Source organism: Patella vulgata, chromosome 7, assembly GCF_932274485.2.
Source record: "Patella vulgata chromosome 7, xgPatVulg1.2, whole genome shotgun sequence".
Lineage (NCBI taxonomy): Eukaryota > Metazoa > Mollusca > Gastropoda > Patellidae > Patella > Patella vulgata.
In genome coordinates, this window is record NC_065885.2 from 23,116,737 (window position 1) to 23,405,094 (window position 288,358).

A 288,358-nucleotide genomic window follows, 5' to 3' on the forward strand; every position below is an offset into this window, starting at 1 on the left:
TATACAAAAATAACATACACATATTATACGATTTAAGCCCTGTGTAATCAAATTTGGATTACAGTTTCGTTTCCTTTATTTTCAGATTTTTTACACAAAATTGTACATAATCAAAAATAAAACGAAACGAAATTGACAGTTTGATTTAAGGAACAAGTCTACCGAGTATATCCAAACATATGAAACAAGAAAATTGTCAGCAATGGAGATTATCAGAATACATTTAAAAACATTGAAACGTATCAGCAAAACAACAGAAAAGATATAACAATTCAACGGTTTGTTAACAATATATTTTGGTTAGTTTGAGCCCAACAATTTATCTGTCTCTACCGGACAAAAATCTTAATCAAATCAATCCTGTACTAGAAATAGTCTACTATGAAGATATTAGACAGGAGGTTAATGTACATACCGGTAAAGATACAGCATTAATGTAACTTGTGGTTCCTTTCACTGGTGTTGTTAAAAATACTCTATATTCGTCAGCTGTAAAATAAAATGCCGTGGCTTATTGGATATAAGTAGTAATGGTTGATTTTTGCAAGACCCTGGTTACTATTTGTAGAAAACTTCTAATTTACAGAGTTAAAAAAGTTAAAGTTTGATTCTGCTTTTGAATCATTAATTCAATTACATTTAACGAACATTCTATATGATAGAGGCAACTGCAGCTTAAAGAGGCAAAATCTGGGAGATCCATTGCTGATACTAAGGTGTTGTATCCTCAATTTACGAATGGGGTTGGTACTGTTTTTGCAAGGAGTTTAACATAGGGTCGTTCAAAATAACTTACTCAAAGTGGGTCAATGCTTTGAATAACATAATACGTTTGGTCTAAGATTATTTATAAAAAGTGAGAACACCTCTTCAAATGTCAATTTATTTCATTAAAAATATATATTAAAATTACCTGGTAGGTATCTATCTGCCCATCTATTTTTGATAATATTCTCTGGTGCCAAGGCTGCTTTTGTTTCTTCGGGAGATAAATGCTGACGCAAAGCCAATAAATTCTGCAATAAAAAACAGAATATAAACTAATGTCTCATTATTTTCCGGCCCATCGTCTACAAGAAAATTTTAAGGGAGGCTATTTGAAGTGATATAGTTGGTTATATACGGAAAGAGTGGTTGCCATAGTGCTTAGTTCTGTTTGGGATATTGAAAGATGATAGCGTATATAATATGTATACATAAATGTAAGGAATTAGGATATCTGGTATCACGAAAGTAGTACAAAAATCTGCCAGTATGTGGCGTATCATAAGGTCCTAGGACAACTCCTTAAGGTACATCAATATTTCCTATTTTACGTTAGATGTTCAACCCCGAAATCGTTGTAGATGATTCTGATTACGGCTACATATTCCCTTGAGCTCAACTGCAACCAAACCTAAGTTGGTAAAGAACTACTATAGAAAATCTGGACTAGGATTTGTGCTTTAATCGAGTGGTCTGAGTGTGGACTTTGCTAAAGTTACCAACCTGATGTTCTTTCTTGAGTTGTTTTTCTAGATCTGACCCCAGTGCCACGCCTTTACTGAAAACTTCTTCAAATCTTGTAGTGGTATAGAAGGTGTTTTTACTGATCAAAGCTTCGTACAAAACATGATGTAAAAATATATATTGACACTGAAATATAATTATCACATAATAAATGACGTGTAAATAAGTCAAATATGAAGTATAAAATAGAGAGTATACATACTTATTTTGAATATATATATAGAGAAAACATTTGTTAAATATAGAAGATACATATAGAGTATAGAAGTCAAATATGTGGTATAAAATTAAAGTGTATAACCTCGTGGGTTTTCTCTGGGTCCTCCGGTTTCCGCCCACTGCTAAAGACCCCTATGTGCAAGCGAATTATTGAAATGACCTAGTTTGTGTCGAGTGGACGTTAAACCCCATTTCTCTCTCTCTCAGAGTGTACATATGGAGCAAAATAAGTCAAATATGTGGTTTAAATAAAGAGTACTCATATTATTGAGTATAAGTTAGTCAAATATGTGGTATAAATATAATGTATAATAATACAAATGGTAACTAAAACCTAGCAAAACTATTTAAACATATTAAAATTATATATTCTACCTTAGTTTGTACCATGTTAACTCGGTCTTCTCTCATGGCAGTTACATATTTAAATACATTTATTTTATTTTCAACACTGGCTTGCTCTAACATAGCATCCAAACCTAAAAACGTCCCAGTTCTTCCCACACCAGCACTAAAATAAAACAAACAATAAAATGAATAGAACAGATACAAAAAATTCTTAAATATTAAAATTACGATGTGCCTTTTGAGTTTATGTTGTATGAGGGGCGGTTTTATATAAGCTGATAAAGCTTGTTATAGCATCCTATATTTATCATAGATTCTGTAAAAGTTATTGAAGAATATATTGTTTAAATCATGTAGCATGATGTAAAGAAAATTATATTAGTAATAGTCTAAAATAACAAAAAACAAGAATCATATTGAATTTATATACATGCCGACATCTTTCATAAATCTCATTCATTTCATCCAACACTTACCTACAATGCGTCACAAGTGGTCCCTCGTCTTCAGTGGCGGCCAATTTGACTAATCTATAAAAATAGAGTAAAGCAGGAACCGATGGGACACCATGATCTGGCCACGAGGTAAAATGAAATTGTAATATTTCTCTCTGGTCTCCACTCTACAATAAAAATAGAACAAAATTTATCATTATACAGATTATAATATACTATGATACATTACTTCATAGTATTCTAAGAAGAGCGCCTTGTCGTTCGGATCGACCCAAAAACCGAGGCCACATCTAAACTAAAGGAACCCATGACAGTTAGAATTCAAAATAGCGGGGCTGCCCAGGCAACAATTCTCTCATAGCGCGGCTGCCCAGGCAACATTAATTTCTCCCATAGTGCACTACATGGCGCATATTATGCCGTCCTCATTAGCCCAGTCAATGTAGAAAATTAACATGTTAAACCCCATTTCATTTCATTTCCCTAAATCAATATCAACTTACCTGTCTTTCTGTCATTTCAAATATTCTAATTGTATAGTCTGATCGTCTGATCTCTTGTTTATTGTGGATCTGGTAGGTGTTAAATAAAACCTTTTTATCTAAATCTGGCCAATAATGACTACATTTAATCTAAAAATACAAGAAAACACAAGTCAGATCACCCAATGTCTTCGATATAATTACATTCTTTGTTTCATTGCTATCATTTCTTGTAATTTTATGTTTAAAATAGTACATAAATTATTTTACGGGATTTTTCCCAAAGTTGACCAGTTACAATCTGAAGACCCACGCTTTACCCTTGCTACGTTAATGAATAAAACAAGATGGGTGTATATAATAAATGTTCCACCCAATCCTTTGGTATAGTTTTTACACAAATATTGACATTTACGTCTCATAAAGATTGGCTAAGTGTCCAGAGAGAGAGAGAGAGAAATGGTGTTTAACGTCCACTCGACACAAACTAGGTCATTTCGGGACTAACATATGGTTTAATTTTATTTCAATAATTCGCTTGCGCGTAGGGGTCTTTAGAAGTGGGAGGAAACCGGAGGACCCGGAGAAAACCCACGAGGTTGGACAGGCGACCCTACTCCTTGTCACGTACAACCTGGGATTCGAAACCACGCCAGTCGACTCAATGACAGACTTTATGATACAGCGCGCGCACGCTAACCATTCAGCCATCCAACCCCCCGGCTAAGTATCCGACAATTTGTTTTATAATCATATTACCTTTCCACCTTCAGCTAAACTCGTCAACATAACGATTCGTCGGGCTTTCACATCCCACATCATCCTCCAAAAATCATTAATAGTATGTGGCAGACATCCTGAAAATGTAAAGATCTCGTATATTTTTGAAAGATTAATATACAATCGACACCGATTTCTGTTTTAATAAATTAATATCTAAAGTCTATAAGTGCCTTATAATAGTGTTTCTTACCTTGTGTTGCTATATATTTTCTTTGCTGTTTGTAACCCTAAAAATAAAAATAATGGATCCGTCTAATTGAAATTATACCAATATTTCGTTCCATGTTATATTTTGGCTGTTTACGCCACTACGCAGAATGTGGTTGATTTACTACAGATCAGCCTTCCAATCAAGACCAGGTGAACAGAAAATTTCATGATTTTCTCTAAATGCTTTGATTATTCAGAAACTTGATTGACTTTTTAATCAAAGCCAAGAGTACAATCATGATGCCTTTACGCGCCAAGAGCGTACTTTTCTTGGACTTGTCTTTGAAAAGAAGAAACAGACAGATTGGAATGGTATTTGGAACTGGTCATGCAACAAGTAGACTACCAATGAAGTGTTTTGATGGTTCGTTACAAATAATATTCTAAGATTCCTGTAGATGAACCGATTAAAAGATGACTGATAGTATGTTGTTACCTGTATGTAATTAGCGTTGATATATGTTGATGTTTCATCACCTGTTAGAGTAGGTAATTTTACTCGTGTATCATCATCTAAAATAAAAAAAACAAACAATATGAACCTTAAACTTTAACCCTGGAGGCATTCCTCACAACCAGGAACAGTTCTAACGGTCTCGAGTAAAATATTATTAATTTCATACTAAACTCTTACTAGATGTTCAGTACATGTACTTGACTAATCGCTTCACCGAAAAGTGATGGCTGATTGTTTCTCTCAGATAATTACTATTAACATGATACTGCTACTGAAATTATATATATAATACCTGTATTTTATACCTACATGGATAAATTGCCAGGAACCGATTCTTCTTTTTATTAGCAGGCCTGGTACCCACATCATGTTTTTTAGTTAAACCCTTTGGCAACATCTAATTAAAGAAAAAATTATATAACATCTAATTAAAGAAAAGATTATATATGTTCACTTTACAGCTCCCAATGACAGTCTCGAATATATACGCGTTCATTATCTGAACAAATCCTACTACAAGAATACAAGTTGCATAACTCGAATGTTGTAATATTAGATTATCAAAGGATTCATTGAGTTACAAGGAAAACTTTAAAGCAACACATATACGAATGGCAAAATGAAGTTCATTCTTTTATTTGTTTTTATTTGGATATTAAACTGTTCATTTACCTGAAATTCGCTTGAAAATTCATCTTTTGTTGTTTTCCTCTCTATTGTATATCTAAGATCACTAACATCAATTGCCTTGTTTACATTGTTTACATAAACATTATCCATATCAACGGTTCCCCTTTCTTCCTCATAGTTATTATCATCATCTGTATCATCAAACTCATCCTTTAAATCCAATACTGGGTTCACATTAAATACTGAAAACATAATACATAATCATCAGTATTAACAACTAGATCTTATACTGGGCTAACATTAAATACTGAAAACATAATAAATAATCATCACCAACTAGATATACAACTAAGTTCAAACTAAAAGGTAATTCATAACATATCATCGCCAGCAGCAACCGTTATATCTAATATTCGACTTTCAAGTGGTTCAAATTATAGGGATACATATCAAAACCATCTCAATCGGTAGGTTTGGGAAAATTATGTGAAATAAAAACCGAAAATGGCAACCATCTTGGAAATGACGACCATTTTGAAAATTCAAATGGCTAACGAGATTTTCTTACTAAATGATCTAAACGGACAACCATGCAAATTTTAGTGTTTGTTCCAGGGGAAGACTGTTACAGTTATATGCCCCACTAATACAGTTCTCAATAAGTACACAACACATTCTATCACCCGTTACAATGAACGACTAAAACATAACATATTATATAGCATCATCAGTATTATCAAACACAAATATCAAATATATTTTCTTTTGGTCTCAAATTTTGAACGGAACAGCAACATTCATGGATTTGCATCAGCGGAGAACATCGGCGTCTTCTTCAATAAATATTTTGTAATGGGTTGGTTTTATTTTCAAAAGTTAAATTGCGTAATGTACACGTTCAAAAAATACAGTTTTAATATTTACCTGCAGCTCGGTTTTCTAATCCTGTAATTTCCCGACCGATCGTGTTATTATGAAAGTCATCTCGTAGACGTAATCGACTTTCTTTTTCTGCTGAACGCCTGAAACAAATTTAAAAATCTTCAATAATTGACAAATGTGAATGCCGAACAAATAATATCGTACTTTGAATCTGAATGATAGAAATCTTATAGTTATCCTGTTATGTACTTACCCAACAAAATCATTGAACTACTTACGAGACCAAAAAAGACAAGAGAGGGGGAGAGAAATGGAGTTTAACGTCTAATCGACACAAACTAGGTCATTTCGGGACTAACACACGGTTTAATTTTATTCCAATAATTCGCTTGCGCGTAGGGGTCTTTAGCAGTGGAAGGAAACCGGAGGTTGGACAGGCGACCCTACTCCTTGTCACGTACAACCGGGGAATCATTTATATTAAAAAAGAACCACAAAATATGTCGTGGATTTAATATTTCGTATCATACAACTTACCTTCGAACTAGGAAGACGATGATTAATATTATAAATAATAATAATATAGCAGCAGCAATACCAACAGCAACAAACATCATGGACGATTTGGGTTGTTCTGCAAGGAAAAAAGGAAAATTCGTTGCCACGTATTTTTTACAATTTATTGGTAATCGTCAAATGCAAGAACCCCCATCTCCCCACCTCAGAAAAAAAATGGTTTCTAGGTTTTACTTTATATGTATTTATTACACACGAAATACTTACGTTTATTACAATACATAGTCTCCCAACCATCTTGACAAGCTTGAGGACATGCTCCAGTAGATTTATCACAAGCATCATTACCAGCACAGTTACCACAGGTTAACTTACATCCTTCTCCATGTGTACCATCATCACAAGCTGTAATTATTGTAAAATATACCGGTGCTTAACGTCATACCAACAATTTATTTCAAGATTAAATGGTATTTTTTTAGGAAATATTAGAGAACTCGGCTTGGACGGTATACAAATATAGAGTACGTACAAATGCGAATACCCGCTATGACAGTGAAATATCCACTAGCCACTATTACAGTGAAAAGGCCTCAATTACAGTGCAATCTCCACGCTTACAGTAAAAAAGGCTCTATTACAGTAAAAAAACCCAACACTATTACAGTGAAATGCTCACTATTACTCTATTGCAGTAAAATACCCCCTGTTACAGTGAAATACTCACTATTACAGTGAAATCCCTATTGCAGTGAAATGCCCACTATTACAGTCCAACACCCACTATTACATTAAAATACCCACTATTATAGTGAAATGACCACTATTACACTTTTCGGTACGATTGCTGTTTGAATTTTATTTCAAATACACATGGAAATATTGATTGATGACTTAAGGAAGACTTTTTATTTCTACAATTGAGAATAAATTACGTGCATCTTCTTTAGTAAAAAAAAAGCTGACGCAATAAGTTGTTTACCTTCAGAACATAGTCCCTCTTTCATACCAATTACACATCCTTTAGGACAGTTACCAGTTTTCTTATCACATATAGCATTATCCTTACATTTACCACATTTATTATTACAAACTCTACCATACATACCATCCTTACATTCTACAAGATGAAACAGATTATTATTATTATATACCATCCTTACATTATAATATCCCTGTTTTCTATCGGGGGTGGGGTGGGGTGGCCGAATGGTTAGCACGTGCACGCTGTATCATAAGGTCTGTCATTGAGTCACCAGGCGTGGTTTCGATTCCCTGGTTGTACGTTTTCTAACCTCGTGGGTTTTCTCCGGGTCCTCCGGTTTCCTCCCACTGATAAAGACTACTACGCGCAAGCGAACTGTTGAAATAAGACTGAACCATGTCTTAGTCCCGAAATGACTAAGTTTGTGTCGAGTGGACGTTAAACCCCATTTCTCTGTCTCTCTCTGCCTCTGTTTTCTATCACATAAATTTAAAGGGCACATGAAATTCTGAATTTCGATAAGGTTCTTCCTAATGTCCCAAAGAACAATCTCCGTAAACTTGAAATATCTGTGCAGAACTCGACGGACCAAGGTTGTAGGTGACGACAATACACGTCTATGCCGGACAAGCCTCTCATCCATGACTGGATCGCCAGACAAGTTTCTTAACAAACATTTGTCTGCGAAACTACCCTCGGTGGAAGCGGACGTAAAGTCACCACAAGAAGAAGACAATATGCCCACGTTGTGTTAATAGATAGAATATCCTATAGCTTTATTATTGTCATATTTTACTTACCGACACACGTTTTACCATTAAAATTAGGTTCGCATCCATTGACACAAACACCTGTTACTTTATCACACGGTTGTCCACCTTTACAATGTCCACAATGTGAACTACAATTAGTACCAAATTTACCATTATCACATTCTACAAAAAACGGACAATAAAAACATAATAAATAAAAATGTCAGTTATAAACAAGAGACCATACAGACATTAAGTAACATAATTGCTTTGATTTAACTATACATATTCAATTTGACGCGATTTGACTATACATGTCCGATTCAGTTTGACGTGATTTGACTATGCATATTCGATTTGACGTGATTTGACTATACATATTTTGATCTGACGTGATTTGACTATACATATTTGATTTAATTTTGTGCTTTGACTATCTCTTGACTATGATTATTCAATTTGACGTGAATTGCCTATGCATATTCAATTTGACGTGTTTTGACTATACATATACGATTTGACGGGCTTTGACTATAATCTTAATTTTTTTTTTTTAGTAGTTTAACGACCTTTCCTTACTTTGAGTTTCTATAATTTGGTGAAATATAATATTTATTGTTTGACATCACGTGGGATGATGCAGTAAAGACACTTCTTACCTTCGATACAGTTGGGAGGTTTTTGTCCATCAGCACAGCCACTGGTACAATAGCCTGTATTTTTATTACAGATTTCACTATTTGTTCGACATTTACACTGCGTAGAACAAGACTCACCAAACAAACCATCAACACATTCTAAAATGATAAATACATTCTACGGTTATATGCGTTTAAAGTATATATAACAGTCAATACAACTGATTTAAGATGTATTTCGCTTTTTTTATACTTTCGATGACCTCTACTACATGAAGATCTGACTAGTTGTAGGAATAAATCTATTTGTTAAGGCCAGCTTAATTTTCGTCATGGTCGCTGAGATGTAAATAACGTTAGGGTAAGCATTAGGGCTAGGTTTAAGAATTTGATTGGTGATTGGTGTTTCTAGTAGGATACCCACAGTTCCGTGAATCGCACGCCAAGATCTCGCAGCAACAGACCGTTTCATTGGCTAATCCCTCACATCAACAAGAACGTCGGTTATATAAAAACTCTTCCAGATCCTAGTGTAGTAAAAACAAGTAAAACGAAATTTTGAACTATAAAAAACGAAACGAAATGGGATCTGTGTTTTAATCAGATTGCAACTTACCTTGACACAACTCTGGTAACCAGTTAACTCTACATCCATCTTGACAAATACCAGTCGTAGTATTACATGCAGCGCCATCTTTACATTTTCCACAGACAGACGAACAGTTATCATCATAAAACCCGTCAATACAGTCCAGACAAAATGGCGCCGTCCAATGGGGCAGACACTGACAAGTACCATCTAACTGGCTACATGTACCCTTAACACAGCTACCACAATCACTGGCACAATCCAATCCCCATTTTCCTTCCAAACATTCTGAAATACATTAGTGTTGATTTAAATAACACAAAACAACTTGGCAGCAGTTGTCGTGTAGGTAATGATGTATGCTTATTTGTCGCAGACCATCCGCGGGAAGCCGCAGAACAAAATGAAGAGAGCTACATTATTTCATTAAAGATGCATTATGTAATATTTAGATAAAGATCTGTCCATTCTTGCTATAATTAGTTTAAATATAGATATATTGAAAAAAATTCATTCAAATTACGTTATTCTGAGTGTTTAAAGGCTTGACAAAATCTAGCGAAGATTGTACATTATCGTAGCAACGAACATGACAATCGAGTCTTTTATCGTTAAATTTTTAAATTCCGTGGGTGTTCTAATCCATTTGAATCTTGGTCATCGGATATAGTCCAGAGAGCTGATTACAGGCTTGTTATGTAAACAAATGTTTATAGAACATTGGAAGCCAAAATAGAGACCTGTAATAGGCAGATTTAGCTCTTGCATAATGTATATTTAATACGTGTATCAATTTTAGTTGTGCAATGTCCAATTTTAACCTAAATCACATTTATGATCGACAAGATTGTTTATACATTGTCACTCTCTCTGCTACACCTCATATCACCTCTAATGTATTGGGAAGTTCGCATAGCTAATAATTTGTTTTGTACTTTACGTTTTTAAATCCACACATACATATTTCTGCAACTTTATACTTACCATCACATCTAGCACCTTGCCAATTAGCATCACAGCCATTAGGACAAGTACCGTCTTCCTTATCACAAACAGCACCATTTAAACAATGGCCACACTGTTTCTTACAATCGGAATCCCAAAAATTATCAGCACATTCTAAAATACAAGATTAAGTAAATAATATTCTGACTCTATTAATTATTGAAACATGGTGGATTAGTTTATTAAACTATATATTATTAAATGACTTTTCCAGCGTGGTTCCACCTTGTAAATGGAACAAACTCTCGTCCTTCGGATGGGATGAAAAATCGAAGTCCTGTGTACACATTATCCTACAATTGTTGTCCGGGCAATATTCCCCAATAGCACACTGTATGGCGTATGTCTGTTTTTATTTTTCCGGTTGGTGCAGAAAAGTAGGACGTTAAATCCTACTTCATTCAATCATTTATATTCTGGAAAAAAATATACGTACCATCACACATAGGTGGCTTCCAATGTGCTGCACATACTTCTGATGGACAATATCCACTCGATTTATTACATGGTAACTGGTACTGACAATTACCACACGTTTCACTACAGTTAATACCAAATTTACCACTTGGACAGGCTAAAAAAAAATCATCACAATATTAATATATATCATTTATAATGGCCAATGGAATATCTGTGGTAATTATTCAGTCATGTCGAAATGAAATCACCTCTGGTCGGTTTCAGCTTCTTGGCAATAAGGTACCGTATATGAACACTCGATACCACTTGTTAGTTGGCTTATATGTAACAGGGTTTCTATATGTACAACAAAAAATGGTGGCATATTAGAGTTGTGCAGGAGAAAATAAATAGTATATCATATCTGTATTTGCGGATTCATGGCAACAATACCACTACTCCCACCCAGAGAATAGTGCAACATTTATATGTATTACCTCTTTGGCATCCATCTTCTTCATAAAACCCATCCGGACAACCAGACACACATTTTCCAATCTCCTTATCACATTCTTCTGATGTTTCTCGACAGTTACAAGATTTCGTACATTCAGTTACCGGATCAAAATATCCCTTCGCACATTCTGTTGGTAAAGAGGCAGACATTATTAATTATAATCTTGTGTGTGAACAAGATGTTACTTTTCTGCTGAGTTTTCAAGTGTGTACTCTCGGAGTGAAACGGCTGGCTGGATACCCGAGGACTGATTAGTACTGAACTTTGTTATGACTTTTCAAACTCGAATCGTTTACGAAAGTCGAGTGAACACTATTTAACCACGACCGAATTGGCCATTATAAAGGGCGACGTTTGCTAATAATATAAGATATGCTGCCAACTTTTCATTTTAAAACTACAATTAGCGGTCACGTTCTTAAAAACATCCCAGAGAAAGTTTTTCACCTAACCTTAATAATATTCTTTAAACCTGTGGAAAATTGTCCTTGTTTCTGTATATATTATGTAATTGGATTGTTAAAACATCAACTCAACATTAAATAAAAAGTAATTTCGGAACTAACACATAATTTTATTACGCAAAGGGTTCTTTAGCTGTTGAAGTGATCTGGGGAGTCTGTAGAAAACTCATGAGCTTAGTCAGGCGACATACTCGATGACATTTACTGGTGTGGGATCGATCTCTTGACACTTGAATCGATGTCGGCAGCCCTATGTTCTAATGCGCGCTAGACATCTGATCCTATCACCACCGCTAGACTGTCTTAACCGTAATTTATCAAAAAGGGTAGAACGATAAAGAAATTCTTACCATAAATCTCTACTTCACAAAGATTAAGTATTCTAGCTGTGTCTGTTTGTGGTAGTTTAATGGTGATATTAGAGCCGAGTATTGGATTATCACAGCTTATATCATATATTTTACTAACCAATGCTGTAGAATTATACCTAAAACACAACTTATCGTCCACATAAACTTCAAATATTGGTACCATTCTTTGGCGATTTACTGAAACAGATTGAGACAATATTAATCAAATTAAAGGGTCTTTACCGTCACTCAACGATTTACTCGAATAGCAATGGTGTTTAACCTAATCAACACAAACTGTGTCGCTTTGCTTTGATTCTTCGGAAAAAACGAAGTTGCGGTGGCTCAGTGGTTCATCCAGATTTTCCGGCGTGGTTCCCCCTTGTCAGTGATGCAGGACGGAGGGCCTGACAAGGAAAGCTGTCTAGTCCTTCGGATGAGACGAAAAACCGAGGTCCCGTGTATACATTTAAATGCACGTAAAAGATCCTTGGCAGTTGGAATTCGATATAAGAGTAGGCGATAGTGCCGCTGCCCGGGCAAAATTTCCCTCATAGCACACTGTATTGCGTATGCCCGTCTTCATTAGCCCAGCATAGGAGCAGAACAGTAGGACGTTAAACCCCATTTCATTTCATTCATCTCAGTGGCCAAGACGCTTGCTTAGTAACCCAGAGGTCCCGGATTCGATTCTTGTGTTCAGCTAGACTGTTGTTCAGACGGGACAAAAAAAAACAGAGGTAGAGTGTACACCTTGTGCACACATAAGAACCCTTGGCAGTTGGAATTCAAATAATGTCCAAGCAAATAAAGCCTCATATCACACTTCATTGCGGATAACCCGTCTTACGATTGAAGAAGAAAAGTAAGACGTCAAATCGCATTTTATTCATGCAATACTTACATGGATTTGCCACTAGATAGATTTCCAGATAGTGAATTAAATGTCCAGGTCCAACATTTACACTCCACCATTCAACATCGGATGGTGGTAACCCAGTATGGGTGCAGGATCCCTCATTATATAGATTACTTTTATTACCGTCAACAGCCTCATCAGCTGTGTTGTTAGGACAGAACTTTACATTAGGATCACAATAACGATTAGCTTGAGGAAGTGTTGATGACTGAGTGGCCGGTTTATTTAATGCTATGTTTACTGAAAATATAGATATTCACTATTTAAAATAAGAAGCAAAAAAATGAGTAAATACCGCAAATCTTCAAAACATTTGCGCATTTCTACGTTCGGAGGGGTAATTCAAGATTTGTCAAACATATTTCCCAGTTAATTTTACTGAAAGCGTTAATGCATTGAAAATAACTGAATTATTTAATAATCATTGATAATTGAGACAAAGTAGGTCATTTCGGGACTAACGTAAGGTTCAATTTTATTTCAATAGTTCGTTTGCGCGTAGGGGTCTTTAGCAGTGGGCGGAAACCGGGTGACCCGGATAAAACCCACGTTCAAGCTGGGATTCGAAACCACGCTACTTGACTCAATTACAGACCTTGTGATTTCAGGCGCCCGCGTTAAACCACTAAACCATCCAACTCAGGTATATTTTGTTGAAGACTCTTATATACTTTTATTCTGCCGGCCATCCGAACTTCAGTGACACGTTTTCAGCTGTATGATAGATTTGGAGATTATGTAGTTCGTTTATGAACGGTCCGATCAGAGATCGTTCCTAAAGGAACTAAAGATTGTGGACCAAATTCAACAGTCTAGTTTTGGACAGTTCGGCGTTTGATCTGGATTCTGAACCAAGTCTTTTTTCTGTTGGATGACCAAGAGAACTTAGATTGGAGTTACCGCTCGCTTCCAACAATCATGATATCAAAGATTAAAATTCATCATAGCAAGTTATCGTAAATCTATCTAAAGGGTATACTACAACAGAATAACATTTTTCTTGGTGATATCGATGTGAGATATGGCGGTCAAGATCGGAAAATAAAAATACATGTTCAGTGTTTTGTTGATGGCTAAAGAACTAGAATCATACTTACACCAATGACAGAATCCATATTTACCACTGCATGGGGTTGCTAAAATATGTACAAAGAAAAAAAAATCAATTAAGTTAGAGATGTTATTAGTTGACATGTACTGTATATGGAAATTAATTTTTGTGAGGGCGCTAATTCCCTATAATTGTCAATGGTATATGCGCCATATAATTTTTTCACAGACAATCGCTTATACCTAATAAAACTGTATTGCAAATTATAACTGGTGGTCTCTGAGATCCAGAATATTTCTTTATAAGACCTAAAATTAGTGCGCACGTTAATTTCTTTGTTATAGGGTACGATGTATGCGACATTCCTTTTTTAAAACAGGTCATTATGTGCACCAATATAAGGTCAGTTGAAATGAAAAGTTCATTTATAATTATTGGAGAAAAAAGGAAGTTAATTAACCCTAATTTGTTTGTTCTAGGATATACCTCTACGAATAACACTTAGGGATATATAAGACACACGTGTGCCCTCAAGGTGCTGTGACGTATAAACCAACACAAATTATCGATTATTTATCATTCCCAATATTTCCCAAAACTTCCATGCCAAGCCTAACAAATATACGCGGCAAGTCACCAACGATTGACAAATCTACCGCGAAATGTCTATTCGAAATTTGGGGATGCTTTAAAGACTGTTATAATAATTATTAAGTATTATTATATCACTATACCCATCAATAAACTTTCCCACCTTCACCGACGGGTCCAGTAGATAGGGAATAGGGGATTTTATTTGGGAGACATGTATTGGTCTTTCGCAAACACGCTATAAAATATCACGTGACTTTTTTTTATCCACAAGAGTGTTAAAAATAAAAGTAAGCACAGGATGAAATAACAAAATATTTACCAAAAATCTATAATTACAAAGTGTACTTGTATTAAATGAATTTCAGAGCAGTACAAAACAGAAAATTATTTTCAATTCATGATATATGTACATGGCATTTACGAGTAGGTCATTTGCACATTTACAAGACCGGAGCAATTAATTCCTTAGGAACATAAATTTTGTTTGGCTTTATCTTTAAAAACATAATTTTTGATTGTTTATTGGATAATATTTAATAACACCAGACCATATATAATGATATCTAGGTATATATATTTTTCAATATTTTCGAGAATTCTAGAAAACGAGCCCGCAGGCTTATCTGAGTCATAATTAATTAATTACGTGGTTAGATTAATCCATATATGTTTGATTAACCTTCAAGGGATAGGGAGGTGAGAGTAACACGCCCTGAAACGTCAGATAATTATTATGTTGGTTCGTCTATCTTATGCCTTACACACCCGTAATTAAATTAAGAATTTATAAACTTTACTGTATTTCCGTATTTTTTTTTTTTTAAATTAAATGATGATTATCTTTAAGCTCAGTTTTTTTTTAAATATATTCGTGCAACATCTCCTTGTAGAGATAAAACATATTTTTACGAATTTAAGATGCACAATAAAATATCATATGTAACATGACAAATATCAACGAAATAACTGATTATGACTGTCTGGTTGAATGTCATTATTTATCGAAATATAATAAAATAGATTATCAAAACAAATGTAAGTTTTAAAGGATTGGATACTACAATATCGTGAAAGGTGAATCTCTATAATGAATACCAGTCCCAAATAGTTCAATTCCGTTCAGTATTTACAGTGATACGATGAATTGAAAATTTGTTAACTTTTTGCATACTCTGCAGATGATATAAACGGGAATTTATCAGAACAAACTAGTACCACCTATAATTTTCTCTAAAATCTTTTGATTGATCCCTTTTTAAATCCGATAGAATCTAAGAGGCGGATTATCTACAGTTGATCCGGTGCCGGTTGCTCAAAGCTCCGTTAACTTTTAACGACTCGTTAACATGGAGTTAATGGATCGTTATCTTTAACGGAGAGAAAATCTGTTGCTGGAAGCCCCGTTAACTTTAACGTTAATTTGCCGTTATATTTAACGGGGGTGTTGGGCTCCTTTATCTGTTTTTAACGATGAAATTAGTCGGCTGTCAGTCGAAGTATACCCTTAGCAAAACGTCATAGATTACCAATGTAATTTTCTATAGAACATTCTAGAGGGTTGGGCGATGGGGGGGCTATTCCATGTTCTATAGGATGAAATTCTATGAAGTTGTTATACATGTACATTTAACTTAAAAATTTAAAATAACTTTAATCAGTGCGTTAGCTAACGGATAAGGAAATTGACTTTCTAGCAACAGAAATTTAACGGGCCGTTAGCAAACGACACGTTAGCAAGATAAAGATCCGTTAGAGTTTAACGGATCGTTAAAATAACTTAGTTTTGAGCAACCAGCCCTTGATGATTTTGTTTTCTTAATTAAAGGGCGAATAGCTTTATATTTGGAATCTTTAAATAGACGAAAAAGATTGTAAAAAGCACATATTAATGTAATATGAATCTATGTAAAATGATTAATGTTCGGTGAAATACGTGAAAAGTTTAAATGAACGACCGTCGTTTACGCTGCTTAGTCCATTTTGCACGGTTTTTTTTTTGGTTTTTTTGTTGTTTTTTTTTAAAAAAAAATATTACTTTGTCTTTTGTGAATGAGCCTTTACTAGTTACTTCCACATTGTCTTGTAGGAGATGTTTGTATTTGTTCATTACAAAATGGCACCCGAAACCAAAGAATACACGACTCGTGTACTGATTATAAAATGTTCATTGTGTCTTAAATACTGGATATTAGGATCCTATATTTCCACGGCAAGATAACAACATCAATATTGATTGAATTATAATTCGCGTTTTTAATTTCAAATATTATGGAAAATATTGAGTTAGAGATTTCGCTCCTTTATATGTTATATAATCAATAAAGCCGTGTAAAATTGGATATATTTTCCTGAATATGCAAATAACACAATTCTGTGAAGCCTGGAAATGAATAAATTGTTCATTGACATATGAATACGAATTAATCGTCCCTGAGCGACATCTCTTTTAAGTAATACTTCCTACTATAAGAAATATATGAGGTTTATAATAGTATGTACACTTATACACTTACCTTGCACTGTGAACAGAAATATAGTAAAAACCACCAAAATCTCTAAAATCTGCATAATTACTAAATCAGTTAGTTTCTATACCTCCTTTTCTTAAATTGTAAGGAATATTGTAAATAATAAAACACCACAAATATCGGTCTTTAAACCTTGTGCGATGTTAACTTTTCTCTATCAAAATTAGCTTAGTTTCTGTACCCTTTAAACTTTAAGAACATTCATGTAGAATCTAGTTTTTTGATAAAATTCACATCTTCGCATTAGTATAAAATCTTTCTACAAGTGTGTCCTTTTTGTTGAATTCCAAGTTTTGATTTATTAGTCACAGTTTCCAACTCTTCTCTCTGTATGTGAATTATTCCTGTTTCTAAAGTGTCATTGGTTTGAGTCAGGTTAACCACGTCAACCGATGATGAATGTCAACTGATCGAACAGTCGCCATCAAAAGTCAGTGAATTCAATGACCCGTATGATTGACGAAATATTCTCGTGGTCTATCTTCCTGGTTGAATATATATCCCCCAGCTTAATTAATAATAATTAATAATCACCGATAGATTAATGATGTAATTAATATGAAAACGGTGTTATTTGCACAAGAGGTGTGCATCTACCTGTTTGTATGTAGTTATCGGCAAAATCAAAGTTGTTACATATTATTGAGGAATATCTTCCTTGTTTTAGTTTTCCCGAATGCAGTAACGAATCCATTGGCAATCTAATAGTGTTTCACTACATCAAACCCCAATATAATGATATTTATTTCACCTAGCATACCAGGAAAACCCTAGCGATAAAAGTAAAAGTAGTTATACCTATAGTTCCAGTAGTCGCACAGTCCATTGGGCGCTTTCTATTAAACATACATGATGCAATCTGCCAACTGCAGGTCTTTCTTTAGGCCTGAAATGTTATCTAAATTATTAATTAGACATTAATTAACTTATCCAGACCGTAATCAGCCCTCGATGGCATCGCTAGCCTGTGATATTTACTGGATTAGAACCCGGCCTGCTGCTTCTGATTAAATCAAAAAATAGATAATCGAGACTATGGTTTTCATCCTACCGACTTAAGTAATGATGATCGAGGCTAGGCCCAAAATTCAATCGCTAAATGCTCGGTTCAGCGTGGATCAATTTGACTGAAATTTTCAGCAAATTCTCTTTACATTATCTAGTTTTTAACTATTATAGTGAGAACTACCAGCTCCTTATCTAATCCCCCATAATGTATCTTTAATCCTTGCATTATGTACCAATATTTAGGTTATATTAATTGCGGATTTGGCTGGCAGCCTACAATAGAAATAACCCTGGGGAATATTAATTATGTAGTAAAATAGATCAAATAAAATTTAACTTCTGGGTACGATGATTAAAGTTACTACATTTAGCTGAAATGGAAAACAACTGATGGCAAGGATTAGTCTGACAACTTCACCCATGTCTCGGTATCCTTTTCGGGTGGGGTGGGGGGCATCCAATAACTCAGTTTTTTTGATAATTAAAATTATGGCTTTAACCTCGTTATACACAAACTGTCCTACTTAATTTCAATAGAACCTTTATCTAATTTGTACGCATATATTTAAAATGTCTTCATTTCTTAATATTAGACCCTATGCTTGAGACTTCAGGCATACAATCGAAGGGTCATCAACAGATCATTAAATCTTGGCAGTTTTTTTTTGTTTCTAGAACTTTAACTAGGTTTTAGTTTTATGGGCAGTGACCCCACCATGTTCTATGTACACATCTGATTTTCTACTGGGCTTTCAGTGTTAACAGACAAAACTATATTACAGCATGCCCATGGAGGTGTATATATTGTCTATATATACACCTCTATGAGCATGCCCAAGAAATCTCACTAAACTGTATTCACCGCCACATTATCGGTCCAGGATCTTCCCGAAAACTTTGTAGGGGTATTGGCGGGGTACAGTTTCTAACATTTCTTTTCAAATTTGGTGTAAAGCATTCGGGACATCTGAGAAACTAGAACCCCCCATAGATATTCAGCATTCCGCATCCTTCCTTTTCGAAGCCCCCCCCCCCCTCCTCTTCTGAGAATTGGTGTGGGGAACTGCGACCATGAGAAGACGAACCCTCTTAAGAAAACACCGTGAAAGTACAGGTAGTGGTTACTGTTTTTAAGGGATTATTTTTTTCCAATTTGGCATGAAGCGCTGTGACTGTGTGCGTATGAAGTCGTTGTTTCAATTATTATGTGAAGCATTGTACCGAAGAAAGTTTGTGGATACCATAGAGATAAAAGTTCTTGAAGGCATAAATTAAGGACCCTTATCAAATCTGGTCGACATCCCAGTTTTCCATTCAGATAACAGTAAGCTGCCGTCTATTGCTATCTTTATTGCCCGACATATATCTGCTCATAGGTAGGCGTACGTATTTCCACTCTTTACGTGGCTATCTTAAATAATATGTTCATAACTCTAACCTTGATGGTTACAATTTAAGGAATTGGTGATGGCAGCAATAACCTGTGAACGTTATGTCGTCGTCTGTGTATCACCCATAGACCAAATGTAACCCATGTGCTTATTACCGATTTCTAAAAACTAACCAGTTCTCACAATCGTGATTATACTGTCTTTGACACTAGATAATGTAATAAAACAAATTCTTTCACATCACTACCTTTATTTTACATACAAATCAAGAAATTACATGAGCATTAATTTGTAAATACAATACATCATGATAACAGATAAAAACAATGAATATTATCAAATAGAAAACATTCAATATATACATCACTTTAATACATATTTCATTTACATAAATAACAATATAAATTAAAAGATTATTTAACATTATATGTTTTAATCTTATCTTTAAGCAAAAACAACAAAAAAACTAATTATTAAAAAGTCTGGATGTTTACTAATATAGAAAACAAAATAAAACTCTGAGTTAATGAGGGCATACACCATACAGTGTGCTATAAGGGAAGATTTGCCTGGACAGCGGCGGCACAGCCTACTCTTATATCGAATTCCACCTGCCAAGGGATCTTTTCAAGCATGCCAATGCATACACAGGACCTTGGTTTTTAATTCCATCCAAATGACTAGACAACTGCCGTTGTCAGGCCCTCTGTCCTGCACCACTGACAAGAGGAAACCATGCCGGAAAATCTCAATGAACTTTCTCGGCCAACACCTGGATCGAACCTGAGACCTCCAGGCTAGCGAGTCAGCATATTACTCAATTTGTCACCTTGGCTCCATAAAACTTTAAAGATACGTCTCTAAATTTTATACCTTAATAATACATGCATATTATATTTTAATTAATTCATTCTTCTATGTGAAAAAATGAACAAATACAAAAAAAATATACATCTTTCCTATGTTGATTTAATGGTATGGAATTAGCCTCTGATTTAACAATAATAAATAAAAACTTCAGCCAAACACTAACATGAGATACACATATAGGTAGAGACAGCAATAACTTTAAGGGGTAAACTAATATTCTTTTGTGTGAAAATATCACAAATATTTTTATGGCCACTGCTAAATTATATCCATAATTAAGTATTTAAATAATGTCATTTATTTAAAAATAAATAATCTTTTACAATTCCATGTGTTCTGTCATCATATAAAATCAAACACAACTTAGTGCAGCCATAACTACAATTCTTAGTGTTTAGAGAACATACATTTAAACACATTAACATTTTATATAATACACCAGAGAATTATCACAAATTGTTTTTATTTTGATTAAACTTGTGCCAATTTATATTACCATAGGAACGCTTTATTATAATCATAAAATCAACAAACCAGATTTACTGAGAATAGTTAGAATTTATAAATTTGCATAATGTATTGATATTGGGTTGAGTTTTTTTTTTAACACTGACACAGATACAGTTAAAATAAGTATAAGTTCAAAAATTTATCGATATCAATAATTTCAGGATTTATATAATTTGTAAGTAAACTATTTGTGAATGGGTACAGTAATAGACTTAAACTCTATATCAAATGTATTCTAGCATGTTGCACCTTTAATTAAAGAATTGTTACATTTTAGAAAAAAAAGTAATATTATCACAGGTAATTTGAGAGCATGTAACATATAAAAACATTGTATTTATTTCTTTAACCATACATGGATGCTAAATCCTGAGAAGGTCGTCAAAATAATGCATTTATAACAAACACAGGAGAATAGAGAAAAAATGGTACCACGATGATACTTCAATTATTAGTACTTAGATTGGATCCATCACCATTAATATTCTGACCAATCAACACTGATAAAAGCAGGGAACCACCAGAAGGTTTAATTGAAATTGAATAAATCTGATGGGGAAACTATTAGAAACATTCTCTATTGGTCAATGAATTATAAACACAGTACTTTACAAGCAACATTTCTAGTGATGTGACATTAAAATTGACTAAATATTAACATTGTTTGTGGATCTTCCATAATATCAAAAGTTTCAATGTACAGAGTGTTAATCCTGTAGAGGCATTTAGTAACCGGGTAGAGCTAAAAACTATAACACATACTATAAAAGAACAATTACTTATTTATATAGGCAATGTTTTCAAAGTTTCCACACAAGTTCAGTTGACAGAATACTCATCTAAATGTCGCCTAAACAAATTAATTAGTAATTCTTCTTCCATAGTATGTTAATTGTTAGTGTTCTTTGATTTGTTTAAAATTAAATTGTACTTTCATTTATTTTTCCTTTTTTGATGTTAATATTTACTCTAGAAACAAACAGCTTTGATAAATTAACAAAACAATAAAGATAACAAAACAATCTGAATAATGCACCATTATAATTTGTATTAAAGAACTCACAGCTTTACACAACCAATGTTCAACTATCACAATGAATAAATAATTATTGTCTATTTCAGATTTCCCCAAAACTTGCATTTCACTGATCATAATCATGTATACTTTTTGGAGAATGAAAGTCTGTGGTATATCTTTTATTTCACTTGATTCTTTAACCGTAAGTCACATCCTGAATTGCAGACTTTAATCATGCTGCGTAATGTGGGGTATTTTTAAGCAAGCTATCCTACCAGTATCCATTTACAGCTTGGTAGTATGGAATACAGGCATAAAATGGCTTATCAAAGGACATAGCGATTCAACAACCGGCTAGTGCCAGGACTGAATATACAACCATTTAGTTACTGATCTAACTTGCTAACCGGTATGGAGGCAGACCACCATTAATTTTCCCATTGACTTCAATGTTAATTCTGGCCTCTTTGCCCGGCTCCAACTTTTCCCCAAATTTTCGTTGGGCTGAATGCTTTTCACTACAGACAGAGAAACAAATGGTCATGTCTTTGTACCAAAATTTGTATGAGGTTGACCACCAAAATTTTAAGATACACAAACTTGAAGAAGCATACTAAAAACATGTAACTATTCGCCGTACATATCACCATAACCAACCTGATAACCTTGTTATCCTTCCGCCTCAAAATCATCAATAGTTACCAAAACCTGACAGAAAATGTTAATTCAAACCCTATTCATCCAAAGAGAGAATTGCTATAAATAGACGAACTACATATTGTGGGTACCGAGATGGTGAAATTTAGTGGTGATCTGCCTCCATATATATGCCGTTTCAATTCCCTCCCTTCCCTTAAGTGTGATTAACTGAAAGCAAGTCCCTGGTAAATCTGACATAGACAGTAATTTAATAAAATCACAGATTCACAATATTCTATATACAAAATATTATATACACAGATAATTAAACATATTAATGTTACAAATCATTTAAAATTCCATTTGTTTTATTATTTTTATCAGGTAAGGGAGCCAATTCCACTTTGCTGTCGCTCTCTGGCATACGTGTATAATATTTAACGCTAGATGGATCAATGATAGTATTCTCATCACTTCCATCTCCAGGAGTCGGACGCAGAAAAACAAACGATCTTTTCCCTCCAGCTGAAATAAAAATTAAATTAAATACAGACAAACATGAAATATAATAAAATATCTAACTGAACTGCCATAAATAAAAAAATGTCTATTTTCTTGTCCTGCACACATTTAAATTTCATTAACTTTTTTGCAATGATTAAATGACAATAACTTTCAGTTACTGAGTAAGTTTCTTTACAAATATGGAATTCTTTATTTATATTCTATAGAAACTTGGATGGTTTTATTTATATTCTTTGTTGGAATGTTTTATTTATATTCTTTGGAAACTTGGAATGTTTTATATTTATTTTTTAGAAACAGGGAATGTTTTATTTATATTCTCTAGGAATATGGAATGTTTTATTTATATTCTTTGGAAATTTGGAATGTTTTATTTATATTATCTAGAAATAATATGGAATATTTCATTTATATTAACGCTACTTGCAGATGATTGGTTATAATATGTCGTAATAAACATTCTCACTTGGATAACCCTGTAAGCACACACACTTTTATTACATTATATTAAGGATAATTTATTCCTTCAAGTTAATATCACAGATTTTTCAAGAACGTTTTTAAATAAATTCAAATGCATTAAACACTTACCAATGAATTTTGGCATCTCTTTTCCAGCTGCAAAGAGAGCCCAGTAGAGCAGTAAAGAAACTAGTGTCATTGTAAAACAGAAAGCTAAGAAACTCACTGATCCCATACTCACAACCAACTGTAAAATAATAATATTTCATACATCATACATATATCACAGACATCTTTTACTTCCAACATGTATCAATTGTACAGGATTTGGCAGCAGTAGCAATCGGGATAAATTACTGACATAAACTTGAAGCCGGTAGATGAAATAAATATGGAAAATAGTGAGGTGCAGTGGTTCACCTATTTTTGTGATAACCATAAATACTTTTATGGATTAATAGTTTATATACTTACATTACCAACAATAATAGGACATAAAGCTTCTCCTAAACATGCAGCCACAACTAGACATGTTGTTATTGATGCTGGAATAATAAAACACAGATAGCAAATTAATGGATTTACAAACTCCAGAAATGAGGACTTTTCAGAATAAACAATTTTCAGGAAATAAAAAATCAAATGATAACAGACCATGTAAAGACACAAATAAAGCATTACATACATAGAATGATCAACTATATTTAATTACTTTTCTATAAACTTATTCACATAGTAGTGGGATGTTAAAGGGAGACAACTCGAAAATTCATTCATTCATTATTCACTAGGTTTTCCAGCTCACCTGCGAGTCTAATCACCCCCATCCCAGCTATAATATAATCTAGTTTCAAATTACTATTGAGTTAAAAACTAAAATCCTTTACCTTTTATATCAATATATTGTTCAGTCATTGACATAGCTGATGGAGACATTGAACTAACAAACACTCCAACTAGGCATGTTCCTAAATATATCGCAACATGATTGGAACGAAATATTATTGTTATTAAAATAGCAAAGGCAGTACCAACCTGAAAAATAAAAAAAACTATCTGATTAGAAATTCTCCAAGAATTAATAATAATCAAAAAGAAATCCACATTTAAGGCTAATTCAACTTAACCCTTTTGGAGGGCGAGAAATGGCAGCCACAAACTGCTCGAATCATGGGAATAGCTCAGAACTATTCAAAAATTGTATACTAGCTCTGTGACTCAGTCAGTTTGAGTCAATCTTGGGTGGGGTAGTTTTTTGTTTCAAAACTTAATGAAAAAACATGACAATTTTCTAATATTTTTCAGGGAAATGGGGTAGTCAATATTTACATGTACATGAAGAAAGTGCTAAAGGGTTAATCTGTGAATATAATATAAAACAATTTATTTGCAATAAAATACTAATTGTGTGATTCCCATTTAGTTGATCATTATAGAATTGCTGACAGTCATTTACACCAGTCTTTGCAGAACATGATATGATATATTATTCACATGAATTACATGTTGTCTTCATTCTAGATAGTAAATATACAAATATTTGTCTGTCTGTCTGTCTGTTCAGGATTGGCGGCTACACTAGGGCTGTCCTGAGGCTTATGTGTGGCGCCCCATGGCAAAAGTTTCAGTCCCCCCCCCACCCCCCGCATACTGTAACTGCTTTGTCTGTGCCAGCCAGTTGATTTTTTAGGATTAAAGAAATTTTAAAATACTATTTTTATACTTTTAACACTTATCTAAACAACTATTTATTAAATCAACTTATATGTAAATTTTTTATGTTTATTTCCTCTTCAACCCTCCATTTGATCGAAAAACCCTATAATATATCTTGGAGGAATAATAATTCTACCCTCTCTATTTGCTGAAACATGAACTGGTTTACACAGGTTTAGGGGAAGCGATGGCCGGTGATTTGCTATCTCAGCCTCCAAGGAGGCTAGTCCATAAATATTCAAAAGATCCCCTGTTGAATATTTCTGGTATGCACTCAGATAATCTGCCACCCCCCAAGAAGTGTCACCCTGGGCATATGCCCCCCTCATCCCCTCCCTATGTGAGGGCCCTGCCCGAGGCTGAAAATTGGTGTAATGGGGTAGCTCGGACTGAGGGGTAACATAGGCTAGGGGCGGTCTTGGATACCATTTCCGGTTTCAGAGTTACGGGCAGTGCTCGGTCATCTGCTATTCTTGTTATAAATATACTTACAATATTACACAGTAACATGAAAGCTGCTGTAAATTTGGCGGCAAAAAATACAGATATTAGACGACCAAATGAAAACAGACCCTGGAAAGAAAAACATAAAACAAATTAATTAAATTCTGCACATTTAATTCTTTTACCGTTCAGTAACTGCATTTGACTTATGTCTCCACATTTCAATCCAGCACAGACACCATAATGCTTAAAGGGCAAATAACTCTAGTAATTTCAGATTCTTTATATTTTATTATTATCTACTATTAAAAAAGTTTCCACAATGCCATCCTCAGTCTCATTCCGTTCCACTCCACTAACCCCTGGGTTAAATCATGGGGGAGACACGTATTCAAATTGTCTGCCCTTGATGTTTGTGCTTTTTCTATCGACCAATCAAAAAAATTGTTAAATAAATAAAAACTGACATAAAATTGACATGTCACTTCTTTTATATTAAACTTCTTGCAAACTTTCTCATAATCGAGTGAACAAGATGCCATATTGTTGGCTGAGATCAACCTGGCACACAAAATTTTTGTCAATATTCAGTATAAATAATAAGAAATGAAATGGGGTTTAACGTCCTAATTTTCTGCCCCTACTGGGCGAAGACGGGCATATGCCATACCGTGTGCTACGAGGGACATTTTGCCAGGACAGTGGCGAAACAGCTGTCTCTTATATCAAATTCCAACTGTCATGGGGTCTTTTACGTGCATGCCAATATATACACAGGACCTCAGTTTTTAGTCCCATCTGAATGACTATACTTTGTCCCTAGCTAGGCCCTCAGTCCTGCACCACTGACAAGGGGGAAACCACGCTGGAAAATCACGATGAACTTTCTCAGCCAACACTGAGATCGAACACAGGACGTCCAGGTTAGCAAGCCAACGTTTTACTCACTGAACCATCGCGGCTCTGATAAATATAATAAGATTCAGTGGATTCACTAAGTTTATCATCAAATACAAAACCATATGGTGGGATAACTACCTCTACTTTTCCACAAACTTACCCAGAAACATGCATCTAAAATGGCTCCCTCATATTTTTCTATCGGTACATCTGCTTCTTGAGCATAAGAATAAATATAATTGGCATAGGAAGACTGAAAATTAAAATAAAATATATTAGAATTTCTGGTTTATTAAGGACACTTTGTTTTATGAAGCTGAGATATTTAGCAATAATTTGATGACACAATAATTAATCCCAACAATATTTTACACAATTTATATATATATCTACTCACCTGTAAGCCATCAAATATAAATAATATAACTGAAGATATAATTGTAATGAATAAAACTTGCTTCGGACCAAATGCACAGCAGTTGAGTCTCGACAATAAACTTCCATCATTATTTGCTATAATGAAATAAAATTAATTAGGCACCATAGGAGAGTAATACACATAAAGCACTTTAATTACTTGACCTTTATAACAAAGAGCCCAAGCAGATTTAATCACCCATCAATGGGCTGGGTTAGGCTAAAAATATATTAATAATTTCTTTGTCTATGCAAAAGTGTCTATATTTTCATTCTTGGGTATCAAATTTATATGAAAAACTTCCATCAAGTAGCTCGAAGAAAATTTGAAAATGTAAAAAGTTAAGAGACAGATTAATGATGAAAAGTTGTTATGACAATAGTTCTTTGGGTTTAAAACATAAAAATAAAAAGAATATAAGATAAGATCATATATTTCATAGGGTAAAATTCACTAAACCCTAACATTTTCGATGCACTGTGTCCCTTAAATTTTCGCGGCATATACACTTCGTGTTGGAACTAAGACATGAGTGTCCTGATGTACACAAGTGAAGGGTGGAGTTGGTGATTTGAGCACTGTAACTTTGTTTTCTTAGTTTATCACCAATATTCCGCTTTTTGGTGCTAGTTTTACTAAAGGTCTTGACATCCGACTGAACATAAACAAGCGAAGGTTGCGGCCGGAGAACTGTCCATTCCTAGTGTGGGTATTACAACAATATGTCCAGAAGTCCTGCGGCTCATGTTTGAAAGGTTAAGACCCCTATGAACATATTCCTTTATTACATCATATTTTTCAGAAAGAGATCCCTCTAAGCAATACTTACATGGTTCTACGATAGTTGTCTCCCCTGTATCAACAAACGGTACTTGTATTGCTACACTACCAAATCTTTCTTTAATAACCAGCATTAAAACTACAGCAGCTACGGCCAACTTAAATACAATAAATCATCAGAATTAGGTTCAAATAAAGTATTGAATTGTGTTGTTTGGATTAGTGATGGATCAAGAGAGAGAGAGAAATGTGGTTTAACGTCCACTCGACACAAACTAGGTCATTTTGGGACTAACATGGTCCAATTTTATTTCATTAACGAACCTAAAGATTGTCCACAAACAAATTGTGGACGGACGGATGGACAGAGGTGACAACAATATACGTCCACATGAAAATGTGAGCGTATATATAAAAGATTGGACGATAAATATAGTCTCTATAGTCTTGACTGGAAATTTTGGACAACAAACGGACAGACAGCCTGATGGACAATAGACAACCACATTCCTTGAATCCATATCTTTATTGCTTTGATTGATTGATGCAGAATTATACAAACCTGTAAACCACCTAGTATGTAGAAAGCATAGGGTAATTTAGACATGTGAGTGTAACGGAAAACTTTCTGTGGTTGTGGTGGAACATCAATGGTTTTATTTAATCCAATTTTGACACTCTCTTGCGGTGGTTCCAGTGTGAAACCATCAACAAATGGAGAACAATCTCTATTTAATAAGAAAGATGACGCAATCATCGGACTAACAAAGGCTCCAAATCCATAAAAACAATGCATCGCCTGAAAAGATACAGAAAAATATTGATTGCGTTTCAGAACTTATTAGTTATTCAAAAAACTATGCTCTAGTAATTTAAACATTATGAATGTCAAAGATGAAGGTTTATTAATAAAACATGACGAGAACCTCTGATCAATCTCAACTAACATTATAATAATTACTATAATAATAATAATACATATGACATTTTCTACAAATAGCTTGCACTCTACAGCAGCCTATTCTGCTGTTTTTGGTAAGGGACCTCAAATACAATACATATTTTGACATTTAAATGATGATTAATTACAATTCCAAAACTTCAGTTGCTGGTTCAATTTCCATTTGATTACATGAAGACTCTCATATAAATGTGGATTAGTGTCTTACTTTTCTGCAGCAACTGGAAAAGATGGGTTGCCAGGCAACGAAACATACGCCCACAGCAGCTATATCGTCCGGGCAGTCAACAAGAGTTGTCGCATATTTTTACTTTTTTCGGTAATGAAACATTTATAATATATTAAAATCTGATTAAGAGTAACAACTCATTAAATAATTATCAGAAAACAATTAGAATTTGTTTGGTTTTTATAAAGTTTGGGCCCTTGTTAACGTTTAGTATACGAAACTTTTAACATCATGGATTAGCTGTTCAAGTCATAAAGATTCATTGAAAATCAATATACTTGTTCGTCTCAAGACCTTAAACTCTGTGTATCAATCTGAAATCAATCGGATGATAACTTTAGCCTCTAAAGCGTCACAAGATTTTTCAAAGTGATCAAGGGCCATAACTTTGGCAGTAATTATCCGAAATCGTTGAGAATCAATATGATTCTTCATCTCATGGCCTCAAACACTGTGTATAAATTTCAAGTCAATCGGATATTAACCTTAGCCTCTAGAGCGTCCACAAGATTTTTCAAAGTGATCAAGGGCCATAACTGTGGCAAAAATTATCAGAAATCGCTGAAAATCAATAGGATTCTTTGTCTCATGACCTTAAACACCGTGTATCAATTTAAAGTCAATCGGATATTAACTTTAGCCTCTAGAGCATCCACATGATTTTTCAAAGTGATCAAGGGACATAACTCTGGCAGTAGTTATCGGAAATCGCTGAAAATCAATAGGATTCTTTGTCTCATGAACTTAAACACTGTGTATAAATTTAAAGTCAATCAGATATTAACTCTAGCCTCTAGAGCGGCCACAAGATTTTTCAAAGTGATCAAGGGCCATAACTCTGTCAGTAATTATCAGAAATCGCTGAAATTCAATAGGCTTCTTCGTCTCATGACCTTAAATACTGTGTATAAATTTAAAGTCAATCGGATATTAACTTTGACCTCTAGAGCGTCCACAAGATTTTTTGAAGCGATCAAGGGCCAAAACTCTGGCAGTAAATATCGAAAATTGCTGAAAATCAATAGGCTTCTTCGTCTTATGACCTTAAACACTGTGTATAAATTTAAAGTCAATCGGATATTAACAAGATTTTTTGAAGTGATCAAGGGCCATAACTCTGGCAGTAATTATCGAAAATCACTGAAAATCAATAGGCTTCTTCTTCTCATGACCTTAAACACTGAGTATAAATTTAAAGTCAATCGGATATTAACTTTAGCCTATAGAGCGTCCACAAGCAATTGTGGACGCCAGGCGGACAGACGGCCGGCCGGGGGCGACAACAATATACGACCACATTTCAATATGGGCGTATAAAAAGGAGACGGGCATACACCATGTGCCATGAAGAAAGTTTTTCCCTGACAGCAGGGTTTCTGCTTAGTTTTCTTCCAATTTCTAAGTGCATGCAAATGTGTACATAGGATAGGACCCCAGTCTTTTAATCCCATAGAAACTGTTCCTTACTGGGCCTTGAGTCCTGCACAACTAACAAGGTAAAAAACCTTTCTAGACTGATCCCGGGACCACCTTACTCACCTAGCCACCTGGACTCCCTCTTAGCTTTTATGGAACGTATGAGGAAGTAGATATGATTACATGAAATAATTTCAGTGACCTGGAGGCTCCTTTTTTAAGTATTTCTTACTAAAGGTCCAATTCCATATAATTTGAATCGAGAAAACCCCCCTAAATCTCATAAAATCTTTTAAAGGGAGAATGTACTGGAATGGGTTTTATTGTCTCAACTTGAGACTAACATAGATACTTTTATTCTATAGAGTGCAATGCATTACAACCTACTCTTTACTGAGTTCCGACTGTCAATGTGTGCATGGATGGGCCACATTTTTTGCCCCTTCCCAACAACTAGCCACACATTCCTTATCAGCCCCTCACATGCTACCCCACATGATATCTACAAGATCAATTTGTGCCAGTTTATCCACACAGTGACAGAATGATATCTACCAGATCAATATGGGCCAGTTTATCCACACAGTAACAGAATGATATCTACCAGATCAATATGGGCCAGTTTATCCACACAGTGACTATCAGAATGATATCTACCAGATCAATATGGGCCAGTTAATCCACACTGTGACAGAATGATATCTACCAGATCAATTTGTGCCAGAATGATATCTACAAGACCAATTTGTGCCAGATTAATTAGCCACAACGTGACTATCAGATTAATGAATTTTCAGGTTATCTCTCACTGTGATTGTCAAACTAATCAGTATCAGACCAATGAGCTGGATATCATCCCTCAATGTGGTTGTCAAACTATATTTAACAGGTATCAGACCACTGTGTTTGAGATCATCTTTGATTGTGATTGACAGGCTAATAGGCATCAGACCACTGTGTTTGAGATCATCTTTGATTGTGATTGACAGGCTAATAGGTATCAGACCGATGTGGTTGATAACATCTCTCACTGTGATCGACAGAGTAATTGGCATCAGACCAATGTTTTTGAGATCATCTCTCACTGTGATTGATAGACTAATTGGTACTAAAACAACATGTGTTGGATCATCTCTCATTGAATGTTGAAGTATGTTCAGAGGGCAAAGCCTCCCTGAAATATATTTTTTTCTGTGATGATTCAAATGCTAGAGATGCTTATATTTGATCCTTTGCAAACTGCTATAGGCAAATTTTTGAAATAAAGTTGTAACATTATGTTAGAAAATGACCAAGTTGTGTCAGGTGAAACGCCATTTCTCTTCATTTAAACGGTTATTCCATAAGATCAAATCGAGTTAATGACCGAAAAATAAAATAATAAATTTTTATCAAAATGGTGTTGCTATGTTGACAGTGTCTATCCATTTGTAACTCGTACAATATAATTCACATATCCATAATAACAGTTTGAATATATTTTCCAATCAATGAGTGTATTAATTATATTTATAATGTACTTTATAGACAACATCGATTCTGTGCCAATATAAAGAAATGAAATGAAATGGGGTTTAACGTCCTACTGTTCTGCTCCGAAGTGGGCTAATGAATACGGGCATACGCCATACAGTGTGCTATGAGGGAAATTTTGTCCGGCACTACAGCCTACTCTTATATCAAATTTCAATTGTCAAGGGATCTTTTACTTGCACATCATTTGTACACAGGACCTGTTTTTCGTCTCATCCGAAAGACTAGACAGCTGTCCTTGTCAGGCCCTCCATTCTGCATCACTCACCAGGGGAAAACCACTCCAGAAAATCTGGATGAACTTTCAACGCAAATGCAGGGATCGAACACCCTACCTCCGGGCTAGCACGCAAGTGTCTTACCCACTTAGCCACCGTGACCCCTGTGCCTATATAAGTATATAATGGCAATTTGAATATATTTTGTATCTTATCTGAAGAATAATATTTTTTATAATATTTTTTATAATCTACTAAAATTCATATTACAAAGATTCTGTGCCTTCATGATGTATATATTTTCCAATCAATAAGTCTATATTCAGATCTTATCTGAAGAATAAATTTATGTCTAACTAATGTACCTTATATAGCAAATATTTTGTGCCTATTCTTATGGAACATTATTTCCTATTGATCCATAACAAGCTACGTTTATTTATATGAAATGTAGATACTGGTAACATATATTTATCGAGTATTACAGTCTTTATTACCACCTATAATAATAAATCAATAAAATGCATTAAATAAAATATATCCCGCAATAACCTTAAAGATGGGTTCCCAGAAAATTATTTATCGGATGGTTATTTCCAATAAAAGTATGGTAATTTTGGTATATATGGAAAGTAGAGATATCCAATCTAACTAGAAAAATACTGGATTCCCCGAAAAACACTCATGGAGCGTATACAGGACAAAAATGTAAGGGTTCCCCTAATCGACAGCCCGACGCTTAGGAATTTCTGCACGTGTGATGTCAAAGGTCACACGTGAACATTGAGCGCTTGATGTACAAGTTGATAAACTTTATGAAGAGTTAGACGTAGTCACAAAGTGACCTCAGGTTCTTTAACTTAATTGCCCGCTTTTTTAAATTTCCAACAAACAACACAACTAATTAATTTATTTTAAATATGTATATTGTACAATCAATTTACATATACAATTTAAGAGGTTTTTACAAAATTAAATTCTTTAAAGTTACAGTTCATTCCGGCATTTAGTACTCTGTTGCTTTAATTCAATCAATCCTCCTGGTTAGCATTCAGATTAATTCTCCGTCTTAATTCCACCATCCCAATCGCGTAAGTTGGTTTTTTAAAACATTTTAAACCCGAACACAAATTCTCGGAAAACACAAAACCTTCACATGTCCCAGATCTATTTCCCGTATTCACCTAGACTCCCTAATTGTATTAAAACTTCATTTAGATTGAAATGTACTTCACCAAGACTACATGCGTACGATTCACAAAGTTCACCAAGATTAAACTACAATATGATTCACAAGGTTACCCTGGGTTGAAATATGATTTATATCGGTCACCTAGACATTACCGGTTAAATGTTATTTCATCAAGGAACGGATTCATCACGTTTAAATACATCGTATTTAATTACCAGGTTCTAAGCATCTAAAGCCAGTCGTTGGTGTTACCGTAGATATTGAAAAACAGTCATGTCTGGTCCTTTAAAATCTCTCTGATCTAAGTAGAGAAAACAGCCATGTCTATCCTGTAACTTATTTTAAACCTCTCTGACAAACTTTTTTAATTCCTACACCAAGAAACTTTTAGTCACTCAAACATCCAATCAGAGCTATGCACCACCAGCACATGCATCACAATCCAGACACATTCATTACTTTACAACCTCATTACCTAACTTGCTCAGACATACCAACAATCGTTCTGTAAAAAGCAACGCATATACATTGAAAATAATTAAACTTTATTAACCAAAACCTGTACAACCCTTAATAAATGTCTTTAAAAGGAATAAATATTCCCTTTAGCCACGTACCCAATTAATTAGGTACCCTAAATCACAGAAATAAACCATGTCACAATTATACATAGCAAATTCACATACCAATTTTGACAGACGTACAACACTTTCTGAGATAAAAATGACGGAAAAAGACGCGGGTAGTGGATAATCCGAGAATTTAATTAGGATTCGATATTTGTAATAAATTGTAAGAAATTATAGACAACATCATCTTATGTATGCAATGAATTCTCCTCTGACTTCCAAGAGAGGTAAGTCACGTGACGTAAACATGACCTGGTTTGATCGAATTTTTATAGCAGGACATTCCTTCGCAATTGCAATGTTTGAGAAGGATTTGAAGCAAAATTATGACAAATTACTTGGTTTGAATATGTTTTTAGTCCATATATACCATTAAATCGCCCAGTTTGTACGCGGGAACCCATCTTTAAATGGCTGAAACGTAAAATAAATGCTTTAATATGTGTGATATCTGAGCTTATAAAAATATGACATATTGGGGTTTTTTTTCAAACAGTAAAATTATATATTATTAGTCATATGTTTTGCACAGATTCTTTTTGTGAATGACAATCATTATTAATAACAATAATAAAAAACCCCAGACATTATTGGACTATTTATTGTTGAAGGAATCAATAGGAAGCATGAAAATCTGAATAAATTTACTTCTACTTGGCACAGTTGAACAGTCTGACTGCCTGGTTTATTAATTATTTCTGTTGATATTTATTTGTCAGCTTATTGGCAATCAGTTATTTCATAATATACCCATGCCAAAGGTCTATCTTCTCTTCTGATATTTTGCACCATTTTTTGTTCTAATCCTCTGCTTATTTTGTTAAAGTTTGTGGATTATTATCCTTTAAATGATTAAAGAATCAAAATAATGCTTTCACATTTACAACATTGGTTGCCTGTCAATGCAATAAACAAAAAACAGCAGTTTTGTTTTTTTGGGTCCATAAAGATATTTGACAAGAATTTTTAAATTGCATCTTTCATTTTCACAAAACAAGATAACAAAAACATTATTCAATCTTGAATGTTCACAAAATAAACTCTGCAGACAAATATGAGTGCAAAAAATTACATTTAGCTACTGACCTTTTTTTCCTGAATTACAAAATAATCTTACTATCTTAAAAAAAAAAATCTTACAAGTCTGAATTCTCATGAACTGTCTTTTTACTTCTCCTACTGTAACAGAACAGTAGAAGAATTCACAGCATGCCTAATGTAAATCTTCCGGTTGGATTTTACTAGAATTGTATTATTTGTGACATTTTCTATTGGAACATAACTAACATGACAAATCTGTTTTCTTAAGACAGATTTTTTCACAATATTTTCTGATTAAATATTAATTTCCCAAGCTTTCCAGTTTTTATGGGGTTTTTTTCTATTTGGAGGCTAATTTAAACACTCTGAATTTGAAAGAGTCGGGATTTGAGCGTCATTATAACAGCTGAATGTGTTGTGAGTTAGTCCCTGCAGGCATTCTAACTCACAGCTTTGTAATAAAATTAATAGTATTTCAGTCACGTCTGCAGGTTTGTACATCAAATAAAGAATCAGTAACATTTCTAACTAAAGAGATCTAGTTATCAACATCTTCTAATTTTCGTAATAAAAAAATCTTACATTTAATCATGTTAATTTAATGTGTATTTTATCTAGAAGTATTGTAAATCCTATGTGATTGTTTATATATCTATAGGGACCCATAATGACTTGATCATAGATAATTTCTTGTAATTCTATGCCTTCAGTAGTGCATTCCTAACAGGGGCATCATATCACTAACAGTCTCCGACCTCAGAATTGATGGGTACACGTCAGAAATTCGATTATCCTGTATACTTTCGCTCTCCTGTATTTAGTTTTCTTTTTTTACCACTAAAAATGACGTTATGGGGTGAATATGCTAATATGTTATTGGAGTTCTATATTTAGTATCAATCCACAACAGGGCTTTACTTAACAAGATACTCAATAGTCTGCCTGATTTGCTTACTGTTGGCAAAAGCATATCAATGTTATGCTGACAGCTGATATAAGATCTAACAATGTCTACAATTCAAACTAACTTCTGTCTGACTCTGACCTATATAATGGTTAATGAACAATATATATATTTATTTATTCGTATATAATTAATCTGAAAATAATTAATGAAATGCTTGTTTTATGATGCATGGAAACTCTATTTTTATAGTAATATATTAAGTGTTACAGTTTAATGTTGGAAATATAATTCAGCTAAGAAAAAATAAAGACTGAGGTCTATCATATCGGTGGCAGAATATAAATGGAATAAATCATCATTTTCATTATTCTGTGTAATATACACCATTAACTGGTAGAATAAAGACATATCATGTAGATATACAGAATCCCTTCAGAATCAAGTTTATTCATATTTCAAATAAATATTGTATTGGATTTCTTGCATTATATTACGTCCATGTTTAAATCTATATAAGATTGTTCATATTATTTTTGAAATGTCAATTAGCAATAAGTAGTCATTAATTTATTTATTATAAACACAAACCACATCCAATCTTTGAACAGAGTTAAAACATACTATAATATGGTTAGCTATACACTTACTAAACAAGGGTCGGGATGACCTAGCGGTATAGAGTGTCACACTTCGGGCTCTAGCAGGCCGGTCACCTCCAATCTGATTAAAACACAGATCCTTTTTCGTTTCGTCTTTTATAGTTCAAAATTTTGTTTTACTTGTCTTTACTACACTAGGATCTGGAAGAGTTGTTATATAACCCATGTCTGGTTGATGTTAGTGATTAGCCAATGAAATGGTCTGTTGCAGCAAGTTCTTGGCGTGCTATGCACGGAACTGTGGGTATTCCTCTAGAAACATCAACGCTGGTTTGTTAATCAAATGTCTGACATCATAGGGTCAAAAGCTGCTTGTATGACCCCTGATGCGACCTCTCACTACAACTGGTCAGATCTTCATGTAGTGTAGGCCATCGGTAGTATATAAAAAAACGAAACGAAATACAGATCTGTATTTAAATCAGATTGGGTCATCTCTGGCTTGAAGGCCGTTGTGGTTGCGATCCCTAGTCACTTGGAGATAGGAGCGCCTTCTCAACCTCGTGGTTTAATCTGTGTACTTCGGTATCCTCCCACAGCAAAGACCCTTGTGTGTCGTGCACATGATCTAAGATATTAAAAGTACGAATCGTCTGCGATATCATCCTTGGTGGAAGCAGATGTTAAACACCACGAACAACAACTACTTACTAAATCTTATAAACTTTCTACATTCATAGTCAAATTTACTACAGAGCAGGCTGAAGGGATTCAAGATCTAGGGGGTCTCCAGTCAATTTGTACAATATTTTGACACTGTCACTAGTCTTTCTTACACGCACCATAGTCTTAAACATCTGTCATCATCTTAGGCTTTTCTCAGTTGTGTTTACCAGAGGCTGCCAGGCAAGATAAGCCCACATATTGCAAGAGATGGATAGAGTACAAGCTAAAAAAAACAATTTTTCGTAATATCAGGGGACATAATCCAGGAAGTTATGGTCCGATATGTGCAAATATCAAAAGAAATCGAAATCTCTGGGATATAAACATAATTATTTTAAGTTTCATCAAATTCAGATAAAAATTCTGACCTCTAGCTGGTCCTCAACCTTGGTATTACATACTTTTACACTATTTGCGTTCAAGGAGTGGCCATTTTGTCGGGCAGTTATGATCCAATTTTTACCAAATTTGATCTCAATCATCATCAGGGTGTAAGTGTGATATATTTAAATGATTTATAAAAAGGGGATAATCCAGGAACTTACGGTCCGATATGGGCAAATTGTGACCTCTAGAGGATTGATATTACATACTTTAACACTATTTGAGTGCATAGAGCGGCCATTTTGTGTGGTAGTTTCCCTGTGATTTTCACGAGATTCGAACTCAATCATCATTATGGTGTAACAGTGATATATTAGACCGGTTTTCTAAATCGGATAAAAATTGTGTGATTTTCACACAAACAGGGGCCATAATTCAAGAAGTGGCACAAATATCGAAAAGAACCAAGATCTTTGCATTATAAACATACATTTCAAGTTCAATCTAAATTGGATAAAAATTGTCCACAAGCTAAAAACGTGATTTTTCGTACAATCAGAGCCATAATCCATAAAGTTTCGATCCGATACATACCAATATCGAAAGGAACCAAGATCGTTTGGAGATAAGCCTATATTTCAAGTTTGTGAACAGACACACAGACTCATGGACGGGATCAACAACAATATGGACATATAAAAACACACTCTCATCTTCCTCTAGTTGTGAAGGTCGGTGGATTGGAAAGGACAACCCAAGTTAAAAAGCCTACCAGCTAGCTAGGGTATAATCTCTTTATCTAATTCCGGCCTGGTCAACATTTTTCAAATACAAGGTTGGAAAGCTCTAATTATTGGTGAGCTACAGAGTAAGTGAGGTTACAAATGAATAAATAATGGATATTATTCAAATTTATTGCAAATCAATATGCAAATTCAACAGTTACTATGATTAACAGCTGATTAATTACAACAAATTATTCTGGCTCGCATAAACTTATTGCCCTTGTAATCACTTTTATGGCCATTTATATAATGTTTAATATAATATTAATGGATTGAACAGTATGGTATAATAAATAAAATCGACAGAGCGTTTAGTTTCTGTATATCATATACTACTTTTATGAACAAGCCACTTATTTTTTTTCAAATTATAAGTTGTGATAAAATAAACATGTGATATATATAATGAACCAAATTTACATGTTATAACTATCGGTACAGAATATAGATTAATACTAAAAGAAAAGAAAAATCATTGGAATTTTTTTTTTAGGAAAGAGTGAAAAACAGGTGTATTTCCAAGAAACGGTTATTACCCCTCTATTCCTCCACAGAAATACATGAAACCTGGTGATTTTGCAAAATAGTACCATATCTTCAAAATGGTGTATTGCCAGAATTTTTTTTTCTTCAGAACCTCATTTTTGGGGGGAAAATTTGGGTTATTCATGCATATCTGGCAAATTCTGAGAAATTCATTTAAAAATGGTTCTTTTTTTCTTTCTGGCAACAGGAATATATTATGTACAAAATTTGTAGCAGCCAACCCTTGAAAATGGCATAAAAATTTCAACCAGCGGTTTCCAGGCAAGATACACTCATATTTTGCAAGAGATGGATATAACAGGCTAAAATCAAAAGCGATTTTTCAAACAATCAGGAGCCATACTCCAGAAAGTTATGGTCTGAACTGTACAAATAAAGAAAAGGACTGAGATCTTTGGGATATAAAGATATATTTTAAGTTTCATCAAAATCTGATAACAATTTTAAGAATCTAGTCGAGGGTCCACAACCTTGGTATAACATACTTTTACACTATTTGCATACAAGGGGCTGCAATTTTCGGTCAGATTTTTTTATGAAATTCAAACTCAACCTTCAATGATGTGTTACAGTGATATATTTAAATGGTTTTTAAATTTGATTACAAATTATGACTTTTAGCCGGTCCACAAGCTAAAAATTACGATTTTTCGAACAATCAGGAGCCATAACCCAGGCAGTTACATTTGGATATGTGCGATTATCGAAAGCAAGCAAGATATTTGTGATATAAACATAAATCTAAAGTTTTAACTAAATGGATGCCCGGACTGACAGGGGCAACAGCAGAATACATCCACATGAAAATTTGGGCGTATTAGAAATGGTATCATGTCCCAGCAAGATATTTTCGTTTTCATGGTCATGCAGTCAAACATTAATTCCTGAAATAAATGTTCATAACAGCGCATTTACTTATTAGAAATACATATAACTTGGAGATATTTAAAAGAATACTCAAACAGCAATAGGGTGCATTGTCAGAAGCAGAAACAAAATTAGATTGTCCTTTTTGGGGAGGGGAAAAACTTCAAAATTTCACACTAGGGTGACCAAAAACCCAGTGAGCCACTATAGGTATACAAAAAATTGACGGAATTTCACAAAATAACTTGCAAAACGATCTCGAGAACATCTATGTAACAGTTCTTCTAAATAGCTAGCGTGATCTATCTATATTTAGTGTTTGAAAACAAGTACATGTGGAAGCACCTATAGCGACTCATGGTGTTTTTGGGTAGCGCTTTAGGTGCTCACAGCACAGCCTAGAATACCAAACATTACGAATGTGGTTTAAATCATTTTGTTGATTGGAAGAATGGACAGTAATATTTGGGTAGAGCTCATAGTGTCAGCTAAATATAGGTTGGAAAGGAAGAAACAGCAGTTACAAAATCCACAGCCTAAAGTAAGGTAATTGCTGTACACTGGAAAGCTGACTTAAAAAGCATATTATGAAAATCCAGAGCTGTCTTTGAAATTCTAATGATTGTATTACCTCATAATTGGGCGAGTGGTTTAACACATGCATTTCAGATAAAAAAGATCGGTTACTGAGTCAGTGGCGGCATGGTATCGATCTCCTCTATCCCTTCCCCTCTCTCAAAATACAATATATATATATTTATGTATTTTACCTGTAAAAATGGGGAGACATTCCGTCCAAATAATAGAATCATTCTTAAGTTAGCAATACAGTCAAGGCAACCCATACACCATCCCATAAGCATTAAAACCACTAACAATCCACCAAAACTTGTACACGATGGGATTAACATCATTGCACATGACACACCCACTGCTCCTATTAATAGTAACAGATGATTATACACCCTGAAAATACACAATCACATAATATATTACATCAAATAATAAATTAGATCACATAATAAACCATCACATAATATATTAGTTCACATAACAAACAATCACATATTATATTAAATCAAATAATAAACAATCACCTAATATATTAGATCACATAATAAACAATCACATTAAAAGTTAAATCACTTTATAAACAGTCACTTTATAAACCAACACATAATATATTAGTTCACATAACAAACAATCACATATTATATTAAATCAAATAATAAACAATCACCTAATATATTAGATCACATAATAAACAATCACATTAAAAGTTAAATCACTTTATAAACAGTCACTTTATTGATTATATGACTTCATATGTATAAACAATGACTTTAAAAACTGGATCACATTACAAACAACTATGTGTAAATCCTCAAAATGTTTTAGCCTTGCTTCTCTTGGCCACATCAATGTTAACATCAGTACCATTCTAGTTTATTTTCAAATCATTTTCAAATGTTTATTGCTCTATTCAAGTTAAAGTCTTATGCACCAAGCATTTTTAAATGGTAGAAAAAATGTTTCATAATCAAGAGAGAAAGAGAGAGAAAAGGGGTTTAATGTCCACTCCACACAAACCAGGTCATTTCGGGACTAACACATATGGTTCAATTTTTTATTTCAATAATTCGCTTGTGTGTAGGGGTCTTTAGCAGTGGGAGGAAACCGAAGGACACAGAGAAAACCCACGAGGTTGGACAGGCGACCCTACTCCTTGTCACATACAACCGGGGAATCGAAATCCCCACTAGTTGACTCAATGACAGACCGTTTGATACAGCGTGCACGTGCTAACCATTCGGCCATCCAAAATCAAGAATCCTGGAGTGTGTGAATTCAAACAACTGGGACCCTGCAGTGTTTGATCAAGGGGACCCACAATTGAAAATTCACTCCTAGTAGTATTGTTATATCCACCATAACATCACAGATGTGAAAGGAGATAATTTAAAAAATTAAAAATCTTTGCAGTTAATTCATTTTACAATTGTTTGAAAATCCACAAATAAAATGTTAGAATTTATTTAACGAAACTAGTGAGGATAGTCGACATGATGGTTTAAATGTCAGTCTTATAAAGTTGTACATCTAATAAAATGAGTATTCTATTGAGAACTCTATCCTGTATTATGTTAGTAAGACTTTATATAAATCAGAACATAAACAGTGGGATATCTCCATTATACTAAATTTTTTGTCCTCTATCAAAATCCTTCCCATTATATTTTTTCTACTTTTATACTTGAGTTTTATTTTCAACAAAAGTTCATCTAGATTTCTCGGATTATACTTTAGTATGGTAGAGTTGATGAATCTAGAGTTTACAACAATGACTGGAATGAGTACAATTAGGAGAAAATAGTAACCAATCTAATCTAAACTACAGTCTGTCCTAGCTATTGATTTCTACATGACATAATCCAGATATACAGCATGAGGTTTTTTTCTTACCAGTAGAATGGAAAGAAAGATTTCAGTCTTCAATGGTAGTTATTTACTGTTATTTTTTGATAGATCGTGCATGTAGCTTTATTTTTCAGGCAATACTACAGATTTATATTAATGTTAACCGTTTATTACTTGGTACATGTAAATACTACCCTACTTTCTGCTCCAACTCGGCTAATGAAGACGGGCATATGCCATACAGTGTGCTATGAGGGAAATTTTGCCCGGACAGCCAGCGCTATAGCCTACTTTTATATCGAATTCCAACTGCCAAGAGATCTTTTAAGTGCATGCCAATGTGCACACCAGACCTGTTTTTTTGTACCATCCAAACAACTAGATAGCTGTCCTTGTCAGACCCTCCTTCCTGCACCTCTGACAAGGGGAAACCACGAGGGAAAATCCCGATGAACTTTCTCGGCCAACATTGGGATCAAACCCGCGACCTCCAGCCTAGCGAGCCAGCGTTACTTACTTAGCCCCTGTGGCTCCCTGAAAAAAAATTAGAGAATGTTGTGTTTTTTTGCACTTTTGCTCATTGTCAAAACTGCCTGAAATTTACACCGATCTTTAAACCAGTTTAACTTGACCGTCTAAACACAAAAGTGCGGCAAATAAACCAGTTTAAAACCCAGCTTGCGACCTGCTGTCTGCGAGAAGACTTCTTATTCTAAACTAGTTTATCTTGGCCTGCTTAAAATTGTTGGCAATAGATGCTGGGATCGTGCTGTGCCAATTGTCTAAGCTGTTTAATTCTATGTATCCTAGTATTCATATTTATTTATATGCAGAAAGTGTTGGCATCTACAAGTATTCGTGGAAAGGTATAGTTCAAACAATTTTTGCAATATTTTGAACGGATGTTTAAACATATGCCAGAAAATGGTATTTGCCCATACATAGTTAACTGTAACCTCTGACCGACAAAGTCAGAATAGTTAAACTGGTTTTGGTTGAAGTATGTGTGAACGCAACACTATACTGGTTTAAAATCCCGTCTGAATGAGGTATAGTGCTCCCTAGAACACCTCTAACTGTCTTGGTCACAGAACGAGTACCGTATGTACAGTCATAAAATAAGTGCTGTAGCTAGGGAATAGTAGTTTTGGGCTGTTTCAGGCAGGTCCAGCACTAAAGGGTTAATGGGGAATAACAGAATTAAAGGGACAAGTGACACTCCGTTTTTCAGACATGGATGTAGATTCCGTTATAGATTGATACATCATGGTTCATGGACCACACCAATCCCAGCAAAAATTTAAATATTTTGTCAATTGATTGGCATCAACCAATATAAGATGGGAGTAACCAGTATCAAAAACCTTTACATTTCCCTGTGAAAAGCAAAAGACAATTACGACAATATGGTGTTAATGGCATTCCATAAAAATCTAGTAAAACAATCATCCTAACTGTCGAGATTTATTTCTTTTAGATGACTATCATTTTCCCTCTGGTCGTTCAAGATCAATTCTTATCACATCAAGTAATTTATGGTCTTGATTTATTGTACAGTCAGAGCAATCCACATTAAGTCAAGGATTAAGATCATCATTATAGTATTTGTCATGAATGTTCCGTTTGGAATTCCATCGATTCTTCACAATAACTGAGACCCATACAAATGTTGACATTGTCCTTGCCTGAATAGTAATTAAGTCTAACAGACACCCAGTAACAATGAATGGGTCACAAACACAGGAATAAATTCAAAGAGATAGAAAAATCCCATTCAGTAACCTAAGAACTAATGATTGTGATCTGTTTGCAAATATTTGATATTGACAATGCCATGCACGCTGTAGTTCACACATAAATGAACTAAACTAATTTAGGTTTTAGATGATTGGTGGGATGGTTGAGTGGTCTAATGTGTACGCTTTAGATCACAAGGTCTGTCATTGAGTCATGCGATCTGGTTTCAATCCCAAGCTAGTACATGACAAGGGGTCTTTATACTAGGGTCACCTTCCCAACCTTTCAGGTATCCTCCCAATATAATATAGAAAGAATTATGCCTAATACTTTCATATATTTAAGATGTAAATGTAACATGTAATTTAACTCTGGTCTCCTCTATATTTGTAAGGTATTATATAGCTATAAAAAGATTCTTCATTTTATTAAATTCTACAGAGTGTTCTATTTCATTATGGTTCTTATCGTCGTTATAAAATGTATGATCTGACCTATTCAACAAAGGGAGCCACGGTGGCTCAGTGAGTAATACGTAATTGACTCGCTAACCTGGAGGTACCATGTTCAATCCAGGTGTTGTCCGATTTCCATGGTGTAGGAGGTCCAGTGTACACATTGCCGTGCATGTAAAAGGACTCTTGAGAGCTGGAATTCAAAATAAGAGAAGGCCATAGTGCGGCTGCCCGGGCAAGATTTCCCTGATAGCATACTGCATATACCTGTCTTTATTAGCCCAGTCGAAGCAGAAAAATAGGATGTTAAAATCCATTTCATTTCATTTCTATTCAACAACAGCTAGACTATCAATTTAATGACATCCAACGACTATTCAGATAACTTCCTTCAAATCGAAATGTCTCCTGGCTATTTATTTTACCGATAAGAAAAACATTGACTAGAAATCTCTACACTATTCATTAACAACCTTTTTGAAAGGAAAACAGAACAAGATATGAACATCCCTTAATCATTATTAAAAGCTATGCTTGAGACCTTTGTAAACATGCTGTGAAATTGCTCTAAGGGAAACAGGAATTTATATCAGATTTATAATCCTATGTCCTATGATACCGATTCATGATTGGCTTATTATCAGTCTGGTATTAAAGTCAGACAAAATAGACACGATACTGTGATCTAAGGGATACGCAAGTCAACCACAGACTCTTTATAATATGATCAAATATTTAAAGGGTTTTTCTATTGCATAAGGCAAATATGGTTAAATATACAAAAATGAATGGAGATGTTCCCTGATCTAAACATACTAATCAATAGGTTTGAGAAAATGTATTTTTCTCTTTGGCCTATATGCAATGGGTGCATCTCTTGAGCTAATAGATGAGTACCAACTAAACGACATTACATTTCTATAAATATATATTTTTGCTGTGATATTTACACTAGTTCAGCCTACTAAAATGGTATTAGCCAATCACAACTGTTTAATTTAAGACACCAAAGACAACAGATAATTGATACATAAAAGTAGCCAAATCTTTATATATTTAAAATATTTAAATGGAATAATGAAATAAAAAAATAAATAAAATGAATTCCATTGGCTTTTATCCATTTGTCAAATATTTTGACTTTTCAGTAAGCAATTCTGATGTCATCTCCTGCAATAAGAAATCAATGTTTTGGAAAAGAGGCACAATTCTTTGAAATTCGAGATGTAATGTTGTAATCATGTAATCGAAACTGAGATGGGAAGCTAAATGTAGTTAGTGACAATAAGCCTTTTGTTGCACATCCTGCGTTCGATCGCAAAATATCACAACTTTTTTATTTATTTCTGCCTGTAAGGTTAAGATAACATTGTTTGTCATTTTATATGACCTGATAAATGTCAAGTTAGTTTTCTTCTTGTTTTTATCTGACACTTTCTGGTTTTGAACTTTTCCAATAAACAAGCTAATTCTTGCCAACGTAAAGTTTAAAGCTAAATTCAACATCTATTAATGTACTATTAAACATTATAGTTTATAGCTCAATTCAACGTCTATTAAAGATACATAATGGGGGATTAGATAAAGAGTTGACTGTTCACGCTTTAATAGTTAAAAAAAAGATAACGTAAATAGAAGATGTTGAAAATTTCAGTCAAATTGCTCCACTATGAACCAAGATATTAGCTTTTGAATTTTAAGCCTAGCTTCGATCATTATTACTAAATTCAGTACGATAAAAAACAAAGTCTTGATTATCCATTTTTGGATTTAATCATCACTGAGCGTTGAGCAGCAGATTGTATTCCAATCTAGTGAAAATCCAACACATAAGATGACATCGAGAGTTGATTATGGTTTGGATAAGTTAATTAATGTCTAATTAATAGTTAATATAATATTTCTGGCCTAAAGAAAGACCTGCAATACGCAGATTTAGCTCTTGCATAATGTATGTCTAATGAACCATTTAACATTATAGTTTATAGGTAAATTCAATATCTATTAATGAAACAGGTAAGATTACAGTTTAATAGCTAAATTCAAGATCTATTAATAATGTACCATTAAACATTATAGTTTGTAGCTAAATTCAACATATCATATTATTGTACCATTTAACATTATAGTTTATAGCTAAATTCATCATCTGTTAATGTACCATTTAACATCTGTTCATGTATCATTTAACATTATAGTTTATAGCTCAATTCAACATCTATTAATGTAACATTTAACATTATAATTTTTAGCTAAATTCAACAACTATTAATGTAACATTTAACATTATAGTTTATAGCTAAATTCAACATATTATATTAATGTACCATTTAATATTATAGTTTATAGCTAAAATTCAACATCTGTTAATGTATCATTTAACATTATAGTTTATTGCTAAATTCAACCTCTATTAATGCACCATTTAATAGTTTATAGCTAAATTCAACCTCTATTTTATTCAATAAGAATTGTACCATTTCACACAATAATTTATAGCTATCAATATGCCATGAAACATTATAGTTTACAGCTAAATTCAACCTGGGTCCACCATCTAAGATTTTCAATGTAATAAATATGTCTCTATTAGATTTTTATCTACACTATAATGTGTATCTATAAGATCTTTATCTAGATCTACACTATAATGTGTATCTATTAGATCTTTATCTAGATCTACAATATAATGTGTATCTATTAGATTTTAAACTAGATCTATCATTGTATCTATTCATCAATCGATCTTTATGGATATATGTGTATCTATTAGATCTTTATCTAGATCTACCATATATACATGTAATGTGTATCTATTGGATCTTTACCTAGATCATCAAATAATTTGTATCTTTTAGATGTTTACCTAGATCATTATATAATTTGTATCTATAATCTATCAGATATTTTCCTACATGCACCATATATTGTGAATGCAAGTATAACATAGTTGTCAGCTATACGTGTATTATAAGATATTAAACCTTCTAGTAAGCATACTCTATCTTTTGCTTGATACCTATAACTATGTAAGAGCCCTACTGAAGTGACAGACTAGACAGATTACATATTTCTACTAATGGTTGGCTAACCTCGTAGTTAATAACTAATGTGATTGATAAACCTTGAAATGTTATTAATTGGGTTTCATTAGATGAAGATACAGACTATTACCCTCATGACAGAGGACCAATGCCAATTTGTCATTGAAAGCATATCATTTTGATTGTCTGTACTGAATCACAGACTGGATGTGTGAATTACTTTTTTTGTTTATGCTTTCAGTCAACCAAAACCGATCTGTTCACAACACAAAAATGTTGAAATTTATTGGTCTATAGCAGGGTTTCTATTTTAGAATTTTGACTCTCTGTCAAGTTTGATAATGAACAGAGCTTTGCAAATCAATTCATATATCATATTTATATGGAAGGATCATGCATGTGTCTATAATACTCTTTCAGTGTGGTGCACTTCAAATATCAATAGAACAATTATCTATCAATGAAATATTCATTTTAACTCTTCAAAGAACTCTTATTATTGACATTTGTTCTTTGGTTTAAAGAAAAGAGAAAGAGATGAACTGACGACACTACGATTGCTCTGCCTACACATTGTACCACATACTCTAGAAATAACCCAGGCCCCGAGTTCACAAAGCATTCTCAGACTTGAGTTGAGAATTTGCTCAACTTTCAATCACGGTTTATGAGAAATATCTTTGATGCAGAAACACAAAACTTTGCACATAGTTTCTTATTGATGTATTTGATACATTAAAACAACACAATTATTATAAAGGTCTATGTTTTAGTTAAAATAAGGTGAACAAGTTTGAGTAAATTCTCAACTTAAGTCTGAGAATGCTTTGTGAACTCGGGGCCCGACCTTTATAATTTTGAGTTGTATTAAAATTTCAATTAACATTTCTCACCTTGAACAGATAAAACCAACTTGTGACAATATTGAACACAAAATTTTAAGTCATATATACTGGCTTGAGAAAGCAAATCAAATGACAGATTAACTAACCAGTGTGATAGCCTCTCCGAGAATATTTTTATAGCAAGTGGGAATGGTTGATTAAAATTAAGACATCTATAACATTGCCCAGTACATGCGCCACATGCAGATCATTAATATTGCTAATAAATGGCATTGGAATACTGGATTTTCATAATTTCTTGATAAGCAAGTATTAGTCATCTCTAGCTTTTATTTCAATAATTCAGTCCAGATCGTAATACCACTGTATACAATTTTCTTCTGTTTTTTTCTCTTGAAACATGATCGTTCGTTGAATTCAACAAGTAGCAAAAATGGCTACATATGTTAAATTTATATATCTATCTAACAAAAGATCAGAAAAGGAGTTCAGTAAACAAGAAAATCACTTTCTGTACTACTGCTCTTTTAAGATTAAATATGTAAATTTAACCAATACTTCCAGACATATCTTGAAAGATTTTATTGGTATACGGCTTAAGTTTAACCATTTAATTAATGGTTAAAAGGCACTGATGAAACCCTGTCAAAGTTGTGTCACAGGTTTAGTCTTCATTGTTTTTATGAAACGCTCTGTTAGTGAACTTTTCAACTGTTTGTCATCAGTATGCCTATAAATTGTGGGTGTTTCGTATTTCATAAATCATTACAATAGCTATAACTTACTGTTTATTATTTGTTCCACGCATAGTTATCTATTCATATTGCTTCATATTACGTCTAACTCGTAATGGGGTTTGTTTACATGTGGAAATTGTATAAATAGCCTCCATTTTGTGAATATGCCGTCAACTTGTAGTTTAGAACTTTCTATTGGTCAATATGTGATAAAACCAATCAATGGGCGGCGAGGTCTAAATTGTAACTCACTCGGAGTGTATAAATTATGCACATGCATTTCCCCAGTTGCATAGTGTATAAAGGGTTGTATAGGGCCGGTCAAACTCAGTCTTAGTCTAAACAGTTGGGGGGAGCGAACCTGTCTAGAATATAACTATTCTGCGGCTTAAGGTGGCATTCCATACTTAGATGACTTGCACGCTCTACAGGAATATTAAAAATCCCCTTTTTACGAGCAATGCATTAAAGGTACCGACCCATCTGGTTAAAGACCATTTCCAAATTGTGATAAAGATGGCTATTTAAGTAAATGAATTCCTCTAACGGGAACACTCATGTATTCCGCTAAAAAGGAGTGTGTTTCACGTTGGTTTTAAGGGTTTCCGTTTGGGTGTTGTAAGATTTGGTGCTTGTACCAAACCTAACCCAGGCACACAGAGGACCAGGCTCCGGGTTACCTATTTAGGGTGCCAGTCTCCGGGTTACCTATTTAAGATATTTTCCGGTATTTTCCGGTGTTTTCCGGTATTTCATATAACATGGTGTTTTCCAGTAGTTTTCCGGTTTATAGTATTGTCGAAATATTATTATTATTCGTTCTGGCTAAGGCAAGCGTAAAACATTGTGTTTATATTTTATTGTAGAGTTATGAGTTCTAATTGATTTGAGGGTTCCGTTCCTGTGTTATTAGATTTGGTGCTTGTACGCACCTCGCTTCCCTTTGCATGAATATTATTCGTTCTGGCTGAGGCAAGTGTAATCCCTTGTTGTATTTATTGTAGAGTTGTGAATTTACACTTGATTTCATAGTTCCGTTTGGGTGTTATTGGATTTGGTGCTTGTACGCACTTCGTTTCCCTTTGCACGAATATTGTTCATTCTGGCTGAGGCAAGCGTCAATCATTGTGTTATACTTTATTTGGAGTTGGCGTATTTGTTAATCTTGCTTTTAGCTGGTACACCAATGGTAAGAGGAAAAGAGACCTGAACACGCGCAACGATCATTCAGATTTGTACTTCATGAAATAAAGCTTTTAAAAATCTATGAAAGTTTTCCTTTTACTTTCGTTCACGAGAGAAACCTGACATCCTGAGTACGACCCTGGATCTTCCGATTTGCATAGGAGCAGGTCCCTCCCAACCCTTGAGAGTAAATCCAGAACGACCCATCCTGTTACAAAGTAATTGTATTTCTTATTTAGTACCAATTAGCATATTTGTTTTCTTTTTAACTTATCCTGTCTACTCCGTCTGTTGATGTTGTATTTCTTATTTATTACTAATTAGGGTTTCACACTGCGTAGCCAGTGTGAAACACTATTGTTTTTGTTCGGATTATTATTCTTATTATTATTATTATTATTATTTTTCCATTTGAGCATATCTCAGAAACTACTTGTCGGATCGATTCGATGTCTTCGGTTTTACTGGGAAAGTGGGTTTGACTTAAATTTTAAAGCTATTTCCAACGTTCTGCGACAATGCGAAATGTCCGAAATCACCGAAGTTGTCGTTTTTCGATATTTTGCCGTAATGTTATCAATAATTGTCGGATTGTAATATTTGATACATTTTGACATAGCCAGAGACAAGGCACATAGCTACAGTTCTTTGGATTTTTTATTTTCGACGAATCTTAGGAGATATTAGGCGCCAAATTTTGAAAATATAAATTTTTACAAAAAACTTTTTTATTAATGAATATTTTTATGTGGTATTTTACCTAGGGTTAAAGAGTCATCTGATTTGACCAAAAATGGCAACATTTTTTGTCACTGTATTTTTCCTTGGCCCCCATTGGCTAATTCAGTTTTTCAGTCCTGGATTAATTATTTATTGTTCGATTTTTATAAAACAAAGTTCATATGCTCTGTGGTCCAAAATGTCATTTTTTTTGTTACCGGTACATTTTCCTTTCGATAGCGGAAGTGACGTAAATTTAGCAAAAACTGCAAATTTGTCAGTTCGGTACCACTTTTTGAAAGCAAATATTATTTTTTTCAAATCTGGTATGACTGAAAGGGTGTGCCCTGTTAAGGCGCAAAAATCAATCGCGCTCAGTTTTTTAAATTTTTATTTCGTTTTCGGATCATTTCGATTTAAAGGCGAAAAAAGGTGAAAAAATGAGCTAATCAAAACCCATTCAGGCTTTTCATATTTTAAAATATTTTTTCGAAACTTTCATAAACTAGTAGCAATAATCCATACGAAGAGAATGTATGTGAAAATTAGTTTGTAATATGAGCAGTTGCCGAGAAATGGGCAATTTTGCATGAGTCACCCTTTACGCTAGTTTGCCTGTGAAAGAGTCAATTATTATTCGATTTTCATAAATGTGACACCATTTGATGCCTAATGTCAATTTTAACAAGGTCAAACCAATTTAACATTTCCAATGTCACCGGAAAAGACGTAATTTGGGCAAAAATTGTATTTATAGCCTTCAAAACCAGTATTTTATTCAAATGAGTCGTATTTGTTATGTGTTTAAAATTTTGATATTTAATCCCAATCAACCAATAGAATGAACCCATACAATCAAATAGGTATCACAAAATGGTTTCTAACTTGTTCAGTTGCGGAGAAATAGACGATTTTCAACAGGTAACTTTTCAAGGTTTTTGGTCCATAAAAATGTTAATTATTATTCGATTTTCATAAAATTTTCACCGTGTGATACCTAATGCCATTTACGATTTTATACAAGTAATCTAACACTTTTACTGTCACCGGAAGTAATGTCATTTTGGCAAAAACTGTATTTTTAGCCTTCAAAACAGATATTTTATTCAAATGAGTCTTATTTGTAATTTTTTTAAAATTATGATATTTGATTCCAATCATCAAATAGATTGAACCCATACGATCATACAGATACCAAAAAATGGTTTCTAACTTGTACGGTTGCAGAGAAATAGACGATTTTCTACAAGTCCCTTTTCAGGGGTTTTGGTCTATAAAAGTGGCAATTATTATTCGATTTACATAAAATTTTATCCACGTGATGCCTTATGCCATTTCTGATTTCATAAAACTAATTTAACGTTTTCATTATCACCGGAAGTAATGTAATTTTGTCAGTATCACTTACATGTAACACATGTATACAATGAATTGATATTGCTGGATTTGGTTGATTCTGTGTACATTTTATTTGATGTGTGCAATGCTTATATGGAAACCTGTTTAATGGTTTCATCGGTACCGGAAGTGACATATGTTCAAGGATAACGGGGCACCGGTGAAACCCGTCATTACTGTGTCACAGTTCTAGTTAGCATATTTGTTTTCTTTTTTCCTTATTTCTACTTAATAAGTCTCATGTTGATGTTGTATTTTTTATTTATTACTAATGAACATATTTGTTTTCTTTTTTTCTTATTCTGTCTACTTATAGTCTGTTGATTATTGTATTGTATATTATATGTATAATTATTTATATTGGCAAAATTTCCAGTCTTTAATGTGTCTGCACAATCGACAGAGGCAAGCCCTGTACTGGGTCAAAACGCTACACTTTAACGGAAATCTAATAGCCATGAGTTTTTCACTTGCATGTGTATAGTCAGCAGCTGGAGATTAACAATTGCAACCAATTATCTAGAAATTAATATATATCCTGATTTGTTCTTCTCAAAGCTTGGGATTGGATGATCAAGTGGTCTAAATAATGCCAGCATCTCTGATCATAAGGTCTGTCATTGCATGAAATGGTTTCTATGTGATCAGAAGTGTGACAGCCTGCCATACTTTTGTCCTGAAATAACCTAGTTTGTGTTGAGTTCACATTAAGCACCATTTATCTCTCTCTTTCACATTCTCAAAGTGGAGTCAAAAGACACACATAAGCCTAAATGAGTTAAATATAAGTGACTGTAGCATGTATAACGTCTCAGTTTATTAGTCTCTTCATCAATCAAACACTGGTCAGTTCCACAGATAGATGTTAATGTTACTTAACATCTCGATATATTCTAATTTCTGTTTTTATTCATCGACATATCAGCTCAAATTTGTCATGATATTCCCTGAGCTGGAGATGAATGATTGATCAGACAATTGCTAGAATATCATAGCCTCCGTTATCCCATTTTCAATAGAAGGCTTGATCTCGCTTTAACTCTGTAGATCTTATCAAGCCTTTCACGTAATACCCCACATATTTCGGCACTACTTTCGAGTGAGTACTGTCCCAAGTTGAGAACCTATCAGATTCCACGATCATCGCGAATACCAAGCCTTGCGCTTCCCAGCTAAAATGTCTACCTGTGATAATCGAGTTGCAAAGTTCAAGGTTCGTTCAATGTCAAGGTTTCCGGGAAGGTCACCATTTTTGATTTAAGTGTGTTTGTGTCACGATCTGTGATTGGACGCTATTGTTCATGTGTCTGAAGTCTGAGGCAAAGGGAGATAACATAGCTATAAGTTCCGGAATTGCAAAGCAGTGTAGCTACGTCTAGCTAGATGTTGCAAAACTCAGGTAGTTGCTTCAGAAACATGCTGTTATTCATATACATAGTATAGTTTGGGAGAGAGAGAGAAATGGGGTTTACCATCCAATTGACACAAACTAGGTCATTTTGGGACTAACATATTGTTCAATTATATTTCAATAATTTGCTTGAGCACCCGGAGAAAACCCACTAGGTTGGGCAGGCGATCCTATTCCTTGTCACGTACAACCGGGGAATCGAAATGACGCCAATTGACTCAATGACTGACTTTATGATACAACGCGCATATGCTAACCATTCAGTCATCCAAACCCCTGTATAGCTTGGGAATTTCAACAAAATCTATAGAAATGAAATGTCGTTGAAAATAAAACTTTTGCCAGGATCTCCATCTTCCACCACTGACAAGGGGAGACCACGGCAGAAAATCCTGAGAAACTTTCTTATTATCTGGATATTTACAACTGTGATGCACTTGAAGGATAACCTTTAATTGTTCTGATATGGACTGTGAGAATTTCATATGAAATACGGAAATGATTGAGAAGGTAATTAATCTGTCCAGCTAAAGTATATCAGTCAACAAATTATTATTATCAAGTTTCCAGTAAGGTAATCCTTATGAAGACATAACCATATTAAACGAAGCAGTTAATTTCCGCAATGATATTCTATCTTTTTTTCTCATTTAATTGGATTTCTTGGATGACATTTGGAGTAATCCCACAGGGATTACGAGGAAGTGCACACCACACAATACAGGGTACAAAACAACTTGTTTGTAGTACGAACCAATACTGTTGCTGGGGGAAATCATAGGTTTTTTTTCTTGAAGGTCACTACAGAAGCAGAACAAAAACAACAGCATATAGTTATGAATTATTCAGTTAGGTATCAAAATAAAAAGTTTGGACCTGCTCACTGAATAAATGAACCAGCGGCTGCCAGGCAGAATACGCCCACATTTTCGAGAGATAGATAGAGGACAAGCTAAAAAGAAAGTGATTTTTATAGACCCACATTTTCATGTGGACGTATTATGCCGTCGCCCCTGTCCGTCCGGACGTCCACAATTGTTTGTGGACTCTCTACAGGTCACAATTCTTATCCGATTTTGACGAAACTTGAAATATAGGTTTATCTCCAAAAGATCTCGGCTGCTTTCGATATTGGCATGTATCGGATCGAAACTTCATGGATTATGGCCCCTGTTTGTACAAAAAATCACGTTTTTAGCTTGTGGACCCTATAGAGGTCACAATTTTTATCCGATTTTGTTGAAACTTGAAATGTAAGTTTATAACCCAAAGATCTCGGTTCCTTTCGATATTCGCACATATCGGACGATATCTTCCTGAATTATGGCCCCTGATTGTACGAAAAATCGCGTTTTTAGCTTGTGGACCCTATAGAAGTCATAATTTTTATCTGATTTAAAAACCTGTATTATTATATCACCGTTACACCCTAAGGACGACTGAGTTCGAATTTCATGAAAATCGGCCCAAAATTGACAGACAAAATGGCCGCCGTTCGTTCTCAAATAGCGTAAGAATATGGTATATCGAGGTTGTGGGCCCTATGGACGTCACAATTTTTATCCGATTTTGTTGAAACTTGAAATGTAAGTTTATAACCCCAAGATTTCGGTTCCTTTCGATGTTCACACATATCGGACCGTAACTTCCTGAATTATGGCTCCTGATTGTACGAAAAATCGTGTTTTTAGATTTTGGACCCTATAGAAGTCATTATTTTTATCCGATTTAAAAAAACGTATTATTATATCACCGTTACACCCTAAGGACGACTGAGTTGAAATTTCGTGAAAATCGGCCCAAAATTGACAGACAAAATGGCCGCTGTTTGTACTCAAATAGCGTAAAAATATGGTTTATCAAGGTTGTGGACCCTATAGAGGTCACAATTTTTATCCAATTTTGTTGAAACGTGAAATGTAAGTTTATAACCCAAAGATCTCGATTCCTTTCGATATTCGCGCATATCGTACCGTAACTTCCTGAATTATGGCCCCTGATTGTACGAAAAATCGCGTTTTTAGCTTGTGGACCCTATAGAGGTCATAATTTTTATCCGATTTAAAAAAACATATTATTATATCACCGTTACACCCTAAGGACGGCTGAGGTCAAATTTCGTGACAATCGGCTCAAAATTGACAGACAAAATGGCCGCCGTTCGTTCTCAAATAGCGTAAAAATATGGTATATCAAGGTTGTGGACCCTATAGAGGTCACAATTTTTATCTGATTTTGTTGAAACCCGAAATGTAAGTTTATAACCCAAAGATATTGGTTCCTTTCGATATTCGCACATATCGGACCGTAACTTCCTGAATTATGGCCCCTGATTGTACGAAAAATCACGTTTTTAGCTTGTGGACCCTACAGAGGTCATAATTTTTATCCGATTTAAAAAATAGTATTTATATATTAACGTTACACCCTAAGGATGGTTGAGTTCGAATTTCGTGAAAATCGGCCCAAAATTGACAGACAAAATGGCCGCCGTTCGTTCTCAAATAGCATAAAAATATGATATCAAGGTCGTGGACCTATAGACATCACAATTTTTATCCGATTTTGTTGAAACTTGAAATGTAAGTTTATAACCCAAAGATCTCGGTTCCTTTCGATATTCGTGAATATCGGACCATAACTTCCTGAATTATGGCCCCTGATTGTACGAAAAGTCACGTTTTTAGCTTGTGGACCCTATAGAGGTCATAATTTTTATCCAATTTAAAAAACTGTATTATTATATCACTGTTACACCCTGTGGGCCCTATAGAGGTCATCATTTTTATCCAATTTAAAAAACTGTATTATTATATCACTGTTACACCCTAAGGACGACTGAATTTGAATTTCGTGAAAATCAACCCAAAATTGACAGACAAAATGGCCGCCGTTTGTTCTCAAGTAGCGTAAAAATATGGTATATCAAGGTTGTGGACCCTATAGAGGTCACAATTTTTATCCGATTTGGTTGAAACTTGAAATGTAAGTTTATAACACAAAGATCTCAGTTCCTTTCGATATTCGCGCATATTGAATTGTAATTTCCTGAATTATGGCCCTTGATAGTAGGAAAAATCACTTTCTTGTTAGCTTGTTCTCTATCCATCTCTCGAAAATGTGGGCGTATCCTGCCTGGCAGCCGCTGGTTCCTACAATCAAGGGCCATAATTCAGGAAATTACAATTCAATATGCGCAAATATCGAAAGGAACCAAAATCTTTGGGTTATAAACTTACATTTCAAGTTTCAACCAAATCGGATAAAAATTGTGACCTCTATAGGGTCCACAACCTTGAGATACCATAATCCATGAAGTTTCGATCCGATACATGCCAATATCCAAAGCAGCCGAGATCTTTTGGAGATACACCTATATTTCAAGTTTCGTTAAAATCGGATAAGAATTGTGACCTGTAGAGTGTCCACAAACAAATTGTGGACGGACGGACGGACGTCCGAAAACCGGACGGACAGGGGCGACGGCATAATACGTCCACAAGAAAATGTGGGCGTATAAAAATGTTATCTGATTTTCTTGAATGAGTACCTAACCATACCTTGTATCAAGCATCACACCTATCACATATCTATATTAGCCACTAGTTTCATAAACTTTATAGTAACCTCTGGGTCACAGGCCAGCAGCCCCCTGTTAATTTAAATAAAATAGTACAACAAAAGTTTGTAAGCTATGTGAACTCATCAAATAAGAAGTGGTATCAGTTGTTCTAGAATGTGAGAGAGAGAGAAATGGGGTTAAATGTCATTTCGGGACTAACATATGGTTTAATTTTATTTACATAATTCTCTTGCGCGTAGAGGTCTTTAGCAGTAGGAGGAAACCGGAGGACCTGGAGAAAACCCACGAGGCTGGACAGGCGACCCTACTCCTTGTTACGTACAACCAGGGATTCAAAACCACGCCAGTTGACTCAATGACAGGCCTTATGATACAGTACGCACGTGCTAACCATTCAGCCATCCAACTCCCCCGTTCCAGAATGTGAAACAAAGGCCGCCTCATGCTTCTTTTATAAAAGAAAGCATCACAGGTGGATACATCTATAAGAAAGCTATTCTTTATTTAAAGTAAATGATATGCATGCCTTATAACAAACAATTTGTGACTCAAGCTCACTTGAGCTCTTGTTCTATTGTCTTGTCTATTTACAGCTCTTTTTTTTGAAACAACTGTTTCAGATTTTTTTTATATATTTTATTGTTTATATAACCACAAGAGAATTGACCCCATATGATGAAGAATTAATGATATAGACAGTTTGACATGTCACTTGTTAGAAAGTCAATAAAATGACGCGTAAAGTTAATAAAGAGCTGATAATGGAATGGATTATCCATGTAACAAAATAAACCAATCACCTAACTGATATTTATAACCCTGCTCTGCAGCATGATGTAGTAGACTATAGGCTTGCTTAATGGTGCTTAAAATGTCCACTGAAGATTAATATCCTGGAGTTAAATAGGTCTCGAAGGTCAGTAACACCCTCATGATAAATGGAACTTTGACATTAAAGATATTTTAATATCTTAAGAGTTTATGAAATGGAAATAATCATTTCTCAGTTCCCTAGACATGGAAAATGGCAGCTGCTCAAAAAAGACAACCCAAAATGTCAGAAAATTAAAGAAAGGTGGGTCTTAATATAGTCTCGGACACCCAGAACCTCCTAGTCTTCAACGTATGGAGGGTCTGGCACCGTTGTCAACATTCAACGAAATGTCCATTGCCCATGCGTAACCAGTATTTTTGTTTTTAAGGTGGTTGATTATCTAGTATCTTTGGCCAAGTGAAGTATGAGTTGCGCCCCTTCCCGCAATAAATCCCCTAATTCTTGCATTTAATATAAACAAACATGAATCGTGACGACGAATTAAGATTAATTTAAAAATATATATGGCCCATGAAGTCGAAATTTTACCATATAAAATATTAAGAGTTTTGGATATTGAACTGGCAATTGAAATAACATTGTTAAATTAATTTTATGGGCGTCAACATCTTGTTTTAGGACTAGTAACCTCCCTTACCCTTTGTCTATGATCATGTAAAGGACCGGATAATCTAGCCAATGACCTATTATTCTCAAATGTTGACAATGCATCAAGATTAATATTCGTAGAATATTTTTCTGGATGATAGAGCCTGTAACTCTGTTTAATTCTGTGTTAAGGTCCTGCTGAACAAGGGACTTCAGGTTCAACAAAATAGATGAAGTGGGATTTAACGTCATACTGATCTGCACTGACTGGGCTAAACAAGACTGGCATGCATCATATGGTGCGCTATGAGAGAAATTTTACCCAGACAGCGGCATTATAGCCTAGTCTTATTCTGAATTCTCACTGTCAAGGCTTCTCTTACGTGCACACAGGACCTTGTTTTTTCGTCCCATGTGAATATCCTGGGCATATTGTTTGGGGGTGTTTAGCAAAAGTGAGACCGACTGATGTACCAGCCCCTAATACGAGTGATGCAGCCATGAACCAAGCTTCACAGGTGTTTACTTTCCGTGAGAAATTTTTAATCTAGAGTCCCTGATATGCCATTTCCCGGACTTTGGGGGAATATTTTGCAGAATTATGATGGCCAGAAAACACTTATAACATTAGTAAAATTGAATACTACACATGGGAATTCATGTTATTTATCAAGAATTTTGCAAGAACGTACAAAGTACTGTGAATTTATGAAAGTGATAATAATCACATTGTGGAGACAGACATCCGACTTTTGGGGTTCATAAGTTCAGCATTATATAATTTATAAATTCTTTGCTTATATTGAATATCATCTGCAAATGACCTAATTCATCTTTATAATATCGCCTAATTTAATCGGAACGTCTTAAAAACTTTTTGGCAGATAAAATATTCTAGATGACGGAAAAAAATATGAACATTTTGAAGCCAGTGTGAGCCCTGACACACATGTATTTTGTTCTATTACCTATTTTATTAGTTCTTCTAGTACGTTTGTCACAGTCTGTTTAGCTAATCAAAAGTCAATATAATATGAATTGTTTCAATGGCATATGTAGTAATTGAACTGTCAATACCTAGGATACAATTCTATACTATATGGAATACAATTACTCTTTATGATATATACTTAGCAAAGTTTTGAATAGGATTCTCTAACTGCTCTAGAATAACTAGTACTTGTATTCCATAGAATTGTTTCTGAAGTATAATATAAAATGAGTTTTATCAAAAGAAACACTTGAAAAACCACCCTTGACTTAATTTCATTATAAAATATATCACATACGGTCAACTCAACTCGATCATTTTGAGACTAATATTATATCCTTGCCTCATCAATAAACATGCAGACAAATTTAAGGTTCTTGTTCAGTTGTGGAAGGATACAAGGGACTGGACCTGATGATTGTACCGTACCAGGTTTCTTATAAGTTGAGGGCTTGAGTGGCCAAAAGGTTTAACATGTGTGCTTTAGATCATAAGGTCTGTTATTGAGTCAAGTGTTGTGGTTTCTATTCCCCGCTTGTACATAAATCTCATGGGTTTTCTCTGGGTCCTGTGTTTTTTTTCCCACAGCTAAAGACGCCTACAAGCAAGTGAATTAATGAAATAAAATGAATCATATGTTAGTCCAGAAATGACCTAGTTTCTGTCAAGTGGATGTAAAAATCATACAGTTGCTCCTTTAAGGTCCATTCACTGAATAATGTGAATACGCATCATTCAAAAAACATCAATATTAAATTTGGTTGAATTGCATTGACTGGTTCAGAAGAAGTCGAAAGTGTGTGAAAATGTCTAATGGACGACAAGCTGCAGATATGAAGCACGCTCCCTCAGGAATAAAATAAAATTATTGAAAAAAAAATAAAGATAACATTATTTCATGTATTGCTTGTACTGTACGCCTTGTAGTCTAGCTAGAAGTCAAATTTGATTAAATGTTTAATGAGAGAATATGAAAACAATAAAATTAATGTAGTGTTCACCCTCTAGTGGTAAAATAAAAAAATTGGACATGTATTAAGAACATGTTTATACAAGAGAATCAAGTCAGTGACATTTAGAAAACTTGTGATCTCAAATCAATATCTATCGATTCCACCATCTTTTATCTGCTGTCAACTACTAATAGCCCATGCATCCACAGGGGATCTTTTTGTTTACATTAACCACATCAGTATATTTTTATATTTATTGCACGCTGATTGAGTTTTGAATTGTATCCATCCAATGTATAAATGCTTGGATTAGTTTGTGTAACATTTACTTAGCATTCCGTCCTTTTAAGTGTAAAAAAAGAGAAAGAATGACACAAAAGAACCAATCAATATTATTACGGAAGAATTTAATAAATGACATTATTATCATTAATGGAAAGTCTGTTCTGAAAGTTAATGGAACTTTTGTTGCCAACGTATTAAAAATTAAAACACAATTCGATATGTTACCATTAAAACATGGCCAAACAGTCCTAGAAATAGAATCATTATCCATGCTTGCTTGACGTAAGGTGCCTAAATTCAGAAAGATGTGAATTTTTTAATATTTTCTATTTCTAGTCTCTTTTTTTTTGTAAACAGTATTTTATTTCATTGAAAATGGATTGGAGAACTGGCTGGGCCTATGTTGACTCCTCTCCAGAATTTACAAAAATAAGTTTAATTTATGTACATACAGAACATATATACAAGAACATATAAAAATATAAAATTATTTGAGATTTAAATATAAACTAAACATTTATACATATATACAGTTGTCCGTTCCATTACTTTATATTAATATGGTACCATTACTTTATATTAATATGGCCGCAAACCCCCTCCCCTCCATATAAAACCTATCTAAACGTGAAGTATTATTTGGTATATTATGTATAGAGTAAATAAATCAATAACAGAGGGGATGATTTGGAAGTTAGAAACGTTTTGACAATTTTAAGAAATTATGAACAGTGTTAAAAATGAACTCATTTTGATCAACTGAGAGGACAAACTGACCATTTAATAAAATACTAATATCTTGAAATTGCTGCTTTAGTAAACCAATAGTTTGACCTCAGGCACCCGAATGCAAGGAACATACTAGTAGATAATGATAACAATCTTCAAAATACTGACCACATGCGCAGGCGGGGCTATCCGTTACATGTCTCAAAAACTTATGACCATTTAAATCGCTGCAGCCTAATATCAGTTTACTATGTATTATTTGATTTTTTCTATCTCCAATATAATAGTACTGTGGAATAATATGGTCGTTTTTAATCAAGCTTGAAACTAATGATGAGACAGAATTTGAATTTTGTACTTCGGGTTCCAATGTGTTCCATTCTCTGATCGTCGACGGAATAAATGAATTTGAAAAAATGTTTGTTTTACAAAAGTACTCTTCAAAATTATTACAGTTTCTTAGATGATATGGTGATTTTTTCTTTAAAATAAGGTTAGAAATATATGAAGGAGCTAGACCATTGATTAACTTATAGAATAATTTTAATTTGTGTCTTCGTCGACGTTCAGCTAATGGAACAAATCCTGTTTCTTTATAGAGTTTTGCATGGCTTGTACCTCTAACCGCTCCACAAATTGTCCTTAGTGCATCTAACTGTAAAGTTTCTAATTGTGAAACTAATTTGTTTGAACAACCAGCCCAAATTACGTCAGCATAATCAAAATGTGGTAAAATAAAAGAAGTATAGATGATGTTTAATGATTTTCTGTTAAGTCGATATTTTAATGATCTAAAACAATTGATAAGTTTCCCTACTTTATTACAGATATGATTTATATGGACATCCCATTTGCAATTTGGTTGAAAGTTTAGCCCAAGATGTTTATGCTCCGATACTTCTTTTATTTGCACAGTGTCCAAGTACAAGTGTGGTCTAGTTAAATGTTTTTTAGTTGAAAAAGTTATTGTTTCAGTTTTTAGGGGGTTGAAAGTTACAAGCCATGTCTTTGACCAGTTATTAATAGTTATCAAATCATTATTCAGGATAGCCGTGTCTGCCTGAGGATTCGTTATTTGTAAATACAGGGAAGTATCATCTGTAAACAGTCTAATATTCGAGTAAATATCATTTACAATATCATTAATGTATAACAGAAATAAAAGAGGACCGAGAACCGAGCCCTGTGGGACACCGGCAGGGACAATTCTGGGGTCAGAGGAGGCACCACTAACAACTACTACTTGCTTTCTATTTTTTAAATAATCAATAAACCAATCAAGCAGCCCCCCTCTTACACCAGACGCCCTCAGCTTATGACAGAGTCCAGCGTGCCAGACTCTGTCAAAAGCCTTGCTGATGTCACAGAACACTGCTCTTGTATACGTTCCGTGATCTATGGCTTGACAAAAAGTGTGAGTTAAGTCAATTAATTGATAGATAGCGCTATCTCCCTTTAAGAAGCCACTTTGAAACGAAGTTAGTATATTGTTTTCACAAAAGAAGTTAAAGACATGCTTATATATATGCATTTCTAGTCTCTAATGCCAATAGTGATGTGCTTTGCTACCTGAAAAACAGACGTGTTGATTGAATGGCTAGGAGTTGTGAGAACAGTAAGAGACTGTAAATAAAAACCCCAAAACAACAAACAACATTTACTCTTCCATTTTAACACTATATACCTGTTACTGAATATTACTTCACTATATGCTATCCTATAGTATATAATGATTATCTTAAGGACAAGCCAGATTGGTAAATTCTGCATTTCTTACCAATCACAGCTAATTTTCTTAAATGTTTTCAATGTTGTTAGATCATGAGAAAATGAAACTTTAAGTTGCAAATAAACCCATGTTTGTTAACGTCAAAGTACATGACATCAAGGATACTGTACATTATCTATTCTAATAATAATGTATTAATTGCAGTGATTTGAGACACACAAAAAGACTGTAATGGCATTCATACAGTGTCATGGGAGCATGTCTCTCTGGGTTACTTTGAACGCCATTTTTGAAATGGCAGATGTATAACAGTGTATGTTGGATAAAAACAATGCTTCATTAATTTAAACGCGAATATTTGGAGTTAGGTGATAGTTGTGCCACTACGTTGGCCTCTAGATGTTTAATTAGTCATAATAGTATAAAATTATTTTATTCTTAAGATTTTACATGCATTAATAAAGAAACTGAGTTTGCCATATGGAATTAAAGGCACCCAATCGTAGCTAAAAACAAGCACGTCAGTATATCTCAATGTTTTTAGCTACCTTCTCGTAGCTACCTTCAGATGGACTGCTGTAATAGAAACAAACTCTTCTCTTCAGTGTGACGCTTGATTTGGAACTTTATGTAACTTTACAGATTTCCAGCATTGCAACATTTTTACTGCTTGGGTTTTCTTTTAAAATTCAATTACGCGAGATGATGAATTGGTGAATGTCCGTTCTAATCTAAACAACAACCTTGTTTTTCTTACTATCATCTATTTAATCAAATTATGGCCTGACAGTAAATCAAATGGAAATGTCATTTGGAGAAGGCCAAATGATAAAATCAAATTATAGTTAATAAATTTGAATATAAAATGTCAGACGTGTCAATATTTTATGAAAAGTAATCAAGTTATTTCTATAATGAAGTAACTTGCTACACAGCCATATTGTTCATTCCACGACTGTATCTTACATTAGAAAAAGTCATTGAATAAGAAAAAAGTTAATGAATAAGAAAAACTAAGTTAAATAGATCAAGCATATGCCTACTGTCAATCAACATCAGAACAAATGATAGGTTGCCACGCGGCAAACATAAGCCCACAGCATCTAAATCGTCCGGACATTCAACAAGAGTTGTTGCATATTTTTTCTTTTGTCGGTAATGAAACATTTATAATACACTCAAATCTGACTAAGAATAACAACTCATTAAGTAATTATCAGAAAATCATTAGAATTTATTTGGCTTCTAATTCTACCCTATAGTATACAAAACATTTACCGGTAATATCATGGATTTACCTGTTCAAGAGATGGTGTTTAACCTCCACTAAACACAAACTAGGCCATATCAGGACCAACATATAGTTCAATTATTAAAAACAAATTAGGTCAATTCCGGACTAACATATGGTTCAATTTTATTTCAATAATTCGCTTGTGTATAGGGGTCTTTAGCAGTGGGAGGAAACCAGAGAACCTGGACAAAACACGTGGTTTGACAGGCGACCCTACTCCTTGTCATGTAGAAGAGAGGAATCGAACCCACACCAATTGACTCAATAGCAGATCTTGTGACTTCCCCCACCCCCAGAAGTATGGGAGAATTTTGCACAGACAGTTGTATTTAATTCGGCACACTTTTCTTTAAGTGTGTAGGCTACACATGTGGACCTTTAAATGTTGTATCCTCATAATGACTATGAAAGAAACATTTATTTTTCATCTGCCAGCAAGAACGAACAGTCTTTGAAAATCACAAAAGTTTTGCTTGGCATTCAACCCTGCGAGGTTCTAACTGAGAGTTCATCTCTCTACTTCCTAGAATAACAAGGCCCCATTCAATAATAATATGACTATAAAAGTTGATATTATAGCGATGTATGAATACAAGTATGCAATTACAAAGGTCTTGTTTATTCGAAGTTTCAGCTATCATTATCCCGAATACATTATGCAATTATAAATTATGCAATTACTGTTGTGAATAGAGTATGCATAAACCAACATGTTTGTTGTTGAAAAGAAGACTATCCTTTAGGCCTACCTGTGGCCGGTTCATTTCAAAATGGATTAAGAACCCTGCAACATTGTAAACCAAACAAATAAACTATGCCTTTGAGATATTAAATGAAACATTCCCCAAAACCAGAAAGAACTTAGTTCACTAAAAAATGTAAATTTCTAAGTACTGACTGGCAATCCAACAGCTTTTATTATCTGAGAAATTACTGACATTATTTTTCATACTGACACCATTATTAACACTATAATTATTATTGTCTATTCATAGCAAGACCCCAGATTTCCCAATGTTTAATTGTGACCCCAGACTTCTAACAGAACATTTTTGAAATGCAAATGTCTGATAAGCTGTTAACTGAAAGGATGGAAATGTGTTGAAACTAATTGAAAAAAAACTAGGCAGGTTTTTATCATTTATGGCATTATTTTCTTCCAACATTCATTATTTTGTAATGAAAGGAGTACAATAACAATGTCTGGAACCACTTGATACAGTTATTGTCACATGTGATTTACACAGCAGACGTTATACTTTCTCTATCAATGATATTGACAAGGTTAATTAACAAGTCCAGAAAATCAGACAATTGGCATTATTCAACAATTTATCTCCTTACGAAATCTGCCACATCATAAAACTGTTATCTAAATTACAAGCATCACTCATTGTGACATATTGGTAATCTATAGAAGATATATTCATTCATCTCATCCTGTCTGTGGGTCTATACAGCAATTGAGGTGTGGGGTGGGGGAGATAAGGATGATAATGGGTTTGACTTGACCAATCATAAACTGGTTATCTTTGTTTAGTCTAAGAAGAAAATGCTCATCATTTTAAAGATGCATTATGTGTAAGATTTAGATAAAGAGCTGACTGTTCTTGCTTTAATATTCGCAAAGTCGCTAGCACGACTGCAAGCCAAAATAATTGGTCCCTAATAGCGTGATGTGTTAATTTCCTAATTTCTACTTTTCGAGTTGCATTTTGGCTTTTTATGCATGTTGGCGCCTTCTTACTGACATCAATGACTACAAAAATATGATCAAATCGAAAGTTGACAAGACGGTACACAAGCCAAAATTCAAGTCGAAAATTAGAAATTAGGAAAAAACAAGGGGCACTATTATCGCTGTGTATTATTTCTTAATTTCCTATTTTCGAGTCAATATACATCTAGTTTCTAGACCGATCATAAACCGTGGTCGGCATTTCTGTCGCAGCAAATTCCTGCACTAATATTATCTTGCCTGGAACAAGGACAACGAAGAAAACACTATTATATGAAGTTTATTTCCTACTTTAAGGTTGATCTAATACACATTAACGTAAATTTTGACGATTTGCGACCTTGAAATGAAATACAAAATCTAACTATATTCTTTCTGTGTTAAGTATTTTGTTTCTTGAGTCCATATGATAAAAAATATGCTAAAATATTCATTAACGTTTTGAAAGCCATAGTTAAACTCACATGCACATGGCAGGCTTTTTTATTTATCTAATCCGCCCCCCCCCCACCCCGTGGGGTTTCCATGGTTACTAATTGGCAGGGTTCTTAGGGTTGGCCCCATGGCGGGGTTTGTAAATTTGTTACCGAGGTCGGTAGCTCGCTTCCCAGGGTCGTACAGGGGTTTGACAACTGATCGTTTAGATTGAAGTGTTAGTGTCCACAATTTTGCTAACTAGGATGCCTTTGGTTGGTTTGTAACATTGTAACTCGTCATAACAATAAAGGAATAGTATATAGACAAGGGTGTTGGGGCAACACCCGTGAGAGGATTATAAGTATTGTTTAATGGTCGAGAGCGAGACATTAAGTAATATATTGTAACAACATGAGGGCCGTAGCCCCGAATGTTTTTACAATATATTACGCAATGTCGTAAGCTCGAGACCATTAAACATCTTAAAATACTGACACTCCGCACGAGCTTTTACGTCACACTAGTCCAATATCTCACTGGTATGAATAAAGTACTATTGGCAAGTTGCCCGTACGATTATTTGAAATAATGGTATGCCAACATCAAAGGGTGACGTCACATCTGTATTTTAAGGCTAAATATAAAACAAAGTTGGAACACTCGAGTAGAGAATTGTATGATGGAAGATATTCTCTCATCTAAAAAATCTTTATTCTCTCAGCTCTGGGAGATACCGTAGAATCAAATTGGTTGAAAAGATGCCACTCATTCAACGAAGACACAAACCGAAGGATGACAGGCCTATCTGTCCTGTTAATACAGCGGACAATCTCACCTCGGTCCACAAAAGAGAGACAAATACTAGTCGCCTCCCACTTCCGATTTCCAAGGCATAGTCCAAACCATAGTCCAAACCTTGACTGTCAATGTAAATAAACTATTTACACTAATTTGTACCTAAATATATTAAACCCCTCGGATGCCATGTTAAATTACAAGTATTTAACGTTTAAAAACCTAACTAATTTATGGAATCAACAACAAATCTAAACTTGGGCATCCCAACCATTTTTTATTTTTGTTATACAGTAATTAAAGTGTGTATATTATAAATCTACATCGTTTAAGCAACTTCACCGATCGGCTAATAAATAATTAACAGTTAACCCATTCCAAATTTTCTATGATTACAGAAATGAAAATACAAAAATTCCTTCAAATGTTTCACTCTTCTTAATGTGAACACCTTTATACTGTATTAGATTCAATAGAACTCTTCCAAGTAAAACATCATTGTGATGAAAACTTGACCCAGAAAAAGAAAGAATTATTTCTTTTGAGATCGAAACTGTCACCACTGTAATAGGGAATCTTGTTATAAGAAGATATCTCAATTATTGAAGAGGTTTTTCCGATTTCTAAATCCCTCAGTAACTATTCCTATTGATTTCAGGATTAAGGAAGAAAGCTTGTGTTACTAGATCATCAAATATTAATGTGAAATTTGATGTTTCAGGCTTGACGATGTCAATTCGATTAAATATATCATTTTCTATGTGGAATGAAAGTTTAATGATGTCAAAATAACATTTCCTTTTAAACAAGAGGTCATAAGCTTTAATTGCACATCGGTTAAAAACCTAAAGGACCTTAAAAGCCACTGGTTAAATACTGGACTAAAAAGACTATGCTTTAAGGATATGAATGTCTAAACACTAAATTCTGTAATGAAATAAAATGAAATGGAGTTTTACGTCCCACTGTTCTGCTCCAACTGAGCTAATGAAGACGGACTTACACCATACAGTGTGCTATGAGGGAAATTTTGCTTGGACAGCGATGCCATGACCTACTCTTATATCAAATTCTAACTGCCAATGGTTCTTTTACGTGCATGCCAACGTGTACATGGGTCCTCAGTTTTTTGTCCCATCCGAATGACTATATCCTGATGAACTTTTTCAGTCAACACAGGGATCGAACACGGGACCTTCAGGTTGGTGAGTCAACCTTTTATTCACTGAGCCACTGTGGCTCCCTATTTAATGTTACAATCTTCAATATAAAATATGACTTTTGTTACACGCCCTACATCTGACAATCAAAATACTTAAGTTTTGGGGTATTAAGAGCAAGACTTTCCTCCCATCTCGCCCTTTTAATATTAATTTATGCAGATTTTTTAAAAAACCACACCAATACAGACTTCATTTACAATAAAAGCATGTCTTCCTCCAGAAGAGATGATATGGTGGGCTGTTGATACAATTGGCTAAAAATGGTAATTATGACACAGTGAAACCTGTATGTACTGCATTTTAATTAGATCTATCAAATTTCTGGATTATAATACCATTTTCTTCAAATCTCTGGAAGTTTGTGTATCACTAAATGTACTGTTCATTATGTGTTTTAGTGAGTAATTCTCCTGCATGTCTGTTTACTCTAGTATCAGGTTTTAACCAAATGTCAATTATCAACAGTCATTTTCCCCATAGACAAAAGGTGAACTTGTAAATTTTATATTCAACCATATGTAACCATTTAAAAGGACAACCTATCTATTATTCTGACAAGCATTCTAAATCTTACAAGAATAATTCCAATGTAGAGGAAGATACAAAGAAATAAGTCTTTGATCCCTTCAACTATATCTAAACATTATTTTAAAATTCTCAAAGTAATAATGTTAAATCTGTAATGTAAAGAGATCTGTCCCATTGTGAACTGATCTGGAAAGTCAACTAACTCTTTTAATCAATAATTCATTTTCAAAATGATCTCGCAAGTAAAATATCTATTAGTCCATAGTTCATTTTCAAAATGATCTCGCAAGTCAACTATCTATTAGTCAATAATTCATTTTCAAAATGAGAGGGACTCGATTCTGTTCCAAATTACAAATTTTTAGTACCTTGTATTTAATTAATTGAAGATAGTTGACATGATATAGCCAAAGAATGTTACAAATCCATTGATTAATAGAATGAAATGAAATGGAGTTTAACGTTTAACTAGGGTAATGATGATAGCCAATATATGATATTAATGCAATTAACAGTAAATTTAATATCGGTATTTTCCACACAATAAACAGACAAACCTGGCTTTGAAGTGGTAAAATACCTGTCAATTTATAGTAACATACCAGATGTCATGCTATATATTGTTTTCTTTTCACAAGCATACCGATTTTTAACAATATATAACGATAAGAACACAATTATGCATTTTAAAAGAAATTTTGAAACTTCCATTTCTTCAACACACCAAGTTATAAGTATATGATAATGATCCTAACTTAATAATTATTTTAAATTTTCTGCAGTTTCCTAATTCTATCTGGATTATCGCCCTTACTTTATGCCTTTATATAATAAATACACTTTCATAGTACGATTTCTTCAACATGCCTGGTTTACATTTCTTATAGGTGTATTACATATTATTTTTTGCGCAATCTCATAGCTGAATAATTCCTATTACTTCCTAAATTGATAGTTTATTAACCTTTTGGCGTTATCTTATCTGGATTGATTATCACCCTTTTTATTACATTTTAACTCTTGACGTCATTTGGCAACCTACTGCCTTTTACGTCACGTCATTCAGTTAGCAGACAGCACTTTCTCGGTTTGCTTCTCTGCATTCAGTATTGTTCATTTTTTCCTCTGTTTTTGTGGAGAGAGAGAGAGAGAAATGGGGCTTAACGTCCACTCGACACAAACTAGGTAATTTCGGGACTAACATATGGTTTAATTTTATTTACATAATTCGCTTGCGCGTAGGGGTCTTTTAGCAGTGGGAGGAAACCGGAGGACCTGGAGAAAACCCACGAGTTTGGACAGGCGACCCTACTCCTTGCCACGTACAACCGGGGATTCGAAACCACGCCAGTCGACTCAATGACAGACTTTATGATACAGCACGCGCACGCTAACCATTCAGCCAACCAACCTCCCCCCCCCTGTTTTTGTGGTAAATGGAACATATGCCCTTACTTTATTTACAGTCAATATACTTCAATTCTTTTGAACACTTAAAATGTTTCTCACTATAACCTAGACCATACCGATTGTAGAATTCAATCTACAATAACATGTTCAGTCCTTTAACCATACAGTTTACACAGGCAATTAATTTCCATTTAGGACAAATGAAAAAGGCAGCACAAACAGCCTTATACAGAAACAGACAAATTCCCCAAGTAAAAGCTGCAGCCATGTTAACCAACAATATATTTAAATTAGTAACATAAATAAGACATTCCTATTCATCATTGTACAGCAAACTGGAATTGAATTTTTAAATGCTATTGATTTGTTTATTGATTGTTTCCTATATCTAATTAAAAGGCAATGTGGAATTCAGCTTTCATAGTTCAAGGAAAGTAAATTCCTTTGGTCATCAGTCATTACACACATAACCAGCTAGGCTTCTTGTTTCAGTCATATGTGTCAGACTTGACTGACTGACAATGAAATTGACTGACTGGAGAGCTTAACTATTAGTCAATCAACATTCCAAAGAATATAACCATTTATATATCTCAACAAGATTATCAATTTAAAAAGTTATCTAGGGGAGTAGCCATTATCAAAGGACACTTCCAATCAGATAATCCTCTAGAGCCAATTATTTAAGTGTAGTAAACAGCTCATGAACACATCAATATCTAGGGTGGGGTGGGGCTTTATGTTTCATTCCAAGTAAAATCAGCGGCTGTATTTCAAGTTTCATCAAAATCAGATCCAAATTATGACTTCGAATCTCCGGTTGTACGTGGCAAGGAGTAGGGTCGCCTGTCCAACCTCGTGGGTTTTCTCAGGGTCCTCCGGTTTCCTCCCACTGCTAAAGACCCCTACGCGCAAGCGAATTATGTAAATAAAATTAAACCATATGTTAGTCCCGAAATTACCTAGTTTGTGTCGAGTGGACGTTAAACCCCATTTCTCTCTCTCTCTCTAAGAGTGTCCACAACCTTGATATACCATATTTTTACACTATTTACATACAAGGGGTGGCCATTTTATTCAGCAGTTTTGGTCCGATTTCCACAAAATTCAAACTCAACCGACATTACGATGTAATGATGATATATTCGAACATTTTTTTTAAATCGGATAATAATTGTGACTCCTAAAGGGACCACAAGCTAAAAACCCAATTTTTCGTACAATCAGCAGCCATAATTCAAGAAGTTTCGATCTGACATGTGCAAATATTGACTGGAACCAAGATATTTGGGTTATAAACATGCCTATCAAATTTCATCAAAATCAGATGAAAATTGTGACCTCTAGAGTGTCCACAAGCTAAAAATTTGATTTTCGTACAATCAGGGGCCATAATCCATAAAGTTATGGTCCAATACATTCCAATATCAAAAGGATCCAAGATATTTGGAAGATAGACCTATATTTCAAGTTTTATCAAAATGGGATAAAAATTGTGACCTGTAGAGTGTCCACAAACAAATTGTGGACGTATGGACAGGGGCGACGGCATAATATGTCCACATTAAAATGTGGGCATATAAAAAACACACATGCCTTCAACAGATTACTGGCATACAGCATTAAGCAACGAGCTTAATCTTGTGGCCAAAATCTGACACCACATTCAAATTTATATATTATCAACTATGTATTTTGATGCATACAAATGACTTTCCTAACTTGCCTGGTGCTCAATTAAACCCCAGCTGTTGATTATTGATGATCCTAGTTTTGATAAGCCGATGTATTCTTATACATTCTTATACAGCGTACATAATAATAATCAACAAGATATAACACCCACACTGACAATAAATTTACCAACAATTCCATGGGGTATGCTTTAATTCAATTACAGTAATAATATTTTATCAATATACCAATAAATACATATATAGATATATGTTAATCTAATATAAGTATTCCCTTTATATTTATCTTAATCACATTATCTTTCCATCTACATGTATGGCACTCTGTTATTAGAATATTCTGACAATGAATGGCAGAGATCACAGAGAATTCAAATCAAACTTTTATTCCAATGAATTAATATTAAGGTACATTCTACATAATGATGATAAATGTGTGATGATGCAGAGTATACATACTCTCTCTGCTTGCAATTTTGAATTTTATTTCTCTTAAAATGGCATTCTTAACTTATGTGATTTGAGTAATAATCAATTCCAGCGTGCTCTAATTAGTTTGTAGGCAAAATTTGAGACAAATTGGTCCATCCATTGCTGAGAAAATATAAAGTAGTTTTCCAGGAGTTTGATAATAATAAGTATGAGGCTTGATTTTTTGAAATATAACATATCAATATTAAATTAATATTGAGATGTTATATACATTTATTTTAGGGTGTAATGTCTCTTTAAAGCAGTTGGTGTACTTCATCCACACATGGACATTGTGTCTGCTCTCTCTAGCCCCAAAAGCTGGTTCTGTTACTGATTTTCTATACTTGTTTTATAATGATGTATAATTTCAACATTTACATTACAAGGTTTATTTTACTAAGCAAAATTCTCATCAAAACAGAACTACCCCTAAAAGTAGAACTTGTGTTACAATCTTGCAGATAGAAGTTACTTTAAGTATTGAATTTATTTTGAAAATGTAAACAAACAGTTTCGGGACCGATCAAGACTATAATTCATTGCAAAAGTTCTTTCCAAATGACATGTTTTTGTCACTATCATATCAGTCTTGAAAAAGTCAATCATTTGTATCTAAACATTTTTAGTTGCGTGTATTACAACCAATTTCGGTCTGTTATGTTTAGTATTTGCAAACAGTTCTTTAATTCACTTTAAAAAAAAAGCATGTTTGCTCTCTTCCACATATTGTATCTAACATAGGGAGCAAGTTAGTACCGGTAGGTAAGACTATATTTCTATGCTGGCAATTTGAAACATTATGACATGACAAAGAGATTTCTTGTCAGTTGTACCAATAAAGAAATAGCTATTTTAGTCTAATTTGCTGCAAATATCAATCTCTTTGACACATTTTTGGGATAAATAGAATAATTTACTTGACCATAAACTGTCATATTAAGTCACGTTCCTAAACTGTTAAAAGTATTAAAGTCTAAAAATACACATGAATAGTTTGTTGGGATAGTGCACATGAATATTTAAATTCTAACATTAAACCAAAGTTTCAACACAACCTACCCCTGCAACAATAATTTATTAATGTATTATCAAACTTTTTCTGAAAAATAAAAATCAGTAGGAACTATAAAATTTGTTTCTAGTTGCATCTAATATTAACAACATTTTGACCAATTTGATACAATACCATACTGTTCTATGATCGATATGGCTTTCATCTAATTTTTTTTTTCTCACTTGGTTGTTTTATATAGAGAATCTTCTACAAGTCTTTTTTTTAAGTCAAAAAATATCAACACAAGGCGATAAAGTAAAAAAAAGCAAGGCTTTGGCGAGTTTGTTTTTACTTTATCGACGAATGTTGATATGTTTTTATATAAAAATAGACGAGTGGGAGATTTTATTTATCATCCAACCCTTTCTTACACACACAAAAAAAATAAATATAACTCTTTGGTATAGATTTAATTTTACTGAACCTGATACAGACAAATTTTAATTTCAACAAAAACTATTTTATTTATCTTAAAAGATTTTTTTCTGTCATTTTATATAGGAGTGAGTGGTGGATATTTTGAATTGAGCAAATATTTTGTTTTCTTTTCTTATCATTTTGATCTACATGTGAAAAAAATTGCAAAATCCATCTGTTTCAAGTGCTTGCATAATGCAGGGTATGTTCAATCTTTCTGTTAGACATCTTCATGGTTATCAATTATTTGGGAATTGTTCTAAAGTGTTCTGTATTGATCTTTCATAAACATAGTTGATTCCTTTATTTGAACACCAATTATATTCATATTTATATATACCTTTCTGTGCAATTATATTACATGTTAATTGTTATTTTAATTTCATTGTTCACTTTCTGAGTTTTAAACTGCCATAAAAATGCAATAAACTTATATACGGGTTCCGTAATTATTATTACTGGGTCAAGGATCACAATGTTAATATACAAATAAAAATCAAATTCTTTACTCATTAACTATAAATTCTTGAAAAATTAAAAATCTAAAAATTAAAGAAATATATTTTTTGAAAATCAGTTTGCCTGCAGGATAATATGTAGTCTACTTTCTGTCATGTGTCATGCACGATCAAGATAACATTCAACACTAGTTTTTAATTTCTTATTAAAGACAGTTCCAAATAAACATTACTGGTACCTATATAAATAAGGTAATAATTTAGTCAACAATTAACAGGTGAGAGATACTTCAGAATTCATCTATCAACCTCCATAATTGTATTTGTGGTCAGGTTGATCAGAATAGATTCATTAACTAGATCAATAAACACACCGTTATCCTGAAATGTTTTTGGAATATCAAGTTCCAGACTCCTGAGATTCCTCATCATACAAACTCTGAGGATCAACAATATCTAATACCAACTCATTAACAAAATTGTCATTATTAACATGGGACTCTTGATTATTCATCTCCTTGTCCAGAACATAAGATACAGGCACTGGTAGCTGACTGATGACCATTAACACTAGAAAAATTACTGTAAGGTGAATTCTTATTGAAACTGAACATTTAGACCTGTAGACCTATTATAATTAGGAATGTAATATTTCATATGAGAACCAGCATACTTGACATCATTATAGACTTTGTAAAGATTCTTAGTAGGGGACCTAACATCTGGTTTTGTTGTAACGACTCGGACATTGTTTGTGGGCACACGCTAGCGGTTGTAATAACATTGCTGGATCTATTTAAAGAATTAATTTGAACATTTGGGTAGACTTTGTTATTATGTCTGTTATCGATTGACGGTAATGAAACCTTGATAACAGTTTCATTATTATTAGACTCTGGTTTACAAGCTTAATAATATAATGATTTTTTTGACAATCTATCACAGAATTTTGTTTAATTTTTACTCACAATTACACTATTGCTGACATTAGTAAACGTAATTTAGATTGTAAACATCTGGATGGTTTGAACAGATCATCAGAATTATCTATGTAAAAATTATATAAGCTTGACACTTAAATATACATTTAAATATTGACTACTCTAATTAGAGAAAAGTGACATAAGTATGAAACTGTTGTTCCTTAGACTGCCTCAAACCACCCCAGATATGTACATGTAAATAGCTTTCCCACTATTTACTAGTTCGTGTGGGTACTAAAGGGTACGTTAAGCTATCTAAAAGGTGTACCTCTCAGTATCCCTCCAAATCACTTTCATTCATTAAAATAATGTGAGAGAGAGAGAGAAAGAGAAATGGGGTTTAATGTCCACTCGACACAAACTAGGTCATTTCAGGACTAACATATGGTTTTTTAATTTTTATTTCAATAATTCGCTTGCGCGTAGGGGTCTTTAGCAGTGGGAGGAAACCGGAGGACCCGGAGAAAACCTACAAGGTTGGACAGGCGACCCGACCCTACTCCTTGTCACGTACAACCAGGGAATCGAACCCCGCCAGTTGACTCATAATGACAGACCATATGATACAGCATGCGGGTGCTAACCATTTGGCCATCCAACCCCCCTAAAATTATGTGAAAAAATAGTCAACACTACATGATGACAGCGATTAACAACAACAATGGTGACATAGAGATTCTATCTGTCGCAGAAACTAAAGAATTCAAGGTGAACAAAACAAAATAACCACATTCAAACTGGCAAACTGAGAGCAAAACTCGTCATAGCTGCATTACAGGTCTAGTTATTATTATGGTATATATATATATGAATCACATGCAATCAGTTGAATGAGATACTGGTAGATTGATGGTACCATTAGTTCTAATTGCACTTAATCAATTCCTAATAACACTCTACGTGGTTTATTACCATTGTTTACTCTCAGATGACAAAAATAAAACAATATTCATGTACAGATAACAATCGGTAAAATAGGTTTGTGTAATTTTGTTACCATTTAGTTTATAGAACATTTGTATTGTATCTTTGTCTGAGATAATGATTCCTATGTGGGAAGGATGACTAGGACGTAAGGAAAATAACAAGGTTCACCCAGGTACACATGGGGCAATGGGCGCAAATGTTAAGGAACCGTTGTCAGTTGGGATTTCAAGATAAGAAGGGTGACTGCTACTCGCAAGTCAAGACCCCTAGCCCACCCCGATAATTAACTGTCTTATATTTTTATTTCACAATAAAATGATAGCACAAAATCTGATCTCCAAATTTTTTCATTCTGCAATATTCTTCTGTCAACTGTTTGTAACCTTAGATATTCCCCATATTTTGCATCGTGGGGTAAACTATTGAATCTGCAGAATACAAGGGACTTTAATTGGCTACTATTTATGTTGAACGTAAAATCTCATATCTTACCCAGATAATACATAAACAAAGTGTATGGGGCCCAGTCTCTCAAACTATTCCCTGCACCCACCATTGCCAAACATAAATGATTTTTATTTTATTTCAAGACTTGGCTTAGAATGGAGAAGTCTAACTTTAATTAATTATAATAGTTGTATTAATAAAGCACTTAAGTCCTAAATCCCTCTATTACAATTAAGAGATCAACCACCCTAAGATATTAGTAAACGAAATAAGTAAATTGACTCTATTGTCTTTTCTACCCATTTTTTTATAAAGCCAAATAGTTTCTTTTTACTACTCCCATTAACAATGTCCTTGCCCTATTTCCCTAACTCAATGAGTCCTTAATGGCAATCGGCAGACATTTTGTATGAACTTGATCAAGAGAAAAGTATCCATAGAAATAGCTTCTTATATGCATGGCTAATACAATAACTTGCTCACATGTGTCCAATTTTACAGCTAAATAAAATTGATTTTCTTATAACTATGTGCGAGAAACTATGTGTACATTTCCATTTTATATCTCAAGCAGCTGTGACAGCTAAAACATACTGAAATAAAAACAATGTTCTCCAATATTTTGCACCTGACAATTATTATTATATATTAATTTATCTTAATTGAAACAAAACAGCTATAACCACAGTGAAGTGTATCTTGCAGATAAACATATACAGTGTTGGGTATATCTTTCCGAACAATATGGGGGTGGAGTGGGGGCTGAATGGACTAATGCATGCACTTTAGGTTACAAGGTCTGTCATTGAGTCAAGTGGTGTGGTTTCGATACCCCACTTGTTGCTTGCCTAACCTCGTGGGTTTTTGCTGAGTCCTCCAGTTTCCTTCAAAGACCCCTACAAGCAAACTAATTATTGACATAAAATTGAGCTTCAGATCATAAGGTCTGTCATTGAGTATAGTGGTGTGGCTGCAATACCCCACTTGTGCGTGACAAGGGGTCCTCCAGTTTCCTTCAAAGACTTCTACAAGCAAACTAATTATTGACATAAAATTGAGCTTCAGATCACAAGGTCTGTCATTGAGTATAGGGATGTGGTTGTCGATACCCCACTTGTGCGTGACAAGGAGTAGGGTTGCCTGCCTAACCCTACAAGCAAGCTAATCATTGAAACAAAATTCTACCATGTATTAATTAGTTCAGAAAACACCTGGTTTGTGTCAAGTGTGGAATGGGCGTTAAACCCCATGTCTCTCTAAATGTACTATTCCCCAGATATACATTTAACTAACAATTTATGTCATAATTTTGCATGATCATGAATAGCCCTATAGTTGCATTTTCAAATTTCTAAATTTACTGGACAGATAATGAACAGAAAGTATGATTCAGTTGGTTAAAAATTTATTGAACCATGTTTTTGAAAATGTCTCAAGTTTAAGTGGCTAATTATGTACCGTGACATGTACCATACAATATTATAAATTAATTAATGGCTTTCTTTGGTTTAATATCAACAGTGCCATTGTGATACCAAAGTAACTATTTGAATCTGTTTTGTGGCCAGACAATTCAGCTTATTACTATTAAAATATTGCTCAATTGATTATTATAAAGTCTGAATAGGCTATTTAAATGAGACTGGTATTGACTACCCGTATTTAATAAAAGCCTATACATAGTGATGGATATATTTCTAATAATGGCGTAACCATAAATGATCGTTAGTATAATTTGTTGCCAGATCTCAAATATAGGTTGCCAGGCAATGAAACATACACCCACAGCAGCTAAGGTCACTATGATTGTCACATATTTATTCTTTTGTATTTACAGAACACTATAAAAACAATTATCAGAAATAATTAAAATATCATTGGCTTCTAGTTCTTCCTAGTATTAACATTTAGTATACAAAACATCTGCCGGTAATCAGATTATAACCTTAGATGTTTCAGCCATCGGAAATCATTAAAAATTAATAGACTTCTTTGTCTCATCAACGTAAACCCTGTGCATAATATGTCCAAAATATTATGTCGAAAACTCCAATAGTAAATATCGTAAATCATTGAAAATCAATAGGATTTATCATCTCATGGACAGAAGCATTGTGGATGACAGACTAACAGACGGATGGTGGTAACAACAATATACAACCACTTTTCAATGTGAACATATAAAAACATGGCATGAGAAGGCCAAATTGTGATAAATGTAATCAGTAAAATGGCCAGACCTATGAATCCGACACATTTATTTTGAGCACAGAAATAAATCTACGATCCTTTAACTCGCTTCACACCAATCAACCCTTTTGTCTTTGCATGTCATGATCTACTAATAACAGAAATTCTATCTACCCTACATTAACTAAGCTCTCGTGATATGTGCTCATAATAATCTGTCAAATACCCGTAATAACATAGTTAACAAGAAATCTCTCACAGTTGAAAGCTGATTAATTTTGTATTATTGATCATTAACTGACAACATTTCACACTGGCAGTTCTTCGAAACACCTTGATCTTTCCTTTAAATATTTCATTAACACACGAACCATTACTAGGGTAGCCTACAGGACTGTCCAATTAATATTTAATAGAGTTCTACTTTTGATGCATCTACATGCAATTATTCAATATTTAATGTGGCTCATCAAAAAGCTTCTATGATATTTGATTAAAGGAGCTTTACCTGTAACTCGGTACTTTCCATAAAATATGAAATTAAAAACATGAAGTAAAATTCAGTATTGGTCTATTTCAATCAATATTGATGTGGTTATCTTTCTGTGAAAATATGGGATCCTAATATCCAATATTTAAAATAGGCTATAATGAACATGCTAAAATCAGTACACGAGTCCTGTATTCTACGGTTTCAAATGCAATTTGTAATGAACAAAGAAAAGCATGCAGAAGTAATTAGTAATACCTGATTCACAAACGATAAAACCATAATTAAAAAAACAAGTAGAACAGACTAATAAGGTGTAAACGAATGCTGTACAATTTGGACTATTCACTATTGATAAGAATTTACTATAAAAAATTTAAAAATTGAACATAAATCACTTTATATTACATTAATATATGCTTTTAGATCCATTTTCATCACCATACACCCTTTGAAATTATATCAAATTGAAAGGTTTATTTAATTTTTTTTTAGCCTCCAACTAGGATGTTAGAATTTCTGTCTGTCAATTAGTAAAATCGTAGACATATAGACAGCTTCAAGATCAGAGACAGTACATGCCTACATACAGTGAATATCAAAAATAGAAGATGACACAAGTCTATATATCACATACAGTATGAATGCTATTTGAAAATGACATATAGATATTTTTAAAAAAAAAATATTTTCTGTAAGTCACATCACTGTTTTGCCAGGTATTGAATTTATGACAATAAAACTTATTTTCTTAGTTGATATGGTCCCCACCATGTCTTTTTTTGTAAAACTAAAATCTGTTGATATCAATACATTTCTATATAGTTTGTGTAAATATATGGTGGGCTGATGGTAAATGGTGTGATTTTATGGTAGGCTTGCAGTAAAATGGCGTGAATAATATTGGTAATGAAAAAGGAGTTTGGTTATACACCCTATACTTTCATATCTATAACAGTATGATGTTATCATATGGTAGTCTGGTAGTAAGATGGGTTATATGGTAGTCTGGTAGTAAGATGGGTGATCATATGGTAGTCTGGTAGTAAGATGGTGTGATTGTAATACATGTAAGTTGGATGCAAGACAGTGTGATTTTTGTAGTCTGGTTGTAAGGTAGTCAGATTATATGGTAGTTTTTGTGATTATATGGATGTTTGGTTTAAAGGGACTATCCCGATTTGAACAGAGTTTCAAAAATAAAAGTCTGAGTACGTATGACATGTAAGCGCCAAAATATAGAGGAATGGTGTATTTACCTTGTCTCAAAATTTCAGCTCAAAATATTGAGTTGTTTGGACGTGAACGTCAATTTTTTCGTTGGGTGACCTGATAATCGACCCCCGTTCCTTTAGAGGTCTCTACAATGAATGACCCATGTTCTGTACTTGATAATGAAAGGTAAATTTCACCTACACATTATTTTTATAAAATAAAAGTCTGGTTTTATGCAGACACCACATAATACAGCTTGGGACACTGGTCTCCATTTCAAGATAAAGACTGACAGGTTTAAGTTGTTTGGAAACGTATCACATATGTTGAGTTAGTTGCTCGGCCCTAAGGTAGAGAATTTTAAGGGATTTTAGCACAAAATTAAGCAGTTTAATTCTCCAAAATATTATCGGGATTGGCCCTTTAAGGGTTTAAGCTAGCTGGATTGTAGATTGGCTCAAAGACTGTGTGATTGTATGAAGTCTGGCATTAAGATTTGAATAGAGAATAGGTTAGTTGTAAAATGGTGTTATTTTATGGTGGTCTGAGTTTAAGATGGTGTGATGATGGTAGTCTGGTTTCAAGATGGTGTGATCATATGGTGATCTGCTTATAAAATGGTGTGATTTTATAGTGGTCTGCTTCTAAGATGGTGCGATTATATGGTAGTCTGGTTATCAGATGTGATTATATGGTCTGGGGTATAATGGTGTGATTATATGGACATCTGTAGAAATGGTGTGATTATGCATGTATGGGTTATCTGATACTATAGTATTAAATAAAATGGTTAAACAAAATATGTTTTCTGCACTGGGGCTAATGTAGATGGACATACGTTTGCAGTGTGCTACGAGGGAAATTTTACCTTGACAGCATATATAGTAAAATGGTGTAATTATATGGTTGGCTGTTTGCAAAATAGGTGATTTATTTATGGTTGCAAAGTAGCATGCTTTATCAGGTAGGTTGATGTGTGATTATAATGGCTGTAAGATGGTGTCATATGTAATATACAATATGTACACCGTACTTGGTTTCTATTCAAATGTTCAACATCATACACCTATTATAAACAAATACTAGCGCTCGGCCTATTTATAGATTGTAAAATAAGACGACATAGTTATGATGAAATAAACATCTTATCTTATATTACTTATCTTATAGGATATTTATTTTATGTAATGCACCGGTACCGCTGATAATAGCTGAATTTAAGTTTAAAGTTATTAATGTTTATTAGTGTTTTTTTTTATTCCATATATATATAATATATATATATCGGACAGTAAAAGTAAGCTGTTAATTTTACTCACCTTGAAGCTAAACAACCGGCGGAAATCGATCCGATCAAAGTTAGAATAAGTTGTACAAAGAACACCCAGTTCATACTCCGTAAATCTGAGTTTGTTTGGCACCCTAAATCAAAAACAGTCGGTCCCAAAAATCCTACACACACACCAAAACTGCCAAAGACTAAACAATAAGTCACTACATAATACCAATTAGCAATAAACAGTTTCCAGAAATTAACTTTTGTGGGTTTCGTCGAATCCCCCGAATGCATATCGTCAATCCATTTCTGTTCGGGTTTTGTATATTTTGGTGATGTGTCGATGCTATTTCTCTCTTCATCCGTTGTGTCCATGTTGAAGACCTTATTCGAAAAGATAAAACTCTTTAGTTTGTAAGTCTACATAAAAGAGATGCGTCCACTCAACATATCTGGCGGCTAAAGAAGTGCCCTGTATTTGTCGTTTCTACTCCTATCCTGTCAGTTACTGGCTCAGCCTCTTTCTATGTAACAGTAACAACGGTTATAATATTGAACGGTAAGGCACGCGATTCAACGATATCTGCACTGAAATTTCTTGTCGCGAGCGTTGTAAATGGCGGGAAATGATTAAAGTCGTGTTTCGATGAAATTATGAGCGCCTGCTGGTTTGCTATTGAATTGTTAACGCAAATTAGCTTTGATTTAATCATAATTTATTATTGTATATAAATTTCAATACTGTTGTTGAAAACCGTTAAGTTTCATTATTTTCGTCAATATTAAGCCCACACAATTCGATAGTAAACTTTTATTCGTTAAATAAATCTCGCGTAATTGGTGTTGGTGCTAACACTTTTCTTGGCATATTCAACTACTTACTGTATGTTGACATCGGGCATTCGGTAATAAGGCCTATTATGACTACCTGTATGTTGTTGACCTCGTGTTCTGCATTTTTGGCTGCAGAAACACCAGTGCCTGACTTAATGATATTACATTTTTTATGAAAGGTATGGAGGTATAAAGTAGGGTATTTGTAGATATCTTAAAAGATTTAATAGGTTTAAATAAAAAAAAATCATTCTTTTAATATCGAGATTATAGTTTCGAGGTAACAGAGTAACTGTGTTCTCTGTATCCAGGGGTCTTATTCAGAAAACGTAAATTAAACCATTTTAAGAATGCAGTCTTTTGATTGGTCAAGACTTGAGTTAAAATGGACAATTTTATTTTAGTTCTCGGCCAATGAACAAAATTTTTTCTTTAAATACTTTAGTTCAAGTTTTCAGTAATAAGAAATGAAATGGGGTTTAACGTCCTACTTTTCTGCACAAACTGAGCGAATGTATACGGGCATACGCCATGCAATGTGCTATGAGGGAAATTTTTCCCGCCAATGTGTAAACGGTCCCCCGCCCTACACCTACCACTGACAAGGGGGAACCACGGGGAAAATCCAGATAAACTTTCTCTGCCAACGAACGAGTCACAGCGGCACCTTTCACGAATATTATCCCAGTTCAAATAATAAATGCCACTAAAGGGTTTATCTCATAAAACCATTCAACGATAGCAGTAATAGAAAGAGAGAGAGAGAGAGAGAGAAGAGAGAGAGAGAGAGAGGGTGTTATCTAGACAGCCTAGATATCATCAAAATATATTTTTGTAACCAGTATAATTGATATAAAATTAGCCTGGGATGATAACTTCCTCTATAGATATATAACAATATTGATTGGAATTATTTAATTATTCATATAAAGATAGTAGGCTAGATACCCATATTTCTCTATTGATTTTATTATAAGATAATTTTCTTTCTCTACATTGCCAAATAAATATTTATTAACAATATGTGGTTATCTTTTTTTTTGTCCCCCACCTTTCGAAGAAAGTAGGGGACTCTTAAAATGGGTTCGTCCGTCTGTCTGTCCGTCTGCCCGTCCGTCACACTTTTTGGGACACAATAACTTTCCTAATTGAGCTAGAATGTTCAAACTTGGTGTAGGTGTTTATTGGGTCAATGCCTTGATGGAGTTCGAAGATGAGCATTTTCTGCTTAGGGTATCGAGATAAGCAATTTGATTAACTTATTCAGACCATAATCAACTCTCGATGTCATCGCTAGCCTGCGATATTTACTGGATTATAATCCGATCTGCTGCTCAACCCTCATCCATTATAAAATCGAAAAAATGGATAATCGAGACTATGCTTTTTATTGCACCGTTATTAGTAATGATGATCGAGGGTGGGCCCAAAATTCAATCGCTAAATTCTCGGTTCAGAGTGGATTAATTTGATTGAAATTTTCAACAAATTCCTTTAACATTATATATATAATGAGACCTGACAGCTCTTTATTTAATCTCCCATAATGTATCTTTAAGTGAGAGTTATGTATTAGGTGAATGCCTTGATGGAGTTCGAAGATGAGAATATTCTGCTTAGGGTAAGCAGCGATAAGCAATTTGATTGGTTGATGCTCTGGGACACGATAACTTTAGTTATAATTAAGTGAGAGCGATGGAACTCCGAGTAAAGATTCATTATATCATTACCTTGACTAAGATCGATGATGAGAATTTTCTACATAGGAGCGATAAGCAATTTGATCGGTCAAGACTTTGGAACATAACTCTGCTTTTAATTGAGGTAGAATGTTTAAACTTGATGTAGATATTCATTAGGTGAATGTCTTGAATGAGATCAATGATTAACATTTCGAGCTAAAGCTAAGCAGAGCTTTAGGTCAAGATAACATTGATTATATCTGATAGAGAGTGATGGAATTTAGTGTATAGTTGATAATCAATTTGATTGCTCGATACTTTTGAAAAAAAATAAATGTGGGATTAATTAATATGTGCCATCTATTTATTTCGGGTTTTCGGCGGGGGACATGAGCCTACTGTTGGCTTGTTCAATCTATTATTTCTATACCATCTATATCTATATTATAGACTTTAGGTTCCTTTTTGTTTTGGGGCAAGCCAGTTGATCTAGCAAGAATTGTCAGAGCCAGGGTGCAAAGACTGCACACCGAGAGTTGCTTTGACACTGACTGTGAAGTCTAGGTACTATTTCATGGACCCATTGATGGTAAAGTGGTGTATGTCATAGTGTATGTTGTTATTACCATTATTCTTATCAACCTTGATCACTTTCATAATTACATTACTTTAATTAAAGTAGCTAAGTCTCTAACTCATTATCATCAAAAATCTTCAACATTGAAAACTCGAATTATTTGTCAATTCAAATCAACATTGGTCTTGTGATTTTACAGGGAAAAGATATACTTCTGATATCCAATATTCAAGACAAAATAAACATTTTACCATTGGTACACGAATCGTGTACCATAATGCATTTTAGTGCCATATGAAACAAGGGACTAAAAAAACAGGGCTAGACATATTCCACAAGTCACGTCAAATGGTGACGCTATATTCTTATCTGGAGAGCATGCACAATAAATACCATTGGTGTAGACTGGAAAAAACAGACGCTAAAGATTGCCAGTCACATGAGACTTCTGGCGTATTTCGCCGACATAACTGATTAGAAATTTCAGTAAAAACAGAAACGATTGAATGTAAATCAGTTTATATACATTCATGCGTTGCGACTCATTTTTGTCAATTTCTAGGTCCCAAATATTAGCGATTTAGCTCCTTTAAGTTAGGTTTCCTTCAGGGTAATTAGAATGGTGTCTTTGGTTGCCTGGTCAGCATTAACCAAGTATTGTTGTTTACATGTATATATTGTCTTCTTGTATTTCATATTTTATCATTGCTTGATAATGATTAAAGATGACTATCCGAGACGTCGCTCAGTAATAAGCAGTAATTGTATTCCATAGAATTGTGATCTGTATATACTGTTTCCACTGTCAGCATATTCTGTTAGAAAGCTAGTTGCTTTATTTGTCAGTCAGTTTGTTTTATCTATCTGTTAAAAGCTATACTATAGTTGCTTTAGGACAGTCAGCTTGTTTCCCTACCTGTAAGCTAGTTGCTTTATCTGCCAGTCAGCTTGTTTGTATCTATCTGTTAGTAAGCTAGTTGCTTTATCTGTCAGTCAGATTGTTTTTATCTACCTGTTAGTAAGCTAGTTGCTTTATGAAAGCTTGTTTTTATGTATCTGTTAGTAAGCTAGTTAAAATTGCTATAATATGTCAGTCAGCTTGTTTCTCTCTAGCTGTTTGTAAGCTAGTTGCTTTATGTTAGTCAGCTTGTTTCTCTCACTCGGTATACATGCTCTCATTCTTCCATTTAATGAGACTGCTTATTACAATTTAAAATGAATCCAATAATAATTGTGACTTTTTGAGTGTTAACAATGTTTCATTAATTTAAAGGGGATAACTCCAAATATAACCAGCAGAGATGTTCAAAATTAATTGGGGAGCCATTTGGCGTTTTTGTGAGTCGATTAGATTAGGTTTTGATTTGCTAGTACGATTTGGTATGATTTCGATTTGATTAGCTATGGTCCACAAATGTGAAATTTGATAATTACGATTTGGTAAGATGGCTGCCATCACGGACACCGATCAGAAAAAAAAATTGTCTCTGCTAATTATTGATGACTTGTTAAAAACAAATGAAGGTTATCTACGCAAAAAAGGAAAAATGGTTGCCGTTAGAAACAATCTCCTATGTCCAACAAGTTCAAGTATTTTTTGGAAAACTGAAGTGACAAAACATGTAAAAAGTGTCCTGAGAAAACCTAGGATCGAGGAATATATTGAAAAAACTGTAAATGAATAAAATTGCTTAGAGGTGATCTAACATTCTTGTGGACTATAAAGTTAACATTAAACCCGTCACATGCGTTTTAAAAAAACCCCATTTTTTATGGAGAAAAACAACAATAAGCATTAAAAATTACTTACGACGTTGAACATTCTGCCATTTTGAAAAAGTCAAATCTAATCGCCTAAACACCTCCTGGGACGATTAGGTCGATTTGCCTAATCAGTTGAGTTAAATCGTCTCACAAATGTAACGATTAGCATAATCAACTTGGTTCACAAATGCGTATAATAGCTAATCGGTCAAATCTAATCGGTTCACAAAAACGCCTAATGAATAGGCTGAGAAACTTCCGTTGGGATTTTCCTGGTTGGTTCCCCCTTGTCAGTGGTGCAGGTTGAAGGACCTGGCAAGGAACAACAGTATCTAGTTGTTCAGATAGGACTAAAAACTATAAAATGCATGTTAAAGAACCCTTGACAGTTAAACTGGAACTAGTTGCAAACACTTCAGAACCTTCTTGTTCTTGTGGAGATGCTCTTAAAGCATAAGGCTCCGCCAATTTGAACAAACTTACTATTAGAAACGACACAACTCTCTGATTTCAATTAATATAGTATAATATAGTATAGTATAATACATAGAAACACATATAACCGGGCTAACTGAAAATAAAACATAAAATAATTGACTAGCTGTTGAAAACTACTGGTATCTTATATTATTAAAGGAATTTGTAAAGTTTAATTAGCATTTTAAAGCCAAACTATCATGGATCCTAATATCAAATGGAATTTATGACACAAATTAAAATGTAGCCTAATAAAATAAAAGGTATTGAATTAAAGTATTGTTTTAGTTTTTTATCTTGATTAGTGATGCACAATTAAAGTTTTCGTTCAAAAGATCAAGTATAAATTAGTTTGCTTTTAAATTTTTGGTTTAAAATGTTGAAACTTGAACAATCGATTATATAGGCTTTATCTACAGGCAAAATCAATCGACACAGAAAATGCAATCAAACCAGCTATTATATTTTTTACCCAATCAAAGTGGGTTCAAATTATTAAATTTACTGCGGTAAAAAAGTTTCATTTAAGCAAGGTCTTGTAAATATAATGTATTTCTAAATAATAAATGAGAATCTTATGCTTACATGTATAATTAAATGTGCACTAACCTGTACAAGAATATATATATAATTACATTTTAAAACAGACCAGATGTTCCACATCATCCTACTGTACTTCAGTACTCAAGGAATAAACACATGTTTTGACTTTGTATTTTTAATAAGACTTAATACTAACTTCGTACAAGAACATCTTGCCGGTCAACACCTGAACTTGTGTAAATAATGACCTTAGTCAAGTAACATCTACCGTAATCAAAATTTAGTTTATGGCTTCTAAAATTAACCTGATTGCCGCGATTATACAAAAAAAAACAATTTGATTGGTCAATGAGTTCACATGATCTAAAATATGTTATGTGTTACTTTGAACCTCTGTATGACTTTACTATGTAAAATCTGTTGCGTAATTAAGAAAAAAAAAACCCCAAAACAAGAAATAAATAAGATGTTGCACCAATCTTCTATAAAAAGTATTAATTTTAAGGCAAGGAGATCATCTAAAAAAAACAAAAACCAAAAAAAAAACTCTCCCTCTAATAAACTAGTAGAAATATAAAGTTCACCAATCTCAAAGGTCATCTTAAACTAAACAAAAATATAATTTGAATATACATGATTATTTTGTTATACATCTTTTTTTTTTACATTTTCATAAACTATACTTTTTTTTTTTGAATATTATTATTAACTATACTTTTTTTTATAATTAATGATAAAAATATGAATATACATATAATTATTTTTTTTTATACATCTTCTTTTACATTTTTATAAACTATCCTTTTTTTATAATTAATGATAAAAATATAGTGGTCTTGCTAAATTGTCCTGCACCAATTTATATATATACAGAAAAATATAGACAAGTAAAGCACACGTATACATGTAATTCATAATTCTTAAATTATAAATAAAAATAAACAAATTATGCATTCATTAACAAAGATATACAGTATTGAATACAAACACATTTATAATAGCAATGGATACCGTTATTAAATTTTAAAGGCTGCTTTCATAATTCCAATTGTATGCATTCAGGAAGATATAATATTCCAATGAAATTTGTTTATCAAATGCATTTGCTGTTCAGTTCCAGCTAGGGTGGAATACAAACAATATACCGGTACTGATTATTTACATATAAATTTGATAAATGAAGAGTCCAGGGAAAGAATGATCTAAGTCTCATTTTTATCTTTTTGCATAAAAGGCAAAACAGACTTTTGGACGAAAATGCTTGACGTGAACAGAACAACGTGTGGGTTTAATTGCAACTTCAAAATGATGTTAAATACGAGTCATAATTACCAGTACAACAACTGACTTCCACTTTTTAACCAAATTAAGGTCAAATAAATAAAATGGCAAAATCGATAAACAAACACAACAAAAAATTTAATAAAATTAAAAACTGTTCAAGTATTATGTCGGATAAAAGCTATCAATAAACACCATTTAATTAAAATGTTTTTAAAAAGCTATCAATAAACACCATTTAATTAAAATGTTTTTAACAGAGTAAGTTCTTTTTGTTAGCTTTAATGTATAACATTGTAACCAGCTTAATTATAACAATTTGCATAGGTCTGCATTACATGTGCCATTTATACTCTTAACAAGTGCATTTATATTTTATTACAGTCATATTGAATAAGTCTTAAAGAATACAAATTTAATTAATATCCAGTGTAAAAGAAACAGAAATATTCCGGATTTCAATAAGTATTTGGAACCAATATATATCACATAAAAGCACTTACAAAAAAAGACATAACATGATTTTATAAAGCACGGAATTAACATTTTTAATTCTCAGGATATATTTCTATAGATATATTTCACTCACCCTGAAAAAAAGTTATACAAATATTATACATATCTGAATCAACCACCGACATTTTTAATGATTTCTAATATGGCTACATTTTAACCCTACAAGTACCTGATCTACGTAACAGTTTAATTTATACAAAATATATCATATTTAAATTAAAAAAATAAGGTGCCAAGCAGAAAACAAATAACCGATAACTGGTTTAATCAAAAGACTATATCTAATGATCCTGCTTGGAAAGTCTTGACTTTTGTTTCTTTGATTAACTTTGGCAATGACAATGTAAATTTGACAAGATTGTTTGGAGGGTTAAAGAGCATGTACAAAGACTAGATTGTGTCATTCATTGTACATCAAATATGGTCCCATATTATCACAACTAGAATAAGAGAATTTGTTGATGATATTAACTGCTATATTCTACTGTAACAGCTTTAGTCTTCAAATATTCATTTAATGCTTCTTGACCTGTAAACGTAGAATAAAAAGTTGATGTAATATTCATAATTGTTGCTGTAAATTAAAATGTAAAAACATTCCAAATATTGAGCTATAGCTGTTAAAGATACAATGCAGCAGATGTCCAATAAGTAGTTTCCTGATGTCAGTTGGAAATTGCTAAATATTCATATTAATTCGTTATATAAAGGGAAAGAGAGAAATGGGGTTTATCATCCACTCGACACAAACTGGGCCAACTTGGGACTAACGTGTGGTTTAAGTTTATTCCAATAATTTGTTTCGGCTTAGGGTTCTTTAGCTGTGGGAGGAAACCTGAGGACCCGGAGAAAACCTACGAAGTTGGACAGTCAAGGCTACGATTTATACTAGTTTTTTATAAAATGATTAAAATATAAAAACATATGTTAGATATTATATATTAGCCTCAATATTTGTGAATAGAAAAATGCCATGACCATTTAAAGACTGCGAAATCAATAGGCAGTAATAAGAGGTTTTGATGGCCATAACTTAAATTAGTTTTAAGATACATCGACATTAATCATTCTGGACCAATATATGTGTCTTAGTACGACCAAGTTTCATTGTGTTTGATATCAAAGTCTATATATATATATATATATATATAATATGTCATTCCTGTTTATTTTGTAATATTGGTTCTTTAACTGTTATATTCATTTCCATACATACAGGTTACACTTTGACATAATACATCAATCGGAATTTAATTTCATAACATATTATAGATCAATATGAACAATTTTATGCTTCACAATCCCAAATAGTAGGTTTTATAGATTATTTTACATATCCATAAATTTTGTTACAACTGATAAATGGCATTATAAAATGTTGAATATTTCTACTGTAGTAGGAGGGGCTTATGACTGGCAAAAATGTACTCCACAAGGCTCGCCAATATGTAATACCACAGCAAACCCGATAAAAATGAAGTATCTAGGGACTTATAAGAAGGTGCCTGGGATCCAATCGCGTCCGGACCCTTAGCTTAAAAAAATGTCAAGTAAGTCCTGCCCTTCTCACCAGACACAAAACCTCCAACTATGGGTTTATTCAGAAGAACCAGCGATTCGTATACTGGATGCTCAATGGTTTGCCCCAAACATCAATTCAGAGAAAACAAACAATTATTTATTACTCCAGGAGTTTTATTAAACAAATTAGATGAATAAATGAATGAATGAAGGAGTTTATCCCTAACCAATTAAATGGGCCTCAAGTTCCAAGATTAGGGTTTAGCTTTATCCCAGTGTTTACCAGATGAATATGAAGATACGTTTCTACAAAAACAACTAATTTAAATGTAATCTCGAGATTCCATGACTATCGTACCATAGTAACTTTCAACAACTACGCATCTTACGCGTCTTTCCGTCTACATTAATACTGGTTCCACCCGTTCAAGACCACGTCCTACATGCTGGATTTAGCTCCAAGCAAAATAAAATTCAGACTGCAGGCACAGTCATTACACATGAAACAATGCAGGTACCGGTTAGCACAAAGTCCGCACAATAAAACTAATGACATGAAAAACCAAAACTAAATCAACATACATGAAGACAAAAGTCTGCAAAGTAAAAAAAAACTCCACGAATCACTTTGCGAGAGTGAACCGCGCCAAGTATGATCAACGAGTATAAATACAAAACAATTCGAACCGAAAGCGCAGTAATATTAGAAAATGCAGAAAGCCACTTTAAATGCTAAATGTGTGAGCGCGAAGAATTCATAACTAAAACACGACGTTTAAATACTTTTTCAATCATCGACAAAATTATATATAGTTTATTAGCATGGCGGAAAAACTACTTTTCCCGGCTAATAAATGGAATAGTTACTATTCCCATACCTATATTGCCTTCGGACTGCGTTACAAGAACAAGTGATGAATTCGGCTGCTTATATACCCTCTTACTCGCTGATTTGATTGGTTTGCTAGTTTGGTGATAAAGGGATTTTCAAAAATGAAAAATTCCCACACTACAATTATTTCTCCAACCATCAGCCACCATTTAACAAAGATTTTTATTGTATAATGAATAAAGCTTACCTAAATCTTTGCCGAATCCTGATTGTTTAAATCCACCAAATGGTGCTGCTACATCAGTTTTATTATAAGTATTAACAAATACAGTACCAGCCTGGAGATTATCAGCCACATATAAAGCTTTATTTACATCTTTAGTAAACACACCAGAGGCTAAACCAAACTCTGTATTATTAGCTCGTTGTAACATACCATCAATATCACTACAAAATAAACATACTGTCAATATCACTACAAAATAAACATACTGTCAATATCACTACAAAATATACATATCACTACAGATATACATCAGATATTTTGAAAAAAACTTATTTAAACAATATTTTATTCAAAAATTGAAAGGACTGAGAAAACAGGTATACAATCATATCTTAGTCTTCTTACCCATCTATGAATTTTGAGATAATCATGACTGGACCAAACGATTCTTCTATAGCAATCATCATATGATCTTCAACATCTGTAAATACTGTTGGTTCTAAAAATAGCCCTGTAAAAAAATTTTTTTAACTACATTGAAACACTGGAAAAACAAGAGAAAAGAATGATGTAATAAGAAAAATAACTAAAAGGTAAATTTTGTCATTTCAAAAAGATAAAAATACAAATTTTGTTTGAATCATTATGAGGTATCTGATAACAGTATATTATTGTATTTCTTCAAATATAACAGTAAACTCACACACATACTTTAAGATCTTTCAATTTTAACTGTCGTCTTCTGATTTCAAAAGATCTTCCACACGACAAGGTAAAGACTTAATTATTCCTGATGTACATGTATCAAACCAGATTCTTTCAGACTTATTGACATTTGTTTTCTTTTAAAGGCACAGCAAGTCAGATTGTTAACGCATGTTTCAAAAGTCCAAAATGTGCACTATTTTAACTGGAATTATCACCCACCATCAATTTAATTCAAACAGATAATGTATTCAACCAGACAATGTATTGAACAGATAAAGAAAATCATCATTTTTTAAAAGCTTTTATCAAGGACATATCCACCTATAACTTAATTTACTACATGAACAGATATTTGTTGGACAGGGTACACTGAAATAGAACTTGACTAACCTGGTCTATTTACTTGTTTACCACCAGTAACGAGAGTAGCTCCTTCCTTCACACCTATATCACAGTATTCTATGAGTTTCTCGAGGTGAGCACGATGATTCTGTGGACCATGATCTGTTGATCTATCTAATGGATCACCAATCTTCATCTTCTTTATTTCTTCTAACTATCAAATAATACAAATTACAAATACCACACATTACAAAAACTACAAATTACAAACACTACAAATCGCAGAAATATAAAAAATTACAAACATTAAAATTTCAAAGTTTCATTAGTTCAATAGGATTAAGTAAATCTAATTTTTCTGTCAATTTTTGGTACAAAATGAAAAGGTAAAGATATAGATTATGTTATTCATAATAAATATTAAAATCCTATTAACTGTTGCGGAGCCACGGTGGCTAGGTGGTTAAGGAGCTGGCTCGCTAGCCTGGAGGTCGGGTGTTCGATCCCTGCATTGGCCGAGAAAGTTCATCCCGATTTTCAGACGTGGTTTCCCCTTGTCAGTGATGCAGGACCGAGGGCCTGACAAGGACAGCTGTCTAGTCCTTCGGATGATACGAAAAACCGAGGTCCTGTGTAAACATTGGAATGCACGTAAAAGATCCCTTGGCAGTTGGAATTCGATATAAGAGTAGGCGATAGTGCCGCTGCCCGGGCAAAATTTCCCTCATAGCACACTGTATGGCGTATGCCCGTCTTCATTAGCCCAGTATAGGAGCAGAACAGTAGGACGTTAAACCTCATTTCATTTCATTTCATTCATTAACTGTTGTACCACTTTAGCTGTAACTAGTTACAGTTGTTTTTCACAAACCATAGTATGTTTTCTCTTTCTGATAAATAGAAGTCTCTCCCAAAATATATTGGTCTATTATCAAATAAAATCAATCCTAGCCATCTAACTTCACATTATTTTCCATTGATTTCTTGTCAATGTCTTTATTATCTTAGGCACAATTGAAGTTCAACAAGGGATTTTGTTTCAAAATTTTGCCGTTGGGAGATTTTTTAGGTGCGGTTAAATGAGGCCAGAATTAGGTCACCCTTTGCTTCAGGAATATGGTCAATAAATTTCCAATTCCTTTAATAAACTTCAATTACAGATAACTCTGTCCCGGGACACTGAGCTTAAAATGATATCTAACCTATGTTTTTTTTTGTTTTAATCAAGTTAAATTTAAATCAGTAAAATGTCTATTAGCCTACTGGAACATTCAGGCTTTTAGTATATTGTATAATGGTTGGATTTCTGTAGTTAAAAAAGAGTGTTAAGGAATATCTATGTTTAAACTTACAACTCTTCTGAGAAACTCATCATGAATAGATTCCTCTACAAACAATCTACCAGCTGCTATACAGTTCTCTCCCTTGTTGAAGAAAACGGAGCTGCAACCCTGAAATATAGATCATACAGGATCATACAATATATTTTTAACACCAGTCTTAAGACACATCTATATTTATAAATAGCATTGTTTTTTATACAACTGGTATTAGGAAATGAAATGGGGTTTAACGTCCTACTGTTCTGTTCAGAATGAGCTTAGACTGGCATACGCCATCAAGTGTGCTATGAGGTGCAACAGCCTACTATAATATCAAATTCCAACAACCAAGGGTTCTTTTGAATGCCAATGTGAACATCCTGCACCACTGACAAGGGGGAACCATGATGGAAAATCCTGATGAACTTTCTCGGTCAACACAGTGGCTCTACCAGTATTAGGATAATTTTAGTGCAATACAATGTAATAAGAATTACTCACCATTCGAACAGCCTTTTCTAAATCACAATCACTGAATATAACTAGTGGTGATTTACCTCCTAATTCTAATGACACTTTCTTTAAATTACTTTTAGCACAACTAAAATAACCAAAATAATCCATTTGTGAATTGCCAGAAAACTATATAATGAAATTAATTACATTATGACAAGACAATCATTGTAGAATCGTTCCTCCAACAAAAATTTATAAATTGTATTCCATGAAGTTTTATTTATTATTTAACATGACCAATCACTATAATGGCACTTAGCCTCAACTGACTGGATATCAGTCTTCACCAAAATTTTAAGTGAGGTTCTGTTCTGATATTATGTTAGGCATACTCAGAATACACAAGTAAATATGTCTAAGGGAAGGGAACGGCACAGGAGATGAAAGTTTGCTCATCACTTCGGTTGTGAGATCCATGCATCCTTTTTAATAAGACTCTTTATCCTTGTATAGCTGACTATAAACCCCGCTGTAAATGAGTGCCAAGTAAATTCAATGTAGTATGAAAATGACCTCGATGTCCACAGTCTGGGGCAACGAAATGTAAGTCAACCAGCAATTCCATTAGTCAGACGAAAAGCTTTAAAACGACATTAATAGTAATGCCATGTCATGCACATATTAGATTAGATTTGTTTTTGACACTATTTCAAATAATTCATTCACATAACTGAATGATTAAAGCTGAAATTTAATGAGTGGGTGTTACCTTTCCATGATAGTTTTACCAATAGGTGTTGAACCAGTAAAACCTAACTTCCTAACATCAGGATGATCAGACAATGCTTGACCAATTACAGAACCTGTAACAAAATAGTATAAATTGGTGTCAATAACTTATTAAATGGAAAAATATTTTTACTTTAATAAACCCTAGTTTAAAATTGTACCTAAATGCGTATTTGAATGCATGGGATACAATAAAGTACCTCAATGATATAAATACAATGATATAAATAATGTTTGACAGATAGTGATTGATATCAAATATAATCTTACAATGATATCACAAGGTAAATATAGTAAATAAATTACTCTAATACCTATATCACTGTCATATTTACTATTACTCCTTTCCAAACATGAACAGATACTCAGTCTGAACTGTCCCCTTTAATTTAGGAGTTTTAAGGTATATTTCTTTACAATGCTAATTTCTATAAGCTTATCATTATTATAAAGGCAAATAACTAATATTAAAACTCAATTACATCTGAATAATTTGTAGATAATTTTAAATTGTTGTATGATATACATTTCAGCAGCTATGTCAAATGCATAACAATTTCAAAGAATGTAGCAATAGGGTGGGACATCATTGATTTATTTCATTAAAAGAAATAAATTGAGAGTGCTATGTTCCTTTAAATATTATGGATATACGACTGTGATATAATATTGACAGACCTGATCCAGGTAATATATTTATAACACCAGTAGGGAATCCAGCTTGAACTGATAATTCAGCAAACTTTAAAGCAGTAAGTGGTGTAACCTGTAATATATAATGAATAACTATTGTGTATCATATCTTAAAAATATGTTAACAGGGGCTGAGTCTGGTTAAAGATGCATCATGTAAGATTTAGATATTTGATTACATGTATTTCATGTATTTAAATATGTTGTAAAGACTTCTTATACATTAAATTCTGGTTCAAAATTATTCAAATCAGTCATTCTAGTTCTAGCACAATTTATGATCATTTAAAGTTTACATTGCTATTGATTTATCTTAAACTGTCATTATTAACATTATGTGTCTTAGATAAATTTAGACATAATAATTCTTTTTTCATAGCCAGCCCTATTTGCCATGAATTCTTTATACTAGGATTTACTTAAAAGTATGTAAATAATTTGTGACCAGAATTTGTATTAATAAAAGGTTTTTTGATTAAACTATATATTAAACCCTATTCTGGCATGCCGAGTCGTTAAAAACGTACTATTACACTTCAAACAAAGATCATTCTATTTTGATTATAAATAACAAAATTAATGCAGATTAAATTATTTTTGAGAAATACTCACTTGGGCTGGTTTAAGAACAACAGTATTTCCAGCTGCTAAACATGCAGCCATTTTCCATGCTAACATCATAAGGGGATAATTCCATGGTACCACAATGCCACAAACACCAATGGGTTCACGTTTTGTATAAGTTAAATTTTTATTTGGACGAGCATGGTTGACTGGAATGGTTAAACCCTGAAATAGCACAAATACCGGTACTCATATAATTACCCACTTTCATAAAAATCAAAAGAAAAAAAGGCCTCTATCTGTTGCTATCACAATAAAACAGGAGTGATGACAATATATATCCTTAAATATGGGGATATAGAACCATGCTTGTCATGCACTGTCTTGTGGGAGCAGACGTCACTTGTGGGCATATAAAAGCAAACTTGTCATGCAATGTCAGTTGGAAGAAGACACACTGTCATGTAATTCTCCATATTTTCACCAGTAGCATGAAAGTGTAAACCAAGCCCAATATCTCAGTCAATAATTGATACATAATTTCAATGGGATTTTTTGTCTTGCGATATCACTTATGTGGAAGCAGATGTTAAAGAACTAACTACTACTAATGGGATTTTCTATATGATACCGCTAAGATAGTAATAAGAATATGAGCCACTTTCACAAAAAGTGTGGTGTGGTCATACTTTTTTTTTAGCTTGTTAGTTAGAATTTCTAGCAACACAGAACCTTCATATTTTGGTACCAACTTAAAAAGTTAGACATACATTCTCACCAGACCATCAGGTGTTTAAAGCTGAATACTCAGAAATTGATTTTAAAAAAAAACTTTAAGATATTTTTGTGGCAGGTATTTGAAGTAAGGATTTGCTAGGTAGCAAACTTACCTGTATTTTATCACACCAACCAGCAAAATATCTAAATGTTTGTATAGACATACCAACATGTGTTTTTAATGCTAGAGTATAAACAGCACCACTATCTATAGATTCTATTGTAGCTAATTCTTCTTGATGTTCTTCCATTAAATCAGCCATTCTATATAATATAATAACCATCTATCATAAATTTATCATCAAAATATTCCTTTAATATGTGCAATGAACTCATATTATGACCTACTATATACACTATTCCGTCAAGAAAGCAGAGCATGTGATCAACAAATATAACAACCATATGCTATAGCTAATTATGGTAATACACATCTCCAATTTTCATTAAAATTGGAAATAAATCATTTAGGTTTAATTCTGAACATCAAACTCAGTATAAAGCACTACGATTACCCATGATAGATTGAGATGGACAAAAGTTGTAGCGTCTGCGGAAGTCTGCAACATCATTTTTGCTCAAATTTGACATTGTAGTTTATAGTGAAGTTTTGAACATGTTCAAAAATTTCAAATCTTAAAAAATAGACATGTTTCTCTCTACTGGGTGAAGGGTTGATTGTTATCTAACATACTGAATAGCAATGTTGTGTGATCGCAGCCTGTGCAGATACAATAGCACATGTGTGATTGTTAATTGTTTACAATATATTATACTGCAATATGCCATGATTACATGTAGCTAATAAAAACAAAATGTTGTTGGAAATATCTCAGTATGTGAGGTTGACTTTAATTGTGATACTCACCTGTTCATGATAGTACCACGATCTCTTGCATTCATACTGCCCCAGGGTCCTTCTTCAAATGCCTCCTATAAACAACACATTTTAGATACATTTGAATGTGATAACTCACATGCATATAGATTGCATTATATATTATGAATAGTATTATTGATGGCATAAATTTAACATCAGTAAGATTTAATAATGATCAACCAATTTATGTCAATTAAAGTTTGTCTGTGGATTAAAAATGATGACTTTTTATTGTGATTTATGCTGAAAGGATCCTATCTTCAAGTAAATACAAGTACTTTTAATATTACCTTTGCAGCTTCAACAGCTCTGTTGATATCATCTTTACTTGCTTTAGCTACTTTACATATCACCTACAAAACATTGAAAAACAATATTATAAACGAATAGACATAAATCTAGGCAGTATTTCTGAGTATTTGATTAGATGACTGATGGGTCACATATGGGAAGCTAAGAATTTAATTCATAGATATGGAATCTGAGTTTAAGGGCAGGTCAGTATTTCCAAAATATTTATCATTTCATACCTTTAGCATGAAACAAAAACCATTCCAACATCCCTCGATCTGACATTGAAAATTTACCAGTAATAACAAATACACCAATATAGATAAACAATATACTTACTGATTCATCATTAGGATTAATGGTTTCATAGGTTTGACCATTTGATGAGTCTACAAACTCATTGTCTATAAAAGCTTGATTTGGGAAACTAATATCCATATTATTTACTCGCATTCTTACCTAGTAGATAAAAATAATTTACAGCGATTTATTACTTGAATATGTGTTTTTGTTTTCTATGCATAAAATAATTCCTTCACATTCAAATCTCATTTTTTCTATATTAAATGTTTTCTTAATCTCAATCATAATACTGACAATAAAACTGCCCTTGATCTTACAATGGAAGTAATGGGCATGTTTCGAAAGAAGATGTCCTTTTTAAAATATATTAAATGAAAGTCAGTGAACATCCAAGTTAAAACTTACAGGTTCAAATACCAATTCTTCTTTATCTTCTATACCTCTACCTCGTCTAATAACACAGTTAGTAAAATCTTCAAACACTGTATTCATATAAACATCTTCTGTTGCTAATCTAATATCATTACATTTCTCTTTAACTTCTTCTATTAATCTAAATTAAATACATAACACAATATATAACAGTTTATTCAGGCTAGAAACTGACCATTGGTCCCAGTGTTTGGAATCATACATTTTGTTGTCCAGACAAGTTCCATAACTGACATAACTCAAACAATGCTTTCTGGAAATCTACTGATAACTAATTATAACACTGGGGGGGAAATAGAAAGTTAGGATAATGTCGTTTAACATCTTGTCAACACAATGTGTTTGGTGTTTTGGGGGACTAAAATAATACTACTATTGTGGCTTTTCCACCATGTACCAACCTGACAACATCCATAGATCCAGCTCCACATTTAAAAAAATCTGTTGTAGAATCTGGATCAACATTCAAAATACCATTCCATATTGACTAGGGAAAAAAACAAATCTTCAAAAATCTTCAGAAATGGACAAACATCTAAGGAATTAAATCTTAAATTCAGCTTAAAAATTCCAAGGACCTTAATTTGGACTATACATCAAAGAATGTATAACACTCTCATAATAATAGTAAGGTCAGAATCAGCATTTTAGAAACCAACCGGTCTCTGTTCTTTTTTTCAATCGTAAGCACAGTCTTAGTGAATCCGATGAATAATTAGTATTATTTGACACTCACCTTTAAATTTATAACCAGTTGTTGTTCTTCTGTTGTTAATTCTAGTTTTTGTGTGGACGGATCATCTTTACCATATTTAGAAGCTGGTATCATTTTACCACTTGCATATTGTAACTGACTAACATTTACCTTTAATAAATAATAATAAAACTATCCAATAATTTCACAGAAGGGTGAAGATCTTTTTGCAGTGGAATCAAAGACAAACGATAGAAATGCCCTAGAAATGAAATGGGGTTTAAGGTCTTATTTTTCTTCATTAAAGGGGCTAATGAAGACGGGCATATGCCATGTGGTGTGCTTTAAGGGAAACTGTATCCATACGGTCACGTTTCACCTTATTCATCTTCAAATTCCAACTGGTACCTTTTTTAAAATAAATTTGTCATATTTGAACTAGATGCTTTTCCTTGCCAAGTCCTTCATCCTGCACCCCTGACAAGGCTGGAAAATTCTGAAGCACTTTCTTGGCCAAAATGGGTTTCCTACAAATGGGTCTTTATCAGGGTGAGCAGCTTTGCATAGATAAAAATAATCGTATAAAATTTTAAAAATAAATATGTCTACCTACCATTTTACCATCATTACCAAACAGAATCAGTCCCTTTTTATGTACAATAGGTTTTTGTGAGGATCCTTCTATTGTTATTTCTGTTCCTCTTGGTTTCATTCTTGTCCACAACTTGGACCCAAATAATGATATTTTCTGTAAGATAAACAACAGATCAAGTGTTATATAATTATAATATTGCTTTCAAAATACCCACAAAACCCACCACACACTACTTCATTAGGACAAAAAAAACCCCCCCAAAACTGACAGAATACTTAAATCAACGCAATATCTATGTAAATTAGCAAAAAGTGTACAGTAAATTGCAATTTGAATGTCTATTTAAAGTATGAGTGATAAAGGGGGTTGACGAAATGGTAAAAATTTGCAATTAATAATTCATTTTTACCAAAAAGATCCATTGTTATTCGAATAATTGTATTGGTGTGACAATTTCTTTAAGTATTGGGTCATTATTATTTGGCAGTATTTGGTTATTATTACTTTTCACTAATTGTTAGATTAGTAGTTAGTAGTATTAGTTGGGTAATATGTGGTGGTATTTGGTAGTAATGGGTTAAGTTTGGGTGACATTGGGTAAACTGTCCCACCGATCACACAAATCAAAACTGCTTAGTCATCATGGATTGACGGATGCTACACGCTTGATAAATGTTATTGACTCATGTGGGGCAGTGGGTAATAAGGCAGTACTGGGTTCGAACCTGGTGTTGGCCAAGAAAGGATTTTTCTGTGTGGTGATGAAGAGAGGACAGACATACTGCTGTCCAAGCAAAGTTTTCTGTATACTATATGCCAATCTTCATTGGCATGGATGGTGCCAACAAGTGTGAGTTTGACGTTGAACCTCATTCCTTTTCATTCCATTTTAGTTATTGCCAATCATACATGGCACTGGGCAATCACAAATTATTATCAGGAAATAGTGAACATCAATTCGTCTGATGAATATTTATAGATATTTTAATGTCCATTATTTTGTGGATGATAATTATCAAGTAAGCTATATCTAATCATCTAGTAATGAGAAAGAAATGATTGAAATTATACTCGGTAGAGATGGGAGAAGGAAGGAGCAACATTTATATTAGGACTAATAAAATGTGCTTTCATTTGTAGACCAAGAAAACAGTTAGTTACTGCTTGTAAATAAACCTTTAGAATTTTATATTTATGTGTTGGAGATAGATTTTAGCCATGTTTGATAATGGGGTTTTGAAAAATATGCTAGTTTTACGGCGTGTAGATTGACCGGTGGGGTCCTGGGACTTTTTGATCAATTTTTTTTTATAAAGTGACCGGCATTTACGCCGACCTGGATCTCCCATGGCATACAGTAACAGTAAAGTTTAGACATTAAACACAAGGTCATAAATTATGCAAGTCATTTAGCCACACAATCCTTTGAGAAAATAAAAACACGGTTATCTGATAACCAGAATATGTTTTTTTTGTATGGCCTTTATTTATTTGGTGTCACAACCATAAATTATTTATTTGGTATCACAACTATAAATTATTTATTTGGTGTCACCTTACCTCTCCATCAATGATTAACCATGCACCAGGAACTTTATCATTACCTCGGATAAAATTATGTAGTTCATCAGCTGTTTGATCTAAATTAATCTGAGATAAAAAAAAAATATGCTATAGGATTCTTAAAAACACAACTGATAGTGAACTATATATAACATGATAGCCTACTAATTCAAACAAACCATACGTGTGAACTATATTTTGACATCAATCCTACGTGATTCTGTACAACACAGGGGCTTTATTCACAAAATTTTAACTGCAATTTCATTGGTTGAGGGTTAACATTCTAGCTCTTGGCCAATGAAAGGGCAGAATTTTAAATATATTTTAGTTTAAGTTTTTTATGAATAAGGCCCCAGAGTATAATATTTTCTATTTTCAAAATCATTTTAAATTTACAGCCTCCTCTACGGGCTCTAGGTACAATACTTCTCATTTTAATCACTACCAAATCCTTCCAATTTGTTTTAAATCCAAGACAGATACATATTGTTCATAGATCTATTCAGCTTGTATCACTTATATATAGATACTTAACAGGGCTGGCCACGAATAAATTGATGGCGAGCAGATGACTGCTCACGCAAATTAAGGTTTGGGCGAGCAAGGCGAGCAATAAAAATTGCTCACGCAAATGTTCTTTGCGTGAGCACACATTTTGTTACATTGTTTCAATTTAAAATCAATTTGTAGACTGGATACTTTTGTTAAATAAATAAATAAATAAATAATGACAAAGCTGTTTATAGTTTGTAATATATTTATTTTTCAATTCTTTATAACAAAACAACAAAATAAACGATTGAGCAACAATTCAACAATAAATACAGGACGGACCCATTCTATCATTAATTGAATTCTTTAGTTAGATACTAAGAGTTGGCACTATGACAAAACATAATCAAAAACAAATATTATAAAACAAAAAAAGATTGACTAGGATCATAGCTAAGACTGAGCAAGACAAAATAGTAATATATAATACAGGACGGATATTCTAATTCTATTAATAACATAATGTACAGGACGGATATTATATCCCATGCTCCATATTTCAGCAGAATATAGTAATAGAATTTTTATTTTTAATATGATTTGTCTCAGTGTAAGTTTTTTCAGATTTTAGTTTGATTCTCCATCAGAATCAGAAACATCAGAAGAACTACAACTTAGAGAGTCAGAGTCGACATCTAAATCTATTATGTTGTAGTCTTTATCAAGAAGACGCTGGCGTTTGGGACTACTACATTCTTTTCCAACAGAAGACCTATTGTCTAAAACGCGTCTTTTCCTGGACAAATAATTATTTACAGCTCTTTTTAAAATGTCCTTTCTTTCACTTTCAGTGAATGCAAAGTGGTTATTCCTAACTATGATATATGATCTTAAATTATTATGAATTATTGACAATCTCCTATCTGAAAGAGTGTGAGTTAAAAAACTAAAACCTCTCTCTACAGTACAATTGCTCACAGACACAGTTAAAATAATTTCTGCTAATAAACACAAATTTAGGAATGACTCTTTTTTATACAGAAAAAAATATTGCCATAGATCTAGACACTTTTTACCCAAATATTTAGTTTTAACCTCAACTTTAAAACATTTCCATTCAGATAAACATTTTTGTACATTATACCCTTGAATTTTCAGTGTTTTGTCAAAGTGTATACTTAACAAATCTATTTCATTTACCCCATAACTTTTGAATTCATCCTTTTCGGACATATTCCACCGTGCTGGGTCTATAAACTCCATAGCAACGAAAATATCGCTATCAAAAGATTCAAACCTCTTAATATATGCTTCATTCAGTTTTGTAATTACAATATGCTTAATTTTATTATAAACACTTGATGCCTTATCTACATTTACTATGTTTTGTATTTCTAATTGTTTATATGTCTTGTTTATTTCCTTTTTCCTATCCCCAGAAATACAAAATTCCTTAACTATTTTATAATTAAATAAACTACTACTGTCTGTGTTTTCAGAAATACAAACTAATTGACAATACTTCGAGTTTAACTCTAACAAACTTGGGTTGTCATTCAAAAGTTCATTTAATGATTCTTTAGTAATGTTAATGTTAGACATCACATCAAAAGCTAAAATATGTTCCTTCTCGAAACATTTACACAGAAAAGATAAACTTTCTAATATATCTAAATATGTGCAAACCGCAGTAAAGAAATCATATCTGTGGAGTTTTTTCAAAAATCCTGTTAACTTTGCTCTGGTCTCTGCAGTGTGACCTTTTAAGTTCACAGTTGCATTTTCGTAACAGGTTATCAAAGGGAACCACATTTTGATTAGCTTTTTGAAACCTTCCCTGCGATGGTGTTGAAACCTGGTTCCATGAATTTTGCTCAATTCATAATAGGGAATGTCACTTGCTATACATGCTGCTTTGAGCTCTCCTTTTAATTTACCAGAATTTTTTAAAAGTTTATAGTTAGCTAAATAAAACTCATCCACCTCCTTGAGTTCTGCACTTTTCAAAAAGGCATCTTTAGCAGCTAGTTCAGCACGATGGGCAACACAGTGTATTGTCAATAGCCATGGCCTGTCATTGGTGAATCGTGTAAAAACACCATTGTATTTTCCCGTATTCACTGATGCCCCATCAGCTGTAATGCTGATACACTTATCCTGATATGTCGAGCCATCTAATTTTATTTTTTGAAGAAATGTGTCATCGATGGCGGTTTTAATAGATTCAGCGTCTCCTCCACCATGCGCTGCCAATTCCTCAAGACCAACACAGTAATAGCAAGGAAGGCCTTCACTCCCTAGTACTCTTATATATATAAGTTCCAAATCACCTCCTGTTTTTTGGGGCTGGCTACCATCATTTAAAATGCTGAATGCGCATGCACTAAGCCTGACAATTTCAGACACTTTGTCTTGAATACTTTCAGCTATAAATTGTGTCATAACAGCACATAGTTTATTGTTTTGTTTTCCCTTCAAAAGTTGAACACCATTTTCTTTTTGTATGTTGACAATGTATGAAAAGTCAACAAAATGTTTTCCATGCACAACTATATTATATGCTGTATTAAAAAGTTTTGAATAGGCTTCCACAGAAGAAGATTTCAATGTTGCATCTATTCTGGGTTGGTCACTTGACGTTGGCTTGGGACTATCACTTGTTGAACTTGTTTGCATTTTATCATAATCAGCTGCTAGTTTGTGTGCTCTACCCGAAAGATGCCTATTTAAATTGAATTTTTTAATGTAACTGGTTCCTATTACATAGTTCATGATATCATTCGACACCTGTCCTTTTGTTGCCATTGTTTTAAGAAAATTGCTATTCCTGGCACATAGTTTGCAGTAAACATGTGTGACTATCGCTTTCTGTTTTTGACAGTCATACTCTTCTTTAAAACCAATTTCCGTATGGATTTCTTCACCCCACGACATAAATGTGGATAGGGCAATCGGGTTTCCTTTGGCCATTATTACGCTTAGATTGAAAATCATACGACTGCACGATGGAATAAAAACCGAAGTTCTGATAAAATACAAAATACCGATATATATTAGTTTGGAATGTGTTCATTTTAGCGTGAATGTCAAATGCCGGATGTAAACATGCTTTACTTTAGACTCGATTATCACGCGTTTGTTACTGGTGTTCGTAGGAAAACCAGTCATGACGTTCAGGTCTAAAGTGTATTTTTAGTAACACGACTTGACCTCCTGAGTGTGCGGGTTACTTCATTAGCCAATTAAATTAAGGTGAAAACGCCGCGTGCAGCTGGGTGAATCTCAGGTTGACAGACGCATTTATGACGTTATTGACATTGTTGGGTCAGTTTCGACAATAAACTTGTCAATATTTTGATTATTTTTACAGGTTTTTCTTAAAATTTTGCGCGAGCAACTGCTCGCGTCTCGTGGCAAGCCCTGCTTAATATGAATATCTTGACCAAATCTTGAAATGTTTCTTCTATTTTTGGTCAAAGAATACCTCAGAAATTATCTGATATGGAGTGAACTGAATAAGGTCGGTACATGGGTCTTTGTAGAATATGATATCATTAAATCTAAAGTAGAACTTACTTGAACTTTATCTTTTTTAATGAGAGGATCATATGTAGCACCTTCTTCTGGTTGAACAATTTTAGGGGCTTTACCGTCTGCTATTAACTGTACAGCTTCACCCTAGGAAGATATTCATATATTTAACATGTTGCAAGGAAATATTTAATGTTGGATCCCTACACTCAAGAAGTTAAAATGTGTTGTCAATATAATGAAAGATGCTTACATTCTTCAAATTGAATTTAAAAGACGTTTTAATGTAATCATATTTGAGGCTAGTAAGAAATCAGTGATCACTGTTTGATCACTAATAGATAAATGCTTACCATGGCCTTGACACCTTCAGGAAAGAGGAATCTATTATACAGAGAATCTATAGTGTCATTTGGCGCCACATAAGTTTGTTTTTGTAATAAAATTGGTCCTGTATCTAATCCATCATCAGCCCAAAATACAGTAAAACCTGCTCTTTTATCACCTTTCATCAATGTCCTGAGAAAAAAAAAGGGCCAATTTCATGTGAGTTATACTAGAGTAGATATTTTACATAAACTACATTCTATTGGTATATAAATTTTTGATGCCTGGGTTATTTTCCTCGTAACTTTTTAATTTACAGTGCAAGAAACCTTTTCTCTTAAAAGTATGTTTGTATGAACGGTGTCCAATTAATGTAAATACATGTATGTACATGTATGTGTTTTCTGTGTAATGTATTTGATTCTTTTTAAATGTACATTGAACATTGACTTTGTATGCATGCTGTCCTTAATGGATGACTTGATGAAATAAACATTTTGTCTTATCTATTCCTGATGGGTCTAATCTTTGAGTGGTATTTAGCGATTGAAAATAATATAATACAACACAGTTCTATGGATAACAATCACTATATTACATGTATATACACATGGCGTTTCGACAAGATTTCACTGGTCGTTATCGTGAGTATCGTGAGGAACGAACATGGAACTGACACTAAAGTCACAAATCTAAATAATAATCTGCTGCACATGCTGTTCAACTCCCTATATCAACAATGTCAGTATATATATTTCATTCTATAAATCAGTACAATTAAAATATTATAGTACCAGTTAATGGCTGAAGCACCTCTGTGAACTGGTAGTAATGAAGGATGATATATAATAGATTGATGAGATGGGTGATTTATAACATCCATCGGTATAAACTGAGAACAAAATGGTAAAACATTTAATTCAGCTCCTAAAGCTTTATATTCCTCTAACACTTCTGGTATAGCTACTTTCTTCAGCTGCCATCTTTTATATTTAAACACTTTGATACCATCTTTCTCGGCAGCTGCAGCTGAAACACAAAATCAGGATTACCGTAAAAAGCCACTCATTGCTGGAAGAGTGGACATTGGCAAGTATACAAAACTTGAACTCAAGCGGTCATAACTGATATACAATGGCCGTGTTGAAACAGATGAGTTTCTTTTTCAGTACCCAGTATGTTAACCTAACCTCAATTCTTTAATTTTCATTACAAAAGCATTGCAAATTAATTTGCATGATTGCAAGGTTTTGTAAGGTTTTATAGGATCTCTATCTTATATAAGTACTTTGTACAACGTCTGTATTTAAGAATTAAGGGGTCAGTTGTTTTTACCTAAAGGGTCTGGTTTTCCATTGATATCTGGTACAGTAAAAACACCAACAATTTCATGTCCATTTCTCTGAAGAAGTTTATAAACTTCAGCTCCAAACAAACTCTGTCCTATTACAGCAATCTTCATTTTATTCAGCACAGCCTAAAATATAAACACAAAAATATTAACATATACCTCAGGTGAGTTGCTCTGTGACGGCATATGGCGGCTAATTATGTAACATCAAGTTTTGCCCCTAAAAGCAAGCTGGTCCTGCAGTTACTTTAACATGTTTTGGGCCATCAGCTAGAGCTTGTCAAAATGGTCTTCACTCCTAAGGAATAGTGAATCTTGCCTTAATTCTCAGGCAATATTTGTCAAAACTGTCCACAAGTTAAAAAGTGCAACCTGGTGCTAATACATTAAAGATCTTTGAATACAGAATTGAAATTTACACATGTAGTTGTGTTTTTCACCCATCTGTCTGAATGGCCAGAATAGACTTATATCATTATGATACTTAATCTATATTTTATGCATTTATTATCCAGTTGAAGCAAGAATAAGCAAGAAAAAACAAGGCAATACCAGAATACTCCAGTTTAGATTAATTTTCGCTTTATCATTCGAGTTTAAATTTTACAATCAGAAATAGAATAGAGATTAAATGAATGAAATTTATCATACATGTATGATAACAAAAATATATCAAAGAACACGTAGCACACTTGTACTTAAGGTTAAAGACAAAGTAAATGTGAACTTATCATACCTGTTTTGGTACATCTGATGGTTATAGTTCATAATATGTGACGCAACATTTGACATACTAACAAGTGTACCGACCATACGAACAAGTGTAACAGGCGTCAATATTTATACTCATACTATCTACATGTAGGTTACTATTAAAAGGTACTGTGACATTAGGATTAGGTGTCTAATAAAATCTACCAGTAAGCTATTTTGCATGAATACATTCTTGAAATCATTCCAAATGTCTGTAGCAGAGATGTAAATAAGTGTGTTCTAAGTGTGGTTTAATGGACGAAGGCGAGACATTAAGTAATTGATATTGCACAAGGATGATGAATTGTTTGCCAAGAGATACACATACTCCTGTACAACAGACAGGGGGTTGAATGGCAGAATGGTTAGCGCATGTGCGCTGTATCATAAGATCTGTCAATCCTCGTTGGTTTTCTCCGGGTCTTCCGGTTTCCTCCCACTGCTAAAGACCCCTATGCGCAAGCAAATTATTGAAATAATTTTGAACCATATGTTAGTCTTGAAATGACCTAGTTTGTGTTGACTGGATGTTAAACTCTTGTACAACAGACTGAATTCCTGATTTACCTCATATTATTCCCTAAAAAAATGTGTATCCCAGAATAGAGAAATAGAGAGAGAGAAAGATAGGATTTAACCACTCAACACAAACTTGATCATTTCATGACCAACATATGCTTCAATCTTGTTCCAATAATTCAATTGCCCCATAGGGGTCTTAAGCTGTAGGAGGAAACAGGAGACCCTATTCCTTGCCACATACAAGCGAGGAATCGAAACCATGCCATTTGACTCAATGACATCCCTTATGATCCACAAACGCACACATATTAAACAATTCGCGCCCACCCCACCCCACTAGAAATAGAAATGATTCTATTTTAATAAAAGTGTTTACATCTGAAGACGATACCATCAAGATCACATGGATTAGGATAAGAAGAGATAGAGTTTAATATCCACAAACAGAAACCTGGTCAATTCCAGGCTAACATTTTTATTGCAACAATTTGTTGGTACTTGGTACATTGGGTTTTTTAGCAGTGGAGGAAACCAGCAGATTCATAGAAAACCCTACTCCTTGTATAAGATTGAGATCAAAACCATGACACTTGAATTTATAACAGACTTTTTGATCTAAAAACCTCACATAGGCTAAGCCTGTTCCCCAATCCCATTCAGACATCCTGAATAAAAATATTGTTTATAACCCCCCCCTCCCAAAAACATCTCTAAATGATCAGATTTGATGCATGCCTGCACTGCTGTCAGTCATACATAAGACTTAGAGGCAAAAAAGGTACAAGCCATGTTTGACCAAATATTGTAGAGTACTCCGGTACTACTAGTGCTGGTAACACTTTACTGTCTCCCATCACTGAATTACAAAACACAACTGTCTATCAATACTTAAAATCTGCAAGAACTTTTATGAAGGTTTATAGTTTTGCAATGAGTGAAATTGTGTTTTGTAATCCATAAGGTGGAGAGAATTGACTAGTCCTTATCCTTAAATTTCAAACTGCCAGACTACAGCTACATTAATTGTTTCCTTGTTAAGAAACAATAAATCTATTCCAATTACCTATATTAGTTTATTTAAAAAATCAGCTCAAAAACCATATTAAAATCCATGCTAGACAATCCTGATCACATATTAATGCTGCATCACATTGTCAAAATATATGCTAAAATACTTACTATGCACTAATACTAATACATGAATTATGCTCATTCAATATTACTTGAGATGACTTGAGGAAAGATCATTTGTTTTAGATCTTAGGCTCTCTAGTTATTGCTCAATTGAAAACAAGTCTTGTCTTTTATATGTTTACAGATAGAGCTTGGGACCAATACCATTGCATAATGTAGGGAGAATAGGTAGTTTTAAACACTGGAGCAATTTTAGCAAGAACAATATTTTTCTTATGTTAAGCATTAAATGCTAATCACCAGTTTAATTTGCCATCAATCAAGTCATTTTCACAAAGAAACATTGCTAAAATATATCTCAATTTTCTTTTGTGAAAAATATTTTCCACCGGTGTAAGAATTATTACATGACATGAATGGATATATTGATGCTTAGTGTTATTATCTAGCAACCCAGATTTCAACCAATCAAATACAGGAAATATGGCCAGGTCCCCCAAATCAGGTCAGGGTTGTCTTGACACAATCATACCTAAAGTTCTGCAACTTATTATAAGAAATCTTAAAAAGACATTTGTAATATGTAATACAATATTCAATTACTCCTATAAAGAATAAAGACTGACAAAAAATCCCCAAAAAGTCTGATCATAGATTGCATTCAAGATATTGAAGGAAAGTTGGTTGAATCTAAATATTAAGGCCACCTACAGATTTCGTCAAGGTCACGAGATGTAAACGGGGCTAACCCTGACCTTAACCCTAGACCTATCCCTAACCCTTACCCTATCCCACAATCCTAGGCAGCAATCACATGTTCTAGTCCAATTTACATCTTGTGACCGTAACAAAATCTGGAGGTGGCCTTTATATTTAGATCTAACCAGGAAAAGATTGAATTTCCAAGAAATTCATAACTTGAACAAATCTCAAAAACTTAGTCTCTATCGTCCAAAAAAATATTCTAGGAATTTTAGTCTGGATGCGTTGTCAACATTTGAGAATAATAGGTCATTGGCTAGATTATCCCGTCTTTTACATTTTAACATGTCGACGCCAATGAAATTAATTTAAGCATGCAATTCAGAAAATCCATTTGATTGCATTGCCAGTTCAATTACAATATCCAACATTTTTTTTTATAGTAAAATTTTTCTCTTCATGGGCCATATCTCTGTTTTTTAAATTAATCCTAATTTGTTGTCACGATTCATGTTTGTTTATAATAATGCAAGAATTATGGGATTTATTGCGGGTAGTGGGGAGTGGCACAACTCTTACTTGACTTGAAGACTAGGAGGTTCTGCGTGACCGAGACTACTCAAAAACTGCGACCTGTAGAATGGTGAACTATATGGCTAATAATAGCCACTATCATTTGTTTTTTTCATGACTATTCAACAAAATGAAAAATGTGATCAATTTTAAAAGTAAAATCAAAACAAAATTTAAAAGATAGATTGACAGGCAACAAAATTTTGTGGTAATAGGTCATCCAGTTATTCTGATCAGTGATGGCCCCTCAGTGCGACATACAACCTGTTGATAATTGGTCTTACATGTATATTTCTTCTCATATTATCAAGGAAGTGTCAGGTCTCAAATTGGGGGTCGTGCCCATACATTATTAAAAAATGACCAGTCTACTCAATATCTGACGGGGGTTGAATGGTCGAATGGTTAGCACGTGCGTGCTGTATCATAAGGCCTGCCATTGAGTCAACTGGCGTGGTTTCGAATCCCCGGTTGTGCGTGACAAGGAGTAGGGTCGCCATTCCAACCTCGTGGGTTTTCTCCGGGTCCTCCGGTTTCCTCCCACTGCTAAAGACCCCTACGCGCAAGCGAATTATTGAAATAAAATTAAACCATATGTTAGTCCCAAAATGACCTAGTTTGTGTGGAGTGGACGTTAAACCCCATTTCTCTCTCTCTCTCACTCAATATCTGACTTCATATTGTCCTCGACTTCCGAAAGAGAAATCCATTTCTTTGAAAAATTGTACGTATCCCTAAATGTCGGACATCTACACGGCGAGTTAGCAGATGTATACCTTGAGTCATGATCGACTTTCATTGTTTGGAAGAGAGCTCAGTTGCGCCACAAGCTCCTTTAGTTCTGTTATCTTCTTCATTTGGGACTTCCATGAAAGAAGAAACAATATTTAACCTACACTCTTCCAATTTAAGAGAAACTTAATTACTGACATATTCTACCTGACTTTAACCAGGACATCCAGCTATCAAGGCCGGGCTTGAGCTTGCATGGGACCCCTTGCACTCAACCGTTAATGTTTATGGCTATTTCGATGCATGCCCCCTGATTGCCTTAATTTCATGTCCCACCTTGTTAAACTCTACTGTATAACATCAATCTGATTAAAACACAGATCCTATTTCGTTTCATTTTTTATATTCTAAAATTTCGTTTTAGGCCTACTTGTCTTCACAACACTAGGAGTTGTTATATAACCCGCGTTCTGCTTGTAGTGAGGGAGTAGCCAATGAAACGGTCTGTTACGGCAAGTTCTTGGCGTGCGATGCGCGGTACTGTGGGTAAATCACTAAAAATGTCAACACTGATTGATTAATCAATGCCTGACGTCATAGGGTCAAAAGCTACTTGTACGACCCCTGACGCAAACCTTCCACTCCAACGAGTCAGATCTTCATGTAGTGTAGGCCATTGAAAGTATACAAAAACGAAATGAAATATAGATCTGTATTTTAATCAGATTTCTGTAACATATTTGCTTTGGGCAAAAAAAATTGGGGGGCCCCTGTCTGTATAGTAGGCTACACTTATCATTCACTCCTAAACTTCCTTATTCTCTATAGACCTACCGTAACAGGTTACATACACCTTTTACATGTGGGTAAACTGGTAATGTATCAATAATATGGTAGGCCTATTCATTCAAATGGGAAAAACCCATCATGATCATTAACGGAGTTTAAATTTGACATTCTCCACTGTGTCCATTTACTTTAAACTTTAGTTAAATTATAATGGTTTGAATGAGAAGTCTGGATTTTAGTTAAGTGCTGTGCAAGAAATTAAATTAGTCTGCTACCCATGTGTCTGAGCCTATGGTATAGTAGTAGTTGTCTATTCACTGCCGGTATAGATTGTAACTTACGACTAGCTTTAACGGTATTACATCATCATAGAAACGTGGCCAGATAGAGCAGACGATAATTAAGAAATCGACACGTGCAGTATGCTAGATCATAGTACACGAATAAGAACAGAATCAGTTTAGATTATTCTTCCAATTATTACTACAGTGTTGCTTTTCATTTTTATATAGAAAAAAAATGCCTGTATTAAGCAAGAAAAAAAAAATATAATCAACGGTAAATATCATTCAAAATAACGTGCAGAGCGGGCACTTGCTAATTTAATCACCATCCGGCGAAACGAAGATGACGTTTTGTTCATCTTATCTACCTTATTGACCCCTGTTACACTCACCTGAGCTGTGCTAAATTGTCTTGTAAAATATCTGGAGTAATACATAGACAAAGTGATAAGATAACACCAAGTGACCCCAAAAAATCTTCAACTTAACTCGTGATAACGGCTGTATCTACTGTTATGTTTAAGGTCAAGGTCACCCATTTGGTCAAGCGTGCAGTTGTCGAAGTCTGCTTCCACGGCAGTGATATCGCAGTCACATTAGATTAGATCAATCAGGTCAAATGGGGATGTATGGTGGTCATATTGGCTGCACATTGTTTCTTGTCGCAGGACGCCGTACCTAAGTTCGACCTGCTAAGTGCTTTCATTTATTGGACATTTTGACTGAGGGGCTAGATCAATAGCCTAAAACACAGTTCCCTCCCTTGACACATCGGAAGGTTCCAAATAAAATATATCGGATGCAGGAATATTTACCGATAATAGGCACAGGAACTAAATTATGAACCCAAACCACAACGAAACATACATGTACCTCTTTACATACAGTTTATAATACCATATTGAAACATTATCTTGATTTTAATCAAGTCAAGGGTGGATAACTCACTTTTACCCGAACTTTGAGCACTCTACTTTTACTTCATAAGTTCATGTGACAGGGAACAGGATGACGAGTGGTGTGAAATATTGTTGTGGTGGTTTTGGGTTATTTCTGGGTGTATTAGTTGTAATAGTTGTTGTCAGAACATTCACGTTTTCTGTAAGAACTGACCAAGTAGCAGAATGTAAAAATTCTGATAGTGATTTTATAAAACTAAATGATCAGATTTTGGAAAGATTTAAAAAAGGATTAAGAATCCAAACAGTTTCAAGAGATGTTGACGATATTAGTGAGCAGGCCTTGGTAGATATACAAAATTTAATTAAAAAAGGTTAAATTTCTTAAGATTTATTGTTTTGTTCTCTCTGTTTTTGGAGTTACCTATCGGTAGGCCCATGTTAGCCTACATAAGCCTGTTACTGTTAGCCTACATCTATAGATCGGTAGGCCTATTATATAAATAATTGCATACCGGTACCGTAAATCAAGAATAGGGAAAAAGAATCACACCGAGAGTGCATACAAAAAACATTGGGCTTGTGTTGTGGTGGTGCATATGATTTTAATGATCCTTTTCAATGGTAAATACACAGGAGTAGGAGTTAGGACTACACTCTATAGGCTATAGTTCAGCTCTGAACGTAGGACTCATTACACTCGCCCAGTAGGCCTACAGGGCGAGTGTAATGAGACCTACGTTCAGAGCTGAACTATACACTCTATATAGTCTATGCAATATTCAGACAAGATAGTAGGCCCTAGGCTATGCCTTGATCTGTGTGTACATGTTATCTGTTATGGTACCGTAAGTGGACCATTTAAAAAAGCCTACAGGGTAAAGCTGCGAACAATAACAGCCTTTTCCTTCCAAAAAAAAAAGAAAAAAAAAGTTGACATGTAGGCCTAGGCTACATGTAATTTATTTCAAGCAAAAGTAGTAGGCTGTAAAGCACATAAACAGCATTCCACACCTGTAGTTGTAGATTAGCCTACAGGCCTTATCATGCAAAGAGTACCAAGTACTGAATATGGATGGCAAATAATCTCTCCTACTTTCTGGGTTAACCTTTCTATAGGCATGATGTCCAAATATAAATTTAAACACATTGCAAATTACTGAAATGTATTGAGGATTGCCAATTGACATCCCTGCGGTTTACTTTGCCATCACTGGTTGTTTCAAACTGAAAAGATAATACTCAAGACTTGCACTAGCTTGGTCCAATCATCTAAGAGGCCATACATGCATCTATAACCCCATCTAATGGTGCATTTGAATTTGAAGAAACTTTTACATGTTCTTTTTCCCTCCAGAATATCCAATAGTGCATTCTTCTCCACTTGTGACATTAGATGTGGTGGGAAATTACAGTTTACTTTACACCATACAAGGTACCAATACTAGTTTAATACCATATCTACTTGCCAGCCATCTTGATGTTGTACCTGCTCAACAAGAAAACTGGGATTATCCCCCTTTTGGTGCGGAAACTCATGATGGATTTATCTATGCTAGAGGAACTGTTGATGTTAAACTTGGTGTTTTTGTAAGTATTTAATAGTACTGGTGTGTATGAATTATCGTCTTTATTTCCTCTAAATCAAATAAAATGGACCCATAGTACGAACTCTGTTGTGAAGTGGTATATACATTGCAGTGGACGCACGAATCCATTCACTTGATTTAAGTTTTGTTGTTTATTGCTTGCAATGTCTGTGTAGTTTGTGTCTTGTCCACAGTTTTGTCTTTAAGATTTTATTTGTGTATAGTGCGCCCCCCACCCCATGAACTTACTGTTACTATTACATGGATAATACACTGAGTGATTATGGTATATCATGAAATATATATAAGTGCAAGTAAGCATAGCTCTCCCTTTTAAGCTGGTAAACTTGGATGACAAAACTACATATTTTCTCAGCACTGGTTTTCTTTTAAAGACTTCAATTAAATTGCACTAAATGTGCTGTCAAAAGCAATATATTTTCAACTTACTCCTAATCCACCCCATTTCACCTCAAGACTAGAGTACTCAAGTCAGGTTAAGTTTATATATTTCCTGCAACATATCATACAACATTCACACATCTTCCAGGTTTTCTCAATTATACTGTATTCAAATATATTGTGATCCCCTTATAGTAGATCTCTGACAGAATCTATTGTCCATGGCTTATTTTTGATACTATTTAAAGATTAATTTTCTTTATTTTCAAGGATTATTTTTATGAATATCTTTTCCTTATTAATCTTGTTATCTGTATTTATTTTTAAAGGGAATATTGGAATCTATGGAGTATCTACTGTCTAATGGTTTTAAACCAAAAAGAACAATATATATAGGATTTGGTCATGATGAAGAGGTATGGTCGTGTATTTTTGTAACTTGGTTCTTGACTGAAAGAAAACAATATCAGACTACTTGTCATTTATGTAGCATATTTGATGAGCAGCAACATTCTAGTGCTGTTACTTAGAGCAACAGGCCTTAAAATCTACGAGTGTGCATACCTATGATTTTTTAATTGCTTTAGGCCAATTAGAAGACAATGTTATAGCTGAAAATAATGCATCAAGGGAGATAATTATAATAAGTATTAAATGCAGTCAGCATGCCTCAACACAAGGAAGTAGGAGAGGTTAACCTCAGTAAGATTTTAGTGAGATTTCATGATGTGGCTGACAGTAGGGTGGAATAGTTCAGTGAAGTGTTGTCTATTTTCTTTGGGATTTAAGGGTTTGCTTGAAATAAGTTAGATATAACCTAATACATTTTTATGGTCTTTTAACCTGTTAAATGCGTAGGGCGTTATATAACGTCCTGGACAACTGCCACTCACCGTGTGTAGGGCGTAATATGAGGCCTTGGAGGTATTTTCCCCAACCTATTCTTCGAACATACGATTGCAGCATGTGTAGGGCGTTATATTACGCCTGATCGAGGAAATCTAATTGAAGGGAGACAACGCTATTTACCGTTAGTTTTAATATGGTTTCAGACTACTATCATTTGTATTCAGGAATGAAAAGGTCCAAAAATGACGTTTTTCGTCAAATTAATTACACAATAGGGGGTAGTTAACGTTTTAAAAACTACACACATAACGGGTTAATGATGTTGATTTACGTTTCGAGATAGATATTGTATAGCTAGAGTCAGTGTATTAAATTTTGCAGATTGGCGGATCAGTTGGTGCATTCAATATAGCAAATAAACTAGAAGAGAAAGGTATCAATCAACTAGAATATATTATTGATGAAGGGTTGAATGTTTTAGATGGTTTGGTTCCAGGACTGTCAAAACCATCTGCACTGTAAGTAGTTTAACTAACTTATAATAATTAGCAGACAGTAGGTCATATATTTCAAAAGTATGAAATGTACTGTATGTATCGTATCATGTGTGGCCAGCCAGCCAAAAGCCAGCCAAAGTTGGATTCACTTTGAATAAGTGATTTGATATTAAAAATAATTAAGAAAAATAACACACTTATTTAATTATTATATATTTGAAAGAAAGTAACATCAGGTCAGTCAAATAATGGCAAAGTTATAAATCTTATAGGTTCAATATTCCAGAATAAAGTAAAAATACTGAACCTTACCATAAAGAATATCTGTCCAAGAATTATTGAAATTGATCAGTCTTAACGTTAGTTATGGCTGTTCTTAATTTATTTCATGCCGCTATCTTTAATTTCATGTAATTGGCTTTCAAAATTTTAATAGCCCATTTCTATTAATGAACATGTTAGGGATCTGATAGTTAGAACCAGGAAAAATGGATTGAGAGTTTTTTCAAAAGCAGTGTTAGAGTTATTGCCCCTGACTTCTAAAGAGAGAGAGAGAGAGAAATGGGGTTTAACGTCCACTCGACACAGACTAGGTCATTTCGGGACTAACATATGGTTTAATTTTATTTCAATAATTCGCTTGCGCGTAGGGGTCTTTAGCAGTGGGAGGAAACCAGAGGACCCGGAGAAAACCCACGAGATTGGACAGGCAACCTTACTCCTTGTCAATTACAACCGGGGATTCGAAACCATGCCAGTTGACTCAATGACAGGCCTCGTGATACAGCGCGCGCGTGCTAACCATTAGGCCATCCACCCCCTCCACCCTGACTGATAAACATACATTACCATACTGATACCCACTCTACATATCACCATATAATTATGAGTCCCTTGGATTCATATTTAATAAATATAATGTAATAAGGGAATCACCAGACAGGCACATGATTGCAAATTTATGGAACATGTTTATTAGCCATCTGTTTACATTGCACCTTTAAGTAAGGTGTTATTTATATTTCCTTTTCTTGTGAATACATAATGGCATTTATGACTACTATTTTATTATGTTGTATAATTTCAGTATTGGTACATCAGAAAAAGGTCAGGTTATCTTAAGGTTAAAGGTGAAAGGCAAACCAGGTCATTCCTCCATGCCTCCAAAGGAAAGTGCTTTAAGCATTTTGATTCAAGCTGTTCATAGGTAGATTAACGTGGTAATAATAACAACGCTTATTTCAAAATTTAAAAAAAGCATTGCCAGGAGAAGAAAAGGATATTGCCATGGTGACGTACATGTTGTAGGAAAATGCTAGACTCCACCTTTTCAAGGGGCTCACTATAGGTGCTGCAAGCCTTAAATTCTGATTCATTCAGCCTTTGCTACAATAATGGGCTCAACTTTTACAACGACTGGGTATTTCAGGTTAGCCAGTTATCATCTTTAATTGGTGTTATTATTTTAACACAGTAATTAATGGAAGTGTGGTATCCGATGTGCATAAATGCAATGATATTTCAAGTCATAGCAAAAATAGAATGTGTCTCAGCTGAACTGTGAAAACACACCTCAGTCAGCTAATAAGGTGTATTGTTTAGGACCCCTTTATAACACATGCTACATGCCCCAGACTAGCTTAATCCATGGGAGATAGAAATATAAATATTATAGTTTAAGTCATAAAGACTTTAGACTTTTGTGTTTTTTATAAAATTTTGATCCCATGGCAACTATTTAAGTTTGATAAAATGGATGTGTGGATCTGGATTTTGATTATTCTTACTTGTTACTACCTGAATAATTACATAAAGTTGAAAAAAACAACCCAAAACTGTACAGCTATCTAATTTTCCTTCACTTCAACCACTTAGGAGCCACGGTGGCTAAGTCAATAAGACGTTGGCTCACTAACCTGGAGGTCTCGTGTTGATTCTAGACCGGGAGCCCAGGGGGTCAACCTAGCTGAAAAGTGAACCAATTTTCTCCTATATGGTATCAATGTATGTATATCTGGTATCATCAGAATGTAAGTCTGCCGGGTTTCGGGTGGTGGGTGTGGTATTCCACGCCCTAAATGCCATGATCCCCAACTAGGCTAGATTAGCTCAAAAGTGTACCACACGAAAATCTTACTGCCGTGTACCGTACCTCTTCAGGTATTACAAAAACACTCTGACAGACATTTCTAGTAGTGGGGTACCCCTGACAGAGCTATGTAATTCCCAGACATTTGTAGTGGTGGAGTATCCCTAACAAGAATTATCTAATATTTAGACCAAGGCTAGGCTAGATTAGCTAAAATCTGTACCACCTAAAACAGCTTTGGAGTTGTTCAGTACCACCACAGGAGTCATGAATGGCCACTGCCAGACAGTTTGTGCGGTGGGTTACCCCTAACAGACACGCCCCAAAATGCCACGCCTCCAACTAGGCTAGCTTAACAGGCACTGTTCCCGTGTTCTAAAAAATTAGATTTTTAGTCAGGATGCGTAGGATACTAATACCTAGCACGTATGGAAGAGGCGATAAACTGCGATTGCAAGAAATTGATTTTTGGGCAAAAAACATTTTGTGGGGCTAAAAATGCGTTTTTTAAAAATAAAATTGTTCCTACAACCGCAGTTTATTGCCTCTTCCATATGTGCTAGGTATTAGTATTCTACGCATCCTGGCATAATTTTTAATTTTTTGGACCACAGGAACAGTGCCGACTAATCTATCCTAGTTGGGGGTCGTGTTATTTTGGGCATGTCTGTTAAGGGCAACCCACCGCACAAACTGTCTGGCAGTGGTCATTCATGATTCCTGTGGTGGTACTGAACAACTCCAAAGCTGTTTTAGGTGGTACAGATTTCAGCTAATCTAGTCTAGCTTTGGTCTGGAAATTAGATAACTCTTGTCAGGGATACTCCATCACTACAAATGTCTGGCAATTACATAGCTCTGTCAGGGGTACCCCACCACTAGAAATGTCTGTCAGAGTGTTTTTGTAATACCTGAAGATGTACGGTACATTGCTGTGCGATTTTCATGTGGTACACTTTTGAGCTAATCTAGACTAGTTGGGGGGCATGGCATTTTGGGCGTGGAATACCACAGCCACCACCAGAAACCCCGCAGACTTACATTCTGATGATACCAGATATACATACATTGATACCATATAGGGGAAAATTGGTACACTTTTCAGCTAGGTTAACCGCCTGGGCTCCTACTCTATTCCTGCATTGGCTGAAAAAAGCTCATCAGGATTTTCTGGCGTGGCTCCCCCTTGTAAGTAGTGTGGGACAGAAGGCCTGGCAAGGGACGATGTATAGTCGTTTGGATGGGATGAAAAACCGAGGTCCTGCGTACACATAAAACATTCCATGGTATTTGGAAGTTGATATAAGAGTAGGCCGTAGCACTGCTGTCTGGGCAAAATATCCCTCATAGCACACTGTATGGTGTATGGTCATCTTCATTAGCCCAGTTGTAGCAGAACAATCGGACGTTAAACCCTTTGATTTTATTTCCAACCACTCCGAGAACATTGTACCCTTTTGTACCGGTATGTACTTATTATTATTGACTTGTTTAGGTTAGAAACTACACCACATCCAAGTATGTTTGGTTATGGACCAGAAAAAGATATGTTTGAACATATAGCGTCAGAGGTGGGTTTTACTTTTGAATAAATTTATCATTTATGTAATCTTTGGTTTGAGACTAATTACCTGGATGCAGACCACTAATGATTTATCTGTAGACATGAATTCTATTGGGCTGAATGTTCTTGTTCAAAAGCTTGATATAGGAAGTAATTGGTAGTTCACTTCCACCTACTCACTCCTCGGTGCACTATTTTAACAAACTGGCTACCAGATCATATTTTGCTAATAAATAGTAAAGTATGATCTAACAAGGAAATATTTCGTCTTGAAGTAATTGTAAATAATCTATAGTTGACTAAAATGAGTTCTAAAATCGATGAATTTTACATGATTTCAAATACTTAATTTTACAATAACAAGCACAGAATTCATTTGCAAATCATGGTCATCACAGTTATAGAATGAGGCATTGATTTTATATTTGACACCATTATTTACATTACTGTGATTTGTTTTTCATATTAAAACAATATTTATAATAAAAAAATTTTTGACGTTATAATTTTTTCTGTTATTTAGTTAAGTCTACCGTACAGAATGCTGATGTCAAATCTATGGTTGTTTAGTCCCCTAATTTCAAGGTAAGTATACTAAATTTGTGACTGTGTCTATGCCAGAATAACAAACCATCTATTAAACCATCCTCTTTATGGATAGGGGTGCAAATTAAACGAGGGCAAACTCAAAAACTTTCCCTATATAAATACCTATACTTGGAAGTCTATGAGGTAACTTCATTGCTTTTATATACATGTGTATATATATATTTTTGTGTTAACAATTGTTTCCATTCTAGTAGTTATCGTGAATTATGTATTAAATTGTAGACATGAAGAAAGTGTATCTGTCTATACAAAATTGCTATTAAATATTTTCATTGTTATTTTATTTTTCTTTTGAAAAGGTTTCTAGCCATGTCACCATCAACAAATGCCATTGTAAGAACTGTTACAGCAGTTACCATGTTCCAGTCTGGAGTAAAGGTAGGGTGTTTTTAAAAACCTCTATTTATTGTTCATTGTCTTACTATCAATGAGGATCACTGAAACGGGCTGAAGAAAGGATATATTTTTTATAAAACTAAAAACTAAAATGTACTTATATTGATTATGTAACATTAAAGGGGCACTAGGTAAGATTAGATAAAGAGCTGACAGTTCTCGCTATAATAGTTAAAAAAAAAGCATAATGAAGACAGAATATGCTGAAAATTTCAGTCAATTTGCTTCACTTTGAACCGATATATTAGTGATTCAAGTTTAGCCTATCCCAGGCCTCGAAATGTTTAAAAAAAGCTACCTGTTGCAAGCGACAGGTAGCTTTTCTTCATACCTGTCGCTTCAGTAAATAACCTGTCACTCTCAATTATGAAACTCAAAGACCAATCACATCACACATATCCATACATGTAGGTACACACGCACGTGGTTAGGTCTTTGACGTACATTGCTCTATATAAATATCGTAATATGAAACCTTTTTATTTCTTCGACATCGGAATGCCTAAAAGTTCTTGAAAGTCGGCGAATCTGCTTTGGCTCAGCGACTCGAAGATTCGTACAATTCTATCATCCGTATCCACGTGAATTCCGCAAAGTATCATGGTACCCCACTTCCGTACTAAATCGAATACTTCACCGCTGAGTTGTAGAATTCAGATTTTAAAATATCCGTAATAAATTAAATATCAAAACACAAATCACACCTGTGCATGGCACCGTATTTACATGTACCGCGTGCAAAGGACAGATAACGCCACCTGGAATTCCCTTCTCACATTACCGGACTATATTTACACTACAAATTATATTTATATATGAAATATTTTTCCGACCTGATTTTTTGATTTTGTCAAATTGTCTTATAAATTATTCATAGCCTTTATTTATGGAAATTGTTTAAAACTTTTTAAATGATTAAATACACCAAGCAACGAGCCGTGTGTATTTCCATTCCAACCACTACTATATTTACTGTGGTGTCGTTACGGTAGAATTATTTCAGGTGACTTGGGGGTGCGTTTTAATTTATTTAGATATAATACTCCATAATGCTATAAACTAGTGTCAAGCAGATGAAAACAAGCGTAGATGGTGTGAAATTCATTGATATAAAATTGTCTACTTCCAAACTGTGTGAGTAACTGTAGTCGACGACAGAGCGAAATGTAAACAGTGCAAATGGCGGCTTTTCGCGGTATTTCTGTGCTTAATTCTTGCATTTAGAAACGAATAATTAAATGTACGTGACGTGGACGTGAGTATTGTGGTCAATTTACTGAACATCAAGTAAAATTTAGTCCACCTGTCGCAAGCGACAGGTAGTTTTATTTGCTACCTGTCAGACGAAAAAATCGCCTGTCAGCGACAAGTAGACAGGCGAACATTTCGAGCCATGGGCTATCCTCACTCGCTATTGCTAACAGTGGTACAAAAATAAACAAAGTCTCGATTATCCATTCTTACATTAAATTATCCATCACAAAATGAATTCAATCCACTAAATAGCGCAAGCTAACTATGGTATCGAGGGTTGATTATGGTCTGGATAAGTTAATTAATGTCTAATTAATAATTAAGATAACATTTAAAGCCTAAAGAAAGAAAGAAAGACCTGCAATAGAATGATTTAGCTCTTGCATAATGTATGTTTAAGTAAGAAAGCAAAATATCAATGATAGATAAGTGCCCTGTTGGATTTAATTGTATTGGCTTGCATATAAATTGTCTGCAGATACCAAATGTTGCAAAATTTTCAATTCATCATATCTTTGTAAATGAATGATATTTTTTCAGATTGATTCGTTTAGGGAATTAAGTTTTATAATATTATAGTTTGCAAGTGATGCAAAGTCCCTCCCCTCAAATCACTATAAGCAGGTTTAAAGGGTGTTGATTCTTGGGGCTGAATGTGGCTTCCACCTATTGTGATATTGCAGAGGAGGTGGCTTTAAAGGATATATTAAGTTTTCTAACCAAATTTTGATTGAATTCTTATGTAGCTTAAACAGAAGAATCAATATATGCATTCGGGGAAATTTAGACAAATGCTATACATAGATTTTTAAATCTTCAGTAATCAAATTCATCAAATGTTATGATCATAAAGCGTTCATCTACTCTTTTAGGAAATTTGCAATTTCTCTGACAATAACACAAAGATTAAAAAAAATAAACAAGATGGAGTTTGGTGGATGTTTATTTCAGTTTTCAACAATTTCGCCTTATTAAAAATAGGTCTCAACTTTCTCAATTTTTTTTTATTTCAAGTTCATGACCTTTTTAAAATTTCTGTAGATATCTTTAAGTATCTTTTTATAATAATTGTTATTGATAATTTGTAGGACAATATAATACCAGAAGATGCTGTAGCTATTGTTAATCATAGAATTCATCCTGCACAATCAATACAACAGGTAATTAATCTAATAGTTTTCTCCCCTTCAATCACCTCCAGTCAGACTGCTTACTTCCACAGAAATGAAATGACGGCCATACGCCATTAGGGAAATTTTACCTGGACACCGGCGCTACGGCCTACTCTTATATCAAATTCCTGCCAAGGGATCTTTTACGTGTAAGCCAATGTGTATACTGGATCTCAGTTTTTCATAGCATCAGAAGAATAAACAAAAACTGCACCACTGACAAGGGGAAACCATGCCGGAAAATTCCGATGAACTTTCTCGACCAACACCGGGAGTGAACCCGTGACCTCCAATCACTTAGCCACTGTGGCTCCCTTACTTCCACAGAAAGTTCAGGTATGTGAATGAGTTAAAATACACTAAACTATAACACATACGTATGGAAGAACAATTACTGATTTATTTAGGTGACATTTCAAAGAGTGTTCTTAACGCTTTCAAGCAAGTACAGTAACAAATGTGTAGGGCAATTATATATAGACAAGCAATAACAATTCAGATGATATATGTAAAGACTAGGTATTGAAAACAGCATGTTGTTGTTACTGACTATTTGGGTATAAAGACTAAAGGCTATTAGACTGATTACATCTGGGTAGACTGGAATATAGGATGAATTATTTTATTCAAAGATGCAATACTCAACACACATTTTAATCATTTAGTCACGAATGTAAATCTCTAACCGGTGCACCAAATCCATCCCCTTTATCTTGTTATTTTAATGACAATTACTATTTAGGTTATAGATTATGATTGTTATATTATCAATGATGATCGAGTTATAATTGTATAGCCCATCTAACAGTTATTTGTATTACTATATTTAGGTTATATATTATGATTATTGTATTATCAATGATGATCGAGTTATAATTGTATAGCCCATCTAACAGTTATTTGTATCACTATATTTAGGTTATAGATTATGATCGTTATATTATCAATGATGATCGAGTTACATTTGTAACAGTTATTTGTATTACTATATTTAGGTTATAGATTATGATCGTTATATTATCAATGATGATCGAGTTACATTTGAAATAAAAAATTCCATGGAACCACTACCTATATCGCCCTGTGATGATAATAACCTTGGTTACCAGATGATTAAAAATAGTATCAGACAAGTTTGGACAAATTCAGTGGTGGCACCAGGTATTTTATACTTACATAAATTTATATAACTTGAATGGGCTTGTTACTTTATATTATTTTTTTACCAATGTTTATGCAAATTCAAATACATGTAACTGGAATAATTTTAAGGGGAATTCCCGGAACTGAAAATTAATGGTTTTTTGTTTAATTTGCTGGGATTATGCAGCTAAGAACCTTACAGAAAGAAATTGAAGGTCACACTTAATTGCCCCTGTTGTTTATAAAACCTGTACAGGTTGGAGTTTTTGCTGGTAATCTTTGGCTTGTCTCAAGTTTTTATGCTATTTCCATTTTTATAATATGTATGCTGCTCTAAATCTTAATGGGCATATTGATACAATAGACTCTTATCTTAAGGCAAGGAGGAACCCTATTGAAATTCAGATTTTTATGTGGAATTGTTCTCCTTGTCAGTAAAACCTTCTACAAAGCACTACAGGTCAATCTTTTTGAGATATTTTGTTATAACAAATTTAACTGTCGGTTTTTAGAAGAGTTATTGTCCCTATGAGTTATATTCATTGCCTGGCAACCCTATGTTTGTTTTATGTATAACTTATATTTTGTTTATTGTAACAGGTGTGATGATTGGTAATACAGATACAAAACACTATATCCATCTCTCTAATAACATCTATAGATTTACACCATCATATATGTACCCAGAAGATTTACCACGATTTCATGGTAATAACGAACGTATATCCTTACTAAATTACCAACAAGCTATTAACTTTTATTATCATTTGATTAAAAATACTGATGCTGGTCTGTCACCATCTCATAAACACAGTGTCGAACTATAAAGGCTTGATGCATCAATTGCATTTTCTCGAACATTTCAAATGTCTTGTGGCTTAATCCAAACTAAATATGTACTCAGTTTATTTAACATGGAATTAAGAAAACAAAATCAAAATATCAACACTCAATAATCTCCGACTTGAATATTTCTAAGATTGATCAGTTGTAAATCTGGCCAAATTAAAATTAGATAATTTCATTATGTTTATAGGTATTTTATATTAAGTTATCAGAACTATTAAAATCAAAATGAAATAAGTGATCTAATTTTAATGAGACTGGTTAATAAATGATTTTATTTTATTGGGAGACATCTGAATTAATGGATGTAGATAATTATTATATCATCATCATGATGTACTCAATACTAACTCAGTTCTATGAAATACCACCACATACTACCTCATTATTGTGAAAAATGAAATAATATTTCAATTGTATTAATTACAATAAGTCTACTTTGCAGAAAAATTGAGGGGTTAGATGGCCGAATGGTTAGCATGTGCACGTTGACTCATCGAGTCAGCTGGCATGGTTTCGATTCCCTAGTTGTACATGACAAGCAGTAGGGTCACCTGTCCAACCTCCCGGGTATTCCGGTTTCCTCACACTGGTACAGACAGACCCCTATGCTCAACTGAATTATTGAAATAAAATTGAATCATATGTTAGTCCTGAAATGACCTGGTTTGTGTCGAGTGGATGTTAAATCCCATTTCTCTCTCTTGCGCAAAAAAAAATTAAAAAGTGCATGGGAAATGTGATGATTGATGTGTCACCATTCCAGTTATCTCCATTGATCACACAATACTAACAAATATTAACTGAACACAATTTCATTGTTATAAAATAATAACCCAATGACCAATACTAGTAAACAATATATATATTATGTTATAGATATATTCTTATTATTTTCATGCATGAATACCCATCTAGAATATGTAATATAAAAAAATAATATTAAGATTAATTACTGTTCATGAAGCTTTTATTAGATAGCTACAAAATGTTGCAGGTTTCCTGAAAACAGGGTATATTTGGTTGTGATCTGTGTTGACCAACATCAAATCCATTTAGTTGATCATCACAGACCGCTTGTATTTGAAATAATTTTATGGTACAATAAATTAACCTAAAACCATATAGTGTATGTACAATCTTTTATTACACAATGTACAATTATAGTCTATACATGAGTCTATTGTTGTGATCAAAGATAGCAGGGACTTTTTTTTATAAATCCACTTAAAACACGTGATATACAGTATTAATATATTCAGGATTTCATATTGATTTTATATCGTTGTATGTATAATTTACTGTTCATTCTTTATGTTGCCTTGTAATTAATTTATTGTACAAGTTTATATCTTAATCATTCTACAATTTCAATACCTTATAATATAATTTATTGTTTATTTTATAGTTAACTTAAAATTTATTTTAAATCTGTATTTAACTAATAAGTGGTTTGTTTTCATTGAGTGTCATATACCGGTATATATATATATACAATGAGAATGACTTAAATATCCATAGCATGGTTGTGTACGAGGTTAGTGTGTTATAATTTGTGATATGTTTGCATTTGATAAAACACACAGTATTTTATTATCAAAAAAAGATTTATGATGTATTTTATTACAATAATAATGATTATATAAATAAACCTATTTACAAATAAATGCATGCTAATGTCATTAAACATTTTTTTTAATTTTTTTTTTTATACTGTACTTAAAATAATTTTTCATTAATTTTAGATAATTAAAACAAGCCAACAGTGAGGCTGATGTCCCCCGCCGAAATCCCAAAATAAATAGATGACACATATTCATTAATCGCACATTTATTTTTTTTCAAAAGTATCAAGCAATCAAACAAATTATCACCTATACACTAAGTTTGATCACTCTCTATCATATAGAATCAAAGTTATCGATCCTTAGCCTAAGCAGAAAATTCTCATTAACAAACTTAGTCAAGGTAATGATATAACGAATCTATACTCAGAGTTTCATCACTCTCACTTAATTAAAACCAAAGTTATCAACCAATCAGATTGCTTATCTCTGCTGACCGTAAGCAGACAAGCTTTATCATCGAACTCCATCAAGACATTCACCTAATGAATGCCTACACCAAGTATGAACATTCTTCCTCAATTAGAAGGAGAGTTGTGTTCCAAAGTCTCGACCAATCAAATTGCTTATCGCTCTGCTTACCCATAAGCAGAAAATGCTTATTTATGGAACTTACTCAAGGTATTGATGAGATAAACCTATACACTAAGTGTCCCCACTCTCACTTAATTAGAACTAAAGTTATCGTGTCCCAAAGCATCGACCAATCAAATTGCTTATCTCTGCTTACCCTTAGCAGAAAATGCTCATCTTCGAACTCTATCAAGGCATTCACCTAATAAACACCTACACCAAGTTTGAACATTCTAGCTCAATTAGAAGGAGAGTTAATGTGTTCCAAAGTCTCACCCAATCAAATTGCTTATCGCTCTGCTTACCCATAAGCAGAAAATGCTTATTATCGAACTTAGTCAAGGTATTGATGTAATAAAACTATACACCAAGTTTCATCACTCTCACTTAATTAGAACTCAAGTTATCGTGTCCCAAAGCATCAACCAATCAAATTGCTTATCGCTGCTTACCCTAAGCAGAAAATGCTCATCTTCGAACTCCATCAAGGCATTGACCTAATAAACACCTACACCAAGTTTGAACATTCTAGCCCAATTAGAACAAGGCATTGACCTAATCAACACATACACCAAGTTTGAACATTCTAGCCCAATTAGGAAGAGTGTTATCGTGTCCCAAAGCATCAACCAATCAAATTGCTTATCTCTGCTTACCCTAAGCGGAAAATGCTCATCTTCGAACTCCATCAAGGCATTGACCTAATAAACACATACACCAAGTTTGAACATTCTAGCTCAATTAGGAAGAGAGTTATTGTGTCCCAAAAAGTGTGACGGACAGACAGACAGACGGACGAACCCATTTTAATAGTCCCCTGCTTTCTTCGAAAGGCGGGGGACAACAAATGTTTTAGTTACTATGTATTTTTTTCCTTTTATGGAGACAAGAAATCTTTCACAAGCATAATTCAGAAATACAATTGTGATGGACTTTCCCTATATATATAGCATGTGAAATTTATACCATTAAAAAACCCAAATATGATTATGATTGAGAAAAATAGTTGTCTTACAGGGAGGGAACCAAGCAAGATGTCAGTAGTATAGATCACCTATCTCATTAATGGGGGAAACCTAAATTGTATTGATTGACAGAATCATATCAAATCTTTTTTTTTCTTCAAATATCACTTATTATGACATGTACATATGTTTATATTGTATGCTGTCCTCAATGGATGTTTCCATTAAATAAAATCTCATCTTTTCTTATCCCAATTCTGATAACAAAACTGAGGAGAGAAGAATCATGACAATGGAATCTGCAACATCCAATGTTGGAAACAGTTGAAGGCAATTTATATATGCTTTATCATACTATGGTCCTGTTTACTCACTGCTGTGGCATTATAGAAAAATAATCCCGAATTTCCCTCAAACCTACAATGAATATATGTACCCAGTTTCTACATGGATTCTTAATTGCAGTGAAATAGTTATGAATGGATATTTACAATTAAAGCTTTTTACAAGACTGCACTCATTAAAAGATCCCTAAAGAATTGAGAGTCTGACAAGATCATAAAGACATAAAAACCAACACTACAGTAAATCATTCACGTCAAAATCATAAAAAAAACCCTCCGCATTCTTATTTGATTAATTTAGATTAAAATTTAAAGGTGGCTTTCATTATAAATACTATTATTTTGACAATTAATTATCATATTGTTCTACACCATCATCATCATCATCTTGTGATGCTTGATATATAGGATTATTATAATTAATATTTCCTGGTTGCTGTAGTAGATCTGATTCTTGATCTTCTTCACTGCTACCTTGGAGATGAGCAAAACTGTCATCAGAACCCTAAACAGAAACAAATATTTAATAAACTCCATAATGTATTGATTTAACAAAAATATTCAACTTCTACGGTAAGATATCGTGATTTACTTTCTTTATTATCAGGCGTGGTTTCCACCCTTGTCAGTGGTGCATAATGGAGGGCCCCCCTACAAGGACAGCTGTCTAGTTGTTTGGATGGTATGTAAAACTCAGATTCTGTGTACCTATTGGTGTGCATGTAAAAGATCCCTTGACATTTGGGTTACGATATAAGAGTAGGCTGTAGCGTCGCTGTCCAGGTGAAATTTCGATCATAGCATACTGTATGGCGTATGCCCATCTTCATTAGCCCAGTCGGAGCAGAACAGTAGGACATTAAACCCCATTTCATTTCATTTCTTTATTATGGAACAGTGGTTCATCATAAATCTTTTAAATTAAATTTAAATGCTAGATAAATATGTGTTCATTATGATAACTGTGAAATAGATTATACAATATATAGCTACCTTTCTAAAACGTTTCATAAAATCCAGAAATCCTGTGGATCTAGCTCGTTTATAATATAACACTACAACGATTACTACTATAATAATCACAACAATTAATATAGCTATTATTGGTCCTACAATAACAGATATCTGAAATAATAAAACAAAAACATGTCAGTCAAGAACAAGTTCACAAGCGTAGAATCACAAAATGTGCCAGAAACATTGCAATATTTGAAATTTATAAAAAAGAAATTTGCATTAACTCAATGGGGTTCTTTGTTCTTAAATGTTGGGAGTAAAAAACGAAATTTTTACATTCATGCATGTTATTACTGTTTGACTGAACTGGATTGAAATTTATTAGAGTAATACTGGAATATTTATGATTATAGAAATACAACCAGGGTACTCACATTAGAAGAACTTCTCGCAGATTTATCAACTTTTGTCTGCAAGATAAATAAACAACCATTATTTCAGAGGATCTCAATGTATTTTTCAAATCTTTTTCAACTTATAATATGGGAATTTAAATAATATTGTACGAATAAACTAAGAGACTTTCTGATAATGGTAGTATTGACCACACATCTAGTAATGCACCAGACTGAAGTGATTTTAGAATGATTTTAAACTATTCCAATTCATTACTAGATAAAAACATGAACTTTGCTTACATAAAAAAGGCATTAATAAATCCTAAAATAATGCTACTATATTCTCCACAGAAAAATAATCATTTTTTGTGCTAAATTAACTTAATAAGTAATAATTTCCCCAAAACAATGTAAGGTATAATATGAGAACGTCAAAGTTTAAAAAGGGATGTACATGTAGTTATGTGTTTATTGTTGTATAGGAGAAGAAGTCAGTTCTATTTTCATGCTATTCTGTTCTGTAAAATCTGACTAATTTATATAATACTGTTTAATATATTACAGTGGAATTTAGCAACTGGATGGATTCTAATGTTGTACATACCGGTGTTGATAAGAGAGGTGATTCTATTAAATGAATTAGACCATTTAATGTAGGAATATTCATCCGCAATATATGTATACCATTTACATAAAACTATAACAACAAAAAATAAAACTTTTAAATTTTAGTTAATAAAGCAAATAAGAATAATACCAAACTACGGTAATTCATGTACTACATGTACAGAACTAACTACCGATACTCAAAAACACAAAGAAAGGAAGTGAAAGAGGAAGGGAAGAATGTTTTCTTGTGGTGGAGTTGCAGAAGTTGTGCTCTCCCTTGCACTGAAGGACTACTACCAAGTACAAGGGCTGTCAAGAACTCATCATTGTCATCAAATCAGTGTAATATTTTGATGAGCCATATGCCATTTCCACCCCCTCTCTCATGTTGCTCTATTCCTAGCATTAGTTTAACTAAAATGTTGGAACACAATAAAAACGAAACAGAAATAAAATATAAATTGGGCTAGTTTACCACTGTCATTGCACAGCAAACAATGAAATTCCTGACACTAGATATTAGATAATAATAGGCTGGCTTGTCAAATTCCAAGATATGACTGCCAGGAAAAATGGTCTGTAAGAATTTTCAAGAGAGAGAGAGAGGGAGAGAGAAGTGGGGTTTAAGTCTACTTGACACAAACTAGGTTATTTTGGGACTAACATGGTTCAATTTTATTTCAATAAAAAACGGTGAACCTGTAGAAAACTCATAAGGTTGGACATGCGACCCTACTCCTTGTTGAGTACAAGCAGGGAATCGAAACCACGCCACTTAACTCAATAATGACAAACCTGATCAAATGCGCACGTGTTAACAATTCACTGATTCAGCCCCCCCCCCCCTCAAGAAAAAGACAACCTTAAATTCTGTAAACAATTTATTTTGTTCAGACCAGATATGACAGTAGAACACAAATTAACCAACCATATTGTCTGGATTGTCTACAATCATGTTTTAAGATTCAAGTGGTGACGTTCCCCAAATATATATTTTATGTTACTGGTACATAGAGAGAGAGAAACGGAATTTAACATCTACTGGACACAAACTATGTCATTTTTGGGACTGACATATGATAAAATCTTATTACAATGATTTGCTACACGTAGGGGTCTTTAGCAGAGAGGACCTGGAGTAAACCCACAAGGTTAAGCAGGTAACCCTACCACTCGCCCCCCCCCCTCCTTCTCAACCCACCCTTGTTACTGGTAGCCTACATGTATTGTATTTACCTGTTTATTCTTGTAGGTTATTTGTTTTATTTCACCAGATAAACAATGTACGTAACTATTGTTGGTAAATATTAAAGTTATATTTATATAAACATATGCATCAATTATATATTTCTTTACATCCTCCTCACTGTATACCTGCAAATATATAATATTACTGGTAAATATTACCTGTAAATATCAAATAAATATCAAATATACTTATGTTCAGTGTTACACTAGTTGTTTATTTTAATGTTGACACAGCAGATCTGATAATGTCACATGTATATGACAACCAATCACTTTATCCATGGTATAAACAAATGAATTGTACCTGTTTTGTGCGTTCATTATCTACAGGTACAAATAGAGTTATCCTGCCTTCTCTGTCTGATAGTAGGTCTGTTATATTCCTACTATTTAAAGAGGTTACACCCTGAAATAAATAATTACAATATCAGTTTTTGATTCGACATATATAAAACCTATTAAATATAAGACATGTATGAGGAGTTTTTTATCAACCTTTATCAATACATTCAAGGATGTTTCAGCATAATTCCACATAACTCAACCATATTTTAGATACAGATATTATAAACATCTCCTTTAGGTGTATCTTGTTATTCATAAAACTGGAGGCTATTGGACCATTATTGTTACATTTTTTAAACCTTCATCCATTTAGGGCTACGGTGCAATACATTACTTTTTAGTGGTACATAAATTTATTACAACAATGTTCATTATACAGCAACAAACGATTTCATTTTAATGGAGTCACAAAAGTCGATCACTGTACTACGCAGCTATAATATTGTTGTTGCAAATGGAAAATTACACAATTAAAAAAACTAAACAATCTAAGCCGTTTATCTAGGCTTAATCTGCACTGTCACGAAAATCAAGGATCTAAATTACAGACTAATTTTTCTGGTCTACACCTTTAATACAGTACCTGATAGAAGTGTGAAGCTGGTGATAGTTGTGATAAACCTTTAATACAGTACCTGATAGAAGTGCGAGGCTTGTGATAGTTGAGATAAACCTTTAATACAGAACCTGATAGAAGTGTGAAGCTTGTGATAGTTGAGATAAACCTTTAATACAGAACCTGATAGAAGTTTGAAGCTTGAGATAAACCTTTCATACAGTACCTGATAGAAGTTTGAAGCTTGTGATAGTTGAGATAAAGCATTAAGAACATCTGTAGTACACAGAATACCATCTCCAACATAACCAGTTAAACATTCACAATTTACAGATCCATGGCTTAAACTAGTGGCTATAAAAATATGTTTTAAAAAAAACTCAAATTAATATATGACTGAAAGTAATCATACGTATATATGTATGTAAATATGTATGAAAAGTTAAAGATAACATCTCTTAGGTATTAAATACGTAAAAATATAAAAGTTTTTGAAAAAACAACTATATTAGTTATCGATTACTAGCATTTTTGCTTATTTTATTAAGCTCTTCAGATATCTACATATTTCAGGCCTCATTTATTTGCTTTTATCAACTTTTAGGGACGTAATTTTGTGTGAATGCAACTGATTGGGCTCAGATGTGCATTGGATTGAATTTTTTTTTTGCAAAACCATATTACAGTGAACTCTGTCAATTCCAACATCATACGGGATAAATACAATATGCCGGATTATACAGCATGACGGAATACTCAATCGTCACAATACCAGAAGTATTATTGAAACTTCGAATACCAGATGTATTATTATAATGCAACCACGAATACCCAGAACTTAAAATATGATAACGCTTTCTGTACATTCAAAATTTATTACATTATATCAAACAATTGCATAACAAGACACAATAAACATGTACAATACATGTACATAACAATTCGGGTATATAACACGAATAAATAGCACTTGTCAACCAAGCCTTACGATTGGCTGACCAATTGACTGACAGGTTGTTTTTGTCCACGCCCTTAAACCACTTGTGAGTAAAATCGTTTCTTACTGCTGTTAAAGTTATTGGCAAACTTCTGTTTGAATTCATCTTTTTTGCTTTAAAATGTCGGATACTGTAGTACGGCCAATTGAATACTTAAAGGTTAATTCCTTCTGTGTAGGTCGCGGAACTTTCTCAAAATCTGCTATAATTTGCACGCTTTGCAGGACGATCACACATTATGAACACAATATTATTATAATATGATTGATAATGATTCTTCATCTTGGCAATTTCTATATAATGTCGCTGAATTTGAGTGAGAAACTCAAATCAAATACCAAGTTGTTTCTTACAAGAGATTATAAAATTATCAAGGTAATCAAAAAAGACCGACATGTTTTTTATGCACACATAATCGATTGGTGATTGCTTGTCAATTAACACCCACTTATTGAAGGCCGGATCATCCAATATTAATTGAACACAAATCGTGTCATGGGACAGCTGATTGATGTCGTAATTCGGAATATTCAGAATCCGGATTACTCAAAACGTTTTTGGTTGAAGTAATAAGGAAATAAATCGGGACATGAAAATGATGCCGGATTTCACAGAATGCCGTAGTATTTAGATGTCGGAAGTGACAGAGTCCATTGTATAAACAGGGTCCGCGACAGGGCCCTATGGACCCTGCGACAAGCAACTCCACCTGGGTTTGAAAGTTTTTGACAGATATGTAGTCTCTAGCCTCATTTTGATGTATATCTGGGGTAACTCATGGAGGTCACTTTGGTAAAACACTGAAACTGAGATTTAACACAACATACCAAATACATATACTACGTTTTAGTTTTACTGATGTAATAACAATCGGATGGGCACAATTTTGACAGGATATCTTAAGCAATCAAACAAATCAAAAAACAAAAACCATGACTATCAGACGGCAAAATATCATTTATGTTTTCCAATACCTAAAATCATGTTGAACTGGATTCAAACGGAAGAGGGCCCGGATACTCTGACAGTGACGAGAGCCTCAACGGAACAAGGCCTGGGCAGGTGGACTGACAGAATCCGATTCTAATCCTACCCACGCGACTAGGTACCAATATTCAAAAACAAAAAAATTTGTACAATTTTTTTTATACAATCAGGGGCCATAATCCAGGAATTTACAGTCCGATATGCACGAATATCAACAGGAACCGAGATCTTTGGGACATAAACACATGTTTTAGGTTTCATCAAAATCAGATCAGATGAAGATTCTAAATGAATCATTCAGCTATAAAATAAAGACAAGACCTTCAACTAAATGGACAACAGACCAGATACTGATACTCAGATGCTTCTTCTGAATTTGAATTTAATTCAACTTCAGCACTTACTAGCAGGTGGTTCAAATATACACTGAGCATAACGAGAACATCCTCCATTCTTCATGACACATTGATTTACAATTTCTTCACACCATGTTCCATTACCATGGTAACCCTCAAAACATTCACATCTCAATAAATGATTTGTTGTCTGAAATAACAATAATAAAAGATGTCAACAATGGATATGATGATAAAATGACCAGCACCAGGTTGGTTAATTAAGTGAAGTTATTGGTTATTAAAAAAATGTTCCAAGAATTCTGAACATCAACAGACGTGCTTCCTTGTAATCCCATAAACAATCTTAACGAGTTTGATCAATTACTTGAGAACTCTGTCCTGTATATCTCATTCATAATATTTCTTCAATCTGAATGTAGTCAATGATATAACTCAATGATCTGTGATTAATAAGTACTGAATATCAATTGCATTCTGCTTTGTGCGCTAAAAGAATTCAGACTATCTTTCAAGTCCTACTAAATTCCACTGAAAACGTGTAAACGGAAAGTTAACTCAACAAAATCTGAAATTTAACAACCTGAAAATTCGCCAATGTTCTTCATTATACCCTAATATGAACAATCAAAGTTTACAAGCTATCATTAAGTTTGAACATAAACTAGGTGCTACTGGTGCAATCTGCACCATGGCCAATGAACATTTTCTAAAAATTTAACTCATCAAAATCTCTTGACTGTAAAAATGTGACGGTCATAGGTTATGAAATCATAATACATCCACATTAAATGTAGGGCAATGGGGTGGGGGTGGGGGTGAAAATGTGGGTAGTAAAATGTAAACAACTGGTGAAAAACAGGACAGAAAAGACTGTAAAGAATAAGCTAGACAACAATTTTTCTTTTGATACCATTGAATGTATAGTGTGGTCTATAAACTCTATATGTATATAAGGTTTAATATATAGACAGACTTTGATCCTTTGCATTGGGTGATGACACAAGTGACGATTACGTTGCCAAAAATCTCTTTGTTAAAATAACTGTTCATGGTTTGCTTATTACACTATACAATGTTGTAAAGAATAAGCTACACAATATTCTATTTATTACCACTGAATGTATTGTTTGGTCTGTATATTATATTATATTACCAACCCCTCATACTGTTTAGTTTTCAATGCATACTAAATTACCGTATTTGACATAATAATCACTTGAGCACAGCAATTTTCCAACTGAGAGTCCTTTTTAAAACAAATTCTAACCTTAATTTGAATGCTATGTTAGTATATCAAAATCATCTAATATGTCCACTTTTCAGAAGCATGAACAATAAATTAAATTCATCATTGTTAATTACTATTTCAAATACGGTATCTGTAGAACTGGGAAGTAATGCATCAAAAACTACATGTATATTTAGTATATAGGAGGTGCTTATTTAAATTTACAGATGGATGTGTATCGTAACAGGGAAGTTATAAAAAAAAAAAACCTTAGGGATAAATGTTTTCAAATTTTAAAGATATGATTCATCCTTCGAGCATATTTCAACTTGAAAAAAACCTTAGGGATAAATGTTTTCAAATTTTAAAGATATGATTCATCCTTCGAGCATATTACAACTTGAAAAAATTTTTTTTTTAGATTTGAAAATATGATATTTTTAATGACCAGAAAATTACAAAGACAATAGGATTAAATGTCTCGTAAACAAGACTGTGGTCATTTTGAGAATTTTTCTCCTACTAGGGTTACATATAAAGATTAGGAGAATATTGTATACAAGAGTGGACCTTTTTTTGTCACATCCGAACAGCTAGGCACACTTTCCTTGTGATCCGACAAGTGCAGGTCACCCTTGAAATCCAGAAGGTTCTTCTCAGTCCATGCCAGGATTCGACATTCTAGTTTAGAGTCTGGCGCCCTGACTGCTCAACAACCACAACCATTGATAGTTTGAATATGTTTTCCAATTGATGATTTTGTATTTAGTATCACAACTAAAATATTAGACCATCTGATGGTAGGTTATTCCTTTCAACACTGAATATGCAAGATGAGTCAACTGTCTATTTGAAGGTAGACTATACAGCCGACTATAATAGTTCTATTGTTAATTTTGTCTAGAGTGAAAAAATATCTGTATGGTATGGCTTAATTATAAGTCTAGCTAAAAGCCCAAAATTTAAATGTAGCAAAATATTTACCTCATAAATCATATGAGCATATTAAATTTTATCAAATTGAATCATACTGATACTTTTATTTTTCATCCAAATAAAGTTGTACAGTCCCTTTAAAAATTGTTACCATATACATTGTCACTTGTTGACTTAATGTACTTCAAGCATGTGAATCTATGTGCAATCATTTATTTGATCTTAATCTTATTCAAGGGTGTGAATCTATGTGCAAGTGTTTCAATCAATGTGATGTCATTTATTTGATACCATATTAGACATTTTGTCAGATGTCAGTTAATACATGAACACTCGGCCTGAAAATATTGTAGAAACTTAAATAATCTATTTTATTTATTGTTTTTTGAAGGAAGTTTTACTACATTAAGAGAGCTGTTAGAAGAAATAAAGATGGGTGGAAAGATATTAACCAGCATTTTACTTCTTGTATTAGGTGTAATGGTGAAACAGGACTATGGAAGTTTCGTTGTTAGTAAAGAAAATTGCCGATGTTATGACAAATGCGAAAGTTGCTGTTATTTTGACTTTGAATCCTTAAAACAACTTATCGTTGATGAAGCCTGTTCTATATCTTCATCTGGACTTATAAAATCACCAAGTACGTCAGAGAAAAATTTTAACTTTTATATTCAACATAAAAATAGTTGTTTGTCTGCAGTACCTGCAAATATTTGTGATTTTCCAATGATTCAATCATTAGACATGTCCTACAACAATATAAAACATGTGCCGAAATTATCTTGTTTAAAAGAGTTGGTAAATCTAGACTTGACACATAACATGATTACAGTGTTAAAAAGTGGAATATTTCATTCTTTGGATAAATTACAAAAAATATTATTATCCAACAATTTCATTAAGACAATAGAGCTTGGAGTCTTGCATACAGGTTTACACAGTATCAAGTATGTTATGCTGGATCACAATAACCTGACGGAATCTGATGTCTGGGTTCTAAACATTACTCATAGATTCTGTTTGTTTGATGTAAGCCATAACCAAATATCAAAAATAACAAACAAAAATAATCTAAGACTGAAATGGTCTACTAATTATGGACCTGGCATGTCAGATTTCCGGAATAATAAGCTCAGGATTTTAGACAGGCAAGTGTTAGCAGATTTAGCATCTTCCCTACATCAATTTCTTGTTCATTTTATAACTTGGGGTTTTGATTTTCGGAACAACCCATGGCATTGTGATTGTCAGTTTTACTCCTTTTTATATTATTTTGACAACTTCAATAAAAGATTTCCGAGGGATTATCTGAATGTTGCCTGTCAGAGTCCACCTCATCTTAATGGTCAGATAATATTTGACATTGATCTGTCTGAGTTTGTATGTAATATCACAGACTCTTGTCCGTCTAAATGTTTTTGTCAGAAACAACCAGACAACCATAGAATGATCATTGACTGTCGAAAAACTGGATTATCAGCCATGCCCACAGAGTTGCCTTTCCATAAAAACTTGTATCTTTATTTCCAAAATAACTTTATACAAGATATACCTAATCTTCCTTATATGGAAAGGACATCTTACTTTGACATCTCCAATAACACTCTACATACGATATCTTCTTCAGTATTCAACAAAGGCAGCAGATTGGAATATCTTAATATGTCCAACAATAATCTGGAATGTCTACCGAAAAGCATTCAGAAATTAAGGAGCACCAACATCGATATTTCAAACAACAGTTTGGTTTGTAATTGTTCCAACTTATGGTTAGGTGAATGGTTTAGGTCCAAACCAAATATAAAATATAGATCTTTGCTGACTTGTTCTGTATCAGGCAACCAGGATAAAATCAAAATTCAAGATTTTCAGAAAGGAGAACATGATTGTGAAGTCATAAACTCAACACTGATCAGCATAGTGCTTGGAATATTTGGTATTTTATTAATTGTCTCAATCATCTGTTTTATCTACTTTCGATATGAACTTCTCACATTGTATTATATTTACATCAAATCGAGACTTAGAAGAACTAGAACAATCAAAAATGAAAGTGAAACATATGACATATGTGTGCTCTTGAATGAAACCAATGATTCGGACAGGCTATGGGTTAGAAATCATCTGATTCGTTATTTCGAAGAGAACACAATGAAATCTTATATTCCATATCGCGATGGTGTTATTGGAGAAGTAACATCAGATGCTATTATTACAAACATGAACAATAGTTCAACAGTTCTGGCTGTTGTTTCGTCATCATTTTTTGCTAATCCTTTGAACATATTTAATTTGGAGGCTGCATATCATCAAAAGATACGGAACGGGAACGGAAAGCTGATACTTATCAAACTAGGACAGGATTGTTTACCTTATGGGAGTAATGGTTATATTCGAGCTATGTTCAGATTAAAACGTTTCATCCATGCTGACAACCAGAAACTGATGTCAAAACTGACATCTCAGATACAGTTGCAGCCAAAATACAAATCAAGAACAGTTTCTGTGACATCTGAAGACATATTGTGGTTTTAAACAAATGGTGGACATCACTAACAGACTGACATTGGATAACTTTGTTAATCTTTTTAAGTTTTTATTATTATTATTACTAATAATATTAGATCGTTGTAATAGGCCTTATTATATGTATAAGCAAGCTTTAATTATATTCTCCTACAATTTTGTTTTCATGGTATTAATTTGTATCTCTGTATATAATTCTATAATTTTTTAATTTTTTCTTATACCCTAATAAACAATCATACTAAGTTTTAAAAAAATTTCATTAATAACCCTGTCCTTATTATTTGCATTCACAACTATCAAAGGTGGATAAGGGGATAACTCCAATGAACAATTTCTGAAAACTTTGCACCACAGACAGGCCAACACAGGTTAGTTTAAGGTATCCAGGTTAGTGAGTAAGCACCAAACTTACTAAACCACTGTGGTTCCAAATTCAACAATAAGGAGAACATTTATTTTGTTTGAACATGATAAAATGATCTGGATTATGAATGGAAATGATTTACTTTGAAGACACAATCTGATTAAAATACAGATCTATATTGCGTTTCGTTTTTTAAAATATAATCGATGGCCTGCATTACATGAAGATCTGACTGGTTGTAGTGGAAGGTTGTGTCAGGGGTCATACGCGCGGCTTTTGAACTATGACGTAAGAAATTTGATTAATCAATCAGCGTTGATGTTTCTAGTGGTATACCTACAGTTCCGTGCACTGCTTGCCAAGAACTTGCCGTAACAGACCGTTACATTTGCTAATTTCTCACATCAACCAGCACGCAGGTTATATAACAACTCTTCCAGATCCTAGTGTAGTCAAGACAAGTAAAACGAAATTTTGAACTATAAAAGGAAACGAAATAGGATCTGTGTTTTAATCAGATTGTTTGAAGACAAAATCAGGACATTAATTATTTACTTTATACTCCAAACATTGCTGCCAAGCATCAAATTTTCCTATACATTTATGGAGAGTAGTTAGTTTTACCATAAAAGACATGTTCAGATATTTTGTTTTTCTCACCAATCTGCCATTTTGTATCTAACAATATAGTTATGATAAACAGGCAAACTTTTATTGATTGTTTTGTTACCTGCAACTAAAAGTTTGTGGCTCTTTAGATTAATTTTAAAAATATAAAGCGATATAACTCAGTATTTTGGTACAAATACCACATTTCCCCTGTATAGGAAATGAAATGAAATGGGGTTTAACGTCCCGCTGTTTTGCTCCGAACTGGGCTAATGAAGACGGGCATACGCCATACAGTGTGCTATGAGGGAAATTTTGCCCGGACAGCGGCACTACGGCCTACTCTTATATCGAATTCCAACTGTCAAGGGATCTTTTACGTGCACGCCAATGTGTACACGGGACCTCGGTTTTTCGTCTCATCCGAATGACTAGACAGCTGTCCTTGTCAGGCCCTCCGTCCTGCATCACTGACAAGGGGAAACCACGCCGGAAAATCTGGATGAACTTTCTCGGCCAATGCAGGGATCGAACACCCGACCTCCAGGCTAGCGAGCCAGCGCCTTACCCACTTAGCCACCGTGATCACCCCCCCTGTATAGGAATCAAATGAGTTTGCCTATATATTTCAATGAAAAATACAGCTTGTTTATATATGTGTTGCAGATTATAAGATGCAGAAATGTTCTATGTATACTTACATCATAATGACAGTCGGCGTGGCTATCGCAGATATTTTTATGAACATCACATGGGGATTGGCAGACGTGACCATTTCCCACAAACCCTGGCTTACAAAGACAGGTTACATGCCCATCGACCTTCTGACATGTGGCATGCTGACTACAGTTACCATTTAAATAATCACAACTATTAATAGCTAGAAAATATACAAATATAAAACATACATATTGGTTTTAAAAAATGGGCTACCATCATTACCATATTGTCACAGTGGAGTAAAAAGTTTGTCTCTATGGGTTCAAGCCTTGCCACTAAATTTGAAAATCATCCAATAAAAACTACAGCGTCTTTCGTGTTCACATTTTGGAAAGGGGGATAACTCTGGGAACGAAAAGTCTTGTAACACTAAAAAACAATATGAATCATACTGTCGTGACCCCAAGGTTTTTGACAACGGAAAGTCGTAGAATGCTGAATATCGATATGGTTTGTCCTCTCATGACAAAAATGCTTCACATCAAATTTGTTACAAACTGTAGCTTATGTCACGTCCACAAACGTTTTGGCAAAGAGGGGGTAACTCCAGAACATAAAGTTGTAGAATGCTGAAAGTCGATAGGGTTCGTCCTCTTATGGCCACAATGCTTCACACCAGAATATGTCAAAAACTGTAGCCTCTATCACAATGACAAGCCAATTGTTGACAGACCTCACTGAAATGGGGGCGTATAAAAATGTCCCTCTTAGCATATGGCATGGTGTATGCACATTAGGGCTGCCACACTACGCTAATCTCACAATATGATATGTATCACGGTATGGACCTCACAATACGATACGTATCACAGTACTTTTTCTATCTAAATGATATTTAATGCGACATGTCACATTATTATCCACAGCTTTTTTAATCCAAAATGTTCCCATATCTGTGATTTGTGGTTTTCTGGAGGCAAACGATTCATTGCCGGAAGCCATCTTTCCTCTTTTTCATGTGAACTAAGGGGGAGACATAACTCTGCATGATAGTTGAATATCAGAAGAAAACGGACTGTTTATCGAACCACGGTACAGAATTTAAAGTACCGTGAACTGAACCGTGGCATGTAAACAGCAGCATACCATCTCAAAGTATATCGTTGCAGCCCTAATGCATGTCTTCATTATCTGACTGACATCAAACCCCATTTTATTTCTATTTTATGTATAAAGGGGGAGCCATAGTGGCTAGGTGGGTAAGACACTGCTAGTCTGGATGTTGCGGGTTCGCCCATGGTGTTGGCCAAGAAAGTTCATCGCGATTTTTTCGGCGTAGTTTCCATAGTCAGTGGTGCAGGACGTTAGGATGGAATGAAAAACCAAGCCCAGTGTACACATTGGCATGCACGTAAAAGATCCCTTGGCAGTTTGAATTTGATATAAAAGTAGGCCTTAGGGCAAAATTTCCCTCATAGCACACTGTATGGCATATGCCTGTCTTGATTAGCCTAGTCGGAGTAGAACAGTAGGATGTTTAACCTCATTTCATTTCATTTGTTCTATTTTATATATAAAGAGAATGCAGTGCTTAATTACAGAGGACTTACTAATATTACATGATGGTCCTGTTAAACCTTCTTCACATTCATTACATCGAAAACCATGGAATCTCTCATCACATAAACAATCACCAGTTCCATTAATACCATCTCGGCAAAGACCATGTCCACTACATGGTGTCTCGGGACCACCGGGGCATTCTATAAAATAATTAAAATCCCAACATGCCAAAATAAAGGTTAAATACATGTATTTAGTTTAAGATCATTCACAATCAAAAGTATTTTCATTAAAACATTTTGATCCAAACATTATTCTGATTGATCAATTCTAATGGTCATTTAAAGTATAGATTGCTTTCTATTGATTTCACACTGCCATTTGGATGTGTCTGATATATAAAGTAATAATAATTTTGCTTAGTTTTTCATATAAACCAGCCCATTCTTTATGAAGGTTTTTATACTCAGCTGTGTTTACTTACATAATAACAACAACCTGTACCTTTTAAAGAAGATAAAATCAATCAATGTTTTCTAAGATTAGGCAAGTCTAAGGTCACACTGAATATTATTCAAAATAAATTTGATTTATTTTTCTGCAGAAAATGATAGTGCCTCTCTAAAACTGTTTTAGAAATTCTTATTAAATGCTAAATAAATTAAGGATTTTGTTATTGTTACCCAAACAATTTTCTCCATAATATCCACTACAACACTGTAATATCTGAAACAAAAAAATTATAATAATCAGTTCAATCTTTTGATTCACATGTGGAGCCATGGTGGCTCAGTGACTCACTAGACTAGAGGTCTCGGGTTCGCTCCCTGTGTTGGCTGAGAAAGTTCCTTGAGATTTTACGGCATGGTTTTCCCTTGTCAGTGGTATAAGATGATAGACCTGACAAGGACAGCTGTCTAGTCGTTTGGATGGTACAGAAATCCAAGGTCCTGTGTACAAATTGGCCTGTCTTCATCAGCCCAGTCAGTGCAGAAAAGTAGGACGTTAAACCACATTTCATTTCATTCAGATGTAGTCTATTTTAATTGTTTGTTTGCATGCTGAACTTACGTAAAATAAAAACCTAAAATAATTATTCTATGATAAAATACAACAAGGGTGAATATCAATCCATGAAAATAAATTTTGACATTAAGTGCAGACGCAGACCTATATAGTTTATGGCTCAAATCTTTATAGTTTTCATTTTCATACAAGGGCCATTCTCAACAATAGCTATGTACCATACATAAAATAGTAGTAAATTCAAGTCGCACAATGATTTGCTTGGAGTCGAGGAGCTCGCTTCGAGCGAGTTTCTCCAACTTTCTGTTTAATAACATGCAGTGACATATTATAGTTGCATTTGCTACTAATAATATCTTCACATACGTGGACAGTCCAAATTGAACAGCAGTCATTTATGCCTGCTTTAGTCCATTCTATATGTTTTTTTTATCATTATTTTATGGTTTGTGAATCGGCCATTACTAATTACTTGTGCATTGTCTTGTGAACAGTCCAAACTAAATTTTGTTGTTTGTGAATCGGCCATCACTAATTACTTTCGCATTGTTTTGTAGGATATGTTTTTATTTGATCTTTACAAACGGGGCCTGAAACCATAGAATACACAACTCGTGTACTGATTTTAAAATGTTCATTATGTCTTAAATATTGGATATTAGGATCCTATAGTTTCACGGCAGATAACTACATCAATATTGATTGAAATGGACCAATATTGAATTTTAATTAATGTTTTTAATTACAAATTTTATAGTAAATATTGAAGATGACAGTTATATACTTACAACCTGTTGATAATAACAGAGACTATGACATCCTAACGTATTCATGTGTTTACCATCTGGTGTAGACTGGGTAACTGTACAAATGTTCCTGATAATAACTGGTGGTACTCGTGGTTTAAAATTCTGAGGACATGGATAAGCTTGCTGTTGACATGGCACACATGGACCCTGAAGAGAAAAACATGCAATGATTTATGCATCACAAAAAGGTCTCATTTTTTTTTTTGACTTAAGCACATTTTCCTTGGCAGTACAACTGACCAGGACACCCAAAGTTCTTCTTGGCTAAAGCCCCACAAATGCATCCCCCCCTACACCCCAAGAAACTGTGAATGGAATCTAGTGTTCTGGAAAGAATTGGATAGAGAACAAGCTAAAATAAAAACACGATTTTTCGTACAATCAGGGGCCATAATCCAAGAAGTTAGGGTCTGAAATGTGAGAATATATCGAAAGGGACTGAGATCTTTGGGACATAAAGATCTATTTTAAGTTTCATCGAAATCGGACAAAAAATGTGATCTCTAGAGGGTCCACAACTTTCATATTACATACTTGTACACAAATGGAGCAGCCATTTTGTCAAGCAGTTTCGGTCTGATTTTCACGAAATTCGAACTCAACCTTCATTAGGGTGTAACGCTGATAGAATAAAACGTTTTTTTAAAATCGCATAAAAATTGTGACCTATAGAGGGTCAACAAACTAAATCAAGGGCTATAATCCAGGAAGTTACGGTCCGATATGCACAAATATCAAAAACAACTAAGATCTTTCAATTATAAACATACATTTCAAGTTTCATCAAATTGGATAAAAATTGTGACTTCTAGAGTGTCCACAACCTTGGTATTATATACTTTTACACTATTTGCATACAAGAAGCGTCCATTTTGTCCATCAGTTTCAGTCAGATCTTTATGAAATTCGAACTCAACCTTTATTGATGTGTAATGGTGATAATTCAAATGGATTTTTAAATTGGATAATAATTCTGACCACAAGCTAAAAACGTGACTTAGTAGAATCAGAGGCCGTAATTCAGGAAGTTACGATCCCATATGTGCTAATATCAAAAGGAACCAAGATCTTTGGGTTATAAACATGTATTTCACAACCTTGATATACCATATTTTTACACTATTTGCGTATGAGGGGCGGCCATTTTGTCTGGTAGCAAATGATTATATCACTTTATTATACCATTATACCATTATATATTTTGCAACTTTTTTCAAAGGGAAGATTGATAAAATCTGAGATGAATTGATCAAATCAGTACGAAATGATACTACATATATATACATCACAACACACACCCAGGTCGTCTCTTTGTTCCTTCAAACCTTATACAGAAGATCAAGTATGGAAAACATCGGATAAAAATTGTGACCTGTAGAGTGTCCACGAACAAATTGTGGACGGACAGGGGCGACGGCATAATACGTCCACATAAAAATGTGGGCATATAAAAATTCTATGACTATTTGGTGTAAATTTTGACATAAAAAAGGAACATGTCGCTACAAAAAAACAATTAAGCCAAATAAAGATTGTAATTTTTAAAATTAATCTACCAATACAATAAGGCCACAATGAAAAAAATATTCTGGTTCTCAGACAATCCTTTCCAAAAATTGGATGCAGAAGGGAGGTTTTTATTTGTGTGTTTTTATTTTTCCAAGGATCACTGCCTGGTTATATAAATGACTTTTTGTAAACATCACAATACAAGCCATGACATTTATCTCATCGTGTTGTTTATAGGAATGTATGAATGATTATCCAGTATTATTTATGATTGTCATTAACACATGGAATTATCTGAGAACAAGAATATAATGTGGCTTGACATTATGTTCTACAGTATAAGGGGAAATGTTTTTAATCAATGAACTAGGCTGTTTATAGTGAAAAATAAACTTTGTATACTTACGAAAGATTGATTCGTGTAAGTTTCATCACATCTATTTATAACAGGATGTAGTATACCAGACAGACCATGTATAACGCCACCCAGTGTCAGCTGATTTGCATTCTCAATACGTATACTATTAACGTACATCTTAAATAAAGAAATTATTTTTATGAAAAATTGAAGACAGGCAGGGCTATAAACAATATGTATGCAATTTCAATGTAATATTGGGGTCTCACGATTAAACAGTTGTTGAGTGGACACCTGCAAGAGATAAAATAACCCTGGAGAGAGTTATACAAATGGGATTTAACTTCACTCAGTACAAACTAGGTCATTTTGGGACTAACATATGGTACATTTATATATATTTCAATAATCTGCTTGCCTGCCATGATCTTCAGCAATGGAAGGAAACAAGAGGACTCGGAGGAAAAGCTGTTAGGAAAGCAACCATATGCATTGTTACATACAAGCTTGGTATCCAAACCCATCTAATTGACTCTATGACAGATCCTATGATCTAAAGAGCAATTATTCTGGAACAGAGTGGAATCCAAACCCATATACAGGCTTAATTGGCCATCAGGCATTGCTTCAGGTAATGAGGAGATCCCACATTTCAAGGCTGTGGCATTAACAATAAATTGTGGAATTGTGAATAAAGCTGTAACTTATATCCACAGAATTGACCACAAAAAAAAATTGCTTGAAATTAACCATCAAGCTTTTACATATTTAAATTTACTTTGGTTCGGAAGACTTTCCTCCTCATAAAGTTTCAATACCTCTAGTGCAGTGTTCCTGTATAAAATGTTATTCAAAAATGTATAATGTACCTACCTGTCTGTCTCTTAGTGTAAATTGTAGACGATGATCTGTACCTAGAGATGTAGTGATCATCTGACCATCTTCTAGAGCAGCTGTTAAATATATCTTAGGTATTATATAATACTGTAAAAACTTCCTTGTCTGTAAGAACACGAGAAAATAATCAATCAGGAGAAATTAAATGGGGTCTAATGTCCTACTGTTCTGCACCGGCTGGGCTAATGAAGACGGCATACGCCATACAGCCTACTCTTATTTAGAATTTCAACTGTTCAGGGTTACTTTAAGTGCACGCCAACATGTACATGGGACGACTAGACACTGTTCCTCTTCAGGCTCTCTGACCTGTACCACTGACAAGGGGAAACCACCCTGAAAAATCATGAGGAACATTCTAGGTCAAGAACAGGAGCCAACAGTTCATCTGGTTAGCGAGCCAGTGTTTTACTTCTTGAGCCACTGTGGCTCCTATCAATCGGAAGACATCAAACTAAATTGTAATTGCAAAGGCTATGACATGTAAGATTTCTTACAGTTACAAATAACCTACCATAAAGGTGAGGGACCTTTGTATAAAACATTATTTTTCTTAGTAAAACCTTAACTCAAATAAATTCTAAATCTAATTATAAATTTTAGAAGGCTGCCTTAATCTCTGAAATATAGATAACACTGATTAATTACTTGCACAGTATCTTTTTATAAAGCAATGAGGGATCAAATAACTTTATCTGAGAAGAAACTGTCCATTATCGTACTTGTTCAAGGTAATGATGTCATGAAACTACAGACAAAGTTTCATCACTCTCACTTAGCTAGAATTAAAGATATCGTGTTCGAAAGCATCAATAAATCAAATTTAGTAAATGATCATCATTGAACCCAGTTGAAACATTCACAACTGAACAAATTGTTTCAAAGGCATTTAGTAATTGAACTGGATTATACAGGTCACGAAAACATCGCTCAGTAATAAGCAGTAATTGCATTGTATTTCATATTATATAGTATATCGTGTTCAGAATAATGTTTATGATTAGTACAAAAAATTAGGTGGTCCTCGCTATTATTCATATTTATTTCCTATACAGGCTTCAAATCTACGTCAATATTATTCCTTAATAATTACCTGCCTTCATTTGTAAAATAGAAAATGAAATTGAAACGTTCGTGATAAGAATAGTTCATGATACCTAAACATCATTTTCTTTTTTATAAAATGGTATTTTAAAATGGCATTGTTAGTTTTATCACTTGTAAAAAGACATAGCCAAATTCAACCATTTTACTAGGTTCGTAGTAAGCAATGCCTGATAAGAGATGATTTCCATGAGACAGCGAGATCGTGGGAAAATGTCACTGCAGTTAGGAATTTCTATATGGAGTCTGAAAAGACGTAGTTTTATTAAAGATAATAAGTTAAAGTTGTTTATTAATGGCTAATAATAGGCAGCGATTCATATGGATACATTTTACGTATATATACTGAATATTTTGTTGTCAGTGAATCAAAAATAGTTAAAGAATTATGTAATGGCAAATGGGCTGTCAGGTGGGACCATGCACATGGCAATTCTTACTAAGGAAAATTTTTACAGATAACAATTAATATGTGATGGCACAGAAACCTCGCACATAGGTGTGTCATCAGCATCGTCACGTTTATGCTCGGTAGATCGAAGCATTTTGAAAGTTATAATGACTTTCCATTGATTTGGGCTGTTATATACTATTAGGATATGTGATATCTAGGAATAGTTTCTACATGCTGTCGGCTGACATCAAGGAGATTTAAATGGTGAAACCACGAGGTAATCACGTTGAATAAGTTTTAAATCACTCTTACTGGATTGATAAATTATAGTCTGACAAAGAAAAAGCAACGACTTCTTTTTGGGGTTGGATTGATGAATAGTCCGACAAAGGATTAAGTCAGTAAATCAAGGCAGAATAAGTAGTTATAGTGTTATAGACTGTATAACACTATAAATACGTTGATCATTTAATTACCTAATCAATCCAGCCTTTCATCAATGATAATCAAGATGAGCAGTAGTTAATTATTCACTCAGTTCAGTCAATATATTTTGGAATTTTGAATATTATTCAACATATCTTGATGTCCGATTAGGCATATTCCTGGTCTGATGTTTGGAAAATCGCTTAGGACATGTCTGAAATATATTGGCGAAGTAGCATCCCTCCCTGTTCCATAGAAATTGTGACATACTGAACATTTACACCAAGTTTGAATATTTTACCTTAAGTAGAAGCAGACTTATTGTCTCCCAAAACTATGACAGACAGACAAAGAGATGGACGAACCCATTTTAATCATCCCTTGCTTTCTTTCAAAGAAAATCAATGGCATTATTATCTTGTTATAAGATACTGAAAACTTACAATAGTTGAGTTAATTTCTAGAAAAGCTTCATTTGTTGGTACAAGTAGTGTATATTCTTCCATTCCTTCTAAATACTCTATCAGATTCTTTTGCTTAAATAAATTAAAGCAATACATAAACATAAGTGGGATTCAAAATAGATGAAAATATATGAAATGAAATGGGGTTTAATGTCCTACTTTTCTGCATCAACTGGGCTTCTGTCGAAGTTTCTTTTATGCCCCACCCAAACAACTAGACACTTAATTTGCCAGGTCCTCAGTCTTGCATCCATTGAAAAGGGGGAAATCACACTGGAACTTTCTTGACAAACACATGGATGGAACCCTGTACATAGTGGCTAGTAAACCAGTGCCTCACTCACTGAGCCACAGCGGATTCTGAAGAAAGTGTAACCTAGCTATATCTTTAAAAGAATTAATTAGTAAAAACCATTTGTCTTCTCTTATACTCATACAACACTAGTCTTATTACAGCTTTGATGAACCACAAGATTTACAATTGAAACAGAATATGACCTTAGCTGTCAAGTGCCCATATAATATAACATGTTTAAACATTCTATATTTTCCCATTGAATAATTTGTCTGACCCAGTGCTGGTTAATTGATTCAGCTACCAAACAATTTAACCCATAATACATGTAATTTTAATTTTTCAATAGCCTAAAATCAAAAGTCAAGATTACTAAATTCGACATGTTCCTCTAAACTACCAGACCAGTATATATGTTCAGAGAAAACAAAATCTGAACTGAATGACAAAAGGATGAAACCCTGGAAAATTAAATGAAATGGGGTTTAACGTCTTACTTCTCTGCCCCGAATGGACTAATAAAGACTAAAACTGTCAAGGGTTCTTTCACATGCACACCAATACACACAGGACCTTGCTTTTTTGTCCTATCTGAATGACTATACACTGTTCCTTGCCAGGCCCTACCGGCCTACACACTACCCACTGACAAGGGGAAACCACCCTAAAAATTCTGGGGAATTTTCTCAGCCAATACCAGTAACGAGCCTCGGTACTCCTGGTTAGCAAGCCAGCACCTTACTCAATGAATCACAAGAAACTATTGCAGAACAGACACAGGCATTAATCTGGTTAGAAACTTTTAACTTACATCCAACTGTTGACCAAAGAATGAATATTCTGGTTTTGTACTGAAAAATTCTTCTAGATCTGGCTGATCAGCATCTGGTAAAAATGGCTCCAGAACCTACAATATGTGTATACATATCAATGCATCAACTTCTCCAATAACAGAAAAGTACGAGGGGCGGCCATTTTGTCTGGCAGTTTTGATCCGTTTTTCACAAAATTCAAACTCAACCATCATTAGGGTGTAATGGTGATATATTCAAACGTTTTTTTAAATCGGATAAAAATTGTGACCTCTAGAGGAACGACAAGGCAAAAACGTGATTTTTCTTACAATCAAGGGCCATAATTCAGGGTGTTACAATCCGATATACGCTAATATCGAAAGGAACCAAGACATTTGGGTTATAATCATCAAAATCGGATCAAAATTGTGACCTCTAGAGGGACCACAACCTTGATATACTTAAGTCGAATAGCCTTGGGTATCTCTTTATCTAAATCTGGCACTGTCCAGGTAGTATCAGAGTGTAATGCCTATTGAAACAATATTTATTACAAGCGTGATTATCTTAAGTAAGTTTTAAGATTTAAATCAAGGGCAATTCAATTCAGTCCGACAGCTCATCAAACAAAGGGGTAACAGGTGCAAAAATAACTACAATCAATCCTCTTCCATTAGTTAAGATATATCGACAAGACCTTTAATGGATTCCAGTACATGATTTAATTATAGTAAAAAAGATCTTACCTGGTCTATGATATGTATATAACCATTTAAAGCTGGTATATCAGACTGTATTATCTTAGCTTCATCTCCTAGAGTTGTTAATAAAAATACTCCCTGAAAGAACAAAAATCACTGGTAACATAGTTGAAAAAGCAACTCAGCAAGCTGCAAATGGTTGATTGCAAATTGAATTGAGCATCTTTAAATTAGATTGTGTGCTACATTAGCAGATGCTGAAATAAAAATATTTAAGTGTGCTTTTAAACTTATACTACACGTGTATTAAATGGAAGCTTATTTTTGGTGTATTGATGACTTTTTGGTGACCTGGCCTTTATTAAACCCAACTAAAAATGTCCAACCAGCAAAATTTTAAAAGAGCTAACCTGATTATAACTATCAAAAAACCCCACAGAAACTAGACATAAACAGCTATACAGAGCACACATGTACAATTGACCTGTGATATAACAGATATATAGAGCACACAACCTACCTGTGACTTAACAGTTATACAGGGCACACAACCTACCTGTGATTTAACAGTTATACAGAGGACATAACCGACCTGTGATTAAACAGCTATACAAAGCACACTATCTACCTATGATTTAACAGTTATACTGAGCACACATCATGCCCATGATTTAACAGCTATGCATAGCACACAATCTACCTGTGATTTAATTAACAACTACCGGGTATACAGAGTGAAGACTGACCTGTGATTTAACAGCTAATCAGAGCACACGACTGAGCTGTGATTTAACAGATATACAGAGCACACAACCTACCTGTGATTTAACAGTTATAGAGAGCACACAACCTACCTGTGATTTAACAAACTGAGCAAATAACCTACATGTGGTTGAAAAACAGAGCATATAACCTACCTATGATTTAACAGTTATACAAAGCACATAACCCACCTGTGATTAAACAGCTATACAGAGCACACACCTTACCTGTGATTTAACAGTTAATTATAGAGCACACACACAGAATGCTCATGATTTAACAGCCATACAGAGCACACAATCTATCTGTGAACAGTTACACACAGTATTCATAACCAACTTGTGATTAAAAAGCTATACACAGGACATAACCTACCTGTGATTTAACAGCCATACACAGCACACAACTTACCTATGATTTAACAGTTATACAGTGCACACAACGTACCTGTGATATAACAGCTATACAGAGCACACAACTTACCTGTGATTTAACAGCTATACTGATAGAATAACCATCAAATAAGGTGTCAAATCTACCATAAAACTTGGCTAATTGTTTTAAACTTTCAATATCAAACTCTTTATCTAATGTATGGAACCTAAAAATAAATATCATATATATATATATATATACCAACAATAAACATTCAGAAAACCAATCAAACTAAATGATTATTCCCCTTTGTCAAAGATGCTGTCTGAAAACCTCTTATCAATTCATCATTGAATTCATTCACTTCATCTCAACTATTTAGGAATCAAGTCACCCCATTCCATTACTAACCCAGTTAATCACTTACATCAAGATCATTCCATCACTAAACCAGCTAATCACTTAAATTAAGATCATTCAATCACTACTCCATGTATTCACTAACATAATCATTTGCTGATGAAAACATACAAGTCATCATTATCCAGTCTCCACATGCAATTCATCACACATCCCTGCTTGTTAATTCAGTCCTTCCAGAACTAGATCATCCTTTCTTTTCCAAAAATCAATAAACATAAACATAAACCATACCTAATCATAGAAAGAACATTTTCATCATCTTTCCAATAATCAGCCTCCCCATCACCCAGTAATTTTGACATGACATCATCAGTAGGGGCAAAAAATGTATAATTGCTCTCCACAAAATTTAGTATATTATCATTTTCATCTAAAACCTAAAATAAAACAAATTTAGCATTCTACTGCAGTATATATATATATATATTATAAAGGTTCATACATTTATTTCAAGTATATTTTTCATAATAAATCATCTGTTTCACAAATTCAAGACAGCCCATGATGAGACTTATTATAAACTAGGGTCATTATAGTGAAGAATCCAGTGGCCTGAGTCACCTGACCACTCAACTTTCTCTGGATTGATATTGATTACTATGTTCAGTTTTAAAATATGTACAAAACTTTTCTTTTTGATTTCAATGCAACCTAATGATAAATTCCAGAATATTTTCTGAAATTTTTAAGTGAAACATTTTTGTAACCCATCATGCCAAGAAAAGACCCCTGGGCAGTGCTTGCATTGCAAAGTTTAAAGTGGTATTTGTTTACATGAGTTAACCAAACAGAATCAAGGAAATTTCATTTTTATAGTACAATTCTTAAAAATAAAATATGAAATTAAATTGACTATGTGCTTTGATATATTTCGGCCAAAAATAAATTTTTGATTTTGTTGGATTTCATATTTTGATTAGTTTGGAAGAACGATGATCTGTCTTCTTGGAAAGGAAAATGTTATATTCATAGATAAAGCCAGTGATGAGATCATGTATTCCACTGTTGACATAGTAAGCCAAAAATAAAAAAACTGCTGACTTTTGTTTAATCTTTCGAAATAAAAATTGAATTGTTTAGAGCTTGTTCTATTACTAACCAAGATAACACACTAGATCAACCCAATTTATCACTTTATTTAGACCTAACTTAAAGGCTTATCTTGCTACTATTTTGCTTGTATCTCAAGTGTTTTATTTCCTTTTATATGCATCATAAAAAGATAAAGAAAGAGCTGCAGGTTTCATATTTTCAACAAAATCATCTTAAGAATTTTTAATTTAGTAAGTTGCATATGCCTGTGTAATTAAACAATATTAGAAAAAAACCCAAAAGTATTCAGAACTGACAAAAGTCTCTTGAACTTAGTGAGCTGGAGACAATGATCCCTTCAGAACAATCTTCAATGTTGAAACCTACTGCCTGACTTGAATTAGTTTGGACACATTATTTTGTTGAGTAGAATTCATGGTAGTATCTTTGTTACTTTATCTCTGATAGTCTAAGCTTTATACACCCAGTTAATAAACAAACCCAATTGTCTCTGATATCAATCATCTCAAGAGTCAATTCATTACTTCCTCAAACCAAGAATACAGAGTTCTTAATTATTTCTTAAGACAGTTTCCTGAAGAAAGGTATTATGCTTATGATCTCAAGTTCTGCTTCAGATCACAATTTCAATGGTTACTCTGCATAAATACAGTAGCAATGTCTCTTTAAATATTGAACTTGTAAGTGAAAACCCCAAAGGTATGGAAGCTAACACTTTCCTGATAATTTTAAATGGCATTAAGAATTTGTTCTATGTCTCAGTTGGTGACGGGACATGTGCTACTAAAATCATATCAGTAATCTTTACAATCTTTAAAGTACCAATATGAAATTGGTCACAGACCATGGTTCAAAAAGGACATTGATCATTTGGAAAAAGTAACAAATTTTTACTCCCCTAAATAACATGCACCTCTAGTTCAAGGGGGACTCACTAGGGCGAAAAAGTATGTGATAAATGTGTGGGTGTTTACGTATCGATTATTGCATCATATTTAACCTCTGTAGTTAATATTTCTGGCTAAAATAAAACATAGTCCTTCTACATTTATTCAATATGCATAATCACATCATTTATAATTTATTTAACATTTGATGCCAAGTAAAGACCTACAATAGGTAGATTTAGTTCTTACATAATGCATCTTAAAAGCTGACATTAGCTACTGACACCTGTGTTCTATCTGGTGCATAACTAACAATTAATACTAATAAATTGAGGTATTATCCAGGTATAATGTGATAATTATAAGATGAAGAGCTATAACGAAGACCTTATTCCTTATTCCAAATGAATTAATAATCGCATTTATGTATTAACTCAGCTGATACATAATTGTGAAAATTATTCATTATTTCATATATGTGTATCAAGGCAATGTACAGGTGTTAACAAACAAGCCAACAGTGAGGCTGATGTCCCTCGCCGAAATCCCAAAATAAATAGATGACACATATTAATTAATAGCACTTTTATTTTTTTCAAAAGTATCATGCAATCAAACTGATTATCAACTATACACTAAATTTCATCACTCTCTATCAGATAGAATCAAAGTTATCTTGTCCCAAAGCATCAACCAATGAAATTGCTTAGCTCGAAATGTTAATCATTGAACTCAGTCAAGACATTCACCTAATGAACATCTACATCAAGTTTAAACATTCTACCTCAATTAAAAGCAGAGTTGTTATGTTCCAAAGTCTTGACCAATCAAATTGCTTATCGCTCTGCTTACCCTGAGCAGAAACTGTTCATCATCGATCTTAGTCAAAGTATTGATGTAATAAAGCTATACACCAAGTGTCCTCACTCTCACTTGATTAGAACTAAAGTTATCATGTCCAAAAGCATCAATCAATCAAATTGCTTATCTCTGCTTACCCTAAGTAAAAAGTGCTCATCCACGAACTCCATCAAGGCATTGACCCAATAAACACCTACACTAAGTCTGAACATTCTAGCTCAATTAGAAGGAAAGTTATTGTGTTCCAAAGTCTCAGCCAATCAAATTGCTTATCGCTCTGCTTACCCTGAGCAGAAAATGCTCATTATCGAACTTAATCAAGGTATTGATGTAATGAAACTATACACCAAGTTTCATCACTCTCACTTAATTAGAACTAAAGTTATCGTGTCCCAAAGCATCAACCAATCAAATTGCTTATCTCTGCTTACCCTAAGCAGAAAATGCTCATCTTCGAACTCCATCAAGGCATCAACCTAATACACACCTATACCAATTTTAAACATTATAGCTCAATTAGAAAGAGAGTTATTGTGTCCCACAAAGTGTAATGGACAGACAGACGGACAGACAGATGAACCCATTTTAATAGTCCCCTGCTTTCTTCGAAAGGCGCGGGACAATTAATGACGATAGAGTGTTTACTTGTACCCAAGTGCAAAAACTAAGTTTATGATTTATGAAACCTGGAAATCAGAGTTTGTCAACTATATGTCTACTTTGTATGCCAAAGATAATTTTTTAACAGAAAATTTTACTACCAGTATTTTTATTTATTCAGTTTACAGAATTTTTTAAAAGTAATTTTACATTGTCTGATGAGGAAGGTTAGTAGGCTTTAGGTACTCTGACTTTCTCAGAAAACTGAATTCTTAAAAAGCAACAAACAGTGGCAATCACAAGGACCAACATGCTGACCAGACAATTTCAGCCAAGTAAAAAAAACAAAAGATTTTCCGACCGACCCTATTTTGGGGCGGGGGTAAGTAACCATAAACACATGTATTTTTTTCTTGAGCTTAGGTCTTTTTATTTTTAAATATGTTGTATATGAACTAACATTTAGTAATTTAGCCAGTAAAGTAAGATTTGGGTGAATCTTGATTTCCTCAGATATAGAAGCATAACATGTATAGCCATCACCACCATAATTTTTGCCACATGTACAGTTCTTTGTTCCATGTCCAGTTGATGTACAAATTGCCTGAAAGAAAAAACAAGCAGTTGTCATGCAAGATACGCCCACATAGAGATGGACAGAAAACAAGTTAAAAACAAAGGAAGCGATTTTCGTACAATTAGGGGCCATAATCCAATATGGGCGAATATCAAAAGGAAGCGAAATTTCTAAGATCATATATTCTAAGTTTCATAAAAATCAGATAACCAGCGGTTGCCCACATTTTGCAAGGGATGGTTTTTGTTGGGGCAGTTTTGTTTCGATTTCCCCGAAAATCGAACTCAACCGTCAGGGTGTATGTAATAGTGATAAATTTAAACGTTTTTTTAATCAAGGAAGTTACGGTCCAATATGCGCAAATATCAAAAGGGACCACGATCTTTGGATTATAAACATTTCAAGTTTCATTAAAATCGGATAAAAATTGTGACTTCTGAGTGTCCAAAATCATGCAATTACATATTTTTACACTATTTGCTTACAAAACGGGGATATATTCAAACGGTTTTTAAAACTGAATACAAAGTGTGACTTCTAGCCAGTTCACAAGCTAAAAATGCGATTTTTCGAACCATCAAAGAGCGGCAATTTTGTCTGGCAATTTCGATCCGATTTTTACGAAATTTAAACTCAACCTTCACTGATGTGTAACGGTGATATATTCAAACGGTTTTAAAAATTGAATACAAATTGTGACTTCTAGTGGGCTTACAAGCTAAAAATGCAATTTTTTGAACCATCAGGGGCCATAAACCAGGAAGTTACGTTCGAATATCCACGATTATCGAAAGGAACCAAGATCTTTGTGATTTAAACATAAATTTAAAGTTTCATCAAAATCGGATAAAAATTGTGGCCTCTAGAAGGTCCACAACCTTGATATACCATATTTTTACACTATTTGCATACGAGGGGCGGCCATTTTCTCTGGCAGTTTTGGTCCGATTTTCACGAAATTCGAACTCATCCATTATTAGGGTGTAATGGTAATATAGTAAAACGAGTGTAAAAACAGATAAAAATTGTGACCTATAGAGGGTCTATAAGCTAAAATAACGATTTTTACGTACAATCAGAGGCCATAATCCAGGAACTTACGATCCGATAACTGCGATTATTGACAGGAACCAAGATCTTTAGGACATAAACACATGTTTTGAGTTTCATCAAAATCGGATAAAAAGTGTGACCCCTAGCGGACCTGCAACCTTGATATTACATACTTTAACACTATTTACGTACTTAGAGTGGCCATTTTGTCCTGTAGTTTCAGTTTGATTTTCATTATGGTGTAACGGTAAAATATTTGAATGTTTTTTTTTTAAATCGGATAAAAATTGTGACCTCTAGGGGGAGCACAAGCTAAAAATAAAATTATTCATACAATCAGGGGCCATAATCCAGGAATTTGCGGTCCGATATGCGCAAATATCGAAAGGGACCAAGATCTTTGAGTTATAAACATATATTTCAAGTTTCATTTAATTTGGATAAAATTTGTGACCTCTAGAGTGTCCACAGGCTTAAAACGTGATTTTTCGTACAATCAGGGCCTATAATCCATAAAGTTTGGACCCGATACATGTCAATATCGAAAGGTACCAAGATCTTTTGGAAATAAAACTATGTCAAGTTTCATCAAAATCAGATAAGAATTGTTACCTGTAGAGTGTCCACAAACAAATTGTGAATGGATGAACAGGGGCGACGGCAATATACGTCTACATGAAAATGTGTGCATATAAAAAAAACATTAGAAAACCACACATAATAGATGATAATAGCATTTACATCTATTGATCATAATCCTCAAAGGTTTTCGATAGAGGCGGGTAGGCTGATTATAACGCACAAAAATAACACGACAACTCCATATGGGAGCTAAAACATCTCATCAAATTTAACAATCATGGCAACCTGGTAAACATATTCTTTTAATTTTTTACATTGTGGTCATAAATTTGAAGTGATTTAATAGTTAAATGAAATAATTCTCTTAAACATTTATTAAAGAAGACAATAGACATTACGTTTTCTTCTATGCACCTGCTTTATCCTAATGAATCACGTTCTTACAACACCAACATTAAAAGTACTAAATGGAATGGAATGGGATTTAACTAGAACTTTATTGATCCGAAAATTTTGATTTTATGTTGTGAATTTTGCAACCATTCTGCATTTATGGTTGCACACTTTCAGAATTTGGAATGGGGAAATTATGAACTCACATAAAATTGGAAAAACATATAAATAAATATATAAATAGCTGTCTTTTTTTTATTAGCTGAACAAACCCTAATTTAAATTGTCATCTCTGCAGTGTTAACAAGGGGATTAACTCTGGAAGTAAGGTGTCTTCCTTTCAATAAACTAAACAACCTACCAAAATTTTATAATGCTCCCATAATCAGTCTTGAATTAACAGACCGGGTGACTAAAATACAACAGTATTAAGATGTGTGTTTATAATTATATGTACAGAATTATTCAACCCAGGATCATTAATACACCCAACTTCAACTTACCTTTTCATGGCAACCACCATTATTTACTTGACAGACATTGGAAACTTCACATACTGTACCATTACCATGGAAACCAATTTTACATATGCAGTTAAACTGTAATTAAAAAACCCCTTTTCAATACCACTCAGAGACAAAATAAAATTACAACAATTTGTCTTCTTCTATTATTCTTTGAATATTATCAATTTAGGAACATGTATTAAGAACCAGAATGCTGCTGTTAATTTCTGTCTATAATATAATATATATGAATATGGTACTAGATAGTAGAATCTGCTAATTTTGTAATGAATATGAAAAGAAATGAAATAGGGTTTAACGTTCTGCTCCGACTGGGCTAATGAAGGCAGGCATGTGCTATACAGTGTGCTATGTGGGAAATTTTGTCTACTCTTATATCGAATTCCAACTGCCAAGCGATCTTTAACATGCACGCCAATCTGTACACAGGACCTTGGTTTTTCTTCCCATCCAAATGACTGGACAGCTGTCCTTGTCAGGTCCTCTGTCCTACACTGACAAGGTGAAACCACGGCGGAAAATCCCCATTAACTTTCTCGGCCAACACCTGGATCGAACCAGCGGCCTCCAGGCTAGCAAGCCAATTTTTTACCCACTTAGTCACTGAGGCTCCCTTTAAATGAAGAAATGGAGTTTAACGTCTTGCCAACACAATATACAACAGTCAAATTGAAACAAAATTGAGATTTTTTCCTAATATCGGATATGGAATGTTAGGGAGGAGAAGTTTGCCAACAATAGCACTTCCATCTATAGCCTACTTCATTGAATCCAACTGGTATATAAACGCAAACATGAACATGAGTGGACTTTGGTTTCCATCCTATTCGAATAACTAAAAAACACTTTACTCAATACCCACACTTAATAAATGAAATGAGGATACAAGTTACAAACCAATCTGATTAAAGCATTGATCCTATTTCGTTTTGTTTGTTATAGTTCAAAATTTTGTTATAGTTGTCTTTTACCACACTAGTATCTGGAAGAGTTGTTATAGAACCCACATTCTGGTTGATGTGAGGGGTTAGCTAATGTAACGCTGATTGATTAATTAAATGTCTGACGTCATAGGGTCAAAAGCAGCACGTATGACCATTGACGCAACCTCCCACTACAACCGGTCAGACCATCATGTAGTGAAGGCCATCGATAGTATAAACCAGCGGTTGCCAGGTAAGATATGCCCTCTAGAGGGTCCACAAGCTAAAAAAAACCCTGATTTTTCGAACATTCAGGGGACATAATCCAAGAAGTTACAGTCCTATATACACGAATATCTACAGGAACCAAGTTCTTTGGGTAATAGACTTACATTTTAAGTTTTATCAAAATCAGATAAAATTGTGACCTCTAAACATGATTTTTCGTACAATCAGGGGCCATAATCTATGAAGTTACGGTTCGATACATGGCAATATCAAAACGAACCTAGACCATTGGTATATAAACGTATATTTCAAGTTTTGTCAAAATCAGATAAAAATTGTGACCTTTGTAGTGTCCACAAACAAATTGTGGACCGACAAACAGGGGCGGCGACAACATACGTCCATATGAAAATGTGAGCGTATAAAAAACGAAACAAAATAAAGATCTGACATAGCAGAATGTTTTTTAAAAAAAAGAACTAAAAAAATCCTAATTAGTAACATTTAGTACAAGGTTTAAAATAGAAGAAAAATAATCCTGTAAATTTTTATGAAGACTCTCGAAGTTCTAAATCCTAAAGATATTATTGTTTTTATAGAATTTCTATGTTTTAATAGCATTAGCCTTCAATTATAAAGACTAAAATAGTATTCGTTTTGATTTTTATTCTTTTAAAATTATTGCAATAATCAAATTGAATCCTCATTTCCAAATAAGAAAAAAACATTTCTGTCTGTATTTGTTTCCATAGTTAGAGGCATTAACAATTTAAAGAAGCATTATATAAGATTTAGATAAAGAAAGAGATGGCTGTTCTTGCTATATATAATAGTTCAAAAACAGATAAGAAATGGATATATAGAAAATTTCTGTCAAATTACTTTATTTTGAGCACAGTAATGAGTAGAATGGGCTTGCTATGTGAATAAATGTCTAAATAATAATTTATATGATATTTGAAGTTAGAAAAAAGACCTGTTATAGGCAGATTTAGCTCTTGAATAGTAATATTAATTTGAAGCCCAGAAATTAAAATATTCTTTCTAAATGTCATCTAAAGTAAAGCTTACACTTCCTGGTTCTAAGTCACTACATTCAGCGTCTGGATGACAATCTTGATGCTGAGAACATGGAGTAGCAGGATAACAATAAAAACCATCACCAATCCATCCTTTATTACAATCACATTTAGGCATATCTGGTCCCACTTTAGTACAAGTTGCCTATGCAAGAAAAAGTTCAAAATATCAATAGTTAACCAAATATAATCTAACTACCGGACGGCGAAGGGTAAATTTGACTCATTTATGCAAAGCAAATTAATTGCCTCAGGCTATAGTCAACCTTTAACTACATTAAAAGTATTGAATACTACGAAAAGCATCAAACCTCCATGAAGAGAGAGATGTGCTCTCTATATGCTTTTAGCTACTGGGTGACAACTGAATTTGTTTTAACCAAAAATTAATTCTTCCCGATTCCAGAATCATAACAGAAAGAAAACATCTATCATATTTCAGAATATTAAATGAACTTGTAGCAATAGCAGAGTATTTGGCCATAATCTGTTGTATTCTGGTCAATCTGGAGATTCTCTTTCCAAATTTTGAATGTTGGCCTTTTTTAGTTAGGTTAACAGAAGATGGAATTGGGTTACTAGAAACGTCAATTTCATGAAACAGGGTCAATAAGCTTCCATTTCTTTAAATATGAACAGATTTCATCTTAAAAATGGTTCTATTGCCCCGAGTTCCTTTAAACTCTGACAGTAGCAAAGACATATTCTAAACCTTATCTGTGTAAATAGGTCATTATAGATATTATGTCTCCGAAAATAGTTTTAAAATGAGACACTTGAAGCTCAAAGCTACATTTAAAACTACAATCAATAAAAGAGAAAAAGATCGAAGACATACAGAAAGATTCTGTTCAATGATTTAGGATTACAGTTCAAAAGTAATTTCACCGAACGAAGAGTATAAAAATTTCAAGCAAAAATGACCAATATCTAGCTCATATATGTTACTTTATTATTTTTTAATTGTTTTTAAATTCAAATCTATATTCATTAATGCTTGGTTAGCCATTAGAGACAGACAGCAATTAACCTGTCAATTTAAATTATGACAGGCTGACAAGTAAGTGGTTGATCTGTCTATAAGATCCTTTAACTATTGTTTTAAATGTCTCAAGACTTATTCCAATAATTATGTCAACACATTCATAGTAGTTTCATTCCATGTCAAGTGGGCCAGGGGTGGGAAATCGACCCCCTCGAAAAAATATGAAAAAAAAAAATATGTTATTGTACATGTAAAAACTAGAAACTCTGCAAAATTTGTGGTCTGTAGCTTGAGTTTCCGATAAGTTTTCGAAGCAAAATATGTATCAATAATTTACTTGAGTTTCAGATATCTTATTTTTACCTTTCAAGTGAAGATATACAGCTCAAAGTTAGTATTCTTAAAGAACTTTTTGTAATCGGATTACAGGTGCGTGGTAGGGTTCGCATGCTACTTGGTGTAATTGTATATTTTCTGGATTTTGTATAGCTCCAGGAGATACAAAATAATAAATATAAACCCAAATTGTGGCCTATCCAGAGATTACCAGTAGTACTACATAAGAAACATATGAAAATGCATCAGTCTTCACTAGATTCCCAGAAAATTGGTGTTGAATATGGTTTCAGGCACAAATTTTCAAAAATTGCCTCATATTTTCGAGTCGATAGAACCCGGTAGATGAGCACCGAAAATTCTGAAACTTGGTGTAATTATAGTTTGTACTAATATCTCCAACATATGTTAAAGCCATTCTTGTCCCATGCCATCTCGATATTTTTTCATAATCTGTGTTTTGGGTCAATCTATGTCAATTATTGTATTTTCGAGCCAAATGAACCCGGTAGATGAGCACCTAAAAATCTGTCACTTGTTGAGATGGAATGGGAAAAGAATGGTTCTTTGAGCTGTATATATCTTCACTAGAAAAGTAACATTAAGATATCTGAAACTTATTGGTAACTCGTGAAACTCAATGCCCTTATCTCAGTCAATTTTTAAGCTGCAGTTTCTAGTTTTTGAATGTACAATAACATATATTTTTCCCAGAATTTTTCGACAGGGTCGATTTCCCAAATTTTTGAAAATTGTTCCACTTGACATGGAATGACCCAGTAACTAATTTAGATAAAAAGACATTAGATAAATTATTAGTGGGAACGGCCAGCTTAGGGAACCTTTATACTAGTTGGAGGTACAATTCATAAGAAATTATAAGTTATGTAATTGTTGCTGTTATTTGTTCCTGAAATAAAGTGCTGAAGATCCATTCCAAGAATCTATATCCATTTCTGTTACTTAGAGAACATCTGTCGATGAGCTACATTCCCTAAACCCAGTGTTACAAGTTCAATGGATAGATGTAGTCAATTGTTTAATTTACGAGTACATAAGGGAGCTTTTAGAAATAGAACTAAAGTCTAAATATGATTCTACTGGGGGATTACATACCTGTAAGTGACAACCTCCACGATCTGCTTTACTACATGGATCTATTTCTTGGCATTCTCCATAAATGTCTTGGTATCCATTTTTACATACACAACTAAAACAATTCAAATATAGTAATCAATATACGGTAACGGTACTGTGCGAACACATATACTAAATACTCCATGACCACATACTGAATACTCCATGACCACATACTAAATAATTTTTGTCTCTGTGACCACATACTGAAACTAAATACTCCATGTTTTTCTAGGGGAGGCCGAATAACCCATGTAAACATTTATTTAGATTTCTTGTGAAAGCTGTTGGCTTTTCTGCTCAAAAATAAATGAAATGAAATAGGGTTTAACATCCTACTTTCCTGCTCTGACTGGGCTAATGAAGACAGGCATACACCATGCAGTCTGCCAAGAGGGAAATTTTGTCCGAATTCCAACTGTCATAGGTTCTTTATGTGCAATGCCAGGTTCTTCATTCTACACCGACAAGGGGGAACAATGCTGGATAATACTGATGAACTTTCTTGGCCAACACTGGGAAAGCTGTTGGCTTTTCTGCTCAAAAATAAATGAAATGAAATAGGGTTTAACATCCTACTTTCCTGCTCTGACTGGGCTAATGAAGACAGACATACACCATGCAGTCTGCCAAGAGGGAAATTTTGTCCGAATTCCAACTGTCATAGGTTCTTTATGTGCAATGCCAGGTTCTTCAATCTACACCGACAAGGGGGAACAATGCTGGATAATACTGATGAACTTTCTTGGCCAACACTGGGAGCGAGACATTGTCCTACTCACTGAGCCATTGCGCCTCCAAACTCAAATTTTAGAGAATCATCTTGAAGTATCACAATCTGATTAAAATACAGATCTATATTTGATTTTGTTTTATTTATACTTTCGATGGCAGCTCTACTACATGAAGACCTGACCGGTTGTAGTGGAAGGTTGCGTCGATAGCCGTACGAGTAGCTTTTGATTAACCAATCAGCGTTGACGTTTCTAGTGGAATAGCCACAATTCTGTGCACAGTATGCCACAGGGTTCCCGCGGCTTCGTCAAACATTTTTTCAAGGATATTCAAGGATAAATATACATCAAATTCAAGGATTTTCAAGGACATTTTTTAGCCTAAAGTTACAATTTTTCATCTTAAAAATAACCAAAACATTACCAACTATCATTATAATCTCATATTTAAAAGGAATTGAAGACATTTGAAACAAAATTAAGGATCTCAACTGAAATTCAAGGATATTTTCCTATTTCCGCGAAATTCAAGGATATTAAAGACCTTGAAAATGAAATTTTAAATTTAAGGATATTCAAGGATTTTCAAGGATCGCGGGAACCCTGTGCCAAGAACTCACCGTAACAGACAGTTTCATTAACTAATCCGTTGCTTCAACCAGAACATGGAAGACCTAACAACACTTCCAGATCCTAGTGTTTTAATCAGATTGGAATTATCGTCAACCACATTCAAATGCTGCTTTAAGTCAACCTTTAAATGATATTTCTTCACGCAGATATCAAAAGTGTATTTTATTTTCTAGGGTACTATTATGATTTCACTTGAGGCTTAACTAGTGGTTTAAGTTTCTTACTACTTATTCAAACCCACAACAAAGCCAGATTGTTCACAAATACACATTTATAATGGGATAATTGTAAATATTGGTTAAAATCAAATGAAATGGGTTTTAATGTCAAACTGTTCTGCTCTGACTTGGCTAATTATGAAGACAGTAATCTTGGTTGAGAGATACACATTAATCTTGTAATTCTGAATGTAACAACACCAGATCATGACATTAACATGCGAGAATGATATTTACACAATCAATTCTCTCAAACACATACAAGTCTTTGCCACAAGATACTCATTATCCTTATGTTTCACACTGAATTTGAAAAAAATCTATCAAAAATTGTGGCCTCTATAGTATTCACAAGGAGGCTAAATCCATAACGGAAGGTCACAGAACGCTGAATATCGATAGGGTTGAACCTCTCATGACCCCAATGCTCGACGTCAATGCTTGAAATAAAACCATCAAGAACAGAGGCAATAATCCAGGAAGCTATGGCCTTATATGTGCCAAAATAGAATGCATCCAAGATTTGTTCCAGTGGTTATGGCTATTTATTTCAAATCTTAAATCTTTTTTAATTAAATGTGTGTAGATTGGTTTAAAATTTGCCGTTGGGTTTTTAATTACCAAGTAACCGATTCAAAATTTTTTCAACTGTTACATCCTGTTACATATCTTTTACTTTTAAGAGAGTTATGTGAATGATCCGGCTTGATGTATCTTTATTTTGATAATTTAATTTCACAGCAGTCACACAATATGGACCTCTATTCAACCGAAAGGGCCATTGGAGATTTGTTAATGATCAGTGACATATTTATTCTAAATCAATCAACAGTTAAATAATAAATGCGTTTGTGCCATCAGAATCACTGAAATGAAAAAACAAATTCTTACTCATAATGACCATCTTGTTTGTAACAATTTGAATGAACATGACAGTATTGCTGTTCTTCACCACACTTCATTAATTTCCTGTCACAGTTTATTCCTCTATATCCTGCAAAACACGAGTTTGTCTTGCAAATACCATTTCCTTTAATACCATCATTACAGATACCATACAAACAATCACATTCTGAAAATATATACACAGACATATTAAACACCAATATCTCTCAAAACTCATCCACACTTAATTAAACTCATTATATATGGAAAAACATTATAGGAGAAATAAGATAATCCGGTATTTCTCATAGAACTCTTTGTCATAGTTCCAAGCAACTATCTGAAGCACTGGGATATGGTTTGAAATAAATACCACTGCCCGTTGTCAAGTACATTTGGAGGTGACATCCTTGGGAGAGGCTAATTATATAATTGTAGGCCGGTTGGGATAGTTCAGGAATTTCCGGAGTCCACAATGATCACTTCATATAAATGAGTATTTTGGGGAATATAATTAGCATCTCCTGACAATGACGACATCCTTGACTAGCAATCACTTATGTCTGAATAATGTGCATACAGGGTACTTCCCAGCAAGTACAACCTAGAATATGCAGGTTATTATCAAACAGTACTCATGAACAAATGCTAGGTGAGTGATATAGGAGAGGAGGGTTAGGTGGTTGAATGCACTTTGAAATGAAATTGTACCATATATTAGTTCCAAAATGAGCTGAGCCACGGTGGCCAATTGGGTAAGATGCTGACTCAGGAGGTCAGGAATTTGATCCCGGTGTTGGCCGTGAAAGTTCCTCGGGATATTCATGCATGGTTTTCTCTTGTCACTGATGCAGGATGGAGGGCCTGACCGAGATCCCGTGCACATATTAGTATGCATGTAAAAGGTCCCTTGGCAGTTGGAATGCTGTAGCAAAATTTCACTCATAGCACACTGTATGGCGTTGCGCCCGTCTTTATTAGCCCAGTCGGAGCAGAACAGTAGGACGTTAAACCCTATTTCATTTCATTTCATTTCCAAAGTTTGTGTCAGGTGATTTATGTCTAGTTTTAATATCAACATGTTTATGTGATTGTGTATAGTTGTCACCTCTATTAAAGAGGCTCAGTAAACCTTTTTAGTCAAGTTTTTCTAATTCTTAATTTTTAACCATTTAACCTAAAAGTATTCAGCAACCCATGTTAATGTTCAATATATACAATGGTTATATGTATTGCAGAGGTATAAATGCTAGCACACTATATGCCCATCAACCAATCAGTAATTAAACTGTCAGTTGGATGTTGATACCGGCAAACTTTAAAAAACTGTACAGAATTTCCAGGTCATTCTATATAAGATCTTTCAATGTCAATAAACAATTTTCAATGACAAATACACACTTTCTGAGAAAAAAGTCATGAAAATTTTGAGCAAGGACACTGAAAATGCCCTACAGTTTTGTTGAAGAAACAAGAAACTTCAACATGAGTGAAATTTAAAAGCTTTTCATAGAAGTGGTTCATTTCAATTCAAGGACTTTTCAAAGGTAATCAGTACTGAAACTGAAAGGCGTTTTCAGTAGAACAATGTTAAAACTTGTTTTCACTAGAATTAAGAACTGAATTAAGCATACAATATAAAAACATCTTATCATATAATTGACTTTGCCGCATTAAGTAGGTCCTTCATATTCAATTATGTTTGGCTAAAAATAAAGCAGTTAACAGGATATAGCTTTTTCTGATTTTACAATATTCTCATCCACTTAAGCATTTTCAAGAATATTACCACCAATTTTTTCTCTCCTATCTCCTGGGCTACTATATACCAATGATAATTGACTGAAACCTTGTAGAAACTGTGGTATATAACATATTCTCTAAACAGTTCACATAGTAGACAAAATATAATACATGGTGCTTTCATGAATTTTTGTTATTAATAAGTAACATATTTTCAATACCAATGAACATAGTCCATGCTACATCTAAAACTACTGTTAAAAATTCCAAAAAAGCAAGTTTTAAAAACAATATTAAGTACTCGATCTGTACTAAGCTAAAAGTAAAAAAAATGTGAATGAGCCAAAAATTTTTGTTTCATTTTTCTCATAATAAGTTTTTAAATTTTCACTCAGACCTTTTTTCTATATCACATTCAAAAGACATCATTAAAAGTAAACAGTGAACTATATAATTGATTCTGAATTGAGGAAACTCTCCTAAGACTTTGAGAAGACTGGATAAAGAGAAAACATGCACGGAAGATAAAAGTCATCTGGGGCCTGTTTCACGAAATTTTAACTAAGATAAAATCCAAATTTTAGTAATTTGATTGGATAATATTAGATTGATTTTAGTGCTTAGCCAATCAAAATTGAAGTATCTGCTAAAATTTGGATTTTATCTTTAGTTAAGATTTCGAGAAACAGGGTCCAGCGCAGTATGAGCTAAGCAACACATACAAATTCTAAAGAGATCACATTATAATTAAAGCCGCCAATTTGTTTATTGAAAATCAATAGGATAGACAACTGATATAAATTTGAGAAAGATCAGATCATAATTCAATCCTTTACAGTGACAATAGGATTTGGCAACAAAGGGAAATAACTCTGGAAGTCATCAAAAATCATTGAAAATCAACAGGCGTCTTCATTTCTACATTTATATTTCATGTAGCACATAGCCGATCATGACACCACACTAGTATTAGTATTATACAACATCTGGGAAATATTCCTTTATTCCCCGGATCCATTCACTTAATCTGATGTGTACGTTTGTTATTTGTGATGACTGTATATTGTGTCTTGTTCGTAGATTTATCTTGTATATTAGTTTGTGTGTGGTGCAGTCCCCCTGCACTTACTATACACAACCCATATCAATTCTAAAAAGAAATAAGGTGACAGCAATATATGCCGCATTTTAAATATTATCTGAAATGTTATATAGATATTAGTTTCAATGCTTGTTTCAATTTCAAATTCAAATGATTGATGATTAGATGATATGATCTTCACAGACAAACATCACGATAATATTCTTTGCATCTGGTTTTCAATTTCTAATTTAAATCATCTTTTCTAACAAACAATTTAGAAAGTAAATAACAACATGTATTATATTTCAGAATACAATTTTAGAACAGACATTATTATTTGAATAAGTATAGAGATACTATTACAATATCTTAAACAGGATGCACACATCATACATCCTGTGTAAGATATTTAAACGCAATGTCTTCCTCTTGACCATTAAACAACTTAAAATCAAGACATTTTCAATAAAATCGTCAATCCTATATTCCATCTAGTATAAATCATGAGCCTGTGTTTTAATATGATAGATTAATACTGTTTATAGGTGTGTTAAAAAGAGATATATCGGGATACAGCAAACTTTTTAAAAACTGCTTTTTAGAGTACATTTTACAATAGGTCAATAACTCCTAGAGACCTAATGGATATGAAACAAAATACCAAGTTCCACTGAAATTGCATTAAGAATGTAGAATCTATTGCTATTATCTGGCTATGGTCAATAACTCAGAATAAATCTATTCAAATTCAAACTCATTACAAATGCATGAAATGAAGACTCCAGTTCACTAATAAGTGGGGATGGATGGAGAATTGAAATGAAATGTGATTTAACGTCCTACTGTACTGCTCCATCTGGACTAATGAAGATGGGCAAACGCCATACAGTTTGCTACGAGGGAAATTTTGCCAGAACAGCAGTGTTACGGCCTACTTTTATATTGAATTCCAAAGGTTTTATTACATGCATGCCAATGTGTACACAGGACCCCGGTTTTTCGTCCCATCCGAACGACTATATGTTATCCCTTGCTAGGCCCACTGTTCTGCATCACTGACAAGGGGGAACCACGCTGGAAAATCCTGATGAACTTTCATGGCCAACATTGGGATTGAACATGGGACCTCCAGGTTAATGAGCCGTCTTACTCACTGAGCCATTGCGGCTACTGGGATAGACGAAGATCCACACTAAATTGGGCCATATAAAATATCTGATATAGTATTGAGCTATTGAATATCTTTTTCTTCTTTTAAATTTTTTGTGGGTTATCAAGTTTGAATAAGGTGGACCAACAGATAATACATTTAAGACTATACTTCATAAAACACAGTTATTATCATTAGTTTGTTAAATCAATCAAACCATTTTATCTGTTAATGACAAAATTATCTATTTTTCAAGATTAATGTAAATACTTATAGATTTGCTATTTGTATCACCACCTGATTTGTCCTTGTGGGAATTCTGCCAATCAGTAATAAGGAAAGTCATTGTTTATACTGAGTTAGCGTGACACTTATAATTGAGTAATTAGAATTCTGACCAGTTTATGATTACATCATTTAGAAACTTGATACATTAGACAAGAGGCTTATTAACAAACCTGAAATATAAATATTGAGCTATGCACAAAGCAAATTAGCAAATAAAGAAAAGATATTATAGAATTGTGCAAGTTAAGTAGCAATCCAGAAAGTTAATTCCAGTGCAATCAATCCTTGAAGTCTCTGATCATCATTTGAGTGATTATTAACCCGTTAAGCTTGACATTTTTAAAACGTTAACTACCACACCTATCATGTAATTAATTTGACGAAGTAACGAAGAATTATGTACTATGTTCTAAGAATAGGTAGAGGAAAATACCTCCAAGGCATTATATTACGCCCTACACACAGTGAGTGGCAGTTGTCCAGGACGTTATATAACGACCTACGCACTTAACGGGTTAATGCTTTGCAAACTACAACTTGTGAAAGTTGAATCTCTAAAGATTCAGTACTATGTAGTGTTTATAAAGATATGATGAACATTGATCAACATTCGCCATCCTCTGCAGATGACAGAAACTGGATATTGTTCCTAACATATTCTTATGGGACTCTTTTTAATCTTAATAAATTGGGAGATTATCTACCCTTGATATTTTGATTTTGTTTTCTTAATTAAATATAAAAAAGTGATGCGTTTTCCATGGCGCTCAGTATATTAAGTAATGAATTTTAGCAAGGATTAAGCAGTGGACAATAAATTATTGTCCCACAAATGCAAATGACATTATCTATAAACTATAAGTACAGTAGTTATTAACTTTGGCATTATCAAACTATGAGTACAGTAACTATTAGCTCTGACATTATTTATACCTAATTATAAGTACAGTATAGTTACCGCTATTAACTCAGTGTAGGATAAAGCATGAGACTGAGGTTATCCTGGGGAAAGAAAGACTGAAGAAAATAACCCGAGAAAAAGGGGAGAAAAATACCAGTAGGCCGAGGTTTATCTGTTGAGGGTTTTTTCTGAAGTCTTTCTTCCCCAGCATAACCAAGTCAAGGACTTTAACTTTATCTTGCTTATAAACCGTCTATGTTTAAATGTACTCAAAATGAGAATATTCCAGAATTCTGGTAAGAAAAACCTTATATCATGTTTTCTTATGAAAAAACAACCCTACTCTGGAAGAATAACCCATTACAGGTTAAAAGAAAAACTTTCAGAAGAATAACTCCAAATTCCCCTGTATATATCCAAAGCCGCCCCCGACATTCAGACCGCAAGTTATTCCGTGCATAGAATATACCCCAAAGATCAAAGAGATTTAACGTTATAGGTTTATAAGACATTATCAAACTATGAGTACAATAGCTATTAACTCTGACATTATCTATACCGAGTACAGTAGTTATTAACTCTGACATCAAACTATGAGTACAGTAGCTTTTAACTCTGACATTATCTATTAATTATCTATACCAAACTAAATGAGTACCAGTACAGTAGCTTAATTTTTTTGATGTTTTGGGTTGTCAAGCATTTAGTTTTTTGTTTAACAGTTCTATACAGTATTTTTTTTGTTCATCAAGTGCATCACTTTTCAGATTAATTTTGTTAATATTATGCCGTGGTAAATAAAAAAACATTGTAATGTAAATAAATGCAAAGTACCACTGATCCTAAAGGTATTCAAAGTCCAATAAATACAAATTTTTATTAGTGGAAAATACCAAAATAACAGGTGTTCTCATATGTCTATCAGTAGTATTAGACCTTTTGAAAGGAGTAAATATACACTGCCTCCTCAATGATACTGTAATAAAAATACCAAAATAACTGGTATTCCCATGAAATCCTTATACGGCATTTAGTAATTGAATGTATAATATTAAAACACAAATTATGTGGAAAACAATCACTGAGTTTATTTCACACTACGTTTCAACAAGTCCTTCTTGTCATTCTCAAGTAAGTAATTGAGAACTTACATGAGAACGACAAGAGGAACTTGTTGAAATGTAGTGTGAAATAAACTCAGTGATTGTTTTCCATATAAATTGTGTTTTAATATTGGTATTCCCATGTCTATAAGAAGTATTAATATTAGACCTTTCAAAAGGAGTAAATATACACTGCCTCAGGAATGAAACCTGTCACTACTGTTATAGATATTAACAAAATAACTAGCATTCCGAAGTCTATATTAAGTATTAGACCTTTCAAAGGAGTATATATACACTGCCTCATGAATGATACCTGTCACTCATAAATTATTAGGTATATATACAGAAACATCAGTGACATTAAAATAGTTCTACAATGATAGAAGACACCACCATTTTATACTTCTCAACAATAACTCAATAAAATACTGATTCAACTTTAGTAGTAATCTTCCCTGTCTCATTGTCAGTGAAAGACCCCCAGCTAGAAAATCCTCATAAAAGGTGCATAACCTATCAATTGCTAATGCATAACCGTAAGGCATTGCAGAAATAAGACTTACTTAATCAAATCAAGAGTCACTTAGTACACTTGGTAATCATAATTCTTGCTCAAAATGCAATCTATACATTAACTGCCATTTCAGGCCACCAGAATTATTTTTCTGTAAATCAAAAACAGTTTTTAACTAGAAAAGCCCCAATTAATGCATCCTGTACTCTATATTTTAAATGTTTCTTTTTCATGATGTTGTTTTAATTCCATGTTTTAAAAAGATCAAGTCCTATAAAGATATGTTAAGATGGAGTAAAATAATATAGTCGTAAATCATAGGTTTTCACATAAATTGCTTCAAAAACAAGCCCAGAAAAAAATCTTTGTTGATTTTCTTGTATCTAAAGGCTCTATGAAGATCAAGTTGTGATCTCTGATTGCTTATAAAACATAGTGTGCATAAATGACAGGAAATGTTAGACCCTCCATTTCCCTCAATTAACTTATATTACTCGATACAATAAATAGATTAACACACAACAAATTGACCAATCTTGTATCCCGCACCTTTTAGCTATGTCTGAAATCAATGTACAGACATTATCTTAAGTCAAATAGATGGATAATTATGATGAAACAAGCCAATGATAACAGTGCATGCTTTTAACTTGACCTCAGTTTTCTTGTTTTAGTCTGGTCAAATGATTGAAAATATTTATAATTCTTTTTCTCCTAGATCTCAATTCTCTGCTTTTTCTTTTTATCAAATTACTGAGAGAAAATTGATTTATTCTTACAAGCCAAAGCAATCTGATCTGCTGGTCTTGAAATTAACACTGCAGAATTAGATCAAGTACTAGATCAACTTAGAGGAGTTGTTGATTTTCGAAAAGGTAATATGTCTTTGACTTTGAAAGAAAGTTTTAATGTTGCAAATATTCATCAATCATCATGAGCGATCAGGTACATGCCAGAAAACCAGGTTGATCGACCCAAAGTAAACATTCCCAATCACTCTTGCATGTAAGAGATAATGAACTGGATTAAGCTGGGACAAGACCACCACTATCCTTAGTGAAGATTTCAGTATGTTTCTTCAAATTCTAATACACACTGCTGTATTCAGTTTATTCAATTCTAAAACATTCTAAAAAATAGGTTATTGCTGGGTTTTTTTTATTGCTTGACAAGGTTTACACATGATATAATATAGTCATGTATTTCAATTCACATAAAGTGCGAAAAGGTGAGCACTCTAAAAGAGTTACGCAATCTTGATAAGTGTTCTGGTGAAATGGTTCAATAGTCTATTTCTTCACATTTGGGATTTTTTTTGCATATTTTATTCAGGAACCCTATAAGTACATCCTTGTAATAACACCCACACCTTCGCCATTATAATATGGAAAATGTTGATATAATTAGATATGTTAGTAGTGGAAAAACTATCTACTTCCGAAAAGTCGTTGGATACCCCCCTAAGCATTTTTCCCTCTATGGAATTTAATTTGTACAAAACTTTAGACTGCATGTATATATTAAAATATACTGCGATCATTTAAAAAAGGTTACATGACACATTCTATTTGCCAATACATTTGATAAGGACATGGGAGATACACTTCTAAGTTTACATTTCTACAAATATCTTGTGGACATTTTGTCACATGAATATAATTTACATATCATAAGATTTTTGTGCACACTGTTTACTAAAAATTGGAGGGAACACTGTTCCAACCCCCCTGATCAACACCCCTGTCCTCTCCTCTTTGTTATTTATTAACACAAGTGATCAACACCCCTGCTCTCTCCCACTTTTTGTTTATTAATAAAACTAGATGAATAACCTACAATTATAATGACAATATATAGAGAAGGCTTATTGTAGGGATCAGTTAGAATAAAACCCATGAAGCCATCCTCCTTGAATAAGGGTTTATATCTAAAAACTTTCATAAAAATTGACACAATTAACAGATGTATGTACATCAATACAGATTCTAAAGGTTCCAGACCCACAGAAAACATTGAATCAATTTTTTTCATAATATTCCTAAATTGACTGCTTAAAATAACGACCTCTGTAGATTTTATATGACATAGATATCTCTCCAGGGATCCTAACTTTCTTTTTAATGTCACTTTTTTTCATCAAGACAAAAAATAAGTAAATCAATACAAAACAACAATGGGCAACCTTCACCAGCAATCTGAGACTTGCATTCATTTGGTCCTCATCTCAAATCATTATAGTCAGTCGCGTTCCAACATGCAATTTGGAGATAAGTTACACGGAATAGTCTTAACAGGAAAATAATTAAATACTTGGCTAACTACGACAGTGACAGCAAATTGACAAGTTAATGCCATTCTCTGATTGGCTAAAAGAAAGGTGATGTGGTAACAAGGCATGACTATGAATTCTTTACCAATATTTTCTGATCAAACAGTCTTAGTTTTCCACCTGAGTTACATCCCAGACCAGATTGTCTTCTATTCTTATTTCAGACTTTGATTTTTTTTTTATGTGTCTTTTGTGAAACAATCAAATACGATTGACAATTATAGTTTAGAAGTGTAATAAAAGTGTTAAGAAATTCACACCTCAAAACCAGTTTTTTAGTTAGGTATTAGTTTTTATTTTATGTGATTTACCAGTGCCAAGAATTCAAAGTTTGTAAAGGAATAAAAATTTTGTTATTATTAACAGGTAAGATTTTATTTGAACCTGATGTAGTCGAAAGTTATATGAATTTTTATTTTCTTAATTAAGTGAAAAAAAAAATTCAAATATGTTTATTTAGGTTAAATTAAATGTTGCTTCAAAAAACAAGAGTGGGTGTGTGAAAGATCAATGAATTATTGTGCCATCCCAATTGATGTGCCACCATATTAAAAATATAATGTGCTATTAAATTAGCCAAAGCATCAATTAAGATCACCAGTGACAGATGCCTAATCTTCGTACAAATTAAGCTGCCATGGAAACTTTAAATGTACTTTATCATAATTAGAGGCCTCCTTGTTGGGTCCTATCTGAATAACTGAAGATTCTTTGTCAAGATATAAGCCCTTTGTATCACCATAGTTCAGAGTGTTGCTGATAGTTGCCTCATCTAAAACTTTAAAAAATTAAATGACACTAATACACCGGCATCACTCTAAATTGAAATAACTGCATGTCTATACTCATTTTAAAGAATATGCACCCAAGAAAGGCAAAGTCTGTGTAGTTGTAATTAACCACCTATTGCCAATAAAAAAAGCTTTCCGCCTAAACTCAATCCCCGCGCTGTATTCATACCCCCTTCCACAAACAAAAAATGGACCTATTTTTATCAAGCAATAGACAATTTTTATCTGGCATTGCCAACTATAGACACTTCTTAAACACCGATATGTACATTAGTAGGAACAATCCTGACCCAGCTAATTGATGATGTCCAAGATTAACCACCAGAAACACCTACTCATCTTCAACTACACTCTGTCATATATTATGTAAATGAAGATGAATTTATTTGAAACTGTGTACCGGTATTGCTTTTGTTTATTTCTTTTACTATATCAAATTTTGTTAAGCATTAGTATTATCTCCATTTCGTTTCAATGATATTGATGCTGCTCTTAATGGACGTATTCATACAAAAAAATCTTTTTTATCTTATCTTATTAGCAATACCACCATGAAATTGAGAATAACCAGTAATAAAGTATAGTAATAGCAGCAATCCAAACAGCATCTGTTTTTTTTTTAAAAGGGAAATATGTCTTACAGAAAATGCAGTATTTGACCTGAGCAAGTCCATAATGCTCAAAAACATCAACTGTTAGAATAATCTATTCATGAAAACAAATATGAAAGGTAGTTTCTGTCATTGGATAGTCCCAAGAGAGGAGTTTTAAATTTGGAAAATAGAAATCTATCAGCTAACATCTAGAGATATATTCATCATAGTTTGACTTAAACATCAATCAGAGCAACTTGATACTACAAGAAAATGAGCAATTAATGTTAAACACACCTCAAGGGTCCTGACTCAATCATACAAATATAGAGTTCTCCTGGAAAGCCATAACATGGCTACAAAAATCTTACTGGGATATTTTAGAAAGCCATACACCAGGAATCTTGTCCTGATAGTGGTGCTATGGCTTGCTTTTATTACAATTCAAAGTGTTACCAATGGTATACACAGGCCTTTGGTTTTTCCATCCCAATTGAACAATCAAAAACCGGATCAGAAAATCTTGGGACCTCCTGGTTAGTGACCCACCAAGGCTTCCTTAAGTTGTGGACACACTAGCTGAATCATTTGGCCGTATCAATCGGTGCCGAATGAGTACGGAAACACTAGGCGATTTTCTTCACCCAATTCACCAGTCAACTGCATTAACTTTCACATCATCACATGATTAGACATGGCAGAAACCATATTTTCAAACAATCATGTGACTTCTTGACATCAGTGGGGATTGGCCAATTAATTCTAAAAATCAGATGAATGCTTTGGCAAACTGGACACACTTGGCGATTGAAAATTCGGCCAAATATATCAAATGTGTTTGATTCAGACAAAAAGATATTTGGGCGGAATGACACTGGACACACTTGGCGAATTTCGGAGGCGATTGATTCATCTGAACGATTCGGCCAGTGTGTCTACAGCTTTACCAATTAAAGCAAGGCTTCTTAAAATGAACTATACTATTTGCAAGAAAATGTGGACGGTGGGCTTACTGTGTTTGCTTTAAATCACACAAGTTTTCAAACTAACTCACAACAGCGACCCCAACACCTCCCTTTCCAGTTTATTCCTTAATGTTCTGTTTCTAATTATTGACAGAAGACAAAAAGTGCTGTTTGTTTAAATCATCTGAATTTATCCTTTTACCAACAAATTGATAGTTCAAATATTGCAGAACAAAGAAAACGTAGCAAATAATGTGTTCATACAATCAGTAAAATCTTATATATGTTAAAATAAATGTAAATATATTAACAACTCTCTTTAAAAGTAAAATTGTATTTTAAATCACTCATGCCATCACAGTTTTTCTCACTTTAAGCTCACAACTGCTGCTTGGTTTAATAAGGGTTATATGATGAAAAATCAGAAATAGGCTATGTTGCAATGCACTCAGTTTTTGAAAGTTAAATTAAGTTGAAATGATTAACTCTTGGTGAAGCTATATAAATTTGTAATTAAGTTTCAAGAGTAAGTCGGTGTATTGAAAACTCACTTTTTCAATATCCTCAGCATAATAACCAGTTTATATAGTGTTTCTGTATCAGGGGATAACAAGTGGGTGAGTCTCAAATTGTAAAATCAAATATCTTGAATTAGCCAAAAAAACAATTGATCAAACTAAAGTTTTTATTTTTCCAAATTTCTCATTTGCATTTAAATAGAAAATGAATAACAAACAAAACAGATACACCCATTTAAAAGTTTCCGAAATGACAGAAATCAAAGTGGGACTAATTTGTGGATTTAACTTTTTAATGATGAAAGTGATAACAAGTTCTTTCAGACATATACCCTTTATCACATCCAGATGCTATATGTGCACTATATTTTGGTTACCGGGAATTCATGCTGCTGAACTGCTAGCAGTTTAGAAAGTTTATTTAATAGTGATGAACCAAATCTAGAAGATAATGTGGACAATCCTTTAAGAAAATTGCTGAATATATCAATATAACAGTTAACCAATGAAGATAAAAAAGAATTGGTTGATCTGCTCCTGGACACATTTTACCAGTTTTGTTGCAGATTTTCTGAAACTATTGTAATTCTGTTTACTAGAAGAATATACAAGACATAATTACAGCAATCAAGTCTTGACATTACAAGTGCATTTTCCGACATTTCTGTTGAATCATAATCAGTCAAATCTCTTTCTTGACAAAATATTATATAAGTGAAAATTGGTTGATTTGCCAATTTCCGACTCAAATAAGCTTTTTGTTCAGTACAGTTTCTGCACCAAATATGGAAATGTTACCAACTTTTATGGAATTTTGTATAGAAGCTACATTCCCTCATTAATCAAAATATGACAAGAATATTGCTTATAAAACAGAATGTTATTTCAAAAGATATTGTGAGATAATTATCATCCAATGACATGTTCAAATTTCTAACAGAAACTTGAACATGTGTTTGTGAGAAGAGTAGATAGTTTGTGAAAATTATTTCAGAAATTTAAAGATTAAAAAATTTGATTTTAATAAAGAAAAAACACAAAAAGTCCAAGCACTGGGTTAAAGTCTTTATGCGATTACTTGAGCAGAAATTTATGAAGGCAGCTATATTGAGTTGAATTTTTTAATTATATCCTTGATAGAGAAGTCTGTATATGGCCCATTCTACGTGACGTGTGTTATAATTCGTAACTTTTATACTTTCGATGTCATAATTTCTTTATAAAACACTTTTTTGATATAAAATTATCCTCAATACTATATTTAAATATTATTTACCATTTCGGTCACAGAAATCTTATATTTTGTTTGTCGAAGTGATTAAAAGGTTGCTATATATATGGTAACGTGTGTTACGGCACAAAAACCTTTTTTAATTCATTTATAACTTAAATATTGACATTTCCATGAGTTGTCAAAAGATACATTATTTTCCCATATTTTTTTATCAAAAACATAAACATTCTTAAATTACTGATCTAATAACGAACTGATTGGCAGATTATTTTTGTCAACAAGCGGTTGCCATGCAAGATACGCCCACATTTTGCAAGAGATGGACAGAGAACAAGCTCAAAAAAAGAAGTGATTTTTCGTACAATCAAGGGCCATAATTCAGGAAGTTACGATCTGATATGCATGAATATTAAGAGGAACCAAGATCTTTGGGTTATAAACATGTATTTTAAGTTTCATCAAAATCGGATCAAAATTGTGTCCTCTCTCTAGAGGGTCCAAAACCTTGATATACCATATATTTACAATATTTGCATACGAGGGGCAGCCATTTTGTCCGGCAGTTTTGGTCTGATTTGTACGAAATTCGGACTCAACCATCTTAATGGTGTAACAGTAATATATTCAACATTTTTTTAAATCGGATAAAAATTGTGACATCTAGAGGGATCACATCCTAAAAACGCGACTTTTCGTACAATCAAGGGCCATAACTCAGGAAGTTACGATCCAATATGCGCGAATATCGAAAGGAAACAAGATCTTTGGGTTATAAAATATGAATTTCAAGTTTCATCAAAATCGGCACAAAATTGTGACCTCCAGCTAGAGGATCCACAACCTTAATATACCTCTAGAGCGACCCCAAGCTAAAAACGCCATTTTTCGTACAATCAGGGGTCATAATGCAGATCTTTGGGTTATAAACATGCATTTCAAATTTCATCAAAATCAGATTTAAAGTGTGACCTCTACAGGGTCCACAACATTGATATACCATATTTTTATGCTATTTGTCTACGAGGCGTGGCCATTTTGTCTGTCAGTTTTGGTTCAATTTTTATGAAATTCGAACTCAAGCATCCTTAGGGTATAACGGTGATATATGCAAACATTTTTTTAAATCGGATAATAATTATGACCTCTATAGGGTCCAAAAGCTAAAAACGCGATTTTTCGTACAATCAGGGGCCATAATTCAGGAAGTTACGGTCTGATATGCGCGAATATCGAAAGGGACTGAGATCTTTGGGTTATAAACTTACATTTCAAGTTTCAACAAAATCGGATAAAAATTGTGACCTCTATAGGGTCCACAACCTTGATATACCATATTTTTACGCTATTTGAGAATGATGGACGGCCATTTTGTCAGTCAGTTTTGGTCCGATTTTCACGAAATTCGAACTCAGCCATCCTTAGGGTGTAACAGTGATATACTAAATGTTTTTTTAAATCCGATAAAAATTATGACCGCTATAGGGTCCACAAGCTAAAAACACGATTTTTCGTACAATCAGGGGCCATAATTCAGGAAGTTACGGTCCGATATGCGCGAATATCGAAAGGAACTGAGATCTTTGGATTATAAACATATATTTAAAGTTTAAACCGAATCGGATAAAAAATTGTGACCTCTATAGTGTTCACAAGCTAAAAACGTGATTTTTCATACAATCAAGGGCCATAATCCATGAAGCTACAGTCCGATACATGCCAATATCGAAAGGAACCAAGATCTTAGGATGATAAACCTATATTTCAAGTTTCGTTGAAATCAGATAAAAATTGTGACCTCTAGAGTGTTCACAAACAATTGTGGACGGATCGTTGGGCGGACAGGGGCGACGACAATATACGTCCACATGAAAATGTGGGCGTATAAAAATAATCATTTATTGTGTGTCAATATATTTTGTCATGTGTGTTACGCTTATAGTAAATTGAAAACTGCAGATGGAACTTCAAAAAGAGGTTATCATTCTGATTTTGTCAAATTTTAAGACTTTTAGTCAGATGATTTCTAAAAGGTATTTCCTTCATCAACCAGCGACTGCCAGGCAGATACACCCACATTTTGCAAGAAATGGATAGAGAACAAGCTAAACAAAAAGAGATTTTTTCAAACAATCAAGGGCCATAATTCAGGAAGTTACGACCTGATATGTGCGGGTAATAAAGATGGTTCAAATTTCATCAAAATCAGATCAAAATTGTGACTTCTAAAGGGTCCACAACCTTGATATACCATATATTTACACTATTTGCGTACGGGGGGGGGGGGGGGGCGGCCATTTGTCTGTCAGTTTTGGTCCCATTTTCACGAAATATTCGATCTCAACCATTATTAGGGTGTAACGGTGATATATTCAAACGTTTTTTTTTTCAATCGGATAAAAATTGTGACCTCTAGAGGAACCACAAGCTAAAAACAACATTTTTCGTACAATCAAGGGTCATAATTCATGAAGTTACGATTCGATATGCACGAATATCAAAAGGAACCAACATCTTTGGTCATAAACATGTATTCAAAGTTTCATCAAAATCGGATCTAAATTGTGGCCTCTAGAGGGTCCACAAATATTTACACTATTTGCTTACGAGGGGTGGCCATTTTGTGCGGCAATTTTGGTCCGATTTTCACGAAATTTGAAGTCAACCATCATTAGGGTGAAATGGTGATATATTCAAACAGTTTATTGAATCAGATAAAAATTATTATCTCTAGAGGGACCACAAGCTAAAAACGCGATTTTTCATACAATCAAGGGCCATAATTCAGAAAGTTATGATCCGATATGCGTGAATATCGAAAAGAATCAAGATCTTTGGGTTATAAACATGTATTTCTAGTTTCATCAAAATTGGATCTAAATCGTGTCCTCTAGAGGGTCCACAACCTTGAAATACCATATATTTACACTATTTGCGTACGAGGGGCGGCCACTTTGTACAGCAGTTTTGGTCAGATTTTCACAAAATTCAAACTCAACCAACATTAGGGTGTAACAGTGATATATTCAAACATTTTTTTAATCGGATAAAAAATTTTACCTCTAGAGGGACCACAAGCCAAAAATGAGATTTTTCGTACATTCAAGGGCCAAAATTCAGGAAGTTACGATCTGATATACATAAATATTGAAAGGAACCCATATCTTTTGGTTATAAACATGCATTTCAAGTTTCATCAAAATCAGATGAAAATTGTGACCTGTAGAGTGTCCACAAGCTAAAAACGTGAATTTTCGTACAATCAAGGGTCATAATCCATGAAGTTATGTCAAAAACGAATAAAAATTGTGACCTGTAGAGTGTCCACAAACAAATTGTGGACAGACAGGGACGACGACAATATACATCCACATGAAAATGTGAGCTTATAAAAACCATCGTTGATATTGTATTATATTAATTATTGTATATCAACTTATCTGAATATCAAATGCATCATTTTGACTTAGTCAAAATTGATCCCATCAAACCGTCTGTAATTGGTTTGTGTTACCTGTTTCTATTGATTGGAAGTTTCACATGAAAATGTGGGCGTATAAAAACCGGACGTTATAAATAATAAACTTGTAGATGACTGAGATATGGTCATGACGTCAAAGTTAATTTGAAGATTTATAATTAAAGAGACACATCAAAGTTTATTAATAATTAAATGACAGTTTAAATTAATTAAGAGTTAATAGTAAGATTTAGGAATAGTTAGTTCTTGGTCTAATGGCAATGACATGTATGATTGACAGATAAAATTGTACTCCCAAAACTAACCATCACAGAAGAGTGACAGAAATTCTTAAGAGGTCAGGACCTGGTGATTAACTTAGAGACTCCTTAGCAATAAGAACCAGCGGCTGCCAGGCAGGATACGCCCACATTTTGCAAGAGATGGATAGAGAACAAATGAAAAAAAAACACCCCCAAAAAATATAATTTTTCGTGCAATCAGGGAAATATCAAAAGGGACTGAGAGCTTTCGGATATAAAGATATATTTTAAGTTTCATCAAAATCGGACAACCACAGCTGCCAGACAGGATACGCCCACATTTTGCAAGAGATGGATAGAGAACAAGCTAAAAACAGACATAGTATATTACGGCCAGTTCTTGGCGTGTGGTGCAGGGAATCGTGGATATCCCAGTACAAACATCAACGCTGATTGGTTAATCAAAAGTCTGATGTTGTAGGGTCAAAAGCCACTCATATAACCCCGATGCGACGTCCCACTACAACTGGTCAGATCATCATGCTTTGGGGGCCATCGAGAGTATAAAAAAACGAAACGAAATATAGATCTGTATTTTAATCAGATTGGATTAAATTATATTTATTTCAATAAAATTTGATGCTGTTACATTCTTAACTTAATACTTATTTTGTATCTTAAATAAAACACCTCTCAGATTTATTGCAATAAAAACTTTTTACATTGTAACGTCACATGTGTTACGAATACAATTTTCAAATTTTCAATTTTTTCAAATAATTCCATTCAAAAAAATCTATGTCATATTCTATTCAGAGTGTATATAAGTTGTGTTATAATAGTTACATGCTGTTTATTTTGTTGTTTTTTTGTGATTATTTTCAACTACTTTTGAAGGATTGGATTTTGTGTTGTGCCAAATACTATGCAAAGTGTGTATTTATTTTGCAATTTGTTTTATTTATAGGTTCAAATATTGGATTTTTATGTTAACTTGTTAAAATATAATATCTTGTTATTAAAATAAAACCAAGTTATGTTAACTTGTTAAAATATAATATCTTGTTATTAAAATAAAACCAAGAAATAAAGCCTTATTTGTTGTTTTATTTTCTTCACATGGTGACCACTGAGCATGGAATGGGCCAAATATGTCATGTGATAAGACCATAAATGTCTAGCAGTGGCAAGGCCAGACTGAAAATTAATGTGGGATGGGGTAGGTTATGGAGAAAAAGATATTTAGGTATTCTTTTTATTGTGATTTATGCATCCCAAATTGATCTAAAATTATTCAATCAGAAGTCGCAAGTCCATTACGATATGAATAAAAATTTTAAAATAGGCTAAAGTATCTTTTTAATGATATAATAAGAAGTGTAAAATTTGACAAATAAAACAACCTAAATTTAAATGTTTGCATTTTTAGCCTAAATGTATTTCCACATGATTATTCATATATTGTAAAAGATGACTTGCAAATTGCGATTTTCGTCTCATTTTGGTGGTATGGGTAACAAATATGTATGATTATGATGGTGCTAGTATTCCTTTAAGGTGTTTTAGTTCTATGATGTCATGGAGTACTGCTATAGTGCTATACTTCTCATCTGTTGTATTATAATGACATTTATATATATAACATAATATATTTTACCCACATAATTAGTTTCACAGATATCATAGGTCACATTTTAACATCACAGCAGTATATATGGTTAAATAGGTAGATGTTTCATCATATTTAATATAGTATACTAGCATAGAATCATTCTTATCGTTCCTTGATTATTAATTAGCTTTGTTACCAGAATAATTAAGGTGGGAACAAATGAGTTTCACACAATATAACATTAATAGACTATCAACGTTTTCTTAAAGTGTTCAGTAGAATCAACATTCTTAATGTTCTTACAATCATGACTCATAAACCAAACACAATTGTTGGCAAATATTACATTTATTATCTACAGACAATATAGTGTATTCTCTGTATGAAAGATCAGGTATATTCCCAATTAGCTTTAATGACAATAAATCTATTTCTAATGATATTGTAAATTTGTTTTCATTCATATTTTTTTATTGTTACAGGTGTCATCATGAATCTGGTATCTGAAGAGTCACAGGTGTCATCTCATAACTCATCTCTAAATATGGACATCAACATATCGGACACAGATATCTGGAATCCCAATGAAACATTTGGTGAATGTCATATGGAGCCTGATGATAATATATTTGTATCTACAATATTACCTATTGTGGTTTGTGGTGGAATTGTGGGCATTGTCTTGACTGTTATAGTGCTTGGGCGTAAAACTATGTGCACTTCGACAAATTGTTATCTGACAACACTTGCTATTGCTGATCTCCTTTTTCTTCTTCTGCTCTCGTTCAAACTGCTGATGGAGAGAATACTTGGTTGTATTATTTCCAATCGGGATGAATACATTATACTGACTCATTATGTTGATATATTTATGAATTCTTCTCATCTTGCATCTATCTGGGTGACTGTTATGTTGGCCGTTGAACGGTATATTGCCATCTGCTATCCCCTTAAAGCTATGTCCATATGTACCATTAATCGTGCTCGTTGTGTGTTGGCAACCATTTGTGTGTTGTCCTTTGTCTGTCGAGTACCAAACTTTTTTGAAGTGGGAATTATCTGGGTAACCATCAACAATGAAACTGAAGCAATGTGGAACTGGACCTCTGATGCGTACGACAATACCCTCTATGTTCTTATTGTGGATGTGGTTTTGACAGCTATTTTACCGTTCATAGCACTCACCATCTTCAATATTCGGCTCATTGTTGAGATTCACAAGTCAAGTCGTTACCTACGTTACCATCTGGCTGCTGATTCTAACGTCCAGACAGTAATATCAAAAGAACAGATGAAGATTACCATCATGTTGATCATAATAATTCTGGCGTTCTTTCCCTGCCAGGGTCCATTTATTGTATACCACGCTATATTTGCTTACAACAGATTCAGTCTCACGACTACCATAGATGATATTTTTGGATCAGTTCAAGCTTTTGAACAGTTTAAAACTGCTACACAGATCCTCATTGCATTAAAATCCTCCTTGAATTTTATTATTTACTGCTGGTTCAGTGAAAAGTTCTGGAACACTTTTAAAAGAATCTTTTGCTTGAGGTACTGCGTCCCTAAACAACTACCAAAGAGAAATGGTCACAATAGCAACAACAATTGTCACCGACCTTCATATCTTATTACCAGAGAAACAACCTGCTGACTAATAATGGACATGGATCCTGGAATTGAAAGAGATGGAAACAAGATCTGATTTTCCAGAAGAAACAGAACATACAGATATCCAAACATTTCATTCATTGTTAATAAAAACTTCAACTTTCATGAAAAATATCACTTTCATTTTGATATTATTCTTCAACTTTGCAAATGATGGATACTGTGGAAGATGGCATTGGGAATAAGACTGGAAACAATCAATCAAATCTCTTGGATTTCCAAAATAAACCAGGAAAGTTCCCATACAAGTACACTTGTTGAGTTTGCTTGGTGCATATTGGCTTTATGAAAAGACTCCTAGAAAACTAGGATATGGTATCGAACTTTGTTTAAAACAAAAATTTCTCAAAGTGATTCTGTTGATCAGGAGCTACTATATGTCTTGACATTTAAATAGGGGTTTTGTTGCTGAAATAAAAAGCCCATGGCTGAAACTGTGATGTAAGTTTAAGTTAGTAAAGACATATATGAACATGTGAAAACAGAAACAAGGAAAAGCAGAGAGTGATATGTCAAATATGCTTATATTTTAAACACACTCTGCATTGTGGACAACATGGGTCCTTTAGTGACACTTTTATTGTCATAGTGAACTTTTGTGCGGCCTAAAATTAAAATCATGAACAAATGGACAATTAAAAAGGCTGGTTCTTCATAAACGGTGGGAATAAATAACCAGAACTGGCCGAATTATATGTATATAAATGTGTAGACATTAAATTTATTCATCTAGTTTTTAAAATGATTAAACCATAATTTGATTTGGGTAAAAAATGTTTCTATTCAATGACTAAAAACTAGTATTAGTATGCAAACTGGCATATGAAATGGGTTTAACGTCCTACTTTTCTGCTAATGAAGACAGAGATATGCCATGTTGTTTTAAGTAACATGTACTTATATCTTTATATATTTAAGTTACATTATGAGAAGAATGTTACATTAAATGTGTTTCGAGTAGAATGTCTGTAATATTGTTATAATACAGACTTGGAAATAGCAATCTTAACTTAACTAGACCTTTTCATCCAGATTTTCAGGCATGGTTTCCCCTTGTCAAGGATTGAGGATGGAGGGCCTGACAAGGACAGCTGTCTAGTCATTCGGATGAGACAAAAAACCGAGGTTCTGTGTACACATTGGCGTGCACGTAAAAGATCCCTTGACAGTTGGAATTCGATATAACAGTTGGCCGTAGTGCCGCTGTCCAGGCAAAATTTCCCTCATAGCACACTGTATGGCGTATGCCCGTCTTCATTAGCCCAGTTCGGAGCAAAACAGTAGGACATTAAACCCCATTTCATTTCTTTCATTTAACTAGACCTTAGTGTGTAATTTGATATTATTGACCATATCATTAGAATAAGTGACAAGAATATCTCATTTGTTACTGGTCTACCACAAGGGTCTGTACTGGGTCCTATGTTATTTCTTCTCTGATAATAAAATCATCATCTCCATGAGAAACAGCAAAACCCTTGGATACATATAACTGACTATTTCTATGCCTTAAAATTTGAGCATATTATTATTGAAAATAAATGATAATGATTCAATCCTGGGACAGGTTCCATTAGCAAGGGGGAGTTTTTCTATGCTTTCCATGATTCTCAGATGAACTTTAGAGGAAATGTAAACAATATAAAGTCAGATAGATAGGCAGGGGCCATATTATTAAACCTTTGGAAGTATATAATAAAATCTTAAAATCTATGTGATAAACAATAGTTAATGTAATCTTTAAGTGGCATTTAGTGATTGGGGTACACAATAACAGAACACAATTTTTATGGGAAACAATCACTGGTTTTATTCTAATAGCACAACGTTTCGACAAGTATCCTCTTATCGTTATCAAGCACAATGACATTTAGTAAACTTGGATTTAATATATAAGAGTTCATGATGAAGCCATTTACATGGGGTTTAACGTCCTACTGTTCTGCTCCTATACCAGGCTAATGAAGACGGGCATACGCCATACAGTGTGCTATGAGGGAAATTTTGCCCGGGCAGCGGCACTATCGCCTACTCTTATATCGAATTCCAACTGCCAAGGGATCTTTTACGTGTATTCCAATGTATGCATGGGACCTCGGTTTTCCATCTCATCTGAAGGACTAGACAGCTGTCCTTGTCAGACCCTCCGTTCTGCACCACTGACAAGGGGAAACCACGTCAGGTAAGGGATCAAGATCAGGTGTAATAATAATGTTCATGTCTTTGGTAACAGTAATAAGTCAGACTGCAAAATCTTGCTACCGGTAATACTCTCTCAGAGGATGACCAAGATATTTTGCTGCTTCTCTCTTAGTGGACGTCAAGAGATCTTTCAACATTTTTATGACACTAGTAGTAGTGGTATAATTGTGTGGCAGGATGCTGAGAAGTCACATGCAAGCATTGGTAAAAAAAAAAAAGTAATTTAAATTTTCTACGAATATTTTATATTGTGGCAGGTATTGCATAATAGATGTATGTAGGTACATAGTTTGTATTTTGAATCAAAGAGGTGGTGAAATTCTTCCATGAAACTGCATAATATTGTGTAATGTTAATATTTTGATCTTTGAAATTATCAAAGATATTTTTCAATTATAATGATTATGTGTATATAGATTTACATATGTATAGAACACATGTACATGCCAATAAATATTTACAAAAAGACCCCCATAGCTGTGGATTTTGCACTCATGAACACCCAACTTACTTAAATATACACACCATGGGAATATGAACATTTAGTGGAAATTTTCAGTAAATCATTTGGTGGATTACTGTCAACAAAAACTTAAAGATGCATCATGCAAGATTTAGATAAAATGCAGGCCGTTCTTGCTATAATTATAGTTCAAAAATAGATAATAAAGATGAATTATACACTGCAAATTTCATTCAAATTACTTTATTTTGAGCTACGTTATGAGTGTTGGAAGATGCAGTGTAGATTGTTTATTATCGTTTCATGGAACTGGACAAAAGAAAACAAGGCTCGATTATCCATTGTATCGTTACATTTTTAAATCTCGCAGGCTTTCGCATCTGATTGTATAAAGAATTGATTATGGGTTTGTCATGTTAATAAATGTCTAAATAATAGTTTTATAACATTTGGAGCCAAAAAAAAAAGACCTGCAATATACAGATTTAGCTCTTACAAAATGTATCTTTACATATAGTCAAATTAAATAATACTGCCCACTAGCACTAAAGCTCCCTGTGCTAGATCAAAATTTATAACAAATTGGTCATAGTAATGGTTATCTAGATTTCATTGTGTGATATTTCTAACAAATGACTAAAATATAATTGTATATATGTATATAATGATCAGATTAAATGAAAATTTAATGTGACTGACCACAGGCTGGGTTTGTAAAATTAGGAAGTGTGGATACGTTATAGGAAGTGATAGTGTTTTCATGGTCATATTTTAGTTTGATATACAATAAATGTAGTTCTAAGATATTCAATTTCATTTTGTTGTTTGTTTGTACATTGCATTTCAAACTTGTAAATTACATGAGTTCAAAAAGCTAATTGGTATTTGTTGTACCTTTTGTCTGTTATATACGTATACATATACCGGTTATTGTGATATCATATACCACTTTCTGTTATCTTGTATTGATATATATATATTATATAGCTGTCAATGGTGTAAATGCTCTAGTTTTGTTGTATTATATAATATGTGATAAAATGTATAGGAGGTGTTAGTTATCATGTTAAATAAATATATATATAGTTGCATTATCATATGTTATTATGTCTAGTTTTGTTATCATGTTTTAAGTATTTGAAATTTGTTATCATGTTTTAAGTATTCCGGTTGTGTTACCATGTTAAAAGTATTCTGGTTGTCTTATCATGTTATAATTATTGTTGAATAAAAGCAAAGTATTTACGAAATGATCAGCTTGTTATCATTATCCAATTATCTTTGATCATTTCAGCAAACCAGGAACCTTAATCAATAAAACTTATAGGGTCACAAACCCATGAGGTCTTTTTATCAAGATATTGCCACCTGAAAAACTGGTAAACGTAAGTGTCATTCTTCCTCAGAAGCATGCACAAATTAATGAAAATGTTTTTAAAATATGGAAATAAAATACCCCAAGAAGTCTCTATTATTTATGCAAATATTCCTTTCAATCCCCATTTTGCTAATGGTTTAATGTGTATGCTGTAGATCATAAGTTCTGTCATTGCGTCAACAGGCATGGTTTGGGTTACCAGCTTGTATGTGAGAAGAAGTAGGGTTATCTGCCCAAGTTCGTCGGTTTCCTCCCACTACTAATTAAGATCTCTAAGCGCTTAAGTGAATTATTGAAATAAAATTGAACCATATGTTAGTCCCGAAATGACCTAGTTTAAATCCCGCATTTCTCTCTTTCTTTTTGCTAAAAACAAATCGAAAATGAAGAAATTAATGACATAAATCTCTCAGTATTTTAACAATTCTGCCTCAGAATTTTTGCAATTTCATAAATTTGGAAGATTCCAGAAAACAGCTATTAATTTATTCATTAGCTTGAGAGAATATTCTTTCAATAAAATAGTAACTGTTTTCCATAAGATGTGTTATACTTTATTCCTTTATCCAGAAACTAAATGACTATTTCCAGTAGTAAGACGAGTAGTCCTTTTAACTTTGTCACACTATATGTATAATGAATCAGTGATTATATTCCACATAAATGTTTGTTGTGTTTTTAATCTGCTAAATCGCTAAATGTAACTCAATAATTTTATATCTGGGAACAACGAAAACAAGAAAAAAAACGCAAACTGACATTTTCATGATTTTAATGTCATGATCTGAAATTATTACTCATGACTTTGAAATCAAGCTTGTCTAAGCCAATTACTTGATCCTCTAAACCTTATCATTATCTTGGTGATTGGTCAATAATGTTAGTCAGATGACACGATAACAATATTGATGTCCATTTAGAGAAAGAAGAGAAAAACTGATCAGATGTCCGAGTTGCTGTCTTGACATGCAAGCTATGTTATTGATGTAATAACAATCTATTTATTTTAAATGAATAACACGGAAGACCTACGATTGTCTCATTAACTTGTCAAAAAAATTGGAATCTTCCTGGATACTCAGTGATACAGTTCTCAATGAACCTACCAGACAAAATCATTACACAACCAAATTAAAAAATCAGTTTTAGTAGTAAACATAATAATATAAAAGAAATGTTTGTCATTGGGGTTTCTAGATAATTAAAATATTCTATTCTAAAATAACTCTTTAACGTCACATGTATTTACTTACAGACATAAATGTAATCTAAAGACATAAACAGTTATTTTGAGAGAAAAATAATGAGATTTTGATGGCGGTGTTGTTTCAGCAATTTCTACCTGATAAATACTTCCAGCAGAGTTATTTTCCTTGCTCCTTTTTAATTCTCACTAAGAAAATTTAAGTAGACTGGACAATAACTCTTGAAAATTTTATTGCGCAAGAGTGGAAAAGGAACGCTTCCAGCTACAGTTAGTAAAAAGGGGCATCATGGGAGATTAGATAAAGAGTTGACAGATAATAGATAACACAATTGAAATATGCTGAAAATTTTTGTCAAATTGCTCAACTTTGAACCAAGACATTAGCTTTTGAATTTTAGGCTAGCCTCGATCATCATTACTAAAGTCGGTATGATAAAAGTCTCAATTATGTTTAAAAATTCTTCAAAAAAATGTATTCCAATCCACTTAATATTGCAGGCTAGCAATGACATCGAGAGTTGATTATGGTCTGGATAAATTAACTAATGTCTAATTAATAATTAAAATAACATTTAAGGCCTAAAGAAAGACCCGCAATAGGCAGATTTAGCTCTTGCATAATGTATGTTGAAGTAAATCTTGAGAACAGTATACGTTTGCAAATGTTGATCAGCATGCCATGCACCCACCATAACAACTGCTAAAAAGTATCCAGACGCTGTATTCAGTGCCGGTACATTCCCAAAAGAGAAGAAAACAAATGGGAACTCTAATCATATAAGTGACCTGTGCATAATGGCACTGAAGGATGGGATGACTGATGACCTTTGTGCTGGACACAAGCACAGAGGCATTTGCTCTGAGGTCTCTTAAATCGGCCCTTTTATCAAATTTGAGGGCCTTTCGACTGGCCTCAGGGGTCTGTCTCTGGGGGTTCATATCAAATTATCTCCCCAGATGTGGTGCTTAATTTTTCGGGATTAAAGGCTGGCACCTCTGCTAACATAATTCACTTCTGGTGAGATTGAAATGTAATCTATTATAAGCAAATCATATAATGTACCAATGAGTTACACAGAAGCAGTAGAATAACTGACTGAGAATATTGCACAATCTCAGAGTCAGACCACCAGTGATAAAAATCGGCCATGAACTAAATATTTGGTAGACCATATAACATATCTCTAGTAGCTGCAATATAAACCAAATGAAGCATGGATCTAATAAATTATAATCTCCTGTAATAAATAAAAGTGGTGTGCACTGAATTTTAAGAGAGTGCTATTTTTCTCTTTTAACATTAAAACAAGAAAGATAATCTTACTTTGAGAACATGTTGGTCCATAGAAATCTTTCTTGGTACAATATTCACATGTTGGTCCAGTAAATCCTTCATTACATACACATGTTCCATTACCATAAATATCATCCATACACTAATAAAACAAACTATAGAGTATTATATAACCATATGTTGTGTAATAAAAGATGATAAGTTATATAAATATTACATTAAATTTGATAATAACAGCTATTTTGTAACAAGACATATTAAAATATAACATAACCATATAATAAAATACATGGTAAACAAAAGCTAATAACGTAAAAGACTGATAAAAAATAGACCTAGATGATATACCACACATACAATGAAATGGGAGTTTAAAACGTCCTACTGTTCTGCTCTGACTGGGCTAATGAAGACAGGGCTATGAGAGAAATTTTGCCAAGACAGCAGCGCTATGACATACTCTTAAATCGAATTCCAACTGCCAAGGGATCTTTTATGTGCACGCCAATGTGTACACGTGACCTTGGGTTTTCGTCCCATCCGACGACTAAACAGGTGTCCTTGTCAGGCTCTCTGTTCTACACACCACGCCGGAAAAAACATGATGCACTTTCTCGGCCAAAACCAGGATCGAACACGCGACCTCTAAACTAGCGAGCCAATGTCTTACTCACTTAATCACCGTGGCTACTATTTTATAGATAAAAAGTACAGAAACTACTGTGAAGTAAAAATAAGTTATTTATATATTTATATAATATACATACCCGACCATTGCCATTACATGGTTTCATAAATCCTCCAGGGCACTCTAAACATTCTTGACCATAAAAACCAGCGCAACATTTATTTATCTATAATTACAATTAGTGTTAATAATATATAACAGACTAAAAACAGGTGCATTGCAGGTGCCACAAAAATACATTTGTTAACAAATTCTGAAATAAAAGGTACTCCCTCTACACATGTTTGATGAATAACAGTGCCTCTAATAAGCAAGGACACTCAAGAATCAAAATTTGGAAAAATGCTGATTAATCTAAACTGATTGATTTAAGATGGATTATTATGCAACGATTCAAATTGATCCATGTATAAATAGAATAAAGATCTATCTCAACCAATCCATGTACAAATGTGAGACTTCTTGATTTCTCCAATTCATTGCATCCAAAATTAATAAATAGCAGAAATATCAAAGCTCCATAAATTTCTAATTTGAATAGGAGATACACTGCAACAACTATGCCCAGTTTGAAGACAGTACATGATAAACTCAATAGCATCCTGATTTCTAAACAGTTGCAATTTTATAAAGCTCAAGGCTTGATAAAACAGGTGTGGCAAAAAAAACAACAACACTGAAACAAATCAGGTAAAACCTAGACAAATGATTACAATTTACAACAGGACAGGAAAGGTTATAATGCCAATATTCAGCTGATTATCAGATCTTCTACAGACGATAATCCGATGATTTGTAGAACACAGATCTGGTAGTACTTACACTATACGTTCTGTTACATAACTGTTGGCAACCTGTTAGTGGTATATAGCGTTTCTGTACATTCACCCAATACCTACAACCCTGCGATACTTTATTCTGTAATAAATATTGTAGGATAAATATACTGATAATTTAAAATTACATAAATTATTAAAATTATTCTATTAACAAGTGTATAATACAGTTTTTATTTCAAAATTATATGGATCATGAATGTTAATATATGCGGCATTCATAAACATGTTCATGCCTAGTTTGATCTGTCCAGTGATGTTTCATAAGTTCCAATTAATAGTCTTGCTACTGACTTGATGCCCAGGGACAAATGTTTGATTCCAGATCAGATAGTCCTGTCTCATTAGTTAAAGTTATATACTTTAAAATAATATATTCGAAAAAGTAATTACCAAAGAAACAGATTCTGTTGGACATCTTAAATCTGTAAGACGTAAGCATGAACCACATATTCCCTGCAAGAAATTGTTTATAATGTAAATAAAATGAAATTAAAAATGCACAGAAAACCATACAAACAATATTTACTTCATAACAAAGAAAAGATGAAATTGGGTTTAAATTCCTACTGTTTTGCTCCAACTGAGCTAATGAAGACAGAAATTTTGCCTGGACATGGGATCTTTCATGTGCATGCCAATATGTACACAGGACCTCGGTTTTTCGTACCATCCGAACGACTATGTGTTGTCCCTTGCCAGTCCCTGCACTACTGCCATGGATGAATCATGCCGGGAAAAAAAGATGATATAAATCATGTAAACATGTAAGCTGGTCAACCGAATTCATTCTTTGACATCTTCTATTTTATTCATTCCATGGAATTCTATTAAACTGATTGGTTATTACCCAGGTGATACTGCGGCAATACTATTTACCGGAAAACACCGAAAAACTTCGGAAAACACCATTTTATACTGAATACCAGAAAACACCGGAAAAACACTAAATACTGGAAAACACACTAAATACTGGAAAAAACCCTAAATAGGTACCCCAGAGACTGGCACCCTAAATAGGTAACCCGGAGCCTGGTCCTCTGTGTGCCTGGGTTAGGATTAGGATTAGGGTTAGTTTCCGGTTTATAGTATAGCCCTTCTCCGGGTTACATATTTAGTGTGTTTTCCGGTATTTAGTGTGTTTTTCCGGTGTGTTTTCCAGTATTCAGTATAACATGGTGTTTTCCGGTAGTTTTCCGGTGTTTTCCGGTTGTTTTTCAGTGTTTTTCGGTATATAGTATAGCCCGTGATACTGTCTGCTACGGAATATAGGAGATAAACACTTCCTGTTTAAAAATCAAGGGGTATTATTATGCAATACATATGACTTGAGTTCATTAGACCCACAGCATGTTAATCTACAGCCACAGGTTCTAATGGACAATCTAAAAACATGTCTTTTGCATATCTCTGTAAATTCGAAACAGGAAGTGTTTATCGACATTGTAGCACTAAATAATTACTGTTTTTTCTCAAGTTCATTTTAACTGATTTAAAACACATCAGTTACCCAGCCATTTCTTGCATGCTTAATTCACTAACCCCCCCCCCCCCCACCGTAAATCTGGATGTTCGAATCCAAATGTCTGGAGAGGTAAGCTTTCTAGATATCAGATGTTTGCAACATCGATTTTGTTTATGTATTATGCAAGTTGTTCTATTACTTATAGTTTAGTAAGTTTTGAAATTATATGTAGTCAAATTGTGAAGACTTTTTGAAGCTGCTCCTGTGGCCAATTTGATGTGGTCACACCAGAGTTTCTGTTTCAAAATTTAGCTTGTTGAACATTTTTAGTTTTGGTTAACAGTGGCCAGAATAGGATCACTAGACAGGAAATAGCGTCAATAATTAAGCTTCTATTTCCTTTCATATTAACCAATCCATGTGGACATGCTGGGCACATACGGATAAAACAGAACCACTGGGTTATAATGAAAGGTAAATAGCTAGGGCCATTTCATTTAAACTCTATATTGCTTGAAATATTTAGTGTAAAAATCCTCATGGATATTTGAATGAATTATCTAATTGATGATTAATTGACTCTGGATATAAAATTTAGTAGACATAACTTATGTTTGACTACCTGGTAAGGGAAATTTTTTTTGCTATTGATTTAGAATTATCTAGAGTGATTAATAAAATCATGTATATACATAGCCTTAGATTCTATTTTTGTCTAATGTCATGTGTTGATATTTTTGTATAATTCAGATTATCTGTGTTTAATGGGGGGAGGTGGGACAAGTGGTCTAATGTTTGAGCTTTAGATCATTCTGTCATTGAGTCAAATTGGGGGGTGGATGGCCGAATGGTTAGCGCATGCATGTTGCATCATAAGGTTTCGATTCCTATCCTACTTCGTGGGTTTTCTCCGGGTACTCTGGTTTCCTCCCACTGCTAAAGACCCCTACACAAACGAATTATTGAAATAAAATTGAACAATATGTTAGTCCCGAAATGAACTAGTTTGTGTCGAGTAGACGTTAAACCCCATTTTTCTCTCTTTCATTGAGTCAAGTAACATGGATTCAATCTCAAGCTTGTACGTGACAAGGCTTAGGGTTGCCTGCCCAACTTTGTGGGGTTTTTCTGGGTGATCTGGTTTCCTCCTACTGTTAAAGACCCAAAACGCAAGGGAATTTTTGAAATAAAAATGTACCATTATGTCAGTCGCAAAATGATCTAGTTTTGGTTGAATGGATGTTAAATACTATTTCTCTCTCTGTTTAATAGTATATACATGTATACACCTTTAGTTTATATCTCCTACAGCAACTAATGACGTTTTAAGCTTTAGGCAACAATATTATATACTGGAAAACACTGGAAAACAACCGGAAAACACTGGAAAACTACTGGAAAACACCATGTTATACTGATTACCGAAAAAAAAAGCGGAAAAACACTAAATACCGGAAAATACCCTAAATAGGTAACCTGGAGACTGGCACCCTAAACAGGTGACCCAGAGCCTGATCCTTTGTGTGCCCGGGTTAGGGTTAGGGTTAGGGTTAGGGTTAGTTTCCGGTTTATAGTATAGCCCTTCTCTGGGTTACCTATTTAGGGTGTTTTTCGGTATTTAGTGTTTTTCTGGTGTTTTCCGGTATTCAGTATAACATGGTGTTTTCCGGTAGTTTTCCAGTGTTTTTCAGTGTTTATTATAGCCCGCTTTAGGTGACTATTCCCCTTAATAACCTTCTGTATAGTCATTAGGGGTTGATATTAACCTCCAATTGTGCTTTGTGTTTCACATGCACAAGGTATAAGCAGCAGTTGATGTTAGATAACTAATACTCACAAGTGCACTAATACCTAGCGATAATCTTTATAGTTTGTGTTGATGTGTAAGTCAGATAGCAACCTATTTCCACAGTTGCTATTTGGAATTTTTTTCAAATAACAACCTGGAAAGCAGTTGCTATCTACTGTTATTTGACCACACTATATTAAATTCAATGGTATTTTATTCTCACTTCCATTAGACCATTACAATACACATGTTCTCGCTTTACCATGACAACTAGATCTATGACTGTGCACACACACACACATCTTATTACTATTCATATATACAAAGGTCATGAATATTCATGTTAACATTTATACATGCATTACTTATCTACTTACATTAACTACTCGGTAGGATTTAATATCACATCTCTTAGGAATAATATCTCTGATACTATCAGGAACCAGAACACTCTCTATATGATGATAAATACCATTTTTGCTGGGAATATCAGTCTGTGATATATTTACAGCATTATTTAATCGAATCTGACCCTGAAAATATAACAAAGATATATGTGTATTAATGGGAGATAACCAGCAAATTGTAAGCTGCATGAATGCAATACTTATACCTTGTATATATCCTATTGCTGTGTTGTCAAACAGATTATCCAGTACATACATAAAATATATCTACACGATTAAATATTCACTGAAAGTCATGAGCCAGCTCACTAATTTTTACTAAAGACTGAAAATTCCAGAACAAACCTACTATTTACCAGGCAATGAATATTACATTCACTAGAAGTATTTTGGAGTGTGGCTTTAAAAATTCAGGATCAAGGAGAGAGAGAGAAATGGGGTTTAACGTCCACTCGACACAAACTAGGTCATTTCGGGACTAACATATGGTTTTTAATTTTATTCACATAATTCGCTTGCGCGTAGGGGTCTTTAGTAGTGGGAGGAAACCAGATGACCCGGAGAAAACCCATGAGGTTGGACAGGCGACCCTACTCCTTGCCACGTACAACCGGGGATTCGAAACCATGCTAGTCGACTCAATGACAGACTTTATGATACAGCGCGCACACGCTAACCATTCAGCCATCCGACCACCCTCAGGATCAAGGGCAATGACCACCCATTAAATTGATGGAGAAGTCTGAATTTCAATAGGATTCCTACTCAGGACTAGCCAAACAATCCTAGAAAGTTTTTTTTAAAAATCTCTCAAAAACTCTGACTTGTAGAGCATTTGCAAGGTTTGAGGAAAGGGGCAGTTACTTTATTCAAACAATTCCAACATGTTTGATAACAAAAAATTCTAATACAGTTCATTGATGTTTCTAACAAAACGTAAGTTGTTAATTAATCACTGGCATGTTGATTGTAACTATTAACTTAAAAAACTGCAACGATATCTGTCTCAATAAACAGTCGTTTTCAAACGTATGCTAAATGTTTGAAATCAGTGTGCAATAGAGTTTTCTCACACATGTTCAAAATTCATATTAATCAAATGGATCTTCGAATTTAGATTTATGACTGCATGAGTAATGTTTTTATAAATTATGGTAACTTTATTTAGCATAATCTCGTAGCTTTGATCATTGTATGGGCCATACTTATGTTAAACTGACAGTGAAATACAATTCCGAAATCAGTCATACAGGCCATGTTTCAAAAAGGACATTGATATTTTGTGCATTGAATAACACGCATAACTAGTTCGGGAGGGGGGGGGGACCTGCTAAGGGGAAAAAAGCATGTCTTATATGTGGGTGTTTACGCTTACAGAACTCAACTTGTCAGCATTCCCTTGCAGTGCATCTTTAAATCTCATTTTGTCTTATCAATACTGACTTCATCTATGGACAGGTATGTGTGTAGTAAGATATACATCTTATAAAATAAATGAACACACCAAATTAATCATATTTACAAAAGGCACACTTACGATATCAGTAATCGTCACATTAACTGCATTATTAGCCATAGACTGTAAAACTCTTTTATTTATTAAATCAGCTACGGAAATCTATAAAACAAATACCAAAAAGTATCATATACTATTATAGGATAAAAATCCCTTTTTAGACCGTAATTTGGAAATTGGTTATAAAAATGTTTTATTTTTAAATACTTTGCTTACAGGCTTTCCTGTTTTTGATTTTTTTTTTTAAATTGTGACTTCTCTCAATTAAACAATATCTTTCTTACCCTTCCTTTAAAAATATGATTTTCAACAATAATCTTCAAACGTTTCTTTCCCTAGAAAATAACATAAAGTTACAACAAACAGGATTGTCATTAAGGTGGATCAAATAGTTTTACTTATTTCTTAACGAAATCAGCTTTATAAATTTAAACTACGCATTAACTTTTCATCCCAGAAATCGTAACAAACTTAAGGTGGATGCCATAGTTTTACTTATTTCTTACCGTCATCAGTTTAACATATGATCCAAATCATTTATACTACGCATAAATCAGAGTTTTGTTAACATTTCATCCTTGAAGTCTTGACACACAGAGATTAATTTAATAGGTTTATTGTTTTATTACATACCAAGTCAGAAGTGAGATAATCTACAGAACCTTTAGGCAGCGAATCCCATGCTCCATTTTCTGGTGCAAACACAGTGATATTCTCTTGTTCAAACATAGCTTCCATTCCTGCAACCTAAATAAGCACACATCATATTTACAGTAAATAATAGATTTTATAAGACAGGGGATTATACTAGAAATAAAGCTTTTAAAATATGTCACTTACTGTTATAAGAGTTTGAAATCTGTTATAGCGGCCTTCTGTTCTAATCAAATCTAACATCGATCTCTGAAAAAACATACATACTATCTTACATACAGATCAAGTAATAACAAAATTACACACAAAAATATTCTCATAAGTTATATATGATTTCCCCAATATGCATTAAGACAGACTTAATCAACAAAAATAATGCTGTTTGGGGCTTAGTTTCCAACTTGGACATACATGTCGATCATGACCACTTTGGCGGTATATACTCAAAATGTTAAAAAAGATTTATTTATCATTAATTTGTGTTATGTTGTTTGTGCCCCTAAATATAAATTCATAAAAATTTCTATAACATCATCTGTGTTCCACTAAAGTTTTATAAGGTATACTTACTGATGAATTGCCTTTTACTTCTGGTACCAAAGTTAATAAAGAATTTGTGATGTGAATTATTCCATTTGATGCTATAATATCTCCACTCATCACCTTTGACTTTGAACTATTACCATGTATTCGATACTTAAATATCTCCTGTCTCTGTTAAAAAATTTTTTTTTATAAACGTCAATTCTTCAATATATATATATATAAACAAAGTGTGTGATTATGTCTTGTCAATAGTGTCTCAGAAAATGTAGACCGAAACGATGAAACAACGTTTAAACAGTGTTCCACTTTCATATGGGATTTTAATTTTTATTCTCAAATATATAAGGCCATACAAAAATTAATAATCTGGTTCTCAGATAATCCTTACCAAAAATCTGATACGGGAGGGAGGCTTTTATTTTGTTAAAGGATCTTTATTGGACTGGACTAAATGACTTCAAATAAACATCACATTTCAAGGCACTACATTTATCTCATCCTGTATAGGAATGTATGATTATCCAGTATTAGTATGATTGTCAGTAACATTTATCACAGATGTGTACTTGATAAATGTGCCTATGCTGCATTTCTGGATTCATTCAGTTTTTTATAGAGCTCCTTCCTGTAACCAGGGTAAAACCTTTATTTAATAAATTTTATTCGTACACTAAGTACAATAAATATGTTTGGTAATTAATGAGTCTGTTCGTATTCTTTATTTTTCAAACAAAAATCTGTCTGAGAACCAAAATATTTTTTTTTTTATATATATGGCCTAAGTGTTGGACTTCTTGTCCTTAACTGAGACAAAATAAGATTTTATATTTGACATACCGATCGAAAATTTAATTCTGCTGTATTTCCCTCCATCGTATAAAATAGAGAATAGTTGGATAATTTCTCCAGTGAAAATTGTCCAATAATAATATGTTGACGGATAATCTGCCGGCTAAAATCTTCATTATTCATCAAATCACCATACTGGAAAGACAAATAGGAGGACAGTTGAAAATAAATAAATGTGAGCAACAAAATAACAAGTGTAGTGAACTGGATCTCTGGATAGAGCGGGTCCGAATCTATCCATTAGTTCTGTTGAGAGTTCACTACTGTAGAGGTGTGGGAGTAGCCAAGCAAGCAGCTGGCTCAGAAAGTCTAATACCAGATTAATCAGCAATTCTCTTTATTATACTCTAAATATACACGGGCCAACTCCATCTCACGCTCTCAAATCGCACTCCTAGCAACGGTCTCCCTTCAGAGCTCTAATCTTAACACTCCTAAAAGAGGTCATTATGGCTCCTCAGAGATCTAATCTTAACGACCCTAAAAGAGCTCTCTGTCACTCTCCTAAAAGGGCTCCCTATAATTAAAAGGGCTCTTTATAACACTCCTAAAATGGCTCTCTGCAACTCTCCTTATCAGGCTTTCTGTAACGCTCCTAAAAAGGCTATAGGAGAATCTTCTTACTTTCTAGTCTGTGTTCGGCTTTCTGCTCAGGAATGCACAAGGCAAGGTATTATATACCCAAAATCATGTGACGTAACCATGTGGTATAAGACAATGTACAGTTTCTGCCAATCATAGCGCGTGTAGGGACAGATTTACAAAAATACATTACAATATAAATATGGGCTACATAATAACACACGCAACTATGTTTTAGGAGTTACCAATTAAAGTCAAATTAAAGGAAGAGTATGAACCGAATCGTCTGTTTTAGCTGAAATGTGCATAACGAAGAAAAAATGAATTTTGATATATATAATCACTTTACATGCCTCAACAGCAAAATGGACAGAAAAAGAACACTGAAAAATAACATATCAAATACCTCCATTGTCTTTAGAATAGATTTATAGCCACGATCAAAAGGTACAAATATTGTAAATGGTCCATGTTCTGACAGCGCCTCGTTATACATAGCTTTCAATAAACGATAGGATATATGTAGCTGGTTTTTAAGCATTCCATCTCGTTCATTCAATTCACTTAATGTCTGTAAAAAAAAATGAATATATATTATTATACTCTAGGCTATTTAAATTATTTCAATTTGACCCTACCATAATTATCAAACCCTGGGTTTCTGCTGATTTAATAACTGATATAATCATCAATAACATCCCACGAAATAATAAAACTGATAATTATAATAAGTGTAATGGCCAGTGTAAATACAAACACCCCCCACCCATACATTTTTGGAATATAGGTGCAACATCATTCTGATCCCATAGAAATATTAACATTTACCTGAATAATATTTGTATAACATTGTTTACCATCTCCTACATAACCAGGCGGACAACTACATCTGCAACAACAAAACATATCGTGATTACAAGCAATACACGTAAATCCAAGAATTAGTGTGGATGCTGACTGCCTTTTGACAAATCAGCCAATATCAGGTGATGAATGTTTCCGAAACATGTTTTTTAAGCAAGCAAACAATTAGAATACGGCTATTAAAACACGAGTTGAATGACAACAAAATAGGTCCATTAGCAATCGGAGGAAACCAGAGGACGCATACTTATGGAAGAAGAATTACAAATATAATTGGGCAAAATTTCAAAGAGTATTCCCTCAACGTTTTTCAAGCAAGTTTAGTTTGTACTTACTGATATCTTCCTGGTCCTGTTGTTTTACAGCTAGCCTTGTCATGACAAACAACTGATGTATTTATACAGACATCAATTAGACGACATCCCAAGTGAGGTTGATATCCTTCATAACCAAGCAAACAAACACACACACTCTAAATATAAATAAAAACACACAATTTACTACATAAAATGTCAAGAACAAAATATTTCATACAATAACAGTTTCTAGATTTAATTGTTGAGTGTATTTTACAACACATATCCTTCAAAGAAGCAGTCCCAGAATTAACTAAACAAAGGGTCCGCAATTCTTTAAAAAGGAGTCATAGGCACTTGTGAAGGACTAGGATAAAGGTTTGAACAAGTCTTTCAACCTGAATTGACCAGTTTTATTCACTAAAGCATATCTGAGATAATAACTATATGGTCAGAAAGAATTAAAATAACATATTACTAAATTACACTTTAAAAACAGCATTTCTTGACAATTTATTCAAAGAGAATAGTTGAAAAGACATTGCATCTTGAGATTGAACAAATTCATTTTAATTATCAGCATTTTTAAGTAACACGGAATTCAACAGTACCTTATTTGGTGATCTATATTGACAGACAGAGGAATTTGTGACACACCCTCCATAATTAACCTGACAGGGATTAATTGGATAACAACTGATGCCATCTCCTGAATAATTTGGTTTACATAAACACTCATGTTTGGCAGGACCAGTTGGATAGCATTCTGAATTAACATGACATGGATTGGACAAACAAGCATCGATAGCTGGAAATAAACCAAGTAAGTCTTAAAGCAATTAGTAAATTGTCAGAGACTAGCATTTTTCTCAAATAGTCCAAGTAGGCTTAATCGTCCATTGCAGAGTTACGTAAGGCTATTAATATAACAATAATTTCTCTGTCTTACAGAAAATCTCTACATTTATCTCAACAGTCCATTATAGTTTGTCCTGATAAAGAATCTGAACTAAACCAAATGAAGATTTGTTTGATTTTTATGTGATCTAAGATAGAAGGGAACCAAAATTATGAAACCATTTTCTTTCTCAGTTCCATGCAGGTTGCTATGGCCCATATGATGACATAGCCCACAAAGGTGAATATCTGCCTTATTAGGGAATGAGCTCACCTGTGCAAACTGTGCTATTTTCAACTGTTTTCTCATAACCAGGATCGCAAACACATGTAGTTGTATTATTTACTTCTACACATCGTGAATTGTTCTGACAGGTGAAATTATTACATTCTTCTAACTCTAGATATAATAGAAAATAAAACATAGCATTTCATTTTATAGGGTGAAAGCTACACTTTAAAAGAAAGAGAGAGAGATATTGGGTTTAACATTCACTCGACACAAACTAGCCCATTCAGAATTAACAAATGGTAAAATTCTCTTTGAGTAATAGCTTTTTGTGTAGGGGTCTTTAGCAGTAGGAAGAAACTTGAGGACCCAGAGAAAATCCATGAAGTTGGACAAGTGACCCTTCTCCTGGTCACATACAAGCTTACACTTTAAGATAGTTAATTAAATATGGTACCTAATGCCATTTTACTTGAGATATTTTTGTTATACAGTTGTGTTCGATGCATATGCCAGCTCAATCAATTAATTAAATATAATTTATAATTAAAGGGGCATTAAGTAACATTAGATAAAGAGCTGACAGTTCTCGCTATAATAGTTAAAAATTAGATAATGAAAACAGAATATGCTGAAAATATCAGTTAAATTGCTTCACTCTGAACCAAGATATTAGCGATTCAATTTTAGGCTAGCCTCAATCATCATTACTAATGTTGGTATCACAATACACAACATCTCGATTATCCATTTTTGCGTTAAAATATCCATCACAAAATGTATTCAAATCCATTAAATATTTCAGGCTAATGATGGCATTGAGAGTTGATTATGGTCTGAATAAGTTAATTAATGTCTAATCAATAATTGAGATAACATTTAAAGCCTAAAGAAAGAACTGCAATAGGCAGATTTAGCTCTTGCAAAATGCATTTTTAATTGGGTATTTCATGTATTTTTATTGTATACCAGATAACATAACATTACCTTGATCACAAAGTGTACCACTGAATCCAGAATAACAGAGACAGGAGCCATCACCTTGGATACCACCATTACAGGTTCCATTCACACATTCACATACTGAAAAAGGTGTTCTTTATTTCAATACAATATGACCACCAGAAGCTTTGTCATCCAGCTGTCAATGAAAGGGAAGAAGGGGGGGGCAAGACCAGAGATAAGTAGTCGGCTGTGATTTAAGCAATAATTCCATCTGAAAAAAACACTGACCCGTAGAGAATTTATAGGATGGGAAAAGAGCCAGTTACTCAATCCCAACAGATTTTCCCAAAAAATAAATCTAAAATGTTATATACTGAGAATAATTGTGGACAAACAGACGGACTTGAGGATAGTCAGGGTTCACAACAATATAACCCAAAGAAAAGTGGCATGATTAAAATAGAAATCGTGTACAACAGATGTGAAGAAATACAGACTTGGATGACAGCAATATTCTTCATAAACAGTACTGTTGTACACTAAAGGGGGATAACACTACAACTTCATTCTCCCTTTGTAAAAAAACAATAATTAATTAAGTATAACAATATAAATTCAACAGCGATATTATTTCAATACAACCAAAATTCTAACAAGTAAACATAGAGAGGAGTATGTAAGACCACTGTGTGTGTATAAGCTGTGTTCGAAATGGGTTACCCCCCTTTAGTCTCCAGATTCAAATATTACCTCCAGAACAGGTTTCCCCATATAGTGTTTCGTTACTACATATCTCACAAGATATACCACTAAAATTTTCCTGAAATAAAATGAAAGTTCATAAAAGCACACATTATACTGGATGTGTACAGAAATTCAAGATCCATTACATTGATAAAAGAAAACATTCCTTTTGCTGAATGTTTGTTAATATATAGTATTTACTAAAGTCCAAAAGAAAGTATACACTGCACATTTTGTGCTGCATCAACCAAGGTTGTTTTCCATCGTATGCAGCATTTGGGTACAATGTCAATTTGTTTCGCTTTTTTATTTTGCTTAGAAATTTTAAGTTTGGATGCAAGAGACAAACTCAGTAATGTTTTATCAAATGTTTTTAATCTAAATAAAACTTAGTCATATTTTTAGTGTGTATACTTTCTTTTGGACATTAGTATACTTCGGACTATTTATATTTTGCATATGTAATACACCCCTAATATAGTCATATTTATAGTCCAGTCTGCAAAAAAATATCATCACTTTCATGAAAAAGAATTAATTTCAACAAAGTGTGCACGAAAATTTAAAGTTATCCAGCATAAACAAATCACTATATTGTACATGATAGATTTACCTGACATTTACATTCTCCTGTTCCTGTTTCCCCATCACTACACACTCCCCTTCCATTACATGGCTGGACAGCACCACCAGGACATTCTACAATATAACAGATTTTACAGTTAAAGATATCAAAGATCGGTTGCCAGACACTGAAAAACGATCATCGTGAAGGTTGTGATAATCGGATGATAATTCTATCCATATCATTTTTCAGCTTTATGAAGAGCAACGCTTTTGTAGGTATAAGTAATTATCTAACAATCGTTGAGCGTCTGTAGACTTCATCTCCAAACCCTTTATCTTTCATATCATGAACAATTAGTAATAATCATATATATGGTTAATAAAATAACACAAACGGTGGTTTATGTTTGAGATTTACGCAAAACAAACGTTAAAGGCCCACCATCAGCTAACTTATATCAGCAACAAAACTTATAAAACTTTCAAAAAGATTAGATCATAATTCAAACCTCTAAAGTGTTAACAAGATTTTATAATAAAGGAGACTAACACTGGCCTTTTTATTATTGAAATGGGGTTCTTTCTTTCAATAGGATAAACAACCACTATGTAAATTTCAGAAAGATAGATTAATAATTGCAGCCTTTAAGGTTCTAACGGGGGGATCTCGCTGGCTAAGTGGGTAAGGTGCTGGCTCGCTAGTCTGGAGGTCAGGTGTTTGATTCCTGCATTGGAAGAGAAAGTTCATCCAGATTTTCCGACGTGGTTCCCCCTTATCAGCGATGCAGGATGGAGGGCCTGATAAGAACAGCTGTCTAGTCATTCGGATAATACGAAAAACCGAGGTCCCGTGTACACATTGGCGTGCATGTAAAAGATCCCTTGAAAGTTGGAATTCGATATAAGAGTAGGCCGGAGTGCCGCTGTCTGGGCATAATTTCTCCTCATATGCCTAGGCTAGTTTGGAGAAGAACAGTAGGACGTTAAACCCCATTTCATTTAAAGTTCTAACATGATTTATACCAAAGGGGCATCCCTCAAAATGATTATTGAAAAACGTTGAAAGTCCATTGGATTCTTTGCTTCATTAAGATAAACAAACCACACCCCATATCAATTTTAAAATGATTATTGTAGCCTCTAATGTACTAACAAGAAATATGAAGGACAAACGAACATTAAATTGGCTGCATATAAATATATACATGTACAAAATTTTGGCTTGTAGAGAATTTATAGGGATTCAACTGCAGGGGCAATAACTCAGTGATCAATTTTCAAACTATTCATAATTTGGCATACAAAAAAAGAATGAAAACATAAAACAGGGCACAGTGAATTACTCTGCAATAAATTGTTGAGCATTTCTAAATTTTGATCAGCTTATGCATATTTCTGCTGCGTTTAAAAACTGATATCTAAAATACAAGTTACCATCACAATCTGCTCCCCAAAAACCACCACAACATTTCATTGTTAAAGCTTCTCTTTGACATTCATGTCTACAACCTGGTAATCGTACTGATTGTTGTTTGATTGTTAAAAGTAAAGAACAATCAGATAATCCCTGGTCCGATGTTAGCTTAATTGTATTAACTGGACAGTCAATGTCTACATTAGCAATACATGCTCTACATGCTGTATAAAATGTCACATTGGTTACTCCATTGCAAAATTTTCTGTTCATGGAACTCGTTGTAGATGAGAATAAAAATTGTGTTAACACAAAGATAAAAATCACAATTGAAATCTGTTTTATCATTTTCATTTTTAAATCTAAATTTGATCAATTACATAAAAACAATATAATCACTTCCGAAGTGGACTTATTAGAATATCCTCAAGTATGCTTTCACTATACAATTCCTATAGGAAAAACGCAATCCTTTAGCAATATATATATATAATCCACTTCACACAGTCTATACAGCTCCCAAAATCACTACAAAGCATTGAAAGACCTGCTATGCTAAAAAATAACTACTGGACACACATTAAAAAAAATGTCACTGGAGGTCTACTAGATGCCAGTATAGAATATGAACATAGACTTCTCTCCTATCACTTAAAGGAATCAAAGGGAGCACTATTATCTGTAACTGGTACAGATATATGTTGGAAGTGGTGTCGTAATTCTTATCAGTGGAATTAATCCTAACAGGAACAAAAGACTTCGCAGCTTAATCTAAAGATTATTATCAAGGGACCAGAAATATACACTTTACACTATAATCTCATCAAGAGTTTTTATTCAAACAGGAACTCTGGTGATTCTCGATTACTGATAACTTTAATCCTATTAGGAACATTTAAACTATTTCCACTATTTTAATCCAAGAAAAATATCCAACCAATCTTAATACTAAACGTCAACATCTCACAGGCTAATCGTTAACTAAATTTTATTATGCAAATAAGGTATTGGGTAGAAGTCAAATTATGAAGTTACCCATAAAACTGAATTCACCATTCCTCAATCTAACACCCACTTCCTATTGATCATTTCCTAATTTCAACATGCTTAATATCACAAGTACTGTACTTAAGAGTGACACTTTCTTTAAGTCAAATTATACCTCATATAGTCTAAACATCTGATTAATTTCATTACCGGTACTAATTTAACCCCAACTATTAATGTTCCTGTTATGAAAAAAAAGATGGAGACAGTTTGTGGCTAAGTTCTCCATACATCGTAAATCATAGCTATTGTGGACTTTATATTTCTATAAGCTAGTTAACACATGAAGCACACTGTATATCCATTCTTGTCATTTTCAGAAATTGAAGGACAATATGTGGAAAAGATCACATAAAAATTATAGATATGTTGTTAGGCAATGAAACGCAAGCTGGTGCAAACCAGATTATTGCCAAGTGCAGCAAGTTAAATTTTTCTAATCTTTTCTTATGATTTTTCTGAGAAAAAATCCACAGCAGAGGGGACTAAAAAGTGTAATTTGTTACATCTTTACATACGTGGAAAGTTTCCACTGGAAACACCTATCATTCCTGGTAAAGATATAAGAAAAGAAAGAATCTGGAGCGGAATCTCTATTCTAGTGCTTTGAAGCTTAATATATGCAAATACATATAGGCCTATACTTTTCACGCTTTTATATAATACAGGAAATATTGACCGTTCCCTTTGAGATTTTATAACATTTTATATAATATATTGTCAATTAAATTTCTGTAAGATTTAGATAAAGAACTAGCTCTTCCTGCTATAATAGTTCAAAAAAAGATAATGAAAAGTGAATATATTGAAATTTTCAGTCCAATTACTTTATTCTGAATGAAGTGATGAATGTATAAGGTCTATCATCGGCTGTTAAAACCCTTTTTCTTTAAATAATTTGCATCTCGCTTTGCTCTGCATACGTTTTGATGTAATATGTTTCGGCAAACCCCCTCTGTAATTGTTAAGAAAAATCTCAATTTCTGCAACCCGTATTTCAAAATTTTCATCTTATGTTCCCTTTAAGGTCTCAATTATACTGACACTTTATCAGTTTCCGATATGGCTCCCATTGCACTGCAGACTATGGTACAATATATCAAACCTACAAGTATTAATTTATTAAAGAAGTAAAAATAAATACCAAGTGTACTTATAATTATATCCTGGCTGTGCTTGGTTAAATCAGTACATACTTGTACATGATTATTGAGTACTTTCTTCCTGATTACTAGTCATATGACATTGACATTCTACTGGTAAATGTAACATGTCATTTGGAATGAAATGAAATGAGTTTTAACATCCTACTGTACTGCAATGACTCGGCTAATGAAGACAGGCATACGCCATACACTGTGCTATGAGGGAAATTTTGCCTTGTCAGTGGCACTACAGCCTACTTTTATGAACACCAGTGTCGTATCTGTGTTACCCAAACACTAACTTATACTCGAGCCCCTCAGTTTGTCTATATTTTCAATATCAGTTTCCCGGATTTAAGAAACAAATGTACATGAAAAAATATAAAGACAAGGAGCTTTGTGCAATATTATTTCTAATTACATAAAAAAATGTTAGATAATAATAACTTGTTAAAAATAACTCTAACACTAACACCTTGGGGTTAAAAAAAATATCTCAGTTCAAGTCATTTATTACAACACTGGTGTGAAACAGCATAAGTCAAGAATTGAATTTCTTTTGAGGCTTTTAGATTTAGTTTTAAGGATTAAAATGATTTTTTTACCCATGTATGGCCCACATCGAAAGACAAAGAAATGCTGATCGCAGACCTGCTTATTTACAAGAAATTTCAGATAGGAAATTTCGACTGAATAATGATCAAATGAGACTACAAAAATTCAACATAGATTCTATTTACTTAACTTCCTGGAAGCGGTTAGTTTTCCTTAATTACCTTTCTTTTGGTGTTTTTATTTTAGTTGGCCAGTTCATGCAAAGAACTGAAAATGTTAGAACAGACTGAAAGCAAAACAAAGTGTAACATTAAAAATAACACTAGTTTTATAGGTTTTGTTTTATTTTCCACCTGTGTTAAAGATACATTCCCGCGTACAAACTGGATGATTTAATGGTATATATATATATGGACTAAAAACATATTCAAACTAATTAATTTGTCATAATTTTGCTTCAAATCCTTCTCAAACATTGTAATTGTGAAGGAATGCCCTGCTATAAAAATTTGATCAAACCAGGTCATGTTAACGTCACGTGACTTACCTCTCTTGGAAGTCAGAGGAGAATTCATTGCATACATAAGACGATGTTGTCTTTAATCGCTTACTATTTATTACAAACATCAAATCTTAATTAAATTCTCGGATTATTCACTACCCACGTCTTTTTCCGTCATTTTTATTTAGAAAGTGTTGTACGACTAACTCTTCATAAAGTTTATCAACTTGTACATCAAGCGCTCAATGTTCACGTGTGACCTTTGACATCACGCGTGCAGAAATTCCTAATTATCGGGCTGTCGATTAGGGGAACCTTTACATTTTTGTCCTGTATACGCTCCATAAAGTGTTTTACGGCGAATCCAGTATTTTTCTAGTAAGATTGGATATCTCTACTTTCCATATATACCAAAATTGCCATACTTTTATTGGAAATAACTATCCAATAAATACTTTTCTGGGAACCCATCTTTAACACTGGTATTAAACTAGTTTAGACACTGGTGTAAACACTATAGTGCTAAATCGAGGTGGGCTCAGGTTAAGGCACTAAAAAGAACACTAGTATACACCACTACAACACAACCTTAACACAAGTATAACCTGGGACTTGAATTGACCCTGTATATACATTTATAAAATTGAGCTTTGCCACACTGTTGTGTGCAGTGTCAGTAAAAATAATGAAAAATTATAAAGATAATAATCTGTGGAACAAGGCCTACAGTGACAGAAATGAAAATGGGGTTTAAGTTACACCCTACTGTTCTGCTCCGATTGGGCTAATGAAGACGGGCATACGCCATAAAGTGTCATATGAGGGAAATTTTGCCCGGACAGCTGCACTACAGCCTAGGCCTACTCTTATGTCAAATTCCAACTGCCAATGGATCTTTTACGTAGGCCTACACATCAATGTGTTCTTGATCGGGACCTTGGTTTTCCATCCTATCTGATGAACTATAGGCAACATTGTCCGATGCCAGGTCCTCTGTTCTGCACCACTGACAAGGGGAAACCACACCGGAAAATCCTGATGAACTTTCCCGGCCAATGTGGGGATCAAACATATACGACCTCCAGGTTAGCGAGCCAACATCTTACGTGCTGAGCCACCGTGGCTCCCTAGGCTACTCTGTGACGTGGTAGAAATTTTTGAAATATGGGTGTGTCAAAGGGGATTTGTTACCAATCATGTTGGCTTTGTTATAATCTGTAGATTGTAATCTCAACTTACACATTTTACAATATAATAGGGTACCTGTTTTAGGCTAGTAATCTAGCCGATTATATTATATAATCATGGACCTTATTACAGTCCATATTATGATTTCTCTTTTCTTACTTTTTAGACGATTTATGTCATGAATGATCATAGTTTATTGCCGTGATATATTCATTTGAATTTAATTATAAAAAAAGCAACAAAAGAACAAAATACCGATAGGTATGATTTAATTTTCAAACCCAAATTCATAATACGACACGTGTTCAATAAAACGCGCGAAATGCGTAGGTTTGGATGTCAAGTCGTAAAGTAATCTATTTGGCAAGTACGGATGCGGCCTGACAACTATGTCTACAAAAGTATCATGGAGGAGGAAATCCCGAAACAGTTTTCGTGTGACATTTGTAAATTCAAAGCGAATTATGAGTATTATGGATCCAAACCATCTTTTGTTAAATCTCTTTTGTATGTAAACCTATATATTATTCACAATGATATAAAGTGCTGATGAATATTACGCGAGTCTATATAATTAACTCTCACCATTCGATTGTTTATGCTTCGGGTCAAGTGTAACTGCACATTGCGACTGGGTATTGAAAACTTGACATATTTTTTTCAGTTTTTGGTATAAGGGCAACAACTCCAAATAGCATATGGATGCAGACCACCATTAATTTCTCCATTATAATGTTAAATCAGTGATGTATGTTGTACATGCTGTAGCCCATTTCCCATATATTGGTGAGAGCTTCCCTTTATAGCACATCAAAATGAAATTAAAGACTCATCAAATTTCTTTTTTTGATTTTTATTTCAGATTATTAGAAGAAGCCTATCTAATGAAAGATCCATTTACATCAGATGCAGGCCTGATTATACTTGGAGCACATTGTAGTATATGTAAGAAATGTGTTTGTTTAACAGGGGTAAGCCCAAATATTATTTACATTTCTTAATATAAAAAAAAATATCTACTTATCTATACTAAGCAGCAAAAGAAACGTCAGATTGGTATGCTATTCTGAATAGACGCATTGCATAAAACTTGCCAAATGTTTTTATTGTATATTTGTGACCACATCTCCAACTTTACCTGAGCAATAAGACTCCTTCCCAAACACAGAATTGAACCCAGGAAATGTTCTCAAAAACGCAATCCGACTTCTGAGATGGTAATGTGTTCTCCATGATTTTCATGTAACTCATGCTCACATGCTGTTCACCGGGACCAGGCCTATAAAATGCTCCCCCATACCTGATTGAATTATTCACACTACAACATCAGCAGCATGCCACGACTCACAACAGCTCAGAGGAACCAGGCGCTTGGAAGACTCGACACTGGCCACACTGCCCAAGCCGCTGCCAATCACTTCCAGGTCAGTGTTCGGACCATCTACAGGCTTCAGCAACGCTTTCGGGTGCCATGTTGTGCGACAGCACATGCAGAATCCCTTCACACAGGCATCTAAAGACCGCACGTCAGACAGTGGGAACACACGGAAGACCCATCAGTAAGGCTACAGTGCACCAATGTCTCACCAGAGAGAACATCTATTGCCGTAGACCTTACCTTGGAGCTATCCTCATCCCTCGCCATGGACGTGAACGTCTACAGTTTGCCCAACAACACCAGAACTGGCACAGGCAATGGAGAACTGTTCTGTTCACAGATGAGAGTCGGTAATGCATATCAACTGCAGATGGCAGCACCAGAATATGGCGTCAACATGGCCAGCGTTGTACCGAGACCAAACACAGCCAATGGATTGCGCAGGCTTTTCTGAGAGTGTGGTTCCTGGTGCTAATGGCGTTCATCAATCGTCTGGTCCACTCCATGTACAGACGCTGAGCTGCTGTTATTGACACTCTCGGTGGCCACACCAGATACTGATGTATAAACTGTGTACAGACTCTTAAACCTTCTCGTAATGTCTTGGAATTGTGATGAATTAATCACTAATGTGTCAACATACTGTTCACAAAAAATTGCTTTGATCCATTTAGTAAGTTGTTTTCTAGAACGATTTGATTAAAGTGTCTCTCTGATTTTGAAATCGTACTGATGGTTTTTTTGCTGTTTAGTATATTTCATTTGGATTATTTGAAATTTAAATTTATACACATTCAGATTAGTGAGCAATGGTGGTTCACTAACCAGGGATCTCAGGTTCAATGTTGGCCAAGAAAGTTCCCTCAAGTGGCTGGTCGAGAAACTTCTCAAGGGCCTGACCAGGAAACAGCGACTAGTCATTTAGATGGGACACAAAACCAAGGCTTGTACGTAAAAAAAACCATTGACAATTGGAACCTGCCAACTAGTAGTCAGAAACGCTACATGTGACAAAGTGCTTAATTTTCTATTTTATAAAATATGTACTATTATTTAGATGCAGTGAACTTATTGACCCCAGCTGGTTTTGATAATATATGATATCGGCTTTTCAACTATACACTTTGATCTAAACACCTACGCACTAATTAAAGACTATCAACTCCACATGTATATATTTATATCAGTCAGCGAAATTAAGATAACTTGTAAATGTCATATATACATGTAGTAATGATCTCATGTGTGTAGACCCAGTTGAAAGGTATATAACCACCAGTTTACTGACAGGAGAGAAGTGATGCTGCAGACGAGAAAGGAGCAGGGAAAAGAGACGAGCAGAGACCGGCGAATGGGCTCATCTGAGTTCAGCCACTGCCAGACAGAAGGGTGGAATGGATGAAATATAGTCATATACCGGTACTATATTAATGTACCGTTGTTGATGTTATTGTTTATGTTCCTGGTGTAGTTTAGTTTCTGTTGTATTTATGTAGCTGTTTTATATTTTGCTCTTGGTGTAAATAAATGATAAATTTACTAAACTGATATCTGTTATCACTATAATAGTGATACACACAGTCCAAGCAAAATTTGCTTTATAGCATACTGCATGTCTTCATCAGCCCTGATGGGACTGAAAATTAGTATGTTAAACCACATTTCATTTATTCTGATTAGCCCAGGCAAAGACATTTGAATTTCAACAATTTGCATTTGCTGCTTCTGGAGTTAAAGCCCATGCACACAATACTGTGAATGCTTCGGTGACAGCCTTGTTTAGATTAGTGAAATGAAGACATCCACTGAATTTCAATTATTTCTATATTTATGACTCTCGCATGATTTATTAGAAATTTGTAGGCATTGTTCACACTAGTGAAACCAGACAGTTTTAGAATTTTGTGATCATTTGCTGATCAACTTTAAATTTATGCTCTTTGTTTCATTTATTGGGATGAATAACAATAATTTCGGAAGTTTGTCAAGTCAGTGCCCTTGTTTACCGGTATATCATAGAATCTTGTCATCGCATTATTTATATTATACAAGATGCAGATATTCCTTTTTATTTGCCTTTGATTCAGAATACTACAAACGTTGTGTATGTCTCGTTGCTTGTTAACCAATCTTTTTTATTCTCCAGGAGTGTAGTCTGTTTTATACTAAGAGATTTTGTATGGAATGTGTTTATTCTAATATAAATGAATTTCCTCTAGAGATTCAGGAGGTAAGATAGAATTATTTAAACTGTTGTTAAAATAAATTTCAATAAATTATGATTGTACTCAATTATTCAAGTTCTGAAATATCTGTCGACTTCCCAGTATATTTTTGTTTATCCATGATGGTCTGATTTTCGTAAACATACATATATGGGTTATTTTTCCTCTAGGATTTTCCAGCATGGTTTCCACATTTCAGTGCCGCAGGACAGAGGTCCTGGCAAGGACAATAACTAGCAGTTCGGCTTCGGATGGGAGGGAAAACCAAGCACCCGTGTACACGTTGGCATGCATGTTTGAAAGAACCATTTGAAATAAAAGTAGGCTGTAGTGAGACTGTCTGGACAAAATTCCCCTTCATAAGCTCAGTTGGTGAGGGGAAGTAGGACATTAAATGGTTTAACTTAAACCCCATACTAATTTATTTTAGGAAATAAGAAAAAAACAGAAAAGTTCATAACAAGATTCCTTACCCAAATACAGGAAAGTGAAACAAGTTCAGTTTCTACCATGTTAACTGATTGTTAGTTAACAGGATTCCTTAACCAGATACATGAACGTGAAACAAGATCAGTTTCTACCATATTAACTGATTATTAGTATTGAAATGGGGTTTAACACCCTATTTTTCTGCAATGACTGAGGACTTACAGGGTCTGTAATGCAAAGATCAACGTAAATCTTGAAAAATGAAACCAGGAACATGGAAAAAACAGTAAAGAATTCTTGGTCAGATTCGAATTAAGAGAAAGCTAAATGTCTTTTAACTTACATGTAATAAAATATATTTTCAAACTGACCAGATTATTTAATGTAAAGGTGGCATACAGTTATCAGAATTTAATATTTAGTAAACTGGAACTTTTAAACCTTCTATAAATCTGTACATCACACTTTTCTAAGAAAGATTTCCATAAAGGCCATTTTAACATAACATATTCTTGTAGCTTATAAAAAAAAACTTCACTGATAATAATAAATGACAATGAAAGCAATGCCGGAGTATTTAGTAGTAATATTTATTTAGTTTTATATACATAAACATTTATGATAATTTACAAGAATAATATTTGAAAGTCGATAGAAATACATGAACTGTTAAAAGATAGTATAACAATAAAGTCAAGTTGATTACCACTATAACTTTTAATAGGCAGAGAAGAAATAGCAAACCATAATATAATTAATAAGTTGGTGTAAAAATTATACTTCTATCTTAATTCTGTTGCATTTTGAAATATCTGACTCCATGCTTGAGATTATTTAGATCAAAAAAGATTTTATTTAAAGAATATTAGATGGATTATATTAGATTCATACAATCACTGAATAAAGAATTACTTTTTACCATTTTCTATTTACAGGAGATATATATTGTATCTAAATGAATTGACACTTAACATAACAAATAACTAGTATTTCACTGTAAACTCAAAATCTCTATTTACTATATTCAATGTAATAAAATGCCCAACTTAAATCTTTTCTTTGAACTAAAATAAGCAACCCTCTGTTTTCACCTAACAGTACTTAGAACTTAAAGTTTGAAGTTCATTAGTTGCTGCAATCATGAAATGATTTTGATGCTCAGTTTCTGAACAAGTTATTGTGGAAAATGTTCAATGAGGTCTATTAAAATTGAACACTTCTTTTGAGTGTTTGACAAAAACATATCAAATATTTTGAATGTTTCACCAAAACCTATCAAAATATTTTGAAAATTTTTGTAAGGCCTGGGCAGCTATGACATTGAATATGGTAATTATAAATAAACTGTATTTTTTTTCACATTTCTACAAATACAATCAAATTCAATCTTTCCCCTTAATTCATTGCTTTACAATTTTGTACAATCTGAAACATTACAAAACAAATAGGTCTCTCTTATCATAAAACTACACCTTGCTGCTTAATTGCAAGCAACTCAACCTAGTATTCCATCAAATTACTTGTAAATAAAATGAGATCTCTTCCCCGCCCCCATCCCCATACAATGGCAATAAATTGTTGTATAGTAACTAACTGTTTTTGCTTGAATGATCAAGTTTTTAAGGAGACTGAAATTGAAATATATGGCTTTTCTCAATACAAGATTTTATCTTATAAATCTATAGATGATGTTATGAATTTACGATTTATACATCTAACAATTTCATTGTAGTGTTCTTTGTCCTTCAGAAATCTGTCCTTGACCTTTATTGACATCACTTATACAGACCCACTGGCCTTCAGTTGATTCCTTCCATAAGCTCACCTTGAAAAAAATATGAAGAAATTGGTCATCTGAAGTTTTTAACGAGAATCAGAGAATATGACTTTCTTCTTAACAGGAAAAATACAGAACAGAACCTATGATAAAGTGCTCTAAAGTAAATGAAATTCTGCTCCTACTGAGCTAATGAAGATGGGCATACGCCATAGGGTGCTATGCGGGAAATTTTGCCCGGGCAGCAGCACTATGTCCTATATCAAATTCCAACTGCCAAGGGATCTTTTATGTGCACGCCAATGTATACACAGGACCTTGGTTTTTTGTCCCATCTGAACAACTAGACAGGTGTCTTTGGCAGGCCCTCTGCCCTACACCACTGACAAGGGGGAAACCATGTTCGAAAGTGCTTTAATAATATTAGTATAAAATCATATAGAATAAAACTATAATACAAATGTATCTACTGACAGAGAATCGGTTTCAGATGAGTTATTTGTGCCTGACCTTGATAATCTCTTCAAGAACATAAACGTAATATACTTTACACTTAATCTCAGTTTTAATGTTATTTTTGAAAGTGATTTTCTATGTTACCAGTGCTTGTGGTTTTAAATACTCCACGAAAGACTGACTCGTTTCTAGACGAAAATGATATACATGTATGCAGTGATGGGATTTCAAAATTTTTCTTGTTGGACATTTTTACCGAAAATAAAGGGACATAACTCTTATCGTTATTTAAAATGGCAGTTTTTAGACCACACACAAAAATCACATGTAAACAAAATATTCAAATTCGTCCGTAATGTAAAATAGGTGCACCTCGTTATTTTTCATATCTAATTCCCGTACGGTATTCAAATTTATGTCAGTAATATTCCTACAAAATTCGTAATACGATAGAATGAAAGCGTGCCGATCTGTACTGTTTCAAATTCTTCCAAAATTACAGTATTTTCGGATCATAAGTCGCTACATTTTTCAGCAGAAGTCCGGCATTCGTCTTAAACTCCGTTACGACTTATGTACAGAGGGTAAGAATATGATATCCCGAGGAATGACACCATCCGCTAAATAATCGCTAGCACGCGCTATCGTCTAAAACAATTAAGTACTTACACTATTTCAATCGACATATTCGTCAACATTGCCTAGGTTACTTATTTCTTTATTTAAAAACATAAACCCCATTCAAAATATGATCGTAAATCCGAGAATATGCCATCAAAATAAAACCTTTTCTTCGACATTAGAAGCGTGAATTTAGTCATGTATTCATTTCATAATTTCACACGTCTCGCGAGATTTCTAATACCGGTATAGCACTCGGCAAACCTCGGCAGATTCCGTTACTCTACAAACAGCCCCGCTGTATGACGGTAAGTGATATGTACCTAATCAGATTTTCTTCAAACAAGGACAACTCTGAAAATTCTAAATACGCTTTGAACGACGCAATTTTGATAACTTCTTTCTAAAACCGGCAAGTTCGTAGGTACATATCACTTACCGTCATGCAGCCGAAGCTAGATGTAGAGTAACGGAATCTGCCGAGGTTTCCCGAGTGCTGTAAAAGCGTGCTAGAAATGTCTAATATTTTTCGGATATATGTGTGTGTGAAATAGCTTTATTTAATGCTCGCTTCCACCGAAGTGATATAGCAGACGAATTATAATGACTGTCTATTGATCTGGGCGTTATATACTCTTACAATATGTGACTTCTATGACTAGTTTATACATATTGTCGGCTCACATCAATGCGATTAAAATGTCCGTCAATGCAGAAACCACGAGGTTAACAAACGAAGATTAAAATTATAATGGATTGATGAATAGTCCGACAAAGGGCAAACAATGGCTTCCGTTTAAGATTAGATTGATGAATTGTCCGATAAAGGATTAAGTCAGTCAATCAAGGCAGATTAAGTAGTTAATCAAGGTAGGGTTATAGACCGTATAACACGATAAATACGTCGATCACTTAATTACCTAATCAATCCAGCGTATTATCGACGATAATCTGGTTGAGTGGTAGTTATACACTCAGTAAACTATATTAGTTTCGGAATTTTGAATATTATTCACCGTGTCTTGATGTCCGATTGGGCATATTCCCAGTCGGACAATTTTGGGCGTTTGGAAAAAAGATTCGGACAAGTCCGGAATATACAGGCAAAATCCCATCACTGCATGTATGTTATACTTCTAATGACCGATGTACTACTACCAGATTAAGGAAATGTATGGGTCTGTTACTGGTGTACAAATGTCTTTCAGGACTGACCTTGTTATCCCCCCCTGATACAGCCAGTATATTTCCTGTGATGCTCCAACTAACATGCCACACAACATCATTAAATTTCTGTAAAACTTTTGATGACCAGGTATTACTAGTTCCATCATTGGTCCATATTATAACTCGACAATCCTGCAATTTAATCACATACCATATATAATTACATTTCTATTATTATGAAGAGAAATACATGACAATGCAGGACATTTAAAATTTCTTTTTCGGACTCATTAACATGATAAAATCTTTATCAGATGATGACATTAGCATCCTAGGAGAGATAAATGAGGTTTAACATCCACTCGACACAAACTAGGTCATTTCGGGACTAACATATAGTTCAATTTTATTTCAATAATTCGCTTGCGTGTAGGGGTCTTTAGCAGTGGCAGGAAACCGGCAGACCCAGAGAAAACCCACGAGGTTACTCCTTGTCACATACAACCGGGCAATCAAAACCACACCAGTTGACTCAAAGATAACCCTTATGATACAGCACGCATGCGCAAACCATTTGCTTAAATCAGATCAAGGGAATGGATCCGGGGGCTAGCCACTGCGCTGTGATCCAGACTTCACTCAAAATAAAAAACAAACTAAAAGTAAGAGAAGCAACTAAAGAAAAGGGGGAATTTCCCAAACACTGTATCATACTAGGTGCTGCAAGAAATATAAATGTAGGCACATTGAAGGAAAAAACCTTTACAAGTAACCATTTTTGTGAAATGAAGTAGGGATCAAAACATTATAAGTGTGCGGAAAAATTCAAATGTATTAATTACAAAGTCTGTATGTCTCTAAACAGAGAAAAACTATGACCATTTAATTCTACTAACCTGAGAACAAGTAGCTATTATACTTTTTGGTAAACCTATAGATGGAGCCCAAGCTACATCACGCACCCAATCACTGTGACCTTCTAGTTTCTGTTCTTCTATCCATTGACCATCTTCTTCTCTAAAGTCAAATAAAAAATAGATCAATTTAAACAATGAACGAGATGAATAGTACACCCTTGACAGAAACATTACATTAGAAAATTACAGGCACAAGTAATTAAAAGGCGTATGATATAATGTCATGTATAAATTTAAAGTGAAATTGAATATGTGGTCAGTTGGGAATAGAATGGGTGTTTAACACTTCTTCAACATAAAAACTACGGCCATTATGAGAGTTAACATACTAGTGTATGTGAGAAAATGTTGCCATATCAGCAGTCTTATCAAATTCAAACTGTCAAGAGTTCTGTAACAACTAACATGAATATCATATTCTTTCAGGCCCATTTTAGCCCAGAGTATTTCACCATGGCCCATGGAAATGCCTACTGACAAATGAACATTTTTTTTTTTTGACAGTTGGGGCATTGAGGAAATCAGTTATACAAAATTAACATTTACCTCCATATTTTGACAAGATTATCGCAGCCACCTGATACGATACGTTTGACTGTAGGTGGTCTATTTCCTGTATCAAATAAAGCATTAGGTGTAACAGCTGGAGCCCAACTTACAGCATTACATCCAATCTACAAATACAAAAAATAATCAACAAACCAATCTACAAATACCTAAAAATAATCAACAATCCAATCTACAAAATCTAAAAACAATCAACAGATAGAGTAAGCACACATTTCATGAATGGCAATATACATGAAAGTCTGAATCGAAACAGTAATCATTCCAAGATTAATACTAAATTTTATTAAAACTAATTAAAATATATAATCTTTACTTACAGAATGTGCATTATTAATTTTTTTAGAATCCCAGGTGCCATCACCTATAAGTAAAAATAAACCCCCATCGGATTAGTACATTATACATGTATATCTAGGCAATCAATTCATCATGTACATGTATTAATTTACAATGGGAAATACATCTTTAACAACTACTGATACTGCATCAACTAATATCTTTCTCTCAAAGATAACTCGTGGAAAAAAAAACAACAAATATTTACCTGTACTTGATAAAATAGAGATTGTTCCATCTGAACTACCACATGCTAACAATAAACCAAATTCATGAGGTGCAAAAGCTACTGAATTTACTGAAAATAAACAAAATTTGAAATTAATTAAATTTCAGGAAAATAAATAACATGAGACCCATAGCAAAATTAACATCCTAATTCTCAAATTCAATGTGATTCTTTCAAATTATTCTGAATATCAAAAAGGTTCCCCATCATGCCTCTGAAAACAATCTCTCCAAATCTTTAAAATTGAATAATCCCTGCAACCCATACAGTTTTCACAGGAAACTGTTGAAAGATTAAACTGATGATAATATATGTCCATATTAAACGTAGGTGTACAAAAATATTTGAAGGGCTGTTTACATATGTACATACCTGAAGAATCGTGATTCGAATATTCATAAAGTTTAGCCCAGGTACCATTAGTCTCTTTCCAAATAATAACTTTTCTATCATAACCACATGATGCCAGTGTGCTACCAAACATAGGATGTGCCCAGGCTAACTGCCATACTGGTCCTTCATGTCTGAAAATTATAAATAGATCTATATTTCCTTGCTCTCTAGAATAGAGATCTGAAATTTTTTATCTATATCTACCTAATCAAATCACAAAGGAAGTAAATCCAACCTATTGCTCTACAAGAGATATATTCTGTAGGACAAAATCTATCAATAGCATATATAAAAAATGTGATGAGAATATCCTACCCTGTGAGATCTGATATTAATGTTTGTTGTCCATTTCTCACATCAAAAACTTTGATTGATCTATCTGATGAACAGGTGGCTAATTTTGTACCATAATAATCTAACTGAGCATCATGCTGAAAATAAAACATATTAATATTACATACGTAAAAAAAAATATATTATATAGACATTCTGTTACATGTACCTACAAAGCAAAACATTTATTCTACATACAGCTTCGTTATAATTTACCACATGCCTGCATTTTGAAATTATCATGGAAAGTAACTTCAATCAAAACTCCACTTTTAGTAATACAGTAATTATCCAAAATTTCTATCTATGTATCTGTTTTTTGAAAAACCAAATTTTTTGCTCAAAATAAAATGAATAGGGCTAAACTTCTGGGCCCTTATTCACGAAAACTTAAACTAAGATACAATCGAAATTTTAAGAAATACTGCAATTCGATTGGCTGACCAGTAAAATCAATTTGCATATATCCAATGAAGTTGCAGTATTTCTTAAAATTTTGGTTATAACTTAGTTTAAGTTTTCGTGAATAAGGGCCCTGGTTTATATAACCAGCGGCTGCCAGGCAGGATATGCCCACATTTTGCAAGAGATGGATAGAGAACAAACTAAAAACAAAAATGATTTTTTGTACAATCAGGGGCAATAATCCAGAAAGTTATGGTCTGAAAAGCGCAAATATCAAAAGGGACTGAGATCTTTGGGATATAAAGTTATGTTTTAAGTTTCATCAGAATTGGAAAAAAATTGTGACATCTAGAGGGTCCACAACCTTCGTATTGCATACTTTTACACAATTTGTGTAGAAAGAGCGGCCATTTTGTCAGGCAGTTTATTTCGATTTTCCAGAAATTCGAATTCAACCTTCATTACGGTTGAATGGGGAAATATTTAACAGTTTTTAAAATTGGAAAAAAAATTCTAGAGAATCCGCAAGCTAAAAATGTGATTTTTCAAACAATCAGGTGCCATAATTCAGGAAGTTACGGTCCGATATGCGTTAATTCAGGAAGTTACGATCCGATATGCACAAATATCGAAAGGAACCGATATCTTTGGGTTATAAACTTACATTTCAGGTTTCATCAAAATCAGAAGAAAATTGTGACCTCTAATGGGTCCACAAGCTAAAAACGTAATTTTTCGTACAATCAGGGGCCATAATCCATGAAGTCTTGGTCCAATACATGCCAATATCGAAAGCAACCGAGATCTTTTGGAGATAAACCTATATTTCAAATTTTGTCAAAATCAGATAAGAATTGTGACAGACAGGAGCGACGACAATATATGTCCACATGAAAATGTGGGCGTATAAAAAGTATTAAGTACATGTACAGAGAGGTACGTACCACCATGTCCTCATGGGCAGTGTCAATTGTATTCAATACAGAAACCTGAAACATAAAATATCATAAATTAAAAGAATCATCTGTAATTATTCAATTGTCGATGCTGTTATATGGAAGCTAGTTTACTCATCCATAACCATTGGTTGACTTGTTCACAGAAAATTGGTTATGTCGTCCACAACAAATAGTTGACTCGTACACATGTTAATCGTATGGAATAAATCAGTTTTTTTTACTCATAAGTTGTTTTTGTTTTATCCAATAGTACACACGCTTGATTAACCGATCACGGTGAACATTAGTTCATATAGGTTTTACTAAAAAGGTAGCTCTGTATTGAGTGTTGATTGACCTTTTGCTGTTCTTAAAAGAATCTTTTAAAAGATTAATTGGATAAGCTTATGTCTTTTACGTGACTGAAACAGAATAATTACATTCAACATTCAGGCAATACCAAAATGGAGCCCGATCATTTAGTATAAAGGGGTGACAGCATGCCACATCGAAACGGTTTTCGGTACATTTATGATTTTATGACAATTCAAGGCATAAGCTATCAGTCTCAGCTCGGTTTTGAGTTTGGGCGTTCACACATATAACTGCCTGTATCTCTTTATTTTGTTACCATCTTTTTACCTTCTAGTAAAATCCCTCTTTATAGATTTTCTTTTGAAATATTTGGTTTTAATTATTTGATTAGTTGGATGGGAGAATTTTCTTTTGAACACAAATGCGCCATTGCAGCATAAAAATAATGACATTCATTTAATGGGCTTTAAAATTGTACCCATGTTGTTTGTTAAAATATCTATAATATAAAAATACATGTAATGTAGTGATGTAGGAAAGTTTTAGTTTATATATGACTTAATTTTTACGAGTATCCATGCAATCATTGATATTTTCATTGTGAATAAATTTGGTAGACTGGCCATCAATGGTTTCCATATAAATCTTTTGTTTTCATTGCAACACGTCGTGGTTGTCAAACTGTCTGTCAAAGTTAAACCACCCCTGCAACAGCCTCATTGGTTATGCCTAACATGTGACGAAAGCAGTGTTGTCTCGTACTCAGTCGAAAATATAAGCAAACACGTCAAGTTTTTCAAGAGAGAACTTTTTTATTCGTTGGGATATTTAATTGCACAATGGATTTTATTTAACCGGAGTTGATTTCATACACACAGGTAAGTTTATAATATCCAAAGTTACATAGTGTGTTCATATTCGAAGAAATTTGTTTAAAAAATAGGAATGTTCAGACAGTTTTCGACATTGAAAACACAAACTATTTGTCATTTTAAATCAACATTGATGTTGTGATCTTACCGGGAAAGATGAGCTTCTGATATCCAACATTTAAGACAAAATAAACATTTTACCATTGGTACACAAATCGTGTACCGAGTAATGCGTTTCAGCACCTAACAAGAGGCTCGAAGAACGAGGCTAACCATATTCCACAAGTCATGTCAAATGATGACGCCATATTCTTATCTGGAGAGCATGCACAAGATATACTATCGGTTTAGATTGGAACCAGGCGCTAGAGATTGCCATTTAATTGAGCCTTCTGGCGTTTTTCACCGAAAAGGCCTATAACTTTACTGATTAGAAAATACAGTAAAAACAGAAACGATTAATGTAAATTAGTTTATACACATTCATATAACATTATCATATATCTATGGGTTGCGACCCATTTGTGTCAATTTTTAAGTCCCAAATATTAGCGATTTAGCTCCTTTAATTAAACAATTATAATAACGAACTTACAAAATTAAAATTTTTTGGCGAAAATTGCATAATTACAGGCCGACATTTTGTTGTTTTAAATGTGTTACAAAGATAGGATAATATCCGCCTTATTTATGGAATAAATTATAGTAGTTCTTCCCTAAGCTTAAAGGAGCTAAATCGCTAACATTTGGGACCTATAAATTGACCCAAATGGGTCGCAACGCATATAATAATGTAATCTGATTGTATATAAATTGATTTTCATTCAATTGTTTCCGTTTTGACTCTAATTTCAAATCAGTTATGTCCAGTGAAATACGGCATGAGTCTCAACCGAATGCCAATTTCTAGCGTCTGGTTATACCAATCTATTGCCCATGCTCTCCAGATAAGATATGGCGTCACCGTTTCAACCGCTACCGGCAGAAATGTTTGAAGGGGTAGAAGTGACACTTTCCTGCATGTCACCCACAATAAAATCTCCAGTCTTCCCGGCAAGAGCCTTTTTCGATGCGTTGCCATTTCACTTAATTGCTTTAACTAGTAATTATTTCCAATCTTAAACTCTTAATAGAGAAGAAAAATTTCGTTTTTAGCGGGCGGGAAAAGCCGGGAGTGTGCTTGCGGCGAATAAAGTAACTCAGAAACCGAAGAGCGTCGAATTAATTAAGCGCAATGACGAGTTGCCTCCCATTGCACACAATGACGCTGAAACGCACTATGGTACACGAAAGGTAGTAAAATGTGTATTTTGTCTTAAATATTGAATATTAGAAGCCTACCTTTTTCCGGTAAGATTACAACATCAATGTATGTCAATGTTGATTTGAATTGACAAATAATTTGTTTGTGGGCCTGGTACGTTGACCCGGCTACTTTTGACTTCCACTACTAACCCTAAACCTAAGTAGCCGGATCAACATACTGCGCCAATTTGTGTTTTCAACATGTAAGGCTTTGGATCATATTGACTTATAGCCTTAGCTACTTTAATGTTGAATTGGTGTAAGTAAACATTTTGAAGTAACGAAGAAAATAAACGTCAACCGGTTAACACAAAAAATTGGCAATATTTGTGATGTTTTTTTAAACTTACCATCGTCGCAGTACACCTAGATACAATTCAGCCAACTTAGCTGGTTGTTTAATATGTAACTATCTCTCAACTAATGTAAAATATGTTGATAAATGTTGTAATAATGGCCAAGAAAATCCAAATTATCTAAATTTCTACTTTGTGTTTCAGGAAACGTGGCGAAGTGTAACTTCCGGTTGATGCCTTCGTCACGATCAAGAACCGTAACTCTTTGATAGTTTCCGGGTCGTTTTGCCACAAATTGAGTTCACAAGTGAGGTTTGGGCCGTTCAATGTGGATTCTTGGTGCAGAAAATTCATATGGGAACATCATGGAATGTTTGTAACATCACTCAGTGGCCGTGGGTACTTCTTATTTTGGCATGGAATTAGTTGTTCCCCGGACTAAACTGTGTAAATCTCTGGTTGATTTTATTATTTTGGCTTTCTCTTTATATGATTCATCCTGTCAGTAGTGCTGGACGGTGGACCTGGCAAGGGACAACGTCTAGGTCTAGTCAGTCGGGTGGTACGATTAGATTAAGGTCCCTCGATGTGCCCTTGAAAGTTGGAATTAAATTGTTGTCCGGGCAAAATGTCCCTCGTAGCCACCCATACAGCAGGTGGCATCATTATCAGGGGCGGATCTAGGATTTTTGAAAAGGGGGGGCGCCGCAAAATGAGGGCACTGACCGCGGAGACGGGGCACGCCGCTGAGAGGGTTTTTTTGTTTAAGGGGGGGGGGGGCTCCCCAAAAGAAAATTATCCGTCATTTCCTTGCATCTGCAGCCATTTTAAGAGCTATTTGGCTGATATTTTCGTCTAAGTAAACGTTCGGAAAGCCTTAAAACCGAGCAAAAAAGCCTGTTGAACATGCGACTCGAAAATTGTCATGGCGAGCGAGGCATTATGATGGGAAAAAAGACGAATCTATTCCCAAGCCACTTCACTATTTAAGCCTTGTAACTTGTACTGTGCACACATGAACACTCTATAGGATTAGGGCACCGTCAGCTATATAAAACCACAAGAATTCGTTTGAAAGTGGAAGCATTAATTAGACCAGACTGGTGTGTATGAGTCGATGGTTTGAGTCATTTGGGATCCCCGCAACAGGTTGGGAACGGACATATTTGGGTCTGAGAAAAGGCACTTTCAGTAGTAAAAAAGGGAACTGTCGAAAATAAGGGGGGGGGGGCGCACGCCCCTCCCCCCCTTGGATCCGCCTCTGATTATCCTTTAGAGCAGAAAAGTAGAAGATTAAACCTAATCCATCCATTCATGCCTTTCCAATTTAACAAACAATTTATAGGCTATACTTTCATTTGAATCTTGGGGAAGGGCGGGGCAAAAAATCCATATTTCAACTACAAACTTCATCAAAGAAATGAATTTTCCAGAACTCTCCTGGTTCATTTACGTTATAATCAATTATAATCCTAGTTTCATCTTATTGTCCCCCGCGCCTTTCGAAGAAAGCAGCGGAGACTATTAAAATGGGTTCGTCCGTCTGTCTGTCACACTTTTTGGGACACAATAACCCTCTTTCTAATTGAGCTAGAATGTTCAAACTTGGTGTAGGTGTTTATTAGGTCAATGAGTTCGAAGATAAGCATTTTCTGCTTAGGGTAAGCAGAGATAAGCAATTTGATTGGTTGATGCTTTGGGACACGATAACTTTAGTTCTAATTAGGTGAGAGTGATGAAACTTGGTGTATAGTTTCATTACATCAATACCTCGACTAAGTTCGATAATGGACAATTTCTGCTCAGGGTAAGCAGAACGATAAGCAATTTGGTTGGCCGAGACTAAGTTCGATAATGAACATTTTCTGCAGAGGGTAAGCAGAGCAATGGAATTTGATTGGTTGAGACTTTGGAACACAATAATTCTCCTTCTAAATGAGGTAGAATGTTCAAACTTGGTGTAGGCGTTCATTAGGTGAATGCCTTGATGGAGTTCGATGATGAACATTGTCTGCTTGCGGTAAGTAGAGATAAGCAATCTGATTGGTTGATGCCTTGGGGCACGACAACTTTGGTTATAATGAAGTGAGAGCGCTGAAACTCGGAATAAAGATTCATTATATCATTATCTTGACTAAGTTCGACGGTGAGAATTTCCGGCTTAGGCTAAGGAGCGATATAACAACTCTGCTTTTAATTGAGGTAGAATGTTTAAACTTGATGTAGATGTTAATTAGGTGAATGTTTTGACTGAGTTCAATGATTAATATTTCGAGCTGAAACTAAGCAGAGCTAATCAATTTCATTGGTCGATGCTTTGGGACAAGATAATCTTGAAACTATCTGATAGAGAGTGATGAAACTTGATGTATAGTTTGATTGCTCTATACTTTTGAAAAAGAATAAATGTGCGATTAATTAATATATGTCATCTATTTATTTTTGGATTTCGGCGGGGGACATCAGCCTCACTGTTGGCTTGTTTCATTACATCAATACCTTGACGCAGTTCGATAATGAGTATTTTCTGCTCAGGGTAAGCAGAGCGATAAGCAATTTGATTTATCGAGACTTTGGAACACAATAACTCTCATTCGAATTGAGTTAGAATGTTTACACTTGGCACAGGTGTCTATTAGGTGAATGCCTTGATGGAGTTCGAAGATGAGAGTTTTCTGCTTAGGGTAAGCAGAGCGATAAGCAATTTGATTAGTCGAGAGTTTGGAACACACTAACTCTCATTCGAATTGAGTTAGAATGTTCACACTTGGCGTAGGTGTCTATTAGGTGAATGCCTTGATGGAGTTCGAAGATGATAATTTTCTGCTAAGGGTAAGCAGAGATAAGCAATTTGATTGGTTGATGCTGTGGGACACGATAACATTAGTTCTAATTAATTAAGTGAAAGTGAGGACACTTGGTGTATATAGCTTTATTACATCAATATCTTGACTAAGTTCGATAATGAACATTTTCTGCAGAGGGTAAGCAGAGCAATGGAATTTGATTGGTTGAGACTTTGGAACACAATAATTCTCCTTCTAAATGAGGTAGAATGTTCAAACTTGGTGTAGGCGTTCATTAGGTGAATGCCTTGATGGAGTTCGATGATGAACATTGTCTGCTTGCGGTAAGTAGAGATAAGCAATCTGATTGGTTGATGCCTTGGGGCACGACAACTTTGGTTATAATGAAGTGAGAGCGCTGAAACTCGGAATAAAGATTCATTATATCATTATCTTGACTAAGTTCGACGGTGAGAATTTCCGGCTTAGGCTAAGGAGCGATATAACAACTCTGCTTTTAATTGAGGTAGAATGTTTAAACTTGATGTAGATGTTAATTAGGTGAATGTTTTGACTGAGTTCAATGATTAATATTTCGAGCTGAAACTAAGCAGAGCTAATCAATTTCATTGGTCGATGCTTTGGGACAAGATAATCTTGAAACTATCTGATAGAGAGTGATGAAACTTGATGTATAGTTTGATTGCTCTATACTTTTGAAAAAGAATAAATGTGCGATTAATTAATATATGTCATCTATTTATTTTTGGATTTCGGCGGGGGACATCAGCCTCACTGTTGGCTTGTTTAGTTCGAATTTACCCAACCCATTTTATTATACAATATAAAGCTCCTGTGTGTGCCATAACTCTATGGGAGTACCCTCTTTCAAAAATGATCGTGTGATTCTATTTTGGATTTACCTCCCTTTAGTTGTCAAGTTGAGTCACACTCAACTTGTGTGCTACGCAGAGCACGGAAAGAGAAAAAGAGAAATATAGCAGTACTTGAAAATTTATGTTAAATACTGCCCTTTCTCTTGTTCTCTTTGCAGACACCGTACTCTACCAACAACGAAAAACGAAGGGTTAGACAACCATCTGAACAAAAAATGTAATTTTCCTGGGGGTTTTTAATTATCATGTGCACATTTTTGCGTTTGTTTGTCTCTTTGCGTTGATTGATTGTTTGTTTGTATTTTGTTGTACAATAAGATCGATAATTCTAATACACATGTATTGTAAAAATTTATACACACATAATAGAAAATGTTTTATGGAGTGAACATTTCGCCAGGGCAATATTTCGACCAATCTGTTGATTGATCTTGGCCCTGATTTTTTGGAGGGTGTTAACGCAAAAGAAGCCTTGTCTGTTGCTCGGATGGTTTAGCTCAAAGCAGAGTAAACGGGATTATGAAGAAATGCCCTCATTCGTTTATAATGTTAGGCTTGTTGGGGAAAAAAAGAAAAAAAAAAGAAACGAATGAGGTGTAAAATCCCACTGTTCTTCACCAACTTGGCCAATGGAGACAAATTATTGGAATAACCATCCTCGGTATACCAATGGTATCGCACAGTGGAGTAGAACGGCACGATATCACTGGGGGTACTGCGGATGTCAAATAACATGAATGAACACCCTGAAACACTTGCATGAATTTTGCGTCATAAAGCTTTGAAGATATACAACGCATTTTTATCCCCCTTTTGTCAATTTAACTGCTAATACCGTTTTTGTCCGACATAATAATCCACTATTGTATCAATATTGCTGTATCTATAAATGAAGAAATTTGAGTTAACTGACCGGGCTGTCTTTACGGTAAAAGTGAGGGTTTGTGGCAGGTCTAGCTATATGTTTTACTTATAAAACCAAAGGGGATTTTACCACAACCGAAGAAAAACTTCAACCTCTCATTTATAGTTGGTGATGTAGCCACAGACTGGTGCTCTAGGTAAGATTATCGTGAGTAAGTGGAGATTAAACCATAATTTCACCAATGTAACCCCCCTGGTGCTATCAAGTATTTCGTGTGGGACGATAAACTGACAGAACATTTAAAGATCCCCTGTTAGCTGGGCATAAAATATTATACCAGACAGATGTGCTTATTGCCACATCAAAGAACTCCTCCGACATCGCCAGTGGTTTCCTTCCGTTCTTCTCTACTAACCGCTTGTGCTATTTTTATCGACCAATCCCATAAATCGTTCATGGGATTTGACAAAAGGAAGTAACCCTCACCGGAAAAGGTAAGGAGTTAGCCTAAATGAGGGAAGTCCAAAATTTTCTAAATGCGTATTTATTATGAACAAATTATATTAATGCAGACCAATATATGCAGGTTCTAGAGTTTTATTGAACGTTCATTCGTTCATTTCTAGAGTTTTATGTCCACGTGATATCGTAGACCAGTTGTAGAGAATGTTGTTGTTCTTAGTGTTTAACGTCCGCTTCCACCGAAAGTGATATTGCAGACAAGTCTTATTTTTCATTTTCATTATCTCAGCGCACGCGCATAGGTCTTTGCTGTGGGAGGAAACCGGAGTAAACCCACGAGGTTGAGAAGGCACCCCTTATCTCCAAGCCACATACGCTCACACCAGGGATCGAAACTACAACCCCAGAAGTTACCGACCAGCTAGAGAATCAAATTGCCAAGTATAAACATAACAGAATGAGACATTTCAGACAAAGAACGAACAGTAATAATAATAACAAAAGTCAAACATACAGATGTTATACATATTTGAAATCAGCGAAACATGCTTCAGATTTTGATAATACAATTAAATATAAATGAATTAGAAATATTATTTATATAAATCATTCAGTAAATGGACACGGATATGGTTATCTACCCTTATAAAAACGAAGGCGAAACGACAGGTTTGTAAACTGTTTTTGATTGGTTCGTATAGACTTTAGCTACAATCAAGGCCAGGGCATATAATTTGAAATCGTGGAAACCCTATGGATTAACCCAGGGTATAGTGGAGTATAACGGAATGAGAACACTGGGGATACCGAGGATGATTCTGTACGTGTTAGTCCAAAATTAAACCTGCTGTGTTGAGTGGTCGTTCCCCTACCCGCGCTATTGTATGCCTCTAGTACAAAGACGTTTGCTCTCAACAATACCAACTGGTGGTGTTTGTAAAATTTTAAAATTAAATACCCCGAAATCATATCATTCAGTTATACATGAACCAGGGGCCCCTGGTCAAATCATGTTTATTGTTCTGGGGCCGGTTGTTCAAAGCTCCGTTAATTTTAACTCATTAACATGGAGGTAATGGATGTTATCTTTAACGGAGAGAAAGTCTGTTTCACTATGACATTAGTCAACCGTCAGTCGAAGTATAGCCTTAGCAAAAAGTCATAGAATACCAATGTATTTTCTAAGAAATACTAGAGGGTTGGGGAAAGGGAGGGTGGGGTGGGGGCATTCCATTTTCTATAGGATGAAATTTTATAGTATTCTACACAATTTTGGGGACCTGTAGGAATTAATGACCCCAAATATTCAACAGCTTCTGTAGTGCAAATCCCATAATTTTTCCTATACAGATTCATGTTAACATTTCTAAAGGAAAAAATAAAGTATTCTATAGGTTTTTTCATAGTGTTTTCTGTAGTAAATTCTACAGTTATCTTTTTGTTGTCCCACTGTCTTCAGTTTCTTTTTAATACTAACTTCTATAAAGTTGTTATGTACATTGAATTTAAAAATTTAAAATTCAGCCAATGAAAAAACAATCTTTCCTTGGATTAACTGTAATCAATCCGTTAGCTAACGGATAATGAAATTGACTTTCAAGCAACGGAAATTTAACGGACCGTTAACAAACGATACGTTAATATAACTTAGTTTTGAGCAACCGGCAGCCGATGATCATTGTACTGAAGACCAGTTGGGCGTGCCGGCACGATATATCGTTAAATCGATGTAATATCGCAATTTACCTTCTCACGATTTGCGTAATGAATCGCGAGACACTGAATCGATGTATCGCGATTCTTTTGTTATTTTTTTGTGGCTTCAGTAAGTAACCTGTCATTCTTAAGTATCCATGTCATACATTATCCATAAACTATAACACATTATCCATAGATACACAAACACTCTTAAATTGTTTTGGTCTTTATTTTGATCCACATCAATTTCATTTATCCTGTTGTTTTCTTGGTAAATATTGACCTGGTTAAGAATCGTGATAAGAATCGTATCTTAGCATCCGAATCATCGATATGGTGACTGCAGTGGCAAGGCCCCGCACTACTCTGAGCTGATCTCACGAATTACATTTTGCCCTGTTAAAAATTTTAACGAATGCAACCCACCATTTTGAAGTAAAGCATATGTTTATTACGTCTGGTCTACATATTTTTTTTCTTCTACGACATTAAAATGGCAAATGAATAATATTATTTTTGAATTAAATTTCATTGGATATGTTTATCAAATATTATTTTATTGTTTTAAATTATGTCTGGCTGGTAGTTTGTATTTTACCGCGGCACTCATTTTTCCGCCTCGACGTCTCTGTGGCTAGTTGTAGTTTTTTTTCCAGTGGCAGTCAGCTGTGTTCGAGGTCTAACAATATTTGCAGGTCTGTGTACATAAATAAAAGATATTTATTAAAATTATTATTACTATAAGATGTAGGCTTAATTGTTACGTAGTTCACATATCTATACAAAAATAGAGCATAAACCATTTCGCAATTCATCCCATGTTTCATAACAAAGCTTAGTGTTTGAATTACAACTAGGCTCGCGCATTAGGTTTAATTCCGTCGTGGCCTGCTCTGATTTGAGTTGAATGAACGTAAGGCACCATTGCTAGTTTCCATTGATATACCCGTGCCGTATATATAAAACCTTCAGAGTATATTATACGGGTAATATGGAAAATGTGTGACTTATAAGTTGATGATTTAGGTATATTAGTGAGAAATTTACAAAGGAAAACGTCCAAATCGTAACGATTCGGACACTTAAGTTCTGGCTAATCTCAGAGGAAATCCACGTAAAACGCTAAAGGGAAGATTACCCTTCTCTCTAGTTCTTTTTAACTGAAATGAAATGGCGTTTAACGTCTTCTTCTACTCCGATTGGACTGGGCTAACGAAGACGGGTGTATGCCATACAGTGTGTTATGAGGGAAATTTTGCCGGACAGTGGTGCTACTGTCTACTTTTATATCGAATTCCAACTGCCTAAGGATCTTTTACGTGCACGCCAAAGCGTACACGGCTCCTCGTTTTTTTCCCCGGCTCATCCGAACGACTAAATTATGCCTAGCCAGGCCATCTGCTATGCACCTCTGACAAGGGGAACCAAGACGGACAATCTCAATGAACTTTCTCGGCCAATACCGGGATCAAACACGAGACCGCCAGATTAGCCAGCAAACGTCTTACTCACTGAGTCACCGCTACTCCTCGTTATATTTTAACCTTCCGTCACTCCAGATTTTGTGTAATGATTTAATACCTCCTATATCATCAACAAGTTTCCTGTCTTATTCTTATTTGTACTATGACAGATTTTATGGAGAGAGGTTTAATATAGACTATGCTTGTGTTTTTTTTTTTGTTGTATTTTTTTTAAAAAAGAAAAAAGAGGCAATTTCCTTTCGCTTAATATAAAAGAAAATCTCGAATTCGATCTATCACATTCCAACACTACATATTAGAACATAAACCGCCATTATTCACAATAGTCATAACCCTATTTGGCAATTTCCGGTATTGTGCTCAATATAATGTGTAATATTTTGACTAAAGAGGCGTAAACCCCAAAAAAATTCAGTTTTTAGAATAAAAATATACAATAAACTTCATTGATAACCCGAAAACAAAACCTGTAAAAACTATTTCCTAGTATTATGATTCATGAATAGTTCATTTTAATAGATATATAATAAATTCTCAATGATATAGTATATGATATTCATGTGTCACTAAAACGATCTTTATCGTTTTATCGGGTAGATTGTCTTAACCGTTCATTCACTTCTATGGAATTTAGATGGATTGGTTTCTTTATATCTGACAGATTTTATTGTTCTTGGGCATAAATTTATTTATTGTCAACGCTTGATAAACGAGGACGATGTGACATTGAACTTAGTCAGAGTGAGGGAGAGAGAGAAATGGGGGTTTAACGTCCACTCGACACAAACTAGGCAATTTCTGGATCTACACATATTGTTAGATTTTATTTCCCAATAAGGGGAGTGTGTGTGTGTGTGTGTTTGGGGGGGGGGGGGGGCGAAACCACACCACTTGACTCATTGACGGAAAACGAAATAAAATGGGGTTTAACGTCCCACTGTTATGTTCCGACTGGGCTAAAGAAGACGACCATACGTCATACAGTGTGCTATGCGGAAAATTTTGCTACGGCCTACTAGTTTATCGAATTTTAAATGCCAAAGGATCTTTTACGTGCATGTCAATCTGCACACGGGACATCGGGTATTCGTCACACCCACGCCAGAAAAATCCGAGAAACTTTCTCGGCCAATACCGGAAGCGAACCCGGGACCCCCAGGCTAGCGATCCATCGACTTATACAGCCACCGCATCTCCCCATACTAAACTTAGATTGTCTACAGTTAACCTCATTTGAGAAAAATCACTAAGCTAGTTGACCGTCATTTTAAGTCTTAAAGTATATTTAGTCTTCGTGTGTATGATAGATGAGAAACGGGGTAGAGCCGCAGTACAAAACGGTATACCATTTTTTGGATATTACGGTCATCTATGGGGCAGAGATCTATTCTCAAAGTATGAAGTAGATGGATCTCTGTGTTCAGAATGACAACTCCCGACTCAATGACTTTCGGCCAAACCACCCAATAAGTTATTGACTGCCATAAGTTATGAATAAAAAGTGGCAATACAAAAGTACTGTAGGCAATTTTATGGGAGTGTGCGACCTATTGGTTTAAAGCGTTTTCTGTAAATCACAACTCTCTCTCTCTCTCTCTCTCTCTCTCTCTCTCTCTCTTCTGGTTCGTATACTACTTTTCTATACTTCTTATTATAAACGCTAACTACAATATTTTGTTTCATTTGAAAATTTGATCGGTCAATATTGACTTCGGCCACTGGCCAAAATAATGACCATCTGTACAAAGGTTGACTGTTTTTCAGAAGATGCTGTCTAATATTTACTGCGACAATATAGACATCGTTTAGTTAGAGGTCAAGTTTATGCCCTACTTTCAATTTATTGGTTTTGTCAAGTAAAAAAATATGAAGCTTCGCATTGTGGAAAATGGTATTCGTTAGCCAGAGTCAACTAAATACAAAAATATAATATTGTAAATTCATAGAAATCCTTTGAAGCCCCGTGTACAATAGACGATATCACAATAATATTGACCTCCAATAAAATAAAAATATTACTTGTAACATCATTTTGATATATGGTTTGAAACGGGATCTAACGTCCTATTTTTCTACACCGACTGTGCTAATGGAAGGGTTCTTTTACTTGAACGTCAATGTCTACACGGGATCTCGTTTTTTTGTCCCATCCGAACGGCTAGACACTGTCCTTGCCAGCCAAGTCCCCCGTCCTCCGGGGAAACAACGCCGGAGTTTTCTCAGCCAATAGTGAAATCGAACGAGAAACGTCCTCTTGGTTGGCGATCCAGATTCTATATTTCGTTTCGTTTTTTTTTTATACTTTCGATGCCCTAAACTACATGAAGATTTTACCAGTTGTACTGGGAGGTCGCGTCAGGGGTCATACCAGCGGCTTTTGTCCCTATGAGGCCATTGATTAATCAATCAACGTTGGCGTTTCTAGGGGATAACAGACCGTTTTATTGGCTAATTCCTTACATCAACTAGAACGCCTGTTATATAAAAACTCTTCCAGATCCTAGTGATTTGAAGACAAGTTAAACGATATTTGGAACTATAAAAAACCGAAACGAAATAGGATATGTGTTTTAATCAGATTGTGAGGCACCAAGGCCCCTTTTGATTTAGCCCATTTAAGTCATTCTCTGTGACTTACATTTCATGCTCTCATTTGACTGTCATGGTTATTGCGATGGAGTCTAGAAATTTAGTTTTTAAGTGGGTTGTTTTATATTGTGATGGTAACAACCGACGGCATATTATCAATCGCGTGAGCCAGCTAAAGGCCATGTAGCCATAGCAATTAAGCAATGAACAGAAATGTCCATGATCAAATGAACACAGTTTTTTTTATATATATACTGTTTTAGGTATAGGTTACAAATAGTTGGGTGTATTTGTTTTAAAAAAAACTTGCTGCTGGGACGAGCTTCAAGTCTATTTGAACACGATAAAATGGGATTTACATTAGTGATCAGGGACAGAAAGAAAAGTTAGTTCCGTGAAACGTTATCTATAAAGTTAAGGCCTGTCTATGCTGTAATTCATAAAAAAGAGAGATTGTAAAAAGAACAGTCACATGGATAAGTCACGGAATAGATTTAAGGCTTAAATATTAAGTCAATTTATAGGTAACTTCTGTCATAATATTAATAAGTCGAATCATAACTCAAAAAAGTACAGTGGATAAGTTTTGCCACCTCAATCAGTTTAAGGAAATGATCTCCATTTAATGTTATATTAATCTTCTTACGTGGAAACCATACACTGCATCTACGTTACGTTACCCAGCTACAGTGTTCATCATGCGCTAGAATATTATCCAGAGATAAAATAGGGAATTAAAGAGATCTTTTAGTATTAAATAGAAATCTCTTCTTGATTTAACTTCAGTAGGATATCTATCACTATCGTAGTTTTTTTTAAAACTAACATCACATGATAGTGTGAAAATATTAAATGTATTATAGTCATCAATCTAGAAATGTTTGACAAGGGATTAATAAAAGCATTAAGTGAAGTTTTAAATCAAACACTACTATATAATATCTCACTTCTGTCTCCGGGTATAGATAAAATACAGAAAAATGGGATAAAGTGTTTCTCAAGTGGGTTTGATTTCAGAAAATGAGTAAGCATTATATTGCTACAGTTCCTGGAAGTCCCGCGTTTACGCACCGACTGGGCTAATGAAGACGGGCACGGAAAGTTTACCCGTACAGCGGCACTACAGCCTACTGTTATTTCGAATTCCAGCTATCAAGGATTCATTTACGTGCTCACAGGTCCACGTTTTTTCGTCCCACCCGAACGACTATACCTTGTCCCTTGCCAGTTTAGTTAGTTCCACGCCATTGACCAGGAGGAACCACGCCGGGATCGTACTCGGGACCTCAAGGTTAGCGAGCCAACGTCCTACTCACTGAGCCACTAGTATCAATAAATGTGGGGCATAACTAACATTGTTTAAGAACGTTTAGTATCAACATTATACTTTGAGATAATGTGTTTCACTAAACCCCCCCCCCCCCAAAAAAAAAAAAAACAAACAAAAAACAAAGGCTGATTTCTGAACACATGGTGCAAAGATTAAGTATAGTATCAGCAGATATTTGAGGATAATGTCGTCAGACATTTCGCAACGTACTCCTTTCCGATACATTTTATGGCGAAATCCTGCATCCCCTATCGTCACAATAATGCCAACTTTCACTATAGTAGTATTGTCTCTGTTAGAACAAAGTTCCAGAATCAGGGGCCTGTTTCCCGAAATTTTAACTAAGATAAAATCCAAATTTTAGTAATTTGATTAGATAATATTGGTTTGATTTTAATGCTTAGCCAATCAAAATTGAAGTATTTTATCTTTAGATAAGATTTCGAGAAACAGGACTCAAAACTGTTAGGTTATAGCTTAGAATATTAAGGTTCTACTAAAAACTAAGGACAACTTGTTTCCACATTGGTATGCACGTAAACGAATCATTGGTAATTACAGGGAAGAAGGATATCCGGCGAAAATTTCCAACATCTCAATGTAAATAATATTAAAATGTCTGTTAATCACAAAATCACGTAAAGTGTCATCGTGTGGTTAATCCAGGGTCCATTCATTAAATATAGTATTTAGTCTTTTTCATTTAAACTGTGATCAATAAAAAGCGGATGATTTAGAATTACTTTCTATTCATACCAAAGAAAAATAATTATTACAATGAGTGGTATAATAAATTTCAGTAAACGCGTCGCATGCTGTACGGGGGATCGCTGTAGGACGTCATGGACCCCCTGTGATCACCCTTATTAAAAGTGGTCGGTGAAGTGGAAGTTATAAACTTGTCAAGTAAGCGCGATATCTTACAAATAACGACATAGTAAACTCTAATAGTGGCCAACACGGGTTGTATCTACTGACAAATTTCTTCTAATCAGCAGTTATTGTTTGCCCCCCTTGTGGCTGGCTTTAGGGGACTTCTTGAATACCGTATCACATGTAATAGTCATATATCATACAACGGAATTTTAAACCTTTTAACAGCGCAGACAATTTAACCACCTCTGGTCCTCACACACGAAGCCAAAGTATGACCGTACGGTCAATGTATAGTCTTAAATCTATTATGGAATTTCGTTGAAGGTTTCCTTATTCATGTAATGTCATACTGAAGTGCTATTTTGTCGACACAAACATAACAATAACAAAATTATTGATTTACTGCTGATTGGTTTATTGCCGACAACGATATCAAGGACGTGGTCTGGGTGGGGGTCTGACCTACGTAATGACAACACATGAAAGGAAATGAAATGGTGTTTAACGTCCTATTTTTCTGCACCGACTATGCTAAGGAAGACGGCCATACGCGGTAAAGTGTGCTATATGAGGTAAAGTTTGCCCGGACAGCGGCGCTACATCTGTTATTTCGAATTCTAACTGTCATAAGGGTTCTTTTACGTGTACGCCAATGTATACATGGGGCTTCGTTTTTTCAATCCGACCGACTAGACACGGTTCCTTGCCAGACTCTCCGTCTAGCACCACTGACAAAAGGAAAGAAAACCGAAAAATCTCGATAAACCTTCTCGGTCAACACCCGAACCTCCTGGTTAACGAACTTCAACCTTATTCACCGAGCCACCGCGGTACCCGACAAAACATGGCCTATCAACTAAACAAATCGCGCACAAAACTACACCCCACACAAAACATAGTTATGAAGCTGTTAGTCACGGGAATGGGCCACAGTATACTATCTGCATATTGAAACTTTAATAATGTTACCACTCTGTTTTCAACACTCAATGCTGTATGTTAGCTTGTCTGAAGCACATCCCAGAACTCGAAATAATTAACAAAAATATTTTCAAAGCAAACATGTACACGGGTCGAAATATGACTGTTTGTCATACGTTGATTAACTTCTTTTTTGTCTGTCTAAATCTGATTTATTGTATAAAAAATACCATACACACTATTAGATAAAACTGGCTGACCATCGGGTAAGTTTAATTGCCACCCATCATGTTTTTGTTATCTTAATGCTACTGAAAGTTAGGTTAGTTTGCTTCCATATAATGTCCCTCTTTACACAAAAACAAAACCCATTAAAGGAGCTAAATTACTAATATTTGGGACCTAGGAATTGACACAAATGGGTCGCAACGCATATAATAATGTAATATAAATGTATATGGGTAAGTCAAACGTGGGAGGTCTTGCCATTTATGTCAAAGCCAACATCCCTTACAGTAGATTAACACTTAATCAAACAAATAAATTAGAGTTAATGGCAATTGACATTGTCACAGGAAATAACCAGTCTCTAAGCATAGTCATATGTGGGGATTTCAATTGCCATCACACGACATGGGGCTCACCCATGAGCGACAAAGACGGGAACGAACTGCACGAGTACATAGAAGGCAGCAACCTTCTACTAATCAATGAAAATAATATCGAACTGACTTTCGTTGGAAAATAAAGTAAAACAGGGACCCATATAGATCTAACATTAGTCTCAACGAAACCGTTTTCCCACTGCAATTGGGGAATAGGTAACGAAACTTTAAGCTGCGATCACGTAGCTATCTATACCGTCATAGCCTGTAACGTCAACACAGAAAGCACAAAATGTCAGGCTAGTTGGAAAATGAAAAAGGCAAACTGGGAATTGTATAAAAACTTGTGCAATTGCTGGGATTTTGAGTCAATAAGGCATGATAAGGTAGACACTTTTTCAAACAATTTCACTAAGGCAATAATCAACTCAGCAGAGCAAACTATCCCCCGAACAAAAGAAACAAACTGAAAATCCTCCAAACCTTGGTGGTCAGATAGGATACAAACACTAGTCAACATTCGGAAATCGGCTCTACGAAAATACAAACGTAAGACGAACGACCTTGTGTGGGTGGACGGACTCTTACACAAACTCCACAACGCAAAAATCAAAGGCCGAATGTACAAGTGGATAGAAGATTTTCTCTACGATAGGCATATCAGAGTACGAGTAGGGAACTGCTTAAGCGAAAAATTCAAAATGGAAGACAGAACGCCGCAAGGATCCGTTATCAGTCCAATACTTTTTAACATCATGATAAATGATCTTCCGAGTTATGGGGGGAAGGACACAGAATCGGCGCTTTTCGCAGACGATAGCTCGTTCTGAAAAGCATCCAGGGTTATAGGTAAAATCATACAATCACTTCAATACACCCTAGAACAAATCTCTAAATGGGCAAATGATTGGGGCTTCGAAATATCAGAAGGAAAAACGGGAGCAATACTGTTTCATCCGACTGATAATAACAGGAAAATCGATTTAAATCTGAACTGTACAAAAGTTGAATTCAAATCAGAGGCCAAATTTCTTGGCATGACTTTCGACTCTAAACTAACTTGGAAGTCGCATATCGATGGCATAGTAAGTCGCTCATCCAAAGCGCTCAAGATGATGAAATATATCAGAGGGACACACTGGGGCGCCAATAGGAGCACTCTGATGTTAATATACAGAGCACTCATCCGCTCGGTAATCGACTACAGATGTCTGGCGTATGCAAACGCAAGTGACAGTCAACTTAGTAAGCTAGACACAATACACGGCAAAGCGATAAGACTAGCATCCAGAGCAGCTATAGGGACCAAAACAGTTGCCCTATTACACGAGCTGGGAGAGCTCCCGCTTGATCTCAGGCGCGAGGAACTCTCACTCAAGTATTGGGGTAAATTACACCACAGAACTGATGGCCATTAAAACTGCAATGGAATGGCTAGCTACGCAAACACACCAAAAAGCGGTAATCTTGTCTGACTCCTTGAGTGGCATCAAATCCATGGAATCAAACTGCTCCAAAAGCCGACAGGACGTAATCCATCAAGTTAGGGACCTTAATCCATTAAGAGTAGTGGAAGGGAAGTAGTCCACGTCAATATTTTCGGCAACGAACAAGCCGACAAATTAGCCAAGGAGGGGTTGTCACTAAACGAACTAGAAAAATTTGAATATAGTAGTCAGGAATTTGCAAACATGGCAAAAGAGAAGATAAAAAGTACATGGAAATTCCGTCTAAAGCAAGAAAACACCATCGCTATCAAATAGATAGCAATCTTGTAGACAAGGTTTACATCAATCATCCTTCAATCAAAATATGCAAGCTCATCACGAGGCTCAAAACAATAGAGGTAGTCAAAGACTACACCTATACACCAATCAAATGCCCGTGTGGACACACTGCAACCGCCTCTCACTTACTAATAGATTGCAATCAGTTAACAGACAAACGACAATCAATGATTAACAATCTAACAAAGAAGGGCAGAACCTTTTGTCTTATCTGGGACTTCATAGAAAGTATATGTATGGAAAAATTCATATAATGATAGACGAAAACAAAAAGCTAGGTAACGAAACAACAGCAAGGTGGCGCGCAAAAAGGTCCCCTAGAGGGTAACGCCAACCACCTTGCACCACTAAACAACAAATTAAATAAATGAACTAATCAATTTAAAAACACATAGCAAGGCGAGGCGCGAAAAAAGGGCTCCTAGAGAGAAACGCAAACCGCCTTGCACTGCTAAAACAACTTGACGGGTTAAAACGTAAAAATGTCCCCAAGAGGGAAACGTAACATACCCTGTCCAAATAATATCATTTTCTTTTATTTCAATTATTTTCAGTTATATTTTATTTTTTCTCTATTTCTATTTTTATCTTATTTAAAATAAATAAACATTGATTGTAGATCGAATCATATATTCATGTATGTAAATTGTAATGTCACTAACACATACTAACATATCTTTCAAACGAAACTACTGCCATAAACACTACTTTTTTTTCTTCCCGTAGACGAATCAAAACAAGAACATCTGTAAGATCAGATACTCTCTTTATCTCTCCTTTTTCTTTTCAGGTGCCGGATTCTTCCTTCAGAGAATCAATAATAAAAGGAAAGAACAAACAGAAGCAAAGATGAAACCTACCACCATACCGGACTAGAAGATGAAATGGAAGTAAGAATGGTCCAGACCCCACACTCAGCAACAAACCCCAAATCGACCTGACCGACAGAAACGACTTATATATATGTACATACTATGTCTAAATGTTTGTCCACATTCATCTCTGTTTTGTCCCATATTCGTTTTGTATGTCTGTCCCCACTCGCACTCATCTCATTTTGCACTTGTCATAAAACGTTTCGTCCCGTCTTTTATACATATATATAATATAAATATCTAATAATTCTTTAACCATTTTTTCACTAATCACATTGTAAAACATCGCACCATGTATACATAACATGTTATTGTCTGCGATATCACCTTGGTGGAAGCGGGCGTAAAATACAACTAACTCACACACGCATACACAGATAAGAATATGGCTTCACCGTTTGCCATGACATGTGGAATATGTCTAGCTTGGTTCTTCGAGTCCCTTGTTACAAATGGCGCTGAAACGCATGGTACACGATTCGTGTACCAATGGTAAAATGTTCATTTTGTCTTAAATACGGGATATCAGAAGACCCTCTTTTCCCGGTAGGATCACAACATCAATGTTGATTTAAATTGACTTTGGATGATATTGAGTTAGGGACTTACCTACTTTAAACTATTTGTGCCAGCCACGCAACCGTCCTATTTTTCAGCAAATCAATTCATTTAGATATACAGAGCCATTTAATTATCCAATGACGTCACCAGTTGGTAACGTCGCAGCGTTTGGCTGAACCTTCACTTTGCTTCAAGCTACGATAACATAAAATACGACATGATCATACGATAAGGAAGGTCTCACAATGTAAACAAAAATATCAACAGATTGGTACTAAATTCTAATAAAGATTATTTACAATATTTCATTTTGTAGTTTGCCCCTGGCTTTGGTTTATTAGACCGCTTAATGGGATACTCCTATCTTATGACACGCAGGCAGAATACGTTAATACAATACGGGAGTGATCATTCAGGAAAATATTTGCCATGGGCTTCCCTGGGAGAAATATAATAATAATATTCTATCCAAAAATACATCTGTTATATACCCACTTTTTGGTTCTCATGACGCAAAGGCTGTTGTAAATTATAGTGAATCTACTAATAATACCAGAGAACAACAAATAATACAAATTGATTTACACAATGCAGGTCAGGTGTGTGGGGGTGGGGTGAGGCTGAGGGCTCAGTGATACTAGTTCTCTAACCAGGTGTAACGAGTTTAACCCTGGTAATAGTCGATAAGCGGGGATGTCTTGTCGTTGGGATGGCTCGAACAACCGAAGTCCAGTAAAAGGAACCTTGAATTTGCAATAAGAATTGGTCACTGCATTGCTGTTCGGGACATAGTTCTCCCATAACGTACCACATGGGACATGCCCGTTTTCACCGTCTCGGTGTGACGGTGTGGGGTGGTCTCGTGTGTGTGATTATTGTTTAGCGCATGCGCAGTTGTAGGAGTAATCTCACACCGTTATAGACGCGTTGTGCATTGACTTCCCGTGATAGGATTTCCCCTTAGATGTTCTTATGGTCAAATCGGTTTCTACACTATAAATATCTACCTAGATTTACAGGATTATCATCAGTATAGGGTTTCGGGTATCTTTCAAGTCTTCTAAAACACAAATAGACGTTCTTTATTATTAATAGTATGTAGCACCATGGGCCTTCTATCCGACTTGGAAAGCGGGGACCAGAAACGGGTCGCCACATCTTACATACGACCCATGCATCTTTTCTTACTACATATTTCTGTAGCCTTGTGATCGTCTAGAATTTGTCCCTAGCTGTCTTTACTTCTGCTTCACGCTGTGTATTTACTTCTTACTGTTTTCTTAAGACGTTTGTCTTTCCAGGAATAACAATGCAACAGTTCGCTTCTACATTTTATATATATTTATAGCTGCTTACATGGATACAAGCATAATAGATAAAAATACTAACTAAAACCATTTCTCCACCCTAGCCAGCCTCACGGCTGTCTAGGAACTCAGATGGAACCTCTCTGGAATCTAATGGAAGTCTGCCTTAAAAGTTTACTATGCTTTCTTTTATAGAGCTCATGCAGATCACGCCCAGAAAGCCTGTTCATGGTCCTGAACCTGTGCAATTTCTGATATGATTGGTTAAATTAAGCTAAATGATGCAATTAGAATATTTCTACTCACGTGTATTCTCGTGGTATTTTATTGACACATACAGCCAGCTATGTTTTGGTTCTGTAACTCTTTTTATGTGTCAACTGTCACTTATACCCTAAGTTGATTTAGTACAATTCTACATATACGTGAATTTAATAACTTGCCACCAAAGATATTAATTAATGAAATATACAGCTATCTTATTTCTCTATTCTTTGTCTATAAATTTAAAAACAATGTCGCAACGACTATATTGCTACAATTATTACCGTCAACAATTATTTGGCCCAATATGGCTGGATCAGCTACTCAGTATTCCCACCCACATTGCAAAAATTTAATCCATAATTTCCCATGTATAAATGCCGATTTGCATGCATATTTGAACACAAATTTACATGGAGTAGTTTTTACCACTTTCCTTTATTTTCTTTAAGTGTATGAGATGGGGAGATAAATTCATGTTCAAGAAAATAATGAGTGTTTTCAGATTTAGCTCCCAGGGTTTGCATGACAAAAGGCTTGTATTTAAGTAATGAAACACTATAGGTTTTATTGTGAAGTTGTTAAAATTAACAATAACAATGATACAGAGATGTACAAAGAAATCTGGAAAATGGCAATATTAAACCGACAACAATAGATCCCAATCGTAGTCAAGCACTTAAATCGATAAAACCTAGAAGTCAACATTTGATCAGCCCATTTCAGCACAAATATAAACAACAACAAAAACGATTCTACAAATAACCATAGTAAAGTAACCGCCTTTCATGTTATTTTTCATTTATTCAGCACTACAAAATTAAAAATACAGATTTAATAATAATTTACATAAAATTTCAATAAATACATGGTTTATAAAGAAAGGACTTTCAAGCACCTTTCAATGCTCATATTCTAGGAACTTTCAGGGCCGTAACAAAGTAATAGATTACAATGTAATAGGTTACGTATTTGTGACTCAAATCACAAGGGGCCCAACTTTAAGCTACATCCTGTTTTGAATATAAATACATAAAAAGTGGGTGATATTAAGAAAGTATGTACAAAGCATAAACAAAAGGTTATGAATACATGATAGTAGCTTGGACTATATATGAAAAAGAAATCTTTGAAAATGATTTTTTTGTTGTTTCTTTTTTGGTTTTTGTAGAATAGGGTGCTGCATTCCTATTTTTAAAAGCATGCTGTATACAAATGTTCACTGGGGTTGCTAGAACAAGTAAGTATTAAGTTGTTTGACATGAATGACTGCCTCATCTTTTGTTGGAAAGAAAAAAAAAAGAGTTTCTGCACCGACTGGGCTAATGAAGACGGGAATACGCCATATGTGCTATGAGGGATCTTTTCGGCCAACATCGGGCGCGAACCGGAGACCCCGTGGTTAGCTCTGCAGGGTCTTACTCACTGGGCCACCGCGGCTCCGATTTCTGTAGAAGATAGAAAACATGGGTTCACACTTTGTATAGTGTTAGAAACAAAGAGAGAGGGAGATAGGTGGGATTTAACGTCCACTAGACACAAACTTCGTCATTTCTGGAATAACTCATGGTTCAATTTTATTTCCATAATAGGGGCCAACGCTTGAGCGTAAGGGACTTTATCAGTGGGAGGAAACCGGTGGACCAGGAGAAAACACAAGATATTGGAGAGACAACTCTACACCCTGTCGCCTACAAGCTGGGAATTAAAACCAGGCCGCTTGACTTAATACCAGACCTAATGATCTAAAGTACATGTGCACCCCCCCCCCCCGCCCCCAACCACATTTGAAACAAAATTCTGAAATCATAACAGGTATAATACTTTCTCGGGTTATAATAACGTAAATGTCTCGATATTTTCTTTTTATTTCATCATTGTCGTTGTGTAATTCCGATAAACTATAATTATTACATCTGTTTTAAATTCTAGAACATTTCTAAACTACCTCTCAGTTTTGACCTTTATCAAACACCTACATCTTATATTGGAAATGGGTTCATTTTATGTCTGAAAAGGTCGAATCCATGTTTGACATTATTTCCGAATTGTCGATTACTTCAATGTGAATTATATTAAAACACATATTTAAAATGTCATTTCTAATTAGTGTTGCTTGCAATTATCCACTTAATCATTTATGTTTGATCAATATGGCAGTTTAAACTAATCCCAGATGAAGTTTTTGACAGATAACAGATTATGTCTTGATAACCAAGGATTGTGATAAGAAGTGTGGGAGTCTCGAACAACTTAACCTTCTAATAGCCATCTGCCAGAGCCATTTTATTATATTCCACAGTTGAGTGTTAAATATATCGGCGAAATTCGCTGACGTCGCAGTTAAAATCGACTGTCTCCGATATGACTATTGTGGAAGCGGACGGTAAAAGACCGGACCAGACCAGGCCAGAGCGATTAGTAATGACAAGACATAAATCTCTAGAAATCAGGACAGACGTTACCTGTGCGCACAGCTCAGTGGGCAAATCCAATATGACGGTGCCTCGCCTCCACTATGCTTTGCAGAACAAGGAACCAGTTGACGGAGAGCAGCCCCGATGTATTAATGAATGAAAAATAATATGAAAAAGTTCGGACTCACTAAATGCTGCATGTCGGTACCAAGCATAGCCATGTAGAATTTATTTTATGAAAAGGTGTCGAATATTTATCGCACTTTCATAAGAATACTCAATAAAAAGTCTTTTCACATTCAAGCATTTCCTTTTAAAATTTCAACGCATTTCACACTTTCTCTTCAGACAGGTTTATTAACACGACAAATTAACTTTTCAATATTTGTCAATCGCTTCACGAATCTTAAAATACATAAATAGTTCAACAAAAAACTAGTAATTTGAGCCCAAATCCCACTTCTGACACCTGAATAAGTTGAATTAGGAACAAAAGAATCCGGAACGAAATTATCAAATGGACACGAATCATTCTAGATTTAGTTACTGTCAATGTGGTATTAAGACCACAGTCCGAAAACAGACGTGAGAATTCATAGGCGGGTAACCACTTCACATTTTTTAAACAAGAAGCTCGCAATTACTCTAATAATTGCTCTAATGTACGGTTTACTTCGATTTCGTAAATGCGCAATTAAATGGTCATTGTCCAATTTGGTAATTTTAAGATATATTTTAAAATATTAATTTCACTCTCTGCAGTACTAATGACAATAATAATAAAATATCGCCTCCATAAAAAGTTGCTGGCAAATTGTTTCATGAATACAATCTTGACACTACTTCCGCCAGCCATTTGTAAATAAATATATAGTCTGGAAAATCGAAGCTTTACATACGCTTTTCGTGGTAAGAAAAAAATTAACTGACTTAGAAATTGGACTTTGACCGGAATAAGGATGAACACCCTATAGATACAACATCAACTTTTGGCTCAAACAAAAGGTGCATAGTCTGGTCTGGCCTGGTCTTTTAACGCCGGCTTTACAATGCCACAGACATGAATAAACTGGAGTCCTACCGATCGGGGCGACGTATTATTCTTTATTGACTTAAGATGAGAATGCGTCAGGTAACGCATTATGTGGTGCCCAAATATTACGTGTCAGGGCCACATTGTACAATATTGTTTGAAGTACCACTAAGATTATGGGAGATTTTGATGTAAAGCCTCTAATGGAAAGAAGCTGGACATATTCTCATTGAACACACCATACGGTCAGCCACCAGGAGGCCTGGGAATGGGTCAGTCAAGTCAATTTCAGCTAATGAATCTTCTCTATACTGTCAGCCACCAGATATCAGTGAATCTGAGAGTCATTACGAACAGCAAGTAAAATAATACCCATACATCCGAGATTCATTAAGGAAATAAAATAAAATGGGGTTTAACGTCCTACTTTTCTTCTCCAACTGGGCCTTAGACGACGCTGCGGCCTACTCTTATTTCGAATTCCAACTGCCAAGGGCTCTTATCAATACTCGTTTGATAAACGTGATTAGTTGTTTAATTGTCAAATAGCATTATGTGGCTCATAAAACCGTTTCACACCATACGTAACTTGATAGTTGCCGTAGCTATAATTAATTCTCCGTTTCAATTGTAAATTCAACATTTAATGTCGCTTGGTTTGTTGACGTATGGTCTCTGAACACACGCCGTCACACAATATCGAGATATCGCACGATATGTTGAGATATGACGTTATGCGACCAGACTGTGTCTGTTATAATAAATCGACAATCTAAATGAACAATAACCGCCCATATCTATTACAGGTAGACCCTAATCGTGTGTATAGATGGAAAGAGAGTAGTTATGCATTGACCAGTGGGAACCACGCCGGAAAATCACGATTAACATTCTCGGCAACACTGGGATCGTACTCAGGACCTCAAGGTTAGCGAGCCAACGTCCTACTCACTGAGCCACTAGTGTCAATAAATGATGCGTCATAACTAACATTGTTTAAGAACGTTTCATATCAACATTATACTTTGAGATAACTAAAACAAAACAATGGCTGATTTCTGAACACATGGTGGAAAGATTAAGTATGGTATCAGCAGATATTTGAGGATAATGTCGTAAGACATTTCGCAACGTACTCCTTTCCGATACATTTTATGGCGAAATCCTACAACCCATATCGTCACAATAATGCCAACTTTCACTATAGTAGTCAATGTTTCCACATTGTTATGCAGGTAAACGAACCATTGGTAGTTACAAGGAAGAAGGATATCCGGCAAAAATTTCCATCATCCCATTGCACTCGTAACCAATGTAAATAATATTAAAATGTCTGTTAATCACAAAATGACGTAAAGTGTCGTCGTGTGGTTAATCCAGGGTCCATATAATATTTAGTCTATTTCGTTTAAATTGTGATCAATAACAAACGGATGATTTATAATTACTTTTTATTCATACCAAAGAAAAATAATTATTACAATGAGTGGTATAATAAATTTCAGTAGAAGCGTCGCATGCTGTACAGGGGATCCCTGCACGACGTCATGGACCCCCTGTGATCACCCTTATTAAAAGTGGTCGGTGAAGTGAAAGTTATAAACTTGTCAAGTAAGCGCGATAACTTACAAATAACGACATAGTAAACTCTGATAGTGGCCAACACGGGTTGTATCTACTGACAAATTTCTTCTAATCAGCAGTTATTTTTAGCCCCCTTGTGGCTGGCTTTACGGGACTTTTTGAATACCGTATCACATGTAATAGTCATATATCATACAATGGAATTTTAAACCTTTTAACAGCGCAGACAATTTAACCACCTTTGGTCCTCACACACGAAGCCAAAATATGACCGCCCGGTCAATGTAGAGTCTTAAATCTTTTATGGAAGATCGTTGAGGGTTTCAATTTTTATGTAATGTCATACTGAAGTGCTATTTTGTCGACACAAACATAACAATAACAAAATTATTGATTTACTGCTGATTGATTTATTGCCGACAATGACACCAAGGACATGGTCTAGGGTGGGGGTCGGCTATATATATTTCTTAAAGCGACATCCAGATTTCGTCAAGGTTGCCGAGATGTACATAAGGTTAGTGCTAGCGCTGTTTACATCTCGTGACACTTGACCAAATCTGGAGTTGGCCTTAAGAAATAGATCAAATCGGTGGGGATCTTAACGAATAAATTCACAAGGTTACTCAGACGGAATGACAAAAAATCTGTGCTGCATAACATAATATATGAAATAAAATGAAGTGGGGAAAAACGTCATACTTTTCTGCACAGACTATACAAAGGAAGACGGCTATACGCGGCGCAGTTTGCTATGAGGTAAAGATTGCTCGGACAGCGGCTCTACGACTGTTATTTCAAATTTCAACTGTCAAGATGGCTATACGCGGTTCGGTATGCTATGAGGTAAAGTTTGCTCGGACAGCGGCTCTACGACTTTTATTTCAAATTTCAACTGTCAAGGGTTCTTTTACGTGTACGCCAATGTGTACACAGAACCTCGTTTTTCCAATCCGGACGTCTAGGCACGGTTCGTTGCCAGAGCTTCTGCCCAGCATCACTGACAAAGGGAAAGAAAACCGAAAAATCTCGATAAACCTTCTCGGACAACAGCCTTTTCACTGAGCCACCACGGTACCCGACAAAACATACCCCAACAACTATACAAATCGCGCACAATAAACCTACCCTAGTAGGCTAAATACACACAGTGCCAAAATGTTATCAAGCTGTTATCCACATGGACAACAGCACACAACCCCTGTAATATGCATCTATCATTCTAAAAATGACCACCCAACAACCATGTCCGTTGATGTATACCATCCAGATTATCCAGACTCTAGAATCACCTGATGAGCAAACGCAGTCATGTGGACAATGTTCTTGATCATCTGTACACTCTATTACATCTTTTTTTTACAAAAGATGAAATACACATAAATTACAATACATCACATTTCATAAATTGATATACAATATATTAATATTTCATGTCTGTATATCGGCAGAGTTTAACAACTAATCTACCACTAGAAGTTCGTACACGTTGTTCTTCACTTGTAGTTTGTTTATCTACTACTGGTGAAACAACTGGTAAAGTTTTTTTAATTTTTAAACAACTGTTTCGTTTTGACTTCACAGAAGGAACTGAAACCTTAGTTTTGAGAATATGTTGTCGAGTTCTACGATATATCTGACTATCATCATTTCTAACTATAAACGAACACGGTTCTGGCGATTCTTTAATTACAGTTGCTGATTCCCAACCAAATTAAGATCTTAACCCGACATTTTCACCCGGTTTAATTTCGGGTAATGACCTCGCAGCAATAACAAAGCTTAATATGGATCTTTAAAATATATTTCACAGTTTGGACACTTTTCGGCGCCAAACCATTTGAAAGAGGATATGGCGGACTAGATATTTCTGCGTAAAGTCTTTAAACAGGAAACTGGTATATCATTACGAGCAAACTGTGATTTACAATGGAGTATTATTTCATTACTTGTTGTATGACGTAACAGAACAATTTCCACAAACCCAGAATAAGAATCAACTAATAATAGATATAAGGTGTTATTATTTAGTTAAAATAAGTCGGTACCAACATGAAACCACGACCTGTTTGGAATAATTCCAGGAATAATTCGTCGATGCGTAGGCTGTTTAATATTATGACGACAAAATTTAAAGCACTGCTGGACTATATGTTCTAAGTCATTACACCAATATTTGGCCAAAATGATATTTTTATGTAAGCTTGTCTGAAATACATCCCATAACTCTAAATTAAAGGGGCATTATGTAAGATTAGATATAGATCTGACAGTTTCCGCTATAATAGTTAAAAATAGATAGTGAAAACAGAATATGTTGAAAATTTCAGTCAAATTGCTTTACTCTGAACCGAGATATTAGCGATTCAATTTTAGACTAGCCTCGATCGTCAGTACTAACGTTGGTACGATAATAAACAAGTCTCGATTATATATTTTTACGTTAACTTGTTAAAGTGACAAATGGGGAGGGGGGGGGAGCTTAAAAATCATTCACAACATTTTTAGTGCCTTTATGTTGGTATCTAAATGTGCTTGAGATGATACTGAACAATAAAAAATGGATAAAAATTAAAAATAATGACTTCGGAATTTTTAACTTGGAAAATATTTAACAGATATAGCATTCAGCACTGCGCAACTACAGAGTAAACAATACAACATGGGAAATCACAAAGTCTCACACAGATGCCTGAATATATACACTACTACCATCAAGACTTCAAATTTTGAAAACTATCTTTGTTTTAGCACAAGTCCAAATAATCATTTCATTTTTCAAATATCCTCCATTTTCAAGGGACTACTTTCAGACTTTTTGTTTGGAGTACCATCATAAACATCATCTGGATGAAATATTTCGGGTCTATATGGAAAATAGTAAATACTGCATCAAACTTTCCTTCAAACTCCTTTTGTTTTCAGCTATTTTTATAGGCCAGAAGAATACACGTTGCTAACCCTTTTATGACTTCTTTTAATTCACCCTTCGAATTTTTTTGCCTGGAAGCATAAAGATACACTGGCAATTAAACATACATTATGCAAGAGCTAAATCTGCCATTTGCAGGTCTTTCTTTAGGCCTGAAATGTTATCTAAATTATCAATTAGACATTAATTAACTTATCCAGACCATATTCAACCCTCGATGACATCGCTGGCCTGCGATATATTTTGGATTAGAACCCGATCAGCTGCTCGATTAAATAAAAAATTGGATAATCGAGACTATGTTTTTTATCGTACCGACTTTAGTAATGATGATCGAGGCTAGGCCGAAATTTTAATCGCTTAATTCTCGGTTCATAGTGGATCAATTCGACTGAAATTGTCAGCAAATTGCCTTTACATTATCTAGTTTTTAACTATTATAGTGGGAACTGCCATACGTATTTGGACATACGTATTTACTAAGTTTTACATTAAAATATTTTGTAATACATTTTATTCATTATTTATTCACACTCATCACGGTGTTTAATCTTTGTTAAAATGTACTCTAATTGTCCGCAACTGAATTTGGAAATGTCCAGCTGAATGTTTGATTGGAACATATGATGTGTTGCAAATGGTACTCCACTGAAAAGAGTTTGCCATACCAAAAATATATTTAGGTAACAAATATTATACCAAACCCTCAAAATGCTTATTATTCCAACATAAATGAATAATAATTTATCCAAAATTTAGAAACAAGCATTTTTATTAACATTTACCAACACTCGACAACAGCAGCCATAATAGCTTAGATTTTGACAGTTCTCTTTTCATTAATTTATAGAACGCTCCATATGAATAATGTTGATATTAAAAGATGTGACAGTTTTTGCAAATGACGGTCAATAGTCTATGATATTACGATTTAACACCTGATTTATCGATAATTGTGATAGTATAAGTCAAAAAGTGTTCACTGCATCTTTATTTACCTTTCTGTGTCGAATTGCCGCTCAACGGAAGTGCTGTTTACGACAATAAGTTTGTGAATAATTTATTGACTTAATATTATCAAATCACGTATATGAACCTCATTTGTATTCAGATATGAATTGATCTTATTCGACTGTTGTTTAAATTAAAAATATAAAAATTTGTAATTAAAATTAACACCGTGCTCATTGATATTAGCAGAAGGTCAAGGACGTTAGGCATTTGGACGCTAAGGTAGAAATCGTTCACAATTTTTACGTTTATAAAACGATGAAGTGTTTTATAACTAAACGGAATTCGCATAATTGTGAGTATGGTGGTGTATAAGTTAATTAAAGTGACATTACGGGAGATTAGATAAAGAGCTGATAGTTCTCACTATAATAGTTAAAAACTATAAACGTAAAGGGAATATGCTGAAAATTAAGGAATTGTGAGATCCTTTAGATCAAGTAACACGTACAAAGAATAAACCCTGATGTGATGGAGCCATAGTTAATATAACACCTTTCTGAATGGTTAACTCGTATAGAGAATGAATATAATACTGGACGTTAATGACACCACTTACCAGTTGAAGAGTTCACATGGACAACAGATTTCGGTAGAAATGGAATGAAATTGGGTTTATTGTCCTATTTTTCTGCACCGACTGGACTAATGAAGACGGCCATACGCCATATGAACTATCAGGGAACCTTCTCGTCCAACACAGGGGGCGAACCCGAGACCCCGGTGGTAAGCGCTCCAGGGTCTTACTCACTGAGACACCGCGGCTCCGATTTCTGTAGAAGATAGAAACATTGGTCCACACTTTGTTTAGTGTTAGAAACAAAGAGAGAGGGAGAGAGGTGAAATTTGACGTCCACTTGACTCAAACTAGGTCAATTCGGGACTAACACATGGTTTAATTTTATTTCAATAATTCGCTTGCGCATAAGGGTCTTTATCAGTGGGAGGAAACCGGAGGACCTGGAGAAAACACAAGAGATTGGACAGACGACTTTACTCCTTGTCGCGTACAACCTGGGAATAGAATGATAGACCTTAAAGTTACAATTTCATATTTTTAAGTTATATTTTTAAAATGTATTAAAATAAAGACCTAAAATAGATGGTATTTATAAACAGTCCTACCTTATTAAAGAATAGTCCTATTAATCCTATAATTCACTATTGCCAGTTGAGAAATTGGCAAAAAATATCATTTTCAACTTCAAATTCAAACGTTTGAAGATAGCTATTCCATGGTGGGGAATAGGAAAACAAGAGAGGTAATTGGGAGGTAATCGTGTTATAATTTCCGGTGTGAAGATTTTTAAGTGTGAGAAAGATAACCCATGATCGTATAATAGTGAGTTGACAACCTATTGAGCAAAAGACATAGAAATAATTATGTTTTGACTTTCTTAGAAAATATGAAATTGTAACTTTAATCCTTAATATCTATAAACGAACGCGGTTCTGGCCATTCGTTAATTACAGTTGCTGATTCCCAACCAAATTTAGATCTTAACCCGCAGCTAAATATGAATATTGTACCACCTAAAAAAATAAATTTTTTAAAAGTATATTTCACAGTTTGGACACTTTCTCCGCCAAACCATTTGACAGAGGATATAGCGAAGTAGATGTCACGTGTATGATATCGTTTTTCTGTGGAAAGTCTTTAAACAGGAAATGTGTATACCATGACGATCAAACTGTGATTTTCAATGTTGTATGACGTAACAGACCAATTTCCACAAACCCAGAATAAGAATCAATTAAATAATAGATATGTGTTATTATTTAGATAAAAGAAAATCAGTATCAACATGAAACCACGACCTGTTTGGAATAATTCGTCGATAAGTCTGTATTGCCTTTTAAGCGAAAAAACAAAAATGTGACTTAGATCGTGCTTCCCCTGGACTCTTCATGTGTTCTATGTCAACACATGTCAAAATATTACATCTCGAGCCAACTGTGATGTCCTTTGACAGAGGATATAGCGAAGTAGATGTCACGTGTATGATATCGTGTTTCTGTGGAAAGTCTTTAAACAGGAAATGTGTTTACCATGATGATCAAACTGTGATTTTCAATGTTGTATGACGTAACAGACCAATTTCCACAAACGCAGAATAAGAATCAATTAAATAATAGATATGTGTTATTATTTAGATAAAAAAAAAAATCAGTACCAACATGAAACCACGACCTGTTTGGAATAATTCGTCGATGCGTATGCTGTTTAATATTATGACGACAAAATTTACAACACACATTTTATAATTACACTGCTGAACTATTTGAAGAGCCTCGTGGAAGAACGATCTAAGTCACTTTTTCAATGAACCCCAGTTAATGGCGCCATCTGGTAGCAAATTGTATAAGCTTTCTGTGGAACAATCAATTTCAGGTGAAAACGATCGGAGTCACATCGAACCAAGACCCTTCTGAAATGGCCTCCCGGACAAATACCAGTCCATCGTATTTATTTGACCTTAATTTGGCAGAAAAGTGGAAGTCAGTTGTTGTACCTTTTATTATGATTCGTATTAAACATCATTTTGAAGTTGTTATTAGACCTACTCGTTGTTCTGTTCGCAAGTCTGTATTGCCTTTTAAGCGAAAAAACAAAAATGTGACTTAGATCGTTCTTTCCCTGGACTCTTCATGTGTTCTATGTCAACACATGTCAAAATATTACATCTCGAGCCAACTGTGATGTCCTTTGACAGAGGATATAGCGAAGTAGATGTCACGTGTATGATATCGTGTTTCTGTGGAAAGTCTTTAAACAGGAAATGTGTTTACCATGATGATCAAACTGTGATTTTCAATGTTGTATGACGTAACAGACCAATTTCCACAAACCCAGAATAAGAATCAATTAAATAATAGATATGTGTTATTATTTAGATAAAAAAAAAATCAGTACCAACATGAAACCACGACCTGTTTGGAATAATTCGTCGATGCGTATGCTGTTTAATATTATGACGACAAAATTTACAACACACATTACACTGCTGAACTATATGTTCTACGTCAACACCCATATTTGGCCAAATTATTACATCTCGAGCTAACTGTGATGTCCTTAGAATACCTTGGTGTGATTTATGAATCAAATTTAAAATTTCTGGTCTCATTGATTTAGGAATTATAACCTTTTCACCTTTAAACGCCAACATGAGCAGTAGGCCTACTAATATGATCAGGCCAACCATTTAATAAGTATGTTTTAAGCTGTTGCATAGTTGTGTCTTCATCAATATAAAGGTTTTTTTTTTAGGATTACCTCTAACGGTTTATGATCAGATTCGATATGTAGAACTTGTTGACCATATTATATGTATTCATGAAAACGCTGACACGCAAAAGTAATTGCTAGCATCTCCTTCTCAATTTGTGCATAGTTTATTTGGGACTTACTTAACGATTTTAATGCATATGCGATCGGTTTATTGCAGAGGCGGATCCAGGAATTTTTGCAGGAGGGGGTTTGCCAGGTTCCTGTTAAGGAAATCTGTCATCATCGTCTCTAAATTACATAGTCATACATACAAATTGAGTTTTTTTTAAAGAGAGAAATCATTTTTGTAATCCCACTTCTGACACCATGTAAAATGTCCCTATCATTCTAAAAATTTCCACCCAACAACCATGTGCATCCACCGTGCAACCTCGGGTGTCGTGTATATCTATATACCACCCTAGTGATTACCCAGACTCTAGAATCACTAAATAAGCAAACGTAATCCTGTGGACAAGGTAGTCTTGATCATCTGGACACTAAATTACAACCCCTACCACCAAAGTAATGGTGGACTATCTGTATTGGTCTTGTTTTGTAGACCACTTTAACAATGCAATCACTCGGTTAATAGTAAAAAATATATAATGAAAACAGAATATGCTGAAACTTTCAGTCAAATTGCTTTACTCTAAACCGAGATATTAGCGATTCAATTTTAGGCTAGCCTCGATCGTCATTACTAACGTTGGTACGATAATAAACATAGTTCCTATTATCCATTTTTAGGCTAAATTTTCCATCACAAAATGTATTCAAATCCACTAAATATCGCAGACTAACGATGGCACCGATAGTTTATTATTATGACTGGATAAGTTAATTAAAGGGGTATTATGGGTGATTAGATAGCAGTTCTCACTATTATAGTTAAAAACTAGATAATGTAAAGGGAATATGCTGACAATTTCAGTCAAATTGCTCCACTCTGAACCGAGATATTAGCGATTGAATTTTAAACTTAGCCTCGATCATCATTACTAAAGTCGGTACGATATCCATTGTTTTATTTAATGATCAATGAGTAATGAGCAGCAGATCCAGTGAAAACCCGACGCATAAGATGGCATCGACTGTTTTTCGTGTAAATAAATGTCTAATATATAGTTTATATAACATTTCAGGCCTAAAGAAAGATCTGCGATAGGCAGATTTAGCTCTTGCATAATGTATCTTTAATTGTCATAACATTTCAGGCCTAATCTGCAATAGGCAGATTTTAACCAAAATTCAAAGAGAACATATACCCAGGTCGAAATATGACTTTGTCATAAACGTTGATTAACTTCATTTTTGTCTGTCTAAATCTGATTTATTGTATAAGAAATACCATACACACTATTAGATAAAACTGCAGACCTTCGGGTAAGTTTAATTGACACCCACCATGTTTTTGTTATCTTAATGCTACTGAAAGTTAGGTTAGTTTGCTTCCATATAATGTCCCTCTTGACAAAAAAACAAAAAAACTATGGTGCTCTATATCGGCCACTTCCCGCGTCGCCCTTGAAAAAAAGCGACGCGTGACGCCAAATCCGCGTGGCTCATCGTCCTTTTCAATGTTAAGCTATAGAGGGAACAAAAAGCGACGTCGGCTTTTTAACGCGACATCGCCCTTCAAAAGGCGACATGTCGCGCGTAGCCCTTCGCGTCGCGTCGCTTTTTCTAAACAGATATTGTTTATGTTTTTGGTGATTTAATGTACCAGGAGAATTCATTTGCAGTTTATTTGCCGTTTAGTATTTTATCTTCAATACATTGATTTATATTGGACTCAAGGAACTGCCATTATTATCCTTTATATAGCAAGACATATCTATAATACCCAGATTATGTGTTATATTTTAAACCTCTGTTCTAAACTTAAAATTGTTAAATTTATTAAAATTTTTTTTATTTATTTCCCCGTCAACTCTCCGTTTGATCGAAAAACCCGATAATGTGTCTTTAAAAAATCATAATTCTTACCCTCTGTTTTCTGAAATATGTCCTGGTTTACACATATTTAGGAGATGCGAAGGCCGGTGATTTGTTATCTCAGCATCCAAGGTAAGCACTTAGATAATTTGCCCAATCCCCCAAGAAGAGTCGCGCCACCCCAACCCCCTGCTAATATATTCGTCGTCGGATAAAAAAAAAATATATTCTCGTATTAATTCGGTCTGTAAAAATGTCAAGGAATGTTCATACTATAAGTAATACAACTGTTATAGGGTATCTTTGTATATATTTTTTTGCTATTTAATTTTAGTCAAAATAGCAATTGACCAATGGCCGAATTGATATCTCACTAATCTTTCAAGTCTTGCACTAGCGATACCTATCTCGTTATTGCGACCGTTAGCTAGTTTTGGACACTCGTTTATTTAAAGTAAAATTTTAACTATTTATCTGTGTTTTCGTCGTTAGTGTTGGAATAAGCTAAAACAGCACTTCGGCACAACACTTGAGAACCTATAAAACAACTGATGTAAATAACGGAAACCATACCCATAACGTTATCAGTACCCTTTGATCGTTTGTTTAACTGTAGTGACGTATGACTGTATCTGCAGAGAGTACGAGGTCACACACCAGAGTTTACGATTTTATGTTTAGAATAGAGATTTAAAATATAACACATTACCTGGGTATTGTAAAAATATATAAACTGCAAATGAATTCTCCTGGTACATGCGCATTGCATCCGCAAAACAATATCCGTTTAGAAAAAGCGACGCGCGACGTCGTGTCAGAAAATCGACCTCGCTTTTTTTCTTTATAGCTTAACATTGAAAAAGGCGACGCCGGGCGTCGCTACGCTGGAAGTGACCGAAATAGAACACCATACAAAACTCATTAAACTATTTGTGCCAGCCATGCAGCCGTCCTATTTTTCAGCAAATCAATTCATCAAAATATTACCAAATAAAAGAAACTAGTATATTTAGATATACAGAGCCAAAAAATTAACCAATGACCTTTGCTTCCAGCTATTATAACATAAAATACGACATTATCATACGATAAGGAAGGTCTCACAATGTAAACAAAAATATCAACAGATTAGTACTAAATTCTAATAAAGATTATTTACAATATTTCATTTTGTAGTTTGCCCCTGGCTTTGTTTTATTAGACCGCTCAATGCGATACTCCTATCTAATGACACGCCGGTAGAATACGTAAATACGTGAGTGATCATTCAGGAAAATGTTTGCCATGGGCTTCTCTGGGAGAAATAGATTAATAATATTCTGTTCAAAAATACATCTGGTATACTCACTTTTTGGTTCTCATGACGCAAAGGCTGTTGTAAATTGGTGTAAATCTACTAATAATACCATAGAACAACAAATAATACAACCTGATTTACACGAGGCAGATCAGGCGTGGGTGTTGGAGGGGGGGGGGGGTCATTGACGCTAACTCTCTAACCAGGATGTGACGAGTTTGTTTCCGGTAAAAGCCGAGAAGGTGACTCAGGACATTTTAGCAGGGATTCTGGCAAGAACAGTATCTAGTCGTTCGGATGATGCGAACAACCGACGTCCAATAAAAAGAAACGTTGCATTTGAAATAAGAGTAGGCCGATGCATTGCTGTTCGGGACAAAGTTTCCCCCATAGCACACTACATGGGATACGCCCATTTTCAATAATTCTGGATGGTTAACTCGTACAGAGAAGGAATATAACACTGGACGTAAATGACACCACTTTACCAGTTGAAGATTTCATATGGACAACAGATTTCGGTAGAAATAGAATGAAAACAAACGACTGTCTCAGATATGACTATTGTGGAAGAGGACGGTAAAAGATCGGACCAGACCAGACCAGGGGTCTGTTTCACGAACTTTTAACTAGATAAAATCCAAATTTTAGTAATTTGATTGGATAATATTAGATTGATTTTAGTGCTTAGCCAATCAAAATTGAAGTATCTACTAAAATTTGGATTTTATCTTTAGTTAAGATTTCGAGAAACAGGGCCCAGATCGATTAGTAATGACTAGACATAAATCTCTAGAAATCAGGACAGACGTCATCTGTTCGCATAGCTCAGTGGACGTATCCGCTATTACGGTGCCTCACCTCCACTATACTTGCAGAAAAACAAACCAGTTGACAGAGAGCAGGCCCGTTGTATTAATGAATTAAAAATATGAAAAAGTTCGGACTCAATAAATGCTGCATGTCGGTACCAAGCATAGCCATGTAGACATTATATTATGAAAAGATGTCGAATATTTATTGTACTTTTATCAAGAATACTCAATAAAAAGCCTCTTCCCATTCAAGCATTTCCTTTTAAAATTTCAACGCATTTCACACGTTCTCTTCAGACAGGTTTATTAACACGACAAATTAACTTTTCAATATTTGTCAATCGCTTCACGAATCTTAAAATACATAAATAGTTCAACAAAAAACTAGTAATTTGAGCCCAAATCCCACTTCTGACACCTGAGTAAGTTGAATTAGGAACAAAAGAATCCGGAACGAAATTATCAAATGGACACGAATCATTCTAGATTTAGTTAGTGTCAATGTGGTATTAAGATCCCCGCCCGAAAACAGACGTGAGAATTTATAGGCGGGTAACCACTTCACATATTTTAAACAAGAAGCTCGCAATTACTCTAATAATTGCTCTAATGTACGGTTTATTTCAATTTTGTAAATGCGCAATTATAGGGTCATTGTCCAATTTGGTGATCTTGGGATAGTTTTTAAAATATTAATTTCACTCTCTACGGTACTAATGACAATAATAATAAAATATCACCTCTATAAAAAAGTTGCTGCCAAATTGTTTCATGAATACAATGTTGACACTACTTCCGCCAGCCATTTGTAAATAAATATATAGTCTGGATAATCGAAGCTTTACATACGCCCTTCGTGGTAAGAAAAAGCTACCTGAAAAAATAGACTTAGGAATTAGACTTTGATCGGAATAAGGATGAAAAACCTATAGATGCAACGTCAACTTTTGGTCCAAACAAAAGGTGCATAGTCTGGTCTGGCCTGGTCTTTTAACGCCGATCGGGGCGACGTATTATTCTTTATTGACTTGTTTAAGTTGAGAATGCGTCAGGTAGAACATAATCTGGACATATTCTAATGCAACACATCAGTGGAAAATCTAAATCTTCTCTTTAGGGTCAAGAACCGGGAGGCTTGGGAATAAGTCAATCAATTTGAGCTAATGAATCTTCTCTATACAGTCAGCCACCAGAAGGCTTGGAAAAGAGTCTGGGCTAATTTTGGGTGGAATCTGATTACTCTACATTGCACTCTTTTGGGGGCTATTAACCAAAATACGCGTCAAATACATTTCAATCTTACGAGGATGCTTTTTGGAATACCAACATATCTGTATCCGAGGAATACCGATACCACTGGAAAACTTGTTACACTCATTGTCATTTCAATAATGCATTAACATTAACCTTTGCCAAAATTTTGTGAATAGACGCATTAGGTATATTTTTGTGGGTATAATTATTGAGGTGCATGAGGTGATTTGCCCATACGCAGCTGTATAATACACCTGGAAATACCTGTTTCACATTGTCTAACTCCCATTACAAATAATATCAGTGCATCTTAGATTCATTACGACCAACAAGTAAAATACTATCCATACATCACAGATTCATTAAGGTAATGAAATAATAAAAAATGGGGTTTAACCGTTATACTTTTCTTCTCCAACTAGGCTTTTGAAGACGCTACGGCCTACTTTTATTTCGAATTCCAACTGCCAAGGGCTCTTTTACGTGCACGTCAATGTCTACATAGGACCGCCCGAATGACCTGCACCACTGACAAGGGGAAACCGTGTCAACTTTCTCGACCAACACCTCGAGTGAACCTGAGATCTCCTGGTTTACAGGCCAGTGTCCTACCCACTGAGACACCGCGCCTCCCCGTCTCAGTAAGGATCCAGTGTTCTGTGTTGCAGTAGTGGAGAACTACCATGTATTATTAATACGTCATGCAGTGTGCTATGAGGGAAATTGTGCCCGGACAGCGGCGCTATGCCTACTCTTATATCGAATTCCAACTGCCAAGGGATCTTTACGTACACACCAGGCCCTCCGTCCTGCACCACGGACAAGGGTAAATCCGATGAACTTTCTCGGCCAACACCGGAAGCCAACCCGCGACCTGCAGGCTAGCGAGCCAGCGGCTTACTCACTTAGCCACCGTGGCTCCCATATGTATTATTAGATTATTAACGGTAATATATATGTGTGTGTATATGGTAGTTAAATGTACATATATACATTCAATACATATCAGACGTGCCTTATCAATACTCGTTGAAAAACGTGATTAGTTGTTTAATTATCAAATAGCATTAAGTGGCTCATAAAACCGTTTCACACCATACGTAACTTGATAGTTTCCGTAGCTGTAATTAATTCTCCGTTTCAATTGTAAATTCAACATTTAATGTCGCTTGGTTTGTTGACGTATGGTCTCTGAACACACGCCGTCACACAATATCGAGATATCGCACGATATGTTGAGATATGACGTTATGCGACCAGACTGTGTCTGTTATAATAAATCGACAATCTAAATGAACAATAACCACCCATATCTATTACAGGTAGACCCTAATCGTGTGCATAGATGGAAAGAGAGTAGTTATGTATTGAGAATATGACTCAAACGGCATCGTCTTTTTATCGCATGTCAATGATTCGTGGGATTTTATACTCCCTCACCTTGAGGGAAAATCAACATACCCAGGTATGTGGTGTTGCCTGTCTACACAAAGATCTAAAAGAAATTGAAATAACCAAACTAATGAAGACGGACATAAGCTATGAATTTTGTACAATGAAATTTTATTCGTACAAGAGTGCGGGACGGAGAGCCATACAAGGAAATGTCTAGTCTTTCGAATGGGACGAAAGACGAAGGTTTCATGCACGTAGAGGAGCCCCTTGAAGTGAGAAATCGAAGAAGTGTATGCGGTAACGCTACTGTCCCCTAGGGCGCGTGTTGATCTTCATTAGCTCTGTTGGTGCTGAACTGAAAGACGTTAAACCCTATTTCACCACGTTTGAACTCATAGTGAAAAAAACCCAAACAAACCAAATGCTTTATTGTAAGTAAATATTACCACAGTCTATGTATCTAAGTACATTCTGAATAGCTGTCTGGAACCACGGTGGCTAAGCGGGTTCGCTCCCTGCATTGGCTGAGAAAGTTCATCGAGATGTTCCGGTGTGGTTTGCCCTTGTCAGTGGTGCAGGACTGAGGGCCTGACAAGGACAGCTGTCTAGTCGTTCGGATGGGACGAAAAACCGGTGCCGAGTACACAGTGGAGTGCAGGTAAAAGAACCCTGGCAGTTGGAATTCGATATAAGAGTAGGCCGTAGCGCCGCTGTACGGGCAAAATTTCCCTCATAGCATACTGTATGGTGTATGCCCGTCTTCATTAGCCCAGTCGGAGCAGAACAGTAGGACGTTAAACTCCATTTCATTTCATTTCATATCATTTAGAATAACTGCCTGTAGACCTATCACGGTCTATTTAAATATTAATGGATTTGAAAATATAGTCTAAATCACGTTTCCAAAAATTAATTTCTGCTTGCAACTCGAGCGACATAATAGCTTTATAATTTGCAAGTAAAATCTACAACTTGTAACACTATTAGCGCGCTAATTCCAAGTCCAAAACTCGTATTTACCGTAAACACCACAGGAACAGAACGCAGCAATAGTTATGTGAGCATTGAAGTGGTTAAGAGGCTCACATTTATGTAGGATTTCTCTATTTAATGCATGATACACATTATCTTGACCCCTAAAAAATAATCATATAATCATATAGTAACAATTAATAAACGGTGAAATATGAATATAGGTGCATAGTGTTTCCAGATGTAAACATGGCTCATTACAGGATATAGAAACTTTTAATCTGAATAACAGGATGTCTCCTTGTGTACACCAATAATTTTAACCAAGCACAAACTTTTGATTAGATAAATATCTGATTTATTCCATTCTCTATGGCAACAAATGGTAAAAACTAAGATCTAATGGCTCTTGTATATGTGGACCCCTTTTATCTTTTAAAGAATATGTGACATTGACGTCATAGGTATTAAGTTAATTTAGCGCGGCATGTCTTAACGGCCTTGTCACAAAAACAAGATGGCGACTGTCATAGGAAACCTTTATTACCTGCTTTTGTAAGTCTCTAACTGCTACGATTTACGTCGGGTTAATAATGGATCTATCTAGGTTAATGTTTAGCTTCAACTGATATTTGCCGAAGGCCTGTTGAAGAGAGCCCAAAGATCGCTTGATGATCAAGTGTGAATATTGACAAGTATTTATTTTTGCGGACCTATTTGGCAATCTTGAATCAAGAGTAGGCTGACTGCCAATTAAAAATATGGATTTACAAATTATTCTTCTTTTAAAACATTCAATATAAATTGAATTAAAATTGACCCAGGTGCATCGATGACTCGTTTACGTATATATCATTCCTTTCATTTACAGTTATTCTTCCCAAATATTCAAATAGTAAGTGCAGGAGGACCGCACTACACGCAAAACAAAAATCTACAAGATTAACCTGCGGACAAGACAAAAAAGACATTGCACCAAATAAACAAATTATCATATCAAGTGAATGGACCCGGGGGCCAGCCGTAAGCGTCCACTGCGCTGTACAGTCCCGGGCCTGTAGTGACACAGACTTCACTCAAATTTGAAAACAATCAGGAATACAAAAAAGACGTAAACAGAAATAATGCGACCAATCTTGATAGTGGTAGTCTCCTCAATGGCGATAGTCTGCCAGTTGACGTCACGAGTTAGAACGTCAAACAATTTTAACAATAAGGGCGATAATCCGGATAGAATCTCGGAAAACGCTAAAATAATAAGTGTAGTGAGCAAACAGGTATTCTTCCCACACAACCAAATGATATTCTGAAATAATTCAGATACATTTGGATCTATTGGTGTATGTGGTTCATTTTGTGAATATAAAGGAAGTAGCTAAGTTCCTTCTTCATATTTAAGCAGACGTTTTAACCGACCCGAAACTTATGTAACATGGCGGTGCGAATAACTAAATGAAATGAAAAGGGGTTTAAGGTACTACGGTTCTGCTAATGAAGACGGACATACGCCATACAGTGGGCCACGAGGGAAATTTTGCCAGGACAGCGGCTCCACGGCATGCCCGTTTATCGAATTCCAACTGCTAAGAGTGTCAGGAGTAGCACACTGGATCATTTCTAAATGCTGGGAAGGAGAGTATGTGGGTAAATCCATGCTTGAGAGGAAATAGGTGGTGTTCAAAAAAGCGTCGATAAAATCACCTTTGTTATAATTTGTCACGGGGGCTTATTTAGGTGTCACAATGGGGCGAAAGAGGGGTTTATGAAAACGACAAAGGTAATAGATATGGAAATAATAATTATTAATTTGAATATGTATGTGAGTTAATATATTAAACAAAGGAGCATGACAGTATGAGATATCATATTATACAACATACGATATTCTTTTTTCTGACGATCCGCTGCTTAGTAGTATGGAGAAAAAAAACAAAACAATTACGTATTATTTACTGTAAGTGAATTATCTATCTTACTGCAGACCAGGTTTATTGTGACGTTAAGATGACCTTCAACATAATCCCAGTATGCGTAACTAGACTATACAAATTATAAAAATTACATTATTACTGTTTTACAAGCAACGGAAATAATTACAGTATTACCATTGGGAGTGGTTTTAATGCCGGCCTTGACACATGGATGCTCGACTGCGTCAATAATAGTATTATTACGACATGTACGACCTTATAGTATACAGACGCCAATATCGTGATTGTTATCATTGGAGAGTGGACTATAATAATAATTTGTTCTCTATTCGAGATAAAACTGTGACGCTCAATATAAGTGATATTTCTGAAAAATTAGACACAAATTGAACTAATAAGTGAAGAAACATTTTCAAAAACATAGCAGAATATGCATTTATTGCTTGCACAGCGAATGGACATAAACTTTAGCCACAAGTTAATAATAGCCCCTCGACCACCCACTCCTGCCAAAAGCTGGAGCTATATCAGAATCTGTCTACAATACTAAACTTGAATTCGTGGACGTGACATACAATAATGTGTAGTGTGGATTTATTCATAGGAGCGTGTAAAATGTCTTTTTAAAAATGCATTATTAAAGATGCATTATGTAAGAGCTAAATCTGCCTATTGCGGGTCTTTATTTTGGCCTTTAATGTTATATATAAATTATTAATTCAACTTATTAATTTTATAATCAACTCTCTAGAACAACGGAGGCTCGCGATTTTCGATGGATTGAAACAAGATCGTCCTTTAATAATTTAATTTAAAATGGATAATCAAGACATTGTTTACTATTGTAACAACGGTAGCAATCTTACATAATGCATCTTGAAGCTTAGGCTAAGTAACCATACATTTCTATTACGTCCATATTTGTATAGGCGGTTTAATCAAATTCGGGTTCTGAAATTTTGGTGACACATAAAATGAGGTTTAACGTCCTTAATCGTAATTTAATAATTTAATTTAAAATGGATAATAAAGACATTGTTTACCATTGTAACAAAGGTAGCAATCTTACATAATGCATCTTCAAGCCGAGGCTAAGTAACCATAAATTTCTATTACGTCCATATTTGTAAAAGTGTTGTAATCAAATTCGGGTCGTGAAATTTTGGTGACACTTGCTCCTTTAATTTTCTCCAGTGTCAACTCCGTTCGGCTAACAAAGAAATGAAACGGGGTTCAACGTCCTCCTGTTCTGCTACGACTGGAATAATGAAGACGGGCATATGCCAAACAGTGGGCTATGAGGGAAATTTTGCCCGGGCAGCGGTACTATGGCCTACTCTTTTATCGAATTCCAACTGCCAAGGCATCTTTTACGTGCACACCAATGTATACCCAGGACTTCGGTGTTTCGTTCCATCCGAAATACTGGACAGCTGTCCTTATCAGGCCCTCCTTCATGCACCACGGACAAGGGGAAACCACGCCGGCAAATCCCGATGAACTTTCTCGGCCAATGCAGGGATCGAACACGCGACATCCAGACTAGCGAGCCAATGTCATCTCACCCACTTTGCCACCGTGGCCCCTCCCTGTTATAAGTGTACTAGATAGAATAGAATAGGATATATTTTATTCAGTAATTAGGTCACAGGCCCATAGATACACACATGACACATTTACACATATTCAAAAACAGACATAGTTACATTACTATATTAGTAAGTGCAGGAGGACCGCACTACACGTAAAACAGAAATCTACAAGATAAACCTGCGAAGATGACAGAAAATAGACATTGCACCAAACAAAGAAAAATCAAATCAAAGAAAAAGATATACACTAATGATAGGGGTTTTTTTGTTGTTTTTTTTAAAATTTTGTAATATTCTAACTTATGTCGATGTACACATTATTTAGGCCTATTGCGTTGTCCAAATAAATAGAAATGGCTATAATTTCCTCTCTATTGTTAATAGAGCACCAATTTGGAAATTTTTGCCTATTAGTAAAGGTGTGAAATTTCTTTGGAATATGTGTACATCTTGATTCATTTAAATATTTACATACAAGTACAAAATAAAATAAAACCAAGTACGAACAATCCAAACCATTAGACAAAATTCGAAGTCCAAAAAAAAACGGTAGAGGCAAAATAGTGTAATAAGGCAAAATAGTGTAATAAGGCAAAATAGTGTAATCAGCATATGGACTGTTCACCGTGTACAAAATACACGACAAACAGTGGTAACAGGTGTCCGGAAGAGTAAGCTTACCCTGCCTGGCACCACACCCGCCATAGCTGCATCCAAACTATTAGGCGAAATCTCGGTAAAATAGCGTGATTGGCCAATGGACTATCGGTATGCAAAATGCATGTGATGAACAGTGTTAACGATGTAGTAGACAGACATTAAATCCTCTATTTCATGTCTACATAAAAGACATAAAGGGCTGGCTATCTGTTTTCGTTTGTATTGATTTGCAGCTAACGGGAATAAATTTAGACGTAGTTTAGTGAAATTTCATTTAACATGAGGACTTAGGTGGAGCGATAAGTATTTTTCTTGGCACAAATTAAGCTTAAAGCTGGAATAATATGTTAAACTCTCATTACATATTACATATTTACAGTACAATAATACGATTGCACAGATTCTATGTCTTTTCTATATTCGAAGTCCCAAATGGCTGAATCATACAACAATGTAGGCTAGAATTGAAAATTTTAAGTGAGATATGAATAAGTGGATTACCTGCTTTTCGAAGTAAGCATTGAATTGGAACCGGTGCTTTTCTGGCTTTTAGTGACGGATTATTCAATATCTTACCCTAACATAGCCTTGATGAGAGTACGAGCCCTAGATAGCTATACCGTGTCACACATTCTAGTTTAATGTTATTATAATAAAATCTCTCATTGCTTCTTAATACACCTCCATTTCTAAATACAACTTTTGTTTTCGAAATATTTACATTAAGATCGAATTCATGACAGAAATTCTGCAAAATATTAAGTTTTTGCTGTAGGTCCCCTACACTGACCGAGACGATTCCAGGGTCTTCAGCATATAGAAGCATAAATACATCCTACATCTCTTGAATCGTGAAAATACCTGTAACACCCACTGTCTCCATATACTCTACTAATTGATTTATGTAAAAGCAAAATAATATCTGACTGAGTATGCAGCCCTGTCTAACCCCGGAAGTACAATCTACCTTGACACAGGAGGAGACTGATTTGTACATGGTTTTTAACGCTTTATGCATTTTACCTTGAATACCTTTTTTGGACACTTAAGTCCATTAATTTCACCCGGTTAATAGAATCGAAGGCTTAAGAAAGGTCTACGAAAAGCACACATAGACGACCTTTAGATCTTAAAAGATATTTTTGGACAAGACCGTACAGAGTAAAAATGTGATAGCTGTAGAGTACCCTTTTCTATAACCTGCCTGTGCTTCGCATAATTTGTTTTCATCTTCCGCCCATTTTTGTAATCTATTGTTTAGAACTGAGCTGTATATCTTACCTATGCAATCAAGTAAGGAAATTCCTCTGTAGTTATTACAGTCTTCCAGAGAATTGTTCTTATGTAATGGTGTTATCAGGGCCTCTGACCAACTTTCAGGAACCATGATCAAACACATAATTAAATAAACTTTGTAATAAAGGTGCTAAAGCCGCTATACCTATTTTATAGAAGTTGATACCAATTCCATCTGGACCTGGGGAGGTTCCTGGTTTCATACGAGAAACACAGTTTCGTATCTCTGAGTCATTAATAGGACAATTCAACGTGTCAATTTCATCTAGCACCCTAATATCATCGGATTCAGGTAAATAGTTGGTATCGACTATGTCAACTACAGAGCAATCAGGTATTTGTGGCAACTTTCTAGGATTGAGTACTGATTTAAAGTGGTTCGTCCAATCGTGGGGATTAATGGATTGGGCGATTTTGGGATTTAGGCCGGAAACTCTTGATTGTCTCCCAGAACTTGCTGGGATCGTGTAGGTTCTTGTGTAAATTCCAGCATAATACCTGATTGTATTCTAGATTCTTTATTTTACGTAAGGCTTTGAAGTTGTTTTTATTTACATTATATAGAATTAAATCATGATTACCTTTTCTGAATTTATTGAGGGCCTCATATATTATTTTCTTGCTGGATTTACAATCGTTGTAAAGGAGGCTGCTTTATTGTACTTATTTTAGGAAAATTACTATTGGATTTGCAAATCATTGACGAAGCAGATAATTTTATGCATTCTATTAAAGCTGAAACAGTATTATCGATATTGTTAGTCAGTAGATTCTCGAAATCTTGACTGAGAATATTTAATCTTGTTTCAAATTCAATTTAAAGCTAGAATTTTTGCGCCACATATATTTGTTGTATTGGGTATAATCGACCCCACTTTCATGCGCAGTCCCAGTTTTTGAAACGTCACATTTAAGTAGAAAAGTGAGTGCCTAGTGGTCCGATTTCGTTCGATTTTCAACCGCAAAGTGTTCGATATTGTCGAAAATATCTGACGATACAGCGAGGTAGTCCATTACACTGGTACCGTTGTGTTTGATACATGTGAATTCATCCTCCCTATATCCATCTACGCGGCCATTCACTATGTGGATATTGAACACTGAACACATCGTTAGTAGTTTTAATCCAAAACGATTCGTCTCTTTGTCTTTTGATGAACGTATTTTATTGAAGTTGTCGACCACATAGTCTGCTTCATCCAAACCCGGAATGTGTTTTGTCGAATCGCAGATTTTATAATTTTGCTGGGTACCTGTTCGCACATTATTGAATAGATTGTCTTAAAATTTGTCGAACCCATTTCGAAGTCATTTATCACCGAATACAACAAGGAAGCGACGGAAATGCTGCCGAATAATGTCTCTTAACGGCAATGGTCTGTCGAATGGTCTGCCTTTTGTGTTTCTGTTTGTGTGTGTTGCGCTTCTCCTTCACCCCCACCCTCTCTCTCTCTCGTATATATTTCTCTGGGAGAAAGCTCGCTAGCCTGGGGGTCGCACGTTCACTTCCGGTGTTGGCCTTGAAAGTACATCGGGATTTTCCGGCGTGGTTTCCCCTTGTCAGTGTTGCAGGACGGAGAGCCTGACAAGAACAGCTGTCTAGTCGTTCGGATGCTACGGAAAACCAAGGTCTCGTGTACACATTTGCGTGCACGTAAAATACCCCTGGCAGTTGGAATATAAGGGTAGGCCGTAGCGCCACTGTCCGGGAAAAAATTCCCTCACAGCACACTACATGGGGCATGCCCTTATTCATTAGCCCACTCGGAGCAGAACAGTACTTCTCTAAACTCCATTTCTTTTCCTTTCATGTTTTGGGGACATTTAGGTGAACATGTCTGTATGCGCAACTATTACCTTATACTGCTTTTTAATGCCTATTATATGAAGTATTCGGTTATTTACTATCGTTTAATTATGTGGTATTTATACAGAAAATATCATCAAATATTTGTATATATAAATTACAAAATGCAGTGCTAATGGATTGAATCACTGGACCAGGTCATTTCAACCAACACATGTTGTTTGTTCAGAAAAAATGAGGGCAAAATTTGGGACATTAAATTACCAACGATCATCAATAGCGATTTCACGTCTACTGTGGGTCTTATCTACCCTTTCTAAAACAGCTTATGTCATTTTCTTTCAAATGTATTTTCTGTAAATATATAAGTCGTATATATGTATGATATATTGTATGTATTAATCCGAACATTAAATATCAAAGGGTCGACGTCAATATTATGTATTACTGAGTTAGAATATTTTTGGTGTGTCTGCAACTTCGCAACATTTTATCTGAGTTTAAGTTCAGCTGGATGAGCGAGTCTAGTGCCAGCATTGTGAAAACCTTTGCATGTTAATATATTTATAGCGCATGAAATTATTGCGATGATGAACTGCTAAAAGTATACCTTCCAATACAATCGACTTTGGCCTAAATATGGCCAAGACACTATAAATCCTTCCGTATTTTAGTTTTTTTCATATTTCTGTTGCCATTTACAATGTTATTACTCACTTTATAGTAACTTCTTTTTTCTGAAAGTACAATAAACTGACAAGTGTTGCTACATTAAGGAAGAACAATTGTGTATTTCTCAAGAAAGTATACAAAGCTACCATACATCCTTAAAGCCTAATTCCCGGATTATCTCTCCAATCTTTCGTTTAGTTTTCTCTAATTATAATACTTATTTTTCTGTGACCTAGTTGAGAGCGTGTTTTTAATGAAGTTCTCCAATATGTTTTCGCTCTGCAACTTGAAACAATGAAACGGATCTGTGCATAATTGTGAGAATTTGGAGCAGCTAAAAAAAGGGAAAGAGAATAAGGTAGGCCACACACGTTTGGTTGTATGATAATGTTTAGCTGAACTATACATAATACAGGACTACATTGTTCTGTTGTTTTTAGAACATGGGTGTTGAGATAGATAAATATATAAATTTGGTCACAAAAACAAGATTTTCCTACAATAAATATATCAGAACACATCTTTTTGTTCAACCTTAAATGATGACATACATGAAAATTTAACCTAAATATTAACGAAGGTTCACACAAATTGGATAATGGACAATGTTCCAGCAGTCTGAAAAGGACATTCAGCTAAAGTTTCAGACAGGTCTCCTGGCTGCTCAGCGTAGTTAAATTGCTGTCAAAACGCCCCGTGCCACTATAACCATTACTATATAACACATGACCATGTACGACTTTGATATAGCCAAAAAGTTGATATTCTTGTAAACGGAAGTATTAGAAATTGAATGAAATTTGGTAACTTTATAAGTATGGTTGCTTCTTGATATTATTAATGACAGTTGAAGACAGTCGGCTGGATTCAGAATAAAACTGGTTGTAAATCCAGATTTGGGGGATTGTCTTTGGTTAAGTTTCGCTATAGAAATCAAGCAGGCTACATGGTCGTAAAATATTTTTCCTTCGTGGCCGGGTTTATCAATTATACACATAACTATGGGAGAATAAATGCATACCAAAATTACTCGGAAAGTATTTGTTGCTCACAATAAAAATCTGTACAAGTATGTTGTGGGAAGCGGGGTTGGGCGGCCGAATGATTTAACGAGTATGCGTTGGATCATACGGTCTGTCATTGAGTCAAGTGGCATGGTTTCGATTGCCCGCTTGTACGTGACGTCGTCTGTCCAACCTAGTGGTTTCCTCCCACTATATCAAAGGATTAATCCAAGCGAATTTTTGAAATAAACTAACACTATATCTTAGTCCCGAAATTGTGTCGAGTAGACGTTAAACCCCATTTCTCTTATTGTGTGAAAGTTTTGAAAGCGCCACCATTCCGGCTTATACACTTAATCTATTTATGCGTATGTACTTTCCGGATGAAAAATGTGTTGATCTCACACAAAAAAGTGGGTTCTTTTATTGATACTGTATTGTTAAAAGTAAAATATGATCCTTTGTTGGTCACTGGGGTAGGATACAAATGTGGTGTTCTCATACAAAAATGAAGGTGTTAATTGAAGCTATACTGTAAAATATGACCCTTTATAGGTCACTCGGGCGAAGAGGGGTCGCGGTTTTATTCTATGATGTAAATATGAATATTACATGTATTGCATATTTATTGATTTTGATCGTTTTTGATTTAGATATACATGTAGATTTCGGATACATTTTCCTACAAACTGTACATCAAATTATTCGAAACTTAGATCAATATCACAACATCAGCAAGTTTATGGTGCCCATGTAAAGTCAGATAAGTTCCATCAAATGTTATCAAAGATAAACAGATTTTTAGGCAAGCCACAATATTTTCCGTAAAGAAAAGCCCATTTATTTTTTGATTATAAAATCGGCCGGAATTATCTTCCAGCTATTACGAACATGCCAATTCACTAGCAGACAGACGGACATACCATTAAAACGGCATTATGGAAGATTAGATAAAGATCTGACCTTTCGCGCGATTATAGTTAAATAATAGTTAAGAAATAGATTCTGTAAAGGGAATATGCTGAAAATTTCAGTCAAATTACTTCACTCTGAGCCGAGAAATCCTAATTTTAGTAACACTGTAGCCTCGATTGTCATTGTTACCGTTGTTACGAAAATAAACAAAGTCTCGATTATCCATTTTTACGGTTAATCATCAACGGCCGTTGAACCATAGATTGGGTTCAAATCTGTTGAAAATCGAACCCACCAGATGGCATAGAGAGTTGATTGTAGTCTTGCCATGTTAATAAATGTCTAATTAATAATTTAGATAACATTTAAGGCCTAAAGAAAGACCTGCAATAGGTAGATTTGGCTCTTGCATAATGTATGTTTGATTCATATATTATAGACCTAATAAATCCAAGGTCTGTTGATTATACCTGGTCGTTATATAGAAGTGTATTTTTTTTTCAGCAATAAAACGTCAAGAGAACACTTTGTTGAAACGTCGTGCTATATGTGTACAATCCAGTGATTGTGTATCCCATATAAATTATGTTGTCTTTTTAAATAAAGCTACCCCCATTGAAAACATTTAAGAGCAAAAAGTATTCAAATCGATTAATAATCATTTAATATTTACATTGATTCCCATATTGATTTCACATCCCCATCGTTATGTGTCTCAAACAAAAAAAGTAATAATAATTGAGCTACTTGGTTGCTGCATGACTTTAAATGGAAATATTACACATTTTTTACTTTTGACAATAATTTCATGCCAAAAATATTTATATATAGATATTTATTCTCATGCACCCGGTAACAAAGTGGCCATTAGGTGTTGTCCTTGGGTGTCCCATGATTATACGTAGTATAAGCAACTGAACACATTAAATATTATATTTATTGGGAAAAATCTATTAAGATATTAACGAATTACTCCGTTAATACAGAATCCAGACATAAGTAAAATCACATGAAAATTTGAAGAAAAAAAAAATATCATACCATTAGCCTATTTTCTTTAAACTTCTTGATAATCGTCTTATTGTGATATTACACTTTTATTGAGCGGTTTATATAAATATATTTAACTTATTCTGCACGTACACATAGATTCGAATACTTGTACATATTAGCACGTGTCATGGGTTTCGTATAAAACCTATAAACACAGATCTTCTATTAATATACAACATCAAAGGTTTATCGGCCTATGGTGGAAACTTTACTTGGACAGCGGCGCTACTCCTATTTAGAATTCAACTGTCAGGGGTTATTTTACGTGCACGTTAATGTGTACACGGGACTAGGCGCTGTTTTTTGTCAGAAAAATTCCGAGGAACGATCTAGACCAACCCCTGAATCACTGAGTCATAGAATTGTATAGTTTTAAAGATAAGTAATACCTAGGGCCCATGGTTTATTGAATACAATAAATTGTGGGATTCTAGTAAGGAAAGAAAATCGAAGACCCGAACCTTAGACTAATTAAAACGAAGCATAAAATGGGTTCACCCTGAAATGAGATAAACCATACTTTGTCATTTGTGGATCCGCTTTCATTTATACGAACTTTTGACAACAATTATGTGCTCTTGAGAAATCAATTTAATTTTCACATAATTTGATATATGTCCACACATTATTGTAATATAAACACAGAAAAAAACCGTAACCCCCCCCCCCCCCCTAACGTTGTAAAAACGTTTACATGACGTAAATCACAGTGAGGTATAGAGGGGATTATAGTTTAAATGATAAATCTTCTCAAATACGTACAGCTCTCTGAGATAAAACTAAGTTAGTGTTGACTTTAACCTGTAAAAAAACATGCCCGGCTTAGAGAGAATCTACCAATTACTTCCTTTAAGTTATATTTTAAAGGAGACAAATACTTATATAATTAAGCTTCGAAAAGGTTAACATTTCTTACGGTTTACCATAAGTTATTAAAATATGAATATTTTCTCATAGTTATCAAATGGAATAAAATTTAAGGTCAAATTATACACGCACTCTTGTATACCGCATTCATCACTTTTTTTCTCTTAAGGTTTCAGAATATATACCAATATTGTATATTTAATATAATACCAAATATACACCATGAAAAACTCAATATGTAAGCAGTATATACATACATGTATATATATGGTATATATTACATATATTTCAGGGAATGTAATATTCGTAAATTTAATTTGAATCGTAATTAATACACTACTTTGAACAAAATAGAATAAAAATAAAATGCGGAATTAAGGAGATTTAAAATAAGTAAATTTATTATCAAGTCATGAAGAAATGAAATGGTGTTTGACGTCCTACTTTTCAAGTGATGATATTGGTCTATACAATAATGATTTAAATTACTAGATGAGAATGTGGACAACTGATCTGACGAGATCTACATCAATATTAGTTAAATGGTCGACAGGAACTGTCATTTTACAACTAGCCAGAGACTTATGGCGGGTCGAGACGCGGTGCCGCGGTGCACAGTTCTCGTTTTATTATGAGTACAGTGAGATACGGTCTGGTTGTTAAGATGTCTGAGTACATGTAATTACCATCTTCTCAGATTCACTTGTGATATTACTTCAGACCTGGACAGAAGAAGAAATTTACTGTAATTCAAAAGACCATCTTGCTAAATTGTTGAACATTGTACTAGTGGCGACCCCTGATATACAAAGCCAATTTCACTAACTCAAGTCTCCAGTCTCGTATTTCAATCAAGTTATATCTTTGTATTTTGTGAGGATTCCAGATTTATTAATGCTTTCTAGATGAAATTCATGCCATGAAATCAGACGGCGGAACCACATCGATATAATAGGCGTGATAAGGAAATATAAACAAAGAGAGATCAAACGTTCATTTGTAAAATTAATAATTTGTAGACAATTTTATGTAATTTTAAATACATGTACTTATATTTTTATTTGAAAGTCTAACTTTTATCATTCATCTGTTTATGATTTTCACTGAATTCATCTCACATTTTCGTAATTTATTTAAAGAGTATATTTTTTGAAAAAGAATATATTGTTGTGCAAAATGCGATTTGGTTGCGTTACTTATTACGATAATTCAGAATTTTAACAGTGTAAGGCCATTGGCCTATATTGTCTGTAAGTAAACCTGTATACTACAATTTCATTACAGATTGAACAAATAAATGGATATAGTCATATTATTTCTTGTGAGATAACTTTTCCATGTGCTGTATTGATGTATGAGAACAATTTCCTCCATAATAAATGGAAAATTTATTCCATTTGAGAGTCTTTTAACCTTGAAATCTTAGAATGTGACCAGTGTTACAAAGCCATTTGCCTTTATATAAATATTATCTTTAATAAGAGAGAATGTCTATGTTGACAAAGCCGATCCCAGTTGACTTCCCCTTTTGACAAACTAACAATTCTCAGCTACTGCTGATATTTAAACTGTCACCAGACTGACCTAATTATTGAGGATTATAAACTTGACCTAATTATTGTCACGAGATATGCTAAAGGAAGTTTTGTCAATTCAGATGCTTATAAAACCTACATTTTCCTGGTCGATGTCTATACACGTGGACCTACAGTAAGACAGTTGCCTTCAAAATTAAGTCTAGTTTGCTGACTTTTGAAATACTCTTCAAATTAGGTTAAATTAGGTCCCTATTTTGATATGTATTTTCGTAAGATGTGACTACTTTTTATGGCAGCAATTGAATTCCAATCGGACTAGATTTTCGACTTATTCTTTCCTGTTACTCGCACGGGAGTTAACCCTAATAAAGGAAAACATTGGAAGTTTTTTTTACTATTGTCGGGGATAGTGAACAGTCCCGAGTCCAGTATCCAAGCAGACAACAATTATGTTTATTTAGCATCTTATTCTTCTCTACAAAGAATAGGCCAAGTAGTTTTTAATGCTAATTGTAAAGACCGTATTCGCTCACAAAGTAAAGAAGGCACACATATTATGTTCTAGACAAGCATGGACACTGACTCAAACTATCCGACATTTTCAATCCGTTTTCAGTCAATAGATCGGCATTTCGACCATTCAGTTTACTCCGGCGTTACCAAGAAAACACTTCCAATAATGTCGTCTGTGTATTTGTTCTGGGGCATATTTCCCGCCCAATTAACGCGGCGTGACGTCCCACACGTTCTGGGTTTGTTTTTTGACATCAATTTCAGAAGGTTGACGATTTGGGGAAGAAATTGATCTTTAGTAAAAATGAAACTGTAAAGGTCAGAGACGCTAGAAACTATTTGGTACCAATATTAGTACTAGCGATTAGGCTAATTGTTTTAAACCATTACATAAATAGGAGGAGAGGCAATATAAAAGACGATACACAATGCCTAAATTAGATGTACTCTTATATGTTTTAAATTTTATCAACGGGAAAAAAAGTGATTATGGGATGAGGATGCAGGTTGGGCGTAATGATTCATTCATTGACTATTTTAGGAAATACCTTTAATTTATCTAAATTGGTAGTGTGTAGCAAATACGTATTTTTTTTCATTGAGTGCATAAAATGTCAATTCGCCTTCTAATTGTTCTGAAATTTCCGTAACGTGTGCAATTTCATATTATGTACTGTTATAATCTACAAAAATACGTATTTGGTCGTCGAAATTTTCGAAAGCCTTATCAAATTAATATTATTTTTTTCTAAGCCAGTTTCCATTTATTTATCAAAGGTTCAACAATGCAATTTATATTCTAAAGCAAGAAATTTTTACTTCCATGTATGTAACTTACACGTTAAACTACTTTTTCACATGGCTACGAGTACGAAATATATACAAATAGATTCATCTCAGATATCATTTGATGAAATTTTATAACAAAAGAAAATAGTGAAAATACTTAAAACGTAGATGTGGTTTTTCATTTATATATATAAAATAACGAGACATTTGTTATTAGAATATTCTCCCAACACGATTTATACCTCCATCAAATTACTTACCTGAAAGTTCAAAGAAAAATACCACCAGGTGCAAAAACCACAAAAACAGGTGTATATTTGCGGTTTTCTATTTTTCTGTTTTAACAATAGAGTTGGGAGGTGGACCCTTATTTGGTTATTATATAGTGACATGGGAATAAAGCTCGACATGAAAAGACAGACTGTTTCTATACATGTAGCGTTATGTGTGTATATTTATTTGATTAGATTAGTGTAGCCATGTACGAAAATATCAGTATTAATATAAGAAAGAGAGAATCGTTACTAATCGAACACACCCCAAATATTGCTGGTACATATTTACCATTTGAGTATTAATTAATTTTCATAAAGTAAATGAGATCGTCCCAAAATACTCATACAGAAACACAGGGAGGTAGAATACATCCAAGTAAACTATATTTGTACAATAATTGTGCCTTTTAAAAGATTATTATACGGTTGCTTTACAGTTACAATTGGTTTATGAAATGTGACGATCCATTAAATATTATCATAAAGTTCTGTAGTTTATAAACTATTTGGGCCAGGAAAGACACCTATGTTTCTTGAAAACTGGTAATTACCAGTTAGAACCAAATTACATTTTTCAAGTTCTAATGAGAGTAAACCAGTTCTATAGGTATGATGACATGAAACACCGAGGGAATGTGGAGATGTAATGTACATTTGTCTGCAATCGTAACTGTCTTTAAAGCAGTGAAATCTGTGACATGTAGAAAACGGGAAAAGGGTGTAATATTTTTTACATATTTAAAATATCTTTTTTTACCACATTTACACAGCTATGCCATATGGAGATTACAACCAAGGATTTGGACCTGGACATCACAAAACCTCTGCACACCATTGACTGGGACCTAAATTTACTGCGTGGTAACCATTTAAAAACTTATTTCGGACTTTCAACAAATATAATGCAACACTAACCTCTTGATATATTGCGTGGTTATTAACTAATGATATTTTGAATGTAAACATTTACAATAATACACTAAATATTTGGATTAAATTGAACAGATTTGATTTTTTTTTTTGTATCACTATATGCAATAATATTGATTTTCATCACCATCAATTATGGTTTTCAAAAGGTGTCATTTAGATCTTTAAGCGACTAATGATACACATCCACACGGGTCTATGGCGAATGAAGGATTAAGCGCACAAGACTAGTGATAAAAAGATATTATCATTCACCGCTTCAACGATTTCTTATTATTATCACCACTGGTTAACCACGCATCATATATTTTCCCATAATTTTCATGGAGTAATTTGTAATGTTTGTCCTTAATATAAATGTATACACTTTTACTCTTACAAAAATATGCTTACAAATTGAATGGAAATGATCTTTTGTTTAGATCTTGGGAAGATAATAAATGGGTATATTATTGGGTCTATAGTTTATATGGGTAGTGAGAACAAAATAGGCGAAGTTATGATAAACATATTAAATATCTTAATAACATACGTTTGTCAACCAATAACAGAAATTAATCAACAAGAACGCGGTTATTAAAATATTGTCATAGAATTATTATAATAATAAAATACACATAGCCGGTTGGAACTTCAGGTTAATGAACCTAGTGGTTTATATACAGAGGCTATTTTAAAGCGAAGGCATCCCCATAATTTCAGTTACAATAATATCATTAATTGAGTTACAACAATATCATTAAACATACATTATGCAAGAGCTAAATCTGCCAATTGCAGGTCTTTCTTTAGGCCTGAAATTTTATCTAAATTATTAATTAGACATTAATTAACGCTGGATGGCATCGCTAGCCTGCGATATTTACTGGATTATGATCCCATTTGCTGCTCGACTTCCATTTATAATTTAATCATGAAATGGATGATCGAAACTATGTTTTTTTATCATACAGACTTTAGTAATGATGATCGAGGCTAGGCCGAAATATCAATCGCTTAATTCTCCGTTCATAGTGGATCAATTTACATTATCTAGTTTTTAACTATTATAGTGAGAACTGTCAGCTCTTTATCTTATCTCCAATAATGTACCATTAATTAAGTTATACAAATACACTGCTAATAATTCAATGGGGGTGGGGAGATGGCGGGGATAACCCTAAAACAGCCAGTTATTATGTGAACATCAATTTCAGCGCCTTGCACATTAATGAGGAAGCCAATGCGATCTGCACACTAAATAATTATAATGATATAATCTAATGTCAGGTTTATTACGGAAATGAAATGAAATGGGGTTTAACGTCCCACTTTTCTGCATCAAAGGGGCTAATGAAGACGGGCATACGGCACGCAGTGTGCTATCGTGAAACTGCTTGGGCATGTGAGCTCAGTTTTGGCCACACCCGAACTATAACACGCTGTTATTTGACAGCTCCCCCACCCGTCCTGAATCACTGATACACTAGCGGATATAGAAGCTGATAATAAGGGAGGGGGGGGGTCTTAATCCACACACAATAAATGTCAACAAAATACTGGCTATGACACTGAGTGTCCCGGTAGAACATAGATCATATTATAGTTATTCGGGGAAAGCAGTTTGATTTAAGTTGACATAAAGTTCATGGCATATTATAATTGTTATTGCGAACCTTAGAGGCAGTGGCTACAACACCGAATAACCTGACGGGGGGGGGGGGGGGTCTACGCCTGAGGAAATATCCTGGCATTTGAGGGCATTGCTGGGAGCAAATTCTTGTGAACGGGAGGATCAGAAATGGGAGTTAATGAGACACAATCTGGAGATCTGCCTGTCAATTCTACCCGTTTTGTAAGAATTGACAGAACATAAGACCACAGAAGAGCGGAAGAATGATGTCATAATTGAATCGAGCGCTGTAGGCGCGAAAATGTTTCAGAAAGCAGCGTATAATAGGTAACTTAGCTTTTGATTGTTTCGGACTGGGCCTGAAAATTTTAGTCAATGTTATGGCAAATGGGAGCAAATTCTCGTAAACGAGAGTGCCAGAAAAGGGACAGAATCTCGAGGCCTGCGCCTGTCAGTTCTGCCTGTTTTGTGAGAGGTCACATAACAATTAACATTTGTACAGTCTGTCGCCCCACGAACCTCTCACTAGTCAGGCCTGTGAAAAAATTGTCGACCATAGATATACATTGTCC

At 34.3% G+C, this 288,358-nt stretch overlaps 9 protein-coding genes across 13 annotated transcripts in view; 4 read left to right on the plus strand and 5 right to left on the minus strand.

Annotated features, from left to right (window-relative positions):
- The window catches only part of LOC126827992 (receptor-type tyrosine-protein phosphatase alpha), a 15,595-nt gene extending 4,021 nt beyond the window's left edge, over positions 1-11,574 (minus strand). Inside the window, exons 1-21 of the mRNA XM_050557574.2 lie at positions 11,357-11,574; positions 10,897-11,034; positions 10,440-10,574; positions 9,483-9,743; positions 8,888-9,025; positions 8,277-8,411; positions 7,474-7,611; positions 6,759-6,896; positions 6,513-6,609; positions 6,018-6,115; positions 5,136-5,335; positions 4,773-4,860; positions 4,443-4,519; positions 3,987-4,023; positions 3,773-3,870; positions 3,035-3,163; positions 2,553-2,698; positions 2,104-2,239; positions 1,489-1,635; positions 914-1,016; positions 416-489 (exon numbers count right to left, since the gene is read on the minus strand). Coding sequence (XP_050413531.1) covers positions 416-489; positions 914-1,016; positions 1,489-1,635; positions 2,104-2,239; positions 2,553-2,698; positions 3,035-3,163; positions 3,773-3,870; positions 3,987-4,023; positions 4,443-4,519; positions 4,773-4,860; positions 5,136-5,335; positions 6,018-6,115; positions 6,513-6,609; positions 6,759-6,896; positions 7,474-7,611; positions 8,277-8,411; positions 8,888-9,025; positions 9,483-9,743; positions 10,440-10,574; positions 10,897-11,034; positions 11,357-11,525 — 2,682 coding nt within the window. The 5' untranslated portion in view covers positions 11,526-11,574. The remainder of the gene's footprint in view (positions 1-415; positions 490-913; positions 1,017-1,488; positions 1,636-2,103; positions 2,240-2,552; positions 2,699-3,034; positions 3,164-3,772; positions 3,871-3,986; positions 4,024-4,442; positions 4,520-4,772; positions 4,861-5,135; positions 5,336-6,017; positions 6,116-6,512; positions 6,610-6,758; positions 6,897-7,473; positions 7,612-8,276; positions 8,412-8,887; positions 9,026-9,482; positions 9,744-10,439; positions 10,575-10,896; positions 11,035-11,356) is intronic.
- Positions 11,575-19,920: 8,346 nt separating this feature from the next.
- On the minus strand, positions 19,921-83,235 carry LOC126827398 (major facilitator superfamily domain-containing protein 4A). The gene is made up of 11 exons (XM_050556700.2): positions 82,653-83,235; positions 40,707-40,902; positions 28,526-28,762; positions 28,013-28,121; positions 27,163-27,278; positions 26,926-27,018; positions 25,914-25,994; positions 24,593-24,740; positions 24,180-24,250; positions 23,835-23,952; positions 19,921-23,243 (listed from the first exon to the last, which is right to left on the minus strand). Exons 1-11 carry the CDS (start codon positions 82,982-82,984, stop codon positions 23,059-23,061), a joined length of 1,686 nt encoding a protein of 561 aa, XP_050412657.1. The 5' UTR covers positions 82,985-83,235; the 3' UTR covers positions 19,921-23,058.
- A 4,739-nt stretch (positions 83,236-87,974) lies between these two features.
- LOC126827351 (cytosolic 10-formyltetrahydrofolate dehydrogenase) lies at positions 87,975-114,985 on the minus strand. 5 transcript variants are annotated; one of them, XM_050556643.2, is made up of 23 exons: positions 114,857-114,985; positions 108,960-109,101; positions 108,419-108,653; positions 107,651-107,816; positions 107,343-107,444; positions 103,269-103,358; positions 101,727-101,861; positions 101,156-101,284; positions 100,821-100,906; positions 100,393-100,540; positions 100,024-100,143; positions 99,684-99,746; positions 99,382-99,446; positions 98,627-98,777; positions 97,785-97,961; positions 97,158-97,245; positions 96,460-96,553; positions 95,736-95,835; positions 95,265-95,363; positions 93,961-94,126; positions 93,268-93,373; positions 92,884-93,083; positions 87,975-90,812 (listed from the first exon to the last, which is right to left on the minus strand). In XM_050556643.2, exons 1-23 carry the CDS (start codon positions 114,899-114,901, stop codon positions 90,751-90,753), a joined length of 2,769 nt encoding a protein of 922 aa, XP_050412600.1. In that variant the 5' UTR covers positions 114,902-114,985; the 3' UTR covers positions 87,975-90,750. The 5 variants fall into 5 exon arrangements, with proteins under 5 accessions (XP_050412600.1, XP_050412601.1, XP_055958401.1 ...); XM_050556644.1 differs by lacking the exon at positions 114,857-114,985 and adding an exon at positions 111,430-111,562; XM_056102426.1 differs by lacking the exon at positions 114,857-114,985 and adding an exon at positions 109,712-109,730.
- Positions 114,986-115,295: 310 nt separating this feature from the next.
- LOC126826680 (N-fatty-acyl-amino acid synthase/hydrolase PM20D1.2) lies at positions 115,296-129,584 on the plus strand. Its single transcript, XM_050555674.2, has 11 exons — positions 115,296-115,737; positions 116,721-116,953; positions 117,684-117,770; positions 118,585-118,721; positions 119,788-119,907; positions 122,285-122,360; positions 122,877-122,938; positions 123,262-123,340; positions 125,701-125,772; positions 126,780-126,945; positions 127,528-129,584. Exons 1-11 carry the CDS (start codon positions 115,473-115,475, stop codon positions 127,752-127,754), a joined length of 1,524 nt encoding a protein of 507 aa, XP_050411631.1. The 5' UTR covers positions 115,296-115,472; the 3' UTR covers positions 127,755-129,584.
- On the minus strand, positions 128,899-212,650 carry LOC126826678 (stabilin-2). The gene is made up of 44 exons (XM_050555672.2): positions 211,729-212,650; positions 210,341-210,426; positions 209,734-209,803; positions 209,026-209,121; positions 208,084-208,209; positions 207,524-207,720; positions 206,952-207,088; positions 206,581-206,641; positions 206,159-206,323; positions 205,159-205,305; positions 204,346-204,489; positions 203,962-204,024; positions 203,755-203,868; positions 203,406-203,456; positions 203,143-203,223; positions 201,576-201,731; positions 198,338-198,400; positions 197,931-198,026; positions 197,188-197,274; positions 196,451-196,562; positions 169,661-169,841; positions 167,164-167,257; positions 164,719-164,871; positions 162,473-162,568; positions 159,825-159,968; positions 156,195-156,340; positions 155,649-155,766; positions 154,449-154,541; positions 153,720-153,815; positions 152,593-152,685; positions 150,202-150,330; positions 149,377-149,505; positions 147,441-147,608; positions 146,310-146,352; positions 145,674-145,826; positions 144,105-144,283; positions 137,783-137,924; positions 135,620-135,747; positions 134,797-134,898; positions 134,481-134,618; positions 133,240-133,332; positions 132,672-132,707; positions 132,274-132,405; positions 128,899-131,785 (listed from the first exon to the last, which is right to left on the minus strand). The coding sequence occupies exons 1-44, from the start codon at positions 212,060-212,062 to the stop codon at positions 131,630-131,632; spliced, it is 5,328 nt and encodes a 1,775-aa protein (XP_050411629.1). The 5' UTR covers positions 212,063-212,650; the 3' UTR covers positions 128,899-131,629.
- Positions 140,097-143,596, plus strand: LOC126826679 (toll-like receptor 13). The gene is made up of 2 exons (XM_050555673.2): positions 140,097-140,541; positions 141,529-143,596. Exons 1-2 carry the CDS (start codon positions 140,334-140,336, stop codon positions 142,434-142,436), a joined length of 1,116 nt encoding a protein of 371 aa, XP_050411630.1. The 5' UTR covers positions 140,097-140,333; the 3' UTR covers positions 142,437-143,596.
- On the plus strand, positions 188,689-193,732 carry LOC126826682 (sex peptide receptor-related protein 2-like). The gene has a single exon (XM_050555675.1). The coding sequence runs from the start codon at positions 188,693-188,695 to the stop codon at positions 189,857-189,859; it is 1,167 nt and encodes a 388-aa protein (XP_050411632.1). The 5' UTR covers positions 188,689-188,692; the 3' UTR covers positions 189,860-193,732.
- A 3,878-nt stretch (positions 212,651-216,528) lies between the features above and the next one.
- Positions 216,529-231,795, plus strand: LOC126828039 (cysteine-rich DPF motif domain-containing protein 1). Its single transcript, XM_050557621.1, has 5 exons — positions 216,529-216,652; positions 217,008-217,116; positions 218,322-218,531; positions 219,673-219,753; positions 231,312-231,795. The coding sequence occupies exons 1-5, from the start codon at positions 216,552-216,554 to the stop codon at positions 231,339-231,341; spliced, it is 531 nt and encodes a 176-aa protein (XP_050413578.1). The 5' UTR covers positions 216,529-216,551; the 3' UTR covers positions 231,342-231,795.
- LOC126827467 (protein SEC13 homolog) lies at positions 220,749-231,354 on the minus strand. The gene is made up of 10 exons (XM_050556821.2): positions 231,162-231,354; positions 228,326-228,370; positions 226,959-227,074; positions 226,623-226,774; positions 226,230-226,319; positions 226,003-226,046; positions 225,662-225,789; positions 225,095-225,215; positions 224,247-224,390; positions 220,749-222,002 (listed from the first exon to the last, which is right to left on the minus strand). Exons 1-10 carry the CDS (start codon positions 231,162-231,164, stop codon positions 221,901-221,903), a joined length of 945 nt encoding a protein of 314 aa, XP_050412778.1. The 5' UTR covers positions 231,165-231,354; the 3' UTR covers positions 220,749-221,900.
- Positions 231,796-288,358: the final 56,563 nt, after the last annotated feature.

What these genes read in the sequence shown, in the direction of transcription:
- LOC126827398 (XM_050556700.2), bottom strand. Translation starts at nt 82,984, where the DNA reads ATGGACACAACGGATGAAGAGAGAAATAGCATCGACACATCACCAAAA. An exon ending in ACAATATATTGATATAAAAG is followed by an intron (nt 24,251 to 24,592) that starts GTAAAGGATTTT and finishes TTATTATTCCAG; the next exon opens with CATCAATAACAACATGTCTA. An exon ending in AGAGATGCCAAAATTCATTG is followed by an intron (nt 23,244 to 23,834) that starts GTAAGTGTTTAA and finishes TTTTTATTTCAG; the next exon opens with CTGGAGGGAAAAGATCGTTT.
- LOC126827351 (XM_050556643.2), bottom strand. Translation starts at nt 114,901, where the DNA reads ATGTATTACTCCAGATATTTTACAAGACAATTTAGCACAGCTCAG. An exon ending in GGTAAAACTATCATGGAAAG is followed by an intron (nt 95,836 to 96,459) that starts GTAACACCCACT and finishes TGGTTATTTTAG; the next exon opens with TTGTGCTAAAAGTAATTTAA. An exon ending in TAGAAAAGGCTGTTCGAATG is followed by an intron (nt 95,364 to 95,735) that starts GTGAGTAATTCT and finishes TCTATATTTCAG; the next exon opens with GGTTGCAGCTCCGTTTTCTT.
- LOC126826680 (XM_050555674.2), top strand. Translation starts at nt 115,473, where the DNA reads ATGACGAGTGGTGTGAAATATTGTTGTGGTGGTTTTGGGTTATTTCTG. An exon ending in ATGTTAAACTTGGTGTTTTT is followed by an intron (nt 116,954 to 117,683) that starts GTAAGTATTTAA and finishes TTATTTTTAAAG; the next exon opens with GGAATATTGGAATCTATGGA. An exon ending in TGTTCCAGTCTGGAGTAAAG is followed by an intron (nt 123,341 to 125,700) that starts GTAGGGTGTTTT and finishes GATAATTTGTAG; the next exon opens with GACAATATAATACCAGAAGA.
- LOC126826679 (XM_050555673.2), top strand. Translation starts at nt 140,334, where the DNA reads ATGGGTGGAAAGATATTAACCAGCATTTTACTTCTTGTATTAGGTGTA. An exon ending in TGGACTTATAAAATCACCAA is followed by an intron (nt 140,542 to 141,528) that starts GTACGTCAGAGA and finishes TATCTTCTTCAG; the next exon opens with TATTCAACAAAGGCAGCAGA.
- LOC126826682 (XM_050555675.1), top strand. Translation starts at nt 188,693, where the DNA reads ATGAATCTGGTATCTGAAGAGTCACAGGTGTCATCTCATAACTCATCT.
- LOC126826678 (XM_050555672.2), bottom strand. Translation starts at nt 212,062, where the DNA reads ATGAAAATGATAAAACAGATTTCAATTGTGATTTTTATCTTTGTGTTA. An exon ending in ATGGTGGTTGCCATGAAAAG is followed by an intron (nt 159,969 to 162,472) that starts GTAAGTTGAAGT and finishes TTTTTCTTTCAG; the next exon opens with GCAATTTGTACATCAACTGG. An exon ending in TCTGTTATTATCAACAGGTT is followed by an intron (nt 146,353 to 147,440) that starts GTAAGTATATAA and finishes TTTTTGTTTCAG; the next exon opens with ATATTACAGTGTTGTAGTGG.
- LOC126828039 (XM_050557621.1), top strand. Translation starts at nt 216,552, where the DNA reads ATGGAGGAGGAAATCCCGAAACAGTTTTCGTGTGACATTTGTAAATTC. An exon ending in TCTTTTGTTAAATCTCTTTT is followed by an intron (nt 216,653 to 217,007) that starts GTATGTAAACCT and finishes TTTTTATTTCAG; the next exon opens with ATTATTAGAAGAAGCCTATC. An exon ending in GTAGTCAGAAACGCTACATG is followed by an intron (nt 218,532 to 219,672) that starts TGACAAAGTGCT and finishes ATTCTCCAGGAG; the next exon opens with TGTAGTCTGTTTTATACTAA.
- LOC126827467 (XM_050556821.2), bottom strand. An exon ending in TTAATATCAGATCTCACAGG is followed by an intron (nt 226,775 to 226,958) that starts GTAGGATATTCT and finishes TATAATTTTCAG; the next exon opens with ACATGAAGGACCAGTATGGC. An exon ending in AAATTAATAATGCACATTCT is followed by an intron (nt 225,790 to 226,002) that starts GTAAGTAAAGAT and finishes TTGTATTTGTAG; the next exon opens with ATTGGATGTAATGCTGTAAG.